Source organism: Camarhynchus parvulus, chromosome 2 (genome assembly GCF_901933205.1).
Source record: "Camarhynchus parvulus chromosome 2, STF_HiC, whole genome shotgun sequence".
In the NCBI taxonomy this organism is placed as follows: Eukaryota; Metazoa; Chordata; class Aves; order Passeriformes; family Thraupidae; genus Camarhynchus; species Camarhynchus parvulus.
The window spans coordinates 108,822,965-109,037,136 of record NC_044572.1 but is presented as its reverse complement, the minus strand read 5'-3'; the positions used below and the strand labels follow the sequence as shown (position 1 = coordinate 109,037,136).

Here is a 214,172-nt window from a genome sequence, read left to right as displayed (position 1 = left end):
GTCTGCTTGTGCTTTCACATGTGAGCAACTCACGCACAGGAAATAAACCCTGTGCATCCTGACAGACATCTTGGCTTCTTCTGTGACTGTAAATTAAGAGGCATCCAGGATTTTTTCAGCAATTAAACACAGTCATGCCTACTAATACCCTGTAGGAACAACTTCTACTGGGGTTCTGGCCTGCACCAAGAGGCTCCATTCCAGGGAAGTCCCAGTGCTGGCTCTGCCAGTTGGCCTTGGAGCTCACAAACATTTCCAGACACAGGTACAAACATTCCCAGATGTCGGTAGTTTAGGCAGTATGGCCTGCTGTCCACACTGCCTGAAGGGCAAGGTCCTCCTGCCTACCAGGACAATAATTTCAGCATAAAATGTCTTTAGCAGATGTACTCTGGAACTACAATGAAATTTACATGCATAATGCACACAAATGCATGTGTAATTAAGAGGCAATCAGGATTACCCCACCCATGTACTTTGGGACACTTTATGGGCTTGTGCTACATAACTCTGCTTCATTCCCTGTTGCTCCAAAGTGAATACAGTGAATTCATGCATCTCTTAGTAGGAGGATGAGTAAAAAGTACATTAATAAGTTTTAGAGTGAAAGTAAAGAGACAACTAAAGAGTAATAATTTTGAAATATAAGGAAAGGTTATTGTTTAATATCAAGTACTTTTTAAAGTAAAACACTATCACTTAAGCAATAATAAACCTACTTCTCTATGCCATCAATTTTGATAGACGTTCTGTGTGTATGAACCCCATAGTCTTTAATAACATTTTGCATCAAGCAGAAGAAAGATTATTTTTGAGGCATGAACAAGGAATGTTTTTCCTTTCTAAATGTCTGATTAGTATTTATTTTTTTCACACTCCTGCATCCGCCAAAGCTGAGACCTCTCCTGCTTGGTCGAAGGATATAGAATTTATTTATTTTCTGCAACAGCTCCTTCTTGGCAAAGTGACAGGGGGGGCATCACTGCAGAGGGCTGATAGTGGCAGCTGCAGTAGGGGTTTTGCTGCACTTTGGTTGGTTGGATGTTCAACTTTGGAATCCTTCTGCATACGCATTCCAGTTCCAAACAAATCTCAGTCTATTCTAAGGAAAAAAATGATCAAAACATAAATGATGCCGTGGTTTTCTTTATTTTCTGTGTGCATGCTTTCAACCAGTCTTTACTTCATGTACATGCAATGCTTCTGCATGAGGAGGCTCCAAACCATATATTAACATTAGAGGAAATAGATTCTTTCTTCTTGACAAGTGACAGAGATCTCTTCACAGGTAAAATGAACATAAAGTTGATTTAGAATCCTGTAATAGTGAACTGGTACCCATTTACACTTCCTAACACTGGAGCAAATAACTACCAGCTGTATAGCCACAGAAAACCAGCCAAAAAATACTAAATTCTGCAAAATGTGTAAGAAAGTGAGGAAGTGCAGCTGATTTAGTGTTTACAACAGGTGAATTAGTCCTTTGAAATTATTTTTGTGTGATGTATAAAAGGGATTTAATCTCTTGGGCTCTTCATGTTTTAGACCAAACATACATTATCCTCACTATTTCATTATTGTTCTTCTGTAGTTAGCATTACAGTTCATTTTCTGATATTCAGTATGGACCTTTCTTTTTGTTTCAGGACTAGCTTTATCGTGATAAAAACATATACTGTGTCAAGGTACTATTTTCTTCATAGTTTGTCTTTATGATCTGAATATCATAGCTCTTCTCTTGTCTATTGTATATTATTGATCTTGAACACCTTGAAACCAATTTTACATTCTAAATTTTGGAAATTTTCAATAATGGTTGGGAGATATTTTAAAATTTAGCTTAAAATTACTTGATGGGCTTGGATTGTCACAAAGTTTTTTAGTGTTTCTTTTTCAGTTCAAACAAGGTTTTGAAGAAGGAAGTCAATTTTTACTGCAGAAAAGTGGTAAGTGATAGCCAGAGGACAACTTTTAACAATGTTTCCTCTTCTGGAGCACTTCTTTTCTTGAGGAAAAGTAGTACACAAAAAGTGATAACCTACAGTACAAGCTTGTAATGCTGAAATCAGAAATGCCAAACAAAAAAATCAAGTTTGATCAGGAAAGGGCATTAAATGCAACAACAAAAAAGGCATTCTTGATGGACATCAGCAGTTAGGAAGAATAGCAAAGTGACAGCTGCTCAGCTACGCAAAGGAGAGGGAAAACTACCCCTAAAAATATTGATTATTATCAGATAATTAGCATAATTGGCACAAGTGAGAAAAGGGTACATCTCAGTCTTAAGTTAGAGAGAACATCTATGAACTGTATGTTTTATACTGATGTGAGCTGTGATACTGTCACTGGGGAGCACTTGAAGTGGGGTTGAGTCTGCCACAGGGCCACCAGGACTTATCTTCCAGAACCTGTGGAATTAGGTGATGCAGGGAAAACTGGGGAAGGATGAAAATAATAATCACTTAGATTTAAAAAAAACCAGAAGTGACAGGGAGTTAGTATCATCAGCTTCATTTCATTCTCTAGAAGAGTGTTAGCACAACTCAATGGTTTATAAGCACCCCAGAGATAAAAAAATAAACCATCTATGGTCAATATGGATTGGTGAAGAAGATGAGCCAACCCAGTCTAATCTCCCTCCCTAACAGAGTAACAGGCTCTGTGGACTTAAGAGCAGTAGATCTCACACTTACATTTCAGTAAAGCATTATTTCCATGACATTTCATAGGTAAACTGGAAAAATAAGGTCTAGGCAAGACTGTAAACCAGTGTCGTGTTTTGAGAGGAAGTGAGTTTTTTGGGATGCTGCGGTCAAACCAATGGGTGCCCAGATTTGAATATTGGCACCTGGTGTGGCCACTGGGGACATGGATAGGACTCTGAGAACACAGGGGTTAAAAGCAGAGAACTCCCAGGAAACCTTTCTCTCTTGGGTTCTAGGTCAGACCTCCCCCTGCCCGGCTGCCGGCTGGGCGGGGAAGGGGAAGCCGTGCGGCCGAGTGAGGTGAGCCGGGCCTTGGACAGGGAGGAGAGGTGAAGAGGCCCTAAGGATGGAAGGGTGGAGGAGCACCAGGAGGCATCAGGCAGCCACCCCCCACCCCCCCCCCCCCCGCGAGAGAGAGAGAGCCAGCCTGTGCCTGTGCCTGTGCCTGTGCCTGTGCCTGTGCCTGTGCCTGTGCCACCTTGAAATTTGATAGCATGGCCAGCCAAGAAGGAGAAGGGGGTGTGCAGTGAGAAGGTGCCCGGCAGGGCAGCGTGGGAGTTCTGGACAGGCAGAGACTGAGATTTTAACCCTTTTCTTGGATGATGGAAACCTTACAAATGCTAATCCTCCTGGAGCTGAATGAGAAGAGAGATAGAGATAAGAGGAAATGGGCCACGAGAGAAGTGGAGAAGAATCTTAGGTGGGAGGAGATGATGGAGTGGCCTTTGGCTGGACTTTTCTTGTACAGCCATGGACAGAACCATTTTTTCCTGTGACACAGAGACTGCATTTAGGGGGAGGCAATGGCTCAGAGCTAAGGGAGTGCATTGATGTTATGTGAAGGAGTGTGTGAACAGAGACAACAGGTGAGGAGGGTGGTTGGTGCCCTCCATCTTCAGTGGAAGAGAAGATCTGTGTTTTTGAGACCTTCAGCCCAGGGGGTGAAATCTGGGGGTGACAGGTGTCCCGAAAGTGAGAGACTGTGCTCTTTTATGGAACTAGACAAAGCACCCTTAAAAGGAAAACCCTAGAAGCAGCTCTGGTCCATGCGCAATGGTGAGAGCACGGGGCATGGAAGGAAGAGGTCACAATGGCAATGATCTCCGGGCGGTGCCACGAGTGACAGGAAACACAAGAGGTCTCAACTGTGTTTCCAGGAGAAGCCTGCGGCACAAGAGGGACTCCTCACCCCTTGATGAACGGAGAATTGATTATCTAAAGGGTGGTGATGGACTGAGAGTTGGTGATCTGAGGGATGAATGTATTGGAAATTTGGTGGGGGGAGAAGGAAATGTTTTTGGAAGGTTTTTATTCTTTCTCTGTGTTTCTTTTTACATATAGTTGTAGGTTAATAACGTTTTCTCTTCTTTATTTCTAAGTGGGAGCCTGATTTGCTCTATTCCTGGTCACATCTCACAGCAGAAATCAGGGAGAGTGTATTTTCATGAGGGCGCTGGCATTGTGACAGCGTCAAACCACGACAACCAGTTAGTCAAAAATGGGGGGAAAACCATTCTGACACAGTCATGGCAGCAACAGCAGCAGAGTCAGTTCTGGCTTGGCTCTGGTTCCTTGTAGCATTTCAGTCAATGAGATGAGTGGTGGCACACAAACTGGAAGATTGGGCTTGATGGCTTAATGAGGGCCCTTCAACTGGAGCTTTCCTGTGATAGCACGGTCCTCTTTTCTGAATTTGCAGATGATACCAACCTAAGAAATCCTGTAAGCTTCTTGAGACAGAGAATTGGATTTTAAAATGATTTGGACAAGTTCAAGTTATGGTTTAAAAGCTTATGATATCACTAAGTACCAATAAACAGAATATTCTATACTTAGAAATAATTCTTCAAATACAGTATGGGGAAGAAGAAGCTAAAAGCAGCTTTACTGAAAAGGATGCAGGGAGTTACTGGGCCCAAATTGAACCCAAGTCAAACAGGTCATTGACAAACCAAACACTGATCTGGGACACAGGGTACAATTTTAGCCTCTAGGGCATGCAGACCAGTCCCACCTTTTGGCTCAGCCTCAAGCTGAGACAATGCATTCACTCTTGGCATCTGAAAACAGAAAGAATATGAACTAACTGGAGGGAGTCCACAGAAGATCAATGAAAATATTAGGAGTTTTGAAAACATGACCTATCAAGAAAGGCTGATTATTAGGATTATTTGAATTAAACAATGGAAAAGCAAGAGAGAAAAATGAGCAGCCTAGATATCTAAAATACTGCTGGAAAGAGTCTAGGAAGAAGTTATTTTCCATGCCTGTGAAGAGTAGATAAGACTGAATGGGCTTAAACAGCAGCAAGGAAGATCTGGGTTAAACATTAGGGTAAGCCCTCTAATTAAGTGTGAGAGCAGTGAAGCACTGAAACAAACTGCCCATGAGTGAAGGCCGTGCCAGGTGGGCGAAGCAAACCTTTACCACCACCACCAGCACCACCCTCAGCAGTGTGAGACTACTGAGGAGCACCAGAGACAAACTGGCCTTTGGATTTCTGGCAATTCTCTTTCTTAAGTTCTAAATTATGTGAATAAAATCAGCCTTCTTTTTGCAGCAGAAGAAATTCTCTAAGACTTAATCCTGATTTAAATGTACTTCATAGCCCACTTTTCTAATGCTTCGCTCTGCTCCAGTTGTCCTTAATCTTTTTATTTTTGTAACTGTGTCACAATTATCAGATGCCAAAGAGAAGAACCAGTTGTGACAGACACCTCACACGCATTCCTTTCTATTCCTCACAAGAGTGATTTCATTTTCTGCCCAAGATTCTCTAAATCCTTTTTTATTAAGTATTCGAGTATCACTGGCACCATTGTACGTATAATTCCTCTTTGCTGTCACCTCCACACTTCATAAAGGTCTTGACATTATTTCTCAAAAAGTTTAGAAGATGCAGAATGGAGAAAGTACCTTCCCCAAATCCAGTAATACTCTTCAAATTCCTTTGAATCCCATGGCTATTTTCACTGCCCTTTCACTTGATTTTGAAGGAACTGAAAAGACAAAAAAAGATTTCCCCTCCAACTTAGACTAATTCTTTCTAGGAAGCATGACGCACTTATCTGAAATAGGTGACACTGACTGTATTTCTGGATTACTTTTTGAGCTGTCCTACACAACAAAGAACACAATTAAGACTTGTGTGGCAGTGCAAGCAAGTAATTTTATAACCAGAAAACTAATGCTCTGAAATTCCTATTTTAGAAAATCTAAACAAAGCCCATCAATTTGAATAATGTTGAGCATATAGTAACTTAAATTTTATAACCAGAAAAAAACCTTCAAACATAGTTTTTAAGAAACTAGCCATGAATTTTCGTAATTTTATTCTATCAACTGTGGGCCTGTTTTTCCTTAAATATTTCAATTTCTCTCTGAATTTAGAGCTACAAAAGTTGTTTCTAATTCTTGCAATTCTGCAGATACTAAAAAATTAAAACAATTCACAGGATCACTTGTTCCAAAAATGCAACTAGGATTCTTTTTCTCTAGTCTCATGCTATCTCTATTATCCATGCTTCTTTCCTGTGACAGACTAGGCTGACACTGAGTTAGATTGGATCATCTTAGGGATATTTTCCAACCTTAAAAATTGTATGATTTTACCTTTGTTAGTTCTGTTTTCCTCATATTCTGAGGACACTTTGGACTTGCTGAACTGTAAATGATCACTTCTGGATGGAAACTGGGATGATGGTCTATTCTGACTCCTGCAGGTCACCCCCTGCTCACCCTCATTAAAAAAACTGAGGCGTGGACATTTTCACTCAATAATCTAAAGGAAGTCGAGGAACAGTGTGTGACTGCATTTCTACAGCTACTCCATTATTTTTCCCAAAGACTCCATCTTATTCTGCACAATGCAGAAGTAAATGAGTGAAGATAGAGGCACCGCCTACAAGTCTCTCCACCATTGTCCAGACTTGCTCCTTTAAATACCAGAAATGCACACAGCAATAGCAAAGATTCTGCACAACAGATGTTGGGCTGAGAATTCCCAATCAAGGGGAATGAAAATGTGATTTGCTGAATGATCTGAGCAGTTGGGAATCAGAAGCAAATAAGACTACAGCAAGGACCAATATTTGACCAACCCCTCACATCTTCCCCTTTATTTTGATATCAACAGTAATTTATTTTTCTCAATATAGCAATGATTTCTTATTAATAGAAGCCAACTATCCAGGATAATCAGCGTATTTCCAAATCTGTTTTTTTCTATGTGGGATGTTAAACTATTCTCTGTCCTGCTGGCAGAAGCATGAGGATGCCAGAGATATTTGAATATAGCTCTCAGTTTTTGTTGGAAAGACATGGAGATAAAACTGATGGATGGAATAATCTCTAGAAGATCAGGACAAAGGACACAGAACATAAAGGTGACCTGTACACAGAAACTCACATTTATCCAGTGTCATCAGCTTCCAAACAGTACAATCTAGATATTTTGCCCCCACAACTATGTGAAACAGCTGTTGATATCATCGCTGATGGTGAATCAAGAGGCATCTCCCAAGCTCTGAGCACGAACCTTCAATACTTAAAAGCAAGTGCCTGACATTTAACTGAGATACAAGTTTCTCTTATCAGTGCCTTCTATGTATTTGCAGAGTGCCAGTGTCCAGGTCCCTGAATTATCTCAATGAATGTGGCTTTATTTCTATGTCTAGCTCAGTTTCTATAAAAACCCAGCCATACAAATAATCCACTCTGCCTCCACAAGCAGTTACCAGCAGGTAACACGTGACTATCTACCTTCCTTAGCATGGAAAGATGTCTCCAAAGTGGTGGTGCTCCAAGATATTTTAACTGAATAGGTTTAGATTAGATTTAGATAGATTTAGATTAGATATTAACAAGAAATTCTATACTGTGAAGGTGGTGGGATGCTGGAACAGATTGCCCAGAAAAGCTGTGGATGCCCTGTCCCTGGAAGTGTTCAAGGTCAGGCTGATGGGGCTTTGTGCAACCTGGTCGAGTGGAAGGTGTCCTGGCCCATGGCAGGGAAGTTGGAACTAGATGGTCTTTAAGACTTCTTCCAGCCTAAACCATTCCATTCCATGCTTGATGGTCCTTCCACTGTAAGCCTGCCATCCAACAAAGGCCAGGCTTGGTAACAGCACACCCTCTGCACACCAAGCTGTGTTAATACCTTCATATTATATTCTGTGGAGCCCCTCGGTACAAAGAGCTTTGTTCTGCCGCTCTTCATCCACAAGTGACAAAGGAAACTGTGGGGTAGGGAAAAAAAAAAAAAAAGAAAAAGCTGTGTCTTGCTACAGTGTCTCTGGCCTGGGGAAGAATTTTTTCCAGTGTATCATTACTTCAATTCCAGACTGAATGACTCAGACAGTGCCAAGAGCAGGAAAGGATGATGTGAGCTTCAGGGCATAATTTCTACTGAAAGCCAAGTTCCAGGACTGGGGAGGGGAAGGAAGGCTTGTTTTCACTACAGATAAAGGAAAGACGAAGCTAGAAACTCTCAGTATTTGCAGCAGGCTTTCTCCGTGCTCTGTACTCTTGCCGGGGGACAGGAATGCTCGGAGACCACAGCAGCCTGTTTTCTCCTGATGCCATCTGCTGGCTGAACTGCCAGGGTAAGGCTGGGTTCGCTGACAGAAAAGCAGTCACAAGGCTTCACCTCACAACACTTGCAAGGTCCTTAGAAAACCCCTCAGAAAAACCGAATACTTATTTTTTAAGATGGAATAAAAATGCACAAAATTATCTTACAGGCTTAAAATGAAGGAAAAGACAAACGTTAATATTTAGCTAGTACAGCTTTAACAAAATTATTTACACTTCAATGCTCAGATGAAAAATAAAATAATTTTTAAAAAGCTGTTACTGCCAGAAACAGAGCTGGTCCCTGCTTTGGCACAGGCCTGTGGAAAAATAACCAATTCTAACCAGAATAAACTAAGTTAAATTATCTGCATGACAGTAGATATTGAGGGGGTTTGCTAGATGGATATTGGATGTGAAGAAAAGATCACTGAATTATAAATTGCAGAGGTTGATATTGCCTTCTTTCTGCATTTGGACAGATTTTGGCAGACGGCTGTCATCTGCTGCTAACAAGACCCTCAGATGGTGTCACATCTGAAATAATGACAGGAGGCTAGAAAAAAGATGGTGTTTAGGATATTTGCGAGCAAGCTTGTGAAAAAGCTGCTTGTTGTTCATCCTGCTACATTTTGCACCCTCACCATCAGTACTCAAAGCTCTCTGTGCAGATTAACATGATGAGAATATTGTGGTTTTTTACATTTTAATATAATGACTACTGAATTTCCACCTCAGAAAGGCCTTCCAGACCTGAGGAAATAACTGCTTTGAGGAATATAACTTGGACTGGTTGCCTTTCATGCACTATGGACATTTAATTTCTTCTGCTGTGGGAATAGGAAATGAGGGAAGTGCATGCTGGGATGGTTGCTTCCGTGAAGGATGTTCTGGATGGGGTTGTAGACAGAGGCAAAGCACTAAAATACACCCAGCATAAACTACCTGAAGTAAGATAATCACTTTCATCCACAAACTATTCTACTTAAACAACTTACTATTCAAAACCTAGTTTAATTTTCCTAGTATAAGATGATTAATACTTGAATTACATTAGAATTAATTCAAACTGTGTCTTACATCATTGTAACTGAGAAATCCTTTACAAAGGGCTGACTTCTTGCTCCCATTTCTAGTTCATCAACCTGTACATACAACAGATGTGCACAAGGAGAATCTCCTGCCTAAGGCACTGAACATAAAATAAATAAACAAATGACAAATATTATTTTATCTCTTTATTTTTTTCCAGAATATTTTAATATTGAAGCCCAAGTTGTTATTTTCAAGGGACAGGGAAGGGGGAAAGGAAAGGGAGAAAAGTTATGAAGACAAATTATTTTATTTAATTTATGGTTTTGTGAATGGTCATTTCTGTAGGCAACAAAAGGTTGTTTTCTTAAAAAAAATAATAAAACAAACAGCACCATTAAAGAAAGCATGATCCCTGAATTCTAAACAAAACACTGTCTTGAAACACAAAAATTTGCTAAAATGCTTGTTTCACCCAGTCACATCTGGTGGGGTAACAAAGCAAAGCATAACAGCATTAAACTGTAGCAATCTTGCTGAAACCAACTACACCCCCTTCTGAAAATTCAGAGAACGACTTTCCGAGCTTGTCCTGTGGGGATAACATTTTCTTTGGTAGAGGATTGAAGGAGGGTATTTACTTCACTGAATGCAGATAGAAAAAGTATCTATGCACGTTAGGGATCTCCCCAATAAATCTGTATTTCTCATGCATGTTAGGTACGAGTGGATTTCACATTGCTGTTATACTGCAGGAGTAATACTGCCCTATAAAGGCATAGAATGGCTAATGTTGAACAGATGTAAACATTCAGAATACTGACAAAAAAAAATTACATACACACAAAAAACCCTGTACTGAAAATGTGAACCGAGTTAAGTTTCCATAAAGCAGAAAAAATATTTTACAGCAGTACAAGAGAATTATGGCAACAAAGTAAAGCACTTTTCTTGTAACATTCATGAACAGTACAAATACAACAAAGTTATTCTACGGACTAAATTATTCTTTAACTATCAAATATAGTACAAAGCGAAATATTATGTGCTATAAAAGAAGCAGCTCCTTAAATTAGACTAAAAAATGCTTTTTTTTTTCCTTTTCATTGGTTTTACGGTGACAAAGCATGATGACCGAAGACAACAGGATTTCATAGATCCAGAAACATTTAGCCACACAGGTCCATGATAAAGCCACTGAATATTTCGCTGCTTCCCCCACCTCCGGTGCTCCGCAGAGCCACGGAAGATGAGCCGCTTCGCTGCTGCCAGGAGACTGCAGAAGTCATTCAGTGTTCAGAGCAGGGCCCTTCATGTGCGTCAGCTAAAATGATCCCTTTTGGTGACACTTCTCAGCTCATCTCGACTGTTTATCCTGGTACTTCACCACACCTTGGAGAAACTGCTAAACCAGAGGCTACAATAACGATTCTGAAATTGTGCGTGTGTTCACAAGGGGAAGGGGGTGCAGCATAAGGTAATTTTACTTCAGAAATTGCATTATAAAGCACCATATGCACCAGCTTAAAAACTGTGCAAGGAATTGCAGGGCCCTGAAAAACCATCTGCACATTCTGTAGCTTACCCTGACAACATGCACCACCCTCAAGAAGGAAGTCTATAGTACAGAGAATATACCTTTCGCTTTATGGCTCAACCTTTATTTTTGTCTTTTAAATGCTATTTCATGTACTAGATCTTAGCAGATAAATAAAATGCAAACAGGGAGCATCCAGTTCACCATTTCTTAATTATTTTTTTAACATTATTTCAAAGGGAGTTTCTGCTTGGAAAATTATTTCAGAGCAGAAACACATAAACACACTCACTGCAAATGCCCTAACATTATCTGCATATCTCACAGGTATGCAATTAAAACAACAAAGAGGGAGGAAAGAAAAAAGTGTTTCTCCCTCTCACCCAAAAGTGCTGCTCCAGGGGTAGGAGTAGGGGGACAATTTTTGAGATTTAAAAACAAAAAAAAGGTAAATTATACATGCTGGACATTGGGACACATACGTACGTACACACAAACACAGAGCAGTGTGTTCTTAAGTAATTCTTCCACCACTTTTCAGTGCATAAACTATTAACAACCCACGGTGCAAACGGCATGGTCATCAGAAAACACAATGACATTGAGCCTGAAACCTGAACAATCAAACAACAACAAAAAAAGGAGTAATTCAAAATTAATGTCTAAATGTGACTGTGTTCTTACCAAAGGCCTAGGGTCACTCACCCCTAGGCATTTGTGTGATACCAAAATCCATGTAAGGTTTTCAGTCACGCTAGGATTCAATCAGGCTCTCACATCACCGTGGTTGCTTTTGAGTATTTTCATACCCTAAACCTAATCTGTAACAACATTTCACCACTGTTGCTAACTAATTGCTCGAATTTATTCCTGGTGCATCTCCAATGACTCCAAAATGAAAGGAGTGGAACTGCACTATGGAAGAGTTTGGTCAGTTGTGTAATGTTACATAGCACCATCCAGTCTAATGCCATTTAAAACACATTTTATCATGACCTCACACATGCAAGTTGCAATCCTGATACAAAAATGACAACATGACATGAATGAGTGACCTACCACATTAGTCACACTCTTACCCTTCAAACAAAGGAAAACTATACTGTGGCTGGAATTTATTTCTGCATTATGTCAGTCAATACAAGAACTATTTCAAGATGCAACTACAAACAAATATTGACTTATGTGCTGTGGACAGGAAAACCTGAGCTGGAAATAAAGATTCCCAGCAGGCTTATATAAACATAGGTAAATAGAAGTCTAAGACTGGTTGCTCTCTTTTTTTTTTTTTAAATAGAAGATCCTATCTCTACCAATTATAAATACAATGCAATACAATTCCAATACAAAGGCTCCTCAACTATGAATCTGATATACATTAACTGACTACACTCATGCTTACTCATGAGTATTGCCCAGTTGCTGTTTCACCAGCAGCTGGCATAGCAGTGATGCTAATTTTCACTTGGTTACTTTTAGGTTTTTGCTTGGCTGGCTTATTTTCCTACCAGAAGACCTGAAAGTGCTGAGAAGCCATTCCTTAGTTCACATGTCATATTAAGGAGCACTTTTGTATAGAAAAAAAAGTATTACTGTATCAGCAACAAATTTGTTAGTTATTACAAATGGCCTTTGTACCACACAGTGTCAAAAATAATATTGATATGTTGCTAATTACAATAAAAGAGAACATCAAGGTGCACCATAGAGCTTCCTATGACAGGAATGTATGTTGTAGATATTCCAGCTCACTTTTAAGACAATAAACGGCATTTATCATGTTTGTGAGAATGGTCCCGCAAGAAAATAAATATGGTTCCTTCACTCAGCAGAACCTCACTAATAAGCCCCCGAGCCAGGGAGACTGGTTACAGCTGATGAAAAGCACACAAAGATCAGACAAAAAAAGTATGCTCTAAAATATAGCATACTTTTAATTTCCTAAATGTAGCTCTATCATTCACATTGGTACTTCAGAATGCAACAGTTCACTGCATGAAGAAACCAAGCAGTCTTACATCTCACACATTCTTACTACACTGCTCTCTTAAAACTGTGCAAGGAAAATCAGTTTGCTCAGGCAGGCTGTAAGGTCTTTGGATTAGTGAGGTTCTACTGTGATGGTAAAAAAAACGTGTTTCTCTTGATGCTGACATTTGGGCAGACCCAACCACATACTGGCAGGTGACTTAAACTCCACATGTTGTGTTCTTGGAAGTGGGAGTAAAGAAAAACCCAAGGTGTTTTCATCTCCCCAGCAACTGCACGTGCTTTATCCCTTTATCATATTTTCCTTTTAGGTGAATAGGACTCCAAAATCACTGTTTTTCTTTTCTGCTGTTATGGTGGCTAGCACATCTGGAATGCAGCTATAGTCCTGAATGTAAATACAGTACTGGATAACTACTGAAGGTTACTTTAAAGATGCAGTATCCCTTTTAAAAATAGACTTTGCTTCCAAATTTCTAAAAGGGGTCTGACTTTCATTGAGAGAAAAAAAAAATCAGTGTTGTAAGTACTTCTAAGGATTATTTAAATGGCAAAACTCTCAGATGTTATTTAAATAGAGTAACTCACATAAGAGGAAAAAGAAATTATAAGCTAACATTCAACCAATATGCAATTAAAATCTTTCCTTATTCGTTCATGAGATGAATGCATCATTTTTAGGCCACAAAAAGACTACAACCTCAAGAACCAATTCTATGTCTGACCTTAATTTTATATATATTTGGGACTGACAAACCTAGTGGACAGATTAGAGAAACAAAAACAAATGAAGACCATTTGAGTGAGAAACAGAAAGAGAAAAGAGATTTCTAATCTCCAGCAGAGAAGTTATCTTCTCCAGACTCTACTGAAGCCAATGTGTTTCCAGTGTTGGTTCCGCTAACTCACCACAAATCTTTCTCAAGGAATTAACAAAGAAGAGATGATGAGTAAGATTTGAGTTCCACAGTCCCTGGCAGGCACATTAGGAAACTTCTCTAACCATTTAAATTCCTTTTTAAAATTTCTTTTGTTAGGTGAAGTGACTATATTTTAGCCCTAGATAGTGAAAGTCAATTGAAGAAAACAATCTTGTCAGCAGAAAGACTGCAAACTGATTTAGAATCTACAATGGTCGGCACCCCACACCTTGCCACTACCCCGCTCACACCAGCTGCTATTCAGTGTGTTATTCGTTCTGCATAGTTACTCCACTTCTTACAGTGCTATTCTTCCACTGATCTTTAACCTGCAGCTCATATCAAACATCAAACAGTGGAGAAAAAATGTGCTGCACTTTGTGCAAATAAATAGAAGCTAAGAATTACATGCATTAATGCATTCTTCTTTTTCTTTTTAGCACAGCAAGAGAGCTCATAGATGCCTCAGTAACAAGGCTATCCTTTTTTTTTAAACTACTTCTACAGGTCTCTTCTTCCCAGAAAATGGCACTCAGGCAGAATAACTAAGTTCTGAAAGCACCACGTAGGAGAAAAAAATCAAAACAAAAAACCAAATAAACAAACAAACAAAAAAAACCCAACAAAAACCCAAACAAAACAAAACTGTTAAAAAAAAATCAATCCACTAATTGCAAACCATTAGTGGCCTAAACTGTTCCAATTTCTCTGTTCCTTTGTCCTGCTCTCCACGTTTATAAGGGATACTGCATCTTTGACTGAGCTCCTACCGCACCACCAGACAAGCTACACACAGTTTGGAAGGCCCTATGCAGTCATCATGACAGAAGGCTCCGCAGCCTTTGCACACGATCATGGCTTTCAGCCTGCAGGAGCATTTCAGTTCCAGCTCGTCAGCGTTGCTGCTGTCAGCAAATTTCTGAACCGGGATCTGCGCGTTCTGGTTAGACAGGCCTGTGGCAGTGTTTGAACCACTTCCTAAAATCCCAATCGATTTCTCAATTGCAGATGCCGCCCTTTTGAAACTTGTGCTACCAAAGTGTATTGTTGGATAATTTCCACAGAGCTGCTGCTGCTGCTGCTGTGGGTGCTGCGTCTGTATTTTCTGAGCAGCAAGTTGGGTAAAAGGCTTCTGTGGCTCAGAAAGTAAATAGGAAGAGAAATCTGCATTTTTTAATGCAAATGCTTTTAACTGTTCTTTCACTTCGTTCTGATCATAGGAAGCTTGTTTCATGCCCAGTTCGCAGCTGCTGCTTAAACCTTCCTCAAAAGAAATAGGTTCAGATTTTATATTGCTACAGATGCTTGCTGGCTGAGGCCAACTAAGTCTTTTAGTGGTTTCCATAGTAACTGTCGGTTGTTTTTGATCAGAGGGGACTTCTGCATTTGGGTGAGGAGGAGGAGGAGGTGGCAGGGGCGGAGGGGGAGCAGGGGGATGCGTTAATGTTTTACTCTGCAGAGTTTGAGAGGCACTGGCAATGTCATCACCTTCCTTAATTTGAATATTAGGGGAAAACACACTTCCTAGCCTCAGCTGGTGAGCTGCTGTAGAAATATTCACGTCTCCCAAACCCTTCTGTTCCAGGTGTCTGCTAAAAGTAAATGAGTTGCAGCCAGGTGGGCCTTTTGAAGTAGTTTGCAACAAAGCTGCCGTAGGAATGGGGCCTCTTGCAGCCATGGACATTTGGTAAAAATGCTGTCTATGTGAGGTACTGGCTTCTGCGTGAAAGCTGCCATTTTTATCAATGTGAAATAAGCTCTGCTGGAAACTGCATGAAGGCAATGGTCTCTTCTGCTGCTTGATCTCTGGGCTGTGAGCGATCCGGCTCTGAATGGTGTGTTTGTTAAGCCACTCCTGCTTAAATGGCTGTCCGTGCCCTAGCTGATTCATGCTGGAACTAATTACACAAGGAGCCACTTTGACATCTGTGTCCATTGACACCTTCCCAGGTTCACATTTAATTTGAGCATGCTCCCCTATAGTCCTGGCCATCCTCTTTTTCGGATGGTTTTCACGCTTTCTGATTTGTAGCGGGGCTATGCTGCCTGCTGTAAATCCTTTACCATCTGGATTAGGAGAGTTGGAAGCATGTTCAACGATATTTCTCTCAGCCACTACTGTTTTACATACTGAGGTAGATTGCAAAGGCAAGGGAAGCCTGTTAATTTCTAGTTTGGCTCCTGATCTGGGCTGCGGCAGCACTTTTTCTAGAGGCAGATTGCCTTGCAGTAACTGTGTCACTAAGGGGTTGTTGGCCTCCACTGACGACAAGCGACAGCTGGAGCCCCCGGCACTCGTAACTCTCTTTAGGGTTTCCGTTGTCAGGGACAGGGAGTCTTCCATGGAGTCCGCGATGGATGTCTTGGAGGTCTGTGGTGGATGCACACTCGTGGCTATTTCTGCACTCTGGGCAGGCATTTCAGGTCCTGTAAAATCCTCGGTGTCCATCCTGAAGCACTTGTCAGTCTCATTAGTTTCCAGTTTAACGGGAACAGCAATGCTTGTCAAAAGACTCCTGGATTGCAGTTCTGACATTTGTGTGTAACTGGAAGGTTCGCTTTTGACATTTTTCAAGCAGTTTTGCTCTGCGTATTCCTTATGCTTACCAGAGGTAAGATGGCTGACCACTGGCTGGTCTGTATTCATTGCCTCCTCATCACGCCAACAAATTCTATTGTTAGTGTTGTACTGATTGGCACAGGCAGCATTGGCTTCATTTTTCAGTGCTGAAGGACCTCTTAGTTGCTCAGCAAAGCCTTGGCTGGTAGTAACCACCTCAATTAATTTATCTTGAGGAGCAAGAGGCACTTCTCGAAGACTTGAACAACCTGCTTGCAAGTTTTTGCTGTCTTGCTTTGCTGTAATGGCGATATAGCTGGAACTGTGCTCAAGGTTTTCATTAGCAACCACTTCAGGCCTGCTTATGACAGACACCTGAGGACAAGCTATACTTTGTAAGGCAGCTTCTGTCCTTACAGGTCTGCTCTGCAGGTCAATGCTGTTCTCTGTGTTTTCAATAGAGGAAGAAAGTGACAGACTGGAATTCTGGTTCGTAGTGTGGTCAACAATGACTTTACAAGGTATAGACCTATTCATGGCAGTTTGTGTAAAGCTCAGTGGATGAGATTTACCAGAGAGATCCATCCGGCTTCGTGCTCCAGAGCTTTTTTCTAAGAGATCAGCATTCAATTTAGTAGCGTTATCATAAGAGTTTATTGTCACCATGTTACCAGTAAACATTGAGATAGGCGGCCTTGCAACAGAATCTGCTGCTGCAAGGGCCTCACTGCAACTTAAAGCTGACCTGACGGTAGTGTGGATGGAGACAGTGCTCTGCTCGCTACACCTGGTTATGGCTATCTTATCAGAAGGAAATCTGTTGGTAGCCCCCACTGGGGGAATCAGTACAGAACTACCAGAGAGATGATTTGGCAAGTTACTTGCAATAGATGAAGCTGGCACAGTGGCATAATGACTGGAGACCACATTATTCACATTGCTACTGGGTACTGGCAACCTTTTGTCATCGATGGCATTTGATAAGACTGTGTTGTCTATGGAGACCGGTACATTACTGTTATCAATACATTTTGGTCCAACAGTTATGCATGGAGTATCAGTCCCTTGGATGGTTTTCAGCACATTTATATTACAGGCTGAAATTGCTGTGTTTGCGCTGTCAACAGACACTAACACAGACGATTTATCAACAGAACTTGCAAAAGAAAGTTCTTTAATTGCTCCAGACATAGCAGTGCTGCAAACACACACAGAGACTGAACTTTTATTATAAAGCACTGGCACACTGTTACTTTCAGTAGAGGTAGATGAAATAATTTTCTCACACAATTGTGGCACAGGTATATTTTCATCAGAACTGTGCACAGGTATCTCAGTAGCAGTTTCTGGTAATGTAGCTGTGTTAAGGGACTGCTGCAATAAAGTGGTGGTCTCACGGTGATGAGAAGACTTGTTGCTAGGGGACCTGCAGTTAGGATTAACTATAATAACACCAGTAGAACCTTCAATCTTCGTGTCAGTAGTCGTTGGTATCTCCAGAGATGAGGTACTACTTTCCTTTGAGCTGAACTGTGACTTTGATTCTTTATTAGTCTGGAGTAAATGAGCTCTGGCTTGATGCTTTGCAAATAGTTTGGCCTTTGTTTGCTCCTTGATGTGTGCCAGCGTTCTTGTCTTCCCACCTTCGCATGGGGTCCCCATTGCACCAGAGACTATGCTGGCAGCTGCTGCCACGGCTGCTGCAGCTGCAGCTTCTCTTTGGGCTCTTGCTTGCTGAGCTCTTGCTTTGATATCTGCCAGAGTTCTAGCCCCAGTGTTTCTCCCACTGCTGACTGACGTACTTGGGGAAACTCGAGGTTCTGGTTTAGAAACAGGCTGGCTCTTGATGATAAAAGGTGGTCCAATTTTTGAAAGCTGAATCTAAAGGAAGAAAAAGAAAAAAACCCAGTAAATTTTAATGAGATCATCAACTCACTAAAATAACCAGCTGTCCCTTTAAGGGTCAGAGAAAGGTAATGAAAGGAATTACTGTTCAATGCAGTTGGACAAAAACCTGCTAAAACTTAATGATATTTATGCTTCAATATTTTATCATCCTCCAGCGTGAATAACTGACACCTGCATTAGCCTACTCACACTGATCCTTCTGACAGGAAGAAAGATTGAACTGGATGACAACATGATGCTTATCAGATACAATTTGTCAGACCTGTTTTATATTCAGTGCATCTACCTGAAGACGATCAGCAAGTCTCGTGCAGTGACACTGGGGAAGAACCTGCAAGCAACCCCTTCCTGTAAACATGTGAAAAAGTAACAATCACGTAGTGCCCTTCTCCTTGGTCACCAGTGATTAAGGCTGTGTTTTGCTCATAAACCAGACAACAAATCTTGCCATTAGACAGGATGTAGTGGTATCTCCACTGAGCCTGTTTTCCAACTTCCACGAGGGAGGATTTAAGAGGTGTAAAAGAAGTAAATCACTAAAGGATATGCCTTTTCTTTCCTCACTTGCATGTTTAAGAGACTCGCTTTAGTACATCCCTGGATAACTCTTACATTACTGCACTTCAAAAATTAAATCTTCAAGGCTATAAATAGTAAACTCACAAATATTAAAAATTTAAATACCTAGCACTTTAAGCAAAATAATAACCTGTAAAATCACTGGAATTATTAGGATGTTTCTAATTAGGCATATAGTTTTTCTGGATTTAGAATCTTGGAACCACTTTGTAACTCATACACTCTCTCAGGATACCCCATGGTTGGAAAAAAAAATTCAATTTCTTAAAATGGACATACGTCTACTGGCTGTCTCTAGCAATAGGACTTAGTGGGTAATGCTATGACTTATCTTCTGAAAGGAACTGAGTAGAAAACTAGGTAGTATTTGTAGAAAAAGTAGTCATAAGATATGATGGGAAGTGACAGCCATACAACAGAATGACTTAGAAGAACTGGGTTCTTTTTTCCTCCTTTAATTACAAATGATAGAGGTTTGTTGGTGAGATGATACAAGAGCCAACTTTTTTTTTACACAAAAAGCATACTAGAATTGACTGCCCACAATTCTTCAAAACATTCTGCTTTCAGTTTCAGCAGCAAGTCTTTTCACTTTCCACTTTGCCAGAACTCCTAGAGCTCTAAGTACTTGGTTTTTTTTTTATTATCATTACAGTAATGACCTTTCTTTATTCCCTAGTGATCTATTTCCTTTATGCTTACAGAGTTATTAGAATTTATTAGGCTAGATAGAACCTTCCAAATTTGAAAGAATATCACTAAACTCAGAATGGGGCTAACTTCCAATTGCATCACTGCTCTTAAAAATAAATTATCTGAAATATGCTTCTGCACTAGTGATTAAAGCCTATTAGTCTATTTGCCCTCCCGGCCATATTAACAATGTTCAGTGACTGCAGAAGTTAAAAATAAATGCAGAAAAGGGCATTTCTGAATAATCAGGAACTAGTATTGCAAAGTCAATGGCTTAAATACAGTAAATTGGATCTTAAATTTGGCTGATGTCATCAAGTACGAAATTAAAAGGCTCAAAACACTGAGCCTATATATAACTGAATCTACAGAACTCTCTGTTATGAAAAAAACTCTTTTCAACTGAAATATACTTTCTTACATAGCAGAATAATACACATACAAGTGTTTGCAAAGGTGGTGTATTTTTTTGCCCTTTGCCATTAAGAAAGGCATCTATATATATATAAAAAATCAGACACTTCCCCCTGATAAGTCTGTTTCCAGTTAATTCTACAGGGGAATCTTATATTTCAGCCTACCCCTAGCCTTGGGCTTGCAAAAGGATCTTCAACTAGTCTGGCTCTCGGTTCTCTTGCTGGATTAAGGTGCTGGTTGTTTTTCTAAGTACTGGTTATGGTAACATTTATTAGTCATGCTTGCTGGAGAAGACATCCACAGAAGAACAAGCACAAAATACAGATGGGAACAAGGACAAAATTAGAAAAACAAGTGCTGCATGTGGACTGGTGGGGAAGATCTGGAATTGGATTCAACCAATGGATCCTGGAGAGCTCTGCCACAAACAAAATCAATCTTCTAGAAAAGACCCCTACTGAACAGGTGTAGATATATCTGTATCAGAAGAATTTGGCATGGTGGAAATGTAATAGTAAAGCAAAACCATCAGTACTAACAACCCTTATACATCACCAAAAAATATATCATGTACTGTGCTTGTATGCAGTTCATAGAGGGACATAATAAACATTTTGTCTCCAAGCCACCCTGTTCATTCATTACTTTACCTTAAGGGGTGGAACTCGGGGCTCCTCTCTGGGTGGCTGTTCTTTATCAGATGGACTTGTTGATGAAGCACTACGATTAGGCAGATCATCATCTATTCTAGCTCTCTTCTCTTTACAGATTCCAAAACCGTGCTGTTCTGCTGTTTTCCTCTTTGGGATCTCTGGGTCTCTACTTTCATTTCTTGCTTCTGGTGATTTTGTGGGTTCTAAAGACTTGGAAGAATGTGAACTCTCTAGACGACTTTGGGTGCTGCCTGTTAGCTTGTGAGATTTACTTCTGCATACTTCAGAGAATGTAGCTTTCTCTAGAGATGAGGTATATAGTTTATCATGTGCCTTTGATGGAAGCAATTCGATATTTTTGCCAAGTGATCCTTCTGATAAGACAGACACCTCTGAGGGCAAAAGTGTACCTTTCTTGTCACCTCTTTGCTGAACACTGTGATTTTTATTTTTGATCACCTCTGGAGGAGTGTGTTCTGGGATAGATGCAATGTAGGATTTCTCGATTTCAGAATGTGTCTTACATGGCTGATGACTGAGGTTTTTGCTTTGGGACTCTTCCAATACTGAAGTATCAGGTATAATTGTTAGTGGACCAACTTTCATATTTTCAGGGGCACTCTGAAGTTGTTTTGGCTGAACAAGGTTCTCTTCTTGAACCACCTTAGGAATGACAGAGCTTTCTTCTTTCAGAGTGGGAAGGGAGTCTTCCAACAAAGGTGATTTCCTTTGTTGCAGAGTAAGTCCTTCACTGCTTGGGGAATTAGAAACTGGAGATATCTCTGATGGAAGAGGCAAACTCTTTGTCACAAATGTTTCAGAAGTTAGAAGAACAGAAGATACTGAAGATGTTTCTGATGTTAAAGGCAAATCAGACATTGGAGATGTTTCTGATGTTAAAGGCAAATTAGAAGCTGGTGATGCCTCTGATGTTAAAGGTAAATTTGACATCAAAGATGCTTCTGAGGTTACAGGTGAGGTGGACATCGGAGAGATTTCCGACATTAAGGGTGTGTTCAAGTTTTCATCACTGGCCTTCTGCTGAATATCACCTTCAATATTTTCAGAACTGGACACTTCAGATGAGCAAGCTGTTTCAAGAGATGCTGGAGTACAGGGCTCCTCTGAAGTCGACTGAGTGTCTCCTCCAGGAGAGGCAATACAAACTTCTGGACTTCCAGAGGAAAAGGAAGTTTCAGAAATACAAGCATTCTCAGACAACTGCTCCTCAGGGTCACTATGAAGCTCCATATCCACTGCAATGCCTCCACCAGTGAACAAGGAGCCTTCCAGAGCAGCACTTTGCATTTCTGGCACAATTAGCCCTTTTGCAGACTCAGAATCCTTCTCAGCTGTACCACTGACAGAGTTTGTGGATGAAGCTGATCGTGCTGGTGATATGCAATCCTCCAGCTGATCTGTCACAACTGACATCTCCTCCTGAGGGCATTCTGACTTCAACTCCACTTTAATTTCAATGCGAGATACAGTATCAGTTACATCATTCATCATGACACAGGACTCAGTGCTGTCTGCAAGCTGTACTGCCTCTGTTTCCTCATTTGTGCCAGCTGGACTTACAGACTCCTCAGAAAACTCATGTTCTGGCTTATGATTCTCCTCCTGGCATTCACAAATACTTGTCTCGACCTCTTCAGCAATTTCCTCCTGAATTACTGATTCTTCAGGTATCAGGATATCATCAGAATCTGCTGTTAGATCCTTGACAGGAACCTGCTCCATACTACAACGAGACGGACTATAATCGCTCACTGGTAAAGCCTGAACTTTAGCACCTTTCTCCTCTTGATCCTCAAAGGTTGTTTGCTTAGAAGGACCAGGTGTGGCAGAAGATCTGCACAAAGAATTGCTTTCATCTTCATCATTGTTCTGCACTGCAGTGAGCTTCTTTGATTCTCCTCTTGACATTCCCAACCTAAAGAAAAACAGAAATTAAAATAGGTATTTCCATCACATTAAGGATAAGAGAATAGCCTAACCTTTGTCACCCACATTTTTTATTTCCAAAAAATACATATTTTCAAGTTTACAATAGTGGCTTGCTTAAGTGGTGGCTAACTAATTTATATACAGTTTTATGTATTTTGGAAACATAACTACTGAGATTTCCTTACAAGTGTTAAAAGCCATTAATATTTTTAATATAAGTAACCTCTCTGTCTACATTCCTGTTTTTTTGTTTTGGTTTTTTTTTTTTAAATATCAGCACAATATTGCAACACTGAATGGTTGAGCATCCATTGCAGAAGAAATGAACAACTGCATCCTCTCCTACAACTGTGGGAGCAGTTGTAAAGGAAATCCCTTTTTCCCTCCTTCACCTGCTTTTAGGGTCAACATAGCTGACAATATGAAAGAAGTTTAACATTCTTAAGGAGCTAAAAGATACATATTTACAATCTATGCATTCATTCTCAGGCATGAAGTGCAAAGGAACCATGTATACTATGCATGCTTCTGAAGATTTTCTTATCTTTGATCCTGAAAATACTAGTTTAAATAAAGTTTTATTACATCAGCAGAACTAAAACATCAAAAAAAAACCCCCAAAACAAAACTAAAGCCAAGAGATTAAAAAAAGGTTGTTTTAAAAAATGTACGTGCTCTGACATCCTCATTTTCTTCTAAGGCCAGTGGGAGTACAGATGCTCAGCACCTTTAGGAAGATTTTCCAAGCAGACTTTATGCCTCAGCAATTCCATAATAGTAGAAAATACACAAAAGCTTGGTGGGAGGCCTTAAAAGAAATTTCATGGTCTTAAGGATGTTCTAATCTACTAAACAGATCTCTGTTATCATTTAATCAGAAAATAAAGAATAAAATGGAAACAAACAAGCATAAAAGATATCCAGAAGCTATAGAAGCAAAATTGCTTATCAGTGTGTAGCCACAGGATACAGAGCTACAAAGCCCTATTCAGATGAAAGTACAGAACACACAAAAAACCAAAATCTGTGGTTGTGCATTTTAAAAACACTGAACAGATGTATTACAGTGAGAGCTGTAAATCCAAGAAAAAAACCCCAAACCAACCCAGCCTGGAACTGGCATCCCAAAAAGCACTCTTAATTATTAGTATTGCCTACTACTAGACACTAATAATGAACAAAGTCTCCCTTTGCCATCAATATGCTGAAGAAGGATCCTCTAGGGAGCAATTCAGAGCAGCAAATTCACAACTCCCACACTGAATGCATTTCAGAAGATGCGCCTTTCTTCTGTATAGACTATAAGTTCCCCATGTGGTCTAAGTTCAGGTTGTAAGTTTAGGTGAGTAAAGTTTAGTTTACCAGGGTTTTGGTGAGTAACTTCCTCTAAAATTCCTTGTGCTAAGGAGCCAAAATTATCTCAGGAAAATGGGAAGGGGAAAAAAATCCAGTCCATTACTGAAAACTGAATCAATGGTCTATTTTCTCTAGCTGGTTTACATAATGAAAAGATACTGCTTGATGGTTATCTTCATGGGTTGAAAATCAGCAAAGGAATGAAGGACAGGATAAAGGTGAATGAAACTGTCACACGGACACTACACAAATACACACATTCTTGTAACATACTGAAGATAAAGAACTGTAAGGGAAATAAGATAAAGCAGATTAAGGCCAGCAGAACATGTACTGAATCTTAATCATTTTTTTCAATATTGGAAATACTACTATGTTGAAGAAGAAACTGAAGAAAAAGGCTTTCTAAAGAAGAAGGCTCAAGATCAGCATGTTTAAGGCAATCTCAGATTGCAAAATAAACAGCTGATCTGTCTTCTCCCTTAGAGAAAAAGACACCCAAAGTTTGCAAAACAGCACAAAAAATGAGTGCAGCAGCAAGCAGATTTCAATGAAAGTGCTAAGGACAGGATTAAACTAGTAAAGTAAGAGTACTCAGTCAGCCAGTAAAAAAACCCAAAAAGCTACTCAAGGATATATGAATGCTGATATCCTAGTGCTGTGATAAATAGTACTGGGCGGTGGGGGCGGTGGGGGGGGGGAGAACCAAAGTAAGAAAAGGATTAAATCAGCAATAAAATTTGGAGGAGGCATACCCAAAATTAAAGCTTTGATCTAGCTGATAATACTATCCTGACATGTAACTCTCAAAAGTGAGAAAAGAGATAATATATTGACATAATAGAGTATAACCCTTGCAATCTTTGGGCAACAAGTCAGAAGAATGTGGATTTCTATCAAGATGCATCAGCTGATCCTAGATAAATGACTGCAGAATAATATTTTGTGTTTTGAAAAAAGTCAGAGAGGGGAAAAATGAACAGACATGAGGAAGTGGAAAAAGAACAAAAATGGATGGAACTAAACTGCAACTGACAGTGCCACGATAAACAGCCTGGGTACAGGAAAGAGCAAACACAAGATGCAATGCTCAGAGCTAACAGGGAAAAAGCACCCTAAAGTCTTTGATTGCTATCAACTGGAGTGCATAAAAATGCTTACAGAGATTCTGCATCTATTAATAGTCCTTCCCTAAGTAGAAGGTGAAACTTGAATTTACTTATAGAATATTAGCAGATCAAATTCACTTAAGTCAGAGCAAAAATACTTCTCTGTAAAGTGAGCAAGTTAGCCTGCAAGACAGATTCATTTTGCAGACAGTGCACGTGAGAAACAGCTTGGGGAAGCTTACAAATTCTGCTAGTTCAGTTAAATCAACATAGCTGAAAAGAGACACAGCCCAATCATACTGAAAGCTAGTTTAAAAACTGAAGTGAAAAAAGGTAAGAGAATCACTGAGTCACAGCATATCCTGAGTTGAAAAAGATCCACAAGATCACTGAGTCCAGCTCTTGCCCTGGCACAGGACAGCCCCATGAACCAACACAAGGTGGAAGCTACAGCAAAAGCTACCATTCAGTGAGTAAACAATGAGGAAAAGTAGTTAAGTCAGCAAAGCACATCTGCCTACATAACAGCCAAGCACAAGAATGCAAGTGAAACAAAATGCAAACAGGGGACAGGGCAGGGAGGACTAGATTCAGTACTTCAGTCAAAATGGAAATGATGTGGAATATGACATTTTGCATAACAATGTTGATGTCAGAAACCTACAAAACCAAATGACATGTATCATCACAGGCTTAGCAATTATCTGCCAAACACCATGGTACCCAGCATTCAGCCAGCACAGCAGGACTGCTGGCTCTGCAGAATTATGAGCATCATTCTCTGTGCATGTGACAGCAATTTTTGACTGAAGAACCCCTGCATCGCTGGTAATAAACTTCTACTTCTTGTGGAAGACCCTACACCTGTATCTTACACAGCCTTTTCCTCCATGAAAGGTTAGTGACTGATCCTTCTCTTGACATGCATAATGAAAAGCCATTATGTTCTTTATCTGAAAACCTAACTAGTATTTTTTGATACTAAAAGGATCAACACCTGGACTAGACTGAAGTCTCAAAACTGTTTACTAAGAAATTAAGCACTTTACAATAAGACAGCCTGATACATTAAGAGCCTAGAATTTCCATTATATGTAAAGATAAGGTGCTGTAGAAAAAATACACTGGGGGGAAAACATCTAGCAATGGTGCACAAAGTAAAATACTAAAATGGATCTGTCCATTTCTTGCCTCATTTCCACTACATTTCCCAGTGGTCCAAGACGGCTGATTGTGAGAAGTAGTATTGCTACTGCAGAAACATTTTAGCTAATCTTTAAGATAATCAGTTATATGAACAGTTCCCTGTGCTCTGGATTTCTTAAGTGAAAAACATCTGACAGCAAAACTAAGACAACTTATGTAATGATGGTTCCCATTGAACAATTTTTCTGCTAAGAATTACTCATACATTTGATTGAGTAGACAGTGAGATAGATTGAGAACTGACTGAATGGCAGATCCCAGCAGGTTGTAATCGGTGGCACAGGCTGTATTTGGAGGCCTGTCACTAGTGGTGTCCCCCAAGGTTCAATACTGTGCCCAATATTGTTTAACTTACTCATCAATGTCTTGGATGAAGGGGTAGATGCCTCCTCAGCAAGTTCACAGACAACACAAAGCTGGGACGAGTGGCCAATACACCAGAGCCTCTGCAGCCCTTCAGAAGGACCCTGACAGGTGGGAGAGATGGGCAGAGTCCTGCATCTGGGGAGGAATAACTCAGGCACCAGCACAGGCTGGGGGCTGACCTACTGGGAAGCAGTTCTGCAGAGAAGGACCTGGGCTCCTGGTGGACAATGAGCTGTCCACAAGTCAGCAGTGCCCTTGTGGCCAAGACAGCCATTGGTATTCTGGAAGCATCACAAAGAGCATTCCAGCAGGCTGGGGAAGTGCTCCTGCCCCTCTGCTGCGCCCTGGTGAGGCCACAGGTGGAGTGCTGTATCCAGTTCTGGCTCCTTGGTACAAGAGAGACATGGAGCTTCCAGAGATGTCCAGGGGAGGGCAACAAAGGTGATTGAGGGGCTGGAGCATCTCTCTTAGGAGGACAGGCTGAGGGAGCTGGGCCTGTTCAGCCTTGAGAAGAGGCAACTGAAAGGACATCTCATCAATTTCTTTAAGTGCCTAAAGGGAGAATGGCAAGAGGATGGGGCCAGGTTCTTGGTGGCGCCGGGCAATAGGACAAGAGGCAGTGGGCAGAAACTGAGGCACAGGAAATTTCACCTGAATGTGAGGAAGAATTTCACTATGCAGTGAATGAGCACTGGAACAGATTGCCCAGAGTGTGGAGTCTCCCTTGCTGGAAAACTGCCTGAATACAATCCTCTGCCATGTGCTCTGGGATGGCCCTGTTTGAGCAGGAAGCTTGGACCAGGTGAGTGACTGTGGTCCCTCCCTTCCAACCTTACCATTCTGTGGTTCTGAGATATAATTTAAAATACTTAAAAATATAAATTAAAAATCAGCAATTCTTAAATAGGTAGTTTATACTTTATAATAAATTCTTAGTATTTTTAAAAACAGAGATATAATTCTAAGTATTGATGAATTGCCTTTTAAAAATAATTTCTAAAAGGAAAATTCTTGGATTTTAAGAAGATATGAATTTCCTTAATTTTTGTTTTTTAATGAAATGAAGATAAGCACCGAATCTTCTGCTGCGGAATACCATCTCTGTATCATCATCATCAATGAAATTGTGCTGACTCACCCCAGTTGTGCACCTGGAGTGATACTATATTTAATTTTAGTCAGTTAAAAGTGTTTATTTATTCTTTCCATCTCAATTCTAAAATTAAACCAGTCACTGTCACTTTCATTTGTCTCTAGCTAACATTTTTTCTGTGTCATATATTCTTCTCAGGCCAATGGGACATCTCAGTCAAAAAATCAAAAACTATTTGATTTTAGTAACTTTGCAACCAGCTTAGAAAAAATAAAACAAATTAGAACATATTACAGAAATATTGCTACTGGTCTTCTCATCTGTAGAAGCTGTATTTATATTTCGCAGGAGGGAGGAATTGCCCTAATGCTATCTTTTAAAAGATAATTAAAAATATTCACATGCTTGTGTCTTAAGCTCTCTTTGGAATTAATTTTTATGGATGACTCTTTAAAAATGCAATTGTAATGCAAGTGCAGACACATGACTATAATTCTACCCGCAACTTCTTATATTGGGGAATGACTGCTCTTGATAACTGCTTTATTAAGTTTTACAACATATGACCGTGCTATGTGAAGCATAGAATTATATTTTCATTTCCTCCTAAAAGAAAACATTAAAAAATCATTTATTTGCTTCAGTACTTACTTTTCACCATAAAACCTTTCAAAGAACTTTTCCTTCCAAGGTTCTGTTTTCTTTTCCTTTTCAATCTCTTGTCTGATGCGCAACTGCATTTCTGGTGTAAATTCTCCTAAAAAACAAATACTAACATATTGAATAAAGGTTGTCAAGGATTAATTTAATACGGATAATTATAAATTGCAAATACAAAGATGACATACAGTGATTTCTGATACAATCATCCAACAATGCCAAATGAAATTAATGAAAACCAAAAGGGAGAGTGACATAGAGATTTAATTTACCATATACCATCAGTATTTCAAGGATATATTGGCAGGGTTTAGTTGCATGCATTCATATTTCCAAGGCTGACAGTGATGAAAATACTTGGTTTTGTTTTAACTGTCAAAATAAGCTGCCACAGCAAGCTGCAAAAATGTACTCTAAATTCAAAATGGAATCAGCAATTTCTCTTTTGCTGAATTACTGGTCTATTACAGTTTCTATTCTAAAAGTATTCCTCAAATGTAGAAAAAAGAGACACTCTCCATAAAAACAATTAACCTTGGGCAGTCCTGAGAGCAAGCAGAGAGTTACCTTCTGCCAGTCGCTGTTTCCACCCTTGTGCCGCGTATGCGAAGAACTCGTTATTTAGAGCGGAGCTACTGAGGCGCAAAACTCCATCGCTCCCCATCTAGAAAATAAGCCGTGGTAGCAGAAGACAGTGTCAGAAACAGCGCCAGCTCAGATCACATCAAAACACATTTTCAATTAGGGGAAATGGGGGAAGTGTAGGCAGTGGGAAGAACACAAAATGACTACTACTAAAACAGCATTTTCATGCTAGTCGTTACTGTAAATGGGAGTGAACCAATCCAGCATCAATGTGCTCTCTTCAGTCATAACTGTTACTGATGATAACTCAGTTTGCAACTGATTGATGCGCTTTAATCACAGCCCTGTCTTGAGACTATGTCTAGAGGCATTGTACGCAATCAAAAATCAAGATCATTATTGTACTTGTGCATCTGCCTATAATATGGTGCAAAACAAATTAATTAAATGCAATGAAGACAGTAACTTTGGTGTTTCTAAATAAACCTAATACTCATGTTAGCTAATAAGCTGTATTGGCCAAGGAGTGGATGACAGGCATTTCTTAACAAAAGAACTGATATAAACTCATAACTGAAACTGAAAACAGCTCTACTCATAATTTTATAGGCATCAAAAGTGAAATCTGTGAAAGAACATTAGAATTATTTGTATTTTCTACATCTGTCAAATATGCAATGATCAGACAACATTAAAAGTCTTAATCACAGTATTTTCTACAATAATTTTAAAAAGCAATCTGACTATTGAGCTGTCTTTTACCACAAAACTTAGTGTATATTTTCAGGCTTGTGAGGATATTTCTGTTTCCAAAAGAATTCTAATAATTGAAAAAAGTAATTATATGAAACAAATTAGCAATGGGTATCATCTCTAGCATAATAAATAGACAGTAAAAACAAGTAGCAAATTAAAAAGAAAGGAAACAGCAGTAGAGGTAATGTTGCTGAACAAGCACTCTCACTATTTTACAGCCTTCCAGGTAAGTAAGAGATAAATGTTTGACAACGCTATTTGTAATCTAGCAGTGAAATCCAGCACGTTTTCCAGCATATTAGCAGATGATTTAGCTAAGTAATATCCCCTAGTTCTCAGTGCCTGTTTCAAACAAGAGCCAGAAAGATACAGGCATGCCAGAAACCCTGAATGATACTTCGATGCAGTTACCTCATGGAGCTTTATATTTCACTGATAATAGAGACCCTATTTCAAGAAGTCTTTGTTAATTTACTCATTGCCTAGCTGACATCCTGTCCCACAATTATCTCAGAGGAGTAAAGCAGAAAGATGTGAAGTAGTAGCCAGAGAAACAGGCATTGCTAAAGGCATTTGATTAAAGTAATATGTGTGTGGTACAGAGTTCCTCACAGGATATGAACTTACAGAATTGCTGCCTGTGCTTTCCTGCTATATGGCATTGTTTTGCCAACATGTCATAGAAGTTGGGTTTAAGTGGGTTGGATATGTAAGGTTTCTATATATCTCATGATGTGGGTTATGGAACACATGCATATTAATTACAGGTAGGCTATGACTAATGCTGAAACTAGAGAAAAATTGGAAAGAAACAGTGTAACATGCAGCAGAAGCAGCAAGATAATAAAACCAGCGAGGTGAGAAAGGTGATAAAGAGCATGTACTTATTGTATAAATCAAACTACTATGACACTTTATCCTCTTCCTGCACAAATGAGTTTTGCCAGAAATACTTAAATTGCACAATTAATACATTAAAGAGGAATTTTTAAATACCAGTCCCTCTTGCACCTGAACAAACAAACCACTATAGGGTCAAAACCAGCGCTTACACAATTTTCTAGAAAGGTGAGATGCAATGGCACAAAGAAAAGAATCACAACTTACTAAACAAACAACTCTTTGTTCCTCTAAGAAAGGTGTTGAAGCTACCTTAAGTTTCAACATAAAAGGAATTGAAATGGAAATACTCACTTGCCAACATATGTTCTACTCCAATCTTCATTAAATTCAAGATTTTTTTCTCTAAGCCTGGCAGTGTTTTGCAAAAAATAGTCATACAGACAATAAATTCTAATAATATTTAACCACATTTTACTGCAGGCTCCAAGGTATGGACCTCCTGAAACTCCATGACTCAACTGATGACAAACAGTGTAGCTGTATCACCAGCCACATGAAAAGATCTCATAGGAAAGAAATGATTTGTGGACAATAACTTTCTGTTAAATGAGCAAAATTATCCAACTTATTCTAAGGTCACACCTCTATTAGATTTCATGCAAAGCTGGAATGTACCACAATAGGTGGAAAGAGATTGCCACTTGTCAGCAGCAATCCACTATCAGATTGCATTAAACATAATTTGAAACTGCAGCCAAGTGTGATTGAGCTATTTCACCAGACTGCATAAATGAAGAGCATTATAAAGACTGCCAAGTTATATTACCATGTGAATACAAGAAGAACAGTATTAGCTTCATTGTAACCCTGTTGTTGTAAGGACAGGAGAAAATCAAGCTTTGCAGGAAGAGTTAGCCCACCTTTTATTTTTGTTGGCTAATACATTTCAGAAAAAAAAAGTGCCAAGTTTCTGGGTGTGAATTTCTTAACAAAGTTTCAAAAAGAAACTGTGAACCCCAAGCTAAATGCTAGGAAAAGGTCCAAAAAAATTCAAATTTGATCTAGTACACCTGAGAAAAAAGCACAGGCTGGAACCCCAGAACAGAAAGCGTTAGCAAGGTCATGGGTAAAGGTCATTAGTTCTTGTGGACCAGAAAAAATGCCAAGTAGTAAGTATCTGTAAAAGAAAAAAAGAAGGGGAAACAAACTCCCAAAAGAATAGCAAAAAGGGAGAATTATTTGATTACCTAAGAAGAAAAAATATTATAGGTCAACTAACAATGGAATAACAGTCCATTTGTAAACTGTATGAAAAACCAGATGTATACTTCACTGACCACTTTAGGCATGAACTGCAGCAGCTTACAATACTGGGGCACTATGTCCACAAGACTGAAAGGATTATGTTAAAGATGCTTAGGTTAAGAAATGTAAGAACAACAAACTAAACATGAAGTCACTGACAGACTGCATGGTAGTCATTGCCACTGACTAACTGGCAGAGAAGGGCCTTTCCAGAGACCTGTGTTCACAGGTCTACATAATTCATGAAAGAGTTATGTAGCTAGAACAACCAAAATCTAAACATAAGAGAATCTAATGATACAGAACGTGGAAACACACGAATCAATTACAGGAGAAGATTACAATGATCTATTTTAACATGACACGAAAGAATAATTTCAGGCTTAAACTCTGTAGAGGGATGTATGAAAGTAGACATCATCATTATCTAGACTTGGAACACATATGGATACTAATGTCAAAAATGGAAGAAATAAAGAGTTGTGCAGCCCCAGTGACTTCACCCAGCTTGCTTAGGAATTTGAGATCAAAGAAAACATTTGCTGGGAATGGAACAGGAAGGATTTATTCAACCAGAAAAAGCTCAAAGAGAAAAGGATGAGGACAAAAACGTTAAAGAAACTCATAATGGCCAAAGAGATAAAGTAAATGAAACAGAAATTTTGAAAATGTTATAGAAAGAATAAAGCACTATGCAGACAGCAGATACCGCCACCCAAACTAAGTTAACAAAAAGTTCAATCGTTTAGCCATTTTCAGTTCATTTAAAGATTTCTACACAGTGAAAAACAGTTTGAACGTTTGAACAAGTTGGAACAGACAAAACCCAAGTAATTTTATGTCTAGTTGTTTTGAAGAAGTCCCTCAGAAACAACAAAACTAAAAAAGATGTTTTATGCTTTTTCTCAATACCCTAGTCATGTGAAATCAGGCTAACATCTTTTATGCTCTGTTGAACTTTAAAGGACTAAGAGGTCAACCTTTTATAATGTTAGCTAACAACCTTCACTGAAGTATTTTCTTACTTCACTTGGAGAATGCATTTTCACCTAAATCAACAAGTTAAAGTGGGAATTCTGAAGTCATGGAGCGTATTCACTTCTCTAAGCTCTGATGATAGAGACAGCACAATTGACCACCAGCTTTAAATTAGAATTTGGAGAAACATGCCAATAAAGCAGTTCTTAAATACATTGTTAATTTTTATGGTATTAAAAAAATGCTGTCCAACAGAGACAGTGTGTTAATGAGCTGGAACAACAAACATTTCTTGGAAAATTTATGTTTCATTCTGTTGGGCTTTAAATTTCTGGGTTTTTCTGATTAAGCACAATGCTAGAATTATGTTTTCTAATTAATACTTTCATGCAGAATTCAAAATGGCTTTTGAAAGTTCCTCTTTTTATTTAAAGCAAACAAAAAACCACCCAACCCCAAAACATATCTGTTAAAACCCAGCATCAATTTGCATTACAAAGCAAATGTCAAACACTCTTATCAGAATGAACTGAGTAACCTTTCTAGAACAACTACTTCAATTATATTCCTCCAAGTTCCACTGAAAATTCTCTTCTGAAAATAAGGCAGGGATTATTTTTTTAGCTCATCCCGAAGATGCACTTTGGTGTTTAGTAAGTATACAGCAATTACTGCATAAGTGTATACTGGTAGGTTATCTGATTTTGGCTAGAAAGACAAGGAATTAGTCAACCTATTATTTCTGTATCTCTTTCAAATTACACAAAATTCTCCTAATGTGTTTATAAAATTTCCAATGATCCGCTGTACACAGTTCTTGTGTGGTATACCGTATTTCTTACATTGAAGCTTATGTGTGAATATCATGCCATTTGACTAGAATCATAGAATTGTTTGAGTTGGAAGGGCCCTTTTAAAGGTCATCTAGTCCAACCCTTCTGCAATAAGCAGTGAACTATCAGAGGGACACATTCACCATCAGCTGTCTCAGAGCCTCATCCAAACTGACCTTGAAAGTTTCCAGCATGAGGCACCTACCACCTCCATGGGCAACCTCTTGCAGGTTTCTTCATAAAAACCTTTCTTCCTTATATCTAATCTGAATCAACCCTCCTCCAGTTTAAAACCATTACCCCTCAGTCCCACAGCAACAGGTCCTATAAAGAAGTTTTCCCCCATCTTTTTCACAGGCCCAGCCATCACAGTTCTCTCAGCCTTACAACAAAAATACCAAACAAAACCAAAACCAACCAACCAAAAATACAAATACAAAAGCAATCAAAAAATCAGCAAAGGAAGTGAGTATTCATCTAAATGAAGGGTCCAGTACCACTCATTTTTACACCCTTTCTAAAAATTGCTACTAACTCTATATTTTATCTGGGGGAACAATCCTATAATTCACATACTTTCCCAAAGGTATTTAAAAGAAATTATCTACAAAAGATGGAAGATGTGAGAAAATACATTTTGATGCTTTTGCATTAAAGATTCTAAAATATTACAGATGAACAATTTAGGAGCATTTATATCACACACAGGAAACATAACATTTTATTTATCTGTGCAAAGAGACACCACTGCTGTTTTGTAACATGAATTTGTAACAAATTTGATTCTCTAGCACTGGGCACCAGCATTCCACTGACCTGTGATTATTGTACAGCGCAGATGGAGCATCTGAATACACAGCAACTTTAGTGACTGACATTCTGACTTTGGAGAGCTTTATGCTCAAGTATTGACTTGACCTACATCATCTGAAATGAGGGAATGAGGACAACAGAGACTGTGTGATGAGCCTCAGGAAGGTGTGGGTAGGTATAATACCTGCAAAACCCACCATTTTCACTGTTTATGATGTCCCACCACCTTTACCCTAAGAATATATCCAGACATCAGATTGAGTGGATCAGAAGTGACAAGGAGGCTGTACGAATCATCATGGAACCTAGGGATCTGTTGATATTTGCAGTGACAGACATATACTGATAACGAAGTGGTGTTTAATCAATGCTAAAGGCAGAATGTCTTTGTCATCTTCAACACATGGTTATGCCCCAAGAAGGTTTAGAGATATGGCAATAGGTAAGCAGTGACTGAAAACAGCCCTTGTGGAGAAAAGGAGCATGCCCTATAGACAGACTTGCTTGTTTCTTCAGAATTTGAGTGCTGTATTTATATACACAACCCAATAGTATGGGCAAATCAAATTCAAATAAATCCTGTTCTGTGATCCACTTCCAAAATAAATTTATTTATAAAAGGAGGGGTTAAAGAAGAGGATAATGTAATGGAAGTGGTACATTTATTTCAGTCTTTGATGGCTGAACACCAGTGTAAGAACTGCAAATGGTATGTAGGAGGACTTGGAAGATTTAGCTGACAATTAACATTTTTGACTTAAGTGGCAAAATGATAATCTGATAATTCATGACTGATAGTAATATAAAAGATTAGGCTTGTTTGTGAAAAAAGAAGAAAAGAAAGAAATTACAAAAGAATTTTAAAAATATGATTTAAGGAGGCATTCTTCCCTAAATGCAGAATTAGTTGGAAGAATTCTGAAGAACATGGTGCTAGTGAAAAAGGAGTTAAAAAACAAACTGTCACAGTCCTTTAAATAAACAATGCTGACCACATGGAGTGCAAAGCCTCCTGCAAAGGAGTAATGGGGATTGTACAATAAGACCACATTGTCTTAGTTAGCATCTCACTGTTGATCTCACAGCATGTAGAGAATGGAAACGAGGTCAACTTACTAAGAAAGAATACCACAGCAGAACATGGTATAATGGCCCAAAATTAGACACAGTTGGAAAGGGACACATCAAACTCCAGAAGAAATAATTGTGTAAGTACATTAAAAGCAAGAAGAGGATGAAAGAAAAAGTACACTGTGTAACACTGGGGGAATACTAGAGGAATACAGAGACAAAGCTAATGTTAAAACTTCCTCTTTCTTTGCATGAATCTTCACCACAAATCTACTGGGTTGAGATGCTTAATACAATTAATACCAGCAACAAAAGGCAAAAGGGTCAGAACTGACCTTGAACAGGCACGGAGCTCAACAAATATTACTTAAATGCATTCAAATCATCTGGACTTGATAGAGTAGCCTGTTAAATGTCCAGATATGAATCTATTTCAGAACTGTTAAAAGACAAATTTTGAAGAAATGATGAGTACAAATACAAACTTATACATGCTAGTTACACATATATAGCACATATGTATCACCTCTGTCTAAAGGGAATAGGAACAGCTGAGGACTTAACAGACTTAGCCAGCTTCAGAACTCCATGGCCTATGCACAGATAACCCATTCTTTCTTGTGATACTCTAGGCTGCCCTAACATACTGATGTGGACACATTCTGAGCAGACACAACCCAGAATCCATGGGACTTTAAATATTTTGAAGAAGTTAGGTGCTAGCCTCTCAGTTGACCCAAGAAACCTGTGTTTAAATACCTTGCTTCTTCCCTCTGTCTTCATGCTTTGGAAAATATGTGCAATGGTTAAAAGCACAAGATAGAATCATTGGATTATTTAGGTTGGAAAAGACCTGTAACACCATTGAGTCCAATCATGAACCCAGCACTGCCAAGCCCACCACTAACCCATGTAAGGTATCACACCATACACAATTGCCTGAAAATTAACCAGGAGTTGAGCAACAGCCAATGTAGATTTGTCAAGAGAAGGTTACATCAGATCAGTCTATTTTCCCTCTGAAAGCATAAATGGCCTTGTGATAGAAGAGAAACAGCAGAAGTTGCGTATCTTGATCATAACAATGCAGTGTTGCTTAACATTTTCTCAAGCAATGCCAGGATATATAAATTGCAATTAGGTCACCAAAGAACTACTCAGAACTCTTTACTTAGGGAACTATTGTTTATTTATTATCAACTGGGAGTCTGTGTATTCAGAGGCATGATAAAGAGATGGAAGTAATTTGAAAATAGTATCAGTCAGAGAGCATGTACAGAGAGCATCAGAATTCTCTTGATCGTTTTGTGAATTACTTTGGAAACAACAGGGATAATCAGGGCATTGCAATAGTGGCAAATGCAAAGTTTGACACTCTTGTATAACAGAACTAGAGAAATGCAAAATGAGGAAATTAAGTGGCTATGCAATGGTTCTTTAAAAGAGTACTTGTGTTGATGGACTGTTCACAAACTGAATATAAGTCAACCTTGCAATTGCAAAGAAGGCGAGCACAACACTCTAAGTTAGAAACAGGAGTACTGTGAAAAGCAGGGAAATTAGTTTTGCTCTCCTTGGTGTTACTTACCAGTTGAGCTGGAGCAATACATTCAATTCTGACTGATGCAACTCAGAAACCATACAAAATGCAAAGGAGATAAATGAAGCTAAGACTAGACTTAAGGCCCTATGTCTACAAAGACTCCATTATTATGGGCTGTTTCTCAAGAAAAAGAAACAGGAACACAGCAATCTCCACACTCTACATGTACATGCCAAAAAGAGCAAAGAGTACCAGTCAGAATTGCAACAAGAGAGATTCAGATCAGACCATGAGGAAAAAGCTTTCTATCAGTGAAAACAATGAAGCACTAGATTTCCTTGGGAGAGGCTGTGAATTACCCACCAATGAACAGCCAAAAGAAGTTTTAGCCAATATAAAAGAAAAGCAGATGTTGATTTTGCCTTAGTGTAAAGATGAGATAAATTTTCCTTTTTTGCCATTTTTTCTATGTCAAGATGGTGTAACAAATTGCCATCTATTACAACATCATTAAAAAGAAAACTAAAAGTGCTTTTGCAGATATTTAACTTCTGACCAATTGCCAACCTCCAATTTCAAAGAAAGGTGCTTAAGAGTCAGTCCTTGCATTCTGGCTTCCAGGCTTCTAACCTCTTCATGCCCTTCCAGTGGAGTCACTCTTTGCAGTCTAAAATAACTGACCACAGCTCGTGATTCGTGTCTGAAAGAGCCACTCATTTGGACAGAGTGACCTTTGGAAACACTGTGATTTCATAAGATAATGGCTTAGCTTGCCTGCATGCAATTAAAACCTTAGACTACACTCAGTTTCTGGAACCATCATTCTAAAACACAAACTCATTGTACCTGTTACCACTTATGCTTCATGATGGCTGGAAGGACCCTTACTTATTTATCAACAACTTTTTTACTAGCAGTTGATAGCTTGAGCCATGTTAAAAGTCAAGGTAGATATCTTCTCCCTTGAGGCTGAGTGTGACAACCCTGTGGAAAAGATTTCTCATTAAGCCCAAGAGACAGAAATTCTCATTGGGACATACTGAATGGCTGCAGAGACTAGTATTACAAGGTCATATACTTTGTCCGCACCAATATTTTAGTATGAGGTACTACAAAGTAAAATAGAACTTATTACTATGTGTGCTCCTGGTAGCCTCTGGGCTGCTCATGTTCTGACTGACACATTCTTCAGAAACTAACAAGATCTGCTTGCACTTATAAAAGCCTAAATTCTTTACAAGAATACAAAACAATCATTATCCTGTTCACTACTTTGGCTAATGACCTGGGAGCCAATTATGTCAAGGAGTTATCCACAGCTAGAGCTCTCCTTGTTAAATAATACATGGCAATTATAAAATTTAACTTCTATCCATCTGCAAAATACTTTAAAGTGAACTTGCATGTATTTCCAGTACGAAAATAATTGAGTTTCTCCATTTCCTATAGAATACTGCTGACTGTTCAAGTATGCCATTACCTATCTAAAAGTCATTTTTCCACTTATACAACTACTATTCAAAAGAGATTGTGATAAATGGGACCAAACTAAAAAGGATGCTCTAACAGTTGGCAAGTCTATAATAGAGAATGAGTGTGAATACACTTGGGTCAAAAGGAAAAGCAGCTGCAGCTGTCACAAAAAATCTGCAAGTTCTGTTAAACAATGGCTGCATTTCTGATGGTAGTGTTTCTGCTACACAACTCAGTGCTAAGCAAAGATGTTGTATTTTTCAGCATTTAGTCATATCTGAGTGGTTCCATATGGAAACAAATATCAGAACAAAGCAGAGGTTGAACTAACCTTGATAATTGTAAGGAACAGATCATGTAGATAAAGCCTGTGAAAGACCACATAATAGCCAGTTACTAGGAAAGCTGTCAAATAAAAGTTTTCTATTTCTATATAGTTTAGTTTAGCGTAAGACTGAAAAGGGAAATTATAATGTCCATAAATATTTCAGTTTGTTTAATATAACTGTGGCTACTACTCATATATATGCATCCACCATCTTCTATTTATATCAGTTGAACTGTGGCAGCAAACAATACTAACTTTTAGTATGCAAAAGACTTCATGGGCTAGTTGCTTATTGTATGGAATACAGCAGTTGGTTGTATTACATTTGAGGCTTTTCACTTTTAATTTTGTTCTGGTAGATTAAAAAGCTCATATCTAGTAATTTTTCTTTAGACATTTTTAGGGCTCATGCAAATTTTAGTGCCCTCCTCTGGGTTCTTTCCACAGCTTCTGAACTGAACTGGCCAGGCTTTGAAGATGATGACTTAATGGTATTTATTTAATGAAAAGGGTATTTTGGTTAGTGCAGTCTCCCTGGTGTTGTTGTTGCTTAAAGGTTGACTGAACAGATGTTTCTGCTGAGCTGTCCATAATCATGACCATATTTTCTTCTCAAATTTGATTTAGAAACTAGAAATGGAATAATCCACATAATTTCCAGTACCAAACAGTAAATCCTATAGTACATCAAAGAATGGTTTAGGTTGGAAGGGACCTTAAAAGATCATCTAGTTCCAGCCCCCTGTCATGGCCTGAGACATCTTCCATTAGGGTAGGTTGCACAAAACCCCATCCACAGGCAGTACCTGTACATGACAGATAACCTATCAAGTTAAGGATAAGTTTTTCACTCATCTGCCAGACCTGAGAGAATGACTCTGAAAGTATTAACATGTCTGTGCTATTGAACTATAATAGCACACTTCAGATGGAAATAAAAATCAATTAGTTTTTAGTATCACAATCTCTCTAGGCAGCCTATGTTTTACTTCATGTTTTACTTCATGTCCATATGAAAACTCTTCCCTTTTGGTTTGTACCAATTGCCTTGGGTAGTGCCATATGCATTTATACACACTGATAAAATTGCCCCTGGTCCTTCTCTTATCTAGGCAAAGTCCTAGAACTGGACAAGGTACTCTAGGTGTGGCCTTATGAGTGCTGAGTTAGATGGGATGGTTTGTTAAACTCACATCACAAAGGCATTCATGCCACTGAATGGAATTCATGCCTCTTCTCTGACCCTGACCCCAAAAATCTGAATCACACTGTAATCCACCCTATAGAAGAGGTCTATACACATGCTGATCCCCTTGAGGGCAACAACCACTCCCCTTTTCTTCTCTGCCTGTCTTTTGTTTCAAGAGAAGCAAAAGCTTGTCAAGAGTTCTGATATACATAAAAAAAAGGAAAGAGAAACATGCAGAGAAAGGCATGGTGTAATACTGGAGAGAAGCAAAAAAAAGGAGGGGAGTGAATAGCTCAGGAGTCAGTAATTACCAAGTTTAGTACAAAACATTGATGACTTCAGATCTTGAGGACATAGATGATAGGAATGTGAAAGAAGTAATCCAGCTGAAGACGCAGAACATTAAAAAAAAATAGACAAGGCTTGCAAAAACCCACAGACACAATAGGACAGCAATTGTTTCTTTGCCTGACGATAAGGAACACTCAGCAGCTCATCTCAAACAGAAAAATGCACACATTTACACAGTGCCATGGCTGATGAAAAATCTATCCTTTCTTAAACCAGTTGCCATATATTTACAACCAACAGAGGAGGAGTTTCTGAGTAAGAAGTATATGAACAGGAATATAAGGGAAATACTTCTGACAAGATGCAATTACCAGGGCCTTTCTGCTGTTGTGACCACAAAACATCTACAGTAACACTGAGAGATATGTGAATAGTAAGAGATACATCCAACACTACATACATACATAAATACAGCAGACAGAAATACATGGTCTGACTCAAATAGTGCTGAAAGAACAACAAAGTCAGCCACCACAAATTCAGGTCTGGGGAGGTGACATGGATAGGTACCAACTCATTCCATGGCTCTCTCAGCAATTCTGATGTACCTCAGCTTGGGTGTTCATGTTCACTCTGCATAAGTTCTCTTCCAGGGGTCTCACCTCTTCACAGTAAAGGGCAATATGACCCAGATTATGGCTCATTTTCTTTAGTTCTGATTATGAAGTTATCAGTTCTTATAAGAAAAGCTCTTTGTCATTTCTACCTGATCACTGACATAACATGAACAGTCTGCCTTCAAATACAAAATGAAAAGACAGATTTTTAAGACAGATGGTGAAAGTGATTCTGAGTATTACTTTAGTCATATAAAAATAACCAGATTAAACTGAGAAATAAAACATCAAAGGATGAAAAAGAAAATATCTACTACTATAGGAATAATTGCTTCAGTCATGAGGAGAAAAGCAAGAAGCATCTTTGAGAGAAAGAAACAAAGACCTTTTCCATCTTCACTAAAGTGGGAAATATGTGGAGTAAGACTGAAGAATTGCAAACATATGTTTTCAAAATGAAATGTGACTTGTTAATTTAGACCTTGTCTAAATCAAGAAGACAAGTGGGATAGCTATATTCATTCCAATACACTGTAGTGTCAAAAAAGACAATGGAATCCAATCTGTTTGAGCTCAGATGCAAGAAATTAGATGAAGAATTTTAGGCGAGTAATAAATCTGGCAAAATGAAAAGATAAGGCATGTTTTAAAATGAAACGAAATCCATGCAAAATAGAAAAAACCCTAGAACATGCAGCAAACAGTACTGTGTAACTGCATTCAAATTCTAGAAGTAACAATTAAAACCCCTAATACAAAGTTCACCTAATTAGTGAACCCAAGCATGTCAGAACACACAGAAAAAAACAAGTATTTATAAAGGTACTAGAAAAGGCACTTAAGCCTGGGGGAAAAATAGGCAGAAAAGCATATATGGATTGCGATCAAGGCAAGCATGTATGGAACTTGTTTAAGGAAAGATGACTAGAGACTGAGAAAGTTAAACTTTATTAAATTATCCAAGAATGTTCATAGTTTGTGGAGAGTGCAGGAAAAGGGATATAAACAATCAGGGTCTACCCACTTAGCGTTTAATAATAAAATTATAGACATATACCTTTTAGAAGCAGAAGGTGAGGGGAAGTTACATGTAAACATATAAAATTAGTCAGTCATTTTTGATGACTGCCAAAAATTAAAATCCTGCATCCAATCCCTTTTTTCTAGGCATTAGAAAACACTGCTTTTCTATGCAAAAAAATGGCCGCACGTCCTTAACACAAGAGAGAACTAAATGAAACCTGAGATTAAATAATTCAAAAGATTGTAATGTTCTGAAATAATTAGGAAAAAAGTCTCAACTTTTTTTTTGCCTTTGTATTTAAGCCAAACAAATATATTGGAAAAGGGTGAGGGGAGGGAAAGACGAGGGGAGAAGCAGAGAAAGAGGGTGGGAGTAAGGGTGAACAGGAGGAGAGTGCTGCAGAAGCACGGATGGATCACTTCTGCTTGCTCTTCCTTTTGCTGCACCTGCATCCAACATCCTGCTTCAAGTCCTTGAATGTCTTCAGATTCAGAATGGAAAGGAATATTCTGCTCTCCATCTAATTCCTGTGCAGCCCTACAGTGGCAACACTGGAGGCACTGCAGACCACTCGATCATGAGCACTTTGCAAGGGAGGCGCAGTTGGAACACTGCACGCTGCAGTACTGCAGCGCATCCTTAACAGCTACATGACTTGCAGCATACCAGTCTCTTGTGCCCATATACATTACCACTTATGTCCACACATTAGTTATACTCTCGTAACACAGCTCCTAGCACAGTCTTTTAAAAAGGCACTTATGTGAGGCACTTACTTTCCCACTGGAAGGGGGGGTGCTTTATCAGTTCTCTTTTTAAAGTACTAATAATTCTGTCAAATGTAAATGGAACTTGTATTGCATACAAAGTCCTCTTTTTTTTTTTGAGCCCTAACAGCTGTGCACACTGATTTAGAAAACTTGCTTGAAGGCAACAAGAAGGGAACAAAAGCTCCACTAGTCTGCATCAGAAGAACAACCTTGAGTGAAGGGCCCCTCACATATCAGAAGGACTTATGGGAAAGGATGTAGAGACAGCTGTGGATCTTGTATTTTTTAGCTTTCGGGGGGCACAGCACCATTGCTGTGTCCTACTAGATGTTCCAACTGAGTTTAGCCTTGCTACAGACAAAAGTAAATGCAATAGTTCTGCTAACGCCTCTGCAAAATGTGTTCTTAAAAGGTGAGACATGTTTTAAGTGTGACAAGAGCTTGTAACTAGGCTTTAGAAATCAAAAAAGAACTTCCACAACATGGATGTGGCAGGGTGGAAAACACAGATTCACACTTCTGAAACACAGTGACCAAGCCTGCAGAAATATGAAACCATGACACTTAATCAAAAATGTAAAGCTTCCTATTCACATATGTAGACATACTGATACTGAGGAGGACCTCTGGGGATTACTGCAAACAAGCTAACAAGAATTCCATTACCACATCAATCAGAGCAGCCAGATTGCAATGCAATTGCAGTGAGCCTTTCTGAACTGCCTAGGGAAGCTGAAAGAGCAGCTCTCTCGTAGCTAAAGACAACTGGGATTTTGATGTAAAATCCTTCAGCTTTCAACTCACATAAAGTGAAACTTATGTTTGTTGTTAATATATGACTGTGAAATATGCACATACACAATCCATACAGGTGTGTTAGGTAAAGTAAGTATTAACTTGCTGCATAAGGACAGAGGGTCAGCTGGGTGTAGTAATATGTCTGAAAACCCTTGGCTAGCTCAGCTCAGGAATCACACCCAGATTTTTATGGAAAAGGCAGCATAAATATTTGGAATTTATTCATCTATCTAGATCATAGACGAATATCTATCATCTAGATAGATGAATAAATTCCAAAGCTTTATTAGGGTAGTTTTAACAGGTACCTATCTAACATACCTACATTAAAACTACCCTAATAAAGCTGTACAAATAAGGCACATTACAACAACGCCATGCTGTCCACATTATCCAGTAAAACCGAAGAAAAAATGTCAGCCAAAGGGAGGAATGTGTCATAAAATGACCTTCAATTACTGCACACACAGGGGTGCCAATTTAACAGCTTTTTAAATCTGCTTAGGTGCAGATGACATATGTTACATTTAACCTTCAATTGCAAATGTTCTCTGAACTAAATGCTTTTGTCATAACCCTAAAACTATTTCAGTGTAAAACTCAAACATTTGCAGGAGCATAACAATAAATATTGGAAAGCTACTGATTGATAGAGAATGGAAAAGTAAAAAGCTGAAAGATTGTACTATAAGCAAAAAAAGGCAGCAAAAGTAAGACAAGGTAACCATTTAACTACCACTACACAGTAATTGCATGGAGAGAAACCTAAAATAAAGCTGGAAGCAAATAATACATGCAGCACTAATTCCTGCAGTTGGTCTTTTTAAAAATGAAATTCTGCAAAATACCAATGGCACATATAATCCTCAAGCACTGATGAAGTTAATAAAACAAGCAGGGAGATGGTGACATTGCTACAAGAAACAAATTGTGAAAATCAAGCTTCACTCACTCTTTTCTAATAAAATACAGTAAGGTACCTACTAAATACTAAGCGTTCAGAATGTCAGATATCAGACTTCTCTTCTTGCCTTTTACAAGTGAAATAATATTTTGTATTATTCATTACCCACTCTCCACCACAGAATTCCAACTGATGGCTTGGGAGTAGGAGTAATTTGTGGACATCAAAACCAATGGTTACATTTGCTATCGTTGCTCAAATTGTAGGAACAGATATTAAGCTGATTCATACTGCATGAAAACAAAGGTTTGAATTGGAATTCTGTAGATAACCTTCCCCAAAATTACTTCTTATCATTTTCAAAGGAACAGAGTAAATCACTAGCTGACATCACCCTGTGCCTTTTCTCAATGCAATGGGAGAAGGAATCTTTACAAGGTGACAGATTCAAACTGCACCAACCTAAAATGAACAGGCCAAGACAGAAACATAGAACCTGCACTGACCTTAAAAAAAAATGATGCTGTGATGTGGTTGTATATCAATACTAGCACTTACCCAAGAGACAATAATTATTTTGGCATTCCCAGATTTAGAAATTAAAGAAAGAGAATAAGGTGGGTTTTGACCCATTTTAGAATCCTTTGATTTGTACATCATGTTTTTCTTTTCAGTCGACTGACCTGCTACAAACCAGAAATATTCACATGACCTTCTGCAATACTACCCACCTTAAGTTATTCCTTAATAATACCAAAGTTTTAAATTTAAGTAACCAGCTTGACTATCTATAAACTGTAGATAAAAGATAGATAATTGTTAAATTTCTTTCATTAAATAAGTAAAGCTGAGACAAGATATGACTATTACTGTGATTTCCTCTACTGTTTTAAATGCTCTTCCAGAACAGATTTGGTCAGATAAAATGGCAGTGCTACCTAACACACATCTGAGGAGGCTTTGAAGTATTTTTGTAGGACGAAATTCACATCCTATGTGAAAGGGCAGGGCAGGTGCAAATCACAAGAAACTCAAAAGAGCCCAGTATTACCAGAAGAGAAAATGCAAGACAGAGTTAAATTCTCAAAGATCAGAAAGGTTTAAGCAGTCACAGAGTCGAGAAAGACACACTTTTTTTTCAGAGCACACATTTTGTTTAGCTCTCTAAGGATTAGTAAAATCACTTCAGCTTTCTGCTACTCTTCAGATAATGTTACACTTCTCTTTTTGGAAGCTAAGTAGGTGGGTGTGTCTCCCTTCCTTTTGCCCATTCCCCAGTGTTAAGATCAGGAATTTGACTTCCTAGGAGCACCAACAAGGAAAGCTGGTGTAGACACAACATTGCCAACTGACATTCATTTTCAGCAACCTGTTGTGCAGACCTGCTACCCATGCTTGCACAATATACATTGTTTAATTAATATCTGAAGACTCACTGATGCCATACAGCAATCTAGATATACAGAGAAACTTCCTGCTTTGAAGGTATTTGCTGAGAGGTGGTCAAGAAGGCTTCTGTTACATGTCATGATCAGCTTGATGTATCAATGTCAGAAGTAGGTATTTGATGAAAAATCCATTGTTCTTTAGCTGTAGAATGTTCTAATTAGAGCTGTAAAGCAAGATAGTTTGCTTGAATTTGTGATCACTGAAATCTCTTGTGCAGAGACTTTTCTTTCCATATAGTTTCTACACCTGCATGTTTTCTATATTTCCAGCTCAGTCATGTGGGTCTCCCAGGGAATCACCCAACAGGCTTCTGTATCAGCTGAGCTTCAAGGATTTTGAGTATTTGAATCCATACAGATTAATGAAGAGCTGAAAATCTGGATGTTCAAATTTCAGTCATGAGATTCCTGGTATCCAGCGATGCAAGATTTTGGAGCAGACTGCTAAACAGACAAGTCTGGGACATGGCTGCTTCTCAGGTATGACCTGTGGTGACCAGGACCCGAGGGAATGGCCTGAAGTCATGTCAGGGGAGGTTTAGGTTGGATATGAGGAAAAGGTTCTTCACCCAGAGGGTGTTTGGGCACTGGAACAGGCTCCCCAGGGAAGTGGTCACAGCACCAGCCTGACAGAGCTCAAGAAGCATTTGGACAATGCACATGGTGTGATTCTTGAGGCTGTCCTGCGCAGGGTGAGAAGCTTGACTGGATGACCCTCATGGGTCCCTTCCAACTCAAGACATTCTTTGTTTCAATGATTTGAACAATGTCTACATTCTTATTCCCTCTGACCCCAAATCAAAACAAATAAAATCCTGGATAAAATGCATCTACCATAACTGCCAACTTGCTCCAACTTCTTTTACAGGCTTTTTAATACAGAAAATTACACAAAGGCCTCATTGCTACTGAAATAGAATTTAAACTAATATGCAAGCTGAAATCAATTTAAATTGTAATTATAACTCATGATGCAATTTATCTTTTCCCAAGGAGAAAAGAAAGTAATGACCCTATTCTTCCACTTCGTCAAAAATCTAGCTGGAGTAGGGACAGCATGAACATCAGAAGAATTGTTCTTGACTTCTTCCATTCTGGGACATCTTTCCTACGGCTTTCTGTTCCATGGGCTCCAATAGCTGCCTGATATCAATCACAACACTTAAAAAAGAAAAAAAAGATCAGAAAACACACCCCAACAAGCTCCTAACTTGTCCCTGAACTTTTTTTGAACACAGACTTACCAAGGTTGAGACAGAAGTCATTTATTTATAATAAACACTTGCACATAAAAACCCAGAAAACCTCAACTCCCTTAACTAATGGTTTCTAAAAATGCTTATTCAAAGTGACACATGCATGACAAGTTTTGGCTGAGTACGATTTAAGGAGGAGGAGTTATACCACCCAGAAAAATGGTGTTTATGACAGAAATGACAAAGAATCATTCATCATGGGGTTTTTCTATGTGAAGCAGTAATAAAGCCTAAATGAAACTGCACTTCATTAGTAATTTATTTCACAGATCACTATATATACACAAATAGCATAACTCTATTACATTTTTATAGTGCCATTTATTACAGTACTTCACATACTATATCCACATGGCAAGACAGAAATGCAGCTTTCTCTGGGGAAGACAACAGCAGCCAACTGCAGAGTAGCACACAGGGAGGAAACAATTCTGAGCCAGAAGAACAAAATAAGAATTTTCAGATGAATCAAGGAAAGGCCAATATAAAACAATAAAACTGAACCCCAAGAGATGTGCAGCTAACTCAAAGAATAGTATAGCTTGCCTGATGCCCCGTTTGATTTAGAAAGTAGAAATAAAAGAGGAAAACTGAATACTCTTGCCTTGTTCAGTCAGACTGACCAAGAGCAGAGACTCGCACCAGAACTCCCTGGCTAAAATTCTCTATCCTTTTATTTGATCCTTGAGCACTACACTGGCATTTTCCACTTGCCACAGGAAGGAAAAGAACATCAGTTCAATTGCTTTCATCAGTCTGTATCTGCGATGCCACACTTCAGGCATAGCTGAGGACACATTCTCAGACATCAAGAAAAGAGATGCATTCCTTTCTCTGCCAAGACTTCTGCAAAGTGAGGGTTCAGGGCTATGTCACTCTCCACCTGAACATAATTTTCCAATGTTCACACTTAGAGGCCAAACATTTCCATTAAACTTCCAGAGATGACTGGTGACTCCTGCCTTCCAAATGCAGGTGAAAACCTGGGATGTTACAGAAACCCACAGAATGCTGTGAGAAGATGACAGACAGAAGGACACCTGCAAATGTCTCATCACAACATTTGCTTGTGAAGTAACAGTGTCCAATTATGCAGTGTTGGGCCTCAGAAATAACATATTATATGCATTATGTGAATGGTTTTTGAAATAAAAGTGAAAAAATGCACTGCTTTTAACTAGTGAGGCATGTTTAAATTCAAAAAATATTCTCTTGATTTTCTTGCCAAAAAACTCTGCTGTAAGAACACTGATAAGAAGGTAAGTGCCTTGTCAGTTGTAGATACTCAATTTTTAAAAATAAATTTTAAAGTAAAAAACTTCTAAATAAAGACCCCATACTTGAAATGTAATTTATGAACATTGGGTCTTTGATGGTTGGAGGGAAAAGATGATTTTATCTAGTACATTTTTTAATCTTTTCTGATGAATTAACTAGAAAGAGAACAAAAAATCAAAACTATCAGAAAAATATTTGCTGGACACTAAGTTAAAATCTGTTTGACATCAGGGAAAAAACCTTTTCTTAAGACTTGTCAATACTGACTTCGACTGCATTGTGGGAGCTTAAGAATAAATACATTTATATTGTTTCTCCTATGGATCTTGTTCTGATGTTCTTTCTCAAGCATTCTGTTATTAAATACAGAATTGTGGTCCACAACATACAGTATCTAATTTGATAAGAGGCCGAGTAAACGTACATTAATACAATTTTTTTTCTCTTTTTATGTCACATTGCACTTCTTCTCCCTGTTGTAGTGGTAGACTAACTACTAACAGTTTAAGCAATAAAACCTGCAATACTGAAATGAAATGCTGATTTAAGATGCAGGTTTTAATTACTCATTTAAGTGATCTACATTCTCTATTTACTATATTAAAAGAGGGACACTGACCATCTGCAAGAAATACAATGCCCTATTTGTGTAAGTTAATGAGTCTTAATTAAGTGCATGAGTATTCCCCATTGAAACTGGTAAGACTGTTTGAATCCCTGTGTGAGGCAAGTGAGTAAATGAAATCTCTTATCTGTTTTGACTACTAGACATGCTAGAAAGACTTTTTTTTTTTCTCTCTCTAAGAAACCCTGCAATCTGACCAACAAATGCAGGAAGGACCAGATATTGTAGGAAAGATCACAAAACTGAAATTTTATTTCCAGCCTGTTCCTCTTCAAATCAGTCTCTCAACAGATCGGAGCACACAGCCATAAGCTCTGGAGAAGATATTCCTTATAAAATGTGTGAATACATGGATTCAGTGCACTGGAGCTGAGAGAGCTTATGTAGGCTTGTGCAAAAGATGAAGAGCAGGAGAACAAATATTGACTAATTGACTAATGTTGACCTGGACATTGCTGGCAGAGCACCAAGAAAGATCACAGGTGAAAAGAGACTCAAAATAAAGAAAGTCTTGAGAATGAGAAGTTTATCTTTAACACCATAGGTAGAAAAGCTAATTAAGTGATCTGGCAAGTTGAAAAATTTGCTGCCCAGTTTCCATTCAGACAAATCAGGGACCTGCAGAATTTTCAGGAAGCAAAGAAGCAGGAGCTGATTTTCACAGACAAACTTTACAGTCATTCTACATCTAACACTTTTACCTAAGGAACTATGAAGATTTTCTAATTCTTTCCTGGAACGATTCCTAGTCAGTCAAATCAGCCTATGCAAACACGCTGTAAAAAAGTCTCATTAAAAATAGAAATATTTTATGATGCTACTTACCTGCCTGTCTACTTCTGGAAGCAAAAGCAGGAGGTATTGTTGAAAATGCTGAGGTAAAGAAGCAAAGGTGTGTTTATTTATTAAAGCCCTCAGGTTAGTGTTCACTAGAATAGATCCCGGTGTTTCTATGTCAATATCCTCAGCTTTGGTCCATTTCAAATGTCCTGGAGTAAATAAACAGAAATAACTTTAAACACAAATAAAGGAAGAAAGTAGGAACAAGTCTTCTTTTTAAGTTTTTAGCTTTTCCTGTATAATACAATAAGCTCTAGAGAAATGGTACTCTGAGAAGGGTAACACAGCCTTTTCTAGGTGTCTTAACAGCTTTTATATTTGTATAATAATAAAAACTAATTTATACTTGTCTCTTGAAGATAAAGTATTTTTATTTTATAATAAAGAGACAAAATGCATTTGTCTCTTGACCTCTTATGTTCCAGTAAACATCACAGCTGACATATTTCTACTTCCAGCTCGAGACCAACTCAACAGCCACAGAAAAGAATCCTGTCATCAACAATAATTATGTAAGCACCTATTTTCAAGAGAAAGGCTGCTTGATGAGGCTGATGTGAATCAATAATTATGGACAGCTTCTGTTTTGCCATCAGCAGTGCCCTATGGCCTACAGAACTTGTCCCATTGCACCTGCTAAAACCTGTGTGAATAGAGAGTGATCAAAGAGATGCGACTATTTAATATGTTAATGTTTGAAAACAGTAACAACAAAAAACAAAAGAATTTTTCAGAATTTTCCTAAGAACTAAGATCTAAAATGATCAAAACACAGAAGGCAGCAGCAGGAATTGTGAGATTCGTAAACAAGGTATGAGAGGAACAATACAAACACAGGAATAAGATAAAGACTCAGCAGAGGGAAAGGGAAATAAACACAGGGCTCAGGCACAGCACAACAGAATAATGTCTTCTTATTATACACAGTGGACAGAAAGGCTATAATCTTAAACTCTTGCACAGTAAGAAATATATCTGTTAAGATACTGGGAAAAGAAAGCTTTCAACTACCAAGAACAAGGAGATGCTGAATTAAATCCATAGGGAGGTATTACAGTCTCCATCAAAATATTTAAAGAATATGTTAGACAAATACCTGTCAGTAATGACAGATGCATATCTGATTTTGACCTACGACTGATGAACAAATTAGATGACCACTGGAGATCCTGTCTGATCTGATTTTGTTAGTATTTCTAGGATAATATTTAGAAAATACTTTTTAAAGCTTCCTAAAGAGCTATGTGCTTCAAGGTATTTATATACCGCTACAATCATTTCTTTCCTCTAAGTCTTAACATATCAAAGTCCAGGTGGCTGGAAAAACTCAAAAGCTTCTAACTCCTCCCAGGAAACCTCTTCAGGTTTCAGTTTGTTGTACTTTCAAATATTTCAAAGATGGTGTAAGAGGGGTCTGAACTATATAAAACACAAATTCCATCAGAATCCCATAAAAAAGTGATTAAAAGATTATTCCACTGCTATGATGAATGATGGCATTTGGCATTTACATAGGACCTCTCAGCAACAATTAAAACTGAAATGTTAAGAAGATTAAATATGTTTGAAAAATGAGAAAATTTGGGCATACTGACTACTAGGAATGTCTCAAATGTTACAAGCTACTTAACAGTAACCACAATAGAAGGAATGCAACTATGCTTTGGATTTCTTAGAGGACCTATGGTGGTCTCCCTGAAAATCTGTAACTACAAAATATACATATGCAAGAAAATGAAGATTTGTAAATTCTAAACGCTCCACTTCAGTCACAGCCTCCTGTAAACATCTTTGTAATTCTGTTTCATTTTCCAGCAGCTGATAGTAACTGAATGAGACAAGAAATACTTTGCACTCAGCACAGGATAACCTTTTCCAACACATCATATTCTAACATACTCTATTTCAGTACAGCTAAGACTCCATTACCAACAAATAAATGCCCTGTTATACAGGACAATTGCACGGAAGAAGTGCCCATTTTCATGAATGCATCACAATAAACTATCCTCACCATCTGTTCCACCTACTAAATATAAATGTAAAAAGAAGACAGTCCCTGAGCATAACACAAGTTGTATGATGTACTGAATTTTAATGCCTGCATGTATATTCTCTTTTTTAATCAATACAAAATACATATCCCCATCTTGTAAGAGACTTGAAATTAGAGTAACATTTTCCCCAGCTAGAGCTTCATATCCTATGGGAAGGCATACACACAGAGATAATCCAAACTGAAATAAGATACATGACTGCAAAATCAGTAACATCCTTCAGTGGCAGATACTCTCATAGCATTAAAAGCCCAAGACAAAGAGTCAAATCTACATTTTCTGTTTTATTTGGCCTTCTATCACTTACAGAATACTATGGGGGGGCTTATCAGCTTCTGGAAGAAATGTGTGTATTGCTTCTGTGTGTGTAGCAAACTGTAGATGCCCACCACAGTTCCACTTAAAAAAAACCTAACAAATTCTCTCTCCTGCCCCCTTCCTATGGCTAATTTAGGTTCTGTATAGCAGGTCCCAAGTTTGTAATAAGATTTAGTGAAGTATTTGGGAGTAGCATGGAAGTATGACACTACTGCATCACTAATCATAGCCCTGAGAAGAGTTTATGACAAAACACGTGCCAGTATTTTTTATGTTGTTTTCCACAGAGAAAGACATTTTGAACCCTTATATAGTTCAGGGGTATCACTGTCCAAATCAGAAATAGAAGCGGTAAGACAAGAGAGAAACTCAGGTTGCAGCCTTGGAAAATAAGAGTTTACCCTCAAGACAGAGAATTAAACATAAGGAGATGGGAGCACCATAGGTCTACATCAAGATATGAAAATGAAAACAGAAAAAGGACAGAAATCACACAGTTGGCAGAATCTGGAAAAAAAAGTAATCTTATTTCATAAGAGCTCAGAAAGTCTACCAAACACAACATGTCATGAATGTTGGGCAGATCAGTTGTTTCAGACAACAAAACAATATCTGGACCTGAATTGTGCACTACACAAGACCCTGGACCTGTTCTCAAAGCTCCTCTGCAACTGCACTTCTAGCACCCCAAGAAATGCTGTGTCATGAGAGAAACATTTCAACAGGTACAGGAACAGAAACCCTTAAACCTTACACAAAGTTTCCTGCACTTCATGTGTGGTGTACCAAAAAGCCAATAGATTTATTTTTCAAAATCCACCAAAAAACCCTAATGAATTCATTTGATATCATGAGACAACAGTTGATGTCATATCTGAAGATGGGGAGGAATATATACTTGAAATTATGTATCTCAGTCTTAAATGTAGAGAAAAGTGACAGGAAATCATCTAACATTGAATATAAATTTACACAGCAAAAGCTGTAAAACTGAGGGAGTATTGTCTATTTTGAATAATGATGTTGGATCAACATAGAGAACTAGCTATCCACATGGGACTGCTTGATAATCTGCAGAAAGATCATGTATGAAACCAAAGTACACTTTCATGGGAGGCTGTGATACAATAAGGCTTACAGGTTACACTGGCAGGAACTGGCAATAGCACATTGAACAACTCTCCTATGGCATTTAGGAAGTAAAGTGCCTTGGAGCTATTTTACAGGATCATTATATATAAAAATAGGACTAGGCTGGATGATTAATAAAGAACAATCTTATCTCCACAAAAACAGACATAAAATAACTTCTAGGATTTAGCACAACAAAAAGCTTGTTTGTTATCTTTTCCAACATGGCCACATTGCAAAATACTTCTCTAAATGATTCAGCATTCTGATGAATGAAAGAAGTGCATTGTAAAGATTAAGAAACAGTTATGTCATTCTTTGACTTCACTTAAGCAGAGACAAGAGTCTTAGTGAACACTACATTTTGTACTCCCTAGGGAACTTTTCCAATTAAATTTCATGCAGAGCAGGAAAATCTGCCTATGACATGGAGATTTAGAATTTACTCTTAGCACCTCTTCAGAGAAAATTCTTTGTTAATTACAGAACGTGATCCATGAACCTCTCTAAAAAACCCACTAAAAACCCTAGAAAATAAAATCAGAAACTGTATCTACCATCTCAAGAGATGTGGCTTCAAAATAGTTACAGATCCAACTGAAGAACTAAATCAACCAAAGAAGAACCAACCAAAACTTTTATGCCAAATCTCTATATGACATGCAATAATGCAAATGAAGAAAAGAGAATGTTAACTTCTAATCTGGCAAGTATGCAAGCAAATATGCTACTATCTCTGGGAATAAATGCACATTAGGTAAGCAAATTCACCATGAAGAAAGAATATCTGTTACACACTGCCCCCATCCCCCAAAAAATCATTACATAACAATCAGCATCTAATTGCTAAATCACCTCTCTGCCTGCAATTGCTTAGGTCTGTCAAACTTTAAAAAGCAACCACTGAGGACGAAAAAAAACTGACCATGGATTTTCCAGGTAGACAGAAAGATGTCTTCTTGAGAAAGGATCAGCTGCTGAGTTTGAAAAGGGGACAGGTAAACAGAAAAATAAAACTTTCCAAGAGAACACAGAGTTTAGAAAAATATCAATATTACAAGTAAGATATTTATTTTACTCCTACTCACCTAAACCAGATTTTTTTAATCTCTTTAAGTGCTGGCTTGTTTGCTTTCCAGTTGGAGACTTTTGCCCATGTTTCATCTCTTTATCAGAACCATCTGCTTCACCATTTTTAGATTCCGATCCTTTGGAAAAAGTAAAATCCCTCAAATATGATGCTTTTGCACTTTTACTAACAATCCCCTCAGCACCCCCTACACCATAAACAAAACAAAAATAGGATTTTAAAAAAGTTGACATTTTCTTGCTGAAAGGCAATATATTTTTCTGGTTACAATACAATTCCTCCTCTTCAGAAGAATTGGATGTAAAAGCTCAATAAATCAATTAAGTGCTGAAAACTAAAGTTTACTGAACACTGCAGTCAATAAAAATGTTCAGTGATCTAATAAAAATAACATAGCTCTATAATGCCCAGGAGATATTTTTAAAAATATTTTAACCTTAAGTCATGGCGCAGTAAAGCAACCTTAGGCAGAAAAAAAGATAATTTCTTTTTGAAGAAACATTTAAAGAAAAGATATGTTTGGAAATACAATTGTCACTTTGTGTTAAACATAGACACAGAAAACTCTTAAAATGAAGTAACTTAATCACCAGAGCTAAAGGTCAAGGTTATGCTGCAGTGATAAGCATGGTATAAGAAGAAAAGCTAACAAAAGGATTTGGGTATTGCAATGCAGAACTGAGACACAAATTCACATTCATGGAGAAGCTTGCCTTTCCCCCCCTCCTCTTTTTATGGCATTGAATATCAGCATGTGGTCCTCCATTAGAGCTCCAGAGCCAAACAAAATGTTACTTTGCATTCCTTTAAAGCTGCTGCTATTACCAATTGTCATTTTACTGCGTGTCTTCAGCTCTTTATTAAAGAAAAATCTCCATCCTTGAGACACGAGTCTTGATAAAGAAATAAAGACGTTAAACAAAGCCACCCAGTGGAAATAGTATTTCAGCAATTCCAAATTCTGTATTCTACACATCTGATTCAGAGGAAGGCTCTGTGACTAGAGCTGATCTTGCAAACAGTCCTTTAGCTATTTACCTGAAGGTGAATCCGACTGCTCATCGGACACCTTTAATGGTGTCAAAACAACACGAGGAACAGTCTTGTTTACCATCATTGAAACTCCATTTCTTCTTTTCTGCTGTTGTCTCAAAGCCTACAAAAACGATAACAAAACGTAAAACTGTAATAAAGAATAATGATTATAAGTGAATTACACATGACATTTCTCTACCATTAAACTGAATCCCTTAAAATAAGCATAATTTATACAGCTACTGACTTGCCAGACTTCACACTCGTCCTCTTTATGTCATTTTCTTTTAAAATACAAAATCAGGCTTTTACTCCTTTTTTTTATAGAGAAAGAAGATGCCCCTTAGATCATTTTCCAATCCAGTTTTGACAACAAAGAAGCACATAACTGTTTGCTCTACCTTAACAGCACAACATGATAACCCATGAAATGTGAAACTAAGACTTCTAAAAAAAAAAGTAAACCCAAAATGCTTCAAAACCAGAATAAAAATATATATGTCTGCACATCTCTCGCAGGTGCATCCTCTCCAGTATACTGCTCAGTCAATCAAGTTAACACAGAGTGTCATCAGTATGTACAGCATGTAAGGACTACAGTATTGATGCACTCACTCAGCCGTGAGTAGTGCTGCACAAAATCACTGAACATGGCAGGAATCATTTATTTTCGTGAAGGGAATCAGTCCTAATCTTGGAAACCTTGCAGCATTTGGCTTCTGTCTGTTTGACTTTGGGCATTAACCTTCAGAACACGAACATGATGGTGTTCTGGCAAATCTGGGGGAAAATGATACACGAATAAATCTCTTCAAATGGTAGTGCTTTGTGTTTCATAAATGTATCAAATACAGGGCTGATAATGTAATATAAAATATCTACAGATTAGAAATAGCAGATACCCATCAGACTGGTTTATATGGAAAATTATATATAATTCAAAAGGTCTTAAAACATAAAAATATGAATACCTGCCAATTAATACATCTGCAAGCATTAAAATTCTGGAATTAATCAGAATGGGCTGGGCTTAATACAGACTTCTCCTAGCCTCCCGTCTATTTTTCTCCATTCTTACTGTGCACTCTATTTTTACAGTTGTGATTTGTGTTATGAACTTGAGGGATTTATTAAAGTAATACCATATCAACAAAGTACATATTTGATATGAATTATCCCTATAGGTTTATGAGCATGAATGACTTATGCCCTATAACGTTTAAGTCTGTAACTTTAATGGATTGTAATACCTTTCCAAATTGTTCACATAGATAAATAATAGGAAAAAAAACCTCTGAGAAGAAAGAAATCGATATTGGTCTATTCCTCTAAATAACACTCTACACAACATAAAATACACCAGGCGACATAGAAGCTATTTCATGGATTAACCCATTTTATTCTACTTCTGAAAGGACATGTAAGCACTGTGCAATAAAAATCAAATTCGACCACTTGAAATCAAACAAAGAGAGGAAGCTGGTCAGATCTACACTGAACCCAAGAAGCAGCAGAAAGCCATAAAGAACAGCTGTTACTTCAAACATTTTTGAGACAGAAATTTCATACTGGTATCAAGCAAGCACAGCCAGACCTATGGACAGAAAATTCTAAAGTGTTAACATTCCTCCAAAATTCCTGAAAATTCCAAAAATTTCCAAATGCAAACCTAAGTGGCAAATCAGATGATCCTTAATTAACAGTAATACCATGGAGACAGTGGGAAACAGTTCATTAAAAATTAACTGAAAAGACTGGCAATGTCTGCACCACCAATACACCAATATAACACAACTTTGTATCATGGTGCCCCACAGCCTGATTTGCCTCATCTCATCCTCATTTCCTCCACCCAAGGCAAATGGTTAGAGCCCAAACAATGTTCCATGTTGTCCTCCTGCCTCCTCCTGACTTTCCAAGACCATTTTCACCCCCAGCAAGGTTTCACAGCCTTGTGGCCAGCCTCCATAGGGAAACACCATTTTAATGATTTATACAGCCACTGCAGCAAAGGCAGATTCTTTGTCAAGCCCCATAGTTGATTTTCAATGCTTACACTGAACTCCCATGAAGCAGAGAAAGGAACCAGCAGTGTATCCACCACCAGTGACAGGCACACAGTGTTCGTACACCTCAGTTGACACGTGCTGCTGGAGCGAGGGCAGCGGTACCCAGTATTTGTCAGGAGCAGCACTTACCTTCTTTTCTGTTACTGGCAGGGCCCCCTGTGGTCCTTAGCACACACTTATGCAACTGATCTGGCATTTACAAGAAGCACAGGTCAACTCATGCCCATGGAGCACTAATGCAAGACACTCCCTGGACAATCAGATGAGGAAATACAGCTGGGAGCAGACAAAGCTACCAGAACTATTTACTTCGAGGCATGGCACACTTCTCTAGCTACAGCCTAAGCACCTCTATATATGAGGGTCAAGCAAAAACCTTAAACTCACCATTTCCCTTTGACAAACATTTGTTTTTCAGAGTTTCTTTTTCCCTAACATGCATTGATTCATTTCCAGGCCTTTCCCCAGCTCCTCCAGTTTCACAGCACAAGGAACTGATCACCAAAAAGGGCCCAAGTGAACTCTGAAAATCAAGCTGACAGTAAAGCTACACACACCTGAAGGACAGTCTGTAGAACAAAAAAAAAAAAAAAAAAAAAAAAAAAAAAAAAAACCACCAAAAACCAAAAAAACCCAACCTCAAAATCCCCCCCCAAAACCCAACTCCCCACAATATGGATGTTAAATCCAAGTAAAACCTTTAACACAAAATTAACAAATTACCAGTGAATTACCCTGAGTACAGAGAATAGACACATAACCTTCCCCATGCCTCTCAGTCTTTTCATTTGTCAAATGAAAGATATAAGACAGGGGAAGAGGGTACAAAGATAACAAGTAAACAATCTAACATATGATTTGCAGGGTAAAGAGAAGGCTGAGATTCTGCACAGATGTTCTTGTTGTGATATGCCCAGCTAATCGCAACAATTTTGTGGTAATTTCACCCCTGAATTTGAAGCTGCAGGATCTGAAATTTTTGGGCAGACAAGTCTTTGCAAGACAACCCAGCAGCAGGAGAAACTGCTGACTTACACCCAGTTACAAGGGAAGCCAAACCCCAGAAGGAGTTAAGTATAAAAGAAGGACAACCTCTGTAGTCTCCACTAAGGACAAATATATAACTTCTTTATACCTAGCCTGAGGGACATTCATTTTAGAATACAAGACTACTGTAGGATAAGACAAGAATCTTGTAACCCAAGATTAATTCTACTTAGCGGGGAAGTCAATGAGATTACTCCAAGTGAAACATGCACCAAATGCCTGCTATACTGAGCTTTTAGTGCACCAAGCTAATTTAGTGCTTTCCTAGTCACCATGGCCAAATAAATCAAATTTATAACTAGAACTGAAGAAAATGAGAAATGTTGTAACTTATTCCACAGAAAAATGGTTCCAGATATCACTGTAGATACGGAAACAGTAACTAACACATACTACATTGTCATCTTTCACAGACACAGCCTTTTCCATCTCATCCATATTTAGAGATATATAACCTCCTAGCTGGACTTCCTACAGAACTGCAAGAAACAGATGATGATTTTACCAAATGGTAAGGTGTCATTTTCACTATGGTAAATTAGAAAAAAACACATGTAGTGCATATGATAGCTTAAATAAAGAATATTTTTCTTTAATGAGATGCTATGTTTACATTTCAAATGCATTCAATCACTCCATGCTAAATGCTTGAGTAAAAAAAGCTGCACGTTTTAAATACCTAGAACTTATCACTGTCCAAGTATTCTGTAAGACATTACTACCATCCTATTTGTACAACAAATAAATTTAAAAAATGAAAAGAAAATTAAAGTTCATGTAATATACCAGTTAAAACATTACAAGCTCTCTTAAAATTACCACCAAAACATAATACTTACATCCAGCCTTTCACAAGCAGATTTGCAAAGGACATCTGTGAATCTCTCGCACATAATGAGTATGGAGAATTCCCAGTATTCCCATTCATAAAAATGAACCTGTGACCATCTGTTGAATAACACTGCCATGGTCATTATACAGTGCTTGGCATAATTATTTGGTTTAATGAAGTTATTTTTATTGCCAAAATCTTTAAGTAAACTATCAATCCATTTTCATACAAATAATTCAAAATAAAATAAAAAGATGAAAATTAAGAAAACATAAACTCTGAAGATAGATGGCAAAAGAAAAAACACCATGAAATTAACAGTGAACTTCTAATTCCAAGCGGGTTTTTTTAAATAAAGAGGTGACAAGAGCAAGGTTCCTTCTGTTTTTCAGAGAGTTTCTATTCCTACTGGAGTATAGCAGTATTTTGGAGGCTTCATGAATGCCATTATATGCTCTTAAGAATAGTAATTTCATGTTTAGTTGATCTTAACACAGGAAGGACTTCTTCACCCATGTGACACAATGGTTGACTGTCTTCAGTTAAAACTCATAAAGTCATCTTTCAAGAAGGAATGAAAGGAAACAATATAAACTAAAACATAACTGTAGATGGGGGCAAAATACCTCCCCAAAAGAGCACCAGAAGTAAAATGTCATCCTCTGTGCTCTGATTTTACTGCTGCTTGGCAATTTTTTTTGTTATTTTTCTTTTCCACATCTTTTAAACTCAGAATGAAAAAATGGAGCACACAGATAAACCATTAATGCAGAAAACCACTTTCATTTGAGCTTAAATGCGTGACACGCTGAGAATGTTAAAAATTAAGTCATTATCAACAAAGACATGTAACACTTGGTTGCATTAAGCAACATCGTCCCAGATTTCTACTTGTTCCATAAATGTCAAGTCTACATTCTGAAACTCATGTAATGAAACATAACCTTTGAAATTTCACACATTATGGATCAGAAATGCAAAGCTATGGAATGCCTCCATTCTGCCATGTGAAAGCACCAGCTACGATACAGTGAGCAAAGTCTCTTGCACAAAATAAGTAACAACTCTACATCATGGTTATGGATCCCAAATTGACAAAGATGAAACAGACTTATGGTTTATCACTGATTCACTTAACACCACCACAAAATTCACTCTTTGTCTTCTCTCTCACCCTCATTTTGTTTAGTAAAATTAAGAGACTCTAATTCCCACGTCTCAGTTAAATTAAAATTTCTCAGTGGCAACCTGCTCCATGGACAGACAGAGCAGTTAAACTAAAACAGTAAGCACCACAAATCATGAAGAGTAAACCCATTATTATTTCCTACATGCCACTAATTCTTATATTAAACATAAACAAAGCACTCAGTAATAAGCATGCAACTATGAGATTAAAACACAATAAAGATGTCCTATGGAAACAACTACAAAACACAAAGTGCCATTTCCAAAGCAAATTAAATTACTTCCAACCATACTAGTACACTAAACATGTCAGTATGATGCCAAGAGTACACTGTTGGTCATCTGGAGATGAAGAGTAGTGTCAGAATCAGCAGGATGGAAGTTTGGAAACCTAGAGTTTATTTTGAAACAACTGCTAACACCTTCTCAAATAAGCATCTATTCTTGCCCTATGCCATCCTCCTACCTTGTGATAGTTACATCTGTATTCACAATGAAAAATAATGTATTTGTTCTTTAGGCTTCAGTAGGGCTCAGTGGCTTTCAGCAGGGCTTTCTGTAGGACTACAGTACACATTAACACCAAACATTTACCTGTGTACTAACCAACACTGAACTGAAGTGCTTGGACCTTTGTGGGGCAGAGACAAGGAGATTTGTCTGTTCACATGTGTGTCTGTACACCTGCAAGCTAGCACTATTTTCTACAGGATTACAATGCAGTCACAGCTACAGTTGCTGCAGATCACGACAGACTGCAAAGTAAATGCTTTTGGTGCTTTCCCAACCACAGAAAAAAGGACAAAAAACACATGTGATCTGTTTAATGTCTGTTTTGACTTGCATGTGAATGGGAATGATGATAGTATATGCATCAACACAGTGAAAGCTTTTTAACAAAGAGAAGAATTGGGTTTTTTAAAATGTTTTGTGTAGTATTAAATTAACAACATCCATCAGCTGAAAAGTGTTTTATGGGGAAAAGAGTTCTTTGGCACAACAAAGCACTTGTAGGTAAGGAAACAGTTTGTAAAAGCAGTTTAAAAACAAATTAAAACAAAGATAGCAGTGTCAATACAAAATCTTAAAACAGTAATCAACACTTTCCATGAGGTCAAATTTTCAAACACACTCTGCACAGGGGCCAAAGCATACATCAGGGGCTTAATGGCTAGACTCTGCAGATCAAAAATCTTCTCATCTTACCACTCAGAGAATTTACATTGCACCAATGTAAGCACTGTAATGTCTTTCTGCCTGACATCCTGTTTCAGCCTGGGTACTCTTGCTTACCCACACATCCTGAGCACACAGACTTCTGGGGACCTACCCAACAGCTCCTGGAACACCATTTGCAGATAACTGCATGTCAACATTTTGTAAGAGGCTTCCTAGAGCTCTGAAGAGTTGTGAGCTGTTCCAAATCCTGCCTTTCCCTGAAAAGACCAACACTTTCTAGGATGCACTTCAAAATCAAGGCATGATTCATTGCCACCTGGATTTCATGTTACAATAATTTCATGTTACAAACTATTCAAATCAAAAGCTGTTCCTTTTACACGGCCCAAAAAAGAAGATACTCACTTAGATATTCACTGTCACTACAAGGAAAAATCACGTAACTCCACTGCAAAGCTTAACTGGGACTCCAGTCTCTAGTGATTTTATTTTCATTAATACAACAGCAGTGACCAATCAATCTGAAATAGTTCCCCAGGCTACTTAAGGGACAGGCTACTTACAGAAACACATGACAGATAAATGCAATGCTTAGAACTAGGCTGCTATCTTCAGCCTGACTACCTGAGACTTAGAAAAAGCCACTGATCTACAGAATAGAAGAGAATACTTTCAACCTATATTTGGGAAGAAGACTTCACTATGTTGAAGTGGCAGGTTTAAACAAAGGTAATGCTCATGCCAGGACATATTTTAAATGAGGGATACTGTCCGACACTGAAGTAGAGGGGGAACTACGCTTCAACACCTAGAAGCTTTAAAATTCTTTAGTTATTTCTCAGACTAAGAAGTTCTCTAAAATACATTTATCAAAACAGAAAAGGTGCAGGAGCATGCTGTGCAAACACGCCCAGAGGAGAAACAAGCAGAACGCTCCAGCAACTGGGAGGCAGTTATTACAAAAGCAGTAAAAAGCAGAGATTGTGTGGATTCCTGTCCCTTTCTTTCCGTCACAGATAAGGGCTGAGGACTACAGGGATGACCCAGAAGAGAGTCTCATAAACATTGTCTTGGGTCTTACCAAAGCACTGTGTTGAGCAGCTGGTGCGTGCTGCCCATGCATAGGGACCTTTAGATGGACATACCGTGCAGCCAGCCTTCGGGCAATGCATGTACTCCCTGAACAGCTTCTGCTGGAACTCTTGCTCTCCCAGCTTCTTTTCCCCATTATGCAGTCTCCCTGCCATAGCTTCTCTGTCCTCTTCCCTAGACTTGTCTTGGCAATCAGAAAATCAGTTTAGTTTATCATCTTCAAACTTCCATTTTCCGGAATGCATTTTGTAAACTCCAGTGTCCCTTCCCATGTCTCTCTAGAAGTCAAAAAGCAACATGTTTTCCTTCTTTTCCATTTGTTGTCAGGAAAATTTGTCAAGAATCATCACTTATGTTGCCAGACATCTGATCAAATGCTTCAGCTAGGCAGCCAGAATTCTCCAACTGTGGCATTGGTACATCTGTTGCATCTGAAATGAAACATAAGAAGGTGGTTAAGAGAAACACAGAGCTACTGCAGCAGACTCTCTATAACGAGGAATTCAGTACAAAAAATACCTCTCAGTTCACAATGGATTTTCAGAGCCTTTCAGGAAGACACCCTGCATTTAAATTCTAAGTGATTAGGACAAAATCATAATGATCTCTTCTGTCACGTTTGCTTCTTTGGGGTGAGGAAGGGAAAGCAGGGCAGGCAAATGTATCAGGCTTATATTAGAGCATGTGAGGGAGCAGTTGCTCAAATGAGTCAAAGGAGAGACACCACAGACAGATCATACTGGATTACTTCCTATGGACAGCAAAATGCTTCAAGATAACCTGCATCTGGCTGTAGTCAAGGAAAGAAGTCCTAACAGAATGACTGTGGAGGGAGCAAGACTGGTGAGTTTGCTCTTCTCTCAAAGAAAGGTAAGCAGTGTGAGCTGAAGACAGGAAAGCAAATTCACACCAGCATCATGGGAGATCAGGATTCTACCTTCAGTGCCAACCTAGGCACTTGGACACCTGTGTCCAAAAAAAAAAAAAAAAAAGAAACAAACAAAGAGATCTTGATAAACTAGTTATATAGTTATATGAAATTACAGTGTTAACCATCCTGAAATTAAATTTAGTCTCTTGTAGGTTGGTTTCTAAATAAGAATTATATTTGTGGTAGAAATGTCATCCTGAAATATTATTTGGAGCTGGACAGATCTAATGTCCTACAATTCAGAAGCAATACATGAGCTAAACCCTAACTTCCCCATTGCTCTATTAGTGCTTGGGGCGTGACAGCATCCACAGGAAATAAAAAAAGGGGTGGAGTTGCCATTTCTATCATAAGAACAAATCCTACAAATGGGTGCTTTCCTTCTCATTAAAACACTGCATCTACCCACTTCATGAACTATATAGTGGCACATATATGAACCCAGCCACCAAGCATGCAGACAAAGCCCAAAGTTAAGGAAAACAAAACAAACCATGGCAGTGACATACCTTGTGTTGATTCCCTTATTTCCTGAGCTTCTCTCCTCCCAAACCCACTTGGCTGCTGTCTCTGGAGTTTCTGTCTCTACAAAGAGATCTGGATGCCCAGCACAGTCTCAGACATGTCCTGGTTCTGTATTCAGATCCTGAGTCTGAATGGAGTATCCTTCTCTTCTCCCAAAAGAAAATTTATGGGTACCCTTCTTGGTGCTGATTCCAAAGAGCCAAAAGGGAGGCAGGATTTTCTTCCATGTCTGGGAGGTCTACTATCATCCCAGACACCATTAGAGCGCATCTTCAAGTTCTTTCTCCTCTCTTGGTACTGCCCCAGGGAACACCTGGTACACTGACGGGCAAGGTGCTCTTACACTTGGCTATCAGAGTCCAACAGACACTAACACCACCTCAATGTCCTGGGTAGTCACACATTCTCAGTGTTACCTATGTGAGGCCAGTTTGCAGGTATGATCCTTTCTTCTGAGAAATGTTCCAAGAACATCTTGATAGATAAAGATAAATCTGTATACAGCGAAGACTTCCACAAAAAAGTATCACCTCAAGTCAATGGAACAGAAACTGGACCAGACAGAAGCATGTAGATACTATGCCATGACTTGATGTCCATACTGGAGTTAGCCTTGTCCAGAGCAAGAATAATGCACACAGTAGTGTGACCATGTCTAGCAGATGCAGGAGTAGTTCAGTACTTTCCCAGGAAGAGGTCCTTACATGCCAAAACTCTCGAGTGTGAAAATGAGGTAAATCAGTATGGAACTGATCAGTACTGATCGGAAATCAGCGTGCCATAAGCCTTCTTTTCAAAGGTACAAGATCAGCAACAGCTGGGCACACATGCCCAAACACTTCCAACAGCACAAGGGAAACAGAAATCTGTAAAATCTGCCATCAGAAAGCCAAGCATAAAAGGCAGCTCTACACCATAGGCTCTTGTCTATACCCTCATGAACAGGAACTGGTTTGTGGGACATTGCACTCAGACCAAAGTGTAAGCATTTTACAAGAGAAAATTGAAACTCTGTCAGAAACCAAAGGGAGGCACGAAACACACTCAGTGGTAAAACACTCAAAATCTCTTTCCCAACAAGGACACCATGGAAGGTGGTGAAGCTAGAAAGTTTCCAGACCAAAATGGCAGCCCAGCCTTTGAAAGGTGAGGACATAAGGGCTGATCTTTGACACAGAGCTTATGAAAATCCACTGCAACTGCAAACCTCCTTAATCCCTGCAAAACGCCCCGAATCCACTGCTACCTGAGAGAAGTCAAAACCAAGAGCCAGGGCCCAAAAAAATTCCATTTCCTCCATGCTCCTTGCAGAGCTCAAGAAAGGCAGCATTGCAACTAATTTGATTCATGAGAACATCCTGAAATGTGGGCTGTTACAAGCCAAACAGGGGATTGCAATCTAAACCCAGGAATATATCTCCAGAATTCATTTAAAAAAGCAAATCATATGTAAATCCATCACATAATAATTTAAAGAGAATTACATATGAGCAGTTAATAAGTAGATAAACAGTAGTGAAAATCTTCTATTTCCAGCTCAAATCTTCAAGCAAAACTGCACATTATCAACTTCCCTCTCACTTTATTTTTAGAGGTTACAAAACAAATACATACAAGATCAAAGTAATGTGAAGAACACACTGGTTTTAAATAAATTGAGTAGGAAACTGAAAACTGACTTGTAGGCTTTCATTCTTTGAAGACTGTTTTGCAGTAGACAAAAAGCAACAGGTAAGGAAGACCCCATTACAGCATATTATATATAGTATATATACATTTATATATTATAAGCATTTCCTGAGAGTATGATGATGGCTTATCCTCTGTTGCTTTAGCATGGAATCACTAAGTTTGTGCTGGTTGTAAGAGTGTTACATAGTGTGTCTAAAAGATTCTTCTGTATTCAAAGGCCTGACAGGTTCTTTGTATGAATTTTAAGTACTATGCATCCATAAAAGCAATTGAAAGATTGGAAAGCAAAAGAATAAGTTTCTAACAGCAATTTTATAAATAAAATCACTGTTAAGGTTTATTCACCTATACTACAATACCAAAACAAACCTGCAATGTGTATATATGGCAGTAGCCAACATCTGAAATTTTAAGAGAAAACAAAGCAAAAGACTACTATTCTACTATACAAATGCCCATTCGTCTCACATTGTGCATAGAGAAAACATTTTGCTGATAGCTATAATGCTACTCTCATACTCTGACGCACAGGATCTAATTACCATCAACTTAATTAAAACTAATTTCTTTTTATCGATTACTTAACTTTCTGATGTTGCTTTAACCCTATTGCCTTAGGGAATGTTTTCAAAGATTCACATCAATGTTATGACTTTTTATATTAATTAAGCTATTCTGATTAATTTGCCCTTTTAAAATTATTCTCAATGCTACATATCTGCTAAATGACAAATGGCAGAGTTTAAACAATTACATAAGTTCAAACATTTCTGGCTTTGCTTGTTTTATTCCCTTCTTTCCCCTTTGCCTACTCCCTCCACCCCTAGGGAAGTTCACAGATCCCAAAAGATCTGTATAGAAGAGTTTCCAAGAAGTGTAAATTTTTCACAACTATCCTAATGGTTAGTGAGCTGTTTTGTGCCCACTGTTCAATTTTCCTGAACAAACATGTGTAAGGCCTCAATCTAATAATCCTTTTCAGTCCTTAAAGCCTCTAAATACAACATAGCCTTATGTGAATGATAAACATCTATTATTTTATTGGATTTAAACTCAGCCTGCATGAAAAACTAAAGTGTTTAGAGGAGATGTGCACAGGCTTTGCTTAACTTAAGCCTAAACAAAGAACTCAGCAATAAACTACCCCATGAAATACATGATCTTCATTAAGCACAACTAGGAGAGCAGTTGTGAGAAAAATTACAACATCACTTCATTATCCTAACACTTTAGAAAAGTCACAACTCCAAACAGAGAAGAGGTCATGATAGGGGTTTTTTGAATTCTAGCTTTTTAGTTTTCCTTTTTAATTTTTCTGGCTGTAAGCTGAATTAATTTGTCAATGCTGGAAAATAATTTTCACATTATCATGCTTTCAGCTAAAAGGTGACTTTGAATAATCAGCTGCTTTTGCAAGCTTTAATACTTATCATGGAACCTAAATAATCCAAATCATAAGTTTTTTTTATAAAAATAACCCAACCCCACTTTTATACCCTGTAGTAGCAAATACAGTATGAAAAAAAAATTAACAGATCATAAAGAAAAACTGAATAAGTATACCTAGAGTCTTTCCTATCTGCAGCATTTCTTTCAAAATGCTTTTTTTTAAATTTATTTTTAACCTCACATAAAATTTTCAACACAAATGCTTACATATGAAAAGCAGGGGTGTGATAATATAAAGAATTCTGCTTACTTGAAATTGGCTTTAAGTGCTTACTGCACTTAAAACCCCTTTAAACTCACAACAACTACGACTGTACCCTCACTAAAAACATAGCAAAACCCCCAACAAAACACCACTAAACATAACACTAAAAATCTTTAGAAGACTCTTTAAATTCTGCTGACATCCCACTCACAGAGGAAGGACAGAGATGCTAAAGGGAAGCCAACTGATGATCAGTCAATACAAGCTTACCTGTTTAAGTGCTTTCTTTGTGTGCTGCTGGAAGGAAGATACTAGCTTGCTTTGCACCGGTGCATTAGTAAGGCTTGAATCACGATTGGAAGACATTTCCTCAGATGTCTGCTTTGGGCAAACTTTATAAAAAGAAATAAAAAATCAGAATACTGTTATGGGGGTTACCTTCCCTATTCCTCGGAGAGTCGTAAGGACAGAAAAATAAACCAAGACAAGCAAATGCCTCAAAAACAAAAAGCTTGCTGTAGAAAATTCAGCTAAAATTGAGGTCCACATTAGCTGAAAATCCAGCCATATTCTAAGAAAATGCACTGCTTCACTAATATTTGTACCACATCATACCCTTTCTATGCAGTTCAGGAGGCCTTGCAATTTTTGCCTTTCAGGTCCTGAAAGGTAACTGAAATAGTTTAACAGATTTCACACAGAAACTAGATAAAAACTACCATCCTCATCAACACATTTTAATGGATTATAAGATATCCAAATGAACATTAATACAAGAGACACTGATGACCCCTGGATCTAGAAAGATCCATACATATGCAACGTCATACCAGATTGTAATGTCTTCATAGAAGCCAGACTCACCTATTTTACAAGTACCTCTTAGTTAAGCTAAGAACACACTTTGCTGGTTAATGGGTAGACTGGAATATCCTGCAAGATGAATTCTGGTCTCTCAGGTAATACATGCTGCTATACTTGTCAGGTAATACATGCTGCTGTGCTTGTCAGCCTTCTAAATAATACATGTTTTAATGAACAAATACTACAGTACTTGCATTAAACAGCCTCTTGAATAAATGTTGTGTGCGACACAGAAAAAGTCTCCTGGTTAAAAATAAATGAAAATGTGATTTTTTTAAACAGATTTATTAAACAGATATGAAAACTGTGAGAATAGCTGGAGGATCCTATTAGTCTTGGTGGTCAGCAAACTCAACTGAAAGGGCTGTAGAAACCTTTCCACTCTTAATGCCTTGCATTACTATTACTCTCACTAGTAACCTAAGAGTGCCCAGCTAAACAGGCATTAGCATGCATCCAGAAATGAAGCAGATTTTCTTCCATTCTCCTCTGCTGACTCAGTCCAGGTCTACCTTCCAGCAGTGTTCAAAGCTGGTTTGTGTGTTGACATACCTTCTTTATAATGTTTTGGAGCAGTAAATGTTTTTCCAAGATTTGCCATACTTTGCACATCACCAGAATAGTCTGAATACACTCAAAGAAGCTGCACAGAAATGTGCCAGAAATACTGTAGCCCAGCGTTAATCTATTTTCTCGGCCCATCCTTCAGCGGGATGAGCAGACACCTGAAGTAGCTAAGTCCCGTGCCTTTAGCAATGTTTCTGAGAAGAAACATTGTAATGTTCTTTGATTTGTGTTTGTAAGCCAAAAAGACACAGACAATTTAGCTATCAATAAGTAATGGACATCATAAAATGCATGTGATATTAAACCTTTTTTTTTGCACTGAAAGAAAAAGTAATTAATACTTGCCTCAGGAAGAGAGAATACACTCTATGACACTGTTGTTATGCCAAGATGGACATGCCAAGACATCAGATTAAAATTTTTCATTACCAGGTAAGAGAAAAGCTATTTTATCACAAGATTTGTAACTGATTTTTGTCTTTTTTTTCCCCCTTACACTTGCAGGATTTGTCAAAATACACAAAGAAGGTGCAACACAAAACAGGTTCTGAGTTTACAGAATCACCCGGTTTGGATCAATCTTTTCCACATGATGAGCAAAGCTTACTATCAAATAAGACAAAGTAAAAGAGCTGCAAAGTGTCAGCAGAAAACAAACAATAGCTGGTTTATATAATCCAAATCACTGCAACAGCTAAGCTCCTGAAACAAAGAACACCTACATAAAAATAAAAATGTGACATTTCAAATTCCCCAGATTTTGTCTTCTCCTTCAAAGAAACTTTTTTTTTACTGTCAAAGAGTAATTGAGAGTCAAAGAATTGAAGAAAAAACCCCAGAAATAGCATGTGCACACAAACCCCAAAGTTAACAAGAGGAGAAGAGAACACATTCAAAAATCCCTAAAGAATGGAAACTGGTAAACTTAAGTGCCCCTCCTGAAAGAGGAGAGATACAACGTGACCTGTCATGATAAACCTATTCCTGTTCCCCAGATTCACTGCAACTCCTATTACCTTCCTGTTGAAATAAGAAATTCAGATTTTTATTAAGGTGATCTAGGATATAATCCAGGAGTGTCCCCTATTTATTTTGGTGATAAAGCTCATCCTGCAGAGGTTTGACAACTATCTGATGATGCTCAACACCACAACCAAAAACATCAAAGTCATGATATAGCAGTAATAAAAATAAGCATAGCTCTGTATTAATTTTTTACTTTCATTCATTTCTCTTTTAACAATAAACCTGGAGTTGGGACAGAATTTATAAGAGGCCATACTTTTAATTCCTATAATTACTTCAGTTTTGCATAAAATAATTTTGGTGTATTGGTTTATTTTGCCTCTGTTCCTTTGAATCTTTTACAACAAAGCTAAACCAAGCAACAGGGACTGTTCTAGTGGGTGAAACAACTGGAACTGAAACCCATTGAAACAATAAATAGCTTTCCATCACTGCAATCTCTCCTACAGATACAGAAAGAATACCTCACTTCAGGCTGGTTCTTTAGTGCAACCCAAAAACTAGTTTGTTCAAGAGTTTTGAAAAAAATCCTGACTTTTTCCTGTAGTTCATAATTAAAGAAATAGATACATGAGGTTGAAATATGCTGCTTAAAATATTTTAAATGACACTGTGATTAGAGAAACTCAACCTAATTGATTTACAAATTATACTTCATTCATAAAACTTATTCTGTACATTCTATTTTTCTTCATATGCCTTGTAGCTTAAAATAGTAAGACAGTAGGAAACTATTCTAAATGTCACTCTTTATGTTTTAATTAAATTTTCATTTCCATTTAAAACCAGCTTGATAGAAAACATGGCTATGAACCTAACCCTCTAGTAAGTAAGAGATGCCATTGCCTATTTTCCAAAAGCAGAAGACACAAGCATTAAAAATCTAAATACATTGTGTTAAATTATACAATTTCTTAATAACTTATACAGTCTACTGATTTTATTAGCAAAAAAATAATACTAAAATTGACATACAAGTTTTATCTAGAGGATAATCAAGATATTGTTTAAAAACAATAAGAATTGTTTTTCTGTACAAAATTAAATACAAATATGAGACAATGAATAAATTTAATCTTTAAAACATGTTCTGCTACTTAGCAATTTAAATCAATCTGTGCCAAAGTGTGACTGCATTAAAATGCATGTGACCACATAAAATTGTCATTATTTCTTAATTTCTATGGATAAAGTCCAACTGTTTTTCTCTGAATGGGTCAGACATAAAGAAAGGGAAAAATATGACAGAAAGACATATAAGTGAAGTCACCATTGATGATCCTAGTGAAAAAAACAATGTGTTAAGAACAAAACAGACATTTCTCCTGTGGAAACCAAAGATCACAGTAAAAGAGAAATAAATTTAAAGTGTTCTTTGTACATATATACCACTTTGGAAAGCTGCAACCACTTTTTCCATAAGCACTGAAGATCCATGAATATTATCAGATCCACGTTCACTTGAAAATCTGTATCAGAAAAGAATACTAAAAATAAACTGGGTGCTGGGGAGGGGGGAAAAAAAACCCTGAGAGAATGTGACAGATAGAGGGAAAATATTTGGGTAGCAAATAAAGACGATTCACCATTATTGCTACAGTAGAAAAAGGAAACAAGAGTGGGTTTAAGCCTACAGGAGGCATTTCCATTTAGTGGAGAATAATTAGGCTCCATTCTTTAAATCGGCTTCCTCAAGGGCCAGGACCGAGTGAAGGAATAAAGAAAAGGCAACTATTAAGCTGTAAACTGTTAGGTTATGAGCTGGAAGAGCAGCTGGGTTTCTGAAGATAAGACCTCCTTAGTGAGTGTTCAGAGACTGTTAACATGAACGATAGAATTAGAATTATGTAGCAAAAAGAGTATGTTAAAAATGTTTTTGGCAAACTCCATTTAAAATAACTTCCTCTCTTCCATTTTCCCAAGACTAGTTTTGTTAATTATTATAAAAGGCTATAATTTATAAAAATAAGCAATGCTGTCTTTGAATTTCAAATTTTACAGGATATCTCCATTATTTTTTATTACCTTTTACCTTCCCCACCCAACAAATGACACCCATGTAAAACATATTGGAACACATGTTTCTGCAAAGAAACAATTTTTTGAGCAACACAACAAAATATTATTGTGTCTCCTTGCCACTGAAAGTTATTAGGAATAACTGTAAACAGATTTATGTAACTAGATGGACAGAGAAATTCCTGCCCAGTAAAGGGCTTATTTTCCCAAAATCAACAGCACAATTAATTTTTATTTCAGTCAGATCATCTTGATTTAAAATCAAACCAGCAAAATCAACAGCAGTCCACTTCCCTTTTTTTTAAAGTAACCACAGCAGATAAGAAGGACTGTTTACTAATGGCCACATTACAAAATATAAATTAATATTGTTACCATATGCTAAAGACATGAGTCTACCTCAAGCATAAAATGTATGCACACACTCTGGAGATATGAAATTTCAGAGAGAACTCCCTCAGGAAAACATACACACAATACCTCTCCCTAAAATATCCATAAAATTCAATATTTTCTTTGGGTGACACAGATCTATACTTGTATTGACATAAATAGTTGCACTTTGCCAGCACAGATGTATCAAGTAATTCACCTCCATCACTCTTTGATCTCTAGAGCCCAACTTGCCAAAACTGAACAATTCACAACTCGGCTGTTGCCATCAGCTCTTGAAAATGAAAACCAGTTTGGGAGTTAGTTAATTGTATGAGTTTGCCAAAGCAAGCAAAAACAGATGTATACATCAAGGGTACTACAGTGACTGTAATATTCTTTCTGAAAAGCAATACTAGCATGTGAATTAATAAACAGTATTGAATAGTATCTTTTGGAAAAAGACATCAAATACCACATCAGCTTTGCAGCTTGCACTGAAGTCCATTACATTAATGGCACGTTTTTGAGCCCAAACATTTCACAAAACTTAGAAAACTGTGAATCCTTATTCCAAAGCAAGTCAACATTTTCCACTAAAAATGTACAGCCTGTCATCACTAAGTCACCTATTTCTTAGACCTCATTAACTAATGTACAGGGAAAAAAAAAAACAAACAGATGAGAAACATCCTCAAGCTTCACAGTATCTTCTCTTATTCTTATGACTCCCTTCAAGCGGTAATGAAACAAAAGAAGTTAAGCTCAATCCCAGGTACCAATTTTTTATTTTATAGTTGCAGGAAGATGAAAGAAAAATACACCAAAAAAATTTGAGCAAAGTGAAAAACTTCTCTTGCTGATGTGTCACCCAAAACGCTATGTTGAGCTGTTATTTCATTGCTGCTCTTCTGCTTTTAGAAGAATCTATCTCACATCCAGATGTTGCCACGTGTCACAAACATTTTCAGTAGAGCCATCCAATATTATTCCCAAGAGACAAGATGCTAACAGTAAAAGGTTTCACTGAATCGCCAGGAATTCCATTCCTGGAAAGGAACTGAATATCCAAATGGGGACTCAGGTTTCAAACAGTGATGAATATACACTCTTTGCTATAGAGTTATCCTAGGGTTTCCTAGTCTAAAAAACAGAAGGTGTTCAAAAGCACAGTAGCTACAAAGCAAAATTTCAGGATTCAGCATGAACATGATCCTCTGCTGTCCATCATTTTGTCAGCTATCTCTAAGAAAATTAACCAAGGAATTAACCTAAGGAATTAACTCTGCCATTTCATGTTCGTGGTTGAAGAACATACACTTCTAGGAAGTGCTGAAAACCAAAGTGTTTCAAGAGGAGACACACGTTGCTGGCATTTGGGCACACGTGAGAAGCCCTGTTGGGGCTGAGGTGGGGAAGAAAGTCATGCTGTAGCAGGAATTGCTGTCTCCTCCACACATACATCATTGTGCATTCCATTGGCTTGCACGAAGACCATTTTTAATCAGCTGTGCTCCGTAGCTGATGGATTAGCCCTGGCTTCAGAAACCCTAGGGACAAATGCTTTTTGAGAAGTGAACATCCTATTGATGGGCAAAAGGATATTATAGTCATCATTTTCCCAGGCAACAGTAATTGGGATTTTAATTCTTTTACCCACAGCATCTTTACATGCTACCCTTGTATTTGAGGAAAATGGAATTTTAAAGATATGGGACTGCTACAGAGCTTCAATTAGAAATCCCATTCCAAACAAAATCAACTGTAGCATAAAGAGTTTCTTTAACATATGCCTTTGGAGAAGGTGGAGAAAGAAAAATTCTTCACAGCATCTGCAAAATCCTGAGGTGTGACCATTCTACTTGTCTACTTAGCAATACTGATGTGGTGTTAGAGCTTTTGCCAAGTCGTTTGTTCATAACGGTTAGGAATTTTTATATTATTATGCTAGTAAAATTGTTCAGTAGCCTGCATTTATACTGTGAAAAATGTGCCTGCTGAGGAATGATGTGATTCTTCTCTGAGTGTCAGCTGGTACTTTTTATTCTGAAAGACTGTGGTCTAAAAGCCCACAAATGGACTGAGGCTGTTTCTCACAGTTTCATCCTTTTGCTTCCAGCTACATTTAAAGAGGCATTTTTTAAACCCTTGTTAAACAATTTCTGATCAATCTGTCAGAACTCTGGCTTCTGGACTCTATCAGAGTGGAAAAGGGCAAATAAAAATGTAATCAATTGAGCAATTAAGAATTCAATGTGCAAGCAATGCCCGTCCTCATAGGTATCACACATATTCTAAAACAAGTCAGAGAATTTGATGAAGTGTTTTTTGTACTGAACTAAATGCTACTTTTATGCCACAGAATAATTTCCTGGAAAGAAAAAAAATCCCCAGGTCTAGTGTGAAAAGTGTAATTGGTCTGTTAGACCAAATATTTTCTACAGAAATAGCTATTCTCAAATATTTACAAACTGATCAAGTCACCACCTGACCTTTCATAAACTAATGAGACTATCCTTATTAAATTCCCCAGAAAAAAGGAGGCATTTGTTCACTCAGGACTTCTTATGCGTCTTTTATAAATCCTTTCCTGTTTACGTTAATTCCTTCTTACAGCTATAATGAATGCAATACACTGGTAATCATTTAGCTAGTGCTATACCCAAAGGAAAATCTCTGCCTATATTCTTTAATCAGTACTATCAGAATTATAGTCTAAGAACTACATTGGACTAATTAGCAAAAGATCTCATTCATGTTCAATTTATTTTCTGTTGTGATTCTTAAATGCTTTTCAGATATACTGATTTATTGAACACATATTTCTGCGGCATATATATGACCTCTTTTTTGCTTGAAAGTCTAAAAAAATTCATGCTGTTCAGCTGCAATAATTTACAAGGCAATCACAAGTCTCACAATTATTATTTATTACCAATACACTTAAACTAGAAAGATTTGATAGTTTTCAAAAAATTATTGACATAAAAAAATATTGAATGAAGAGTGGTCAAATCACATCCTCCAAAGCAAAATGCCTACTGTGGATGGTGATTCCTATGACTTTGCACATTAAATAATTTGTAATTTCAATCCACCAAAAACTGGATGTATTTTTTGAGCATGGTCCTATTTTAAGCCAAGCCTATATAAATTATATCTTTAACAACAAACTTGCACTCTCAAGAAATGATATTATCAAACATGTTTGGTAAAATTATGTCCCGTACTAGCTGACTGATATGCTATTTATTAAATATATGCTGTATTTAATTCTTAATTGATCATATCAAGCACTGGCTTTTCTATATGCAACAGACACTCACTATTGCCATCCCACATACTTTTTTAAAATATATCCATTGATATCCATTGCAGGACAAAAAAAATAAAATGTCCTGTTCTCAAAATGTTAAATATATTGCAATTTTCCAAGATTTGTTAAAGATGAAAAATGATGGAAAATTCTCAGCTTTAAAACCAATCTAGGTGTAATTTAATCCTCTATTTCAAAATGTTAAATTTTTTGCAGCTTGTCTTTTATGTGATCACAAGTGCTATAATTATTTTTATTACTGTGAACTGTGAAAATAGTACATAGCCTGCTCCCAGTCAAAACCCAGCAATTTTCTACTTCTGGAATTATGACATCCTATTTACATTCTATAATATCCTATTTACATCCTAACACTCCTAAATAATTGCCTGGGTTTTTTTTGCCATGAATTTTATTTGCTTATAACAAGTAACACCAACTTTTGCTTTGTATTTGTAACTGTATTTACACTGCTTTTTACTGCTCTATTCTTCCTGTAATCAACAAATTTTCCGAGTATCAAAGAAGAATTGTTAAACAATATGTAAGTTCACTTACATATGTAGCACACACTACATAAACATCAAACCACTGCACATGTAGAGTCTGTTAAATTATAGACATCATATATCAAAGAAAATGAAGAAGCAGAGACATTTAATAACTCTGGACCTTTGTTTCCACAGAGCTTCAAAACTTCAGTCCTAGACAGACCCACAGCATGCCTTGGATAGTTCTGTTACTCCTGAACACTTTATGATTTTCCAATGCTGCTGGAGAGCAATAAAAAAACTGCAGTATCAGTCCTGTAGAAGTGCAGCCTGGGAGCTAAGTAAGTTGCTCAAGCTAAAAAAGGAAGTCTGTAGCAGAACAACATGAGCTGAGCCTTTTCATGTCCTAGTTGTAGACAGGACACCGTCTCATCATATACCAAGTAAGCCAAAACAGGAGGCAGCAGTCCAGCAGTGGGATAGGTTGAGATGGGACAGCAGAAGAAAACTGATCAAGGAAAGGCTCATTTCAGAAGTCCTGGACAGTCTGATTTTTTTTTATATAAAGCATTCACTTTATAATCACTACATGAGTGTAGTTATAATAATACTCCTGTTACTTGCAAAGTAATTTTAGGTGACTGATGTTCTCCTTATGAATAATTATTAACTCTCAAAAATGAAAAAAAATATTTCTAAGGTTGCCATTTATAAGTTATTTCAATGTTTCAGTTTGCTATTATTTTAGAGGGAAAAAATGCACAGCATTTGATACTTCAAGATGTCATTATGTGATGATGGCAAACAGGAGTAGCTCTGCCTGAAAGAAAAAAAATACAAACCTTTGTCCTCTGCCCAGAACTCTACTGAGGGACCAACCCTGCATGTCCACACTGAAATCAATGAGATGTCTAAATCTGACAACTGCCAGTCTGAAGCCTAATAAAGGCAAATTATACTTCAGCTCTGGGCCCTAAACAAAATAAGGTAAGCCAAAAAATTACCTGCTGAAAACACACCCAACATCATTTTTCTTTGTCTTTTAAAACCTTAAGTCAAATAAAGGCATTTAGCATTCCTGATTCCTTCATAAGGCCAAAAAGAGAGGGAATTACTCAAAATAGTTCCACTGAGTACAAAAGATTATTTATACTGCTTAGAAAACACACCATGAAAATCTGAAGAAAACAATTTTTTTTTCCCAAAATATGCCCTCTAATATTGAGATTAAATCACCTACCACCATTTTCTTCTCCATTATTATTGTTTGTCTCAGCCATTTCAGTGCCATCTAACTCAGATTCACATCCTAAATCCAATGTTCCATCAGTAGGGCATGTTGATTCTTCTTTCTACAGTTAAAAAATAAAAATAAAAATAAAATTAACAAGAAAAAAAATCAATCATGATCCTGCTGCATCTCCGAAAATAGATTACTGCAGTGTACTCTCATGCTTACATTTCAGAAAAACCAAGAATAAAATAAAATATGCCTGTGAGTTACTCTAGAGAGAGCCATAAAAAACAGACTTTCATGAAAAAACTTGCAAACTAAAAGCAAAAAAGCTGTTTTGTGAGGTCATAACACGCTCTTTTTAAAACCAAAAAAGTCACATAAAATGCAAGATCTTCCAGTTTTCCTTCTTGTTTTTTTAACAGAAACAGACTTGTGTGGCTGTTAAAAATCCTAGTTTTCCAGTTGAGTGTCTACAACACTGCAGCAAAACACAAATCCTTTAATGTTTCTTTTCTGCCTTTGCCTGTTTCCTGAATTCAAATAGCTGAAGCAACCTGGAGCTCACAAGCATGGGAGTGATTGTGAATTCCTGGAATTGTGCCAAGAATATCTCCCGATTTAAAGAAAAACAACAGCATTTGTTCTAGTAAATTAGGAAAGACAGCTTCTGAAAACTATTAATTCAATTTCAAATATTCAAGTATTTCAGGATTTTTAGTTAGCAGGAGCTGACAAATTTATATACTTTTGTATTCTTATACCCTTACATCAAATACATCTGTCATAAATTACAAAAGATCCTTTGCCCCAGCCTAAAATTTCAGTTGACTACATTTACACTGCCAAGCAGATAACCTCACTTTCTTTTTTCTCATCTCTGCCTCACATTATTCCACTTCTACTGTGAAACTCCTTTAAGTTTGATCATGTACAATGAGAAAAAATTTCCACCCACAATAAACATCATGTTCATACCAAAACAAAAAAATTAAAAAGGAATATAAATAGAATAAAGGCAAAATTCTAACACTATAATTATATTCCTTCTCAAAAGCAATGATGCAACCTTTGAATTAAAAGCTTATTTATATTAGACTTGCAAATAATTTTTCACTATTCAAAAATCAAACATCAGTACAATTACTTAATTAGAAAGTCAGTGATCCTCTTGATCTCACTAGTCCTAAAACAAAGGCCTTACTGTGAACAACTCCAGTAAAGCAGTATTTTAACTAAGCTACGTGGTTTTTATACCATGTGCCAAATTCAAGAACACGTATATGCTTTCTAGGATAAAACATTCAATGTTTACTTTCATTATAAATCCTTTTAAAAGACATCTGAAAGCAGTTAGAAGGACTATCAGGTCATTTCCTTGCCAAAGAATCTAATCTGTTTACCTTTATATCTATTGAGACATTCATAAAATGGATTAATAGCTCTACGTACAATCCATATACAAAATTTAAACTTACTTTGAGAGCATAGAGTCCTGATTTCCCAGGGATTTTGAAGAATGTTCCATCACCTACACGAGTGTTAGTATGAAGCATTGCATTCAGGCAAGCTAATGGAGAGGTTCCACTGAAAAATAAAATTGTGCAGTCTAAGATTGAGTGCCTCTTGTAAAACTATTCCCTCGTTCTATTTTTTTAAAAACTCATGCTTGCCTGTTTTTTTTGTTTTCCCCCCCCCCCCCCGCCTTTTTTTTAATTCTCTCAACCCTGAAAACATCTACATTACAATAACAGGCCAGTTTCAAACTTAATCATATGCATCTGTCCCCTAGGCTTGAGGCAAAAAGTCTGTGAATTATAATTACGTTTTTCTTCATACAGAAACCAGCTCCACATTCTGAAAGAACCAAAGTCCAAATATTTATGTGAAATTACTTCATAAATAACACCATGAAGCCTCATTTTTAAAATGTTACAGACAATGTGGCTGCTGCACATGAATGATCAAAACAGTACCAAGTTCAAGGGCAGCTGCATCCCATAGGATGAAAGGCAACAAAAGAATAATAAAGAGCCCAGAAAGAACACATTTAAAATTAAAAGTGATATATAGTAAAGCCTTCTTCTGGCTCAACATGGTCAGCATGCATTATTATATACAAATAAAAGCACATTTGTGCCTTTTATGAAACATTATCTTTTCTAATTAGAATTGTTTTAGAGATTATGAGACTGACATCCTCAAGGTAATAATTTTAATACCAATGTGGAATGCATATTAAAAGACTATTTAAAAAGAAACACAACACATATAGAAAAAAAATGAGCATTTGGACAGGGATATCTTTATACTATATACATGTTCACATCAGAAAAAGAAAGCAAACATTTCTACCCTAGCTAGATGTATACTATTCTGAAAAGTTGATCTAAAAAATGCTGGGGAAGAAGGCAGTCATAAATTATTTTATTTTAATTTAAAATTTGAAGTACAAGATCTATAGATGTACTATCACATCTTTATCCCCATTTGCTGGCTACTGTACACGGTGTACTCAGGGACTGAGCCTGAAACTGTGCTTCTTCCCTGGGGCCCCCAGTCTGCACGCACGCTTATCTTCAGCCACGTAAATACATTCCACTTGGTTAAGTGGAACAATGCCTGTGCATTAAATTAAGTGTGTTGCAAAGTATTTCAGGATTAATTATATACTCAACTATAAACCAGGAGCAGGGGCTTCAAAGTTCATCAGAAATTATTCTTCCTTATTCTGTGGTGTTATAACACAACATCCAATCTTGGTTGAAAATTGCAAGTCTGATTTTTTTTTTAATACGTGACACTGGATTGAAATTGTTGTATTTCATATGGTTATGCTTTCTGTTGATTTCCATGGCTCTGTTACAACAAAATTCATCCTTACTGTACATAAATCATTATTTTAATGGCAAGATCGATAGTGTGGTAATTGCTCTTCCGGTAAAAATTAAACTATAAAGTGCCCTCAGGCCAGGAAGTTCTGTCTACTGTAATTTATTTACTGCAGGTCACCTAATGTATCATATTACTACATCTAAAATAAAAAATTGCAGGTAAAAATGCTGCTTGTTGAAAAACACATCAGATATGCAACAGATATTTATTTTATGGGTATTGTAAACATGATCACGCAATATGAAAATTCTGACAAGTTTTCGTGGTTTCTTTGGCTTCCGTGCAAATAAAACTAGCGGCACATTTGGCTTTGATATAATATTTTAACAAAATACAAACCAAAATATGTTGGAAATAAAATGATACTGCTAGCAGTGGGACAGAAGACATTAAGAGAGTTCATTGAGTTTAATGATTACTTAAATACTTTTGTAATATGTAGGATACTTCTCTTTACACATTTTCCTTACTGTATTAATGCTTGACAAGCAAAGAGACAAAGCATTTAATACAGCAGTTACGGCTGTGTAATTTCTTCCATATGTTAACATACATAACGTGAAGCAATTTCAACTCTCTCAGACTTGGATCTTTTTAGTGAAACATTATCACCGATTAAGGCTTTCTCTGCAAGACAGAAAGAACTTGCTGACTCTGCAGCAGAAGAAAAACTTGGTATGTCAACAAGAAACAAAACTGTGTGTGCCTGTATGCACAATCTGTATTCTCCTCCTATTCTGATGGATGTACGCTGAACTCTACACTTATTTTTAGATATCTTTAACCAATTGAAATGATACAGGATGAATGAACCCAAAATAGAGGATTTGGCAACATCTCATGATCACTACTGTGCTCACAGCAGATATCTTAATCTTCAAAGTCTAGACAACTGGCAAGTGGACAACAGAAACTACTCTCTGACTTAGGAAGAAACCCGTATCAGCTACTGAGCCAGCAAGCACTTTAACTACTGCTATGTTTGTTTCTTACAGGTATCTGCAACTCCTAACAGCATGCAACCAAAGGGCCATATCCACCCTTTTTGAAAACTGGACTTGGGTATGTCCATAAGGAGCACAAAGCAAACCGCACAGAACACACTTAAGCTGCAAATGAAAATAATATGGGAACACTGAGGGGTGGGATTTATTTTGAGCTAACAGATCAAACTGAAGTTCCATGGTGTCCTCTGTCAGCTCTGCTTTGACCCATGTCAACCAATGACTTGCCTATTCTTCTGTCAGCACTGGCATCCTTAAAACACTGTATTAAAAAACCCAAATGTTACACACAACTGATGCTGGAAATGCTTGCAACACATGCTATCACAGCACATGGGACTGTGGTTCAAAAAGCCAGCAATCATAGATCCCATGATGCAGACTGATGTCTGAATCATAGAGCATGTTCTGAGGGATCTGTACTACTTATTGCATGCTTTCTAAATTCTCCTACAGCCTGAGAACATGTTCCTTCTGCTCAGAGCTCCTGGCGTGTATTAATACAGCAGTCAAGGCCTGAGTATGTCTGAATATCAAAAATGGCACAGCTTGACCCCAGATCTTAAAACACTCCAAATCAGTTCAACTTTGATTCAGTTAATGATATTGGATACAATAATATTCTACTTTTTAACTTGATATCTGTGAATTTTTAGAGCCATAATATATTTGAAATCGATATGCTGCAAGTTTTATTGCCATAGCCTGAACACAAGAAATATGTTTACCATTTACAGTCTTCAGATGCAGAACTTTCACACCATTTATCATCATTTGGGTGAGACTGCTTTAAACCACTGTGGTATTCTAGAAGCCATTTATATATAGAAGTTACAATCTGCAGCAGTGTGTCTTTAAGATTGGTATTTTTCTGCTTGTATGTTTATTTTATATACCTATACATCTATACACATATACAAGCAGTATTGCCCCACACACACTTGCAAAAAGGTTTAAAAGATGAAAAGTTACTTACTTTCTGTAAAAGTGATGTTATGGTGTTACAAAAACCAGCAACATAGGAAAGAAAAGAAAAAACACTCATTAACCTTCCAATAAAAAGGTTGCTAATACAACTTCATCGTTTATAAGACATCAGGTATTTCAATGTTTTATAAATTCTCTTTCCAAAAATCACTATACACTGGTAGTACTTCAAAAAGCCTGCATATTATCAAATAAAACTTTGCACCCCCAACTCCCCCAGTCAAAATTATCTCCAACATTTTGTGATTCCGGGCTCCCTCTACTGGTCACGCAGCCAGTGTTACCTAAATCGAAATCCCAGACTTTCTACACACCAATCTCTGCTAAAACATGTAGGGGAAGTACAGATTTCCTGTACTTCCTCCTCTGCTACCCTCCCCAAAACCCTATTAAAAATTTGTAAAAAGACCAGTGTAAACGTGACTTATTTTTATACTGGAAACTTCTCAAACACATGGTTCTGTCAGAAAAACCCTGAAAACTTCTGTGGTTATACATATAATTCTAATGGTCTTTGCTTCACTGCTTGCCAAGAGACAAAAATTATGATCTTGGCAAAATAAAGATGTCTTAAATATGGAAAATAAATTGACTAAAGCTGCCTTGTCCAGGCAATATAGTGTGGCAGACGGTGAAAGTTCCCTGACATTTTGCAGGCAAGGCACCTTGGGTCCTGCAGCAGGCAGCATTTCAGCCCCTCAGCCCCACTGTACGTGGTGTAACCCCCTCCTCTCCTGACATATCCCCAAATCTAATGACGACTGCTGTAAGAGGAGCACCTAGGCGTCATAAATTTGTTCAGTATTTATTTGCTTGAATCATCTGCTCTTTTTATACACATCCATAAATAGTCACAAGGGAGCAACAATTTTTACTCATTGCTAGAAACGAAGTAAAACCAAAAGGCTTAAGAACTAATTTCTAGGTATGATTTGAAGTCACACAGAATACAATATGTTCATAATGCATGTAAGTTACACCAATTTTAGAGTGCCAATAGATAAAGAAAATAAAACTGATCAGGAAAGGCCACAGAAAACCCACTTGTGTGGTACAGTAAATAGAAAAGTAAAAGAAAGCATAATTTTAATTTTCCAGAAATATGTAAAAAGCTGTTGAAGTCGATGGAGATGAATGTTCTTCACAGCCACTGGGGGAAGAAAAAGAAAGTTCATGGATAGCCTAAAAGTGTGAATGTAGCTGCTGATGTTTTAATCAACACCAAAACAGAGCAGGGGAGTTTGTAAAATGACCTTCATCAGATCATCCACACTACCTGTCCCGGCTGACACATAGACTGAAACCTGTCCCAGTGTTTGTGTTAAATGATCTCTTGAGCAACCATCCAGCACTGTAACTTGTGATTCTTTGTTTCTTCAATAAGTCTACATTTTGGTTAAGGCTGAGGTTAATCATGTGCCCTAAGTATACTGGTTCCAACATATTCAGCAGCTAGAAATGCTGGAGAATTGACTTAATGTCTAGACCTGCATTGTTTGCTGAAGCGTCCCACACAGCACTGCATGCCTGGTGTTGATGAGGCCCTTTGGCTTCCTCTTAAAAGCTCTCCCACAATCTTCAAGGAGCCATGTTCCCACAGTCCTGCTCTCAAGTGTCAGCAAAATGTCCCAACCTGCCTCACAAGGCTGTGGCTGTGACCTAGCTCAGGAGTGACACAGAAAACCACCAGGAACCTAAGCAGCTATACCAAAATGAGAAGACAGCCGTGCTATTTATCAAGGTCACAGGCCAACTGCTGCTGACCAGTCTAGAGCTGTTCTCCTCCCACAGCCAGGCTGGATGGAGCTGGCAGGGCTGCAGCAGCAGTTAGTGCTGGGGCCAAGGCACATTCACCAGCCTGGGCTCAGGAGGAACAACCAGGAGACATCCAATGAATTGAAGACTGAATAAAAGACTGAATAAAAGACCCAGATATTTTAATATATTCGAATGGCACAGGATCCTTCCCTTGGCACAGCAGGAAACACAGAGCACATGTAAACAGTGGAAAACAAAGCTGTTGGTGAGTGCAAGAGTTGCCAACCATCTATAATTTTCTCAAAACTAAACACATCAAGTTAGTCTAAATAAACCAACCAGTTGTCCCTGACTGGACATCACTTGCCCACCAAAGCTGCTTTATCATTCCCCTTCTCAGCTGGGCTGTGGAGAGAAAATATAAGGAAAGGCTCATGAAGTAAGGACAGGGAAAGATCACCCAGCAATCATCACCACGGGCAAAATGGACTTGACTTGGGGAAATAAGCATTGAGTTTATTACCAATCAAATCAAAGTACAAAACTGAGAAATAAAACCACACCTTAAAACACCTCCTCCCCTCCTCCCTTCCCTCCTTCCTGGGCTTAATTTCACTCATGGTTTTCTCTACCTCCTCTCCAGCAGCATAGGGGAATGGGAGTTGTGGTCAGTTCATGACACATTGTCTCTGCTGCTCATCCCTTTAGGGTGGGGACCCCTCACTCTCTCCCCCTGCCCTGGGGTGGGTCGCTTCCACAGGGGGCAGTCCTTCAGGACCATGGTCTTCACCACAGGCTGCCCTGCAATCTCTGCTCCAGCATCTGGAGCACCTCCTCTCCCTCCTTCTTCACTGACCCTGGTGCCTGCATAGTTGTGCCTCTCACATATTCTCTCTCCTCTCTGCAGCTGTATTGCTGCTGCACAGGGTTTTTCCCCCCTCCTTAGCTCTGTTATCCCAGAGGCAGCACCATCATAGCTGATGGGCTTTGCCTTGGGCAGCAGGGGGTTGGTTTTGGAGCCAGCTGGCATTGACTCCATCGGGCATGAGGGAAATTTCTCATAGAAGCCACCCCTGTAGCCCCTCACTATCAAAACCTGGCCTTGAAAACCCAAAAGACACAGGAAGTCTGCAAGCAGTGTATTTGCTTTCTCAGCCACTGTTATGTACAGACTACGTACCCCAGGTACAATTGCACTCTGCCATCTTTATTTCTGTAGCAAAATCGTAAGACTAAACATGATAATCCAAACTAAACCAATTTAAATTACCAAACAGAAAATTTGATTTGAACAATCAATTAAAATCTTGCTTTTGATTTTTTCCATTTATTTTCCTACTGCAAGGTTAATTTGTTCATTGTTTGAAATAATTAAAATACTCCAATCAGACAATAAATAGAGCTTTAATGTAATCTCACTTTTTATTTATCCAGAGACTACAAATGCATTCATCAATTATCTAACTTATTGTACAGAAATTAATCCATGTCGTATTTTTCAATGTTAAAACACCAATGACACCATATTTACTAAATCTTTACACGTGTACTTATTTGTGTCAAATAATTTCTGGAAAGAGCCTCAATTTGATTAAGAGATTGACTTTTAAATGCTGAATGAAAATACACTGAATGTGCAGGATATAAAAGGAAAAAAGGAGAGACTTTCCAAAATACCACATATCCAACATGATTTATTAAACAATAAAACCATCTCCTAATATGTGGGTAGTAGGTAGCTAGGGAACCATCTACTATTTTTATATATACAGTCTAGTGAAACTCTAGAGCTGGAAGATCTCAGCGTCTCACATAAAGTTCTTATTCATAAATTGGAGCAATAAAAAAAGCATTTTTCTTTTTGAGCTTCCAATTGGCTTTTTAATTTTAAAGGGACTCCTAATGAGAACTACAGAGAATACTCAATATGAACAGCTGACACGACTGTCAAAACTATTTATGTTCTGAAGTCTTAACCATTTAAATAATAAAGTCATAATAAATAAAGTCTTAAGCCTTAAGTTATTTGCTTAAGTTTTATAGGAACTGAAGTACATACAGGTTGAATACTATTTATATAGTCTGAATAAATCATACTTCAGGTTTATGGCTAAAATAAGCTCTCCCACTTGAATATTTAAATGTATTTTAAAGGATTAAAAGATGATTCTTAAAATAAATATGTTTTTTAAAGTTTATTTTCAATCATTTTTATCCATATTAACCAGAATTAACACCAGTTTTGTTCTCATTTGGGCAGCACCTTGAAGAAAATTTTTACATCTCTGGTCCTACTTATGCTTCACACATGATACCTGACTTTCAGCCTTTGAATATCACCAACAGGGCTGTTATTTTTGAGCAGAGCAAATAAGCCAGGCTATCAGGCAACAAGACACAGTAGTATAGCTCATTTGTCTATAGTCTCACAGAATGCAAATAACTACTATAGGATGCTAGAGAAAAAGACCTATTATTTTTACTACTGACATCCTTCATCCTCAACTGTCATAGAGATTTCTTGTTTTTCTAAATCAGATGGAGATAGCAGCACGATTATTGGTAGTATGATGGAAAAAAACAAGGACCAGTACAGATGTAACACATCTGTCATAGATACCCAATGTGTCTCACAAACTAGTAGCACTTACCTATCAGTTTTCACTGAAGTTAACCAAAGTACTGAACCTCAAATAGCTAAACCAGAAGAACCGAGCAATGAACTTGAACCCTGACTTTGCAGCCTTGAGGGAGTTACGAGCAGCTGGAATCACAGTTGACTAAAGTGATACATCACCAAGAAAATAAACCTTATCAATATCCTTCAAATACGAAATGATCTGGAGCAATAATATATAAAAACTCAACCTGGATCCTAAATTCAAGCTAGGTATTAAGAAAAGGTATTCTTTTTGCATTCTCAGCAGAAAATCTCATTTACAATCTCACCTAAGTCTAGTTTTACATTTTGACTTAGCCCAAACTTGAATCAGGGAAGGAGTCAGAAGTGAAGCTGCTTTCACAGAACAGTTTCCTCACTCTATTACCAAACTGCCTTTGAAGCATTAAACAATGCTGGCTGTCCTTGGAAGTGAGACGTACAAATATTATTCAAGACTTCCGTGAAGAATATACATAATAAACAAATACTGGAACTTATGCCACTACCCTTAGGACCTAATTCTACTAATCCCAGGATCCTCTTGCATGAAGCAATCTCCCTCTGGACTTTTTGTACATCTAGATACAGCCATTGTGTGCAGTGATTACACGGCATTAACACGTACAATAAAGCACAAACATAATAAACCTCTAGACATACATCATCATGTCAAAACTAAGGTGGACAAGTGAATGAAGCTACTGGCTGAAGGCAAACATGACAGAAAGACAGGGTATGCTGGTAAGAAAATGTGGCTTTTCTTCTTTAAGAGTTTGCCAGACTGGCTGCATTCACCCACAGTCAGTTGCAAGTGACTAACTGACCACAAAGTCAAAGATGCTTCTTGGAAAGCAAAGCTCTCATGCATAAGTTTTAATTCTAATTCCCTCTAAGTAGCTAAGAGTTTGACTCACTTCTGAAAATGATGGCATGGTCTTAGGCATTTTTTCACCTTTTAGCCGTATTGCAGCACTGTCATGTATCTGATGTTTCTTTTTTTCCTCGGGGTAAAGATTACTGAAAACACATCTGATCCTGCCCTCTGCCCTGTGCAATGGCCTTTCATAGACATTTCAATCAGGTTTGGCATTTCCACCCTTACCTTTTGAGTGCTCTGTGGTCTGAGGCCAAGGTAGATAAAGTCCTATACTGTATAACACTGGTAATGAATCTTTTTGCTATCTAGAGAAAAATCTATTTTATCTCATGGTGCTGGCAGCCTGAGAAAACTTCTGATGGTGTCAAACCTGGTGACAATAGCCACAGTAATGTTTCAGAACAAAACAGCAAATGGAGTTCATCCATGCTGAAAGTGGAGCTTTATTACCTCTCTTCTGAAACAATAAAATGAAAGGCCCCATGAACTAAAGTTCACTGCAAATCTCAGTACTCCTTAAGCCAACCAGGCTTTCCCCCCTTTTTTTTAAACCATTTTCTGTCACAAGAAAAATTTTATTTATAAAAGTTCCAGAACCTGTGTAAAATTTAAGCGTTCCTGAACAGAATTTTATAGAGCTACTGTTATGTATTTTCCCCCCCAAATATTTGTAATGTATCTGAAAACAAGATGCTCTCAGTATAGCAGGTAAATTTGAGAAGAGAAAATAAAAAGCACACAAACCCATCATAGCAATACCACATTATATACTACGGACTGAAAGATATTAACAATTTTCCTGAAATTCAAATACCCCTAGGCATTAGTTTTGCTGATTACCCTTCGCAAGCCATGCCTCGGAGTAGATCTCCTTGAATACTTTGAATTTTCCATAAAGTATGTTTGAAACACCATGACACCTCTTTAAATGATATTCACATATGGCAACAAGCATTCCTCAACCAGAAAGGAAATGAGAATACAAGTTTTATAGAGAAATGTTTACACTTCTCTGTGCTCCCTAACACCTGGGAAAACCCCAGGTTTTCCTTCTTTGTGAAGAAAAACCTCAAAGAAAGGATATATGTAAATGCATCTCTGAACTTTGAATCCTTACCATTTCATTAAATGTAGTACAAATAATACAAGAAAAAAAGCAATGCTAACAAAAAAGGGCACTTTGAATGTGTTGTTGAAAGACACAGGCAAATATTAAAGAGTACTTCTTGAAATCATCCTGAAAGAAAAGTGTTTCAGAAAGAAAATCATCCCAAAAGAACAAGAAATCAGCATGTGTCAGAGAGAGTCATGACAGCCAAGGTGTCTCCTGGACTGAAAACACCCTGCTCAGTCAACACCATTTAAAAGAAATTATTTGATTTTTTGTGTGTGTGTGTAACAAATTCTTATACTGGCTAAATAACACAGTTCTCTCTGACAGCTACTTCCTATTCAAGAATGTATTTTTTTTTGTCCATTTCTCTTTTAATAAAATATTTTCTTTTAATAGTTTTAACTGATTTCATTAAAATGCAGTAGTACATTTTTCACTTTCTGCTCCAATATCAATAATCACCATGAAGGACAAAACTATAAATAAAGGAAAAAAAAATGAATTCCTACCACATTAAAGGAATTCAGGAGTAGAGGTTAAAAAATGGCTTTCTTAAAGAAACCATGGTTTTATATATATGATGTCTTATTTTAGTATCAAATTTCACAGACCCTTGTGGGCTTTAAATACATATGCTTAGAAAAATGAAGTAATGACTGAGCTACAGTCAAAAATGTACTAAACCCAAGAAAAACATTGCCACAAAATGTGCAATGTATAAAATGAAAAAAACCACTCCACCCTTCCAAACATTCTTGGCTTCAAGGTGGGTGAAGCTTACAAGCCTACTCCTCAAGGAAAAAAAAAATGCTAAGGTGGAAAGAAAAGTGACTATGCTGAACAAGACATAGTCAATAATCACTGAATGCCTTTTGGCTTCTAAAACTTAATCACTCTACACAAGGGACCTGTATGAAATTACCCCAAATTCTCTTGTTTAATTTGGCTTTTTAATTGGCCAGTCTCCACAACTTTCCCTTTAGTGTTTTAACAATATCTTGTGTGTGTATGTATGTGTTGTTGATATACAACTGGTTAGTCAAATGCAAAATAAAAAATACATTTACAACCCACCCCACCCATCCCTCCTCCTTCCAAAAAAAAAAAAAAGTTACAGCTATTTTTAAGAACATTCATCTCCAGCAAGTTTCATGCCCTCATATAATTTACACTGCTAGGAACTTCCAGACTAGGCCAACCTTCTGCTCAAAGCAGGACCACCTGGATCTCAGCCTTGTCCACTCAAGTTTTGTGCAATCTCCAGGAATGGAGACTTCACAGCCTCCCTGGACCACCTTCCTCCTGCACTTCACTGCTCTAACTGGGAAAGTATTTTTCTTAGTATCAAATCAGAATGTTTCATGTTCCAGTTTGTATCGGCTGCATCACATTCTTTGCTTCTCATGTTGCCATTATGCAACCTTCAAGAACAGCCTGGCTCTGTCTTCCCCACACAATGCCACCATCAGCTAGCAGTGGAGGGCCACAGGATCCCCCTGAGCCTTCTCTTCTGCTCTGTGAACAAGCCCAGCTCTCAGCCTCTCCTCATGTACCATATGCTCCAGCCTCCAGCCATCTTGGTGAACCTTCACTGGACTTTGATGTATCAATCTCTTTCCTGGAATAGCAGGCCCAAAACTAGACATGGTTCCCAAACAGAGTCTCACAAGAGCTGAACAGAGGGGAAGGATCAGTTCACTTGGCCTGCTGACCACAGTCCTGCTAACACAGCCCAACATGGGCTTGCCCTCCTTTGCTGCAAGGGCACATTGATGGACTAATAGCTGCCTTGTTAACCACCAGGACTCCCAGGTAATTTTCTGCAAAGCTGATTCCTGCCACATTAGCCCCCCAGCCTATACCACCACAGATTACTGTGTTCCAGGTGAAGAAGTTAGCTCTTGCCTGTGTTGAATTTCACAAGGCTCCTGTTAGCACAGTTCTCTGCTGTCTAGATCCCTCTGAACAGCAGCCCAGTCTTCGGCGTACCAACTGCTTCCTCTAAACCTGCTGAGTGTGCACTGTCCCATATTCTAGGTGTTTAACAGCAACATTACCAGTAACAGCCTCAGTATCAATGTGTGAGCAAAACCACTTAGTAACTGGTCACCAACTGGAGTTAGCACCTTTGATCAAAACACTTTGGGGCCTGAAGTCAGAGCAAATGTCCATCTACTTTACTGTCCACTTATTGAGCTCCTATGTCATTGATTTGCTGTGAAGATACTATGGGAAATAATGCCAAGTGTCTTGCTGAAGTCAAGGCAAAAGATATCCACTGCTGTTGTCTCATGCACAGAACCAGTCATCTGAAGATAGAAGGTGAAGTGGCTGGCCAGGCATGATTTGCCTCTTCTCACTCAGACTGGCTTTCTGCCACACTAGCTAGATTTTTTTGTGCATTATAATGAGCCATTGTCATTCACCAAGGGAGATAAAACAGCCTTCTTGGATCCTTTTGTCCATAGCTTGACCAGGGCAGTCACCAACCTCCATACATTCAACCAGACCTTCCTTGTTCACATGTAACAAGCCCAAGAAGCACATTGCCTGCATCAAGAAATTGTCTTTCAGGAATGTCCTGGCTGCCTTGCATTCCCCACAACTACTACAATCTGCAATAATTGCAAGGCACCCAGCAGTTACTTTAAGGCCTCATCTACTTCTTGGCCAGATGGTCAGCAGCAGATGTTTACCCCAGCACTACTCATGTTTTTCTGCCTCAGGCTCAGTACTTATGCCAGGGCAAAGCACTGTGCACACCCACCCCTCCTTTGCATGCACTGCCCCTCTTTGTCAGCCTGCATCCCTCCATCTGTGCACAGTAGCATCCTGTTGTGGGCATTATCCCTGAGGTGCTCTGAAATTGTGCAGAGACTGCATAAAGAAAGTACAACATTTTTCCAATTATGTTTTTCCCCAGATACTTCCATGATGTTCCCTGTGCCTTTACTTCTCTTCAAATTCCAGCAACCTTCACATTAAGTAGCTGCTTCAAGGCCCTCCAGACAAGAAGACTGAGACTGTCAGCAAAGATGCCTTTACCACACTCCACGTTATGAATCCTGCCCCTATTCAGTAGTCCTTATTCCTCAAAGAGGGTGCTATGGCTGTGCCTGTAACACCAGTCACGCAGCCAGACTTGGACTTGATGGATGTGTCCTCTGCCACCTGGGAATTTCCACCTCACTCACAGGATTCAGAAAAACACCACCTGAGTATTTGTGCTCTTCACCCTTGCCACCAGAGCCATGCAGTCACTTTTAATGTATTTGGGCTCACCCCAGTAGTATCATGGAAATAATATGGATGAACAACAAGGGGTGAAGTCTAAGGGCTGGACAACTGTCGTGGGTTTACAGGAAGCAGGTTTTCTGGGAATGGAGTGGCCAGAGGCCAATAGGTGTTCAGATTTTAAATTGACACCAGGCTTGGCCACTGAGGGTGGATGCGCCTCTGAGAACACAGGGGTTAGAAGCAGAGCACTCCCTTGGGCTCTCTCTTTGATTTCCGGCCAGCAAAGAGGCAAGGCCTCCCCTGCCTGGCTTCGAGCTGGGCGGGGGAGAGAAAACCTGCGGCCTGGCAGAGGTAGGCCTGACCCCTCAGGATGGAAGGGTGGTGGGGGCACCAGGAGGCGTTGGGCAGCACCCCCCCCCAGGAGAGACAGAGGGAGAGAGGCCCTGAGAAGATTTGGGCAGCACCCCCCAGCCAGAAGACGAGAGGGAGAAAGCCGGTACAGGCCTGTGGCCTTGAAGTGATATCAGCCTGTGAAGAAGGAGGGGGAAGGGGGGAGTGCAGCAGGGAAGGAGCCTGGCCGCGTGCAGAAGTTTGTTAACCCCTTTCTGGACAATGAAGACCTCACAGAGCATTTGGACCTTTCCTGGAGGGGAGATGGAGTGGATGATAAAGAAGAAATGAGCAAATGAATGACAGTCGGAGCAGTGAGTGAGGCTGGGAGAGTAAAGAAGAGGCCGGAAAGAGATGATGGAGTAGCTGGTTGCTGGACTCTTTTTGGTACAGCCATGGACAGAACCATGCTTCCTCGCGACACAGAGGCTGCATGCAGGGGGGAGGCGATGGCTCAGAACTGAGACGGTTCAGTTTTGGAGACCCCCCGGCCCCAGGGGGTAGACAAGTATGGGGGGGACAAGAGGTCCCGAGATGAGAGAAAACTGTGCTTTTTTTGGAACTGGTCAAAGCACCCTTAAAAGGATAACCCTTGAAGCAGCTCTGTTCCTTGTCCAGTGGTGAGAGCGCTGGGCATGCAAGGAAGAGGTCACCATGGCCCCAAGAAGGACTCCTCTCCTCTTGATGGACTGAAATTGAGTATTTACAGGGTGATGGATGGAGACTTGAAATTTGGAAGATGTATTGGAAATGTGGTGGGGGGGAGGAGGAAATGCTTTTTGTGGAGTTTTCATTTTCCAGGTGTGTGTGTGCGTGTGTGTGTGTGTGTGTGGTTTTTTTCCTTTTGTAGTTTAGTTAATAAACTTTTTTTTCTAAGGTAGAGGCCTGCTTTGCTTATTTCCTGGTCACATCTCACAGCAAACACCAGGGAAGTATATTTTCATGGGGCACTGGCATTGTGCCAGTGTCAAACCATGACAACAACCCTCAGAGATGTCCATCTGCAACACCTGTGATTCAAGTACCCAGCAAGAAGTAAAGCTTCAGCTATAGCAAGTACACCAGGCTGGAAGATGGGTGATTGTCTTGATCTCAAATAACTATCACCCTCATTTTCCTCTTCATGTACACAACATGGCTGAGCCTCAGCTGGCTCTGATTGTCTCCTCTGACAATCTTACTGACCTCTCTCCAGTGCACTACACCTATCCTTCTCTGTAGGCAGAGAAGCTTTCTTCTATTGCTAGAAGTCCTAAGTTTCCATCTTGCCCATCTTAGGAGTCTCTATCCACAGTGAGCTTACGACTACCACATAGGTAGTCCACAACCAGTAAGTAGCCAACAAAAGCAGTCATAACTGACAGAGCCAAATGCCTCCATAAGCTGGCCCATGACATGCTGAAAGTGTACCACCAAAGTTCCCAGAAAGAGGAGCTCCCAGGAGATTTTGCCTGAAGCTTGCTCAAGAAGCCTAGAAACTGCTGCAACTGCTCATTCTCCGATTAGCTGCCTCTGCTGGAGATCTGCAACAAAGTGACAAAATATACTGCAGAAGAACAACAGGACTTCTGAGCTGCGGCACCACCCACAGAAGAAATCCATGCAGCATCTGACAGTGGCTTCCTTAGCTCTGTTGCACAATGAAAAAGGAAAAAAAATAAGAAGAAAGTGTTGCCAGAAAACCACTGTGAGCTAGGCCTAGATCAGAAGACTGAGTAGGATTCCTATTTTATCATGCTATACCAGGACCATAATCCAGATGCAAGTCACAGCTTCCAGCCACACTTCTCCCCTGACTGATTAGAAGAATTTCCAGCCTTTCTTATCATCCACAGCAGGGATTTCTGTTACCACAGCTGTAATGGTTACAAGACACCACCCTGTAGTTATGCCAGCAATAGTGCCTTTCTGTACCTTTTTGTAAGGTTGCTTTCACCAGCAAGATTTACACCAGGACTAACACTGGACTCATGTCACTTTCTATCAGCTCTTCCACTCAAAATAGCAGCTTGAGTGGCTACCCTCTAAGGCAGACCACATGTTTCAGTATCCATGACATGTTCTCCCCCCACACCCCTTTTTCCTTTATTTAAAACTTGATTATTTCCCCAAACAGCCATGTGAATGCTTGTGCCAGCATCCAGGGAGGTGGGCAGCCCAGAACAGGAAAAGCAGCTTGGAGAGAAGAGGATTATTCTTTCGGCTACAATATTGGTTTACAGTAACTGGAGAAGGATGGCCTCAGACTGACACAACTGGTTCCCATTTCAGACTCCTCGGAGCAAGGCCTGTATTTCACCTCTTGTCAGCGAAGGCACCGTGCTCCCTGCAGCCGCTCCCGAACCCAGTGCCAGATGCAGCTGGCTCGCCTCAGCCGTAGTCCCTTGGGCTGCTGCATCTGGCGCCAGAGGAGGCAGAGGAGGGGAGAGGCGGGGGTACCATCCTGCTGAGGGAAAGCACAATTACCAAGCCTGGTGGAGCCCCGCACGCCCACGTGTTCCTGTGCTGGAGCCCTTTGTCATGTTCTTGGCTCTCTCGCGTGATTTCAGTGCAATTTCCCAGTCGCTGCCACTAAAACCAATTGCAACTAAATTTATAAAACTCAAAGATGGGCCTATGAATATACATCTCCTTCTACCTTCCCCCAGTAATGAAAACAGAACACAAAAGGCAAAGCACAACTTGCTGTTAAGACGCATCCAAATTAAATTCGAAAAGGCATGTGATGTATGTCAGTGAAAAGGCTGAAATTATGGTAAGATTTAACCACTTAGGGAAATAATAAAAGAGTACTGCCAAGCAAAGTACTATATAAAGAACTTTACTAAGTACTAGAGTTTAAAACTATTCTTTTTATTTTATGAGAATTATGGATTTATTTTTTCATATCAGAAATCTTTAAATCTTTAATATGTTACTGAATGTTGACCTGTAATATGACATTACTTTATTAAACAATATTTCTTCCTGATAGAAACAACAGCATGAAAGTAAATTGCAATGCTGAACTTAAACATATTTTTTCTTGTTTACTATCAAAAATCCTACTCAGTTATCCCAATTAAACTGGCTCAGTAACTTAACCTCTTCTTAAAAACTGATGCATGCTAACATGCTGGCCTGCCAGAGTTTACTGTGCCATTTCAGCCACACCACCCGCCCCCCCAAGTAATCAGTCCAAATCAGTAAGAGTTCTTAATGCTTATTAGAATTTCTTTGGAAATTTTTACCTGGAAAATATCTATCTATTCACTGAATGGCAATGCTGAAATCAAAGTTGAGTTATTTTAATACAGGGATTTTACCACTTTTACTTGATGGAAAATAATTTCCAGGGTCTTGGTTACCACATATGAGCTCTTTCTGTCAGTTAAAAATTTTAACTTCGCTGCTAAAAGCATTCAGCTACAGATTCCTCAACCACAGTGAACTTGCTTGGACTTGATTCCTTTTCATTATTTTTTGCACTTACTCTCTTTTCTGTCTGCTTTTCTTCAGTTCTTTCCCTTATCTTTCTTTTTCTTCTCAATCTTCTATTTTCCTTCCTCACTTTTTTCTCTCTCCCACTGTACATTTTTCTTTCCCCTTTAATATCTCTCTTCTTTCCTTTTTATCTTTTCTCCCTCCCTTCTTCTATGTTCTGTTCTTTCTCTTCCACTTGCTTTCTTATTTTTCATTGTTTTCTGTTTTGTTTTCCTGTATTTATTTTCTATCTTCTTCTTTCTTCCTTTTCTCTCTTCTCTTTTCATTTGTCCCTCTTCTCTTCTTGCTTTCTTATTTTTTCTTTTCTCAGTTTTATTTTTGCTGCAGTTTCACTTTTCTCTTCCTTCTCCTTTTTTCCTTCTAGCTTTATTCCTCTCATTTCTCTTCTCTTTACCTTATTTGTTCCTCTCTTTTTCTCCCTTGCTTTTCCTGTTTTTCCTCCTGTGGTGGGTTTGCTTTGGCCAGCAGCCAAATGCCCACCCAGCCCTTCTCTCCCCCTCCCCAACAGGAAACAGGGAGAAGAGGGGATGAAAAACCTGTGTGTTGAGATAAAGACATGGAGATTGCTTACAAGTTACAGTAAGAGACAAAACAGAGTCGACTCGATGAAAATATACTTACTGCCATTTAAAAAAGATTTGGGTAGAGAGAAATAAAGACCTAAAGAATTTAAAACTACAGCTTTCCCCTTACAGAGTCATCCTTCCTCCTTCCTTCTCAATTTCTCTACCTTTCCCACTCTGAGTTGCACTGAGGGATAGGGGCTACACTCAGTCCACAACTGCTCCTCTCTGCTGCTGCTTCCTCCTCACAGTTTTTGTCTGCTCCAGCCTGGATGCTCTGTGGGCAACACCTCCTTCAGAAAATAGGAGTTGTTGCCCACAGCAATGTTCCAGTGTCATCTCCTCCACTGGCTGCAGAGCAGATCTCTGCTCTGGGGTGGCCCTCCACCGCCTTCAAGGGACCCTCTGCTCTGGTGCCCAGAGTGCCTCCTTCCTTCCTTCTTCTCTGGCCTTGATCCCACACTCTGTTTTTTACCCTCCTCTTCTGCCTGAGTCAACACTCAGGTTTTGCCTTTTCTTAAATATGTTACCCCCCTTTTCTTAAATATGTTACCCCAGAGGTGCCACTATCTCAGCCATGAGGCTGTGTCTGGCCCTGCAGCCCCATACTGCCAGAGCATTGTCATGAACACCTCTTCATTCTGTCTTTTCATCTTCTTTTATTTCCCTTTCCTCTCTCCTTTATCTTCCTACTTTCCCATCTACTGTCTTTGCTTCCTATCTCTTCCTTGTTCTTCTCCCAGTGTCTTCTCTCTTCTGCCCTCCCCACCTTCATCCTATGACTTCCTGTCCTGATAAAAGAATCATATTTCTTTTAAAGCAGAAAGATAAAATAACACTAAACCTTTTTTATGAAGCAGGAACAATTGAAATCCCTAAAATTAATTTTAGTTTTGTCCATTTCTATTCAAAACCAAAGAAAGTGCACCGTATCTTAGGCCTTCTTATTCACCAAAGTTCAGGAAAATCTCCAGTTTCTTTGTTCCTTCTCTCCAGTTTTCAATTAGGATATAACTTCTAACTGAAAGAATTCAGAATTTTGAAACTAAATGTCAAATTCTGGCACACTTATGCAGAAGGCACATGTTTATTTTTAGCATCCAAAACATTGCAACCAATCCAAAAAGAGAAAGCTAGGACATAAACAAACAACCTACTTCTACACCTTCAATTCACATTCAATTGAAAAAAGAATAAATTCTAAAATCTGTCATATCATGTGAGAGAATAAATGAATAAAAATAATCATTCCTTTCCTTACAGAACATTTTTTCTCATTATTCTTGTACTTGAAGAGTCAATCAGAACTTGAGAATGTTTTACTCCATGACCAAAACAGGCAGAAAAATCAAACTGACACAAAGAATAAGGAAGCCAGGAGTAATCATGAATAAAATTAAATCTGAAGCAAATTATTGTTTTCTAGTAATACTTATTCCTAGAAAAATAGTTGTATAAGCAAGACCACACTTTCACCCTAAACATTAAAATAAATGTAACTACTACAACATTGCTGACTAATACATGCCAATTATGTGCATAAAATATTTTTGCTAAGAGCCCTTGCCTGTAAGAAAAGCCTGAAAATAAATACAGAATAGGCAATCACAGTACATCCTGTACCTTAAAAAATATAGCAATGTATGATTTATTGTATTGTGCCAAATTAAAATATTTGTGTTGATGTGAAATGTTTAAGTTACGCTTGTAGTACGTAAGGAGTTTAACTTGGCAAAACAGCATAGTAAAACTTTTTTCCTTGCCTCAAAGGACCAAGCAGATACTTTTATTTTTGTGCTTTAACTTACTCCAGCTGTTGAAAATTAGTCTATTAGTAGATCTCCTTATTTTTCTTTGACTTTAGACAGCTCCTTAAGTCTGGAACTAGGAAACAAGTTTCTATTTAACTTATAAATAGAAGTCAATCTGATTTCAAAATGTCACATACAATGTTTTCAAATTATAACAAAAGAAACCATCACATATTTTGTGAAAATATAGCATGGATAACAAAAAAAACCATTTCAGACTAGTCATTTTTGATTCCCATATCATTCCACCTGAAAGGAAGCTTGCTGAAGTCCTTATTAAAGTCCCTTTGAATGAAAGAGCTGAGCCATACATGCCAAAGAAACTTAAAATTACATGGATCACAAAAAAAATTCAGTTGTAGCCTAAAATTGTTCTCTGTTTTCAATAAAAATTTAATGAGAAGTAGAATATTAAAATAATTACAGTACCAATCATGTCCTTAATTCTTGGATTGTAGGTTGGGCACAAATAATCCTGGACCAACACTAGTTTATATAGTTCATATCATTTGACTGAATGATATTATATCATTATATAGTTTATATCACTTGACTGAATGGTATTTTGATGCAATATTTTACATTGATATCAGCTACTACTGTAAACAGAGAAAGATCAATGACTGTACTGGGTTTAGTGATGTTGCCTTTGGACAAAGGGGACAGACAGTCAGGAGTACAAATACACTTTGCAACTGCTGAATTTTCACTGGCCAAAGAAAGATTCCCTGATAGAAAACAAGCAGTCTTTAACAAAACAAAATAAAAAAAATAAAAGGAAAACAACAACTTCCTGCTTGTCATATATTCTTTAAAGTATCTTCTCAAAAACCTCCTTGCTGTCACTTATGGGTCATAGCTTTTATTTCCTTTGTGGAGACTGTATTTTTTACACAATGATTTTGTGTTTGATAATGCTTACCCCTAAAATATTTAACAGTCTAGAAAACAAAAACTCCAGGTGTGTTGGTAACATTAAAAAAAAAAAGAAAGGAAGGAATATCAAGTATTAGGGGCCATTTGCAAGAGAGAATAGTTGTCTGGATCCCACACTTGTTTTATTTTATTTGCTAATTAAATACAAAAGCAAGCCAATGAGTCTCTGAATGGTGCATCTCCATGGATTCTGATAGCAAATAACTGTATTTTAAGCAAGCCTACTGAAACATTAACAATGTAGCAGTAGCCATGGATGCTGCAAGATCCTAAATAGCGTGACTCAGCTATGCGCACTTGTTTCTTTCTTGCTGGGAGGTAGTACTTACTGAAAAGAGCTATTAGAACATGTTTTCCTTTCTTCATATTACAAATACAATGAGAACCAAAGGGAATGAGGGAGAAATCAATTTGTCCTCTTTTAGCTATTGAGGGCAAACAGCAAAACAGTTCTTAAGGACCATTCGAGCTCTTTCCCATACTCAGCTCTTGGAATAACTGAGCAAAAGATTGTATTTGATTATAATTTTGTGATTTCCAATTTATATGTATATAAGGGCATGTGTACATGTACAGTGGCGAATTTGTGTCTGTAGGTGTTATTTACATACTTAAGCCCATAAACACAATTTCATAGGTGCAGATTTTTAGTTCTTTTATTTATACTTTCCTTCGAGGTGTACATTTTGGTCCCCAGTTCTCTTTTAATCTTGTAAATATCTGTCAGCCACACAATGACTGGTTCTAGCATACCGCTATCATAAAACAGACTCAGTGACCAACACAGAGTTTATTTGGATTAGAAATAGAAGACAGCTTTCTAAACTGCTGAAAGAAAAATCATATCTTGAATAAAACATTTTTACTTCACATGACAGTACATAAGAAAGCAAAATATGTTCAGGCACTTCTTAAATTCTGTTTTGAAATGACAAGGATGCATGTAATTTAATTTTACAGTAATTAAGACTACCTGTGAGACTTGAATAAAATGGAATTGCTATCAGCTAGACTTACAAAGAAAGGAAATTCATGTATGTAAAATATTTTCTGGAAAGTTATACCTGATCTTTTTTACTGTCCTCAGACAGTGAAATTCTGAGGCTTTTTGAGGGGCTTGATTCTATAAAAATGTACAAAAAAATTTAAATTAAATGCGCCAGTGCATAGCCATCAATCTGTAAAAGAGAACTAGTACATTTTTCAGCTCATGCAATCTGAACAGGGAAAGAAAACCACCAAAAACCAACCAAACAAACAAAAAAAACCCTCACATATTTTTCTGTGGTTTTTCCCCTACAGCAAAGAAATGGTTTAATTACAGGTAGACTGAAACATACACACCCATATCTTTATAGAAACATAAAGACATCCACAGCAAACTGTTCCAGAGAAATAAATTATTACTAGAAAATGATGCTTTCATAGAAAGCCTGACAATGTTTTCTTCTTTCACATTCAAGTAAAACAGATTTAATTCAGTCTGCCAGAAATGGCTATGCTTCTGCTCTGTGAAAAATATGCTAATGATGAAAATAAGGACTTGACAATTTACTGAATACTAAGCGGAAAATCTGTAATGAATTGCCTGTGTTGTAGCGTTCAGTTTAGTCTCCTTTTTTTTTTTCCTTCAGTTGCTATGGAATACTAGAAATAGCATAAAGAAGATTATACTATTTTGTGGGATGTTGTGCATTTCCCTTAAGACCGAATGCTTAGAAATAAAGACAAAAGTCAGCTGTGGGATAAATGAAATTCAAAGCAGTAATAAATAAAAGGCTTAAATACTAACTTTTCAATGCAAAAGGGAAATACAGAGAACAAAACAAATGCCAAAAAAATTCAAGCCCAACAAGTAAATCTCAATCAACAACTAGCAAGTTGAAATCCAGAGTAATTCATTTTACACCTGCAAGAAAAAGCAGCTTCTTAGGTTACTTGTATGGTGCAACAAAAGCTCATAAATCCATTAAATGCAGGCATGTCTTCAAGTTCTCAGCCAGACTTCAATTTTCACTGCAGGTTTTAAGCCCTCAATAGATTAAACTCTTCTCCTAAGCATATTTTACCAGAGTGTACATTCAAATGATGACTCCTTCTAGCTAAAGTGTCTGTATCCGTCTGTGTTTGAAGTTTTTATATATATGGCTGCTCCTGACAGGCTTATGTGTTGAATCACATTTGTCCAAATACTACCTGAAGTAAATCCAGTAGATTAGTCTTGCCTTTTCCAAGCACAAGAGAGCTGAGCAAGGTTACCGGCTACTCAGCAAGATTCTTACATTTTGCCCCTAGCAAGCATCAGTTATATCTATCAGTTACATCAACTGCACTGATATTAAGCTCTCTTCCTTCTGATTTTTATTTCAAAACCACTGATTTATTACCTCTGTACTTTAGTGTTAGTATGTGGCAGATCTTCATTTCAGAACAATGATGGAAGGGAAAACACATTCTGTCAACTTTCAGTCTCCCTAGAATATTTTTCAAAATTTTGTGTCTGGGCAACTATAATTGGAAAGCTCTTCTATGTCCTTGCTTCTCTTAAAATGATGCTGGCAAAACAATCTGATTAAGGAAGTAGAATCAGAGAACACATTTAATCTACTTACCTTTCACAGAGTCACACAACTACAGCCAGACTTTGAAAAAAGGGAAAAAAAACAGTCTGTAGACTGGAAAACTGCATCTCTTCAGTAATTTTTTTTCTAAAATTGACGCTTAATGCACTACACTATTGGAAACACTACAGACACACAAAACAAAATAACCACTGAACCAAACCAAACCCACACCCCAAACAAATAAACCAGCCCTAAAACTTTCACTGCTGAGAGGATGGATTGAAGATATGGTGAAACTTTGCTGATGTAACTTCAGAGAGTATCTGATTGTTTTGAAAGCATTTAGATCTCTTGGATATCTTTAGTTTTGAAGAAGAGACACCATTTTAAATGCGGAATTACTCTTCAAAATACAGAAACATTATAGAAAAAAAGATCTGCAGCATACAGTGTAGTTATACGGTCTAGGAGAAATATGGGAAGACAGATAGGACACAACATACTCTTTTGGTAACACCAATTTATAATGTAGAAGGTTTCTCTTTTCATCAGCCTTAACTACATTGTTGCTTTTCAGTCTCTTTTCATAGAAGTCTACACTGAGAGACATAACATAGGAAAAGGCCAAAACAGCTTAAATTCTTACATTAAACATAAAAATATATTGATAAAGAAATCACTACACTATGAAAAGCAACACTGGAATAGTTGACATATTTACTTTAGTCACAGCTGATGTCCACCTCATACTTCAAAATAAAACAACCTTTAACAGGAAGTGACGTCGTGACTGCACAAAACTAGTAAATCTTTTAAGATCTACACTGCTATACATTATTTGTTACATTTAAGTTGCTGGATTTCCACTTGTATTAAAAAAAAAGGAGTATCTTTTTAACATTAAATTAACAAAGGTCCTAATTTCAGAATGTTAGGGTGTGATATGGAGGAAGGACTTTGGTGCACTTAAACATAAAAAATGTTTGCAATATAGATCTTTAGAACTTGAAATGTTTATCACATCAAAAAATTTAACTATCATAATTTTTCCTATTACAGGTAAAAAAATAAACTTTCAAATTTTTCACATATCCTCTGAATTATTATACCTTGAATATTTAACAATCATATAGGTCACTCTCCCTTACCAGGAAAGCATCAACCAAATAAAACAAAAGCTTCATACAGTGCTTTATACACAGATTAGGCTTGTGTGGAAGGAGCAGAAACCAAAATAGCACAAGTAAAATAGTTTAATGGCACCTAGGAGACAAGTGTGCCACACAGACTGGATTTCTGTTTTCCCAATCTTTGCAGATACGTTTTGCAGAACTGTTAATAGATGGAAAGCAAAAAGGTTTATGGCAGACCTTCAAAAAATATTAAAATAAAAAATCAAGAAGGACTATTTCCTATAATTTATACAATAGATGAAAAGCTGGTTATCATATATGTTTTAGAATCCAAATACAGAGAAATATTGTACCAAATGGAAAACTGAAGTCCTGAACACTAAATGGGCAAAAATGCATATGGAAAAGTAACAACAACACAGTAACCTTAAAGGAAAGAGAATTGACTGTTCTAAAATCTCAGTTGACCCAAGAACGCAGGAACAAACTTCAATATGATACCAAATCAAACGCTAAGTACAAAAGAGGAAACCATATGAACTTTTCTAAACCATCAATTGAAGGTCCCAGACAAGGTGAAAAAATGGAATTGCTTTATTTTCTCATAATTGGTCCTGGAGCCAAACTACGGCAGAATGCTTGACTGGCCTCAAGTCCAAACATGAAATAAATATTGGGATGTTTACAATGTAACACTTAAGAAAATTTCAGGCACATTGGAAATGTGCCTGAGTGGAATTTGATTCTGTAAAGGAAGGGAAAAAGGATGACAGGAGATCAGGGTAACTGGAGACCATGAGGTGGATGACCCTGAATGAGAAAGGAAGAAGATTCATCTTGCAAAACCTCGTGGGACACGGGACTGCATAGAGATGGGAGATAGTAGATACTGCACAGGTAGCACCAATTTAATGGATGGGACATTGGGAGTGGAAGAGACAAGGACCAGATTATATTCTTAGCTCTATATTTAGCTTTGCTTTGGTTCTGTCTCCACTCTCTTTTTACATATGCTCAATTAATACTCTTATCAGTAAGAACAGTATCCTCCAATGTATTCTGTGTCATACTCAAAAGGTGCTTACAGTTTAAGCTATGCCATTTATCATCTGAAACTCAAAATTAAATTCACACCTTAATTATAAAGATAGTTTTATAAGAACCACTGACAGGCAGACTGATTTTACTGGACTGTTTAATAAAGTCTCTAGACAGCGACTCTGGTGTCCTGTGAAGGAAAGAAGAGTAGTATTAAAACAAACAAAACACTCTGGATAATTTCTAAAATATTAAAATATGGAGAAAAAAATTAGGATAATGGTGGCTCAGGCAAATAAAAAACCCCAAAACATTCCAGGTAGTTAAATGTCTTGTATTTAAATATATCTTATATAGGTATACACAATGGAAGATTCAGCATCACTAAAAAATTCTTCATCTTTGCAATTCACTAAGTGCAAACATGTGAGGTTTTATGATTTTACATCTGGTCTACATCTCACTCAAAAACAGTTTTCCAAATCAATACAAAGGTGGGATTACTGCTGTCCAGATACAGGCAAGCTTTGAACAGTGGGGTAATCACAATGCAGCAGTATGCAATCAAGAATTCACAACCCTGATCTTAGGCTTGAGTTAATACTTTAGCTGTTCTAGGGCTAAATCACTGCCAAAACCTGAAGTAATTATTACAGAGGTGACAGAGGTGTGATTATGCAAGTTACAGTTCCAGTGCTGGAATGCAATATAGAAAACCCAATGGTTTTTACCAGGCTAAACTGCACCGCACAACAATGCTGGGAATTGTCTAGGCAAGAAGGAGCAAGCCTGAGATTTTCAGCTGGCAAATTGCTGCTATCAGAACTGCTTACCAAATTAGGTGGTCTGTTGTTACACTGGAAAGAACAGCATTTCAAAGACATGTCTGAAGTGAATTTATGCAGAAAGACAGGATGTACTGAAAGTTTGTTTCTTTCACTGCTTTACAGCCAAAAGCCACATCTGTAGATGCATGAAAATCAATCTAATAATGCCAGGCAAAAGAATTTGAATAGCTTTTGCCTTCTCTTTCCATCACAGCTTCCTTTCAGTGCATTGCAGGGAATAACTACCTTCAGACAAAAAAATACACTCCCTCAGCTGAAGAGGCTCCCAAATAAATTCTATCAGACATATGAACCACAGAAGCCTCCTAACTGTCTGTGCTCTTCTGCTGGCAAACACAGCCTTAAGACAAAAACTGTGGTTCTTTCAATTAAAATTTTAAGTGTTTTTGGTAATTGCAGGGCATTTGGGTTTTTTTTCAAGTGAAAAATAAAAACTGTGACTTAATAATTATGAATTACATTTACATTTTTGAATGACTTTACAGAGAAAGAAAGTAAAAAATTCTCTGCCTATATGCACACAATAAAACAAGGAACCTGAAAACGATAAACAATAGAAGACAGTTGCCAGCTCATTTAGCCTATTTACAGAAACAGCAGCATTCAGAAGGGATTTCTTTTTAAGTCAATAGCTCTAAGGATGAAGTATGCAAAGGCTTAAAGAGACACTGTCAAAAAGATCAAAGGACTCACAAGTGACAGTAATATTTTCAGGAGTCCCCTCTAACTTCAAAGCTAAAGACAAACCCTGCATGGATCATGTGTTTTATTCCATTGATGACTCCATTCTGCAGTTCAAAGTGAGTTTAATTCTAGATAACCCACTAGTTTCCTATTTTTGCACAAAGACTGTAAATCTAGTAAGAGTGTCTTTGAGATTTATTAGGGTCATACTTTGTGCTGCTTTCCTAGGCTCAGAAGACTTAATATGTTATGATATCACTCATGATAAATATTATCAACACTGTGGAGTGCTCAAGAAACAGCACTATTGCCAGTGCCAGTGGCAAGCATCTCCTCTTAGTCTTCTGAAAGACTACTGTCACAGCAATAAATCAATAGATAGCTTAGTCTTGCAAAGCAAAAGGCAAAATATACAGAGGAAAAAAGAGAGGAAGAAGAGGAGATACGACTGATGCTCTGATTCCCATTGTTGAAATAAGGATCAAGAAAGAACATCGAGAGAATGAAGTTTGAGATTCCTACCAGAAAATGGAAAATAGATTGAGATAAAGCAACTTTTAAAAAAGTCTTCTATGAATTACCTGAACAGAATAATGTCATGGTCAAGTTAGTTGACCATACAGAAGTCAATTACTCCAGCTGAATAGCAAAAACACTGTGAAATTATCCCATTCCAGCGTTCACAGTCCTGAGTCTAATGGAGGAGGAAAGCAAATAGCTAGCATAGCTGTGGGCTAAAGTTGTACTCCAAGAAATTAAGCAGCTTGTCCCATTTTGAAAGTTTATTGGCTTTTAACTCGTACTGAGAATCTTTGGCTTTAATCTTATCCAGACAAGTCAATTTCCCAGCCTCACCCTGCACAGGAGAAAGGGAACTACAGAAAGCCAAGACATAATCTAGGGTTATTAGCATCAAACATTTATCAGAGTTTGGCTGGATATTCTCCCCTAGGACTAAAACAATGTGTATGGCCCAAGTACTGAAAACTGTTCTAGAAAAATTAATAGAAAAACATGGATCAAGGGATAGACTAGTTAATTTCCCTAGTTCAAGGCAGGATCAACCAAATCTACGTAAATCCTGACAGACACATTGCTATATTAGGTTGTGGTGAGACCTACCAATCTTTCACATCTCTTGCATGGTTCATGAGAGGAATTAATAATTCCTGTTTAAAAAAAAAACCAAAAAAACCAAACAAACAAAAAAAAAAACCAAACCAAAACAAAACAAAAAAAAACCAAAAAAACAACCCACCACTTTGCACTTTCTAATTGGCATCTTCTCTTACTCCAATTTAAAGGCCTTATTTCTTGTTCTGTCCATAGCAGACATTCAGGATAAGCCCTTCTCTTTTCCTTCCTTTTGTGTAGCTGAAAATTTACTATGCCTATATTCAATCTTCTCTTCCTTAATCCAAACAACTAAGTCATACCAGCTTCTGTCTTATTTTTATCGCCTTGATAATTTTAAGTGGCCTTCAAGTAGTCCTACTTCTCACAAAGGTGCAGTGCTCCAAACAAAATGCAACAAACAGACAGCTTACTTCTGGTGGTTCTGCAGGCAATTTCCAGGTAATGACAAAAAAGGACAAAACCAAGAGAAAAGAGAGACAGGGCCAGAAAAGCATCTGGCAAGTTTCTGGGACTGTACTAGGCTGACTTGAACCCATGGGGAAAAAGCAGCTAAAACACTGACCATTCATGAAAGGATGATTCTTCATTTTTAGGAAAACAAGGGAGAACACAAAAAGAAGAAAAAGGGCTTCAGGAAATAAACTTCAGCAAACTCACCCACACAACATGCACAAAGAAATTTCTGTAAGCACACCAGCAGAAAGGAAACTGACTTGGTCTTTCAAGAAGGGGTTGGCACTGAGCACTTTCCCTCAAAGCACAGGAGTTCTAATGCCTAATCAGAAATGTGTATATGATTAGACAGCTGCTAAAACCAACACCAGGAAAAAACATGGGAAAATTGATTAGATGATAATTAAATAAATTAGGTATTCTCACATCAGTTAAATGTGCTGTAATTCACTATAGATAATTAAAGCTGACTGGATTAGCCTCAGAATTATCAATAATAATTTTTGAGAATTTGTAGAGGATACCAGTGATTCCAAAAGAATGGAAAACATTCAGTGATTAGCTTTAAAAAAAATTAAAAAGACAGGTCCAAAGAAGTAGAGATGCAGAAACTGAATTTCAATTCCCACAAAATCAGGTATAAAAATTATTTGGAAGTATTTAGCAAATAATAAGTCGACTAATACATAGGCCTCAAGAACAAGTTACTTCAAATCTATCAAAACATTCTTTGTGACATAGCAACAGATACTATAGCTAGAGAAGCAGCAGTAGGTACCACGTAGCTCAACTTATTAAGTTTTTGTTTCCTGTGGACTTCCATAAGCAAAAAAAGAAACATAATGCTTCCAAAGAAAACAAGTTCTAATAAGCAGAGGCCACTAAAGCTTGGAAAAGCTGATGCATGCTGGATGACAAGAGTACATTGTTAAAGCAACTTTACTGAATTTGAGAAACAGTCTGCAGAAAAGCTAAATACAATTCAGTAGGGGCAATTTTAGAGCTTAACAAGAATAAGCAACAAAAGAAATGCAAGATGGAGAACAACTAGCGAGGCAGCAGCAAGGGGAAAAGGAGCACTGAGGCGAGAGTGTGGATCATATTCTGACTAGTAGTCTGTGTCACACTAGCAAAATCAGCAAAAGCTCGTGCTAGGATATATAGACAGCAGGTGGTAAGCCTAGAAATTTACAGCAAGATAGGGAAATGCTTTCAGGACAGAAAATCCAGAGCATTGTGCTCCTAATGTGCTGCTGTCTGTTTTCCTAGTTAAGAGATTTCAGTGTCCAGGTCTGTTGGCCTGACATTGTTCACCATCAGCACAGGCATGAATGCTAAATAAATAGTTCTCCCTCCCACAGAAGAAAGCCATGCATTTTCTACATCCCTGAAAGGTTTGCGTTAAAAGTTTTTACTCCTTCAAGGTAGCAGAAGAACTGCCTGCCTACTGACCATTCTACAACCAACAAGCATAAGAGGAAGGATATTTAAGAAACAAAAATGAGTTGTTTCTTCCCCAAGATGTAAAGAACGAGGTAGGTGCATAACTTCTCACAGGGTATATCAGTAGAGCTTTTTGGTTTATTTTCTAAAATATATCTGCTTTGTAATTTGTAATTCAATCCTTTTGTATTTAATTATATGAGTAATACAAAAATAAATGTGCAACTTGATGCCTTTCTGGCAAAAAAGAAAAAGAGGCTGAATAGTCTGACAGTGTTTTTTTAAAGATTTCACATAATGACAATGAGATGGCTGAAAATCATACACTAGTGTTTCAGATTTACTATCACAGCAAAAAGCTTTAGATTAATTAATGCTACAATATAATGAAAAATGACTAAGACAATTAACCTCATTCATCTATAAATTGAAGAGTAGAGAGGAAGAGTTTCTTAAGAACTTAATGTAGTAATTGCCAAGGTTCTACTGACAATGATAATCAGTATAAAGGAATAAGCAAAGTGTATTAGAGTAGTAACTTATTCCTGGCTCAAGTTCAGACTTGGAAGAATACACAAATCGATACAGAATAAAATATGCTAGTGCCATTCTGCTGCTTATGGCCAGGTGACTGCACATCATAAATTTACATCCCTTGCTCATCTTAGCTGGCTGCAGCAGAGAGACCAGCAAAGACCATCTTTAGTAGCAGCAAAGGCACCAACTGGCAGGAAGGTACTGAAAGAAATTGCAGAGTGGGATGACACAAACAGGAGACTCTAAATTCAAGTACTGTGAAAACCAAACATTAGTGACATGCTGAGACCCAATCAACAAATCTGTGTATAAAGTCAAACTCCTTATTGGCTCCTATAATGAGTTAGGTACTCAGTTAACTCTAAAAGTTTGTCCCTAATCAATATTAAAATGCAGCAGAAACACAATTTTTACATGAAATCAGAAGTTAAATGAGAATTAAAATACTTAGCAATCAGTACAGAATCAGCATTTTCTCATTTTACAATTGCAGAATTTAGGATGTTTAGGTTAAGGACTTTAGGATAAAAATGTTTCAAGTATAAAGAACATTGAATTTTATCCTTCTCAGTTTTCCAGAACTCATGACCACATACAGCATCCTGCAATCTACTGCGCTGTCATATATACCTGCACGCACCATGAATAAAAATCAGAATACATCTGAATTTCTTTCCTATTTCTCTGCAATTTTCAGTTTCTCAGTAACTGAAGAAATGAAAGATTATCTAGTTTGGAACCTCTTTAAAGGAATCTTTCTCTTACTACTCATTCTGCAGCAATTAAAAAGGGCTTTGACTTTTTCTATGTTTAAAATATAAAACATTGTTTTCATTCCTTTCCATAGGTTTTCCACTCAAAATTTTATTCATGCACTGATCATGAAAACAAGAATTTTTTCATTACAAAGAAATTATATTAGCAGGCGTTGGAGCCTCTCCCATGCACTTGCTTCATATCACAAGACATAAGAAGAAAGCAATTAATTCACTGCTGTGACACACAGTATCTTAATAGAACAGATTTTCAAAACTGTGTTTTCTTGCATTTTTGTTGTTGTTGTATGCAAATCATTGCAGTATAACACATGTTTGGACATTCATTTTCAAAAGTTTTCATCCCCTTTCTTCCCTGGAATCATTGCCAAATATACTCAAAGCAATTTCTCAACAGGAACTAAAGCACTTTAAATCTGTAAAAGGTGGCAAATTCAATTTCACTTTCCATACCATCTCTTTTGCAATTTTATCAAAATATAGCTATTACGAGCTTGTTATGAGGCTGCCAAAAATGAAGTGCATGGTTATGCTGTACAAACAGTCACATAGATTGTGTTCTGTTCTGTTTCCTAGGAACAACAGTGAATTCAGTAAAAATATATTCCACGGCTACTTCTGGTTCACCTTTACATGGACTTCGAAGTTCTCTTGTTCTGAACCTTAGGTTCCACACTGGAAGAGCATAATTAAAATAGAAACACATATCTCCTTGTGATTTGAGACAGCAACAAGTATTAATTTATTGAACCAGAAACTTTTACTATAATATTTGAAGGAAAGGCAATTGCATCTTGCAGGACAGCCCCATCAGCCAACCAGTTTTTCCTTGTTTTTACTTTCTGCCCAAGTTTCCACTTGAAGGTCACTAGAGGACCTAGCAAGTAGACAGTCACCTTGAGAATAAAAAGCTGCACGTACATCTGAACCAGGCAGCAATGGAAGACAACTCATTGATTTCCACACTCTCTGGATAACAGATCTATCCTCTAAAAGGGTAATTATTATCACTTGAATCTACACCCAAAGTATGCTGTTATCAAGCAAGTTGAGTTGCTGTATCAATTACTATATCCACACTCTGCAGACACAGACTGGCTCCCAGTGTCCAAACTTCCCTCTCCTTCCATTCCCAGACCTTTATCAGCACGATCTCCGCTACCACAGGCAACACCAGCAGGTCCTAACAGTGATTGAAGTGCCAGACCATAAACCCAAGTGAGAAGTGCACCAAGTTTCATCTTGCACTTTCTCCATGCGCACAGTAGCAGAGGTAACCCATCTGATGAGCTTCAGTCCTTAAGCAAAAATGAGATGCAGCACTGGGCTGTCTGAGGAAATGGCACTATCTTTCTAAAGGCCCAGACTCCTTTGGTAACATACAAAGTTAAGACAGACACTAACCCTTTTAAAAGCCCTGAACTAACAATCAAAACCCATCAACTGTATTTCCCACTTTGACACCGGAAATTAATTAAGCCAGCACTTGAAGTTTTGTAAAGATTATACACCATTCCTAGATCATTTTCACAGAGATAGTAGAAATTCAGGACATATAAACACTGACCTTGTTTCTTTTAACCCTTCTTTCTGAATGACTTCCAGTATTTGTTTTGCAGTCATTGGTGAGTTGGGATACTTTTCCAACGCCTAAAAAGAAATAACAAATGTAAGTGACAAGACACAGCTGTCCTGTGAATCTGAAAGGTTATGTGATCATGCAGTTTTTATGCAGTCATTTGTAAAAGGCAGGGAATGATAGTGTTGACACTGGAGTCCTCTGTCTTTTGGAAGGACAGATACAACCCAGGAAACTTCAGCAAGAAAAATATTTACTTGCTGCTTTTGTGCATCATCTGTTACCTCTGCCTGGGAAAACTCTTACCAGGTTACAAATAAAAGAGTTGGAATACACAACTGATTTTGTGACACAGTGACAGATTTTCTTTCAGGCATGAGGGGAAATACATAAAACACAAGAGCCAAAAGGGGGAAAAAATACCCACTAGCACTTTCTTTGATTTTTATTTAGAATTCTTTGAGGTCATTTGACTATTCTACACTTAGCTTTGCCATGACCTCAGAAAAAAAATTGGCTAAAACCTTCCATTTGTAGACCAGAAGCTACTGTAAGAATTCACACAGTGGGGTTTCAATTTTAAAATGCCTTTTAATTCTAAAAACAATGAAAAATGAAGTAGTCAGAACAGTCACAGCACACAAGATGCTACATGACAGAGTGCAGTATGTTTTTCCAGTTCAGCTCAGTTTTCCACTCCTTTGCCTTTTCCAATTGAGCCCGAAGTAACTCAGTCCTCTTTACAGATAGAACCATCTTGTACGAATTTTTCAGATTTTCCACTTCCTTTTTGTCCCCATCAGTTTTATGCTGTTAAACAAACAGCCACTCTTTTACTCCTGTAAAATGCCAGACTGATAGCCCTGGAAAACAAAACCCTTCAATCAGCAGTAAAAGGTGTGGCACAGGCCACAGCAATCATGCTTCCCAGAGCATCTTGCCAATATATCTCAGTCAGAACTTGCATTTCTACCCTCTGTAGCTATGAAATCAGTTTGGTCTAATTCAAATCATCCTGAGCTTCTCTGTAGTAGTTACTACCAAATAATGGCAATTGTGAAAGCAGCTACTACTGTGTGCATACCTGCACACTAGGAACTAGAGACACCACCTCATCATATCACACAAGTCAAACTGTGAAGGGTGCTGGCCAGGGCTGTAATTCAGCAGCTCACCTAAAGCTAAAGACTGCCTACTCACTACAGCTTGACCAGCTCAGTCCTTTTCTGCCATTTTAGTTCTGATTTCCTGCCTGTTCTCTTTCACAGCCAAAATGCAGTTTACCAAATCCTCCAATTCTTTGTTACAGATGAGCTTTTTATCCTTTATCTTTCAGTTCCACAAAGGAAAAGGTATAGATGAAAGTTGCACTAGAAAGGTCAGGGAGCTGAACTGAGCTTATCTCATGTACATCAGTAGGCAGATTCAAAAGGGACCCATTAGGAAAGGAAAACCAAAAGGTGATTTGAAAGGAGAAAGAAGAGAAGGTTGGAGAGAGTAAATGTATAGCAATGAGCAAGGACTGAAGAAACTGCACAGAGCTGGGAAAAGGGCCATTGCACACAAGGGAAGAGAAATGATATGATGTATTAGTGACAGAACAACAATGACACATTGGAAAAATGACAATGCATATAAAGATTAAGACTAGGATGAGAAAAGATTAATGGTGTGAAGAGACAAAAATGGAAGCTTTAACCTTCAGAAAGAAGACAAAGTACAAGGTAAAATGAGAATCCACCAAAATAAAGAGAAAAGAGAACCAAACTGGAACATTCCAAAGGGCAAACTGGAAAGGACAGGAGAGGATACTACACTGTACTGGACACGGCTATGAAGGAAACTGTGTGCACTTGAAAGCGGGGTTACTCACTGTGGAGGATTCCCTGTTTCTCTTCCTGAGTACAGGCCCCTCAGCACACCTGGGCAGCTCCTCCCTGCAATTGAGAAAATTTGGGTAGCCCTGTCCCCTTCTCTATGACATCACAACCTGCTCTATAACGTCAGTAAAAGTGCCAAGTATTACCATGAGAGTTCGACGATAATGGGAAAGAAACAATAAAGCTAAGCAAACATCAGAAGTCACCCTGTCCTGGACAATGGGAGAAGGGAGAGCAGTTTGTGCTGAGGAAGCTGCACTGAACTGGTTGAGGAAACAATGGCCAGACATACGGATACGGAAGATCATCTTCACCAAACAACAATGAAACCAACAAGTAGGATGCATAACACCACTAGAAAGTTTAATGAAACCCACAGGGCAGATTTCAAATACCACAGTATGAAGTGAACACATTCAGGGTATAATGACAAATTGAAATGCAGACTGTTAGGCAGGCTGAAAGTGCTGGAGTAAATAATTGCCCATTGTGTGGATTTGCTTTACACTGGACATGTAGTGTGGGCTGCAGTTCATATACACCACAAATTTAGTTCTGTTCAACTAACCCTTTAAACCCTGTTATTTAAAGAACTGTTCATACCCTAACTGAAAAGCATAAATTCTCTGATTTAAACACTGCTTAAGTTGAAAATCCTGTTATAATGTACATGATTAAGTTTTCTTTATCATAACAAAGATTAATTAACAGAGAACCTTAGTAAGGATGGGTTTTTTCTGACCCTCCCACCATGCTGCACATCCTCATCCTTGCTCCCCCCAGTTTTAGCCTAATCATTTATGGCAGTAAGAAATAAAAATAGTTAGTTGTAAAAACCTTTACATTATAATATAATATTCTTCCCTCAGTTATGGAAAACATCATGAGAGTATTATTTAAGACTCTGTGAGCTAATTAATACATTGAACTGTTAATTACACTAGTATCTCTTGCCTCTGTATCTCACCACTAACACCGCTAAAAGCCTGCAATTCCTTTTGCATTTCTAAGACTTTTAAAAATAATATTAGAAATTCAAACTGAATAACTAACTGTGCCTTAAGGCAAACAACATACTAAAACACAGAAGGAATAGTTAAGTCATAGGCTTCTTGGTCAGACATACCAATGCACACCAGCGGAGGAAGCCGTAATTTGTTTTAAATATCTTTCTTCTTCCTCCCACTCCATCCACCAACACTCGTATCATATATGGGCAGTGACTAATAATGCTGAAATTAAAGCGTGCCAAAGTACTGTCATGAAGAACATAACTGTTTCAATGTATTTTGTAAAGAGGGACAATGGCAGAAGAATGGTTTGCACTGACTGCAACATCTATCACAGGGGATCAGATATGCTCTATTTATTCCTGCCATTCAACCATAGCCTTAAAAAGGGACAGACGGTAAATAACTGGGACAAATAATGTGATACCCATCAGGACAATCAGAAAGAGAGCAGAAGCAGTCACTGCACAGAACACATTTTCAGTGTTCACTCAAAGCCTGGTTAACAGCTCAAGGAGAAGAAGGCTCAGACGATACCAAGCACACTGGAAATCAAACCTCCCAACAAACAGTAGCAGCCTGACAAATTCCAGTATTTGTGTCACCTACACGTATCAACTCACAACTTCTGAGATATTAAATAATCACACAGATGCCACAAACACATTCCCAGTTTCATTGGAAAAGTCATGTCACTTATATGGGACAAGAAGAAATACAAATACCTTTTCTCACCATGGCATCTATCATCATCTGTGTGTTGACAACTACCTGAAAAAAATCAGTTGCCAGACCGGGGAAAAACACTTTCCAGTGAACTGTAAGCAGGAAGACTCTATTGCAGAGTCAAGACTTGCAGCTTTGCATAAGAGAGAAATCCTGAATGATCAGCTTGCCTACAAAATCAGAAGAGGACTTCTCTGTAACTGATGGCATTATTAGTTTAATTTGTATATACGGATGCTTGTGACTAGCTGAATCAGATCTGCTCAATCATTTGCATTTTAGATACTGAAGAGAACACAGCAGAGGGACAAAGTGGAGAAAGTCAAACCAGAGAGCTGGCCTTTGTGCCACTCATTCCCGCAGAAAGCGGGAAGCCTTGCCTGCAGCTATCAGTTATCACACTGACAGAAAATAATTCTTCTAAACAAGAACCAAGTGTGTTCTGATACTGCATTGTGGTCCAAAAGCAGCAGGCAGATCAGCCTAGTGGGCTTGACACTGCTGATTGTGTGACTAAACAGTCTGAAACCAGCCACAGCTCCTTCCATGTCTGGATTCTGCTGGCAGGGATCTGAAGGTCGGGTAGCTGACAAAAAGCAGGATCATTTTATCGTAATAGGCTGGGCCACTAGTCAGAAACTGAAGCAATTCTCATTAGAACATTATTTCAAAAAACTAGGAAGGAGGAGGAAAAGGAACAGTACAGTTATTCCCAGTGCTCTTACTCATCAGCTAAAAGACAAGTCAGGCTGAACTACACAATGGACAATCTTTACTGCCCAAAGACAGCAGGGTGAATAAAAGAACAAAAAAACCAACCAAACAAACAAGTCAACAAAACCACCAAACAAAACCCCCCAAAAACTTTCTTTCTCCTAAGCAGAAAATATAAATTATTTTCTAGCCACCCATTACTAAATTAATGAATTGAAAGATGTAGTATCAAACAGGGTACAAGAAATAACAGCATCCTGGAAAAAATCCAGCATTGTCTTCTATAGCTGCTTATGTGAGGTTAACAGGAGGACTGACTTCTATTGTGGGAAATGCCCCACTAAAATCTTTTGTGTTCATTTTTGATTAACAGCTTCAGTCATTGGGGAATTATCAGCAGCTTGGTAAAAGTTCAAAGTCCTTTGTGTGAAGAAAGATGGGTAAATGGTTTGGAGTGTAGGGGAGGATACAGAGGGGGTGAAGAAAGGAAGTGCACAGAGATGGATGATGAGGTGAAAACAGCAAGGATGGAACACATGCATGAAAAAGAGGGATGTTTATAAGGGTAGGTGCACTATGACCTATTACAACACAAGTTCTCAAATAGGTATTCACAGAACTCTTGCTGAAAGTGATCAAGAGAAAGGTAAAGAGTGGTTTGCAGGTACTAAAATATTAAAAGAACTTGAAACAGGAGTAATAATTCTCCTGGTAGGACTTTTGTCTTCGAGCAGTTGGAATTACAATAAGGAAATTATAAGATCTAAGTAGAAGAAGGTGCATTTCATAAGGCATTTCACTCTCTGTATGCTCCACGCTATAAATTTGTCTTTATAATCCACTTGACACTACAGATAAGCAAGAAAAGAAACATCAAGCAAGAAAAGGAATAAAGATGTCCTATCAATAACAAAGGAACACATAAAAAAATACCATAACATGAAAAAATACCAAAACATAACATAACAAAAAATAAAATACCAAAACATAAAATACCAAAAATACCATAACATAAAAAATACCAAAACATATTAAGTTTTAACATCAGTTTTGTCCATACTTGCTAGTCCACACTTTTTTTAGGTTCAGAGGAAATGCTACTGACCAACAGAACTCAAAAAGCTTAAAGCACACTCATAAAGTAATTTTCCCCAGCTCTCTTTCAGTGAAAAGCATTTTGCTGCTCATTTAGTGTGAACTATAGGGAACAACTGGGCAAGTGTTTCCCGCAAGAGAATTTCTACTGCAGAATTTGCAAGTAGGTCTGAAACCATCCAGCTTTGCTAACCTGCCAGATACCTAAGACATTATCATCATCTCCTAAAATACTGAACGAAAGAAAAGAGCAAGAAAGAAGCTGAATAGTTTTTTTGTCCATGCCGTTGCTTTAACTGGAACATTTGAGGCTTGTTCCAAGATGTCTGAAACTTTTATTGTTCTTTCCAAAATTTATTTACAATGTCATATTTCAAATTGATATAAAGGCAGCTTTGGAAATTCCAGATAAACTGTACTCTTGACATTTTGAATTCAAAAGAAATTGTATTACAATTCAGTTAAAATTAACATACAGTTGAGCTATTCCTTTAAAAGGCACAAGCTCTAACAGCAGTGCCATCCTGCTATTGCTAGTAGTCTCTTACATCACAACAGAAAATGTAGGGTAAAGTGTTTAGCTCTGAACAATTGACTTATTATAATAACTTATTGAGCTGGTCTAACGTACTAAAAAAAAATGGAAACCTTTATATTTCTCTCTTTACTAATACAATCAGCCTGTCCAAACAACCAGGAACTTTCACTGACAGGCTCTATCAGGACACATCCATAAACACCTCTGTGACTAGCAGGATGAACCTAGGGAGCACACAGAATCCAATCAGATTTCTAAGATCAGGATCAAAGATATCCCAGTGAGCATGGTATCAAACTTGCTATCCCAGTATGGGTTCCACTATTAGCAGCAGGATTAGTAACAATGATTTCAGTTCAAGCAATGGAGCATCCAGATTCCCAGAATGACTCCTCAGTTCTGACAGTGCCACGTTCAGCACCAGTTCTGCTTAGCCATGCAAACCATACCTCTCCTTGCTTCCTATTCCAATACTCCACTGCCTCTCACTGTGCCCAGCCTTTCCCTACTCTCAAACTGATGCTCTCATCTTCTGAAGTGTTCCAATAACCCTAACTTGTGTATCTCCCACCTGCCCACATCCCAACCCAAATACCTTTCTTCCCTTCCTTACCACAGTACAAGCCTACAGGATATTCCTATGTCCTCTACCCCCTCAAACATGAGTGCATTCATACAGATGCAGCTCATGCCATGGGTTCCCCCAAACCTGCACACAGGCACACAAGTGCTGCATAGGTACTCAGCACTGGCACCTTGCTGGCAGCACACTGCAGCTCTTAGGTGCTGACAGGACAAATTGTGATGTACACCACCTCTGGCTTGTGGACCACATTCTCTTGCCTACTTAGTTTACAGTAGAAGCTTCACCAGCACTGACACAGCTGGAAAACCTAAGTCAAAACTTTTAAAACTACCAATCATTATTTCAGAGAAGAGACATAAGGAGCAAAAAAACTACCATCCAAAAGTGTTACTGAAATCTGTACTCATTCAGTGTACAGATAGGCCATTTTCCTGAAACACCTCTAATTGTGGCAGGGATAAAAATCCTCCTTTGGCACCTACTTGGCACAAAAAATGGATAGCTGAATGGATACCAGGCCCTGTCAGCTTCCTTTACATTACAGATAACAGAGGTAAGAACTGCTATCAGTGTGAATACATTCATCACTACTAAAGGAACAAAAAACCCCTATAAAATGAAGAAACACCATTCCTAAATATATTTGTTTCCATATATGCTGTTTTCTCTATTGGAAGATGATACAGATTTTTATTTTTCTGAGGCACTGAAAGGCTTGCTGTATAACTTATGTTTCAGCATAGTAGGATAAAAAAATTACAAAGAGCAAAACTTTACAGAAAAATCAACAAAGAGAATGAAAATATCTTTGTTTCAGAAGCTTTCATCGCTTTATTTTCCTCAGGCAAGCATAATGTCTAAGGGTTACTTTTAATGTGAGAAATAAAATTCCTACTGGCTAGTCCATGAATGTACCAAATTTAACAGGAAGTGACAGTTGTGCTGATTTTCTTGCCATTGGTTTACTATCAGAGCTTATCTTGTTAGACAGTGTCCTAAAGATACAGATCTAAGATATCTAGAAGGCGAAAAAGAAAACAGGAGAAAACAGAAGAGAAAATAGAACACAAAATATTTTAAACTATGAATTCTACATAAATATTCTTACATATTAGTTTTGACAATTTTAAGCATTTCATCCTTGTAAAATTGCTCACTAAAAGGAGAAGTTTAATGCTGCAACTAAAATTGATTCCACTGATGCACCATGAATATATTTATGTTTATAGAATGTGTAATGACAGCAAACACAAAACCATAAAAATTATACTTCCATTTTAATTGTGTGGGATAGATGGCAAGAAATTAGCTCAGGAAGTTTACAGCATATTTTGCTGTTTTGGTGAACAACCAGGATAAGTCACACTGGTCCTCCTAACCTCAGAAGGGAAGTGCATAAATTTCACAACTCATTTGTCTGGACTGTTCCTCACTCACAGGATGATACACCCTTCAAAATAATAGGCAAATGGACATGCAGAACATAACTACGAATTCTTCTTAATATCCCAGAAAGAAAGACTACAATGCATGGAAAACACAGAATTAAATTTCTGAGAGGTGCACAGCAAGTGATAAAGCTGAAAACAATAGAAGTCCCTTGCAATCACAGACACAACAGAAACCCACTTTCAGTTCTTTAAGTTCCCTGAGTCCACTTGTTCAAGTACTGAGGGAAAATGGAAAACCAAAATTTCCACAAAATGAAAAAGGCAAACCAAAATTTCCACAAAATGAAAAATTTTGATCCAAAATCAATGGCTTGATTTTGGGGGGAGGGAGTAGTGTTGCTCATTTTAAACAAGACAGTATTGCTTCTTGTCCGAACAGACAATAGAAAAGAGCAGAGTTAAGAGCCTTTGCATGTTATGCACCTTTTTTTCCTTCCAAAGCCTGCACAATTACTTCACATCAGGTTTCATTAGTCTGAATCATGACATCATTATGTACAGAGTACAGTTCACTGGCACAATCCAGATCTACTGCTTAAATTGCTCTGAGAATAGATATGATAAGTCATGTTTTTGAACTAAAGAAATACAGCCTTCTCAAAAAATGTATAAAGAGAGAATTCTTTTGTTAGCTGTCAGTGAGATTTTGCTATCTCTGTTAAATATATAATGGTTAGTGTCATAACAAAGATCAGCCATCGTGTTATGGCATTTATCTTCATGAGTGAAGAGAGGAAGGGCTACTGTGATTTATTCCGTTTCTCCTCATGAGACGATTAATGTCATAAGAGATTAGTCTTCAGTACTGACTTGTACACAGAATATAACACAGGGCTGGAGTGGGATGCTTAGCAGTTTTAATTGCCACAAGTTTGGAAGCCTACATTACTTACATATGGCATGGTTGACAATTAGTCATCTAAGATTTTCAAAAATAGGAGAATATTTTGCAGCTCAGTAACTCATATCCACTTCATGTCACTTATTTGTTCAGTCCTTCTTAGCAGTGTTTCCACATGGTCCCTTCCCCCAACTCATCACCAAAGTCCACCCACACTTGTCCTCTTAAACACATCACTTATTGTAAAACTGAAGTCCATATTGCTGGTTTATATCGATTTTTGGTAGCATCTGTTTAAAGGTTTAAAAAATTCACTATTTAACACTATTACCAAGAAACATTTGTCACAACACAGGCAGATTAGTGAGAGTATATAATGGCTGTGCATCTAGGTTTGTATAAGATGTATAAACCGTTTTTTTCAAAATTTGAGAAGTTATGCGCTCATTTCTTCCCAGGGACCTTGTAAAAGAATCTGACCATCCTAAACTGAAGGCAATAATATTTTAAAAACTTATCACTTTGGAGAAACGCACACAGAATGTTTTGTTTACATGCTGCTTGCTTCTTCTTATGGAAGAAAATACTTCAAATAATACTGTAGTGAAATAAAAAACCAACCAAACCAAACAACCACCAACATGATAAGCAAAAGTTCTGTTAAAAAGAGAAGAATTATTTTTCCCCAAGACCAGAACATGAACATTCTGTATTTTCTAAAATCTCCTTTTCTGAACACTGCTTAATAAAAAAATCCCTTCATAAAAAAGGGTTTTTTGTTAAAAACAGCAATTCCTTACCATTGGTGTACATCAAACAGAACACATTATTAAAAAGCTCTCATGATAAAGTGTTATCTTTATCTAGGCTTCTCAAATATTGACTTAAACATTTTTATCAGGCTGTTAATCACATCCACATTCAACGTGAACAGCAACTGAGACCAGTCTTGACAGTCAGGTAACAGGGCAACATTATGGCAGGGAAAAAGTATTGTGAAAGCTAAGGACATTTCTTATTGATGGTAAGTGTATAGGAGAGAAAAATCAATGGGTTCTCATCAGTACAACTGTCTACCAGCTGGATGCTGATTTTCCTTAGAGATTAAAACCAAGAGGAGCAATCACTTGGCACAGGTGAACAAATTCAATAGGACCTCCAGTCTATAAAGGAGAAAAGTGAACAGTGAATTCAAGGCTGGAGTTCATGAAGAGACAAAATGCTGATTGTTAAACCAACAGTTTGCAATCAGATCTCGAAACAAAATACAGAACATGTCTTTCCCCACGGGGGTACAACCTGAAACTGTTCAGTATAATCTGCAATTGTTGTGAAGGTTCCAAACTCCCGACTCTGCCTAAAGGAATTATTTCAAGCTGCAAGACTGGCTGACCCCACCAAGTCAAGCAGGACTGGACTGGTCAGGTTACAGTGTGAAATGGCCATCACCCACACACATCATGCAACTACCATGCTCTAATTCCAGAATCACAGCTAAGTCATTGCTCAACAAAGGGGAATCACGGAGGATTTTACTAGGGAATATAAATGCAGAGATGTCTCCTAAAGCTGGGCTTCCTATTCAAGACAAGCTTCTATTTTTAGGGGTCCCTAATATCATTGTACATTTTTTATCCCAAGACTTCTCACTATACACTGAACAGAGGAACTGTTGCCTTACAGGATGGTAACTGTAACCCAAGAAAGGCAAAGAAACAGAGAGTAAAACACGGCTGTTATACAGTATATTCTGTCATGGGTTCTTTGCTTTTTCTATGAGAAACAACATAGGTACACATGATGATCTGAGTATTCTCAAAGTCACATCTCCTCAGCAAACGTAAGATTAAAATTGTCAGTTCTAGGAAATGCTACTGGCAAATAAATTCAACGTCTATGGGGTTTAGGCTTTTTAGTATTTAATGTTTTAGAAGTTGACAATAATACATTTTAGGTCTATGGAAGAATAATCTATTTTAGCTATAGGGAAAAATTACAGTGCCTCAGTTTGGGTTTCTGGTGTAATTACTGACTTCATACTCTACCTTTGAAACAATCAGAATGACAGAATCACTAAGGTTGGAAAAGACCTCCAAGATCCGCAACAACTTTTGACCAAACACCACCTTGTCAACTAGACCACAGCGCTGAGTGCCATGTCCAGGAATTTTCTGAACACTTCCAGGGATGGTGACTCCACCATTTCCTGGGCAGTCCGTTCCAATGCTTAAATATGTTTCAGTGAAAAATTTCTTCCCATTGTTCAACCTGAACCTCCCCTGGTGCAGCCCAAGGCCATTTCCTCTTGTCCTGTTGCTGGTTTCCTGGGAGACCATCCCCAACCTGGCTACATCCTCCTTTCAGGTGGCTGTAGAGAATGATAATGTCCCCCCTGAGCCTCCTTTTCTTCAGGATAAACAACCCCAATTCCTCATCACACTTGTGCTCCAGATCCTTCCCCAGCTCCACTGCCCTTCTCTAATCTCACTCCATCATCTCAGTGTGCTTCCTGGATTCAGGGGCCCAGAACTGAACACAGGATTTGAGGTGAGGCCTCACCAGTGCTGAGTACCAGGTGGACAATCACTGACCTGATCCTGCTGGCCAGGTGATTTCTGTTACAGGCCAGGATGCCACTGGCATTTTTGGCCACCTGGGCACACAATGGCTCATGTTTTGCCACGGTCAACCACCACCCCCTCTTTTTCCATTGGGTCACATTCCAGCCACTCTTCTCCCGAGCCTGTAGCACTGCCTGGGGTTGTTGTGACCCAGGTGCAGGACCTGGCACCTGGCCTTGTTAAACTCACACCACTGGCCTCAGCCCATTGATCCTGCCTGTCCAGATCCCCATGCAGAGCCTCCCTGCCCTCCAGCAGATCAACACTCCCACCCACCTTGCTGTCATCTGCAAACTCACTGAGGGTGGTGGACTCAATCCCCTCATCCAAATCATTTTAAAATATACTAAAATGGATGGCTCCAATATTGACCCCAAAACTGAGCCCTGCGGGGAACACCACTGGTGACCAGCCACCATTTGGATTTAACACCATTCACCACTGCTCTCTGGGCTGAGCCATCCAGCCAGTTTTTAACCCAGTGAAGAGTGTACCTATCAAAGCCATGAGCAGACAGTTTCTACACAAGAATGCTGTGGGAGCCAGTATCAAAGGCTTCACTGAAATCCAGGTAGACAACATCCACAGCCTTTCCCACATCCAGTAGACTGGTCACCTGGCCATAAAAAGGTGATCAGGTGGGTCAAGCAGGACATGACTTTCCTAAACCTGCTCTATCTGGGCCTGATCCCCTGGTTGTCTACAGATCCCCTATGTGCTACAAGATGGTGCCTTCCCAGACACTGAGGTCAGGCTGACAGGCCTGTAGTTCCCCAGATCCTCCTTCCAACCCTTCTTGCAGGTGGGCATCACACTGGCCAGTTCTCCAGTTCTCTGGTTGACCAGGACTGGTGACAAATGCTGGAGAGTGGCCTGGCTCTTCCGCCACCTCCCTCAGTACCTGGTGTGGATCCCATCCGGCCCCACAGACTGGTGTCAGCTGGCACAGCAGGGCACTGCTGCTCCCTCCTGGATCACAGCAGGACACTGTCTGTCCCTCCTGGATCACAGCAGGGCACTGCTGCTCCCTCCTGGATCACAGCAGGACACTGTCTGTCCCTCCTGGATCACAGCAGGGCCCTGCTGCTCCCTCCTGGATCACAGCAGGGCATTGCTGCTCCCTCCTGGATCACAGCAGGGCACTGGCTGTCCCTCCTGGATCACAGCAGGGCACTGTCTGCTCCCTCCTGGATCACAGCAGGGCACTGGCTGTCCCTCCTGGATCACAGCAGGGCTCTGGCTGCTCCCTGTCCCTCCCTACCAGCTCAGGCCAGCTGCCTGGAGGGTGTTGGGTCTTTCTGCTGAAGACTGAGGAAAAGAAGGTATCAAACTCCTCAGCCTTTTCCTCATCTTTGGTTACAATGTTCCCCTTTGCATCCCAATAAAGGATGGGGATTTTCCTTGGCCCTCTTTTTGTTGTTAATGTATTTATAAAAACACTTTGTATTATCTTTCACAGTGGTGACAACATGGAGTTCTAGCTGGGCTTTCACCAATCCAGTTTTCCCTCTACAAGACCTGATGACATCCTTGTACTCATCTTGAGTTGTCTGCCCCTATTTCTGAAGTTTATAAACTCTTTTTTTTCTCTCCAAGTCCAGTGAAAACTCCCTGTTCAGCCAGGCCAGTCTTCCCCGATGGCTCATTCTTGGGCACCTAGGGATAGCCTGCTCCTGTGCCTACAAGATTTCCTTCTTAGAAGTATGTCCAGCCTTCCTGGGCCCCTCTGTTTTTAAAGGCTGTTTCCCAAGATGATCTCTGAACCACTGTCCTGGACAGGCTGAAGTCTGCCCTCCAGAAGTCCAAGATAGTTTTGGTGAACCCCCTCCTTACTTCTCTGAGAACATCTCATGGTCACTGTGCCCAAGATGGCCTTGGACCTACAGTCTCCAATGGGAGAATCTAGATCTTTTTTTATTGTTGTTGCTCTAGTAATAATATGGGCAAAATAATTTCAAAGAGATTCTGAAAATTCTAATAGGAGATCTTACTACCAAATGAATGAGAAAATATTTCAGATGACAAATTGGTTTTCTTTTTAATTTATTTCAAGGGCATTATTTATTATTTCAACAACACTCCTTTAGCCAAGATAGACCACAGTACAACTTGTTCTAAAAAAACACTGAATGTAACATCATGTAAACACAGTATTTTATTTCCAAGACAAAGGCCCTGCATTTTACAAAGAAGAAAAGACAGACTAATTTTTTTTTAATCTTGGTATTTTATTGAAATCCTTTTAAAGTCTGAGAAAAATTCAAACTTTAAAGATGAAAGTTTAGGGACTTTAGCTGATGATACAATTAAGTGAAATGGTAGAAAAATTAATAAATAAACAAATAATATGTGATTTTATCACTGAATTCAGAAATTGGGGCTTTTTCCTTATTTTTTTCATTGTCAGTCAGATTTTTTTACTTCTTTCACTATCCTTGCTATTCTACTTCTCATTGGTACAAGAACACCTCCATTTTCTCCATTGCTGCCCAATGCAGTACTGTAATTTACCTCCCCAGGATTACATCGGTATCACCCAGGCACACACTCTTTTCACCACATGACATGCCAACAGACATAAACCCAGTTTCATTCTCTCCTACGAATCCCAGAAAATGTATGCAAGTGCTAAAAGTAATAAGCTCCATAACTATTATTATGTATGGACAGAGCATTTAAAACCTCTCTTTTTTTTTTCAGAACATTAATTCTCAGAATTCCCAGATCCCCTCCCTCTTCCTTCACACATATATCTTTCTATAAAATTAAATTCAACATTTAACAACACTTGAACTCACACATGAAGCTTCTTGCCATAACAGCTCCAACAATGCAGATAACAGCGAACAGGTGCACTGTTTTTTAAATTTTCTTAACCTTTTATTCTCTTTGCAGCTCTTTCAGAACCTTTCTTTTCCCCAACCACCATGCATACATACCAGCCTCACTTATCCAAGCTGCCACTTTTGTAGATCTGGCTCAAAATGAAGACAGGAGCGTTATTTCACTCTATTTAACATTACTTTAAATAGCTTGAAACATTCTCCTACAGCTCAGACACTAATAAAATGAATTAGCACGAGAAAATTACAGTATGAAACTGAGTCTCTCCTCATCAAGGACAGTTAAAATTGACTAACAATAACAGAGATATTATTGTCATGTTATTTTTTTACTTAATGGAAGTGTTACAGATTCTGAGAATTGTAGAACAATAGAATGGTTTGGGTTGGCAGGGATTTTAGAGATCATCTGGTTTCAATGGCCCTGCCTTGGGCATGGACACCTTCCACTAGATGACATTGGTCAAAGCCCCATCCAACCCGGCACTTCCAGGGACTGGGCATTCACAACTTCTCCAGGCTCCAGGCAACCTGTTCTTGTATGATTAGAAAGGTTTGATAATGTGTCAAACAGCTTATTTCCAAGCAAGTAGCTAACCCTATGAACTGCTGGAGAAAAAACTGTTCTATTATGCAAAATAACAATTATTTAATTAAATATTAATCTACCAAAAAACCAAACAAAAAACCAACCAAACAAACAAACAAAAACAAAAAAAAAACCCCAAGAAACAAGAAAAAAACCAAAAAAACCCAACAAAACAGGTCCCTGAAGAAACAAATATTTTTATTACTATTTTATTTATTTTACTAAGGTATCTTAGATCGTTTTTTGGTCTGTTCATTTTATCAAACAGATTAAAAGTCAGTAAGACAACGCTTTTCTGATCTAACTCTCAAATATTATGTATGGATATACATAATATTTTTGATCAACTGTTTAGACTACATTACTCCAATTTTTTTATAGCTCCTCATCTTTTTTTTGATTTTTTCACTGTGTAGTTCACAAGCCACCTGAAAGACTACCTTTCTGGAGTCCATGAAACACAATAGCTAAAATTGCTGCTCAGACACTGACTTTATTCTCAAAGCCTTATTATTGTTACTTTCTTGCATCATATCCTGCATCCTTCAGCCAGCCGTTCAACTGTTTGTTCATAATGCTCCCATACTTACATTCCCTCTCACGGGAAAACTCCCCAGACAGCCATGGGAGAGCTCTGAAGCCTCCTCCTCAAGTGCTGCTGGGACAGGAGGCTAAATTAACAACCCACAATGGTTGCAGTGAGCATCAAACATTTACTGCCACGGGTGGATCAGCAGCGCAGGTACTGAGAAGCTCCTGCGGAGGTACTCAGTGAATGCAACAATCGTCACCGATACATGTATCAAAGGCATGCAGTAACTTGCACAGACAGACCGATAAAAATGTGCAAGTCTACCTCGAGAAGCCACAGCCCTCTACTTCTGAAGTGCTTCTACAAATCCAAGCCAGAGCATGTTTTAACATCACAACCACTTAGTGGGGCTCACTGTCATTGGAACACTGTTATTACAAAGAGCGGGGAAGATCCTTCCTCATAAGACAACTGTAGCATTCAAGATGGCTCCAAGCAGTAATTCCATTTTTTTTCAGTGTTTGCTCCTTGGGAGCCAATCCTGTGCTCCAAAAAGCACAGATTTCAGTAACAGACTTTTTCTAAAGACCAGGGACATCAGTCCAAGACAAAGTCATAGGGTTGGTTATCCCTGACATTCCACTCAGATGGGTAGCTATCATTCCAAAAGCAACAGGGGAAGTTGGCACTGTGTCAGCTGATCCCTGAACATTGACTGGAGGAACAGGATTTTAGCATGAAAAATCTGACTTCAAGATGAAACTGGGAACAGCATCCATTTCTTGCTATAGAAAATTGTCTACTCAAAGGATTCTGAGGCTCATTATGGACAGATCAAATGTCCCAAGCATGTAGCCTCATTTCTGTGATTTTCCCAGTCAGTTTCAAAGGCCTGTGACCCAGTACCTGAAAATCTACATACATATACATTTATATATATAGATATAGGTATAGATATGATTAGAACTACAAGACAGGAATTCAAGGCACCACACCAATACATTTAATCCTTATTCTTCCCTCCCACCAAATATTCCCCCTGGGATATCTAGCAAAAAACACTTTAGCTGTTGCTCAGGAGACCACCTTCAGGAAGGCACATACCTGTGGAGCCATGGGTCATCCTGAAACCAGCAACGAAAAGGCATTAACATCTCTTTAATAGTCTATTATTTGAAGATTTCTTCTACAGTGAATTCTGAGCTTTTTTTCACACCTAGATGACGAGCCTCACTATATTATTCTCCATTTTAATTTTTAAAACAGAAGACATGTACTTGCAAAATGTCTCAAAAATCTGTGTTACAAATGAAACAAATTATGGAATAGATTAGAATGCATTAAGCACTACTGCTATATGTAAAAATCTGCTGCAGCATTGCTGCATCAAACTCTCAAAAAAAAATCAAGAGACTAAGCCCAAATTGCCTCAAAAACCCAGAAAATATGAATGAGAACCATTAACTGGATAAAGAATTCTCCATCTGTACTAGAAAATTGATGTTTTCTGTCTAGTCACTGTCAAAAAAACCACAATGCATCTGAATTCTAAACCATGCTCATTGGACAACTTTTCCTAATAATTTTATTTTCTTAGTTCTCCCATTTTTTAAAGCAGAATATAAATTTTCACTAAAAAAGCAGATTCTGGCAAAGCCAGACAAGTCACAGTTCCTATCAGTAATAAAAGTTCGTAATTTTATTGATTTCACAAAACTAAAACTTACTGGGGTTGTATGACTCCTTTTCAAGTGTGAACAGACAAGGTGACCTTGAGGCTCTTTCCAACTCCACCTTCTATCAAAGTAATGCTTTAATTAACATACGTTTCTCAACTGAAACACAAAGTTCCAAAGAGGTTCTCATTGGTCCTATCATCAGTCTGGAATTTCTAAATTACAGAAATTCCAAATGAGATTAAAGAAGCTAGTATGATCAGAGAATGTAATGATTTTGAGATAGCTGCCAGAATCTTGGTCCAGAAGAATGACAGCAGGCTATGGAAAATAGGGGTCTATTTTTTCCTCTTACCCTTGCTAGGTAATATTGGCAGGCAGGCATAGTGACATGGAATGTCACATGCTTCACTGATACAGCAGTGCCAGCAGGTGATGGATAACTGGGAATTTTGAGGCATAAAAAGAATTAACATTTATCTAAAATTAGATATCAACAGACATTCAGTTTCAATTTATAGAACAGAAAAAGAAATAATCAAACCAGATGGTATCACTTAATGAAAAATAGTTAAGTACTTTGGTAACACAATGATAGTGGTAAAGCCTCATCTTATACAAAAAAAAAGGTTCAAGTCACAAAAGTAGGAACAAATCATGTGGGACATGAATGAGACTGTAATTTACTAGACTCTAGACAGACATCTCACCAAATATGTGAACCACTACACAGTTAGGCAGGTTTTCCAGGCTGCTAAGAGTCAGCTAATGGAATCAAACTTTGACCTTCAAATGTTTGATAAATACTTCAGGTAAGGCTCTTTTCCTTCCCTAGATGTTAAGTTACATGGGAAGTTAACTAGGATAAAACAATTACAAACCCTGATTGATTCATTTAATTCCTAATTCTGTCTGTCTACAAGATCTAAGCAAAATCACAAAAAAGAAAGAAAATAGCCTTGAATTCTCCAAAGCAAATAACTTAGTAGCTCAGAATCTTGTCTCTCGAGGAACACTTCTGGAGTTGTAGGAAATGTTATCTGTAAGTCAGGCTATGTTCTATAGGATGCAACTGTCACCCACAGGATAATGATCTCTAGAGCTAACCCACTACAAGCAGTGAGGAGATTCTCCTCACAAGCTTGTCTAGACCAATCTATGCATAGAAGAGGACACATTTCAAAACACAGCATGTAATATGTGCCTTCTAAACAAATTACTTTCTGGTGATCAAAAATTGTGAACAATAATCTAGGGCGTGACCAGGAATATCTTCTACACAGGACTATAACCCAAATAGTCTAATGAGTCTGATGATGCTAGAGCAACAGACTGCAGTCTGATCAGCAGTCTGGCTGCTGATCCTGGCAAATGCTGTCAGACAGAAACAAAACTCGATGCTACACTACAAAGCAAATCTTAGACACCTGAGGTACAGGAGGCCACGTCAGTCATAAGCTGCAATGCAAAAGCTGGATGCCATATGTTAAAAACCTCAAGTAAAAGGTCCTCCAATATTGAGGAAAGTCACATGCCAGGGTCCACAGATTTTGTCCCGCTGAGCTCAAGAAATTATGGAGCTGAACTCATAAGTCAAAGGATTAAAATATCAGATCACCCAGATGTTCCTGTTCCAATGTCACAAACACCAGAGCTTGCTTGAACCAAAGTTAATGGAGCTCCTCTAGACCCCTTCAACACTAAGTGCCACCCCTAACCACAATCAGTGCACTGACATCAAAAAAGCGCCAGCATGTACTGCCAGAAGGTTTATCTGTCTCCTGACACTCATTTGATGTCTGTGCTAGAGCCCTATCACCATTCAGAAAGTTGTAGGTCATCCTTTCAAACCAAGATTAGCTGCAAGTAATCAGTAGGCACCTCTTTACCATTTTACATCCCCAGCAAGAATATCTTCTCCCAAGACAGGAACTCCAGCAACAGAAAACTATTTGGCAGGACCTCCCAGAAAGAGAGCAGCCTCAGAGGGCCAGTATGTCAACAATTTGGGATTCTGTGGGGATGTTAATTGTCATTTAAAGTTGGTAAGTGATTAAATGAACCACTTATGACCGATCTGTTGTGCTTGAGCAGCACAAGGATTTGCTACCTAAACTCACAGGATGAGCAAATGGCCTGTACCAGGATGTAATGCTTATTGCTCTGCCATTGCATTGGAAGCTGACCCAGAGTGAAGGCTAAGATATTTGGTTTCTTCAGTCTGCAAGTTCCTCAGAAGGAGGATTTGCTCAGTTTCATCTGGAACCCATGGAACAATAATGAAATTTCCACTAATCACATCTTTTCCCAGATTTTCACAGCACAAAAAGAGGCCTCTATTTAGTTACTGCTATTTACAGGGAATATCGAGACCATCATCATCACACCCCACAAAACAGAAAACACTTTGAAGCTTACAACATAAAAAAAAAAACCAAAAAACCCATCAAAAAAAAACAACAAAAGAAAAATTTTTACTCCAAAGTCAAGAGGTCAAGTTTAGCGCATGATTCTCCACATAAATGTAATTTGCTGATCACAGTATAAAGAGCAAAAGAAGCTCCAGCAGGAAGTACAGTAAGTTTGGCTTTCCACCTTAAGAACAGCATGCTGCCTGGTCCAGACTAAGATGCTGTAATGGCATGGTTTGGATACAAGGACTTGGTGAACTGGGCTAGCAAGTCCAAACCTACCCAGCTGTGAAGGGTGCTAGGGTCTTGAGTGTGGTTAGTGGAAACTACTTCACTGTGGTTGCACATGCAACTGACCAAATTTACTCTTGGAAGAAGAAAAACTAGAACGGTTATATCAACAGAAAATCCAGTATGTCAGGAAAATATTGGCTCTTCTACAGAGAAAGGTAAGCCAGAAAACACTGGAAATATTTACTGTAACAGGGAACATTAAATCATACCTTATGGCACTTAGAACACCTTCACACTATTGAGGAATGCTCATATTTAGGTTCCTGTTAGGGTATTCTCCTATGTTACCCTGCTTTGACAGAAATAATGTGACATTACTGAAAACAGGTCCCATTCCTGGGTAAGGTTCTTGCCTACCTAAAGGTCTGCAATGCCAAGGGTTAAAAGGCTGTCTCAAGATAAAGCATTAAAATCTCATTTCTCTCAATCTACCCTAGAAAAATGCAAAAGGTGAGCTGAAATAGATGACATTGTTTGTAGATTTTATTTATTTATTTTAAATCAAAAAATACTAAACCCACACTTATTAATGGTACTTCACACAAACAAAATAAATTATTGACACCAAAACCACAGAAGGTAGGAAAAAAAATAAGTGCAAGTTCAACCTTGTCTAACAACTGCAAAAATTACTTTGAATAAAACAAACGGGAGGAAACCCTAGAGCAAACCAAACTAAAATACAGTTCTTCAAAGCAGCATTGATTGTGGATCAAAGGGAAAGGCCATCAAAACTTCCCAAGCCACAATGTTTCTGCATGTCTGAAAAAGAATTAACTCAGAACAAATATGGAAATAATAGCAGGTCTCTGTTAAGCCAACAACAAAGAAATCCTTAATACCGTAAAACGAAGTTATATCAAATTTTCCATTTTTAAAGACACATGAAGCTCCTTTAGCACAATGCTTTTAAATGTTATTTATAGCACCAAAATCAAAGACTTAACATAAAAGTCAAAGGGATTATCATCAATGGTCTAGCTATGCAGAAGTTACTCTTCTAGTTTTCTGTTTCATTTGTGGTCTTCAAATACGAAGATGCAATACAAAAATACTTCCATAGCGCAACATGATCTGTTTCAACTACACTATCTCAGCATAGCAGATGAAGTAACAATGAGCTTTTAGACAGCCAGCCACATTAAACAGCAGCATGCAAGCTAGCAATTCCAATGGCTGGTTTTCATGTTTTTTTCCAGCATCAGTTTCCCTAATTAATTAGCGTATTTTTCTTACAGTTTACAAGAGGAAACAGTTAAGAGCTGGATCCTGTCAGGAGAGTACTGCAAGAAACACATGAATTGAGATATGAATATTACTCACCCAATATACACGTCACCTGAACCACAAGGACTCTCCATAGAACTGGAAAGCACATAAGTCCTCAGTAACACAAGAAAACCTTTTTTTCAGAACAAAATTTGGAGAAGAAAAAGCAAAAATACTAGAGAAGTGATCCAGCACACAATTAACCAAACAAGGACTACTTGTTCTCATTCTTGGGATTTTCTTCTGCTTTATAGTCAGCTTGTGGCAGAGACTTAATTCAACTACATTTCAAAATACCACTTACAGGAAAGGGCAATAATAAGGGCAAGCTATTAATAAAGAAGTGATTTTAAAATGTTACCATAAACTATCACCCTTCACAGGCAGATGGTCTGTGCTTCTGAACTCTGCATTCCCAAAATGACCACTCCACTCACTCTGTTCAGGCCTTTGGTTCGAAGTCCTACAAATAACAATGGATTGTGTCTGGAAGTCGAATGATAAAAGTTGGATCACTGCAGCCTACTCAAAATTGTCATCAGTTTTTATACGGCAGAGTATCCTTGGGCATGTTTTGTTCTCGGTATTTTTCATTTCAATAGTTTTTATGCAGAATTTTACGACATTAAATTTTTAAGAGGCAGAATTCACTATTTCAGGACTTGCAGCAATAGCTTGAGAGTCCTTGTGAAGCTAAACAGAAGATTTTTCATCTGAAAGGAATCACTACAAATTGCTTTAACTACTCAAGTGTTTAACCTTTCTATACAATTTTAATGAGTTCCATGTATGATCAGAAAACAACAATACGGCTACATCAAATGAGAATCAACTAAGAGACAAAGGAAAAACAGGATGTTTCTCCTCCTTCCTTGAAAGGTTTTGTTTTGTTCTCATTCTTTTAAGTGTTCTATCTTAGTCTATCAGATACAAAAAGCAGAAAACTGGCATGGAGATAATGCCCAGGTCATACATAAGCACTGCTGTAGTCTGCACTGCTGCAAAGTACAAAGTGAGTTGACATATCAGGTCTACATCAAAGACATGCCCTTTGGCAGGTTATAAAGACAAGTTGCAATTTTGTCCATAAAAATGTGTGTTCTACAAAATGGGCTCTGTAACATGAACTGTTAGTGGTATGCCACCATTCCATTGATCCTGCACATGCGTTCATTTCTCAGGAATGCTTGTAAGCTGGGCTATGCCTTGCCCTAAGATAAGCAGACTTGCATGAGGAAAAAAAGCAGTGTGTCACAGACAGAAAGATTCTACTCTCTGCAGGAGACTTCTTCCATAAAATGCAAGTTCTGATAGAGGGCATGCCAGTGGTTCCTGCTTTATTGCCTGTATCACATACACGGTATTTACAGTAAGAGATTAATAGAATGGGAGACCTTTCCTGCTTATGTTTTAAAAATTAAGAGAACAGCTTGAAAAAACACTGCATTGCAGGAGGTTTTCAAAGACTCCTTAATCAAATACTGAAAATGAGTAAAAACAACACTGACAGTCTGGAGCCTCAGCGCTTACACATTACAATGTGTTTTAAGACAGTCATGTAATATATTTTTCTGAAGTACTTCTGCTTTTTTCATTGTGAATATGGCAAACAGAGCACTGTGAAACAACTCCAGGCTCAAGTCCAGTTCTTGTGTTCCTTTTTATCCATAACTATTATACGGTACATTACGAGTTTCAATATAGATTGAATACAGAGACATGACCATATCAATTTCTGTCATAATTACTGTGAGAGAAGTAGTAACAGAGAATGAATGAGGCAGAAGTGTAGCCACAGAAGGAAGATGATTTTACGACTGTGAAACAGAACTACTACAGAGACGCTGTTGGTATCATAACTACCTCTCCCACAGATTTCCTGAACAGCTTTGAGTAAGGTACTTAATCTTTCCATGTCTCAACTCTGCATGGGTAAAGCAGAGGTCAAAATACTTAACCTCATAGGCATGTTGCAACTATAGAAACATTTGCATTTGGGAAGCTACTGGGTGCTGCTAACAATAGCTGCATATGTACAATCGAAATAAAGTGAAAATCTGCTTCAGCACTGTTTCAAAAGTGTACAAAAAATTAAGTACAGCACCTCAAAACAAACAAAGAAAACATGATTAAAATTCTGCAGCTCTAGTGAGTGTACTTATAATAGTTGGGAAACTGGCATGAAAGCATATCATTTAAAGTGCACATTGTAATACATGGACATGAAAAACAGACTGATAAAGCAATGCCTGCAATGTTATCTGTATAATTTCATACTTTTTAGCACTTCACTTTGAAAGCCTAATATTGTTGCAATGTAAGAGCTTTTATAGAAAATCTACAATGTATACATCCATACAGTGTCCTATACATTAATTCACCCTCTTTTTCCTAAAAATAATTCAGCAGTACACAATTTTACAACATATTGATCTAGGTAAGTCATGAGTCGTTTTTTGTGAGTATGTATCAATCACTTCATTGTTTACTTGTCTGTGAAAAGAAATTGATTTAATCAAACCATGCAGTAATACATTATTGATGTATCCCAAGAAAACAAAGTCATAATGAACCATCAGGGTCCTAACATAAAACACTGTAAGGAGCAGCAATTTCGGCTTGAATCTTTCCTAGTGATTTGCAAACATATGTGACTGCGTACAAGTAGCAAAGACTAATGCAAGACTGTAGCTGGTCTGAGCAGCAGCACATGTCATTCACATAACAGACTTGGGACAAGCTCTGCAGAACTTGGCAACCCCAGGAGGCTGGACAAACCACACTGTGGACCTTGTGTATCTCCACCACTTACATACAGCAGTGTATCATCTTACATGCTACTTGATTTTAGCAAATCATTACTCTTCTAGGGGGAAATGTGAAGCAATAGGACATCATGAAAATAAGACTCTTAGCCCTTCTTCACAGCAGTGGCTCAGCCTTTGTTCTCCAAAGGCTTTAAACTTTTCCATGTATTAGACCACATGGGAACAGCAATTTTACTCGATACACAATAAATTCCTTTATGCACATTTGTTAAACAAAATACGGCTTACAATGGTAACTGTAGCAGCAGCTTGAAAGAGTAAAGTTAGGATAGCAATTTGATGTATTTTATAGACTTTTGAATGCATTTCCAGCTTAGAGCACGGAGAAACAAGTACCGGAGCAACATCTGCTGCCAAAACTACTTTGGCAAAGGTGAGTATTTTACTGCAGTGAAACTTCTGTCACAATCACGAGAAATAAGAGAGTACAGTAGCGACACCATATCAGAGCATCTTCACTAATGCTGCATTATTACAAAATGTTGGGGGATGTATAACAAGCCACATCAGAACTTAGCACTGCCCAAGCCCATGAGAGTACCTCGATACAGCTTACAGAGACATCTATAGGTAGTGTCTGTCTAACACCTTATAATTATTTACGTAGGAGAGAGAGGCTGAACTTCCTATCTAGGAATTCATATAATGAGGTGAAAACATTTTTACAAGGAAAGTGCTTCACAAATACACGAAACAAACAATAGGAATAAGATAGCATTACCCACTACCAGAAACAGATGCAAGACTAGTAACGGCATGTTACTTAAACAATTCAATCTGTATCAGAGATGAATAAAAGATAAAGTTCGTGTAGATACAAAAAAGCAGAGTAGCCAGCAGCCTATCTTTCCAGCTTTGTCATCTTTCTACGCACTCGGCTGGAGCTGAACCAGACCCAACTTTGCAGAAGACACGCATACGGACGTGTACAACCATACGTGCTGTACCGTGCGTAACTATTTGTTGTAAAATTCCTCGAATAGAGAGAACCCAGACGTACTCCGAAACGGGAAAACAACATGAACGATGTACTCTGTTACACTTAGGAAACAGTAATACAGAATCATGAGAACAGATACAGTAGGGTAAGGGAGACAGTTTCTTAATGAAGTGGGAATGGACCGAGTCTCCAGAGGCACGGAGCCTTTCCAGAAGCGGGTTACATTGCCCTGGACATTGCCCAGCTCCGTGGTGGAAGTAGAGAGGGTGAAGCGAAATCCCAGGTCAGAGTTGTCTCTAACGCCCCTCACCCCTGTCCTGTCCCCACTAAAGGTATGAAAAGGCAAATCCCGGCTACTTCACTTTTCTCTAGATTAAAAGGAGGGATTTCCTCGGGATATCTGATGCACGAACTTTGCAGACATAGACACGGTCCCTGGGTATTTACACACACACACACACACACATACACACACACACACACACACGCATTAAGAAGAAAAGAATAGAGGCATTTCCTCACGCACACAGCGCAGAAGGGACGTAGGTATTTCTCTTCTCCAGGCAGGCAGGGACGGGCGGCAGAGCCGCGGGCTGCCCGGACCGCCAGCCCGGCTGAGCCGGGCACCCGCACCCGCACCGCTCCCGCACGGGCACTCCCGCGCTCCTGCCCGCTCCCTCGCACACACGCCCCGGCTCTCTCTGCTCGTTCCGGAGTCCCTCGCACACTCTGTGCCCCAGACTGGCTCACACGCTCTCTCTCAGTCTCTCCCCCTCCCGTCCCGCCTCACAGTGGCCCCGACCGCCGGCAACAAAGCGGCGGGCGGGCAGCGCGCCGGGCTGGCGGCGGCGGGACACGCTCGCCCCGCACACACCACACACACACACACACACATACACACAGGGACACACACACACACACACACACACACACACACACACACACACACACACACACACACACAAAATGCTGCCGCTGCCACCGCGGCACCTACCAGGCGGGCAGCCTCGGCCCAGGTGCGGTCCTTCTTCTTCCTCTTGTCTTTCATGTTTGCATCTCATTGAGGTGGTTCGGGGGGGGGAGCGGGGGGAGGGCGGACCGGGAGTTGGGGGGGCCCGGAGGGGTTCCGCACGGACAATGATACGGTGACACCGAGCTCTGGAGCCCCCGGGGCGAGAGGGGCGGGGGCGAAGGAGGAGGAGGAGGAGGAGGAGGAGAAGGAGGGTGGGGGCAGAGGCTCCCCGCGGCGGCGGCACAGCTGTGACAGCTTGAGGGATGCTCCGCCGCGCTCACAACAATGCGCTGTGACGTCACGCGGGGGAACCGCGCCCGCGCCCAACATCCCCACGGCGGCGGCGGCGGCGCCCCCCGCCCCAGAGCGCGCCCGCCCCCCAAGCCTCGCGAGAGGCGGCCGCGGGCCGGGGGCGGCGGCGAGGGGAGCGGGATGGCGGGCTGGCCGGCGCCGCCGCACTACAACTCCCGTGGTGCTCCGCGGCGGCTCCCCGGGGACGCGGCGCTGGGGGCGCTGCCGGGGCGGGGGCGGCGGGCGGAGGGCGGAGGTGGCGGCGAGGGCGGCCCCCTCGGCCCCTTCTCCTCCCTCCCCGCTCTCTGCCCGCTTCGAGCCGCGCCGCGTTCCGTAAAACCAGCCGAACATGCCGCCCGGCCCTCCCCCGGAGTGCCAGCCGATCGCTGGCCCCTACTTACGGCTGGGGCGGTCCCCCGGCCCGGCGGTGCCCGCCCGTGCCCTCCTGGCTCCGGCCGGAGCCGCTGAGGGAGTGCAGAAGCGAAGGCAGCCCCGGGCGGGCCGGTGCCGGCGCGCAGGGACCCCGCGTTCGCGATTCAGCTCCTCTTCTTGTCGGAACAGGAAAGAACATCTTGTTCCAGTGTGTAAACAAAGGGAGTTGATGTGCTGCGCTCGTAAAACCGCCGAAGGAGGTTTTCTTTAATTGGATGACCCAGGCTTAAGATACCCACGAAATGCGGAGCGAAGGGACTTGGCACACCTTCCTGAGTTGCAGGATATTGTTATGGGGGGCTTGTTTCCCCCCGTGTTTCCTCTCTTCGCCCAGATTATAAACTGCATTAGGAATATTATCGAAATACATTAGGTATTTTTTGTTCGGATTGAAACGAGTTAGAAATTATTCAAGGTTTTCTGAATCCATCTATTTAGTGCCTGCTCTCTCTCCTTTGTCCTCTCAGCAGCACCCGTGTTACGCCTTGCCTTATTCCTTTGGTAACATTAAACCTTATTTCTCCGTAAACACACGGTTTGAGGAGGAAAGAATTACGCCTAACCAACTACCACAGTGCTTAGCCTGTTTTATCAAGAAAACGACCAGGACAGCCCTGAGAACCTTCAGCCTCTCAAAGAAACAGAAGAACCTGATAGCATCCCCCAAACACTCTAAATGAGCACTCACATTGTCTGGTGGTTTGGATCTTCCTCCTCATACTTATATTTTAGTGGGAAACGATGCATGGCAGATAGCACCTTTCCAGATTTCATTATTCACTCCCACTTATGTAAAAATATTAAAAATATGAGCAAAACAAAATTCTGTTAAAACAGCTGCTTCTAAATTTAGTTTTGATTCCTGTCTATATAACAATAAGAAAGGATTTGAGTATGCCTCAGAAATGTTCTTGAGAAAAATGTTGTCGCAGCTGCAATGTTTCAGGTTTGACAGTGAGGTTGTGCAAAAATTTTTACAATCAGCCAGTTGTCGAAACAGGTACATATGCCTTTGCTATTTACTGAATGCTGCCTTTGTCACCTTAGTAACATTTAGAAAGAAAATGCTTGCTGTTACTATCACTTGTCTATGTTTTGTGGTTTTGACTTCATTTCCACCTTTTTATGTCTCTGCCCTACTTCAGTTTTGTTTTTTTTTACCTTTGCATTTCCTCACCTTTAGTGACTTTGTATTCCAAATCATGCAGGTTTTTTTCACATCTCATCGTCCATGCTAAAAGCCTAAGTCTGTAGTAATCGAGTACTTCATTACAGCTGCCTTTGAAATACCTTCATTGTTTTCAGTACTGAAAATACAACAAAATAGAAAAAATGTAGGGACAATTATCAGTCACTGCCATCATAGCTGGCTGTTGGAAGACAGAAAAAAATATTCTGCATTAGTTCCCATCTCTTCACAGGTAGCTGCTTCACGTATATAACACGAACTTCTGTTACAAGACCTCTGGTGTTGCAATGGTGGTATTGGGTAGAAAAGGACACTGTAGGGAAAAAAGTTCAGTGAGCCCCTCAAGCTAATCTGACTTCGTGGATTTTTTTGGTTGGTTTTCTTGGTTTCTAATATTGTCTGCTACAGTCAGGATTAGACTTCGTTTGGTATTTCTGTGGATCCCTGGAGTAATCTTTTTAGTTCTATTACAATGGTTAAATGACAGTGTCATGTTGTCATTTAATTTATTTGCATCATTCTTACACAATCCAGGTGCTCCTAAGTCCTGGTTTGGATTGAAAGGGACCTTAAAGATCATCTAACTCCAACCACTCTGCCTTGGGCAGGGACATCTCCCCCTAGACCAGGTTGCTCAATGCCCCATCCAGCCTGGCCTTTAAAGTTCCTTCTGTTGTTCACATGAAAATGGTTGGGAATCATGTAGTGACAGTTGGGGCACTGCCTTTGCTGGAGAAAGAAAACCTGTTATGCTGTTTGCTGTATTGGGGGACCCACTGGAGAGTACTCGCCAGAGCAGAGAGCTGGGAGATACTCTCTGTGTTTCATGATGGGATTAAAAAAAAGGAATCTGTACACCTGAAAGAATTTTTTTTTCCTGCCATAAATGTTGTAGCTGAATCCAGTAAAGTTTGCCAGCATACACAGAAACCAAGTGCCTCAACAGAGCAGTACACTTCTGCTTTAAGGGAGTTGAAGTCTTGTGTAAGTCTAGAAGTACAGCAGAAAAAGGTCAAGTTCATCTTATGAAAGAAGACATTTGCTATTGATTATAGATATTGTTTACTTCATGAGTTGGACCTGACCCCACAGGAGATCATAACTGTTGCTTCTTTAACTGAATTGGCAATAGGACAGTTGAGAAATGGTGAACTGCCTTCAAACTCCAACCATTTGAACTATGGCTAAAAGCTCAGCACATACAACATGTATGTGTGTGTATATATATATATATATATATGTGTGTGTGTGTGTGTGTGTGTGTGTGTGTAAATAGTTACAGAGTATTGTAAACCAGATTGGATCACCTGCAGATACTGCAGAAAGATGTTACATTAAGATACATAATGAATTTTTACCTAAGCAATATTAATGTGATGTTACGGTACCAGGTGTTACTGGTTTGACCCTGGATGGAATCAGTTGTTTATTATGGATGTATTCGTGTTCAGATACATTTTCTTGCATCCATAGAATGGTCAAATGATACTAAGATAACATTGGAGACTGATATCTTAGCTTCAGTACCTAGAGAATGCATTTATCTGAGCTGCAATAGAAGTTTTAGGTTTGACATTATCTAGTAAGCCACCTGAAGAACATTATTCTTGTTTCCTGCATAGAAAAATTACTTTTGATGTCTACTGCCAATTTTTATTCTTGTGTACAGTAATACTTCTGTTAAGCAGAAATCTGTGACCTCCACTTTTTATGCAAGTGTTTATATATATAAATATGCATTGCTTCAATACAGTGAAACACTGTTTCAATACAAATTCCAGTTTCAGCTCTTACAAAAGAACTAGTATCAGCTGTTACATGAAAATGCCATATGTGTGCAGAATGATTTATTCACAGCATGACAATTCAATCTAATGTGCCACTTCTACAATGGAAATTACATTCTCTACAATTGAACAAGAGATGCTGAGTTACAAGATAATTAAGAAAATATCCCAGAAGATACTAATGGAGTCACTGCATTTCCTAAATTAGTGTTAGCACAGTGTTGACAAAAAGAAAACCATAAATTATGGGTTTGTGTGGACTTATGGGAAACCAAAGCCATTGGGATTGACAATTGACAGTTAACCATTTATAGATACTGGTGTCATAGTTGTAGAGTGTGTTTTATACTATTGATTTAAACAATGGCTATTGCCAAGTATCCAGACAGTTTGAGCTTCACAGCATTTATTACACTTTAAAGAACTTACCTCTTTTAATCATATGCCATATGGACCTGAATCAACATACCAAGTTTTTCAATTATGTTACTAAGTCATAATAACAAGCTCAGAATCTAGTATTATCAGGATGATGTTACTGCATGTGGAAAGTCTCCTGAAGTTGATGAAAAAAACTAAATCCTATAGTCTATACTTTATATGGGAGGGTGAAAGTTAAATTTTGCTAAATACTAACGCATATGCACAGAGTATTCTTTTTTGAGCATGCCATTTCTTCTCTGAGATTGGTAGAGGTCGTAGAATCTGTGGAAGAGCTCACTCTTCCCCCCCTTCCCTGAAAAAAAAAAAAAAATTGCAACCATATTTTTCAGTTCTCAAATCAAGGTGTACATTATTTAGGTACAGCTAAGTTAAGTACATTTATTCCTAACTGTGTAATACATAAAGACTATTAGAAACAGTGCACTGTGACATCTAACATTTTCCTGAGACCTATCTCACCTTAGCAAATTTTCAAATAATGAAAGCTTTGACTGCTTTGACTGTAAGTAATGAGGATTTATTCTGTTGGCTTTAGAGTTCACCACAATTGTCATTACTTTTGTCTCAGACCAGGAATGGCCAAATACTATAAATTTAGGGTTATTTCCTTTTCCCCCTCCTATTGCTCTCCAGCAGGCAGATAAACACTCAGGTCTTTTTTTATGGCACTACAGCTGAAATAAAAAATGTGGTTGCAGCTAAGCTGTGGTCCACTTTGCCCTCACAACATGTGAGAAGTGATACACCCAGCATAGAGAACTTCCCAAGCAGTCACCATCCAAACTACCTCCAGCAGCACTTCCCTTGGCCATGCTGGCTGTCATTTTTCATACTAGGGACACGGAACCACTCTTTCCCAAATCCATAGGGACAATTTCTGTGAGAAGACTCTTGTCTTTGAACGATGAACAGTTTACAAGATGCCATAAAAATGTTGGAAAGAAAATATTTCTTTGTACATACACAACAGAAGAGTAGAGAGCCTGCCTCTGAGGCATTGCGCCCCAACTGCATATAGATCACACCTCCTGGTAGTTCTGTAAACTTCAGAGGAGAGGAAATGTCTGCAGATGGCTGACAAGAATACTTTCATTTTTATATGACACAGTTTAGTCAAATCAAAACCAGAGCAGCTGATAGTTTATCTCATCTGCTCTTTTTTAGATGTTTATCTAGTTGATTATATGGAAGTTACTGTGTGGATTATAAATATGCAATTACAAGAGAAAAAAAATTAAAACTGTTTACTTGTAGTGTCTGATTTAACCGAAATTACATATCTTCCTATCTAGAAAGAGATTCCAGAATTCCTAATGTATGGATGCTATTCTTATACCATATTTCAACCTACAGAATGAACTTCACGCACAAGATAAACACGTGATGAAATATGACCTCAAGTTATATATTTCAAGGAATTGTGAAGGTTACAGGCAGAGGAGTTACAGGCAAAATTTATACAATGTGCTCATGGTAAGTCTCAAGTTGTCACAACAAACCAATGATTGCAGGACAAGTACTGGCATCCAGAACCTGATATGAAGAACTGAAGTTTAATACTAAAACTACTTACCAAAATTAAGACAAGTGACTCATGCAGTACCATTACATGTTTTTACCTGCCCCTTACATTTTTTTTCTGTGAATAACTGATATCACAGTCAATTTTGGCAATCACATATTTTTTTGGCAATTATTCCAGCTATCTAGCTATCTTTCTGTAATAGGCAACCATAAAATGACCCAACAGAGTATTTACATTTTGTGAATCTGCTGCTACACTTGTTTTCTGATCTGTTTTCATCTACAGTTGAAAGCTGTAAGAATTAGTACCATGTAACTTCTTACAATGAATAATTTTTTCTGAGAATATATAGAAAATGTCATCATCAGGTAAATCATCACTAATTGTAAAGCTGATGAGGAGCAAGAATTTTAAAAGAGAATTCACAGATGACCTGAAAAAAAACCAAAAAAATCAAACAAAACAAAATTTTAAAAGTAACAAACAAACAAACAAAACCCCAAAACCAAACCAAAACCCAAAAAAAACCCCTCAAACTTTGAAGACCTTCTCAATGGACTAATTGCAGATTTAAGGAGTAAATGCCATACATGTAATCACATAAATAATTTCCTAAACTGATGCCTGGAGACCTACACACTTTGAACTAAATGTTGCTGTGTTGAGATTCAGATACAAAACACACAGTCCAACATCATGAAAAGTAATAAAGATCATGTTTGTACTACAGATATGCAATTTAAATTTGTCTTTGTAAGTTCAAAAGCCTGGAATCCTATGAAAAGAGAATTCAGAATGTAAGTTGTCTCTCTAGCTTGTTGGGGGAAAGGACTACATACATATAAGCTGTCTTTGGGATAAGTACACACCTGCTTGCACCTGCTTGCCAAGGGCAACTTGGAAATATTTTGAATTGTTTGTGCATAATGGATTGCTTTCCCTTACCTTCTTTGCATTGCAAGATAAATGAACAACACAGTCTGCTCAGCCTTCTGCTGCTTGCAGGTATCTACCTACATGCATCTGAGACTTCTAGACAATAACAAAATAGGAGAGAAATAAAATTAGGTTATTAACACCATGGACTTCTTAAAAAGGAGAATGGGGTTGATGCAGTGCTGGCAGAGGGCATTTCTCAGGTGCACTGATGTGAAAAAGCAACTTCAGTCTGGGGAATCTTTTTTTTGTGTTTAGTTGAGGGTCTTGCTGCAGAAGTGGTAGTGGGTTTTCTCTTTGGTGCTCCTTTATGGCTGTGAAAACCACCATCAGCTATATCACATATCATATAATGCTTCAGCACAGATCAATAACCAAATCTGGTCTAGATGTATTTATATTATATTTCTCTATTTGAGCTGTGCCAGTTCTGCAGGAAGAGCAACATATTCTCTCCTGAAGTTAGCAGACAAATCTGTGAATTGCTTGGAACAAAGAAAGACATTGAGGTGCTGGAGTGTGTCCGAGGAAGGGCAACCAAGTTCGTGAAGGATCTGGAGAGTAAGTCATATGAGTAGCGGCTGAGGGAGCTGGGGAAAAGGAAGAACCTGGAGAAAAGGAAGCTTGGGGGAGACCTTATCACTCTACAGCCACCTGAAAGGAGGTTGTAGCAAGGTGGGGGTTGGTCTCTTCTCCTGGTCACCTAGTGACAAGACAAGAAGACACGGCCTCAAGCTGCACTAGGGAAGGTTCAGGTTGGACATTAGGAAGAATTTCTTCATGGAAAGGTCGCTAAGCATTGGAAAGGGCTGCTTAGGGAAGGGGTGAAGTCACCATTCTTGGAAGTGCTTGAGAAACCGCTGGATATATCCCTCAGTGCTGTGGTTTAGTTGGCATGGTCATGTTTGGTCAAGGGTTGTACTCAATGGTCTTGCAAGTCTTTTCCTACCTTGATGATTCTGTGATTCTGTAATTCTGCTGATTGAGGCCCCAGCTCTGCAAGACACCCCATTCACACCAATACTTGCAGTGCCAGTGCCATTTTACATATTGTCTTATATTAGCTATTTAAGTATAATATAATAGAAGCCAAATAATGACCAATAACATAGTTATTAAAATGACAATATTTTCTTTATTAACCATAAAAAGGTATGTATTGTAATTTTGAGCAGAGACTGGTTCTTGGGAGTGTGAATGTAATGTGGTAACCACATCAGATATTAGTTTTTAGGCATCATAACAGCAAAAGTATATACATATATATATATATATATGTATAAGTTGAACTTATGCACATTTGACTTATATACTCTTTTTAAACTGTTAATAAATAATAAATTTAGACATTCTATGAATATCACACAAGAAACCAAGATTTACAAACATGCTAGTTAGACCTATGAGGTTAAAATTTTTAATGTCAGTTTTCAGTACTTGGTTTCTCCAATCATCTTTCTGTTTTTGTTCTCAGCTACTTTCTGCTATACCTCAGATAAACTTATGCCCATACTTTGACAATTCTATTCTTTGAGTCATCCATTTTCTATACTCCAGCCATTCAACCAGAGATCACATAGACCTTAAAGAAATAAAGAAAATTAGTATTTGATACCACCTTTTTCCTTTTGTAAGAAAGAATTTCCTGCTATAGTTAAGAAGTAAAACTTTCATTTCTATTCATATATACAGTTCATCATGTTCATTTTAGGCTACAAAATTAAATTAAAATATAATATCAATACTGAGCATATGATATATCACAGTTTAGTTGGCATGTATTTGCCCACCCAGTGATATTTCAAAGTTTAAAGGAAGTTGAAGTCTGAATCCCTTTCTATTCCCAGGTCTATATCTTTTTCAATTTAAAATATGTGAGTAGCCCACTGACGTTCATGAGGCTATCTATGTTAAGGAAATATTTAAACTTTAGTAGAACCAGGCTCCCAGCATGACAACATGTAGTGCGTGCACTGGAAACTATTTGGCTGGATTGCAGAGGGTACATGGAAGAGACACATACCTATAATGTCTGGATCTGCTGTTTCCTTGTAAATTCTTGAAAAATCAAAAGTGAATGTAGCACCTTCCTACTATGCCTAGTAGATCTTATACTAAGATATGGAAATAACCTATAGAAATTAATGTTTTAGTCCTCTATTTTCCAGATTTTTTTAAGTATGCTTTTAAATATATGAGCTTATGAAGTTAAGAAGTTAATATTAAGTAACCATTTAAAATTAATTAAACACAGACACAGATGATTTTGTATGTTCCTCTAGAAGAATTAACACCTTCATTAGATGTTCATTGTCATTACTGCACATCAACTGCATAACTACACTGGGTTTTATATGGCCCTTGTGAAGTTTGTGGACAGGGAACCCTATCAACAAGTTATGATAAGTTACTGGAAAGCTAATTTCAAACATGTAAGGATTTGCATGGCAAATGACTCTTTTTAGAGCCTGAGGCTAGGGCAGGGGCAGGAAGTAAAGGTTACAAGGTGGATTATAAGTGTGTGCACAGTTCATAATGAAGGTTTGTGGACTGTGAGCTTTTTAGATCAATCCTTCAAATAGCTGCCTTTTGAGTTACACTCAACAATTATAAGGGGGAAAACCTGTAAGGAAGTTACTTGGGGAAATGAAAGAATCTAACATATATTTTTTAACAGAGAGTATAATTTCTGATAGCTGCCTTTATAGCTGACTCAGTTTCTCTACTCAATTTGCATTTAAGAGATTATTAAAATAACCTTATAATTTGCTGCATTCATCCTGCTACAACTTATGAAAAAGGAAAGAAAATAGTTATGCATAATTACTGAGAGTGCTTGCAAAAGAATAATATTCTGCATTCATGGCATTTACCCTGCCTTTATAAAGGCCAGCCATTTGCATGTATCAAAAATAAGACTTTTTAGAAAAAGGGAGAAGTTGCCTTTATTTGATTTTAAAGATTTGAATTGGTTATTTATAAACAAGCAAGGTAACTGTACAAGGAGTGCATTACACGTAGTTTTTCAGAGCATATGACAATGTTCTACATTAATAAGCATTGTGAGAATAACACATCACTTATGCCAGTCCAGTTATAATGATATTTTAGGCAGGTAAATTACAGCATTACAGCTCAGCAGCAAAAGGCCTACTGTAAAACTTCCTTACGCAATATATGCTAAATTCTTAGATGCAGATTTGCCATTGAGGAAGGGGCCAGCTCACAGCCTATACATCATTTACATGATGCATGACAGTCTATGTTACCTATTATGCAGAGCTTACTAGAGTGAAAATACCAAGCTGTGTTTTTAATCTTACATGTGATAGAGATCACTGCTATTTTTCAGTTGACTGATGCTCACTAAGTAGCCCAACCACATCAACTGCAAACACATCCTATCCCAAGTGAATGTGTCCTAGCAATTTTAAGGAAAAATTGTTCATTTTTCGATTTCCACACCAGGGTTAGTCCTTGGTTACTAAGAGGTATACAATGCTGTTCCTCTAATTAACTGTTTTAAAGACCAGTTCTGTAAACTTTTACGGGGACAATTTATTTCATGCATCCGTGAGGTGATCCTAAGAAATATTTCTCATGCTTACAAGCCAAGAAAAGGCTGAGATGCCTGAGATTATTCTCAGGAATAAATGCCTTAATCCAGTCACAAACCCCAACACTTTTGCCCTACATTTTCTTTGCCTGGAAATGTACAAAATCCCATGGAGCCTTACCGCTGAGCTGCCTGTTCCATGCATGCTTGATACCACGCTGCTTCTGTGCATGTCTCCTGTGAGCAGCCAGGCAAGGCACCTGAAACTCTACCTTCAAGGTAGCCAGCAGTGTGTGTTGGGGCATCTGGTTACATTTAGTGATTTACTGAAAGAAAACAGTCTACTTGTAATTGAAGAATTTAGTAAGGCGCCTAATACTCCATCTCTGTTTCTGAAAAATAGGAAGGTATTCTTATTTACTTACTTAATGCTGTAGTTATATTTTCTAAAAGAGTGAATAAGCTAGCTAAAATATACAGATTTTCTTTCATAAGATCAAGTTTCACATGAAATTACTCTAGCTTTACTTTTGTGGTTATCCATACGTTATTAAAACATTCTTTTCCTTTGGCATTTCTTCTGTGGGGAAGAGGTTGGAACAAGAGTTTCAGGTTCCAGAATAAATGGAGGATGGTTAGTCTGGTCTGAACAAGCACAACTGTGGTTGCTGTAGTCAGGACTGCAAACCAGATTTGGTTTAAAAAGTATCATATGTGAAATCCTACATGGCACAGAAGAAAGAATATGTTCAAATCAAGATGCTGCACTATTGCAGAAATTCTACACTCGAACCCTGGCTCTGCTCTTTCTTTCAATCCCCTGGAAGTCAGTTGCTTTTTCTCTAGCACAGTTCTCCAACTCGAACTAGAGATATTAATATTTAATTTTTTCCTCCATTTGTCTTCCTTGCTTATTCAAATTGAAAGCTTGTCTGAACAGGGACTGAAAATCTCTTGGTGTGTATACATCATGCAATAAAGAAGAAACCTGATCTTGGTTTGGTCTCCCAGGCTACCATATGAAGGAATGTATATATATTTCTATATATATTAAGGTAAGTTGTATGATATTTAAAAAATAAAATTTTCCAATGAAAAATTATTGTCCTACTTTTTTTTTCCATAAAGATTTCTAATGAATGTCAAATGTTGAAATCTCACATGAGTGCAGTCCAGTCTGTGGACTGAGGGGGAGAAAATTGTCAGCTGGCCAATTAAAGCAGCTTTCTGGATATTTTGTGCAAATGGAACATCACAAAGATATGAACCAGCAATAATTTTATCAGACTGCAAAACTGAATGAATTTGGCAGTTCTGTACAAAGGTTTTCAGCAGAGATGCTAACATAAGAGTAAATTGTTGTACTAGTGGCTGTTTATAATTTCTAAGGAGAATTCTCTTCCCTTGTTTATTTTAAAGTAAGAAATATTAATTGTATGCCTGGATTTTTTTCTTTTCTAGTAATTCCATTTTCTGAAGAGTTTGAGGCTCTGAGAATGGTGAAATAAATTGTCATACCTTGTGTTCACTTTCAAAGGGTTTCTTGAACTCAAATCTCCTCAGGTTTGGCAATTTCATGACTGAAAACCACTATACCAAACATCATAAAACATAGTCAAAAGGTTTAAATTCACTTGAAGTTGGTCAGGTTTAACTTGAAGAAAATTAGTCTTCAAAAATTACTCTTTACTACTTAAAATAAGATCTACTGGAGAAAAATTCAACCATGGATTTTCATACTTTCACTACCAGAAACTGTGGAGTCAACATGGTTTGCCTTACTTCTGTAATTCCTATGCCTCTGCTTTCCAATATTAAGGCTGCAAATGCTGTGGTAATGATTAGGTCTATATTAATTTTATGTGATTCCAACACTATTCCAACAACACTATTCCTGCTGTTTGTTTTATCTCCAAGTAAATATATGCACTTTTACTATGCAAAGAGATGGGGTTTTCTTTTCATCTGCAGAGAGCATGCAAAGGTAAGAAACACTTGCCAGATTAAATATTTTTTTTTGTGACTAAACAGAAAGGCATAAAAATAACTATATGTAAAATGTAATGTATTGAATCTTTTAGCTACCACTCTTCTATTTTTCTCCCAGATTGTTATTCTTTTAAAATGCAAAATCTCAATGTTCTTTGAACACTGGCAGTAGTGTTCTATCTTCTACAGTTGGGGATTTCAGGTTACAGAATATTATTCCATCTGAAACTTACAGGTTTTGACCTTTATTCCTAAATGTCAGATTTCAATAGCTTTATGGAGTTCAGTAATCCACAAAGTATATTTGTTCCATACAAACAGTCTCAGTTTCCCGTAATTGGTTGATAAAAAATGTAAAAAGATTGAGATGTAGCTAGTTTGGATTACTTATGATATTTATATTTGTGGTGCATTGACCCTGGCTAGGTGCCAGGTGCCCACAAAAGCTGCTCTATCCCTCACCACTTCAAGCAGACAAGGGAAAGCACATATAACAAAAGGCTCATGGGTTGTGGAAAGAACAGGGAGAGATCACTCATCAGTTACTGTCACAGCAAAACAACCTCAACTTGAAGAAATTAGTTTAACTTATTAGCTATCAAATCAGAGTAGGAAAACAAGAAAAAACCCCAAATCTTAAAACACCTTTCCACTATCCCTCCCTTATCTGCAGGCTTGACTTCACTCATGATTTTCATTACCTCCTCCCCTGCAGGGGCTCAGGGGAAGAGGGAATGGGGGCTCCAGTCAGTTCATCACACGCAGTGTCTGCCACTTCTCCCTCCTCAGGGGGAGGACTCCTCACAATCTTCCCCTGCTCTAAAGTGGGCCCCTCCCATGGGGGACAGTCCTTTTCCAGGGGGCATTCTTCAAGTCCTGCCAATGAACCTACTCCAGCATGGACTTCCCATGGGATCACAGCCTCTTATGGTCATCTGCCTGCTCCAGCACAGGATCCCCCACATGGTGCAGATGCATCTTTGCATCCCTGTGATCCTCCATGGGCTGCAGGGGCATCTCTGCATCCCTGTGATCCTCCATGGGCAGCAGGGACACAGCTGCCTCATCATGGTCTGCACCATGGGCTGCAGGGGAATCTCACCTCTGGTGCCTGGAGCACGTCCTTCCCCTTCTTCTGCACTGAGCTTGGTGTCTGCAGACTTGTTGCTCTCACATATTCTCATCTCATATCTCCCTCTTACTGCAAATAAACACGTTTTTTCTCCCATTCTTAAATCTGGTATTCCTGAGGTGCTGTCACCATCATGGATTTTGTCTTGGCTGGCAGTGAGTCTGTCCTGGAGCTGGGTAGCATTGGCTCTCTAGGACATGGGGAAAGCTTTTAGCAGTATGTGATAGAAACCACCCCGGCAGCCTCCTGCTACCAAAATCTGGCCACACAAACTCAGTGCTGTGCTTCAAACAGTTTCCTTACATTTTGTTTGGAAACTGATACTTTGTTCTTCCAAATAAATAATTCAGAAAATGTACTACATTTTGTAACTCAGGAATGAAAGTCAATACTATTCATAGTGCTGTTGACATGCCTTCTAGTAATTTATGGAATAATTATGACCATATTTGGGATATATCTGTTCCCTACATTTTGATTTGTCCTCCTCCAATACATCTTGACAATGTTGTTGTAATTCATGTGTATTGTACAGACTGAATAAAGACAGGCAATTCGTTCCAGACAAATGCATTAAAAATGTAAACCATCTGTTTGGAGCTCACTTTCTCCATGAGACCTTTACAGTAGACATTTAGTTAGTAATAAAGGAATTCTGCATTTTTACCCTTTGTTCTTAGTGCACAAGACCACAAATGATAATTTGTACTGAATCATTATTTAAATCTGTTTAAGCCTCTGAAGAATTCAGATGTTACTTGCATGGAGTGCTTTATTTTAGGGAGTGAGTGACAGGCAGCATTGTACATGAAAGGAAATAAATCTCCAATAGCTTAGCCAAATTTTCTACAAACACCTGGTCTTACCTATCATAATTTTCTCCGATTTCAATTTTCTCAATTATAAAAGCTACACAAAGATATAAACTTATTTTCCCTTTAGTGGTGATAATTCTCCTTATGATTGCATTTTGCAAGTGTTTTAATCTTTAAGGAGTGTCAGTCATGTTGAAAGAGACAAAATATTTCAAAGAACAACACAGACAACTTTCAACTGACGTTAGTGGAAATTTAAAAATGAGGCATTGGACTCAAGAGAAGAAAATCAGGAGGAATGTTACCATTGACTTCATGAGATCAGGAATTTTCCAGCCCCCACTATATAACCTGGGAATGTTGATTTTACAGATTTTATTGAAATTCATGTTTCCATAAGACATAGCTCATGGCCATCATTCCATAAGCCTTAGAATTTCCAAGGGTAGAATATTAACAAGTAAAAAGCACAACTAATACTTGTCAGTACCTGTAACATTCTATAAACCTACATTTTGTGTTGTGTTTCATTATGATCTAAAAGCAGAGTTCCATCAGTAGGGACATGGCTATTCACATCATGAAAACAACTAATTTTAGACTAACAGATTTGTCATGTTGACTGAACAGAGTAACTGAAAATATAATTAAACTATCATTGTTGATTTTATTGAGAGTAATCAACTTAATTAACAAACTCTCTTTTGTTTAAATTGACTATTTTCTTTAGGAGACCATCAATAATTTATTTAAACAAATTCCTCATGAAAAGTAAGTATTAATTATTAAGTTACTGTTTCATGATGGTACCATAAAAATGCAGATCATTTGCAGATAAAGATTGGCATTTTTAATTGTTTTTGTGCACTACTCATTTTCTTTCATCATATGTGAATACTGGCTTACCTTAAGTTGTTAACAAGAGTATTCCAATAATATTAGAATAATTTAAAACCTTGACTATTGTTAAAATGTATCTTGCCACAGCTACCTGGTTATTTACAGAATTAAGAGAAAAATCAGTGCCTGATTGTTGATTAAAGCCTCAGCTCCGATAAAACATATAAAAGAATGAGACACTACTGTCGTAGTTATATACCATGTGACAAATAGAACTCTTACTAAATTTGGCAGGGTAGGGAATACTGACTAATTTTTCCATGAGTATTTAACATAATTATGTGTTAGGAATTGTTTCTATTTCTTTTTGTCTCTGGCTAGAATTTTTCTTGTGGAAAACCATAGAAGAGACTTTCTGATTTGGGACAGTGATTGTTATTTAAATGTAACAGAAATATAGGCAGTACAGAAATATATCTGCGCTTCATGTATCCAATATAGAAATACATAAATTTCCTGTACCAGTGAATTTTTTAGATTACTTTCATATATATAACAGCTCTAAAAATTAGCAGGGACAGTGTTTTTAACAGCAGCCTTTTTAAGAAACAAATTGAAGAACAAATATCACTAGTAAATTCCAAGACCTACAAAGGAAGATGTGATAGGTAATGCATTTCTTTCTGAATGGTCATGTAACCAGTAGAGCATTACTTTGTGTAGATATTGCTTTTGTAGACTGTGACAACATTACAGAAGAGCTGTTCAGAGAAATGAAAAGATAAATTTGGAATGGAATATTTTGGGGATTTAATATCACTTTGGCGTTGAAGCAAAGGACGTCTACATCATCAACAGAATATAACTGATTTTATCAAAGGAAAAGGTTTCAATTTGACTTGTATTTTTAAATGCCATTTTGCTGGAAATATGAACACTGCATTTGTAGATTCTGATTTAGAGTGACACTCTCCCCCTCCTTTACCCTCCCCAATTTACATTTTATTTGAAATGAAAATTTCAGATTCTATCTATATTTAGTTGCCCTTTTTATTTCAGATAGCTCCTTCAACAGCCAAGCACCTCTTCCCAAGACTCTGCTATGCTTTCTGTTGACTGAACCTTCAGGAAGCTTCTGAGTTCTCACTTGTGCTTCAACTAAGTAGTTGAAAATCCAGATAGTAAAATAGTGCATCTTAATGGAATTAAAATTGTAGGTAGACCACTAGAGAACTTCTGGAAAAAATATTTCCACTGTCAAAAACCAAGTAATATTAGCACTTTCTGAAAACTCCTAGTCTTTGTCAGATAATTCTATTTTACTCAATCTATGACACCTTTTAAATAATCTGTATCTGCTGCAGTATTTTTTAAATGAAAGTCCCTAAGAGGATCTTGCAATGGAATCCAGAAAAGGAATTCTATTTGAAATATGGGAAAACTACAGCAGTGGTATGTTCAAACTACTGAGGCCATTTAAATTACTATAAAGAAATGAAACATTTCTTTAACATCTAATGAGCTCTTACTTGACAAGTTCACATGGCTTTCTTTTCACCTTTGAAATAAACATATGTTTTTCTTATTTCTGAAAGTATCTACATGTTTTACAAGTATTTAAAGTAAGATAGCTTGTTAATAGTTCGCATACTTGGATATACCAATATGAGTAAGGGATCCATTTTTTACTTACTCTTTTAGTCTTTTATTACATGTACTTCTAGACAATTTAGATAGCGACCATTCATGACCATAAAAGGAAAAATAAAAATTCTTCTGCTGTTTGTTCACATTGTAACAAAACCTTTTAGAATGCTTTCTCAAAATCCATTGCATATATAATCTTCAGTTTTGTGCTCTCACTAGATAATGTACCATGAAAATAGAAATGATTCGCAAAACATGATTTTATTATTCAGTAATATCTGTGAAGATAATGATGTGAAATAAGGATGCCACTTTCTCCAAGTAAAACAAACATGAACAGATAGCATGCATTTTAGACTTATCTGAAATGTTCAGCGGATTAAAAATTCATTACATTCATTGTAGATTTTCAAAATTCAGAAAAAATTCTCATTATTGGATTCCTTTAAACATTTCCTATAGGGAGATTTTAATAATAATTCAAACTAAAAAATGTAATTACAGGTCTAAGAGCATCACTGCTGCGAGTATCTGGACTATCGTCAGTACATGTAATTTAATTATTTGCATTATCTAGGCAGCCTGCTGATAGTTATAAAAGACAATTGCTCTCTCAAAATTCACCAAAGGTGTAAGCTGTTTAATCTGTTTTATTCTTGAAAGCTAGTCAAAACTACAAAATTTTGAGACCTAAGATCTTCTGTGACACAACTTTTGAATGACAGTTCTGAGAGGGGAGATGCATATTTGAGTGTATCAGTTGCAGTCTAAAAAAACTGAAGAATATTATGACAACAATTATTCTTTTTACCTATCCTAAAGTATTTTCCTTAAGCTACATTTAAGCTATATTATAAATAATGAAAAATATTATAATTTGCCATATGTGAGAGATAAGATTAAAATTATTGGCAAGACTTCAGCTTCTAGACAGCTTCCAAGTGAATGAACACTTTTTGTTGCCAGGAGCACAATTTGGGAGGCATTTATATTTGCTGTTTATCGCATTGTTAAGTGTATTGTAAATTTTATTTTAAAAAGTGAAAAGCATCTCAAATTTACACCGCTGCCTTCTGCTGCTGTGTTATTATTATATAGTGTATAAATATTGTCATGGTTTAACCCCTGCTGGGAACTAAGTACCACACAGCCACTCGCTGTGTATAATTATGGTAATCTAAGATATATTCAGGAGCCTCTCCTGGCTCAGTATTATCTTATAGGACTGCTTAGTTAAGGAAGGGATCCTAGGGGAAAAAAAAAAAGAAGGGAAACAATACATATGTTCTTCTGCATTTATTGTAATGAGGTCCTCTAGGTTAAACAATTTGTTTACAGGAAATGCATTCTTCTTGTGTTTGGAGGTGTGTGTAAGTGAATTCACACATTAGTCTCAACAAAAGCCTGTGGAACGTTTATCTTTGTCCAGAGTGGGCTTTGTATTCCTTTTCAGATAAAGATTCATGATCTACATTGTTGCAAAGTATTAATTTTAAAAAGAAAGTAATGACACTGAATCAATGCAACAGGTAATGGTTTCCCTAATGGGCAATTCCTAGTTAGGACTGCTGACATTCATATATTAATGTACATGTTCTGGATTATGTAGAAACACAGATCCATACTTTTTGATTTCTTATACATAGATATATTTCTTGGGAAGAAATGCTCAGTTGGTTTCAATCAATGTTTTGTCTTTGCTGGTTTTTCAAAAATTGATTCTTATGTCATTCTTAAGTCTTTGGTTCAGAATTTTCCAATTCATTACTTACTTTTAAATGAATATAAAGTCAAACATAGTTTTACAAACAGTATTATATCCTTCCACACAGTGATACATTTCCATATCTATTATTAATGCCTTGGTTGCTATCCTCTACTTTAAATTGCTTCCTGTGCATTGTGCCTGTAAGCCTGTGTTTTGTGTGCATTATCTTCACATCCTTTACCTTGTTTTCCTGCTCAGATCTGAGTGGGAAATTTTTCTTTTTAAACTCATGGCAGCAGATTCTAAGTTATCAACAGCTCTGTCACAAAAATTTGCATCTCTCACCTCATAATGGTTGGAAGACAATGTCTGTCTCCCTATACCATGTATTTTGATAGCAGATATGATCTTTATCAGATGTTCAGTGCAGACCTACTTGACTGAAGTGAGAAACTCTATTGCTGTAGTGATGGTTTGCTTTAGACTTGCAGGAATCATAAAGAAATTGGTTACCTAGAAAGAGATATATAGGTATCACCAGAATCCTTGCTACAGTTAGAGGATGGAACAGAGACAGCATTTATATACGTAGACAAGCAGACCTTGGAAAAAAGTACCTGATGGTCACAGAACTTGCATTTTAACACACAACACGTCGCAGTTTTGTGACAGGCCACGATAACAATCATGTACAGGGATATTAGTTTAGGCAGCCAAGACACCATTTTTAAGCATAATATTTGGCTTTCCAGCATTGTCATAGCTGCAGTGTGTTCTAAAGAGAGTTGCATGAATAATTGAATATTTGCCTTCTCAGCCAAAGTGAAAAATGTATGTGGTGGGAATGAGTCATGAACCAAATCTGTGGCTTTTTACACTAGGAGAAAAAAAATTATGCTAAATTAAACATATTGTTTGTACTGTAACATAACTTTTTTTTTTTGGCAATTGAAAGAAAAGAAAACCTTATAGACATCCACATACAGCTGACTGCTCCCATTCAGTAACCCAGTAATGAAGCAGCCAATCCAGGTGCAAGAAACCAATACGTACTCTTTCTCTGACTTACGTGTGCAATTCCTTGAGGGATTAAAACTATGCCTCATCAAATTTAACTCAAATACTTCAACATTTCACAGAGAATCACAGAATAACTGAGGTTGGAAGGGACCTCTCGAGGTCATCTAGTCCTACCCCGTGCTTAATACAAGGGGTATAATATACCAAATACCACATATTTGACACCATAATAAAAAAAAAGTGAGGTGTCTAACTTGCCAGAAAATCTTTTCCCTCCAGTTTTCATATGAAGCTCTTATCCATTGCTAGAGTACTGATCTGACTGATTGCATCTGACTAGTTTTTTTCAGTTATGAATGTGATCTGAATAATTGTATCACACCATTATAAAATTTGCAAATACATTTCACTGAATACTCTGTAAGATTCAATTAAAAAAAACTTTCAACAACATCTCTGTTTCATTATTTTCCATGAACTTTTATAGAACAGTCTCACTTCTTAGTCTTCTCCCCAATAATGCAGCTTCTTTGGGGGCTATTCAAATTTTGCCCTGAAATGTCATTGCAAAAACTGGGGAAGGGGCAGTAGTACATCTTGCAGTACATTTAATTTTCTCCCACCCTATATATTACATGACAAGCTTTAAACGTGATAGAGGAAGAACTTAAAATTTCCTCCATCACCCTAGGAGTTTCTCAAAGTTACAGAATGGGAAACTCATTATGCTAAATACAATTAATTTTGCACTACTTGATTAGTAGAAAGCAGATGTTATAAAGTGAATCTGGGACACACATTCTATTTTCCCACTTTAGACAATACTGGATTATTAAAATATTGCATAAGGCTGAAAACAAAAAAACCCTTTAAAAGGAAACCTCAGCATGTGGTTATGTTCTGAAAATCTACCTAATGAAAATTGTGCTCAGCTAAACAGATAAATTTTCTCCTTGAGTCTGCTGAAACATTTGTAGTACATTTAATGAGCAATTGAGGCAGGGTTTCAACTTTATGTGTTCCATCTAGCATTGCAGGGTTAGTAGCACTTTCTTTCAGTTTATACATCACCAGAATTTATGTTATTTATTGTTTTAAGCCATGCAAATTTTGTGTTAAGTCAGTTATGCTCCCATATATGTAATTAAAGCCACAACTTGGACATTTAATAAGTTATTTGTGCTGAAGTATAAAAAGGAAGAAAAAAAAGGAAGATAATAAAATCTGGTCCAAGGCGATTTGAGACTGGGCAATTCCATTCCATTTCTTGAGGTGTAGACCAGAGAGGTGACATAGAAGTATAAACTCAGGTGTTGAAATTTTGAGTTTTAGATGATTTTAGGCATCTCATTCTAAGTGAAAGCACAGACTTAAGATCCTAGTTAGCAGCTAGGTGTAGAAATACTGCTATGGATCCTGGCCTGGTGCTTCTTCTGATGTCGCTTAACATCCCTCCAATATTTGGTCTTTGCTCTCCTTCATTATTCAAGAAGATACAAGTTTGTTCTCGTAAAATTTTTTTGTCATTTCTCACTTGTGTTGCAGAAAGGAAGATTAAAGAAGCAAACCCTGAATTTCAATATCACAATTCAGCATTCAATGCTACGAGCTCAGCTTCTTTCAGCTTTTGTTTGCAGTGTATGCTTTGTGTGTAGGCTGGGAAAAAAGGCACAATTGGTCCCACATTTTCACATTTTCCTGTTCTGCAACACACACTGTACAGACCATCTGCACTTCCTTTATGGACTGATCTAGCATATATTTTACTGTGAATAACAAAAGGAGGGGAAAAGCAGGTTCAGAAGAGTCCTACAGAGATGTAAAATAATCTATATTTTAGCATATGGTAGGCTTTTGTAATATTCTTGTATCGTGTCATTTTACATTCTCTGGACTATGAGATGAATCTGCAAAATATTCACAAAACAGCAACATCTAGCAGATGTTCAGGATTTCGTAGTTCTGTTAAAGTCTTAGTTGTTCTTTAATGAGAGTGAAAGGTTATAAGAAAGGTCCAAAGAGACATTCACTGGAAATACTTAGCTGGTAATATGCTAACTAGGAGCCGAGGATCTACATGAGTTTTTTAAATCTTTTATATGCTTATAAATCCACAATTGCAAAATTTTTAAATGCTCCTTATATACCTATACGTGATTAAAATATTATGTGTTCAGTCCTGCTTCTTTTCAGCAACTTTTAAAACATAACTTGTGGTGTTTAACTGCAAGAATAATCTTAATGCTATTCTAAGAAAAAAAAGTCACCAGGTAATGCTTTTTATGAGATTAATGAATATATTAATACACTCTTGAATCTGTATTCCCATTTATTAATAAATTATGCAGCTAACTACAAAGACACTCAAATTCTGGATTAATCTAGTTTTTGCTACCATCTAAAATTTCAAAAGTATCAGTTAGCTGGCAGCTATCTAAATGATTTTTTTTCTGAATTTGTTTGAAAAATCTAAAACTAAGGATGGCCACAGGACTATTACGATAGCGATCAGAGGATTAGACAACATGTTCTTTGTTTCACAATGGTTACCAAGATCAATAACTGCTCCACTAGATCAAACACAGTAATCATGAAACTAGTCATATATTTGTGACTCAAAAGAGTGACTTTTATTGCCTCAAGAGTAGTTTCTTTTTTCCTTGGAAAAGCACAGAAGACAGCAAAAACTATTGCAAAATAATACGTGATTAATCAAAATACGAAAAATATGTGCAACAGCTTGGGGATTTGAAGTTCTGAATTTAGCCTGGAAAAGTAAAAATGTAGTATCTATCACCTTTACTTACCGCCTTTCTTCGGTCTTGGCAAAGGTTAAAATTGTGATTTCAAAGCATATAAAATATCAGAACATGGTATTCATTCTCCTGGTAACTGCTGTCCCACAGTTTTATTGGGTACCAAAGATTTTTTTTGTTGTTCTCTATAAAAGGCTATTTATTTTGAGATATTTACCACAATGCAACATTCTTGGAGAGGTAAGTGTGGTTTTAACTGCTTTTCAAGTTGCCTCTCTATCTACCAGGAGGGGCTGGCATTGGAAGCACCATTGTTAGAACCGGCTTTGAAGCTGTGTCTGTTTTACAGGCTCCTTTGTTCAGCGATACTTGCTGCAAATGTTGAACCTACAGCACAGTACAAGGGATCAGTGGTGCCACTGGCCCATGCCCCTGATGGAGCCTGTCAGAGGGATGAAGGAAGCTGATTCTTTCTTTCATTCTTTCCAGATGATGTTGTAACAGCTGTCACAATAGCACTTAGATTTGCTTTGTAGCATGATGTATATGTTTACTAAAATTAATTGTAGTTGCAATAACTCATCTATAATTTTTTTAATCCTTTTGATATGTAAATGGGCATGATAGTAGTAGTACACAGAAACTGGACAATATTCCTTGATGTTTGAGGACCATCTGTGTCTGGTATATTTCAGCAGTCACTCGGATGTTGCCAGGACAACAGAATGCAGATATAGTCTTCATATTTTATATATATATATATGTGTGTGTGTGTGTGTGTGTGTGTGTGTGTGTGTGTGTATATGTAGATATGTAGAGAGAGAAAGATTTCATAAACTGGAGACTTTAAAACTCACTGCTTTTATGTGATTGCTTTACAGGTACCACATCTTGTCTTCACCAAGATTATACTGAGGAAGAAAAGTGAAGTTAAAGATTTCACCACCCCTCTTTCTTTTTTCTCATTCAGTACATACAGGATAAAGTCAAATATACTATAGTTCACATAGAGTCTACACAAAGAAGTGATGATAAGGAGGCAGAATACATGAGAAAGTGATTTTTGGATTTTTGGACTGTCCCCTACATATCTTGTTTTCTGGTATGGTACAAGGTGTTGAAAGAGGAAACAGAGGGCAATCTAGGAGTAAATACAAATGAGGCACCTTTTGCCTATTCCTTTAACTTAGTTTTAATCTGTATTTAAAGTAAAGGAGAACTATGGAAATCTGAGCATATACTTCTCATGAGGGAACCAGATTTAATTAAGAGCCCTCCGTGAGTCCTAGGCTCTTCTTAAATTTGTATGAAAAGGCTTTGTACATCATGCAATAATTTCCAGGACTGTTTTTTAATAATCAGGACTGGTAGCAACCATGGGAACTGCTGTGGAGCACATTTATTAGTAACTAATAATATATATATGAAAGAATTAAAGAGGCAAAGATTGGCTTTATTCTCTAAAATATTAGTTCCCAAATTTTGGATGATGGACTACTGTTTACCATTATAAATTTTCATTCACAATCAATCTCAATAGCAAAGTTCTAACTGGAAACATTAAAAATCAAGGTGATTTCAGGGCATTAGCCATGCAAGAACTGGAAGTTGAAAAGGCAGAAGTGGGGCATGGAGTATGTTGCAAGTTTCCTCAGATCTGAGGATGGTTTGGGTTGGAAGGGACCATAAAAATCACCCAGTTCCAACCCCCCTGCCATGGCCAGGGACACCTTCCACAAGACCAGGTTTCTCAGAGCCCCATCCAACCTGGACTTGAGCACTGCCAGGGATGGGCTCATGGGTGCTGTGCCTGTAGGCTTGACTGAGTGCTCCATCAGAACATAGCCTGAGCAGAAATTCCTTCTTGCGTTTCTGTATTGATCATATTGAGATGTACATTGAAAGCTGAAGGGTTGGTTTTGAATCCCAAATGAAATGTGATCATTTTGGGACTTGGTAATGTTCTTTCAAATTGTCCTGATTGGAAAACAGTATTTTTTGCTGAATGAGAGCCTTTAACTTAAGCATTCTTTTGGCAATTGAGAGAGTGACTAAGGTTTTGAAGGTGTTTGATTTGTAGTCCTCTGAGATTATTGCTCCTGGAATTGCAGCCTGACTGCCTCTAGTGACTCTGTGCCACTATCATGTACAAAATTGATACCTGGGTCTCCTAAGCCTCCTTTCCCTACTGGGGGACTCTCAACTTTTGTAAATGCCCTCATCTTTACAAACTATACATCCTCTGTGTGGTTTGAATTTGCCTGACTCTAAGATGTGGTATTAGGATGTAGATATGATAGCATCATATATATGCCTTTTTTAAAGAACTTTCAGATGGAGCTAAATGAAATGAGGACATGGTAGCAGTAACTGCATTCTAGGCGACTGTTTCAGGTTTGATATTTTGCATAATAGGACAGGTAGGTCTGAAACTGTTGGTGTGAAGACAGAATGAGGGAAGGCATCCCCTTGTGAAGGGTGATGTTAAATTTTAGGCTATCTGTATGTCTCTAAAAGGGCTTTGCACTGGCTTCACTCCCATCAAAAAGTAAAGACACTAAGGATTATGCCAGTCTATTCCTATGGATGAGAAATTAACACTTTCTCTAACAAAAAATGGATATTTATATGAACTTTTAATTGTGTACATAGTGAACTTTTATGTATTAGAGAACAAATCTGTGATAAAAAAGAAATTTATAGAGAGAGTGAATCTAGCAAAAAAGTCTCTCTTTTATTCTTTTTGCTCAAATATGTGGCAAAATTTCATATAAAGTTTCAAAAATTTATTTCTGGGTTAATTTTACTGGGCAATTCTTTTAGCTTTGTTTGAAGATTCAACTTAAATTGCCAAAGTGTGGGGTAAAAACACACAGTAAAGATAATGATCACATTTCCTATAGAAAATTTTTTATGGTTTAGGCTATGTCACCTTGGACAATGGTGAGAAAAAACTTGCTTGAGTGAGCAGCAGCTCCAGTTATCTTGGGATATTACTGGATTTTTATATATAATTTCTTCTCTAGTTTTTTTTCCTGTCTTTTCTTTTTTCTTTCTTAATTTTCCTGTCATACACAGCTTTGTCTCAGGGCAGTAATTTTTTATGGTCATGAGCGTGACAGGTAAAAGAAGGTACTCTCAGTGTAGCTATATCCAATTGTGTAAATTAATTGTTCCTTTAATGTTGAATCCTTATAAAAATGGAGTCTGAGACGATATAATTTAGAAATATTTTTCTTTTAAGTTTCTTTTTAAACAAATCTTCTATATAACATCAAGACTTAACTAGCTGCTAAGATGTGAACAGTGCCACAAAATGCATCTTACTCCACCTGAATAAGAATATGTTAATAGCTACTCAGCACTCGATATGGAATTTGGCAAGATTTTCTCCTAAAGCTAGAGAACACACAGATGCAATTTCATGTTATTTAGTGGTGTGTTTCTTATTTTAAATAGATTGCATGATCCTGCCAAATTTTCAACTCATTTTGTTTCTCTAATCTTTGCAAGTGAACTATTTATATAATATGAATAATGGCTAAAATTACTATTTAGCTTCAAGCCCCTCTGAAACATAAAGTAACAAAATACATACCACTTAAAATGAGAAATCAAATAGGGATGGATCAGCATTTTAAAATGTTCCTTTCTCCTTTTTTTCTTTTTTTTTTCTTTTTTTTTTGAAAAAACACAGAACCAGCAAAGCCATATCTTATGCATGGCACTGAAGGAAAATGAAATAATGCTGACTGCAAGCCCTTACTGCATGATTATTTCCCAGTTTGGACACGGTCTTGGTGGAGGGGAGCTGCAAGCATTCTGAAGGACAGGATCATTTTGAATGTGAAATGATCTTGAGAAGTCAGAGAATAGGGTATAAATCAGGAAGAAAAAGCACCAAGTATTATCCATAAGCAGTAATAATGGGTACAGAGGACAAGAAAATGCTAGATAAAGAATGAAAATGTCTGTAAGTTGACAAGCTAACCATGTCATGCTGTTGGGATAGAAACAAGGGCTTTATCAGGATATGAAACCAAAAGCATTACCCACTCTTCTTAGGTGAGCCATCAGCTGGAAGGCTGTGGCCTCCTTATGGTATATGTCCATCTGGGCCAGCTGGAGAACTTGGAGAAAGAGACCAGGAAAAGCTGGAAAGCATAATCTGTGGGGTAGGAGGGTGTGTGTGCAAAAATTTAGAAGAATTTGGTCTGTTTAGTGTAGAGAAGGAAAGCGATAGCAGTTCTCAAATCCTTAGGAAGCTGTTTACACAATGAATGCAATCTGTTATTTTCTGTGTCCATACAGATGTGACAAGGAGAGCATGTTATACATTAGAGTGGCTAACTAGTGACAAAGGTGGTTAAAAACCTTGGTTTAATTTTGCCTGGACATCTGGTAGAAACTGTCAGATTTGATCTGCATTTGTCGGAAGTGGTTAGGATTTGGTTTAAATTACCTTAGATCTTTCAATCCATTGAGGTATTGCAGCCTGTTTTAACATTCTTCTACACTTCTGCTATCACTAAATTGCAAATAATTTTTCAACATAGTTTGACCCCTTTTGCTCTGTCATGGTATTCTGTAAATGCTTAATTAAGTGATCAGTTTCTTTTTTATTCTGACAGATGCTCTGACACTTTTACTTGTATTGTCCCATTCCAGTTTTGGCACACAGGCTTTGTAGTCTCTTCTTTATTTTCCCTTTATCTCTCATTAGCTTCGTCATCTTTGTATTTACTCTGTATAATGTTGTCTAGCTTTGCTTGCAAGCATCTTTCATTCCTTGAATGCACTATCCCACCTGCTTTTCTTTACTATTGCCAGTACCCCCTGCTTTGTTCTCTCAGGTTTTTTTTGTCCTTTTTTTTCTATATTTTTCTTTTGTTTTTAGTATGTACGAGATCTGATCCTTTTCTCTTTTACCTGTATCTGTTTTACTGATGAAATAGTGAAGTTTAAGATCCTGACTAAATAGAATTTCATGGAAAGGTAATGTGACAAATGGCAGCAGTAGAGAGTCCTTACTGGAACCTTTACTGTAGGGACCCTCCAAGTAAAGAGGGGGTGGGGATTTTTGATATCTAAGAAACAAAGTATATGCTGTCACTGTATATGGTCTGCCAGTGCCTGTACGTTGGTAGCTTTTGTCTCTTCCACCCAGATTTGACAGATGGCTAGGAGTCTCCAAGATGTCAAATTCTTCCAAGTTGCCTGAAAATTGGCAGGCCCAAATTATTTCCTTATCTGAAAGGAAGAAGTTCTAAATTAGCCCTGTACATATTCTGTAGGGTGGCAGTCAGCTGACTGATTGACACGTTGTGAGCAGCCAGCCAAAACAGTCCCATGCACGTGCCTGGAAGGGAATGCCAGGGGAAGCTAGGTTGGTCAGACTCAGTGGCACTGGGCTTCTGTGAGGAAATATTGCACATGTATCTCTAGAAAACCAGGCTTCACTGATTCTAATGGTCATGGGGGTGTTATAAAATCTTTTTAGCATTGTTTCTCTGTTGCTTGCAACAGCTGTGAGATATCTCGTTAAAAAGAGTGATTATTTCAAATAATATGAATTTTGATTCATCTGTCCATTATTCTTGATTGATCTTTTTTTCTTCTTTTTTTTTTTTTTTTTTTTTTTTTGAGTACCTGTTGTATCCTTCAGAATTGTTGAAGATCAATTTCACAATTTCATGAAAACCTTGGCCCAGTCATGCCAGGAAGAGTCTGAGGAGATAAGGTAAACTGAAAATTATATTGCTGGTACTTCAAATTAGAAGCATTACACTGTGTGCTAAACAAATTCTTGGACTTCTATTTTGCATTTCTTTGTGGCAATGCATTGTATAATTGCAGGATTTTGTTCAATGTACGAGATGGCTTAATAAAAAAACTTCTGAGTTTCCAAGACTTAAAGTTTTCAAACAGAGATGATCTGTGCTGATGTTAAATATGATTTATTTGTCTCTGTTCTGTATTACCAAACTCTTTTTGAAATTCAGTTTGTTTGTATTTCTGAAAATTAAAATGAAAGGTGCTGATGACAATAAACTTGATAAGAATAAAGTAGCTTTGGAGCAACACAATCAGTACTAAATTATTGAGCCAACAAAGCTAGAGAGGGGAAAAGATGGAAGAATTCTAGTTCTGAAGCAAAAACATGGAAATTCCCCTGTCCTACTGTTCATTTGTCCCATGGAGTTATGGGATTGTTTAGGGGTGGGGATTTTATGAGACATTTAAGATTCATTCTGGCAGCTGATAAGGAAGTGGAAAGGAATTTGTAGATAACTCATAGGCTGGCTGAATTGACTTAATTTGTTCCTGCTGAATGCATGTTTTTTAATGCTGCTGAGAAAATTATGCTATTGTAAGACTGAGTGTCAGCATGCCTAGAGTGCTCTTTCCTTTTCTATTATTTCTTGAAACTAAAGACACACATAAATTTATCCTTATTCAATGTGAACCTCATTGCAAATGATAAAAACAAAATAACTGTATCCCAGACTGTTGTGTGTTTATATTTTATAAAGTTTCTATAGCTCTTCCTGGATGTTTGACTAATAACGTATCTATTATTCTATAATAATAATTTGAATTTAATGACTAAGACAGAACTGGCTTAATTATCAACATAAAAACATAACTTAAACAGTACTTAGCTAATGGTTTAATAGAATGCAAGAAAATGTGCTCTAATTATAAAAGAAAAGCAAATGAGTGAATTAAACAAGAATATGTTGTGTTATGTCTATAAATACTTGATCTCATTTTTTGTTTCTTCATTACTCTATTTTTAAAAAATGGAGTTAAGAAGTGTCTTCATTTCTAATGCTCAGAATAAGAGATGTGATTTGTATGAACATATGCAGCAATTATGCCAAAACTAAATTTCTTCAGTTCTGTGGTTACTATGGTAACAAAAATTCACTGTATTTCATTTAGACATATACAATAGAATAGAAGATGGCAGATTTAAGATTTAATAATATTTTCAAAAATATTGTGTGACACTACATGATATTTTATTTATGTGTAAGGGGATAGATCAAATAACTAACATGCTTAGTAGCATGAACATTGGTATTAATCATATTTAAAACACATTTGGGTGATTCTTGTGGTAATGGCATCTTGGATGCTCATTTGTAACAATTGTATCACATTTTTTTGCTTGGGCATGGAGTTTGCTCCTGCTACTGTCAGGTCTCTTTGACCTTACAATAATGAGGAAGAGGACAGTAGTTCTCCTGTTTGGTTACTGGTTTTGAAATGTATGAGGAGGGACACTGGTACAGAAGATTAGGTAGCATCTTTAGTCAGAGATAGTTATGTTTTATGTGAACCCATGTTCCAGAATGTGCTCTCAGTCTTAAGGTATTTATTTCTCACTACAACTTGGTAGAAGTATAATTCCTCTTTTCCAATTCATGACAACATAGTAGCACTCAAGAATATATAAAGAAATATATAAAGAAGGATGGGACATTCATGACTCTGGCACAAAATACCTGGATTTAGTACCCCTATATACTACAAGTTTCCTGTGTTCTTGATTTTCTCCTATGTCATTGTCTGCAGGTTGGTTTGTTTAGAATTCAGAGTTGCACAAAGGTGTGTGGAGGCAGAATAGGTGTTAAGTTTATTTGAAGTGCAGGTTGTCTAGCTGGAAAGAACCACAATTCTAGTGGAATACTGAGAAAAAATCAAATTTATTTTGATGCAGAACTATTTCAGGTATTTGCATGACAGCAGTGAGATGTTGGCTGTAATATTTTCAGTTTTGTGTATTGTTAGAAGTTTGTGAGAGTATATCATTTAATCTCAATTCCTTGCTTAAAGCTTAGAGTAGCTAGTAAGGCACTAGTTCCGGCAAAAGGAAGAAAGCAAAATTTTTTCTGGTCCTTTGTTGATTTTGATAGTAATTCTAATAGTTTTCTTACATTTGATGGTGTATCTTAGCCTCTACAAAATTCTACATAGAGGTTTGTTCTCAGTAGGAGACCAGATTATCACCATAACAGATTTTAATGCTTAAAATTGCTATTTAAAAACCACAAAGTACTGTTTTGGAATATCTGCACCAAATGTAGTTTGAGGCAAGAATTTTGGGTAGATTAACCCTCTTCTGTGTATTCTGAAATGAACCTGGGCTGCATTTCAGTGTTTAAAAGGATTCACTGAATCACTTTAGGACAGGCAAAATTGTGCAATAAATTCTGGAAACCTAAAATCAAATGGTAAAATATGTTCACTTCCTGCATTTTCAGAAAGTGAACATTTGGAGGTCAGGAAGTGATGAAGTGGAGATTGTTCATGGAATGTTAGCTCCTTTTAACTGTGATTAGTTTATCATTTTTATTTAGGCTGGCTGAATCTTGTGGAAGGACAAAAAATTTGAGCACAAATGGCATAGTCACAGTGAAGGAGGAATCAGTGAGAACATTTTCAACAAATATTAAGGCACACTGATTGTTCTTATGAGGCAGACTATCTCAATATTCACTTAGTTTACTTCATGGTGAACTAGACTTTTGGTGAAGGAGTAAGTATGGGAGTGGATGGGGAAAGGGTTCTTATAGAATAAGCTTCTTATGAAGCATATTTATGAATATCCTAAGTCTCTGCTTCAGGAATGGCATTTATGGTTGATGAACAGTAGCACTAGCTTTGTTAGGTGAATAGAAATAGTAAAATCTGGATGCTATTCTCTTTTATTGGAAAAAATTTATCACAGATTTTGCTTTTAACAAACAATTTTAGTTTCTCATCCTTCTGTTTGAGATGTTGACATTGTAATTTATTTTAGCAGCTGAATTATTATTTCTGTTACATTAAAGTACCAAGAAAGTAATTAAAATGTTGTATGTGTTTGCTCTAGTTGTATTTATATTTAATTACACAGATGAGGTAAAAAGATTTTGAAAAATATATAAATGTCTGTATCTGATGAAAGATTCACAACTCCCTTTTTTTCTTCTTCTTTACAGAGCTGCATGGAATGACTTAAAAATTATACTGTAGTAAAATTATCAAAGTACTGGTTATATTCATTGGAGTGAAAATGTTGGAATTCTATGCAGAATAAAAATTCCCTAAGGTCAGAGAGATATTATGCTAACTCACTGGATTTGGCTTATTTTTTTATGTGTAAGACAATATAGTTTTGGTTTTTTTATTTGTATTTTGATAGCTATAGCTGTGAGTTGAAATAGTGTAATATTTATATATATTGAGGCTAAGATTGTCAACAGATATGAAGTGAGCTGTGTGTTGAGTAATTTTTTTTTTCATTCCTCATGGAAATTATGTTTTTGTCATCAATGGTGGATTTGTCCAATATATTTTTTCTCAGTATATTTTTTTGCACAGTGGAATCCATCATTGTGTTGTGCAACTGATTGCTCATCAGGAAAGTGATTTTCTCACCTTTTTCTTAACACACGCTCACATATCAGGTAATGTCTGTTCATACCTTGTCTTGGATGTATTACTGGCTCTATTGTAAGCAACAAATGGAAACTGTTATCTTAAGCTTTTGTTCTGGATTTCGTCTTTTCATATGTAGTATATTTCTCATTTTTCCTCCTTTCTCTAGAGCAATTCAGTCTGTCAATATTTTTTTTTTCCTTACTAAGAATTTCAGATTCTTTTGTACTTTTTGTTGGAACTAGTATGGTCCATCTGGTCTGACTGTCAGGATGAGCCTTTAGGAGATTCTAATTTCACTTTGCTGAGTCCAAGAAGCTGACATTCTGTCACAAATGCAGTTAAAAATTCCTGTTAAACAAATCAGTGCATTTATTTCAACAGCACTGAATCCTGCCATTGAAAATAATTGATTCATAAAATTTTAAAAGCCACCAAACTTGAAACAAAGTTATTAATATGCAAATGACATGTGAGAGTGACTCATATAAATCATTTTCCATAATTCCTGGGGAGAGTTGTATGGTTGAAAATATGGTGACTTGAAGCTTTGTTATATGTATTATAAATTTCTTTCAAAGATACTTTTCTATAGCTTTAGTTTGAAAGGTATTTAAATTTCTTGGTATTGCTCAGAGCCTCCCAGTCAGTTAGCTTGTGATGGCAACAGAACAATAATGCTGTCCGCATTGCAGTGTGTGGGAGTGAGAGTCAAAGGTCAGACATGGACTCAGCATTTCTTCTGGCAAGCTTGGCACACTTACATTCCTCTAGCATTTCTTTGGAACAGGCTTGAGTTTGAGTTTGGTGGATCAATAAACTGAGGTGTGAAGAATATGAAGTGCTTATTTTTGAGCTTGCTCTGACCATCTCATAGGCAACTATCTTCTATTTCAAACAGCTTGGAATAAATATATGTCTATTTTTTCATAGTATTACTTAAAAGCATACAAATTGCTAAAATCTATAATCTAGCTGATTTTTTTTGCCCAATATTTTTTGTTGATGAAGACTGCAATATAGATGTGGAGGTTTTTTTCCCTTTTTACTAGTCATTTTTTGTAGGTTGATAATTCAGTTGGAAACTACAATTTACTATGAACTTCTAATATGCTAATTGTACCATCCAGAAGGTGCCTGCCTGAAAAGGTGATGAAATATTTTGGTAAATTACCTTAATTTGTGGTCCTGAGATTTAACTACCTAAGTTTTCAGCCAGTATTATTTTCTGAATTATGTAAATTATAAATAAATAATGTAGGTTTTTTTATTGTAGTAAATTTGAGTTATACATTTACATGCAAATAAGTTGATTTTTTCCTCTCTTATACGTCTCCAGTGCACTGAAATGACAATTTTTCAATCTATAAGTTTATGAACCTCCCTTCCACTAATATTTTCATACTTAAAATTCATCTCATAGGTTATCCATTTTGTTTTCACATTTTTACAGTTACTATTTTTTACCACTGTTATAATAGGATCCCAAAAAACATGTATATTTTAAAAATCCAACTCACATTGTTTGAAATTGGGTTGTTTTCACTCTTATTTGCTTTTTAGCTGTAATTTCCTTACTTAAATGGGGTCCAGTCTGTAATTTGTAATGACATCAACTGTTTAGTTGCTGCATTTCCCTTAGTAGAAAAAATGAAAGTGGATTTGCTAGCCTCTAAGAATATACCTGATACTTATCACTGATGTATTCCACTTTATATTTCCAGCTTGCTTTTATAAAGGGATTAGAAGACTTGCATATAAAATTGCTTACACTTACCAAGGAAGACCAAAGCAGTAGAAGAACAATGTTTTTTAATTAAAGCTTTTTAAAAATCTAGGCCTTTTTTAAGTGGCTATTTTGTTAGTTGCTCTAGTGATGCAAACATAATCAATATAATTACATAACAGTAGGAGCAACTAAATGAAATTAATGCTGGTCTTAAAATCTGAACTTCTTTGCTGGGCAAAGCCTAAATAGGCTTTGTAAGGATTGTGCTGTGCAGGCATCCTGTGAAGGTTTCTGGATCTAAAAACAGGCAGAACAAGAGTCTAGAAAATGGGTTTTGTTATCCATTTTTGTGGGTTGCCTTTTTAAACAAAATATTGCAAACCCTTTATTCCATTACAGTACATCTGTTTATGATAAAGTTATGTTAAAAGAGCCTTATGTGACATACAGGCTGTTAATGTTTTAGGCTAGCCCTTTAATTAATTAAAATATTGAGATTATTCTTTGAAAAAAATCCTAACAAAAAAAGTCTACAGACTGTATCTGAAGGCTGTCTGGTTCTCTTTTACAGTTTAATCTCTATTACTGTTGTTATTTTTGGTCCATCTCCAAGGCACATTGAAGCATTGTATCCCTCTGAACTTAATTAGGTTAATGTTTCATGTTTGTAGGACAGCTTCTTAGATTTTTTAATAGCTCTAGTGCTAGGTTTCAGTATCTTGTTCTGGTTCCTGACACCTCTCATTAGTGACCTCTGCAATCAAATTCCTGTGCTGTGTATTAACTCAATAGTTAACATTCAATAGTGTGACAGAGCATCATTTATTTAAGTAGCTACAAGGCTAACAGAGTTTAAAGGAAACATAATTCTGAAATCCACTTGTTCTCATAAAACAGTTCATTTATGTCATGTTGCTTTAAATTCCCATCACAGGAGTTACTGTTCTGAAACTTCACCCCTTCATAAGGTGGAAGCAAACATTTGCTGGAACTAAGTATTGTGTACATAAGAGTAGTCTAAGCTTGTCTCTAAGTCCTTGTGACCTTTTCAATTTTGCTCTGGGTGTTTTTCTAGTAGCTGCCACATTTGCCTTTTTGGATTGTGATTTTTTTTCTGTTTGGACAAAATCCTTGCTGAGGACTAATGTAAAATCATAAGAATCTATTCATTTGAGATTAATTATGCAAAATTAGTTACAGTGAATTGTATTTTGACCCTAGCCCTCTTTATCATATCTCATTTCTTTGAAATTATTCCTTCATATTCTTCAAGAATTTTTTAATCTCCCTCCTTGTGGTTGACATTGTATTAGAAAAGGAGTAAGAGTTAAGAGCAAATTGTGTGCAAAGTAATAGACAGCTGTTACATTCTGGTTAGTAATTTTCAAGATTAAAATTAGCAAAGTTGCAAATTAAAGGAAGAAAATCAGGTATGACAAAATCTGATATCAGCCTGCCTTCTGTATTATCTTGTTTTCTCCAGACAAGAATAAGTGGATCACCACAAGGCAACATTGCTGTACTTTTGTAAATACTCTGTTACCCTGTATTAACAAAGTTATTCACATATGAAACAATTAGAATTAAAGGAGGAAATATGCTTCCAACTGGGACATTCATGGTACATTTTTATCCTTATAGGATCAGATATATATTAATTAGGATTACTATGTTGATTTTTATAAAAATCTTAATTTCATATGATATGTACTCCCTGAAATAGTGCCTGAGAATTTAATTTACTAGCCATTATGTTTTTCATCTGCTCAACAGTTTTGGCAAATTAAAATATTTTATTGCAATCAGTGTAACACAATATCATAATGCAATATCCATATATCATCAAAATTAATAGACTCATGCATAATGAGTCAGAGTCAAGATGATTCAGCGATATAATCTGTAAAATAATTTTTGTTACTTGTCTTGAATAGGGCATGAAATGGAGATGAGTGCCATTTTCTCTCATTTATAGTAAGCAATGTTTTTTCATGAACACTACTTAAGGATTCCTTGATTGAAAGGTTTCATTATTGTAGAAAGACAAAATTGAAAATGTTGTGATTCTTTCTGAAACAGCACATGATCTTTTCCATTTCTATATGGATTCATAGAAATGAATAGAAACAAGAATAAAGGAAACTTTGAAAAAAGGGATAGGTAGAGGAAGAAACAATCCAATATATATATAATTTTCAAGTGTTGTAAAATCTTCCCATTAACCTCTCAGAGAACATGATTAGTGTAATTTAAATAATTCACTTTTACTGGAAAAGTGTTTTCCAAATGTTAATAAATTTTGCATATGTCTACACTGCAGCAAGAAGATCTGATAGCTGCCTGCACAGACAAGTTATATTTAAATAATTTATCTGCAATACTGGCAGTAATGTCATCATAGCAGTACATCAGGAAAGCTGTCTCAGATTAGTATTCCACAAATGCTGTTAAATACTCTGCAGGGAAATTTCTGCAACTGCAGTAGAGATGATACAAGAATCCAAGGTGCATGAACTACATGTAGATTTACAGTATAGACATTAATTTTCCTGGAAAATTTATATTGCCTCATTCACTTTTATTTAAAATAATGTTAGAACAGCAAAATTATTTCAATGTCATAATTTCTCATCAATATGCATTAATTGGATAAGCATTGTCAGGTCCAGATGTTTATCCCTTTTATTGTTAGCTTAAATTCTTTCTGGTAGTCTTGTGTATATTTTCCACATCTCTTCTAAGTTGTTGTTACTTTATATACAGAGATTTAAAATATTCTCAAGTCTTTGGATGGTGACCTTATTATAACTACAAGTTAAAAGGAGAAAAGGTAGGATTGCTATAGTAAGAATGTCTCATTAATGAACTTAAAAATAAGAATTAGGCATATAGAATGAAATAACTATACTAAAAATATAGAAGGCTTTGATTTTAATTGTTTACATGTGAATTTATTTATACATTTGTTAATAAATTATTTCTAGCCACATGTCCAGTAGATATGTAATACAATACAAAATAGGTATATTTCAAAGGCAGAAACTCAGAAAGAACACAAAATAAGCCTGAATCTGTGACTTTAAATTTTTCATGATGCAGAGTACATTATGGTGTAGTTCTAGTTACATTCTCCTCTTCAAACTCTTCTATTAATCTTTGTATCTCCTGCACCAAGCTTGATGTCCTGGCTGTTTTGCTCAACAAACCCTGTATTGACCTGACTGTTTTTACTTCATGTCAGATACACCTATTGAGGTATTATCTGTTTGCCTACTTATTTAATTCTTGTTTATCAAACTGCTGTTTCTGTAATTAATTTAATACCTCTTCAGGTCCCAGTTTTCCTGTCCAATGTCTCGCTCTTTTCCATTACTGCACAGGTCTTTTTTTTTTCCAATTCCCTGTATTTTGTGTTGAGGCTTCCATAGCATTCTCTTGGTCTGTTTTTGGTGTAGGATTTTTGTCTGCTGTATCTTCATGGCAAAAGGATTTTTTTTTTGTGGTGCTCTTCCAAGAGTTCTTTCAAATTTATGTGTGCTGAAGTTCTGGGAGTGTGTGTGTGATGTAACTCTGTGACCACAGGTTTTGTTCCATCTTAGCTGCATATGAAGGACTCTTGTGTGCCCTTTAAGCCTCATGTGTGGACATAAGTGGGTGGCAATTATCTTTCCTCCCCTGGTTTTCAGCTCCAATAGGCTAATGACCCTTTTAAATGCTCATTGCAATGATTTGCTTGTGTTCTTGACTTCTTGTGTTACTTCATTCCCATTCTTGCTTGCAGATTAATTTTGTTCCCTGTTCCATGTCTTATGTAAATGATGTATCCTTTGAAATCTGTGTGTATCATCTGTCAAGCTGAAAGTCACATACATTTAAATGATATATTAAGTACTGTTAAGTCATCCTATTTGCAAGAAGATAATTTACATCTCTCTATTTAGATCCATGCCACGTTTTAACCTCTCTTGGATTTGAACCAACTAAACTGGTTATATTGGATGTGGGAACTCTAGAATTTTTTCATTTAGTTTCTTTTGTTAAAAAAATAACTACATTGCTGTTATAGGATATTTGTAATATACTCCCAGCAAAGAATTCTGTTTTATATAGTTTGCATCTTTAGTCAGACTATGCATTTTTTAATTAAGTTTTAAATATTAAAGAGATTGTGTGCAGCTTTTCAAACCAGTGTGCAACCTTTTAAGTAGTACTAGCCTGAGGCAATCCCATCTGCAGTAAATTGTGTGATAAAATTTTTGTTGATAACAGTAAGGCTAAAATTTCACTCCAGATTTTAAGTACTTTTCCTTCTTTTAAATGCTTGCAGATTTTAATCAAAATAATTTAAGGAATTATTGACTGTGGAATCAAAAGAGAAGTGTCTTGGACCATTGCTTGTATAATTCCTATTTTTTGTAGATCAGCACAATGATGATGATGATCTCTAAGAATCTTTTGCCAAATAAAAATCCCAAAGAAAACCCCAAACCAAATGCCACAGAACGGAATGATTGTTTGGTGTATCACCAGTAAAATAGTTCTCTTGACCTATTATACTGAATATTCTTAGAATGCCAAAGACTTAAATTAATTACTTGAATCTTACGTAGAAAAATTAATTTAAATATTTTTCCTGACAAAATTGAGATAATTAGGAACTTGTACTGTTATTTGGATATTATTTACCCAAGCAAAGACACAAAGATGAAAATTTTTCTGCCATCTATATTAACACATTTTTGTTGTGCTTTGCATTTGAAATAAGCTGGAGAACATGAAAGTTGTGTTTGTAACCAGTTGTGCTTGCCTTGATAGATGTGAAGAGTCAGCTTTATCCTGAGAAAGGAGCTGGAATTCAGAGCGTGTGTTTAAGCCCTCATAAGGAACAATTATAATCTATTTTTAAAGACAGAAATGTAACCAATTGTGCTTACTGTGAGCAGGCCAGCTTTGTGTTGAGAATGAAGCTCAACTAAAGAGCATATGATTAAGTTTTCATTAAAAAAATATTTCTAATGTATTTTTAAAGACAGCGAAGATGTTAACTTTGAAGCAGGAAACAGAAGCTTTGCTATTAGAAGTTACTGAGCTAATTAAGCAGATGAAGGCTTATCATGAGGGAGAAAAGTCTTTGGAGTTGGAGAAATAGTGAAGGAACAAGCTTGGCATGAAAATTGTTTGTATGTCACTTTGGAGGCTTCAGCAACTCCTTGCAGCCATGCAAAAGGGTACTGATATTGAAACAGAATATTTGTAATTTTTCAGTCAGCTCACTATCAAGAGTAAAAATCCAGACATGACTATAGTTGTGTTTACTATAAAAGGATTACAATATTTACATTTCTGAATTTGGTACAGTTGAATACTTATCTAGGGAAAAAATGGGAAGTACTATGAAATGTTCAGCATTTTCTGAGAAATAACATAAGAGTGGACACTTAACGTGATAATAAATACTTAGTTTGGGGCAAGAAGTGATAATCTGAAACATAATTGTAAAACAGTACATTTGGGTTAAAGTACAGATTAAACCATTAATTAAAAAATTAATTTTTTTAAGAAAAATTAAAATGCAATACATTTTTAAAAAATTCTCACATATTTAATACAACTTATTTGACATAACCATTAATATGTATCCTGAAAACCCCAGATTCTGAGGACTTTTGCATTACCTTTTGTAGGTATCTACACAATAAAATTAAAGGGAAAAAAAAAAGGAAAAGTAAAAAAAGGATCTCCTTAGCAGTTTGTTGTTTTTATTCTTGCTTATAGGCAAAAAGTAGCTTCTGCCTGAACCTAGGCTTTAGGAAAGTGGCATGATTTGTCACAGTAAGTTGCTAGATGTGAAATCAAGGTTGTACTTGTGGATATTCTGGTGCAAGCCACCCAGAGGTCTTTGACAAACATCTCACAGTCCAAAGTGTGGTGGCAGTGCAAGAGTCCTCCATGGCTGCGTTTGGGGATGGGCAAGCATTGCATGAAGATCAGTGCATAATGGAGATGAGCCAATTGTTTAGTCCAAATCTTTTCTATCCCCTTCCCTGAAGGCAGGGTCAAATAGTAAACACCCCCAACAACATAGGAAAAAAATGTTTGTTGGCTTTAGTCAGTGGCTAACTCTTGACTTGGAAATTGGAAACCTGTGTTAAGATGCTCCCAGTCTGCTCAGGCTGCTCACCTAAAAAGTGACTGCCTCTTACAGACCATTTATGATGTCCTGAAAACAGAGGAAGAGATTGAACGAAGACTCTGAACTAAAAATCATTGACAGGTTAGAGAACACTTTCAGGAGCAAATCTGGCTGTGAAAGGTCAATTTTACAGGAGTAAAGAACTACGAGCATAGTAGCTCAAGATTTGAGCTGCAGAGTTGTTACTTTTTACTTTTTGATGTTCTTACCTTTGATGATGTAGCAGTAAATTTCTGTTACTTTTTCTTTAGTGTTTAGCATTTTCTTTAAATAACAGAAGTTTAGAATCATAGAATATAATTAGCACATTTTCTGTTAATGTAAGCAATGATGCAGCATTTTTTAAAGGTGAAATAAAGGAGTATTAAGTTTAGCAGTGAAAATTGACCAGTTTCTTCTCCCATGGTTTATCAGTGGGCTATGTCAGTATGATGTCATGTCCTTGGAGTAAATACTGTCATTTTTCAGGATTATAACTTTTCATAGTATTATCTTAAAAATATACTAACATGGAATTGAGGATAAAGGAATTCAGGGATGTTATAATCATCTCTAATTTAAGCATTACAAACCCAGAAGATTCATTAAGATTTTGCATGACCCATTCAGATTAGACACTGAATCCTGTTATTTCTTCAGACTTACCTTGATTTCCATTATTCCTAGTGCCTGCTGCATCTATGTCCTGTAGCACACTCAGGTAATTACATTTGATGTAACCAATCTTCAGAAATTACTTTCTCTGAAATAGAACAAAAATCCAGTATAAACCACATTTTATTCAACTTAATGTTAGGCATCACTTTGTACAATGTAGAAAATCCACTTCTTGCAATATCTCTAACTTTCAGTAGCAATGCAATAATGATTTTGCAAATTTTGGATTTATGTCTTGTTAACACAGCAAGATTTATTGACTTAAGGGATTGCATTGAATATTTCACAGCTACTTCTCAGGAGTGTTTTTTAAATCAGTAAAATATGCTTATTTCTCTCAAATTTATGGCAAAGTTTACTGTTCTTGAGATATTATCTGATTTTTTTTCTCATCTGATATTCTTACTTTACTTTCTGTAGTTTTATACCAATAAATTTCCCATCAGCTGCTGCAGAACATCACTTGTAATAAACTTTTTTTTTCCTAGGCAAAATAAGATAAAATACAAATTACTATTCAGCAACTAGTGGTCTAGTCACCTATTTTCTTGTAAAGGAAATTTGCCATAGGAAATTTATGCCAAAGTCAGAAAATAAAATGCAGCAAACTGAATTAAGACTGACTGTGTGGCAGTCACAAGATAATTCTTGTGTGACAGTGAGAATGTTTTGTTAGTTTTGAGTTTGTATCTTTAGTTTAACTTTCCTGAAACCATGTTTAGTTTGGGAAGAGTCCTTCTACTGAAAATAGTTTTTGTATCAAGAGGATGTTGGATCTGTGCTTGTCCTGTTCTTTCTCTGCACCAACATATGTCATACATCAACATAGCTGCAGGCTAGGAAGCTCGGTGGAGCTGTTCTTGTGTCATAATAGCCTCCTCTACATATGCCTTAAGGCGAGGTGTTTTCGTTTCCTTTATGAAAACAAAACTACCCCAGCTTTGAGCAGTTGCTTGACTTACATAGTAGGATAAATAATTATGAGTTTATAAACCAGATCCACTCCTAATGCTGTATCTGGTGATCTTTTCTCATCAAAGTCCTTTCTCAGTCTTCAAAGAAACTTATAGCAAAATTTTGCAAGTCTTAGCATTATGATAAGGTATTTCCTAATCTCACTAGTTATTTGTGATGTCATTCAGATACCCACATTTTGTTATGCTAATTATCTTTTCAGCAGAATATTACATGTGTGTTTAAGATACCTTGGAGCTATGATGGCATTTTGATTGTAAAAGCTGTCAGCTGCTGCAGGTACAGAACCAAATATGTAAGAAACAGCCAACAGAGAGATTCAGGAGGAAACAGACTTCGTGAAGAAACACAGCCCTCTGCTGGAAGAAAAGCTGAATCCAAGGGCACAGCTGTGGAGAATGTAAGGAAAGGTAAATCCAGATCATACACAGAGGTTTCTTTAAGTTTCTTTCCAATGTGGAGAGATATAGTCTCCACCTTTTAGAGAACAGCAGTCTGCTGGAAGTACCAAAGTCTGCTTTACATTTTGTACACCTGTACCACTACATACAGGCCCTCAGTGCTGACAGAGCCTGGGGAGGACAATGCTGCCAGCCTTTGATAAATGTCTCTGAGGCATACATGGAATGTAATTCTGACTTTGTAAGATGATTTCATGTGGCGTTTTTCCTGAGAAAGGTAGAAGCCACATATGTGATATTTGCATTGATTCTCTTCATTTTTTACACAGATGTCTGTGTTTCAGAATACGGAGATGTCAGAAGCTGTCCAAAAAAGTTTACAATATTCAATTATTCTTTAGTGCTGTTGTATGTTTTTCCTAATGTATTTACTTATGGTATTTATTAATTGTAATATTGATAATATCTTTTATGGTAAATGCCTTAGGTGGAGGATGCCAGTCTAAATAATCCCATTAGAGCAAAGTTGCAGGCAACTTAAAATATATTTCTAAAACTAGATGGATACTGTGTTACTTCAAATTCAGATATTAGGAATAATTATAATGGTTTCAATATACTTTCTATAATACCTTTTAAGTGCAAATCTAGAGTACAATCTCTTTTTCAAGGTACTTACAGTCTAAAATGTAGGGGGGGGGGGTTGTGATTCATAACGTTGTTTCTTTTTGTTTTATTTTTAATTCATTTTTGGAGAACTCTGAAGTCATGTCAAAATACTTACTTCTAAAAGTAATTGAAAAGTATTGAAAAGTTAATTGCCTATTACACAAATAATATAAGAACTATCATGGATTAATTCTGACTTATGAAACACATCACCATTCTATCAGGGCTGTATGTTTGAAATACTGATTAAAAATCAAGTTGGTAACATTTTTAAGTTTTTTAAGTTGGATATCTTATTTCCTTGTTGATGTCCTAAAATATATGCAGTTAAAATATTGAGATGTACTACAATATCACTCATGAAGTAGATTTAAGATATTTTGAAAGACTATTTTAAAGCGCTCTTTTATTCAGAACATTTTTTTTCTTTCCAAAACTTGGCACTGGATATCACAAGGAGATAGACTTATTGTAACTGTATTTATATATCTTTACATATTTGTATTTACCTTATTTATAGATTTACTGTATTTATATGTCTTTACATATATGTATTTATCTTATTTATATATTTAATTTCAACAGAATTTTTAAATGTCAAGTAAATTATCTGCGACTTTTATTGTGCTCTGATCTAACTGTTTGTTACTCAGGTTTGGGGTTTCCTGCCATGATCATAAAAAGCAGCTGATACTTAGTTACTGTTGCAAATAAAGTAATTATTTAAATTTTAATATCTAGTTTTTAATATCCAGAGAACTAATTTAAGCAGCGAAGTTAAGCTAGATTCTAATAAAGATTTTATATCATGTTGTTTATATTTGTAGTATTTTAAAAAGCAAACACGACAAACATGCATATCTCTACTTGGGAGTTGTTACAAACTGAGTGCCCCAATATTATCAATCCCATTAAAAAATATGGTCATTACATTGTCTGCAAAGGCTGCACAGCCTCTAGGAGATGCTTCAGTAGTGATTTTGTCAGGTTACTGAGTGAAATCTCAGTGTCTTCTTTGCTCATAATTTCTTTCTTTCTGCTCCAGAGGTCACTATCTTCCCATGAAAGTAGCCACCTTTTCAAAATAACTCCAAAATTCTGCAATAGAATGAAAGCCTCCTTGCTAGTTTTTTTTTTTAATTATGCAATTTTACAATACATTCTGTTGTCTTTCCTTGACACTTCAAATTTAAGCATCAATTTTTAAACTGACAAGGATGAGCTAAATCTTGGAATTTTTTTAAATTTCAAACATTATGTATGTTTTTATATAAAATCTTTCAGAAAACTTGTTTTCTGACATCAAAAAAATGCATTGATGTTCACTGTGAACTCATAGAAACACAAAAGACAATGAAAAAGACTGATGAAGAATCTGAAGAAAGATGCATATGTGTATGAGAAAATTATATATGGTGAGATGCTTTGAGTCAATAGAAGAGCTCTCCACTCTGGCATTATAATTTCCTGTTGGTTTTAATTGAGGCAACCAAACTATAGAAAATTTACTTGTAGAAATTATTGTAAATTCTCTTGTTTTTTTCTTCAATTAAAATAATAGAATTATACATAAGTGTTTGCCTCTTTTGTCTTAGCTTGCATTAGCAGAATAAGGAAAACATGACATCCAGAATTATAGTAATTATAATTTCAATCCCTTTGACACAACATTCTGCTATCATTCTTACTTACTGCACAAATTATTGGAATTTATCAAAATACCTTTTCTACCTTTTTTTATTTTAACAAACCAACAAAATTACTCTATTGGATTGCAAGGTAGCTTCTATATGGCAGTGGCTTATATTGGAGTTCCCTTGCTGTAACCTCTTGTCAGGTTACTAACTGCTGGTAAATTTATCATCTAGATTATCAAGTAGAGCTATACTAACAATTGGACACCATTAATGGCCAGTCACTGACTGACAAATAATCCTTCTTTTCTATTTTTGAATATATAGACAAAGAGTCAGCACCAAAAATAAGTGTGCCAAAGAACCAGAATATCAAGTATTTGATGTTTGGTAGGAGGTTGCACTCGACTTTGCTGCATATGCCCATGGCTCATTGCCAGCTTTTATCTGGCAATGTAGCAAGTGACACAGTGGCCTTTTCTTTTTCACTTGAGATGAGGAAAGCTCACAGGAATAATTGAAAGGCAGTAATAAATTTTTGAAATATCTTGAGTGGCCGAAGCAGACATTTTGGTACTGCAGCCATGTGACAGCACCCGTTCTTCAAATATCAGGAGTTAAAAAGCTGTGCACGGTACTTATGGAGTGTATAAATTTCTCAGTAAGTAATGAAATTTGGTCCATCTTATTCATTCAGAACTACCTGGGTTCACTACGAATTTATAGGCCAGTTTCATAATTCAATTCTGCACTACCTGAGTTGGGTCAGCATGAGCTGTTCTGATATTCCGGAAAATTGATAAAAGTGCCTCATGTACAGCGGGGGTTGAAAACCTGTCCTGATCACTGATGCTTCATTCAAGGCAGTAAGTCTAATGCTAATGATTGAGTTGTTTGTGCAAACTGGTGTCCTTGGTAACCTCATTTCAGTAAATGTCAATTTCCCATCCACCACAATCATTGCAAAGGGTTGTCCATCTCCCATTCTCTGTTTCTTCTAAAGAATCATTTTCATTTGAAGTCACTAAAGAGTTGGCCTCATTAGTTTACCTAAGAGCTGTAAAGGAGCACTTACAGAGCTGAAGAAATGTTTCTTGTTATCAAATTTCTTATTTTTTAAGGAAATGAGGACTCCAAAGGGTGTCTGTTATCTACAGATCCATGATCATCTCAGGTTACTGCCATGTCTCTTCAAAATGAAGGCACTGATGTTCTCTTACTGCAGGATTTCTCTTTCCATACACTGATCCGTTCAGCTCACAGGAGGTGCTGTGTATGCAACATGCTGATGTTTTGTAGAATAGATCATTTGTAAAGGAGAATTCTGTTTATTGGACCAACAGTGGAATTTCATGAATTTCCTGGCAGCAGCATTAGATTCCTTAAGGAGATGGGCTGTCTGTGTCTGTGAGACAACTGGGTGATTCCACAATGCTGTGACAGTCTTTCCCTAAGCATTTAAATATGATTGTGAGCTGCGAGAGCTACTCTTACCACCAGCACAGGTGTAAAACCTGTAAGAGCTTTTATTCACTTCTGCTCAGTGAATCCTTATTTGCCAAAGCTCATTCTCATCTGTGTATCCTTAAGAATCTTATGCCATAGGCCAACCCATCTCTGCCAAGAAATTGCTGAAGTCCAGAGGTTGTTAGCAGAAATAAATGTTGTCATTTTCATTGTCTACAAGCCAGCAGCACACAGCCAGACTTTCTAAAAAGACAAAAGGTAAGCAATGTGAATAACTGATTGTTGCGGTTTAACCTCAGTGGGCACCTGAGCCCCACACAGCATCTCGCTCTCTTCCTCTGAGCCAGGATGGTGTGGAGAATCAGAAGGGTAAAAATGAAAAAAAAGCCACTGGTGAAAATAAAGACAGTTTAAGAGAAGAAGAAGCCATATACACAAGGAGAACAAAGCAAGAAATTAATTTACCACTTCCATGGGGAGGCGGGTGTTAATCCATCTCCATGAAAGCCAGGATCCATCACATACGACATTTGCTTGAGAAGACAAACACCATCACTGACAAACAACCCCTTCCTCCCTGCAACTTGATATGCTGAGCATGATGCCATATAGTGTGGGATATCCCTTTGGCCAGTTGGGGTCAGCTGTCCTGGCTGTGTCCCCCCCATCTCCTCGTGCACCCCCAGCCTGCTCACTGGTAGGGTGAGGTGCAGAAAAGGGCTTGACTCTGTGTAAGCCCTGCTAACATCCCTGTGTGGAAACAGCACCACTTCCAGCACAAACCCCCAACATAGCCTCATACTTGCTACTCTGAGGAAAATTAACTGGATCCCAGCCCAAACCAGTATACTTACACATCGCCCATTGTAATGCCTGCATTCAGTCCGTGAAATCTCTTCTGTAGGCTTGTCTACTACGAAACAAAATCTTCGAGTAACTGAGAGAGTAGAGGGTACCATGAGTGACATTTTCATTTGATGTACCAAATAAGAAGAATTTTTATTCTATTTAAACTGCATGTCAATTTCTCTAGTAAGATATGTCTGAATGAAACAAGATGCACAGTAGAATTTGGGAGTAAGGTATCCTGGTCACCTCTGTGAAAGGACCCACTCTCAGAGATATATAAAGAAGAGGTCATAGTAGCTGCAGACATTTTCTCTTGGTTTTAAATTTTGAGTTCTTTCTTCAAGAAATAATTGGAATTAATAACTGTGGTTGTTTTGCTTACTGTTTATGGTACTCTATATGCCATAGTTAAGAGCTGTACCTGATTAAAATAATGTGAGTTTGGTTGTCATTTTTGCTTTGTTTAGATTAAAAACATCAGCAACTTTATTTCAAAAACTGTTTACTGCTCAGGACATTGAAACACCTCTTTTAGTCCCACAGGAGTACTTGCTGCCTGCCTCAGAATCTTAGAAGTTACTTAGACTTGAAGCAAAAGTAACCCTGAGAAACAGGGCACTCTTACAGTATATTTTGACTTAGGTATTATCAACATCAGGAACTCATTTCTTTGGCTAATAAGATGGGTGCTTTTGATGTCTGCTATCCAGGGCGATCTGTGCTTGCAGGTCAGAGCAGAAACCTTCCTGACACATTCTTGAGCAAGGGAAGGCTGCTTATATGAAATAATCCCATTTCTTTGAGATATCACATCACTGTGGATCTCTTTGTCATTGGCATTGAATTTTGATTATTGTTTAAATATGTATATGGAGAAGAACTTATCAAATACTCAATAGCTCCTTTGTGGGTTCCAGCTGAGAGAAATCAGAAAGCATGGACCTTGATTCTGTAACTTGTTAAGTTCATTGCAAACCTCATGTTGATTTTAATTATGGGAAAGATCAGGTACTGAGTAAGATGTATTGCCAAAATGTCATGTAATTTATTACTATGCCTTCAGATACTCTGATTATAGTAACTGTTGCTGAAGGTGATTTTATCACGTAACAGGAAAATTATTGTTAAAAGTATATTTTCTTTCCTATTTTCTTTCTTTTCTCTACTCTTCCATCATATACATACTATTAAACTTTATTCCTTATCGATTCATATTTATAGAGTGTAATCAGCAGCTATTAGGTTTAAAAAAAAATGTACACAAATTGCTGTAGTTTAGGGCTTGAAATTTTAAGGTGTATGTAAGAATAAATATTTCTGTGTATTGTCAACTTTCTTCACTAGGCTATATTCTCTGTGCCTTTGGACTTCTTTGTTCATTATTAATTTCTTTTTTCTAAAGCAATTTTCATTATTTTCAATGTGCTTTAAGAAGAATTCTGTATTTTAGGACCTTTCTAAGATGCCCTCTGATTTCTTTTCATTTCTGTGATATAGTTTTCTGAAATGGGTTGAAAGGTAATACAAAGAATATTCCAACTTAAGCCATGGCACTGACTTTAAGAGGGATGTACTACTTTTGTTTCTTATTCTAATATTTTCCATCCCATTTCTTGCTTAATTTAACCTTCTTAGCTTCTTTATCTGTGCTAAATGTTAACTAGACATGTTTGTGGAAATATGTATATTTCTCTCGAAAAGAAACAGTTAATTTAGAATTTTAAGATGTGCTTAATTTCTCTGATCTTTTACTTTGAGTTTGGACACAAAATGGTATGTGCTGATTTATTCCTCAGTTGCTTAGTTTGTCCTGAAATTCTTCTGAAGTTTTTTAGCTTATTTTGACCTTTCCTATTGTAATCACATTATGTGCAGACTTTTAATTTCACTGCTACTGCCCTTTCATGTAATTTGTTAATTACAAAACAACAGATATGGGATTTTGAGGTACCATCCTCCAATCTATTTTTTCAATGAAAAATTGATAATCTGATCTTACTTCTTCATTTTTTAGTTAATATTAGAATTTTTTCATCTTGTCTTGTGACTACTTCACTTTTTAAAGTTTTTTTGTCCAAGATTTTGTTCAGTTCCCTCTAAATTCTGTCATTGTGTCACAGCTGTTAGCTTGCTTAGGGCAGCATGGGCAGTTTTTCTGGGGTTTTTGGTAGTCTTGGTGGAGATTGGGGTGCTTGAGATTGTTTCATGTACAAGAGAGGAGGTGTGGTGTTTTCCTGTAGCTAACCTTTGTTCTGAGATGCTTTAAAATTTCTTTTGTTTTTTTGAAAGAAATCATTATATAAGTAAAATCCCCATGATAATGGCAAAAGGTAAATAATACCAAAATCAGTCATCTATACTGACAGAAATACGTCATGTATGTTTTCTGTTTCACCTAGCCATACAATTTCCTTTTCATATCACATGACAGTGACATGGACTCTTGTGCACCCTGTAACCTGCTTTGCATGACTGTGAATTAAACTGGAAATGCTAATGATACCAGTGGTTTGAGGAATATCAGCATTTTCAGGAAAAAGTCAAGTAGAAAACTCTTTTTTTCTATCCCTCAATGAAGCATTTATTTTTGGGTTTTTGGGAGTTCCAATTTTTTGGGTTTATTTTGTTTGTAGGTTGGGGTTTTTTTGGTGTTTTTTCTGGGGGAGGTTTTTGGGTTGTTTTTTTGTTTGGTTGGTTTTTTACTGAATATTTTAATTTTTTTGGCAGCCATTTGCTAAACTGGTAGCTAAAGTCATGCTTACATTACAGAGGAAGTAGATCCCTTCAGCTGCCATCTGAGGAGGACTAGAATAATGTAGTGTTGATAGGCATGAGAAAGATTTGTGGTGGCAGAGACTGGAAAGACTGCTCTGCAGTTCATACTCTTTTCTTTATGTTCAGTGCCATCAGTGAGAAAATGATGAAGATTGCACGAAACTGAAAATACTGAGGCTGTTATAAATCACGCGGCGCAGTCTGTGCCTTGCACACACGCATTGTGGCTGATGGTGCTGTAATTTTTCATGACAGCCACGACTCAGAAAGTTGTAGCTGATAGGCAATATGAGAAGAAAATTACAGCCTATGACTGTTACATGTTTGTTGTTAGAATAGTGCCAAATCCTATTTATATGTCTCTTGCATGGGTGGTGGGACCTAAGGAAGTGGAGGAGTTCAAAATGCTGGGCTTCATGCTCGTGCTATACACAGCCTGTAACACCTGGCAAGGTAAGTCTTTACTTCAGCATTAGATGAAATCTTGGAAGCAAGTAAACGAAGAATATCTCTTAAACAATCTTGCAGAAAAGGCTCTTGACTTAGCGATGAAGCAACTTTATGATTGTTTCCTCTTTTCTTATTGCGGGGGTTTTTATGTGTTGTACTGCAATAGTTGTATCTAAAACTCAGGTACTGTTGGCCTTAGTTCTGCAGTGGTAGATTTATTTTACAATATATGACACACTTTGGAATATGTTATTGACCAGAACAGTTTTCTTGGCAGCATGGAGGAAACTTTTTTCTGCCTGCTGAAACAATGATAAAAATAATGGGCAAATACCAGCAGCCATTGTAAAATTTTTAACTGATATGCCTCTATTTCTTTTGCCTTGTTGTCAAACCCATTCACAAATGTAAAAAAGGGGCATTTTTGCAGCCTGTAATGAGGTCTATAACCATGTCTCATGGGAATGTTTTCCTGACAATTGTTGTAGTTATTAGTGTCTTGTTCTGTAATTATGGCAAGCTTTCCTTCCTATAATGCTTTTAAATCTGCTATTCAGAGTGAAAGTAAAGTCCTTAACCCCTCCTTTGACCTTGCCTTCAAGTTCCTTTTAGCATGAACAATTGATGTCAGTGAAAAATTTAATTCACAAATGACATTTGTCCACAAAATTACAGTGCAGTGGATTGATTAAGTGAGGATGGCTCTGAACTAGATTCAGCCACTAGAAGAGCGCTGACTCCTATTTTCTTTAGTTGACATGTGAGGTATGAAAAAAAGCCTTTCTTTGACTACTCCAATACCTGCTCAGAGGTCCAATTAGAAGTTGTAATGTTGGCAGGCTTTAAGTGAGAGTGAACTGGTAGCATGAGTAGTTCCGGCTGAAATTGCATGAACTTCCCAGGGTGGAAATTTTGAAATGATCTCATGTTTACCTGTTCAAGGAACATAGTAGAGAATCAAAATAAATCTTTACTAATTCAGGTCTGCTTTACATTTTCCTTTATGGAGAGGGACTACCTTGGAGTATTTCCAAATAGATTCATTTTGGGTGTATTTCTATTAGGAATGAGTTAAAGCATTCTGAATTTATTTGGACCGAATACTGTATGAAGTTAAAAGAAACAGAAGAGAAGATTATAAAGGATGAAAAACACCTTGAGAAGTTAGTGAACCAAAAAGCAGAAATCCAGGAAGATGTAAAATGTTGGAACAGCAAAGTGAGTCTTGAATATTTATAAACAAGCAAGTAAATGAGTATCTGTTATTGAAAAGTACATGAGTGCCTAAATATTTTGTATGTTTAAGAGTTAAGATCCTCTGTATGAGTAAAAATACAGATTTTAAAATTAGAGGTGGTAGATCTCTTGTTCATTATTTTGTTTTAGTATTATTTTTTTGCTTTAATTATTAAAAAATCATAACCATTTTACAGTTTTGTAAGTTACCTACGTATTTTTCCTTTCTGGACACATATCTGACTAATATTTCTTATCTTCTTAAACCATCTGGAATGATGTGTGTGGGTATTGGGACAGCATAACTGTCCTCTGAATTTAGCAGATTTTTTAATCTGAGATGGGATGTGATACACTTTTACATCATGCATAATTGTGCTCTATTTTATTTACAATTTTCCACTTTTTCTGCTTTATTTGCTATAATTAATTTTTAAATCTTGTACTTTGTAGTCTATAATCTGAACTGGAGTTCCTCACAGAGCCTGACTATGAGTTTTCAGTTAATTGACAGCTCCTGTTGAGCCACTAGAAAATGCCTAGAAAATGTAGGTGCTCACAACAGAATCTGGGTGCATATTTATTTGCACTGGTATATATACACATACATACATATATATGTGTGTGTATATATACCAGTGCAAATAAATGTGAAATTCATTCTCTTGTACATGCTCAGCACCATTGTGGACTGTCCATCTTGATAAATAGGTCCTGCAAATTATCAAGTGGAATCCAGAATATACAATATGGAGGATTTCTGAGAAGCTGACTGTTCCAAGCATGCCCAGAATTTAACAAAAAAATCCCCAAAGCACCCCCTCTCCCCAAAAAAGCAAAGATACAGTCATATTACAACCACCAATGGGCATGTTCTTGCCTTTTTTTTAGCTGCGTATTGCAGGTTTTTTTCTATTAGTAGTGCCAGCAATTGCTACCAACAGATAATGACAACACAACTATATTCAAATAGAGCCAATACTTATTAATAAGCCTTTTTTTGTCCTTTTTTTTTTCTTTCTACATATATTTCCATCTGGGATTGATCACCAGATATAGCCCAGCAGGTACCACCTGTTTATTAAGACCAAGACAATACAAAGACAGACATGCACAACAGGGATAATGTGGAGCAAGGAACTGCTCCATTAGGTGACCACCTAAAGGCGAGCCAAATTTAGGAAAATATTTGGTTTGTATTCAGTTTCTTCAATGGGGTTTGAATCAGACCCAAATTAGAACATGACAATTGTCATATACACCAAGAAGTTTGAAGACAGAAGAAGTGATGTGAATGAATGTTTTTCGGCATTGTTTGTCATAGATCTTTTTTCTGTGTTAATTCATGCTGATTTTAAATGTTATATGTGATCTATGAGGAGTGTTACAACTTTTGACACAGTAAGGACGACTGTGAGTTTTCTTTTTATCATGCTACTCAGATTTACATTACAAAAGGCATCTGTATGGATTAAACCTATTTTCTGTATCTACCTGGGCTTTGTTTCTGAAAGATTAGAAGAAACCCTTCTTTTAAAATTGTTCTCATACTTAACTATTATTCTTTTGTTTTCATTAATTACCTGCACAGTGTGACATTGTTTCAAGTAACTCCTGTCAAAATGTTTGCTCTAAAAGCATTAAAAGAGTGAAAAACATTTCTGAATAATGTTTTTCCTATGTACTAGCAATTTAAAAACTAGGACATTTTGCTCATACTTAATCAGTTGGTTTGGGGTTTTTTCCCCTATAGATATAGCCAACTCTTTGTCTTTCTCACAGTTCACCTGAACTATATTTACAATCACAGAATGGTTTGGATTGGAAGGGACCTTAAAGATCATCTAGTTCCAGCCCCTTGCTAAGGTCAGGGACGCTTCCCACTAGTCCGGGTTCCCCAAAGCTCCATCCAGCCTGGCCTTGAACATTTTCAGGGTTGGGACATTATATTTCTCAGAGTATTTTACATATTGAGAGACTTAACAATTTTGGTTTTAATTTCTTCTTTCTAGGTTAGTAAAATTGCTTCATTGCAGTTTTTTCTCAGATCATGCTTTACAATCCATTATCATTCAGGTTAGGAGTTTCAGACCCCAATGATTTAGGAAGGTACAGCCATCCGTGGACAATTGAGAGAACCCTAGAGAAGTACAGCAGAGCTGTGACATTCTGGTCAAGATAACAAGTCCTTCCTTAGCTGCTGGGACATAGTCACAAAGGTTCTTATGTAAATCTGCTCCTCATCAGATGCTTGAGATACCAGTAGGAAATTACATGCTATGTAAAGTACCTGTATCCTAACTCTGTCCTGATTTTCTCACATGTATTATTCTCTAAGACTTATATTATGAACCTTAATACTGCTAGATCAAACAACATGTTTGTTGTCTGGTCATATTCCAGTTGGACTCTCATCACTATGTGAATTTTATAGAATGTGGTGTTGTTTCAGCTTTTGCAGAGGAAGGAGAGGGAAGGAAACAAAGTTTATTAGGCTTCATGTGAACAGTTATGCCTTTTTCCACCTAAAATCACTTTAAATTATTTCCTTATCCTCTACTTGGTCGCTTCCCTAACATCCTCATTTTTCCTTAAGGTCTAGTGGTTGATCCATCATTGATTTGAGCAGTGAAGTTATGGATTCTCCATCCATGAGAGTGTTCAAGGCCAGGCTGGGTGGGGCCCTGAGCCGCCTGATCTAGTGCAAGGTGTCCCTTTCTGTGGCCAAGGGGGTCGGAACCAGATGATCTTTAGGGTTCCTCCCAACCCAAACCATTCTGTGACTCTATGAATTGAATGAAGAGAGATATTGACATATTAAGGAAAATCATAAGGCTAAGAAAAACTTCTGCTTAGTTATACCACATATGTCATGTGTGAATTAGCAGGCAGTGATTGTGCCCTCACTGAGACTGTGAAGCCTAAATATTCTGCTAGGATATCCTGCAAGGACAATGTACAAATGCACACAATAGCATAAAACATCCCTAATTACTCCTTACTAGTCTTCCTTTTAATTTTTTTATTAAAATATTCTTTATTATCACAAAGAAACATGAGAAATTTGTATTGCTTATTTTACAAAATATTTTTTATATAGGATATTTATATAGGAAATAGCAGCCCAAGGAGATGAGAGTATAAAATTATCAGATGCTGCTTCTTAAATGATAAAAACTGTTCAGAATCAGTACCTTCTTTTCTTTTTTTAATGTAAATCAATTAAAAACACTTGCATACTTGTGTCTTCTGTGTTGGCCTGAAATAATTTCAGCTAATGTTAAGGTGTCTTAATGGTTTAATGTTCATTAGAAATCCATCAAGGAAGCAATCTACTGGCCATAAATCAAAGGATTCTAAATATTAATGAAGCATTGGGGAGTTTCAAATATAAAAATTAAGAACATGAGGGTAAAAAATAAAGAGTTTGTGCAAAAAATAAGAAATCAGTAATGCCAGCAGTATAAATATAGGAAGAAAACTATTCTTTTTTGCACTTGAAGCATAACTACAAAATGAACCTTACTTTTATTGTAAGTCTGTCTGCAAAATCCCATTTCAACAATTTCAAATTTTTTCAGGCTGAAACTTATCAGCTGACATTTTTGATTTTACTTGAAATAAAAAAAAGCTAAAATTATGCAAAAAGAAAATACATACCTTGAAAATTAGGAAGATTCTGAAATGGTTTTTTGTTAACAGAAACCTCAATGCACAAAACATTTTGATAAAAGCTTTTATCATAGGGTTTTTTTCATTTGTGATGGTTATAAACATGGAATCTGAAATACTATTTTTCTCTATTTTCCGTGAATTCTTTTAAGATATGCACATATATTTTGTAACTCTTCAGTTTATTGATTACAAATATCTATACTTTGAACAATACTGTACATAATATTCTCAGTGCAGAAAAAAATCACATGTTTTTAGTACCTTGTTGTTTTGAACTCTGTATGCTGGCTTTATTTATCTGACAGGTTATTGTCTTTATCCCCCCCCAGAAACTTTGGATTTTATTGTCTGGTTGCAACGAAGTCATCTGAAAAAAAAGTTCTTGAAAATAATTAGATTCTTAAAGTTTTTGTAGAAATTGATGACTGAGTTGAATATATACAGTCAGCATGAAAACATTCCTTACTAGATGCCAAAAATGCCATATAAGAGGTGTGGGAAAAGGGAGGGGATAAAAGGGTGAAAGAAAGGAGGAGTTATGTCCAGAGTCCTTATTAATGGCTCAAGTCAGAGCTCATACCTTAACACACCAATGTAAATCAATGATGGGACACAAATGAGTAATAAACCAGGCTTCATTAGTTCTGATGTTGATGGAACTACTTATTGGGATTATTAGAATATTTTTAAATTAGTGACAACTTTCCAAATTTATTATTTTCAATTTCATTGATATCTTCCTTGATCGATGGAATTTTTATTTAATCGTACCTGTAATAATGGAGAGAGATCTTATCTGTTTGAAGTATTAACTGATAAGCTGAAAGAGGAAACTCAGGACTGGAAGAATTTGTAGAGACAAATAGAGGATTGAGAGACGAGTTGTCAGAAAGCAGATTTGAGCAGCACTGAGACCATGTTGTACACTAAAACTTTACAGAGATCATAGAAAGACTGGAGACATTCACAAGAGAAACCCTTAGAGTAATGTCTGTATCATATATAATTGGTATTGCTGTGAGTGTGTCCTGGTCATTGTCCTTTCACATGTTTGGGAATTCAGGAAGTGCATGTGAAAGTCCAGATTCAAGTCCCAGAGAATGACAAATTATGAAGAGTTCCCAGTAATAAGGGATTCCAGGAGCTCTATGTGTATTTTCAAAGGGTGATCTGAAACCATCCTTTGAGAAGGAAATATCTTTTCAGATAGTCTATGCCATTTAATCTAGTCACAGGAAATAATGAATGTAGGCTAAATGTAGTATTCAATTCAGATTTAATGCTTTCTACATCTTGCTTTAGTGTAAAAACAGGATTCTGCCTCTGATACAATCCCAGATTTCTATTTATTAATTTCTTATGACAATGTAAGTTAATTCTTACATGGACTTTCTGGATTGCTGTTTTATTGCACCCCTCCATTTCCTCAATTTTACTTTAAAGACCACCAACCTGGCATCTAACGTACTAGATCTTTAGGAAGAAAGCAATTGCTAATCTCTCCTAAAAATGAAAAGTTATGACCATTTGTCTTATGTGTTACTGAGTGCAAGGACAAAGAAAGAGGGTTTTTTGTAGGTCTGTTTATTTGAAAGTTTCCTTTTATCTTTTCTGGAGTTATTTACTGAATAAGAAATTTATTTTAAAAAACAAATGTTGTAAATAAATATAGTTGGGGAGTTGTCATTCAGTGCTATGAGAGAGGCAGAATATTTCGTTCTGCTCAGAAACCTTTAAATTTTTGGTCTTCCACTAATTACTTCCTTTGTGTCACCCTTCCTTCAAATTGTTAGATATCTTGAATGAAAGGAGCTGAGGAAAAGCAGTGCATTTAACCTGATATTAACTCAATTTCCATGAAGACTGAATACATTTTACAGGTGTTATTTGACCAGGAAATCTGAGGTCTTCATGCTATGTACAGCTGCTAAATGCATGAAATCTTTGGAAAATATTCTAGTTAATATATTAATTAAAATTAATAATAAATAAATAAATTTCAAAAATTAAACACTTAGTATTGCTTCTCAAATGGGCCAGAGTTCCTGAGTAAGCTGCAGAAGGTGTGATAAAAGTTTCAACACCTGTACATGAAGTGGACCATGGAACACATTGCACCAAAGAACTTCTTTCAGCTGCAGTCCACTTGGTTTTCTGCCTGGAATATTTATGTTTTTCTTGCATCCTAAAGTGCTTTCACTTCCAGAGTCATGGGTAGCCATGTATTCATGAAAAAATTTTGCTCCACATGAAATGTATTGGCAGTCAGAATGGAACAATTATTGTTTTGTTCCTTTCATTTTTTTCCAGCTTCAGCACACATCTGCTTACTCTGCACTGTTGAGACAAATTACTGTCTTGGCTTTACTATTTTGAAATTTAAGTATTTTTATAACCATAGACATTTTGGAAGGAATCTGTGAAGCTGTTTAGCTTTGCCTTCACCAAAAGAAGATTTACTATTTATATATAGGGTGAGAAACAAACAGAAGACTTTTTTAGGGTTTTCCATGCTTACACTTTCAAAACTTTCCTAGGAAAAGGGAGTAGTTAATTGTCTAGTGACCTCTTGTCAGTGTTTTAGGATATGTGTTATGTTCTTCAGGTAATTTTTTTCAGGTAGAAAACTCTGTTTCCTACATAGTCCTTATTATGACCTGCCTCTGAGGCAGAGCAACTGAAGTTCTTGCTAGTAGACCCCTTAGAATTAGAGTAAAATAACACTAAATGAGTAGAAGCAGTAGGGAAGCACCAGTGGTGTAGTGGTATCATGCAAGGTTCCCATTCTTGTGACCTGGGTTCAATTCCCAGCTGGTGCATGGAAAATTCCAAGCTTCCAGCCTGTGCAGTGCCTATACCACAGGCTTGGTGTAATTTCGTCAATATACATATAGGCAATGTGTTTTGTGGTTTTTGTTGCCTGAATTTTGGGCAGAGCAACTGAGTTGCTGTGGGCTTTTTCTGTGTAATGCAAGAGTGTAGAGTGGTATTTTTAGGTTGCTTCTATTAAAGAGTTCACTTCTACTGAAAGTTTGCTTTTATGCAAATAAATTGTTTTATGTGACCTAAGAATTCTGGAAATTGTAACTTACTGGTAATTTGAACTTATCAACTTATAACTAACATACCTCTGCACTGGTATGAAATATCCTATACATGGCCATTCATCATAAAAGAGATTAACTGAGAGTCTTTGACCAATTTAACACTTTCAGATATAAGGGCTGTCCTTGACACTTTCTTCTCATCCAAAATTGATAGTTTTATATTATATTTGGGAAGAGGGGCCAAAAAAAGCTGTTTAGTATTCAAATATCATCTCCTTCAAACACAAGAACCGTCCATTCCAATGAGTAGGAAGTCAGGCAAAAATGCCAGAAGGCTTGCATGGATGAACAAGGAGCTCCAGGCAAAACTCAGATGCAAAAAAGAAGAATATAGAAGGTGGAATATAGAAAGTGGAATCAGGCACTGGCAACCTAGGAGAAATACAGTAGCATTGTATGAGCATGCAGAGATGCAGCTGGAAAAGTTGAAGCCAAAATGAAATTGAATCAGGTGAGAGATATCAAAGACAATGAGCAGGACTTCTGTAAGTGCAGACATCACAAAAGGAGGACTGCAGAAAATGTGAGCTCATTGCTGCTTGGGGCAGGGATCCTGATGGCACAGGAAAGTGCTGCAGTGCTGAATTCCTTTTCTCCAGTCTGTTCTGCAAGAGCCAGCCTTCAGGAATCCTGGGTCCCAGAGACCAAGGGGAAAGGCTGGAGAAAGAAATGCATACCATTTGTGGGTAGATCAGGCAGTACTTCAAACTGGAGATTCATAATTCCATGGGCCTTGATGGGATGCTCCCAGGAGTGCTGAGGAAGATTATGACTGGGAGAAGTGCTTCTGGACTGAAGGTGGACTGAAGGAGGGAAAATGTCACCCCTGTGTTTAAGAAAGGCAAGAAGGAGAAATCAGATATCTACAGGCTAGTCAGCCTTGCTTTAATGCACAGAAAATGATGGAGCAGCTAATCCTGCAAAACATTTTCCAGGCACATTTCACAAAGGCAAGAAAGTCTTCTTGAGTAGTGTGCATGGATTCACCAAAGAAATGTCGTGCTGGACCAGTTATCAAACAGAAGTGGCTGGCCTGGTAGGCAGGGGGAGAACAGTGGATTTTCTCTGCCTGGACTTACTCTGTCTCCCATTAAGATCCTCATAGATAAGCTATTGATCCAAGGGCTAGATGAGCCCTTGGACAGTGAGGTGAACTGAAAATTAGCTGAATGGCCAAGCCCAGAGTGTGGTGCTCAGTGGCACAAGGTCAATTTGGAGGCCACTGCTGTGTGGTGAAATATTTACACAAATGAATGTTCCACCGTACAATTGGGAATTTTATGATTTAAGTATCTAAGGATTGTTAGTCGTAGAAATTAGGATTTTAGAGGTGATTCAGATAAAGCCCCTGCTTATTTGCTGTCTTACATCCTTTTATTAAAATGTATTTATCAAATACCACTTAGGAGTCCAAGTAGACTCTATCACCCATATATCCCTTCTCACATTCTAGTTGAATCCTTCAGAAAATGGATGAATTTGGGGCACTGCAGCCTGGTCATGCTGATCCCCCTCCTGTGCATCAAGTTTTCCATTTGGAAACAAATTCTTTTTTTTTTTTAATAGCAATTCAATAATTAATGTGTTGTTCAATAATAGTTCAATAATATGAGATTGCTTCTTAGGACTTTACAGATTTTATCAGTTTTGGAATTTGGGTTCTTTTTTCCCTCTATCATGCTTTGTTTTCTGAGTGTTCATGATAAATGTCTCTAAGTCCTTGCGATCATCATCTGTTTGCCTTACTTTGTCTCTAGCAGACTTCCTGTCAGAGATGTGTTTGAAAAAGTACTTGGTTTATGTCTCTTGCAGGTTTTTCCAAATACTCTTGTTTACCTTGCCTGATTGCCTTTTTATATTTAAATAACCAAAGATCAAGATGTTTTCTGTTTTCCTCTTTTAGACATATTTTCAACCATTTGTCTTGCCACTAAAAGTTCCCCTTCTGTTAGCGACACTGGAGGTTTATTTTGATATTTCCAAAAAGTCTGTCAGTGCTTGGCTCTCATATCCTTTAAGCCTCCAATATTGTATCTGTAAGTTATCTCTCTTTGGCTTGCAAGTATTTTATTTTTAGACATTGGACCATAAAGTTTTTAATGAACTTTAATCAAATTTAATTAATTAAATAATAATTGTTATAAAACCTAATTTTTTTTTCTTTTATTTTTAAATTTTATAATGACTACAGGGTTGCTTTTTGGATTTTGTTGTTCTTTAAGCTGTCTTTGCAAGTGTAGTGTGTTTACCCTAGCTGCATGCCAAGTGCCCACCAGGCTGCTCACTTCCCTTCTCAGTTGGACAGGGGAGAGAAAATATAGCAATGGGTTCATAAGTTGAGATAAGGATTGGGAGAGATCCCTCACTGAACACCATCACAGGCAAAACAGACTGAACAAGGAGATATCAGCTGAATTTTATTAACAACATAATCCCTAACAGGACATAGAGAAGTAAAATAAATCTTAAAAACACCTTCTCCCCATCCCTTCCTTCTTCCTGGGCATCTGATTGGCTTACAATTTTCCCTGCCTCCTTCCCCAGAGTGGCACAGTGGGATGTGGAATTGGTGGTCAGTTCATCACATGTTGACTCTGATGCTACTTCCTCCTCAGTGGGAGGACTCCTCACATTCTTCCCCTGTTCCTGACAATGTTCCACAGGAAACAGTGAGACAGACTTCCATGAAATTGTCCTGCATGGGTCCTTACCATGGCCTTCAGCTCTTCACAGTTCCAAACTGTTCCAGCACGGGTCCTTTCCACAGGGTGCAGTCCTGCAGGAGCAGACTGCTCCAGGATGGGTTCTTCACAGAATTAGAGTCCTGCCAGCAAACCTGGTCTGTTGTGGGCTCCTTTCTCCACAGTTCCACAGGTCCTTCATGCAGTCCGTTCCAGTGCAGGATTCTCACAGGTTCACAGCCTCCTCTCAGGCATCCACCTGCTCCAGTGTGTTCTCCACAGGCTGTGGATGGATATCTACTCCAACATGAACCTCCAAGAGCTGTAGGGGAATTTCTGCTTCATCACCTGGAGTACCTTCTCCACCTCCTTCTCCATTGACCTTGATGTTTACAGAGCTGTTGTTCCCCTATATTCTCAGTTCGTTCTGTGATTCTGCAGCCCCATTGTTGCCAGAAGCTTACCATGCAAACCCAACGCTGTTAGAAAAATCATCAGCTGCTGAACTGACTGCATTTGCAGTGGTGACTACCCAGTAACAAGCAGTGGGCAGGCAATAGATTGCCAGTTGCTACTTTTGTGCATCTCCTATGAGGAAGATGGGGAGGATGAAATGACAGTGGCTGTTCAGACCTTAAGCCAACACCGGCTGCATACAGAGCCCTTGCACAATGTAAAAGCATGGCCTTTTTCTTGTATAAAACTTGATACTAGATAAACAGTAAAATTAAATACTTTTTTTCTCATCCAAACTCCTTCTAATGACTGGAAAAGATCTCCTCTGATGCACTGTTAGCACACCAGTGTGTAAGAAAGACATCCTGAAAGACTTCTCACAGTTGGTAGGTGGGTGTCATTGAGATTCATCAGCACTTTCGTCCTATAAAGGAGACCTATAATTCCTCTGGAAGAAATATATTTACTATTGATTCTCCCACACTTAACATTATGTAATAAAGGATTTTTTGCCTCCATTGCTCCTTCCTGTTCATCCTGAAATTAATACAGCTATGCTATGAGTGTTCTGATGGATTCTAACATCTTATGGGATCAGAAGAACAAGACAAAACTGGAGGGAGGCATTTCAGTCTTTTACTATAAGTCCTTGAGTCAGAACCCCATTTGGGTCCTTTTGCAGTGGTCTCAGATAGGAGAGATTTACTCTGAGAGCTGTCAAAAGCTATTTTGCATTAGAACAGAATATTGTATTTACTGTGATGACCAGAAGCCCTTCCAAGATTTTTATTCTCCCCATTTTTGGAGAGAAGCCTGAACCATTTTTATTTTCTTCTGAACTGTGACAATCTCCATTTGCTTTCATTACAAAACTTGTTCTCTTCCATTCTGTGACTCTGAACTGTGCAAGAACTCAGACTAGAATCTGATGCCTACATGTCCCATTTATAGAAAGATGAGCCCTAAGAGAGATCCTGGAATTTCTGTTTGTCCAAGACATTAGCAGAAAATGTTGAATGTTCCTCTTCTAAGCCATGTGATGCACAAGATCTCCATCACATGTATTTGTGATTGATGCACAACTTCCCTCTGATTCTCAGGCTTTGTTTTAGAGAAGGCTGAAAGGAACACTTCTAAGCCTGGTTGACACAGCATGATAGGTTTGATTCCAAATATCTTCTTCCTCCCTTTTTGATTCAATACTTATTCTTTTTTGATTACTCATTGAAACTAAAAGGCTCCTTTGTCTTCACTGGATTATTGAGCTAGATCCTTAGTGGAATTTTCAGCCCATTGTTTTTCCTTTTACAGACAAAAAATAGAGAACACTTTCCTAATTGGAAGTAAATTTTGTTCTCAAGATGTTTTTTCAGACTTTTTCTCCTATTTTTCTTCCAAAGCCTTATTTCTCTGTGTTAGACAACATTCATATCCTTGCTGTCAAGAGGCTTTTTCTTCCTGTTAGAACTACATTTAATAATGATGTCAAAGGCTGTGGAAAGTACAAAAGCTATCATTTACTAGTGATGGTCAAAGTGCAGAGCAGTTTAGATAAAACTCTATTCTGAGACAGCCAAAGGGGATCTTCTAATGCAACAGAGACCAAGAAATGTTAGTGATTTTCTGGGAATCCATTCCATCCATTCAGATGGCAGATGTCCATTCCATCTGCTAACCAGATTGTCACATCTGTACCTTTACCTAATATTGCACCATTCTATAGGAATTCAGAAATGATGCTGTCTTTCCTGCTTGAAAGACTCGCAGTAAGCATAACTATGTTTGTAGACCATGGTTTAAAACTGAAAAAGGATATGTTTGCCACCAACCACTATATTTTGAAAATAGAAGGTTGGGACTAGGTGATCCTTAAGGTCCATTAACATTCTATGAATCTATGAAGATAGGAAGAGCATTGAAGAGACTGAGGGACACCAGTAGCTGATTTAGAAATGAAGATACATTTCAACACAGCCATGAAGTAAAAGTAGTAGAGTCCAGACCAGTCACTAGCATTTTTTTGTCATTGTTAAAACACCCAACTCTTTAGACTCTGATCTTTAGAGTTTTGGAATGTCTTTTTCTTAGGCAGGTGCTTGTTCCTTTTCTTTTTTTGTGAATTGGCTCTGAAAGCAACAGGAAATGTGGGAAAAATTTAATTTGTTTTCAGTCTTATGTCATAAGTGAAGCAGAGTAGAAAAACTAGCTATTAATTAAGACAAGGAGTTTTCTGTGAGCCATGTACTTGTTAGAGAACATTGAAGTATCAGCATCTATTGAGCCTATTGAGTTTAGATACAGTATTTTTTATTTTTTCTCAAAGCCCAGACACAACAATTTCTGCTGTATAATTAGAGAGGGTGGGTTTTTTTCAGAATCAGTCTGTAGGTTTGTAGTTCTGTTATCCAGCTGCTAGTACAAAGCTTGTCATGGAATATCATCTTAAGGTTTTTAGTGTTACTCTGTTTGAAGGGTTCTTGGCATAATCTGCATGCAGCAATACTTCCTCACTTTTGGATGAGAGATGGGGGATGTTGAATGGCTTGAGTTCAGATAATGGATTATGTGGTAGTTTATTTTTAATGCAGACTTAATAAGTCAAATTGAAAAATTAAAAAAAAAAGAAGATTCTTCTAATACCTAATAGTATTTTCAAAACAAGGCATTAATGGCAGTGACTAATGTTGTTAGCCCTTCCCCACCTGAAACTAAGTAGAAACAATGTGACAAAGATCACATCATTAGTTTTGTGGAAACCTAGAGAGGTGTGGTAAGGGTTATACATCATGGTCTACACCTGTGTATTTGATTCTGTGTTAAAAGCTTGGAGAGAGTTTGCACAAGCAGATTTGTATGCAAATGATATCCAAAAGATAGTGGTAATTTCCAGGGAGAACTTTCTCCTTGTATAAGGAGAATGGAAATACGGATACCTATTTTAATATTTTTTATATTTCTACATGGAATTTTAAACTTTGAATAGTATCAATATTATGCAATTCATTTAAGCATATTTATTTATGCAAAATTTTCCTTACTACGTGTATTAATCATAGTTTCTTCCATTTAATATTTGGTGCTCGTGTTAATGATGCAAATGAAATTACACAATAGACAAGAACCGTTTTTCTTGATATGCCAATTAATAATAAACTGGATTAATGAAAAAGAGAAACATGAGATATTGTAATATATTATTTTTTTCCTTCCTCTTCTTGTTAGCTGTCCTTAGGTGTATTTTGCATGAGGTAGTTATAACAATTAATAAACTTCTATTTTGTTTCATGGAAGCTCTTTCAAATATATATTTTGACTTCAGAACTTTATTTAATTTGTTTTTCTGCAAGATGAAAAATGTTTTATGAAGCAGCAGAAGTATTTTCTATTTTAAAGTGGACTTTATAATTCAAAACATACAGTATATAAACCTACATGATGCGAAAATAAGTATGGAAGGGAAAACCAAAAGAGGCTTAGGAATGGTAACTGTGAAAGTATTTAATGACTAATGCTTTTTTCTGACATCTATAGATGTAGGACAATAACTTTGAATACTAACACATCTATTTATGCATACATTTTTCAGAAGGTCTCCTATTTGCATCAGAGTGTACATGAAGCAGATAAAGAGCAGAAGCAAACTGAATAAGTGAAACAAAAAAAGAGTAGTATTATGAAGCAACAATTAAATGGTGTAGGGGTGAATAATTTAATGCTCGCATTGAAGTATGTTTAATGTTGTAATGCTTTTTTGAAGTGTGTTTAATCTCGCAGGTTAGGCTGTCATTTCTGCAGAGTTGCCTTGGAACTATATACATACACACACTTTATGTACTATTTTCTGTCTCTTTTGAGCTAACCTATGAGGTCCATAGCCTTGAGACAGCGTGAAGCACAAAGCAGAATTGATATTGGGGTCATTGAGAAGTCCTTTGCTTTCTTCATTTGCTGCACTGGCTCAGATTGCTTGAGGGGCTTTAGAAATGCAAGGGAGAAAATCAATAAAGGACAAAAAAGATTCCAGTGTAATAGGAAGTGCCTGCTGATTGCATGTTTGCTCAGCAGATGGCATCTTCTTGTAAATGATGGCTCGTATCTGCTGTATCACTTGCTAAACTATAATCCATGAAAGCGAATTACTGAATTTCATTATTGAACATTGTGCTTTGTATAAACATGTTATTAGAAGAAACAACCATTTTTCCCTAAGATTCTGTTAATTTTTATTACTCTTTTATTTCCATCTTGTATTAACTTGTTAGATATTGCAACATCAGAGATGAATCATGTACATACATATATAAAACAATAAAAGCTTTCATGTTGTTCAGAATAGCTTTTAGGAATCCTGTAATTTCTATGGGAAAATTCCAAGACTTCTTATATATCACAGAATCTTAAATTAAGCATGGAGAAGTTCATTGATTCACACAGGTTTCTAAATTTGACAGGGAAGAGGAAGTTTATGTACCCCTCTCTGTTAAAGGTGATGCTCTACCAAACTGCAGGTTTACCAGGAGATCTTAGAACATCTGGGAATGACTGATGAGTCAGCATGCAGATAAGCAGTAATTCTACAATGTTTTTCAGGGCATTCATTTCCTATACTTTTTTTTAATTGTTGTTTTTAATGCTGTCTCTCCTAGTAACTCTAAATAACTACATCCATTATTTACTTGAGTAATATTTGAGTTTGTGTTCTGGAGGAACACAGGACTGCTAAGTGGAATAAAGCAATGTACAGAGCCTATTTTATGAGATTTGTAGAGCTCTGAACTGGTAACAGCACTTGGATACCTTAAACATTGCATTTTTAGAGCCTGATACAGTTCCTTGATTGTAGAAATTAAAGTTTTATAAAAGGGGCTGTTTTTTTTAACAATAACTCTTACCACTAGTTGTGCAGGATTATATTATATGATTCCTCTAATCATGGTCTTTTGGTTTTCAGAAGTTTTTTGAAGTTGTATGCAGAGATGTTATTGCTCTTCTGTGATTAAGACATTGTCTCATTAAAGCTGGTGTGTAGCTTACACGATGTTATGGAAGGAATGGCTATGATTTTATAGGATTTTCCTTACAGGTGCAATATAGAATCTCCAGCTTTCAATTGACCAAGCAATTCACCCAGTGCTTCATTGTTTGCCTATTTTAAGTCAAGCTGAACCACAAGGAGGAGGCTACTGCATCATACCATTGAATTTGGAGGGACTTAGTTTGGTCAGCTGACGTTTAGATGTCAAAAAGCTAAGTACCTTGTTAACAGCATATGAATTCTACCTCATAAAACACAAGTGATCTTGTTCAGCAACTAGCAGAAATGAAGAATATTGTACATGTATTGAACAGCTGAATGACCAAGTGCCAAGGGACTTGTTCAGCTTAGGCAGGACAGTGGACTGTTATCCCCTATAGCAAGCCATTAAGTGCAGATATTCAGCCAATTGATATTTGGATCACGGACTGTAGAGTATCTCACCATTCTTGTTTGTTTATTCTAAAAGCTGAGGGTGAATTCTCTCTTCTGTAAGAGGTACCAGGTTGCACTGACTCAATGGCTAGCATTCCATATGTTCAGAATCCAACATTTTCAGGATTTGCTTGTCCTGGTTAAAAAGTCCTGAGAAAAGCACAGGAAGTCAAAGATGCTAAATTCTTCTTCATTGACAGTTTTGTTCCAACAGAGCTCAAACATGAACCTGAATCTTTGGTACAAAACATGGCATGGCATGTTTGTGTGCATGTTTATATCTGGACACAATATATGAATCATCTCAGGTTTGCAAAGTTTAAGGCCAGGACAGATCATACAGAAATCCTGTATATGACAGGGCATCACTTTGCATCAGCCTCTCCTGGTACCAAGCCTAAAACTTTTCCTCAGGAACTGGAGACTCCCTATTGGCAGCTCAGTTACATAGGAATTTACATCAATTATGATACCTTAATTTTCTTTCCCATGATTCTATGTTTCTGCAAGAAATCTGACCTTTTCATCTAATCCCATACAGATACTTATTACACATTTACAAAGTTTGAAGGTCTTAAAAATCTGATGTCCTTGCACAACTTCATATATCTGTGCCAAAATATGTTACAAAAGTTTTGATTCCTAGCTATTTTTTATAGCTACCTTTTAGGTATACCTTTCATAAGGAAAAATATCCTTAGACTATGCATGATACTACTGCTCCAAAAAAAAAAAATGGGACAGTGACTAAAGAAGAAACTTTAAAAATACTGATCTTAAAAACTATGAAGCTGTCTTTGCCTACTGATGAGGTCTTGACATCTGGTATTTCTACATATGTGCACTTAACTAATATGTTTATATATGTGTATATATAAGGATAATCAAAAGGTATTTTCCTCCCTCTTAATTTAACCCATTTAGATAGCTGCTTACAGCCCATTAGTCTGGGTTACAAAATCTAATGCAGCAAGACCACTTTACAAGTATCACCCAAATAGAAGACTCCCACCTGTTTATTACTGCTGAACTGCTACAGTGCTTTATGTTTACCTTGTTCATTGTGGGGAAGCTGCAGCTTTGTTTGCCAGATACTCTTGCTCTTGAATGTAGAGTTTGCTTGTGCTGTGAATGCTCAGATTTTTTGGGTCCTGTGACCATCTGTCACATTTGGTACAAGTAAGACAGTGCAATTTAACCTCTCTTCCGTAGAGCAGGAAGTTTAGTGAAAACACTTTATAATTTAAAGGTTTTCAGCAGCTTAATGTCAGCATCACTTCAAGTTGCAGCTAAGGAAAGGAGTCATTCTCTGTGCTTTAATCCTCCACTGTCTGTGGAGTACGGACAAAAATGTTATGAAAAACTTGACATCTGAAAGAAGGCAACTCTCTATTTAGGCAACTAAATGGAAAATGCTCTGGGCAATGGCAACAAAATACTGATTTTTCCTGAAAGCCAAGTGGTTTAGGTATCAGCCTAAGATGCCATTTTATTTTTTAAGTACTTAAGTAGTCTACCATTGAAAGCTAGACACTGACTCTGCACACACTGAAATAAATAGTCCCATACTTGAATCACATGCAAATATTGTAACTTTGCTGTCACTAGCAAAGATTTTGCTGTGCAAGCCAGGGTTTAATTACAACAATTTTATATAAAGGGAAAAAAGTAAAAGGGGCATGTATTTTTTGAAGATAGTGATCTAGAAATATGCCTAAATCCACATACAACATAAGCGATTGCAAAAATACGTGTCACAATAAAATCTGTGCATATATAATACAAGAACTGTGCAACAAGCTGGAGAACCCTAACTAGGTTTGTGAAGCTATTCTCTTACATAAATGTGATTTTACCAGTTTCCCTGAGTGCTTTAAGTGCCTTCTCTGAAAAAATTTCCCTTCCTTTGGGTATATATTGTAATGAATTCTTACACATATATGCATGTGCTTAAAACACAGCACTTGGAAATCTAGCCTTGCCTAATTTACATGGTATGGGCTTTTGTTGCTGGTGATGGTGTTGGTTGGTTGATTGGTTGGTTTTTAAATTCCTAGTTAAATTGCTGAAAATTATCACACTATGGAAAACCTAAAGAATGAATGTCAAAAACTAAATTAATTATGGAACATGAAACAAAAACAGATAGACAATACAGAAAAATCTTCATTGATTTGAGGTAAGACCTATCTGTTATATGAATTTTAAAGGAAAATTAATGACATTAATAAAATTAAATTAGTAATTTTACTTTATTGTAAAAGATGGTTATTTTATAGTATCACTTCTAGAAAATATGTACTTTTCATCAATAATTTTAGAGTATCTTTGTGTGATTACTGCTTGTAGTTTAAACACATCTGTAGAAGTAATTAATGAGAAATCATTGGTCTACCAAGCTGAATTTTGGTCATTGAAATTGCTTTCAGAATTCTGATAATATTCATGGTCAGTTGCATCCTTAACTAATGGAGGATTCAGTGCACCTTTTTGTGTTTTCTTTGGCTTAAGAAATGTGGACCTGAACTTACTGTGACTGATGATGGCTGAAAATAGTCTCTGAGGGCTCTATCCGATGGGTAATGCAGGCTGCCTTCTAGGCCATGCAAGCCTTGGAGGGCTGTATATGCTGATTGCACAGCAGGCTTGCTCTTCAAGGATAAAGGTGAGCCTGCTGTGCAATGTCAAAAGAAAGCAGCTCAGATGGTTGAATTGTACAGGGCGACTAAGTAGTGAAAAAGTCATTCTTACATCATTATACTACAGCTCTCTTTCTATGATCTCCTTCATTTATGCACTGTTGATATTGAAAGATCTTTGAGAAATTATTCCATGAAATTCTTGACTTGGGAAAAAAAAATCAATTTATATTTTTTAGATAAATATGTGGGATAGAATATGTTTTTTCCCAGCTCTTGGTTCAAACACAATGATTCAGAGGGACCCAGTGTGCAGTGGAACTTAGAGAATTTTAAGAATTGAAGGCATATTTCCATGACTGAAAAAAATCTCCTCATTTTTCACAGTTTTTTAGCCAGTAGTCAGTGGTTTCATATCAGTGACACGTTACATTCAGACTCAGAGAAGAAATGGATAATGTCAACATAAAGTGGAACTGAAAGCTCATTCCAGCAATTTGCTGCTTCAATGTAGTAAACATGTTCATCTCTCTTTCACAGAGAAATTTTCTTGCAAATTCTGCAACTTGAAATAGATAATAAGGAAACCTGCATTTTTCCCAAGAACCTGCTTTTAGAGATCCTACCTAACAGGAAGAAGCCTACAGTCAAAGAATTCCCCACCCCCCACCTCTGCCATTGTCATGGTTTGAGGCTGGCACAATGCCAGTGCCCCCATGAAAATACCTTCTCCTTGGTGTCTGCTGTGAGATATGACCAGGAATAAGCAAAGCAGGCTCCCACTTAGAAATAAAGAAAACTTTATTAACTAAACTACACTTTAAGTAAAAAGAAAACACACAGGGAAAATGAAAACCTTCCAAAAACATTTCCTCTTCCCCCCACCAAATTTCAATACATCCATCCCCCAAATTTCAACTCTCGGTCCATCACCACCCTTTGGATGATCAATTCTCAATTCCTCAAGAGGAGAGGAGTCCTTCTCGTGCCACAGGCTTCCCCTGGAAACACCATTGAAACCTCGTGTGTTTCCATGTCACTCGTGGCACCGCCTGGAGAGCATCTGCTGTCATGACCTCTTCCTTTCATGTCCAGTGCTCTCACCACTGCACATGGACCAGAGCTGCTTCTAGGGCTGTCCTTTTAGGGATGCTTTGCTCCATTCCAAAAAGAGCAGTCTCACCTTTGGGACACCTGTCCCCCCCAAATTTCACCCCCTGGGGCCGAGGAATACCAACACCCTCTTGGCTCTGAGCCACCACCTCCCCCTGGATGCAGTCTCTGTGTCACAAGGAACATGGTTCTGTGGATGGCTATAACAAGAAGAGTCCAGCTAAGGCCACTCCATCATCTCTTCCCACCTAAGATTCTTCTCCACTCTCCCGACATCTTTCACTTGCCCAGACCTTCACCCTTGCACATTTCCTTCTTCCATTTCATCTCTATCTCTCTTCTAGGAAAGGTTAATGTTCTGCAAAGTTTTCATTGTCCAAAAAAAGGGTTAAAAGTTCGGGCTCTGACCGCCCAGAGACTCCCACAACAGCCGGACACCTTCTCGCTGCACCCCCCCTTCTCCTTCTCGGCTGTGCTGCCGGCACATGTTATCAAGTTTCAAGGTAGCAGTCACAGGCACAGGCTGTACTCTCTCTCTCTCTCAATCTCTCTCTCTCTCTCTCTCTCTCTCTCTCTCTCTCTCTCTCCCTGGGGGGGGCTGCCCGATGCCTCCTGGTGCTTCTCCCACCCTTCCATCCTTAGGGCCTCTTCACCCCCCATCTCTGTCCAAGGCCCGGCCTACCTCACGGCCGCATGGCTTCCCCGTCCCAGCCCAGCAGCAGACAGCTGGGCTGGGGGAGGTCTGACCTGCTTCCCTCTCCCGAGTTCAAGAGATCTTCCCCCGGGAATGCTCTGCTTTTAACCCCTGTGTTCTCAGAGGCGTATCCAATGTCCCCAGTGGCCACACCAGGTGCCAATATTCAAATCTGAACACCTATTGGCCTGACCACTTCATATCCCAGAAAACTTACTTCCTCTCAAACCATGACAGCCGTCCACCTTGTACATCCCAATGGCTAGTGTTACTTTTTGTTATTCTCTCAATGCGGAAGGCACAGCACACAGGAATTTCTGCATCGTGTGACATGCTGGAAACTGGCAGCATGGTTCTGCCTTCTGATTGACAGAGCAGACTCTGTGCATAAGTGGGGAAGGAGAGGAAGAGTCTGGTGGTGCTTTTTCATTGCTTACTGTTTTTCATTAGTGAAGATTAATGATGACAACATTCAGAAAAAAAAATTCAGACTTATCTCTTTTATTATTCTTCTATTAATATTTTCAGTTATAGGCCATGTCACATGGCATTTCATCAACCTATGTTAACACAATCTGCTCTACTAGTGATTCCCTGTTACATTTTGTGTTACATGTATAGTTCAATATCAAATATTCTTATTTATTTGAACAACTCTTTCTTCTTTTTTTAAAACCTGCCTGACTTTTTAGAAAACCTGAGAATAATGGAATACCTGTTTTTACATTTAGGCTTAACTTTTATTTCCATTTTTTTTGGCAGCCTGAGCTGGTAGAGAAATTTGAAGTAAATTAGTCCCTACTTCTGTTTTCAGTTTTCCCTGTTATCCCTTAGTGGGTACTCCCTACCATCTTTCTCTGAATAAAACCTCCTTGAGTTATTATTACTTACTATTAATGCAATAAAAAGACCAAATAATAGCCACTAGAGTGAAATAAAAATTCTGACACAACGGTTTCAAAACAACAGTTGTTTTAAATAAATACTTTTCCACAATAAAATTTACTACTGAACTGAACTCTATTGCAAAATATAGCCTAACATGCTACCCAAAGGAAATTACATACCACAGGTATCCCATCTAGAAACTGTCTCATAATTTCTGAAAAATTGTTTTTGCATTTTAGAAAGACAAAAACGTCATCATATCTGAAGTTAAGAATGAAGACAAAGTGTATTCCTCAATTGTCTTTATCTCAGTGAAGTTTGGTGCCACTTAAATTAGAGGGAAAGAGGGAAGATGAGCAGATCCTATGAATTCAAGGTTTGTGTGAGGAGCATCTTTGCTTGCATTGACCCTCACATTTATATGCATCAGTTGCTGTATGTATTTCCTCCATAAGGAAAGGAAATACAGCAGGAAACAAGATATAGGGGCATACTGAAGATTAGGAAGGCTGGAAGGGTGTTTTAGTGAAAAGAAGTCCAGGTAATTTCTGATGGCTCCCCAAGCCCCTCTTTAGATGCAGATGTGTTTTTCTGAAGAGTCTCAGTAAGAGACTGGTGACCTCCAGAATTTAGAACTAGGTTCCAAAACTCCTAAATACATCTGTTCTGTCAAGTATTAGCTAATCACTAAGAAGGATAACAGCTTATTATTGGTCCCAGCTGTTCCTTTCGTGACCGTGTAAATGGCTTCTGAGCGCTCAGCTTCATTGTTACACGACAGGTTCTTCCCTTTCTCTGACTGTTCATTTGTTTTAAAGTTAAAAACGTATTTTATTTTAGTGTTAATATAACATTGGGTTTACATAGCCATGCCTTAACATTAGAAAAAGTAGGTTTAAGCTTGTTTTCTGAGTTTCCTTTTTTTTTTGTGTGTACATGCAATCTTTATTATGCAGCCACCAGTTACATTACCTCCTAGGCTTTAGTTTAGGTTGTCTTGCAGACAATCACTTAGAAAAGCTTTTTAGCCTTTTTCTTTTTTTTAAATATTGTCCTCTTTATGAGTAACAGAACCTGAGAGAACAGCATGTCGGTATCAGGTGAAAACATCTGAAAATTTCTTAACTTTACATATTTTTTCTGCACAGATTAAAGCAACCATACTACGTATGGGCAGAGACAAAACCAAAATACTGCACAAATGATGTAAAGCTCCAACTTCCAGTCCCAATAAATAATGAAATGGTGGTTACTTAATATAGCATCGGCCATGGGCTAATTCTGTGTCTCAGAATATTATTATTTAAGCAAATATTTAAATGTGATAAGCCAGTCCATTCTCTAAAAATGCAAGCTGTTTTTCAAGACTGTGGAAGTTACGTATCTCAATAGAGTCATTGGATAAGGATTGATAGGAAGAATGTCTTAAGTTGGTCTAAACACTCCTGATAAGCTGTCGTATAACTTCTTTTTTTTTTAGGGCATCATTACTTGAGAGAAAACACCTTTGTCTATAACAAAATTAAAAATGAAACTTGTAAGCAAAGAGTAAAAAACAGTACAGCAGAATATTTTGATTATTTCATTGATTTTTCTTCTCTTTCAAATAAAACAAATGGGTGGTGTGATGTTTAAGCAGCAAAATGTTCAGATGGTATTTAATAATCTCCAAGATAAGATGGCAGAATATGAGAAAAGTTAAAGCAGGAATAAAAAAAAACACAGAGAATTTCTGCCCAAGGATAGAAAGATGTTAAAAAAATACCCACATCAACTTCTGGAGTACAGAGTAAAGGAAGCATTTCAGGAGTTCATCTGGGATTTCTAGAAATTCTAGTGAGTTTTTATACTAAATGAGAGCTGCCTGTCTTGATAGTTGAAAACAATTGAATACTTATTCCAAGTATATTGAACTACAGAAACTAAAAGTGGATGTTACCTATATAGGCTGTGCATATATATGGTAATGCTGGATGTACTTGGGGCTAAGGTGAAAACAAAACCTCGAGGAACTCAAAGTTGCATCTTTTAGTCTGGGAAAAGCATTGTCAGATGCTTTGGTTGATTCAGGAAGAGATTTAAGCAGGAAAACAAACTCTAAACTGAAAATATAAAGTTAGGTTATAGTTCCTTCTGCTTAAAGAGAAGTGCAAATGTATATGACAGTACAAATAGAGCAGTGCAGTTTGGAGGTCAGAATTACAAGTCATTCTCATTATCTCATTTTGAAGATGGACAGGTATGAGCCATTACACCTTATGCAGAAGAGAATGATGAAGTAATAAATGGAAAGACCAACGAGATGGAAAATCCCGGTCCGAGGTCTATGAAAAGGTCCAATAAAATGGCCTTTTTGTGGGTACTTGCAGGTTTTGTGAGGGTGAGTAAAAGCTAGTAAGCAAGAACAAAAAGATGGAATGACTTTTTGCCACAGAAAGAAGGTTGGAATTAGCTTGACAGGAAAGAGATAGAAAGTTACATCTTTATTCAAGCAAGAAGTTCCCTCTCTCCTGGAGAATAGATGGGCTAAAGGAAATTAAACAATCTCTTGTCATGAGACAAACTGACCCTAAATTATGTGAGATACTTGGTGACAAAACTAGGGTTGCTTGTTGTTGGCATCGTGAAGGGAAACAGCGTTGAAGAATGGTCTGATAGGGGAAGAATCTTCATAAAAAACTAGTGTCTTCAGCACAGATACAGAGAGAGAAAGAAAAGTTGTGAGGTGACTCTTGTGGTGCACTGAGGGGTGGAAATCATCTATTCTTGATCAGGACTGACAGGGATGTGCAGTTGAAGCATCTGTGTGTCTGGTTCTTGCAGGAGCATGCATCATGTGTGATTTGGCTGGAACAGTGAGTTCGTGATTTGCAGACCTCCTAGACCCTGCCTGCCCACAGGAGAGGGGATTGCTGAGTGATAGAACAGTGACACGTGAAGGTAACAAATATCACAGGTAAATACAAGGTGTGACTTTTGATTTGCTAGCAGTCATGCTACTGAATGTGGTGCAATCTTGGGGTATAATGAGGAAGTTATACCTTACAGGCCTATTTTATCACTGTGCTCTCTGTAAGTGCTCTCACAGCATCTCATTAGCTCCTGTTCCACAGAGACAGTGCAGTCCCCAAACTATCATATTGCCATTTGGTTCAGTGCTGATATGTGCTGTATTAAACACACAGATAAGAATTCTTTGACATAACAATTCCTAATGAGGGTTGGATCACGTTCAGAATTATTATGTTGTGCCTTGTTTTCTTAACCTTGAAACAAGCCTGCTTGTGCTTATTTTCTGCTGCTAATGTGATTATTGTACTTTCAATTAAAGGAACTGTAAAAGCGATTACTGTGGATTTTGAAGATGGAGCAAAACAATTTGAATGACCAAAACTCTCTTGAAATGTTAACATTTGTCCTCATTAGTACTTGCTATTGGACACATGATAATGTATTTTTGAAAATTTTAAATTGAGGTGGACACAGACTTATATTTTGCTAAACATATTAAATATCAATATATTTCAAACAAATATCAATAATATCAACAAATTTCAAAGCTTTAACAAATAAAAATGTGCTGACTTCTTTTTTCCTTTCAAATAGTAGCAATATCCTAATTTCCTAACTCAATTAACACTAGACTTCTGTCAAAAATCCTCTTACATTCCAATAGTTTTTCCAAATTTTCTGTGGTATATTTGACTGTTGCATGATACTGGAAAATAAGACAGTAATAAATTGATATTTCTTTAGCATTATATCTTGGAATTGCACCAAGCTCAGCAATGTTTCTTCTAAAATTAAATGAGAATTTCTCAGCTATATAAAAGGACATATGGAAATTCATCTAATGGAAAAACATCTCCTTTCACAATGCCTGAAACTTAAAATAGAAGAATATACTCTAAAAAAATTACTTTAAATTTTATAGATCATAAAATAAGCTTTTTATCATTTATGATTAAAAACCCGCTGTTTAGTCTGCAAATGTTTGATCAGAATATTTTTATCTGAACTTAAATCTTTTTTCATTTCAAATCAAATCAGAGTATTCCTATGAGTACTTTCTTTTTCACAGAAAACCATCTTCCATCTGGGGAATGATATATCAGAAAATCCATGTCTGGTTCTAACAACTAGTCATGATATGTTGTTTCATCAGATATTGAGAGTATTACTAATGAAATAATCTACAAAATGGCATATTTCAGAAAGGTTTGTTATAGAAATATGGTAATATACTTCTCAAGCTGAATTAAGAAGAATGGAAAAACTGATTTAGATCCAGGGGGCGGTTTGTTATCATGGTATTAGGTAAAATCCACTGGGTCTCTTTTATCATTTACTATACATCTTTTAGGTTATCTTTTCTTCTAGTAATTTCTTAAGTCTTGCTGCACTAATACTTTCAGTGTAGTTTCCCTCTCTTACTTTCAAAAAATGCTGTTAATCAATATTAATGTTACTGAAAAGCTTTGTCACAGCATATCCCTGTAAACACAAGAATTATAGATATATGATAATAAAAGATTTTTAAAAAGCTAGAGAGCCATTGCTCCCTTTAGGCTATTCCATGTTATTGCAGACTACAGATAACAAATTGTCTGGCTATAAAATTGTCTTTAATTAGTTGACTCAGTGGCTTCCAACAACGTGTTACAGGGATCTGTGGGACTCCCATGTTACAAGGTAGAGGTTTGAATTTTCCTCCACACTCCTGGGTAGTCTTTGCATATCAGCTCACATGCTGTCCTGTGGGAAGTGCCAGCAGAATTACCCAAATAACCATCCCACTGATTTTATTGGCTCACAGGGAAGTCACATACCTTGCCTTATGAGGAATAGGCATAGCTAGAGGTTGGGTGCCATGAGAGTAATAACACTCTGAGTGAAACTCTAAGGGATGTAAAAGGGGAAGGTTAATAGAAATTTTAAGGGATAGCTTTATATTTCTCCATTGAAAAACAAGCCATATGCATGGTTGCATGTCCAAAGGCTCTTTCTAAGATTGCAAACCAGTTTTGATTATAGTTTTGTCACTCATAATATTTTAATCATACTTTGGGTTTTTGCTAAGGATACACTTCTAATTTGAAATAAATTCCTTTCTGTATTTTCTATGGTGGATGTGGGAATTCAGGCAAAGTTTCCCAGAATTTGTTCTCATGTAATCTAAAGTCTAGTGCAAGTCTGAAACATGCATGTTGAAAAATAGTAATTCATGCCTGAAAGTGCAACTGCATGATGTGTGGGCTTGGGAACTGAAGAACTAAATGCAAAATGTCAGACACAAGACATTACATTTTTTTAAGATGCAGTTTCCAGTCCTAGAAGTCTTTTCATATTTTTCCTTATGCATTCTTTTCCCTCATAATAACAAATTTGAAGCTATGGTAATAAGCACTGGATTATATTTGTTTTAGATTATATTTGTTTGGATTATATTTGTCTTAAGCATACATGCTGCTTTGTTTTCTTAGGATGAAGTAAGCACTTGTACTTATATGGCCTTAAGTAAACAAAATTACATTTTTAATTTTCAGTTGAAG

At 37.5% G+C, this 214,172-nt stretch overlaps 1 protein-coding gene and 1 non-coding gene across 11 annotated transcripts; one reads left to right on the top strand and one right to left on the bottom strand.

Moving 5' to 3' along the window:
- Positions 1 to 9,391: 9,391 nt before the first annotated feature.
- Positions 9,392 to 138,522, bottom strand: ASXL3 (ASXL transcriptional regulator 3). 10 transcript variants are annotated; one of them, XM_030970967.1, is made up of 14 exons: positions 138,059 to 138,522; positions 113,384 to 113,447; positions 111,499 to 111,581; positions 111,180 to 111,182; positions 79,080 to 79,188; positions 77,608 to 77,719; positions 67,983 to 68,104; positions 55,507 to 55,624; positions 54,467 to 54,586; positions 49,858 to 50,021; positions 28,872 to 28,968; positions 28,296 to 28,401; positions 20,562 to 22,500; positions 9,392 to 18,195 (listed from the first exon to the last, which is right to left on the bottom strand). In XM_030970967.1, the coding sequence occupies exons 1-14, from the start codon at positions 138,226 to 138,228 to the stop codon at positions 14,521 to 14,523; spliced, it is 6,882 nt and encodes a 2,293-aa protein (XP_030826827.1). In that variant the 5' UTR covers positions 138,229 to 138,522; the 3' UTR covers positions 9,392 to 14,520. The 10 variants fall into 10 exon arrangements, with proteins under 10 accessions (XP_030826827.1, XP_030826831.1, XP_030826828.1 ...); XM_030970971.1 differs by lacking the exon at positions 138,059 to 138,522 and adding an exon at positions 137,349 to 137,720; XM_030970968.1 differs by lacking the exon at positions 111,180 to 111,182.
- A 55,798-nt stretch (positions 138,523 to 194,320) lies between these two features.
- Positions 194,321 to 194,391, top strand: TRNAG-CCC. Its single transcript has one exon. It is a non-coding gene; the product is annotated as a tRNA-Gly (tRNA).
- Positions 194,392 to 214,172: the final 19,781 nt, after the last annotated feature.

Coding starts and splice junctions, on each gene's coding strand:
- ASXL3 (XM_030970967.1), bottom strand. CDS start 138,228: ATGTTCTTTCCTGTTCCGACAAGAAGAGGAGCTGAATCGCGAACGCGG. Junction 77,720..79,079: donor CAGGACTCTATGCTCTCAAA/GTAAGTTTAAAT, acceptor TTTTAACTGTAG/AAAGAAGAATCAACATGCCC. Junction 50,022..54,466: donor ATTAAAAAAATCTGGTTTAG/GTGAGTAGGAGT, acceptor TATTTACTCCAG/GACATTTGAAATGGACCAAA.